Raw genomic sequence first — 288,358 nt, 5'->3', positions numbered from 1 at the left:
TCCACCTTTATTAGAGGTGTCATTAGACAAATGAGAGTTTTACGCTGTGATTTGCATCTTGGCACAAGGCTCTCAGCTAATTCTGTCCTACGTCTGCTTTTAGAAGTAGGAGGGACTTCTGGAGAGAAGCCCATATCATATGAAGGTGGTCACTCACAGACACGTGTGTAGTTACATATTGCATGTGTTCATCATACAATAGACAGCTCGGGCTGCCGGCATGATGAAGTGCATACTTTCAGAGGCGCACAGGTACAGGGAGGAGAAATCAAGATCTACTTCACCTCATTAAATGGCAGCAGTCTCTAAATGAGCTTTGGTTAAAGAAGCACTTTTCACTGTTTCTCATCCATGAAGCTTTTTTTTCCTTTTCATCTTTTCTTAGCGGCACCATCTGCTTCATGCATGGTCTTTTCAGACTCACTGTCTCAGTTGCAGTCACTCTTTAAGTCTAAACACTCTCTCGCACAGCTTTTTGGTTGTATATGGTACAAAATAGAATGCAAATTTATGTATGTAATGTATCTCACTTGTCTGTGCTACACTGCAGCTCTATTTAATGCTCTTAGAGACTTGACCTGTGCTAGGACTGATTGGGGGAAGCGCTATTGAAGTAGAATTCCAAAATTGACCATTTATCTATTTTAGTATGACAGAAGATTTGTTATAGAAACAAAATTGACCAGTGCTTGAGGAAGAATGTTTATGCCAGGAGTGTCTCTCCTTAAAAGGACAAACTGAACACAGCACTGTGTTTCTAAGGAGCGTTCCTTTCTAATACATGACTCACCTGAGTGTGTGTGTGTGTGTGTGTGTGTGTGTGTGTGTGTGTGTGTGTGTGTGTGTGTGTGTGTGTGTGTGTGTGTGTGTGTGTGTGTGTGTGTGTGTGTGTGTGTGTGTGTGTGTGTGTGTGTGTGTGTGTGTGTGTGTGTGTGTGTGTGTGTGTGTGTGTGAGAATAGAGTATATTGGAGTGTGTGTGTTTCTTGTGCTTGTGCACTCCTACCTCTGCATGCCTCTCTGTGCACACACTTACTAGTCTTTCCCCTAATAACTCTCTTCCTCCCTATTTTCTGTCTTTCTCTATGATGTGCTGTCTGGAAATAAGAAATCACGCAAGGTAATGAGACCAGTCCCAGTCACACCTTGGCCCATGTGGTTCACTACGTTCCCCTGTCACATCCATCTATCCAGGCATCCACAGCACGCAATAAGAAGGTGCTTCTGCAGAGCTGCTGCTACCTTTTCAAAGGAATAGTTCAAAAACATGTTTTTTTTTATTTTAAGCTTGTTGCCTCACTCCCGGGTCCAAGACAAGGCAACAGAAAGTATTCCTTTAACTCAGCTTCAAATATTTTCAATCAAATACCATTCACCTACTGACAAGACCGTCCACGCTGCTGTTTCATTCTTGGTATGTATTTGATTCTAAAATTAAGTGCAAAAAATCTAGAGCGCAAGAAAAGGTAGTAAATAAACAAGCCCCAACAAGCAAACAGGACGGTTTAGTGATGTTGTAAAGTTTTTCTTCTGTCTATCGAAGGAGGCAGACTGATACTTCGTATTTGAGCTAAGCTAACTAGCGATGAGCAACCTTTGCCCATTTTTCCTTCAAAATGCACGCACAGTTAGAGGAATGGTTTCTGTCGCCTTGTCTTGTTAGGCAAAAACGTAATGATAAAAATGTTAACTATTCCTTTAAAAGCCCCAGCTCTGTAGAAAAACTTTTCCATTTCATAATCCCATACACACGTACACACAAACAGCACTGAAGTAGAGATGCTCTGAGAGGACGCTTTGGCTTTCACCTCAGTCCATCTGCTGCGGGGGTGGAAGGTGGGTGGGAAGAGGGAGAGGAGGCGCTCCTTTTTGTGACGGCCATTGTTTTTAGCAACAAAGAAACGTCTTCATTAGTGCAGCGTAGGCGGTGCCGTGTGGCTGTCGTGAGCAAAGTGAGAGCGAAGAGGAGGACATACACCGGAGCAGACAGTGAGGTGCAAAGCAGGGCTGTTCTTTTCTCATCTGCTCTCACTTCTCTGGGAAACAGGGAAAACAATCACGCATTCTATCATATCGCTCACTCACTCAGCCATAAAAACACAAACAACTGAGCGAAGAACGCTCCATAGAACCAACTGTCCTCTCTCACCAGGTGCAGATTATTACCTTTTTATTAACACAATGAAATCTCACTTTAAAGTCAAAGAAGAGTAACTTTACATGGCTACTATGTGCTCAAGTTTTAGAATACCACATTATAGACATCTCAAACAAGATCAAAGTCCCTACAGTCTGGTATTTCTCCAATCTCCATAGGGGAGGAGCCCGGCCCCGTCTGCTAGTGGAAGGCAGCACCTGATTGGTTCATGTAGTCATCAATCTAGCCTTCAGTCAGACCGGACCCTCCCCACTTTCCATCTGTTAGTGGAAGGCAGCACCTGATTGATTCTTGTAGTCGTCGATGTCAACATGGATCAACAAAATACGCTTGTGAGATATGGCTGGTCTCGTCACCAGGCTACATTGACGACTACATGAACCAATCAGAAGCTGCTATACTATAAGGTATAAACGCTAAATCAGAACACAGGTCCTGATTGGCCCAAGCATTTTCTGACCGGCTCCTCCCCACGGAGATTGAAGAAAGTCCAGACTGATCTGCGGGAGAGAAACGAATACGAAGGCTGGTCTCACTAGGCTACACCCCCCCCCCCACTCCCATATCAAGGGCAAGGTTAAACATGCCTTTTTAACTTTAATGTGCTGAGTTAAAAGAGAGCAGTACTGGTTACAGACAGAGGTGACCCCCTCTGCTCTGTGATGGGTGAGAAGCTTTGTCTAAGCCTTAAGTGAGCAGTGTCAGCTCGGTCCAGCAGCTTTGCCCTAGGTCCCCCCTCCTGCCCCCAGAGGCTTCAGCCAGGCACCACTGCCTCCTGCTCTCCAAATCCCATTTTAAATAAAAGCTGAGGTGCTGCCAGCTTCCTTGCACAAAGCCTGTTTATTTGGCCCCTTCTTTCATTTTCCCAGCAATTAACTCCACTTTAGCCCTCTAGCAATTACTGCTCTACATAAAATAAAGATAATTAATTCCATCCATCTGAAGTGTGTAGGCTCTTCCATGCAAAAACAAGGAAGTGGTACCTTGCTAATGCAAAAGCAATTGTCCCAAAGGTTTGGTGGTAAGGATTTCATAGCGGTCTGCCGCGCAAATGAATTGCAATTAATGTGCCTCCACACTCAACTGTTTGAAAGGTCTGTGCTTATGATCAGCCATTCATTAGAAAATGTCGGTAAAGAACCATCCATATCTCAAGCCCGGCCAGGTTCTGATTTTCTTTCTGTAGTCTCTTTTTATGTCTGGCAGATAGAGGATAATTGAGCACTCTCTCCTAGAGACATAGAAATCCATTATGTTGTAATGTATCAAGTGTATTGACGTGGAAAGAAGGGCGAGGAAGTGCAGTTAATGCATCTGCCGGCTACAAAATGGATAAATCCCCCTCCTTTTTTATAAGACTGGGACATGTCCTCCAATGTAGAAATTCATCCCACCCTTCATATGTCTAGTAAAAGGACACAACTTATTTCACACTCCCTGGACATATCTCACTAAAGTCAAATCATAAACCATTATCACCTGAATAGAAAACTCTTGAAGGGACAGGGCCAATTTGATAAAGAAATGATAGAGTTGTTCACCAGTTGATACCTGTTTGTGTGCTCTCTCGTCAGAACCTGCATGTGGACCTTAACCTTAAAGAGTCTCTGTATGTGGGTGGAGCTCCCGATTACAGCCGACTGGCAAGAGTGGCAGCGCTCACGGACGGTTTCAAGGGAACAATCCAAAAGGTAAACGCTTACGACCCACTGTTTCTTGAAGGAGTATTGTGTCAGTAGCTTGTGGATTTATAACCGCTAGCTTATTTGAATGAATCTGGGCCCTTGTGCCCTCACTGTAGCAACATTTAAACAATAGGCTATTATCTGTCCGGCTTTCATATTAGTAATTTTCCATTATAAGCTCACACTGTGTCGGGCAGTGACTCTGCTCATTTGCATTAGCATGTACTAATAATAGAATACACATTCTGAAGTCCCTCCCATTCACTACTCTCAGATCTCTCCCTGACAGCCTTCCAGTTTTGTTGTGTTTTGTTTCCAGCAAAAAGCTCATCTCTGGCTGCCAAAAATAACCCAGTAGAACAAAGGCAGGATCTTACTGTTTGTGCTAACTTGTCATTAGTTCTCTGCAAACTTTCCCTTGACAGTTTTAGAAGAACAAATCAAAAGCTAAATGTGACGTGTGTCTTCCTCGGCCCGTGGGGAATAGTTCATTATGAGGAAGATGTTATGCTCTCTCAGTTTGAGTTCCTGTATAACATGCGCTTGTAAAGATGTCCTCCTGTGTGGAAGGCCTTCATATCGAGAGGAAGGACGTCACCACACAGTGTTGTTTGCTCTTAATATCTTTAGATTAAATGATCATTCAGCCATAATGTTTTCTTTTGGACAACAAAGTGTGTTGCGAAGGAGAGAAAAAGATACATAGATAAGAGATTTAAAAGCAAAAAGGTTAAGTAATCAAAATAATAATTATTATTAAGAGCATTGCATAAACACAAGGCATAAAAATAGAAAACACTAGCCTCTATTTTTAACTAGACATTAAATTGAGCTACTTGGGACTTTATTTCTGACTTGAACTGTATATTCTACACAGCAGCCCCTTTATTGAAGTCCCCTTCACAATTACATTCTAAATTAACTAGCATACCAACATGTACACTGTAGTCCTAGTATGAATTGGGCAGAGATCAGTTTGAGAAAATGGATCTGGTACTATTGTGCACCAATCAGAGTTTAGAAACAGCTGTGGATTTGTTTGCGTATATTCCCAGGCCACGCTATTTAATTTCATGTGAAAGAAAAATCAAACTTTTTTTTTTTACTGTTTTCAGCAGCTGAGTTGTACTAACCATGAGCCAATCTTTGGTGTGTCTGTGAAAATCATCAGTGTGTCTCTAACCCTGTGTCTGCTCCCAGCTCATTCTGATGGGCACCCCCATTCTGAGAGAGGAGAACGGCCTGCGCTCCAGCAACATAGCCATGTTCCAGGACCATCCCTGTAGCAAGGAGCCCTGCGACAACGGGGGCCACTGCGACCCACAGCTGCACACCTACGAGTGTGTCTGTCTCAGTGGCTTCTCAGGAGGACGCTGCCAAAACAGTGAGTATCCCTGTAATTACCATACGTGCTAGCTCCAGATCTACTTATCATAGCAGTTAATCATTGTAACTGTACAAATTGTTCTTTTTCTTGTTCCAAAATGTATTTGGTTTTTGCTCTGAATGGATACATGGCAGCATTTTGGCTGCCATCAAAGCATAGCCTAGTATGTGTGGGACTGAAATCAGCGGTACTCCATGTAACACTGCTTGTTCCTGGCATGGAAAGTGAACTACTAGTCTAATTTTCCTCTTCTTTTAAGAGCCGTGTTTTCATTGTGCTCTGTGTAGGCGAGGTAACATTGACGCTATCAGACATGTGATGTCTCTTTTATGTAAGGGTGTTTACGTATTGCGCTTATGAAAATGATGAAACAATTCAACACCGCCAATTGAATATTCATGAAATGTTCTTTTTGAGAGTTGCACAAGCCTTTTATCATCTTTCTGTCTTCCTGCCAGACATATACACTCACTCTGGGCCGATTTGTCTTTCATACTCAGTGGCTGCCTTCACCATTAACCTTGTGCGTGTGGCCGGCTGTCCCTTTCACGTTAATTAAAACTACAGATGCCCCCTTGCCCCATTTTGCTCACACTCCATTGCCTCCAGCTCTGATAAATGAAGCCTCTTATTGATTAGTGTGATCTCATCTACTTAACCGTCCCTGCCCCTCTCCTTCACAGCCATCTATGAAAAGTCTGCCGGAGAGACCGAGGCCATCGCCTTTAACGGGCGGACCTTCATGGAGTACCACAACGCAGTAACAAAGAGGTAAGGGAGAGGACAGCCTAACTAACATACCCTAACCCTATTAGCCAAGTAGCCCCTAGTCTATCTGTCTCCTCCTTGGTAAGACAGTGTGGATGGGTGCTATAGGGCTTCAGGCTGAACTGTCCAGTCCTGCTCTTTCCTTTGACAGGATTTCAGTAATTAGCGAGACGGTTTAAAATCATTAATGCCCTGAGCATGCTCAGTTCACACTGCGTTCTGCAGCTTAGCACACACTGGGCAATAAGCACACATACGTGATTCAACTTTCTGTCCTGTTTACATTGTGTGTTTGACTGTAAACACAGATATGTCGCCTGCCATTTTTTAACAGCTGGTAAAAAGGGAAAAAGCTGATGACGCCAATGTGAAATGACTCCTGGAGCAGGTCTATATCAAAGAATAAAAAATATTTTTAAAAATATATAGAAGAAGAAGAAGAAGAAGAAGAAAAAGAAGAAGAAGAAGAAGAGTCATTTAGGCAGTGGTTGAGACATTTCCATCATGTTTTAATCTTCCATCCATCTATAAGGTTTACAACAGTGCACCCTCTGGTTGGAACAAACAAAAAACCTTTATGTGATAAACCTAAAAAGACATCAAGCATACGGCTCTATATCTTGGTCTCACAAGCTTTTCACCCAAACACTCAGAGGTGTGAAAAGCAGGGCCTACAGCCTGTAGTGTTGAGGCACGCAACTCACACTCACTCACAAACATCTGGCTGGAGAACACAGCTGTATATATATATATATACATATATATATATTAGGGCTGTCAAATTAACGCGTTAATTTCGATTAATTAATCACAGAAAAATGTACGCGATTAAAAAAATTAACGCAGATTAATCGCACTTCTATATTGCCCTTTGACCCGGTGCAAAAGAGGTGAGACGATAGCGGAGCTGCACCTGTAGCTTGCTGACACGGCCCGCACGGGATTAAAGAGTAAAGAAAGAAGCATAGAGAGGGCTCTATGGACGTTTTATGGGCTGCTCCGGGCAAATAAGCATGAAGGTAGGAAGTTATCTTATGTTATTCTCCGCAGTGTCTGTGCATTGATTTAGTGGGTGCCTAATTAACAATGTAGGTTCAAAACTCTCAATCTTCTCCGTGTCTCAATTTTGTTTGCTAGCTGCGATCGTCTCCAGCAAACGGACACCCGCCCCCTCTCACTCTTCCTAGCATATGCCTGTCTTTTTTCCTCCTTTGTGTGTGTCAATATTTTTGGCTATGAGTTGAATGTTGAATGAGTCGGCATAGGCTATGCGCACCTGTGTGGCAGTGCAGCGCTGTCTGTTGTGGGAGATAGACCGTCGTCATTTAGCCTGCTTGTTTTTTTGTGGTTTTTTTTCCGGCGCTAATAGTTCCGAGAGAGAGAGAGACGAACGGTAGCCTATACAGCTGTTTATAAACAGGCATAAAAGTGTCATATAAGTATACAATTAATTCAGATTAATTAATCACAGAGCCTGTAATTAATTAGATTATTTTTTTTAATCGCTTGACAGCCCTAATATATATATATATATATATATATATATATATATATATATATATATATATATATATATACTGTATATATATACAGTATATACTGTATGTGTGTGTGTGTATGTGTCTGTGTGTGTGTGTGTGTTTTATGTCTTTTTGCTGTTTGTCTAGTCGTTCCAGCTGCCTGTCCCTCAGTCTGTTTGTCACATGTCTTGTCTCATGTAAATGTCCTTCACTGTCTCCTTTTCACCCAAGCCAACTGACCAATGAGATCCCAGAGTAAGTAGACTTTATAACTGGGTGGTTTCCCAGCTTCAATCAATCAAGCCCAACTAACAACAACCCCCAAAACAACATATTTGATAGTTAACCCAAATGAAGAGATTAAACACATTTGTTCCTGTCATAGTAACCACAACAAAATCATATTTACCGTTCAAGTCAGATTTAATCATTCAAACTTCATGTCCATGATTTCATTTGCCAGGTTCCTTTATATTCCAACACATTAGATCATTCCTTATGTTCCAGTGCAAAGGGAAGCATGAATGTGTGCATGATAAGCATTGTGCTCAACCCTTAGAGGAAACAAACTGCTGTACGGAAAATGTGTAATATTTTATGCATGGTTTTAACTCTTTCATATACAAAATTAATTGCTGTGCACTTTACGCTGAATGGCATTATCTGTTCTGATGGGAAATGAAAAAAAAGGCCCCCTCCAAAACCACAAGAGGAGGAAATAACCTAGTTTCTTCAAGCCAGTAGAGATTGTGCTCAGGAAATCCCTTGGTCATGATTTAGTTATTAAGGCTTTTTGGTCCTTCTCATTAGCCCAGTGAGTAACCTCTCATTTCTTTTAAAGACCCACAAAGCGGCAAAGCAGAAATCAGCTCAAATTAAGCCGACTGGATCGACCCAGAGTTCCAATCCCAGCCAGGGCTTGTGTCATTTCTTTTTTGCCAGATCTCAGACTGTAATTGTGAATAATTAGGGAGTGGGAAGCACAGAGAGGAAGTGACATGTTAATCACAGATTTGTAGATTAGACCTCCAGTTGAGATGTGTGCGCAGTGTGTAGCCGGGGGCATCAATCTCTCTTAGGGGGATGGACAGTGGTCCTTGGAGCCACACTGTCAAAGGTTTAATGGATGTCACATTTACTAAAAGCAGCAATAAGCGTGAGTCTGAGCAAACCAGAGGCACTCTGCAGGCTTGTCCATCAATTCAGCTTAATTTGATTTTGTAAAAAGAAATGAATTCATTTCTCGAGAGGCCATAAAGAGCCGGCGAGGCCAAAAAAGTCAAACGCTCACCTTGGGTTAAAATGACGTTACTATTTACAGCACCCTTTGATCGCTATGCGCGCGGCTCAGCTCCATTTAGCTCCATCCCCGTTACTTCACTGACAAATCCCATCTGGCCAAGGCTCTCCACTGATATGGCTCTTGACCCCATTCTTTGACAATTGTCCAATTTTTCTCATTCAACACTTCCCACCTCTAGACAGAAGGTAATTGCCGCTGCAATGTGGTGTACAGGACCATCAATATGAAGAAGTGGTTCAATAATTGGAGGCTGACTTAAAGTAGCCTTCGTAAGGATATGGATGCTGCCTGTACTTAATCTCTATGCTCATGTTTAAAAATGGTTTCATCCCCGGGCACATTGCTGCACTAGTCATCCATCTTGACCCCACCACTTCCCTTGAGAGAAAGCTCCTTTTTTTAAGCTACACACTTCCAATGATCGCAATGCTATCGACTGTTGACGTGGTCGATATTGTAGAGCAAAAGAAAGAAAGAGGAAAGCTGTTCTTTTTGCTGGCTCCAGATCTAAACTAGACCTCTGTGAGTCACACAGTGGGCTCACAACATGCTTCCTTCCTCCCTACTTCCTCTTTCCTTCTGGCCTCTTGCGCTTCCACTTGCATGCCGATGACTCTCTGCCCTGCTCCCTTAAGTCCTGAGTCTCTGGAGAACCCATCTGACCAGAGGTGAGTCTCTCTTTAGCATTCAGACACTCTTCACCTCTCACTCTCATCCTCCCTTTCTGTCCATGCAACCCCTCACAGGGCCAAAGCCTTCTCCACGGGGACCAAACTCTTCCCATTATTGAGAAAAAGTTACCAATACAAATTAGAGCCCGACCCATTCATCTGATGGCCCTAACCATACCTGAGAATAATCATTGGCTAAAAGTTGGCCGATAGATGCCGATTTTAACTCTTTGATTTATTTCGTAATAAAGTGCAGGGAGCGTGTCTTGGTTTGACTTATTAGTTTTAGGGCTCTCGGTCACGTTACTTACTTGAACTGTCACATAAATATAATTTGTAAATATCTGCTATATCATGTAGACATGCCTTAATGTCTGAGTTTCAAAGTGCCCCTCGTAATTTTAGACATATTTGTTACACTTTATATTTTTTTACAATAAAGAAAAGTTCTTGCACTAATTTTTGACATTATAAAACGGTAAAATGTTCTGCCTTCAATTCTTATCCGCCACAAGTGTTTGAACTATATATATGCGATAAAAAATATTTAAAACATTTTGTAATCAGCCAATATATCTTTTGTTGGAAATTTTTATTCTCTAATATTGGCATGACATCGGCCCCAAAAATCGATATTGGCCATGCCTTAATACAAATCACACAGAGCTTCTACATATGCTTCAAGTAACTGTGAAGTTCAGAGCACTGAAAGCGTTGCAAAAGCAGCCATATCTGCAGCCCTATTCTCCCTGATGTCTTTTATTATTATTCTAACCACTACTGCCACCTAGAGTTTTAAAAGGGCCCTCTGAGAATGGGAATATATAAAACGAGCAGATAGAAAAAAAAAATACAAAAAGAAACAGAAACCCACCAGAACTCATGTAGTCAGTGGTGTATATGAGATTTAAAAGTCTGTGTGCATTCATGATATATTCAGCACCTTTAATAACCCTGACCTTATCACTGACAAGCCGCTCCGATGGAGATTTATCGGGCCCTGTAAGCTCTTTGAGGGTTTGCCAGAGAGGGTTCACTGAGCTGTATTTGTATTTTATTTTTCTCTCTCTGGAGGAAAAAAAAAATCTGATACTCTTAAATCATACCTTGTTTTGTTCCCTTCCCCTCAGCAGATTTAGTTGATCAAAGGGGTCAAAGTATACAACCCAAGCATGTTTTTGAAGAAGAAAATCAAATGAGATTTTTCTCCACACTTCTGCTGAAGTGAACCAGTATTACTATTGCTCTGAGCTGGCAGTTGCCTTACCTTTAGGGCAAGCAGTTAATAAACTCCTAAGTTAAACATCACCCCATCACTTCTGTACTTGATGCTTTGTCTATTCTTGCTCATTGATGAAAAGAAGATACTCAAAGAAAATCAGAAGATTCTTCCCAATGAGTAAGGAGAAGATTCCATACTAAGTTTTCAGTATTAAGTATCTTCATCCCTTTCCATTTCCTGTATTGTCTGTACTCCCATGAGCCTCTCTGCTTGCTATGCCTTTGTCCGTCTTGTTATCTGTCTAATCTTTGTCTCCAGCTGTGTGCTGATGTAGTTTATATTCATTTCTTTATCCATGTTTAATTGGTTCTCTGTCATACGTGTGCTCACCTTGTCTTTGTGTTGAAAAAGCCTTTTAAAGAAGGTGGAACTAGAGCCATTTGACATATACTGTATGCAGACCATTGCAGATATGCTGATTGACGACGTGCATACACAATCGCACACACATACCCACACTGATTAAAGGTATGAATCTCTGGATGTCTAGTGTAGGTCTGCTGGACACACACAGTACAGGGGGAGTTTGTAAGTGAGTGGTAGTAGCAGAGACAGATCACAGTCTGTATTTCCCTCTCACATCAGAGACAGTGACATACAGCGCCTCTTAAAGAGAGGTGGAAGTCTCCCGGTCTCTGCATCCAAATCACTGTAGCAGGCAATAGACCCAAGATCAAACAGCCGCTGCCTGAACAACACACACACACACACACACACACACACACACACACACACACACACACACACACACACACTCACACACACAAAACACTGAGCAGGATGTAGGAAAAGCTAATAGCCAAACAGCCCCTGAATTCAGCCTGCATCCTTAAAAATCTCATAACTCTGAGCTACAAAGCTTTCCGTCTGCACAGAAGCATATGTCAGGCTTGAACTACAGGAACTGTAGCCTTGACACGACAGCAGAGATCTAGCTTCTCATATGCAACTTGCACAAATGAAAAAAACAAGCAGCGGCTGAGCTGCGTCAGCTACGTCCAAAGATTTAGAAGTAATTTTGATACATTCGACCAAAAGCAAACTTAATGTATTTTGTATTCTCCTAGTGAAAAGGCTCTGCTGGTGAACAAATTTGAGCTGAGCATCCGTACGGAGGCGACCCAGGGCCTGGTGCTGTGGAGCGGGAAGGGCGTAGAGCGATCAGACTACCTGGCTCTGGCCATCGTGGACGGACATGTCCAGATGACCTACGACCTGGGCTCCAAGCCCGTGGTGCTGCGCTCCTCACTGCGTATAGACAACAACCACTGGATACGCATCAAAGCCAGCAGGTAAGGATGGGGACATGGACCAGGATTAGACTTAATCCATTTTGTGTTTGTGTTGCTGCTAACTGTGTGATCTCTGGCATCAATCCTCTGTAGTGCACTGATCTCTTCACTGAGATGACTCTGATTGGTTTCAGATTGAATGCATGTTCAAAAAGGAGGAACCTTCTATCACATTATAGGAAATGTGACATGGAATTAATAATTAATTTTTAATTTTATTTTTTATTGGCAATTTATTAACACGTCCACTGTATGCATACAGTACATCAGGGGTGGCCAACCCGCGGCTCGCGAGCCGCATGCGGCTCTTTGCCCAGCTTCGTGCGGCTCTTCAGTTCATATCAAATTATGTGATTATAATTCTTTTTTTTTTTTTTTTTTTTATACTTTTTTTTTGTGTGGGCCTATGTGTGTGCATGTTCGCAAACGTTTCATGCGGCTCTTACGTTCGTTTTACATGTTGTCTATTATTTCATTTTTAATTGTATTAATGTGTAGGCCCTATGTGTATGCCCTATGCCTGTTCGCAAATGTTTAATTGAGGACGCAACATAACGTTCGCAAACGTTTGGTGCGGACGCAACATAAAACTGCCCGCTCAGCTTGGAGGGAGGTTTTCCGTGAGTAAACTATTTGTGTCAAGTTCGCTCCGAAACAGAGTGGGAGAGTTCATATTTTTTGTTGAACGTTATGGCAGGCCATTCTGCCTTATATGCCAGGTGTCATTTGCGCATTTCAAGGCTTCAAATCTTCGGCGCCACTTCAGCTCTCTCCATGCTAAAAGTAAGTCCCATAAAGCAACATGCATAGTAAGAGAAAAACGCTATTTTAAATTGTTATATTTTTGTTTGTGGACTTGGTTGAACTGAGAGTTTGTGTGTGAGGCAGTGCACACAATGTTCATTGTTGAAAATGACTGCCCTGTCGTCTTTAGTACTGTAGGAGTCCAGTCCTGTCATTATCACAGGGGCGGCCTTAACGATCTGGGGGCCCGTTTCAAGTCCTAGTGTGGGGCCCCCTGTTTTTTCTTTTTTTTTTTAATAAATAATGCTTGTGCATGCATGTGCAAGCTCCCCGCGAAAATAAAAACTAGTGGTCATCCGTCCCTCTGTGCAGTTGTTAGGCATCTGGCTGCTAGCAAGTTATGTTGTCTTGCTAATTTTACTATTCATCTGAGCTGAAATAAATATTGACTTTTTCCTTTATTATCTTCGCCAGAATGCACCAGAATGCTTAGATTACATGTTAAAAACACAAAAAAATCTTCTGGGGGGGGATGCCCCCAGACCCCCCTTCAGGGGTTTAGTTTTCTGACAAACATTACAATGGATACTAACATGATTTGGGCATTTGGGATTATAAATCATCTTTGAATTGGTTGTACAGCATATCACATGCTATTCATTCAGGGGTGCGATGGCCACCTCACTCTAACTCTGTGGCCCACCTTGGCCACCCCCAGTCAAAATTTCCTGGAATCGCCACTGTGTGTAGCCGTGTGTACGATGTGGCTCTTTGCAGTAACACAGTAAAAAATGTGGCTCTTTGTCTCTGACTGGTTGGCCACCCCTGCAGTACATGAATGACATAGATTGATCTTATTTGGTGATATGTGGACATACATAGACAGATTAACCAACCAGGGGCCTCGCTCACTCACTGTGCATTGTGTCTACACTTGTGTATTAGGCAGCTTTATTTATAAAGCAGCTCTCAAAACCTGAGCATGCACGATATGCATATAAGAAACAAACTGTTTTAAAAAAACAAAAAAATAACAATAAAAAGAAAATCAAATCAAAATGTAAAGGTAGGAATATACCATATGCGAGCATAAAATCAGCTGAAATGACTGAAATTATCAGCTGACTGTGCTTTAGCAGTGCACATTTCCAGAATCTAAATCCAAATTGCAACTGATCAAATTACCACAAACCATATATCAGACAGTAGGGGTGCTCTTTACTTTTCTGATTTTGTAGCAGTATAGGGGAGAGTGGGGGGAGTTGTGCCAGCAACTCCCCCCACTCTCCAACAGCAACCAACAGCAACCACCCCATGTTTCTAGAAAATTGGAAATGTGACCACATATTTTTCAAGAGCCATCCATTTGACTCATCATGTAAAGAAGGGAGACACATGGATTAAGATATAAGCACATTTAAGCTAAAAAAACAGTTATTTGTCTTTTAAAGTAACATTTCCATGATCAACGTTTTTTGTTTGTAAACATTTGACACATGTTTTAGTGCTTTAGTATGCTACACTTTGAGTCTATTCAGTTAGCACAATGTCAGCCCTAAACTGCTGCATCATGCTAATTATCCAAAATGCTGGGGTTGGGGTGATTTGTGCCAAAGGGCCTGGGATGAGTTGTAAGTTAGTAAGTAAAATTGATTTATAAAAGCACATCGACCGAAGTGCTGAACATGCATTCAGTAGATAAAAAAATAAGGTAAAATAATAACAAAAATAAAATAAAATACATAAAACCCAGACATCCACATATAAATAAAGAAAGTAGTGCAGAGGTAAGAAAGTTAATGGGGAGGAAAAGCCAGGGTGTACAGGGTTTTGAGCATTGATTTAAAGGCAGAAATAGAGGTAGAATCACATGTCAGGTGGCAGTTGGTTCCACAAGCACAGAGCAGCTACTGCGGAGTAAATTTCTGAAAGTTGTGCCAGTGGCATGTCTACAGTAGCCCAGAGGAGACTGACATCTGTTGCTGGGGATGCACCACATCCTGAAATATACATACTGTACATATTTTAGTTGGAAACTTTACTGTCAAGGCCTCACTTTAAAGTCACTTTGAGTAAAAAGTGGCACAACTCCCCCCACTCTCCCCTATACATATATAAAATAAGCCATTAATTACAATTAGTTTAGTATATGGAGATCCATTTGCATGAAGAAAGGAAAAGTTTTGCAAAACCTTTACCACAAAGTAATGAGACTGTAATGGATTCCCTCATTAGACACAAATGAACTGTCAGAATTTGAAAATGAGCCGCTGAACTCCTTCCACATGATCCCTGCTTTATCGCTGCACAACCTTGGCTTCCAACATGGCTGTGAATGGATGTATGGGACAGCTAATCACATTGGTTTCATAATGTAGGACAAGAATAATTGATCCTGGAGAAGCTGCTGAATCTCTTTGAAAAACAGGCATTTGTCCAGATCTGCTCCCCGGCTTACAGGAGACACTGGAAGATGACATCATTTTGATGGTGTACAGCTCTCATGGTTACATAGCTATCTGTGTTTGAGGGTTTCCTTTAATGATGCTCTCTCTGTTGGAAGCCCACTTTAGTGGCTTCAAATTAGCCCCCGTTATCACCATTCTTAAGTGTGTGCTAATGCGTAGCACAGAGCCACCAAGAATGAATGGTCCTGTAACGGCAGCTGTTAGCTGGCAGACAGACACATTTAGAACGCTGCTTGGCGAAGGCGGTTATTTGACTGCTTAGTGGTGATGGCAGTGGAGCAATGGAGTCTTCAGATTAAATGAATATGCTATTTACAGCCATCCTGCATGCATCAGACCCACTTCTACAACTCTCTCTTTCTCTTTCTCCTCCTCAGGGCACTTAGAGACGGCTCTCTACAGGTTGGCAATGAGGCAGCGGTAACAGGGTCCTCGCCTTTGGCAGCAACACAGCTGGACACAGACGGAGCGCTTTGGTTGGGTAGGTGCCCACACATGGAAAGGAGAAGCAAAAAGGACCATTCAAACTTGGAAATTTGTGTTAAAATGCCATATTTCAAGTCTGGAGAGTACTTGTCATTCTGTAGTACCTTTACCTCCTAGAACTCATTGGAGATGATAAGCAAAGTCAGGGGAAAAAAAGATTGTGTTTGCGCAATAAAAAGAGTCCAAGCCCATTCAAGTACTGAGTTGAGAAATGAAAATACTATCTGACAAATTCAAAAGTTGTCTGCTCTCCTGAATTGAAAATGACCAAAGTCGGCCCTGTTATCTACCTCCAGTTCAATTTGGGTCTGAACTTGGCTCAAATAAATCACTTTTTGTGAGAACTCACAGGGTACTGAGCATTCTGCAGGAATAACATTGAAGACGGGTGGCAGAATGAAGTCAATCTGTTCTTTAAAGAGAGGCAGTGTGAGCGCATTCAAGACAAGAGGGAGGTGTTCTCGGGTAAATGTGTACAAATCCAATCCATCCAACTTTATTTATGAAGCACATTTAATAAACAACAGAGTTGAGCCACAGTGCTGCACAGTCAAGAAGGGAATACAAACATCACAATAACACACACTATATATATATATATATATACACTGTATATATATATATATATATATATATATACTGTATATATATATACACACACACAGCGCAGTGATGAGAGCTTGTTGCGCAAAGTAATGAGGATATGACGCATTCATACATTTTCACTCTGTCAGCTTCTTTAATTTGTGGCTTATTTTTGAGCACCGTGTCAAATTGAGAGAACCCTCTCTGACGTCTGTGTGTCTGTTATGAGGCGTCCTGCCCTTCATCATTTAACAAACACAGTGTCAACCTGTCATGTCCCGACACAGTGTCATCATCTCAACCAAATATCAAAGACAAGTAACTGAATCAGTTCCATAAATACATTTCTCTACCAATGGACTTCCACTACAGCCTTTTGCTGGCATTTTGAACGGTCTAATTTGTTCTGAAATGCAAGACTGCATCCTGGTGTTTGATCTTTTAAAGGGCCACTCCACGCATCTTACACATGATGCTCTGTTTATTTTTCACAGGGATTACTGCTCAACAGTTGTGTAATGCCTTCATTGGCTCTGGAGGAGCTGATACTAAAAATAGCCTTGGAATTGAGAGATGAAAGAACAATTCGCACTGAAAAGATATCCAGTTTTAATACACAGCCTAGGCTCTGTAAATGGGTATGTTGCTAGCTAGGGTGGGCCCTCTATGTTTACATACCTTTTGTTTACATACCAGTTTATAGGGCCTAGGTTGTGTATGACTGCTTTTTCAGCGCACACAGAACGGACAGGTAGTGGACAGTGAGGAGATATTCACTGATTTTGCACTCATGCACTCTCCAGAATCACAGACTCCACCTTTAACTTTTCCTGCATGTTGGGTGGGTCCTTGAACTATAAGCCCTTTACAATACACAGAGATAGTTGTAACATAAGAGTATAAGAGAAAGTTTAAGCTTGCCTCAGTTTGGATGAACTAGTCTCTGATACATGTCTTAGTTGGACCTTAATGTGAGTGTTCATGTGCGGTGGCTGATGCCTCTGTGTGTGTCTGTCCTCAGGTGGTCTAGAGGAGGTGTCTGTGGCACGCCGGCTGCCTAAGGCCTACAGCACAGGCTTTGTGGGCTGCATCAAGGACGTGATGGTAGATGGAGTGGAGCTCCACCTGGTGGAGGACGCCGTAAACAGCCCCACAATATTACAGTGCTCCGCCGCCAAATAACCCAGCAGAGACAGAATACTGAGAAAAAAAATGAATCCCTCCCACTCGCTCCCTCCATAGCGCCCATGTCTCCTGCTGGAATTATTTTCTATTTTTGTATACTTTTCATCGCTTTTATATGGAAAGAAAATTAATATGTCATTTTAATTTTGGTTTTATATATTTTGTTGTTCTATTTTGGTTTTTAGTTTTTGTTTAAAATCTGCACCTCGCGTTCACAGAACAAACTTTCTTTTCCTTCACTGTTCCGCCCATTCATCTTTTTTTCTCAAAGCGAGGCTTATCTGTGAGTTTTGTTGTTTTAAAACAAACTCCAACTTAAAAAAGAAAAAAGAGAAAGCCTGCTCCTTTTCCCTAGCTCATGACTTGAACACTGGTGGAGCTCACTGCAGATCTGTGGTCACTGCCTTGTCTCGGTGCCATATCTCTCCACCACATTCCCCATAGCATGGCCTATACATCCATGAATATATAGACATACATTCCTCAGTGGGATCCGGGCTCAGTGTGAGCGCACTGATTGATTCTGCAGCCAGCTGGAGTCTCCAGTCAACACACTCTGTATTCACCACCTGCTAGCCCACTGTATTTTCCTAATGGGACTTTTCTGATATCAGTCAAGCTGCTACTACAGTGAGAAAGTACACAGTCAAAATAACCACTCCATCAACCACCATCTCACAGCGCTAAAAAAAAACAAAGAACAAAACCTCTCCACTCAATCTGAATCCCATCAGAGCCTTTAGTTTTGAAATATGACCCACTAACACTGCAACCGACATGACGGAGAGAGAGAGAGAGAGCGCTGCGTTCATTCATATGTCAAAACATGAATCATACACATGAATAAATGTTATAAATATAGAGTATATAAATAATACCTGAGACTGTGAATATGTAAGATGGGTTCTCTTTGGAGGATTGTGCTTCTCATGTACTACTGTGCATTCTGTTCTACAATCAGCAAATGAACTAATGATGACCACTATAAATGCATGCACTTCTGCAGTTTTGGTTTGAATCTGGTTTTTGTTTCGTTTCGCTTTTTTTAATTCACGTTTTGTTTAAAAAAAAAATCTTATTTGGGAAATGTCACTGTGGGGGTTTGTTTGCAACGACTATAAAAAAAGGTTCCCTTTCTTTCTCTTATTTCCACTGATGTGATTTCAGAAACTCGGAATAACCTTTTATATTTGGTTCATTCCCTGTTCATCTTTTTATTTTTTGTATTTTTCTTGGGAGAAGTTAGTTTTGCAAGACCTTGAGATGGTGCAAAAGAGGAATAGTTGTAGCCACATTTGATCTTAAGGAGGTGCTGGAAGCAAAGACTGAAGAAGAGGAGAGATGTTATCATGGGCAGAGCCAAAGTCCAGTCAGTCACCAACACAAGCAGAAAGAGCTTCAACAGACTCTGCCTGAGACTTCATATCTTTTGGAACTTGACCTAAAGACATTCCTGAAGGAGGAAGAGACTGTCATGTTGTTGTGACCTTCTGAAGCCATAACAACCGCCAAAATGGGAAAAAAATATACATAATCCTACAGTACTTGCAAAATTAACATAGCAACACATTCTGTAACATTGAGCGAACTGATGCAACATGGAGTCGTCCTTGCTGAACTACAATAAGCTGCAGTGACTGACTTAAAAGACACTCATTTTGATATGAGAACCTTGGCAATATTCTAAGACAATATCATGCTTGTTCGTGGTTGAGTATCAAATGGTCTTGTACTATTTTTTGTTCTTTCTTAAGTTCCTACTGTTTTCCTTCTTAAATAATCCAACAACCTGTTTTTGTACAGCCCTGCAATTTCTTAGTGTACATTTAGCAAATGTGTGATCCGTGGATGTTTATGTTTTTAGTAATATACACTGGAACCTTGTCTGACTTGTCTGTTCTCCCACCCACTGATACACTTCTGAACATGGGGAGGGTTAGCCCTTCAGCTAGAACTGTGTTGTGTGATCACACCACACCAGGAAAGCCCTTCTCTGGTGTCTAATCATAGATAGTAAATAATATGGATGTAGCATCCGGGCTGACCTCAGTTATTCACACGGCATCCAATAATCCTGGTTTGTGCGTGTCGCCATTTTGTGAGATTTTTACTCCGCCTCACGTCGGGGGGAGGGAGATAGCTGACGTATACCTCCGAGGCAAAGTGAGGGACAACGGGCGAAGAGCTGTCACTCGAGATCGCGCCAATACATTTTAACCTCCAAAAGAATAAAAACTAGCATGGTCCAAAAAAATTCACCCCCCTCAGTGTTGTCATGGAGATATGACCTAAACATACAGACTAAAATGGTTTTGTGGACCAGGCTGTAAATAGGTTTAATAAGACTTTGAAAACGGCCTGTCTAAAAAGTGAGTCAAAGAAAAATTGCTCAGTCTTGGTACCACCCCCAGTGGCCCTTCCGGTCTACTACAGTTTTGGTCACTTCCTTATTGGATGCTGGTAAAAATCGCTGAGGTTGGGGCTTGTGTCTAATACACGTCTCAATTCCACAATTGCTCTCTTGACCTTAGACTGGTATATTACCACACTGCTCTATGAATTTGATCCATCAAAATAAAGAGAGATTCCTGTGTACTTAGATGGACTTATGAACAACACTGACAGTTTGGTGGATACTTAAAAACTGGTCAACTCTGCTTTGAGCAGGTGACATCCATATAACTGTTTTGTTACTTAGGCCAGTGTATTAGCCTCATCCACAGAATGTAAATTAGTAATGCATAATAATAATGATAAATTAATTAGTAATAAATCTCATACACACAAAAAAAACAGGGGACCTCTGCAAATGTCTCCTCTGGCTTTTTACAAAATATCCTCTATTTACTGTATTTTGAATTCTATTTTCTGTTCCTTATTTATGTCTACATGTGGAATTACCCTCCATGTCTGGCCTCTGTAAACTACTGTCTGACTGCAAAAACCTCCTCAAAGGGCAGTGCACCGAGTAAGAGTGGCATGACCTGAGCATTACTAACTTTATACCTTTGTCTTGTGTTCCTACCACCATGAAATAAAATATCAACCAAATGGAGAACATTGTTTTCAGCTGTCTTGATTTTGTCATTGTATGGTACAGTGTGTAATAACATGTATTTTGGCGTCATCCAGTGCTAAAGTTCTAGATTTCAACGCTCCCTTGCTAATCCCTCCATTCGGGAGAATTTACAGAAGCTGCGGTGGCCTTCAAGGACAAGAAGCTAGTGACTAAAGATATCAAGTCTTGCCACAATATCAAGTGATGAGGTGAAGATGTATTTAGTTTTTTATTTTACAGAAGGTAAGGCCGTTAAGTGTGTCCGTTCTGTGCCACTGTAGAAACATGGCGGCACAACATGTCGGCATGCATGTTATCTTAACATTTTCCTGTGTTGGGGACTATTTTTAGCCCTAGATAAATACCCATTTGGTGACCGAGCATCTACCACTGATTTATGATGTAATTCTTTACATTGGAAATTGTCGTCAACAATTCAAAATCTTACTTAAGGTCGACTTTTAAACCCACTGAGGAAGACTAATATTCAGAATGAAGAGCTGTCTTCAGACCTTTAAATGAGATTGAAAGGCAAGTCAGTGGACGTGTTCACGTTCACAATAATGAAGGCATATGTCACTCAGTGCAACAATGGGGCTCATTGATGTGTTAAACGGTTTTATATGCCCCACCATGCTTTAGATACAGTAGGGTCAATTCATAGTTGCGTTTAGTCTTATGAGATTTGCTGACAGTAAGAACATTATTGAATATCATCAGCGTTTCCACAGAGATACAAAATATTGTTAATTTTGTTTACATTCAAGATTCAAGAAGAATTTTGTTCACATGTATTTAAGTTTGATGATGAGATGAGATTCCAGAACATTGGGGATAGTCTTTTGATCAAATCATTTGAACGCAAACTTATCAGTTCACATGTGATCAACACATCAGTTGGTTTCATATGACTACTGACTAGCTTTGCAATCCCCCCTCAGGCTAAACAAATATCTCTCTGCTGATGAATACGAGGAGATGTGCTCAGTGGAAAATAATAAGTGAAATTTATTCAGTCAGTTAGGGATTGTAGATTACAGGCCAGAATTTACCAGAACCAGAACTAATTTTACTACTCTATTGTCTTTGCCCTGGAACAAGGAATAACTCATGTGATGCACGTCCAAATCGCTGATATTGCACTCATTTACTCCTTCTAATGAAAGAGTTTAAAGATGGGAGGATATTGATTGAAACATCCGACACAAACTGTGTTTTTCCTAAATCAAAAGCAATTTAAGTCAGCGCACACATCAATAAACAGCAGGTATGGCTCCAGCGGTACAATTTGCTTCTTATCATTCCTATCACTTGCACAATCTGTCTTGCTAATTAAATGCCTGGAATTAAATAGGACACTGCAAAATGCATCTTGCAGTTCCATCACAGATCTGTCTGGAGTGTTTTCATTGAGGCAGACATGTAACCAGTAGAATGTACTCCTTGCTAATGACAGAGAAGGACACAGCATCTTGTGTTGTCATAATTAAAGCTTCATGGAATTGTAGTAGATGGAATGGTGTGGCCCAGCCAGGGATCCTTCTGGGGAAAGATTAATAAGAAGTTAATAAGTGGAAGTAGTTTGATTAAAAGGGGTATACCGGGAAATAATATCAAAACAAAACAGGACATCCATTTAAATGGATGATGGCTGGTGGAGTGCCTAGGGGAGCTTAAGGGTTCACATAGGTCAGGGTTAAATGTATTGTGACAAGGACACAGTATTCACAGAACCAAGGAGACACGCACAACTCATTCTGATTCATGTGTTGAGCAACTGACTGGCTTTGAGAGAAGCAACAGAGGCAATAGCTCATGTAGTTAGTGCATGCTGCATGCTGCTGCTTCTGCTTGCTACTTTCTGCTTTCAGCTACTGCCACCGGATAGCCCCTGGTCATCAGGGGCGAAAAGAGGAGCCGAGTGCGTAAGTCTCCTCAGCCGGTACATAGCCTCTACACCGCCAAGATCTCGTACACGCCTCCTTGTGGCACACATGGTAACTGGTTCCTTGCGGCTCCAGGCTAAGCTGTACGGGATCTCGGAGCAGCAGTGGGCCCCAAAGACACGGCATGCAGGCCCATCGGTGAGTGGAGATTCCCTGCTGCCCGTCAACCACTGTCCCAGCTATAGGCAAATAGACCCAACTATGGGTAAACAGTGAAGACCCCAACGGCAGAGAAGGCGGAAGATGGTGGGTGTGAGAACCACCACAACGGCTGGAAAGGCGGAAGAAGGCGACCCCACAGCCACGTAGGTTAACTTGGGTACAGTAGCTAGGGGAGCAAACCCCGAAGACAAACCTGCACCTGGGGACAGGCACAGGCGGAGTCCAACCTACCGGATCACCGGCAGCCCCCTGCAGCTCCTGCCAAACAAAGGTCATCATGGGTTCTCTCATGCCACTGGAGGTCCATCTGGTAGGAGTGAAGATGGTGGGAGTGAGGTCTGTGCACCCTCACCCTCACCTAAATCCTCACCAACGCACAAGCTTTCTTGTATAACATCGACATTGCAGCTCTCAGCGAGACCAGACTACATGGGGAGGACTCCCTGTCAGAGGTTGGTGCTGGGTACACCTTCTTCTGGAGGGTGGTCCCCGAAGGCACTCGCCGTAACCATGGAGTTGGTTTTGCTGTTAAAACCAAACTGCTGCAGCACATTCCAGAATCCCCCATCGGCATCAATGAAAGGCTGATGATGTGGCTCATTCCCCTGGCAAAGGAACGATTTGCCACCCTCATCAGTGCATATGCACCAACACTTGATGCCGATCACAACACCAAAGAGGATTTCTACCGAGCTCTTGATGCCATCCTACAGAAAACCCCGGCTCCGGACAGGCTCATACCCATGGGAGATTTCAATGCTAGAGTGGGCACAGAGCACATGGTATGGTGTTAAGTTATTGGCCAGCATGGAGTGGGGAAAATGAACCACAACGGGCTCAGACTCCTCTCCCTCTGTGCAGAGCACCAGCTGGTCATTACCAACACCATCTTCCAGATAAAGAACAAGCTTAAGACCACCTGGCAACACCCCCGCTCAAAACATTGGCATCTCATTGATTACGTGATTGTCCGTCAAAAGGACAGAAAAGATGTCCTCATCACTAGTGTCATGCGTGGAGCCGAGTGCTGGACTGACAACCTCATGGTCAGATCCAAACTCCTCATGAGTATTCAACCCCGTGGCCCGAGGACAGCTCCAAACAAGAGACTCAACCGTACAGCTCTCAACAGCCCCACCACCACAGACAACCTGCGACAGCTCCTTGCTGAAAACCTCAACAACATCCCGGAGGAATCAGCCGACTGGCCAGCTCTGCGCCAGGCTATCCATAGCTCAGCCTTAGAGGCGCTCGGTCAGTCAAGGAAACGTCACCAGGACTGGTTTGACTGTAACTCAGCTGAGATACAGTCACTCCCAAAAACCAAGCGTGAAGCCCACAAAGTTCTCCTGTCCTGCCCTGGATCTCCCACCCTTCACTGCAGCAAGAACAGCAGCCCAGCGAGCCCTCCAGACTGTGGAGGACACCTGGTGGGTGCAAAAGGCGCAAGAGATCCAGAACCTGGCAGATTGCAACAAAACTCAAGGCTTTTACGATGCCATCAAAGCATTGTACGGCTCCAGGAAGCGTGCGATTGCCCCGGTCCGATAGGCTGACAGGTCCACGCTCTTCAAGGACCGCCGCAAGATTCTTGCCCGTTGGGCAAATAATTTTGAGAGTCTCCTTAACCACACCAACCCAGTCGACCCAGACCTGCCACCAACGACTCACCTGGACACCCCACCACATTTCTCAGAAATCCAGCAAGCCATTGCAGGACTGAAAAATAATAAAAGCGCTGGACAAGATGGAATCCCTGCAGAGGTGGATACATCCTCACCCGTCGCTTGCACCTCCTGATCCACAACATCTGGGATCATAGGACAATCCCACAGGACTGGAAGGATGCTAACATCGTGGTCATTTACAAACAGAAAGGAGACAGGGCAGTATGCGGAAACAGCCACGGAATATCTCTCCTCTCCATCGCAGGGAAGGTCCTAGCCAAGGTCATGCTCAGCAGACTGGTTGAGCACATATCAGAAGCTGTGCTTCCAGAAACACGGTGTGGTTTCCGGAAGACCAGATCAACAACAGACATAGTATTTGTCTTGAGGCAGCTTCTGGAAAAGAGCCGAGAACACAACAAAGACCTCTACATAGCCTTCATCGACCTCAGCAAAGCCTTCGAATCCTTCAACCGTGAGTTGCTCTGGCAACACCTCACCAAACTTGGGGTACCACCCAAGTTTCTCAGCATCCTAAAGTGGGATGCAAGCCAAAACCATCACAGGAGAACTCCAGTCAGAGTTTTTCGAGGTGAACGTTGGGGTGAAGCAAGGCTGTCTTGGCATTTGAGAATAAATCATTGATTAAACGAGACAATTTGCTATTATTTTTCCATTCTTGAATGAATGGTGGTGCCCTTTTTGAACTTTAATAAATTATTAAAGTATTATTAATCTTCAGATTCATTTCTAATAGCTGGATTAATCTGAACCACCTGTACCCGCTACACAATGGTCCCTACTCTATCGTCTAATCTCTAACCTTCAATGCACAGAGCTGTAGCGTGGAGAGAAAGAGGGAGAGTCACTTGGTACCTAGCAACTTCTCCTTCACTGCTGTCTGGGAACTGCACGGAGATCCTCCAGAACTTAGTCCAAAGTCTCAGAAAGTTCTCCTTTCGGGGAGAGGCGGGGAGAGGGGAGCCTAGTCAGGCTCAGCCTTCCACACCTCCCAGCCGTCCGGTCTTGATTCACTCAGTCTAGCAGTGTGAGCATTCAAACAAAGAATTCTCTAGAATTGTCCTTTTCAGCTGGTTGGAAGTGGTTAAGCGCTCTTGTGGTCGGCCCTCTGTGATTCAGCTGAAGAAGGGTGTTGAGTTCTCTAAGTCGTGCGATGTCTTGGCTGCTCTGTTTCTCTATCTCGTCCAGAGACTTAAGTTCTTCTTTTCAGAGACTAAGTCCTTTTCTTCGTCCGTAGCTTGCTTTCCGGGGTGGTCGATCCTAGGTCTGCTTGCTTCCGTCCGCGAGGTCCGACGAGGCTTAACTGACTCTTTCTCCGCAAAACCTTGCCTTATATTCTCTTTATTTTCTGGATGAATGATTTCTACTACTTTAACAACTTCCCCTCTCTCTCTCCCCGCCTGCCTTTGCTGAGATGCAATATTTGGTTACTTCCTTCTCTCATTGCAAAAACCCCCCAACTTTCCACTTAGATTCTTATCTTAACACCTGCTTACACCCCGGCCGCTTCCTGTGTAGCTTCCTGTGCAGCTTCCTATGCATCTTCAACTTCTGACAGCACTTCTCTGACTATACTTCTAACATTATAACATAGTACCTCTAAATCTTCCGTACTTTAAATCATATTATTCATTAATACATCAATCAACCATTTCATGGTAACAACATAATTCATTACATTTCTACTTCATTGCTTTAGCTTGCATGCGGTTACATATGGTTATAATCTCTGTGTTTACATAGCATGATTATAGTACCTTTAAATTGCTTGGTATATTCTCAGAGCCTTTTCCCGGGCCTTTCAAAGAGGCCTACTGGTAAGAAAGCATTATTATGGCTTTCCTCCAGAGGTGGTGAGGAGCAGCTAGGGATTCAAAGAGGCCTACTGGTAAGAAAGCATTATTATGGCTTTCTTCCAGAGGTGGTGAGGAGCAGCTAGGGATTCAAAGAGGCCTACTGGTAACAAAGCATTATTATGGCTATGTTCCAGGTAGTAAGGAGCAGTCAGGGATTCAGATTACTTGACAATAGTGTCCGGGGGGGCTGGCGTGTTCACAGGCTTGACATTATGGGACCCGGGATGGTAGGTGAGGGTGAAGTTAAACCGCCCAAAAAACAGGGACCGACGGGAATTTAAGCGCTTGACTGTCTGGATGTAAGACAAATTCTTGTGGTCGGTCCAAACGACGAACGGCTGTTCTGCCACCTCAAGCCAGTGCCGCCATTCCTCCAACGCCAGTTTCACAGCCAGCAGTTCTGTTACCCACATCATAGTTATGCTCAGCAGGAACCAGCCGGCGAGAGAAAAAGGTGCGGGGTGAATCTTCTCATCAGAAGCTGAGCACTGGGACAGGACCGCCCCCACCCCCCGTGTCAGACGCATCGACCTCCACGATAAACTGCCTGGAGGGGTCCGGTTGGATAAGAATGGGAGCAGACGAGAAAAGCCTTTTAAGACAAGAGAAGGCAGCCTCCGCTTCAGGCGTCCAGGCAAATGGAGGGGCAGGAGAGGTGAGACGAGTGAGAGGGGCTGCAACCCTGCTGTAATCACGGATGAACCTCCGGTAAAAATTGGCAAACCCCAGAAACTGCTGCAGAATCGGGGATGGGCCAGTCAGTCACTGCACTGACCTTCTCGGTACAGGTCCTCACTTGCCCGCTCCCAATGATGAACCCAAGGAAGGATACAGAGGGGACACTGAACTAGGGATGGGCAATAATTCGATTACGATTAGTAATCGCGATAAAACTCCCGTCGGTTACGTCAATATGCGTTTGACATAAATCCTCGATATGAAAAAAAATTAATTAATTAAAAAAAACATAACTGATATGGACTTACCTAACAGCCAATCACAAAGCAGAAATAAACTCAACAGCCAGTCAGATTGCAGTTTTTGCATTTCCATTCTAATTACACGCCCATTTCCTGGTGCGACGTGCATGTTTGAGCTTCCAGCAGTAAGGAAAGAGGAGAGCTTTGTGTGATCACCTTGGCAAGAGTGAAGAGTCTTGTGTTTAGCGAAAAATGTCGGCGCAGCACTCTGTTGTGTAGAGATTTTCCTCTTCATTAAATTAATCAGTGGTCTACACCGTGCGGCCAAAGCACTGCAGTGCACCCTTACCGCTCCAGATGGGCATATCCAAACGCTAGCCTGAAACCCCACCCCGGTTGAAAGCCGGGACCTTTAAAAGGACGCACGCACTGCTTATTCTCTGTCTTCTGGTGTTCGGCTGTTTAGCTGATCCATATAGAGACAACAAGTTTGTACAAACCTACAGGGCCCACTTCAACCCCTGAACCAACCACCACGTGTTTTACAAAAGCTTTCGCCTGCGGCCGCGGCGATCTCCGGAGCAACAAAGTGAGTTGTAAACTGTTCTGTTGGAACGACCAGAAGAAGAACTAGGACACAGGCGGTTTACCTAGAAATCTGCCTTTTGGACAGCGGACCGTAAGCCGATCGATTTGTCTCCGACCGCCATCCTCCGCACAGAATCAGCTGTGCCCCTTTGCCTCTTTCCTGCGATCTGAAGACCGCAGAGATTGACTCACCAGCTCCCCGACCGCCAAAGGTTCGGAGCCTGGATTTGGATCGCCGTCTTGCGAGCCCCCGCCAGCCCCGGAAAGGATTAGCCTGCCCGCCTCAACGACGACGAGCAGTGGACACTAGGTGTCCCCCCAAGTGAGATTTTGGCTATATTACCTGGGCAGATGTTTTAGTTATTATTACTTTTTAAAGTGTTGAACAATACTGTTTATTTTCAAATTGGTGTTTGCTATTTTGAACAAGCTGTGTGATTATCTTCGTTCGTCCTCCCCCACGGAGAACCAGAACGGGGAACATTTGTTTGATCACCTCATTCAGAGTGAGTTGAAAGCAGTGTGGTTTAATTCTGCTGTGTGTTTTAAAACCTCACACTTTTCTTTTCTTCTCCCCCCTCCCCGCGCTCAAGCGTGGTCTTTCCTCCTCTTCCTCTCCTGCACGCACACACACGTTAGATAACCCTAATTGTAGTCTTGATCAGATAGAATTGGTAAAGTTCGGCGGTAGAATCAATGTAAAGAGCGGGTGGTTTTTCGAAATCCCCCGCCTCCAAAAACCCCTTCTTCATGTCCTTTGTTCTGAAGTAGACGCCCTTTTGAGTACCCGTGGTAGTTACTTCCCCTATCGGGTGGAGGTAGAATAGCCTAGCCTAGCCTGCCGCTATTTTGGGCCTTTCGCCCCTCCCTGTACGGTAAGGGTTAATCTACACGCCCCCTAGTCTCACAGACCGACTCCCTAGCTCCCCCGCGCGGTCTGACTCACCCCTCGAGTCATAAGTCACGTGGGAACTCCCTCGTCCCTTTTCCTACTTCGCTACACACACACACACACACACACACACACACACACACACTGGTACATGGCTGTACAGACAACAATGTTCTAGACGTTTTCTTTGATTAAGTTTGCTAAGTGTATTTGCTTTATGCGTGTATAAAACGGATGTTACCTTAAGTTTCATTGTGGTTAAAATAAATGTTCTTATATTGTAACCAGAAGTGTTTGTGATTTATTTGTGTGGATATTATTGGAGTGTCAACAATCAACAAATGAAAGATTCTGTAGCCTTCAGTGTTAAGATCATATTACCAAATTCATAATAGTAATTACTTGATTACATTATTTTATGGAAATGATCATTGAGACTAGGATTTATTAATATTGATTTATTTAACTGAACGGGTGGAGGTAGAATAGCCTAAACTAATCAACATTTGAGAATAAATCATTGATTAAACGAGACAATTTGCTATTACTTTTCCATTCTTGAATGAATGGTGGTGCCCCTTTTGAACTTTAATATATTATTAAAGTATTATTAATCTTCAGGTTAATTTCTAATAGCTGAATTAATCTGAACCACCCTATAACCGCTACAACTGTGTCTCGCTGCTACGATCACGTAGCTGCCGCAGCCAGTGCTGTTCGCTCACTGTCTCTGTCGACTCGCCCCGAGCCGTCTCTGTGCATTTACCGGCATTACACGCTCACAGCACGGGGGGAATATATTGGAGCGGCCACACAGAAAGTGTGAACATGCGCGACAAGTTTTAACCGCTGCTATCAGCTGCGCGAGCGGTGGCTGTTCCAAAATAGCAGTCTACACTGACGGACCTCTAAAGGCTACACTGTGTCCCACTGCTACGATGTCCCCATAGTCATGTAGCTGCTGCGGCTAGCGCTGTTCGCTCACTGGCTCGCAACACGGAGGGAATAAATATAGGAGCGGCCACACCGAAAGTGTGAAAATGCGCGACAAGTTTTAACCGCCGTCCGACCGCTGCGGCTGCTCCAAAACAGCAGTCTATCGCATCGTATTTTGCGGTAGTTGAACCTTATGAAAAACTATCAAAAAGAAGCAAAGCTACAGTAGGCCTATAACATAGGTAGCTGTTCAGTTCAGCCTCATTAGCCTGCTGGTCTGTAAGACCATGTAGCTACAGCATGAGCATCTCCCTTACCTACAGATGTGATAGTAGTCACTCACAGATCTTTTAGTTTTAAACACATTATGTTATGTAGCATACTATCTGGTTTTACAATGTTTACATTTTGCACTTTCTACTCACATTTCTACTTTTTAAAATAACTGACATGTAAAACCAGTAATTCTCATATTCATATTTTATATCTTAAAGTTCAGTACTTAAATGTGTCAGGGCCTTTGTTGATCCAATTGTTTACTTTTTATGTATGGTTGTGCCTCTACAAGATGTTTACATCTTACAAGATGTTTGCTGTAGCCCTGCCAAAGGAGTTTAACGTGAAAGAAGTCAGAGCTTTTATTTTTATTTACAATATTTTCAATAGGTTACAAGGCAAGCTATCTTATATTGTTTAGTTAGGTGCAGTTAAAACATGTTTGTGAAGTTAAATCGTTATATTTAAATGTGATTCAATGTTCTCTTATTACAATATGCTAATAAACAACATTGTATAGTTTAACTAATGAACACTCTGGTTTCTTCAGGCTTCAGCAGTATCACAAATATATCGTGGTCAATATCGATATCGATCAATATCGAAAGAATAATCGTGATAATATTGTTTGCCATATAGCCCGGCCCTACACTGAACTCACACTTCTCGGCCTTCACATATAACTTGTTCTCCAACAGCCGCTGAAGAACTTGCCGGATGTGCTCCTCCTGGTTGCGAGAAAAAATAAGGATGTCGTCTAAATAGACAAAAACTGAGCGGTTGAGAAAGTCCCGGAGGACGTCGTTTACCAGGTTCTGGAACACGGCAGGGGCATTAGAGAGGCCGAAGGGCATGACAAGGTACTCAAAGTGGCCGAGGGGGGTGTTAAAGGCCGTCTTCCATGCATCACCTTCACGGATACGCACCAGGTGGTAGGCATTGAGTAGGTCCAATTTAGAGAAGACTGTGGCGCCCTGCAGCGGCTCGAATGCGGAACTGATCAGGGGCAAGGCATACTTGTTCTTAACTGTAATGTGATTGACTCCCCTGAAATCAATACATGGGCGAAGAGACTTGTCCTTCTTGGCAACAAAAAAGAAACCTGCACCAACAGGAGAAGAGGAGGGTCTCATGAGGCCAGCCGAAAGAGAATCCTTGGGCCTTTCACACCGCTGCAAAATCGAAGCTAGTTCCGGGCTAGTTCGGAGCTAGAGACAGTGTTTTGGTTTCACAACGCCAGAGAGCCGGCTCCGGGCTGTAAAAACCAGTTCAACTCAAACCCCAGGATTGAGCAGGGTTTGAGGTAAGAACTGCTTGCGCCAGCGGCCGGGGAAGGGATTATCCTGACCAACCAGACCAACTCAAACCTCATGCCCGCCATATTTAAAAACACCGCTACTATGAGACGTAAACATAACATAATTACCGAACGTAGCGAATTGACCGGCGAAAATACGCTGTATGGGTCCTGTTTGCAAAGTAGGGTGACCAGATCCCAATTCCCCAGATGTGGGACAAAGACTACGTTTGCGCGGGACAATGTGCCGTTTTTGTTTAGCAAAATAAACTTGTGTCACCACCGGTAATGCCAGAGACACGGCTTTCTATATTGAAAAACACTATCTTTAGATCAGCGCGCAGCAGTTAAGTTACAAATAGAGCATTAAGGCTGCGGCTTCACATTAAAAGCATTTCACTGGCATTTCTCTGGACAAACGTGAATTGGCTTTTATTTTGAAGTAACATGAAAGTAAACGCTGAAGCAGGCAGCACCTTCACAGCATGGACATATAAACACAGAGCCCACTGAGCCGAGCAGCGCGACAAACGGAGACACCCACACACACACACACACACACACACACACACAGATAAAGTGAGAGCCAACACGTGTAAAAATAAGACGTATTCGCTGCTGTTGTTGTGCTTAAAGCTAGCGCTAGCTTTACCGTTAGCCACGAGAGGAGCGGCGTCGGGCGACGTACACACACGTTTACAGTGACGTCATGACGTTGCTCTCTTGCCGGCTCCATGGCTGGCTCTGGTTGTTGTGAAACCAACCGGTTCATAACTGGGATAAGGCTGTAACCAGTTTTGAACTGGCCCCAGCACCAGCCCGGAACTGGCTCATGGTTCTTTTTGGTGTGAAAGGCCTACATGGCCTCCCTCTCAGGACGGGACAAGTTATACAGGCGACTACTGGGCAAGGGGGCGCCGGGAAGGAGATCAATGGCGCAGTCATAGGGGCGATGAGGAGGCAGGGTGAGCGCACAACATTTACTAAACACCTCTCCTAGGTCATGATAAAGTGAGGGAACCAAGGAGAGGTCGGGGGTTCCTGGGGCAAGGGAACACCTCTCTCTGCTGGAGACAGGGCAAATTGTAAGCAGGTGCAATGACAATATGTGCTCCAACTCACCACCTTGCCAGAAGACAAGTCAAATTGGGGATTGTGCCGCTTGAGCCCAGAACCAGGGGAGTAAGGGGCGACAGGATGACATTAAACTGAAGCGTCTCGTGATGATTACCAGAAACAATTAACTCAAGGGGCTTAGTACGGTGCGTAATAAGGGCAAGGTGGCGGCCATCTAAGGTGTTAGCATTTAAGGGAGAGGGTAATTGTTCCAAATTAATGCCAACCTGAGACGCGAAGCCGGCGTCAATGAAGTTCTCATCCACTCCCGAATCCACCAGGGCCGATACAGGAAAGGGATGCCCGAGGGACAGAAGAGTGGCATCCAGCAGTGAGCGTGAACAGTCAGGAACGGGGACGGAGGGAGCGTGGCTCAGCAGGGCCCCGAGCCTCACTGCTGAGCCCTGTCTTTTGGCAGCGACGGACAGGTGGAGATGAGATGCCCGGGCAGCGCACAGTACAGACACACTCCGGTCTTAATCCGATGAAGCCGCTCTGCCTGGGTGAGACATGTGCGCCCCAGCTGCATGGGCTCCCCTTCAGTGACAGCACGCGTCACAGGGGCAGAGAAGGCAGTTTTAGGGAAGTGTGGAGAGCAGGAAGCAGCGAATGCCGGTGGCACGGAACTGCCTGTCTTCTCCGTATGCCGCTCGCCGGATATGCCGGATAGAAAGGGAGATAATTTCATTGAGAGTGTCAGCTTCCTCCTTAGTAGCCAGCTCATCCTTGATTGACTCACTGAGACCGGAAAGAAAAAGCCCACGTTCCAGCCCGACCTGGCTGCATAGGTCCTGAACTCGACGGAGACCTCAGCTAAACTGCGGAAGCCCTGACGTAACGAAATAAGCTGCTTGGCGGCGGCCCCTTCCTCTACTGGGTGATCAAAAAATGTCTGTCCCCTAGGGGGGGCATGACAGAAAATAATTGAGAACCACTGATGTAAGCGATCTTAGCCTTTTCAGTGGGGTAGGTGAGGGGCTGCTGACTGAAAACTAGGGAACACTAGATCAAAAAGGCTCTGCACGTACCCATGTCCCCAGCGTAGCGCTCCGGCGTAGGAATGAGAGGCTCACAAGCTCGTGGCAGGTGTGACGGGAGAGTGGGGGCAGGCGGAGGTGCCGCTGGCAGTGGAGGCGCTGTGGTGTGGGGGGCCAGTAAGTCCAATTGCGCACCCATCTGTGTGACTCGGGTAGCAAGATTCTTAAAGGCTTCCATAGTGTCCCGGAGGGCTTTGCTGTGCTCAGCAACCTGAGTGCCTTGGGTGGCGAGAGCTCCACAGATGCTGTCTATGTCCGCTGAGTCTATCTTGGCCAGATCGTTCTGTTATGGTTACGATGATGAACCCAAGAGCAGACAGAGACGGTGTTGGATTGATGAAAAAAGGTTTATTGAATGAGGTGGGGAAGCTGGTGGTGAATGAGGAAGCCGGGGGGAGAGCGAGGCAGGAGGGCTGGAGTGAGTTATCCGGGTAACTGCAGGCAGAGGAAACAAAGTTAGGATGTGATCACAAAAAACAACAGGAGACAAGAGAGAGAGCGAGGTAGCAAAATACACTGGGGCCAGGCACGCATAATTACCACTGTAGTGCGAAGTACGTTCTGGCAATCGCTGCAGGAAGCCAGGAGTAAATGTAGGTGGGTTGATTACTGATGCGGACCAGGGGCCGTATTCACAAAACATTTTATCTTAGCGCTAAGAGTACTCCTAAGGAGCACTAAAAGTTCTTAGTAAGGAGTAATTTCTTAAAACCTATTCACAAAGCTGATAAGACCAACTTTTACTAAGGAATGGGAGGGACTCCTAAGCTAAGACTAGAGGGCGTGGTTGACCCTGTTGCTATGGATGACGTCATGTTCATACCTTCTATGCCCACAGTGATTGGCTGAGAGGGAATGAGTCCCTAAGAGTGAATTTATGATAGAAACACTGTGGGAGATATCCATATTGTGTCGCTGTATTAAAGTAAAGAGTTTTTATATACAATTAATGACAAGTAACACTTATTTAACATGAAACCAAGATACTGCAGGGTTTCCCACACCTTCGTTCACAATTAGCATACAATAGCGCCACATAGGCCTATTCATTTGAAATTTTACAATGATTTGAATTGGAAAAAATATCCTCATTGAACAGCTGCACGCCATGCACTCTCACTGTATTTCTCTCAACGGCGACTATGCAGCAATAGTCAGACAGCGACAAACCAGGAAATTCACAATTTAGAAACAACAGCCGGCGAAATCGTAAAGTGCATGTGGAAGGAAAAAGGCGAGACGTGCAACTATACAGTAGCGGACCTGTGGAACGGAGGAGATGCTGCGAAGCGCCACATATTCTAGTAGGAAATTAAATCCAAACGTGACACCAACAGTAACTTTCAGTGCATCATAAACCCAAAGCAACTGCAGGAAAAGGAACTTAATAAATATTGTTTTACATAAATATAATATATATAAATGTGTCTATACTTTCTAAACATAGCTTTACTAAGATCATTAAACTCTTACAGCTATTAAAGGTACCTTTTATAAAGCTCACTAGCATTAAATCTCTCCAAAACACCATCAAATGGTTGTCTGTGATTTACTCTTAGTGATTTAGGAGTCCTCTCGAGGACTCTTAGCTTTTCATAGATTTAGGAGCTAGTTTTAGCGCTAAAATGCTTTGTGAATTACACTTATCGTAAAAAGTTAGGAGTCCTAAAATTAGGAGTGAAACGCCCCTTATTTTTAAGAGTTACTCCTAAATCAGAACGTTAGGACCTACTCTTAGCCTTAAAATGTTTTGTGAATACGGCCCCAGATGAGCAGAAACAGACAGTGGGAGTGGGAGTGGCAGTAGCAGGAGGAGGAGGACGCACAGCAGCCAGCTGTGATCACCACACTTGCAAATCTATTCCCAAAAGACACATCACATACAAATCATGTTAGACATTAATTAACATAGTCAAATGAATTATACATCGCCACCAAAATAATGTTAACAGTAACAGCTAAGCTGAACATTGTACTTTTCCCTCTGCAGGAATTTGAACTGTGTTAAGGGTCATTGTCTTGTTGGAATATCCAACCCCTGGGCAACTTCAACTTTGTGACTGATGCTTGAACATTATCCTGAATAATCTGTTGAAACTGGGTTGAATTCATCCGACTATCCACTTTAACCAGGGCCCCAGTCCCTGAAGTGGCCACACAGCCCCACAGCATGATGGAACCTCCACCAAATTTGACAGTAGGTAGCAGGTGTTTTTCTTGGAATGCAGTTTTCTTCTTTCGCCATGCAAAGCGCTTTTTATAAAGACCAAATAACTACATTTTTGTCTCATCAGTCCAAAGCATTTTCTTCCAATATGAATCTGGCTTTTATAAATGAGCTTTTGCATACTCCATGCAACTGTATCTGTGGCATGGGCGCAGAAAGGGCTTCCTTCTCATCACCCGGCCATACAGATGTTTTGGTGCAAATTGCGCTGAATTGTTGAACGATGTACAGATACACAATCTGCAGCCAGATGTTCTTGCAGGTCTTTGGAGGTGATCTGTGGGTTGTGTGCAACTATTCTCACAATCCTCCACCTATGCCGCTCCTGTTTTTTTCTTGGTCTGCCATGCCTGGGTTTAACTGCCACTGTGCCTGTGTCCTTCCATTTCCTGACAACGTTCCCTACAGTCGAAATTGACAATTGAAACCTTTGGGAAAGCTTCTTGTAGCCTTCCCCTAAACCATGACAATGAATAATCTTTGTTTTTCAGGGGCCGTATTCACAAAACATTTTAAGGCTAAGAGTAGGTCCTAACGTGCTGATTTAGGAGTAACTCTCAAAATGAAGTGGCGTTTCACTCCTAATTTTAGGACTCCTAACTTTTTAAGATAAGTGTAATTCACAAAGCATTTTAGCGCTAAAACTAGCTCCTAAATCTATGAAAAGCTTAGGAGTCCTCTCGAGGACTCCTAAGTCACTAAGAGTAAATCACAGACAACCATTTGATGGCATTTTGGAGAGATTTAATTCTAGTGAGCTTTACAAAAGGTACCTTAATAGCTGTAAGGGTTTAATGATCTTAGTAAAGCTATGTTTAGAAAGTATAGACACATTTATATTTCAGTGTTTCCCCCAGCGCTTTATAGCTAAGGCGGCCGCCTCAGCAACGGCAGTCCCCCGCCTTGACTACCAACCACCCAAAAAAAATATATATAATATTTTTAATTTTTTTTATTTTTTTTTGTGCTGCACAATTAATGTACTAGCAAGCGCTATGTGTGCTTGTGCATGGTCATAACTGCGCGAAAGGCCGCGATTTGCGGTAAAAAGCATACATGTCTCCAAGCGTTTCTCTATCAGCTGCTCTGCTTTGCGCGCGCGACCGTACCGCACCGCGCGCGACTACGGCATGCACGCGGGAGAGTTAAATGAGCAGAAGGAAACCGACATTTAACTGGTGGCGATAATAAACGCAGTGCAGTTCTATGGGGATATTTAGCTGAACAGAAAGAAGTGCTCTGCAAAGCTATAATAGTTTAAGACTCCACATAACAGTGGCAACACAACCTACTTATCAGCTCAGACAGGGCAAAGAAAAGTTTGAAGAATGCATGAGAGTGATGGCCCAGCCAAGTTTCAGTAAGTTTACAGAAGTGCCACACTGTTACTGTCTTTGAAATGAATTTAGTCATTTTAAGGGGAAAACACTTTGTATTTATTATTTCAACTATTGAGTTATTTTTCAAACAGCATGATAGTGTAGGCCAAGAAGATTTATTTTCTGAATTTTCAATGCTGCTTTATTTTTATGTTTTAAATTGGGAAATACATGTTCCAAAACGACCAATAACTTCTGTATTTAAAAATAAATCAAGCAAGTAGGCTCAAAATAACCATTAATGAATTATAGGCTATCGCATCACAGGAGGCCTATTGTCCACAATAATCGCACAACAGCCCCCATCCAAAAAGGAACTTGAATTTGCACTTTGATGTGCATACACATGTTAAGTGTATGGTCCATTATTTGTATTTAGTGTGTCTGTATAGTATTGCACCAAAACAGTAGAGGTTTTCTTTAATTGTGCTTTGTACTGTCTGCATGTTTGCACATAATTTGTACCTGCACATAGCAACAAAATTGCACAACTGTAAGGTCAGTGTCTGTTGTATTTTTGTATTAAAATGAACAGTTGTTTATTTCTTTACATGCAGATGCATTGGCATCTTTGAAATACCCCCAAAATTTTCGCCGCGGCGCGTTGCGCCTCCCATGACCAGGGGCAGTGACCACCTTGACTAAGACATTTTCTGGGGAAAACACTGTATTTATTATATTTATATGAAAAAAAATGTATAAAGTTCCTTTTCCTGCAGTTGCTTTGGGTTTACGATGCACTGAAAGTTACTATTGGTGTCACGTTTGGTTTTAATTTGTTACTAGAGTAGGCCTATATGTGGCGCTTCCATCTCCGTTCCACAGGTCCGCTACTGCGCATCTCGCCTTTTTCCTTCCGCATGCACTTTACGATTTCGCCGGCTGTTGTTTCTAAATTGTGAATTTCCTGGTTTGTCGCTGTCTGACTATTGCTGCACAGTCCGCCGTTGAGAGAAATACAGTGAGAGTGCATGGCGTGCTGCTCTTCAATGAGGATATTTTTTCCGATTCAAATCATTGTAAAATGTATTGTAGGTTGTAGGTTAATTGTGAACGAATGTGTGGGAAACCCTGCAGTATCTTGGTTTCATGTTAAATCAGTGTCACTTGTCATTATTTATATATAAAAACTCTTTAATTTAATACAGCGACACAATATGGATATCTCCCACAGTGTTTCTATCATAAATTCACTCTTAGCTCTCATTCCCTCTCAGCCAATCACTGTGGGCATAGAAGGTTTGAACATGACATCATCCATAGCAACAGGGTCAACACCGCCCTCTAGTCTTAGCTTAGGAGTCCCTCCCATTCCTTAGTAAAAGTTGGTCTTAGCAGCTTTGTGAATAGGTTTTAAGAAATCACTCCTTACTAAGAACTTTTAGTGCTCCTTAGGAGTACTCTTAGCGCTAAGAGAAAATGTTTTGTGAATACGGCCCCAGATCTTTTGGGAGCTGCTTTGATGATCCCATTCTGTCTCACTTCAGCAGAGAGTCAAAGAGAAGTGCAACTTGCATTTAGGCACCTAAAATACCCTTTCTCATGATTAAACAGACCTTTCTATGAGGTTTAAAGTCATCAGTTTTACATGCTGTTACAGGCATTAAAATCAGCAAAACCACAAGGGTTCCTATATTTTTGCACAGCCAGTTTTTCACATTTTATTTTATTTCATACAACCCAATACTGCTTTTCAAAAAATCTTTGTTTGGAAAACATCCCAGTAGTTAGCTGTTCCTGGTAAATTAAAGACATACCACTTTTATCTTTTTTTTGTGAAAGCAGAGTCAATTATAATGCCAGCTGAGAGGGGTTCCAAAACTTTTTCATATGACTTTATGGTTTTTCAACTTTTATGACCTATAAATGTTGTTATAATGATTTATAGTCATGTTTAACCATAGTAAAGTGTCAAGTAATGACTTACATGCATTTAGACGTATTCCCTGCTGACCGTCTGGGGTGGCTGTGGAGAGCGCCAAACACTAGGGCAGCCGGTCGCGATTCACTTGTTCAAATTTCCGGGATTTATTACGTAGAGAATCGGGATTTTCCCATGTATGGTAATGCTGCAACGTGCTCAGGCACGCTCCGGCCATGCCCCCACCTGCCTGCTCAAATCTGCCTGTGCGCCGCAAAGTGTTCCGGAAGGTAACAACGGATATCACAACGGAGTGGGGTTTGCAGGAGGGGGGCGAGGGGGTGGAGAAGCACAAAGCCGATTGTGTACAGAGAATGCTGAAATCGCTGAGATGAGAGGAAGAGCTTCCCGAAAATCTACATGGTTTTTTGTGCTGTGATTCGTGTCAGGAGTCATTAATGAGAAATTAAGACCAGAAAAGTAGTATAATAGGAGATCTTTAAGAAATTGTTAACCACTATATTACTTTACAAAAACGGAGTGTAATTTAAAGATCACATATAGCTAATCATCGGTATAATTTAATATTTACTCTACTGTATTGTTCAAAACAGTTTTTTTTTTTAGGAACCACTACTCATGACGCAGCAGCAGTGTTAACTATTATGACACTTTACATTTGAAATTAACAGGGTGGGCTATCAGCAGACCTTAATAATAGGTCCATGGCTATCAGCAGCCAGCTAACGTTAGCTTGTTAGCTAAACTGTAACTTTAGGCAAAAGTTAGAAACCAGTTAATGTTAGCATCCATCCTTACACACTTGACAAAATCTAATTCACCCTGAAGATGAGAAAGTGCATCGTATTGGGCTTAACAAGTTTACTATCTAATCCAGTGGTGTCAAACATACGGCCCGCGGGATGATTTAATCCGGCCCGCGACTTGTAGAGCACACATTTATGAGCATTTCAAAAAAAAAAGTAAGTCTCTAGCCCATTCCTGTGAGGAGATATGAATTTTTAAAGAAATAACCAAAATGCTCACTCCAGCCGCTAGGGGGCAGCCTAAATAAAAAAAAAGCACATTTTAGCAACGTGGGAAATGGTAAATGGCAATCTTGCTTCACCGCTATTAATGTTTCCTCCAGTGCTTTATGGCAAAGTAAAAACCAAAAAAATAAAAAATAAATAAAACAATTTTTATTTTTAGTGCTGAACAATTAATGTACTAGCAAGCGCGATGTGTCCGCGGCTCTGCACGTGCGAAACGAGCAGGAGCATGCTAGTGTAGGCCTACAAGATTTATTTCCTAATTTTCCATGCTGCTTTATTTTTATGTTTTAAATTGGGAAAAACGAATTCCAAAACAACCAATAACCTCTGTATTTAAAAATAAATCAAAACAGTAGAAGTTGCACTTTTATTAAATTTTATTTTGTACTGTCTGCATGTTTGCACAAAATGTGTCCCTGTACATATAGTAAACAAAATTGGACAACTGTAACGTCAGTGCCTGTTGTATTTGTGTATTCAAATAAACAGTTGTTTATTTCATTAGTGCATATTGGCATCTTTGAGCAAAATACCCCCCAAATTTTTGCTGCGGCGCTATGCGCCGCACCTCCTATTCCCATGGCCAGCAGCAACCTTTACTAAGACATTTCCTGGGGTTTACAGAGATCCCTTGTGATCCGTGATAATGTAGGTTACAAATGTAGACTGAGTGATAAAGCATATTACTGAAAAACAAAGCTAGAGATTTGGAGTTGATGTACGTTATTTTGCCATTATTGTACTGGTCCGGCCCACTTGAGATCAGAGAGGCTGTATGTGGCCCTCGAACCAAAATGAGTTTGACACCCCTGATCTAATCTAACAATACATTCCACCAGCTACACTCTCTGCACTGCACAAGGCTGACTAGTCGTGTGCAACGAGAGGCTGAGGCCAGCCGAACGTCGGCAAGTTTAAGATGGTACGGTCCACTGTAGGGGTGTTTGAAATGATTGGGAAATATTATATATAACAAGGAGGGATATATAAGTGATTCAACATCCTGAACTGTAATGTTTACCTATTTTGGGGAGAATAGGGTTGTCTTCCTGACTCTATCTATCTATCTATCTATCTATCTATCTATCTATCTATCTATCTATCCATTTAGGCTACAGTATCTATCTATCTATCTATCTATCTATCTATCTATCTATCTATCTATCTATCTATCTATCTATCTATCACAACAACATCATTGTTTTAACCCTTCCATGCTCCTTTAAAATAATCACACTTTTACACCTTCGACACACTTGTGTGTCCATGAGAAATGAGCCTATAAAAATGATATAAAGTAATATTTTTGTTAAAAAAAAATTACATTTTATTTTAAACCAGCATCTGAACTAAACATACATATAAAATATTAATGTATTTTTTTGTTAATTAACCCTTTAATTGACATGATTTGACAATCAAAACCCCCTTTTTATCGGTTGAAATATGCAAAATATGATTTATTTTCAAAAAACGTTATGCAAACTAGACTATTTCTGGTTTGGTTATTGCAGGCTAGTGTGTGTGAAAGATTAGCAGCAACATTTATCAATTTGTATTTTCTATTTTTTTGCAGTGCCATATTTCATAAAATACTCACACTTTTACACCTTCGACACACTTGTGTGTCCATGAGAAATGAGCCTATAAAAATGATATAAAGTAATATTTTTGTTAAAAAAAAATTACATTTTATTTTAAACCAGCATCAGAACTAAACATACATATAAAATATGAATGTATTTTTTTGTTAATTTACCCTTTAATTGACATGATTTGACAATCAAAACCCCCTTTTTATCGGTTGAAATGTGCAAAATATGTTTTATTTTCAAAAAACGTTATGCAAACTAGACTATTTCTGGTATGGTTATTGCAGGCTAGTGTGTGTGAAAGATTAGCAGCAACATTTATCAATTTGCATTTTCTATTTTTTTGCAGTGCCATTTTTCATAAAATACTCACACTTTTACACCTTCGACACACTTGTGTGTCCATGACAAATGAGCCTATAAAAATGATATAGAGTAATGTTTTTATTTAAAAAAATTTTTATTTTATTTTAAACCAGCATCAGAACTAAACATACATATACAATATTAATGTATTTTTTTGATAATTAACCCTTTAATTGACATGATTTGACAATCAAAACCCCCTTTTTATCGGTTGAAATATGCAAAATATGATTTATTTTCAAAAAACGTTATGCAAACTAGACTATTTCTGGTTTGGTTATTGCAGGCTAGTGTGTGTGAAAGATTAGCAGCAACATTTATCAATTTGCATTTTCTATTTTTTTGCAGTGCCATTTTTCATAAAATACTCACACTTTTACACCTTCGACACACTTGTGTGTCCATGAGAAATGAGCCTATAAAAATGAAATCATTAGATTTTTTTATTAAATTATTTTACATTTTATTGAACCAGCATCAGAACTTATCACACATATAAAAATATAATTGAGTCAGTCATGCCTTTCAGGCCCTCCAGCACGACCCTCCTTCCCTGGTTCCGCTCTGCGGGCTCACCAGCTGTTCGGCCGGTGTAGACAGACACCCTCCATGCGTATGCAGTTTTCACATCGCATGATGTGACCCACATTTTCAGCCCATATCTGGCCGGCTTCTTTGGCATATACTGCCGGAACTGGCAGCGCCCCCTGTACGGTACCAACTGCTCGTCGACGCAGACATCTTTATCTGGGTTGAACATCAGGGGGAGCCTGGCCGTCCAGAGATCCCACATTTCCCTTACTGCAGCCAGCTTGCCGTTTCCCCTGCGCCGCGGTCTAGAAAGTCTGTCATCGAAACGGATGATTGTTGCCAGCCTCTCAAATGTCTTCACGGACATTGTCGCCCTGAAAATTTGCCTGCCAGTCTCATGCTCCCAAAGGCTGCGGGTCGCTTCTCCCCGAGAGCGGTAAACACCGGCCAGCAGGAGGAGACCGATGTAGCTCCGCACGGTGATGTCATCAACATCCTTCCTGTCCCGGACCGTCCTGTTCCCGTGCAGGTTTGTATAAGCAGTGATCAGCGCCGTCATCTCGGGTGTAAAAAACAAATAAAGGTGTCTACGAGCTCATTGACGCGGGCCACAGCATAGCGGGTTGGTCCTGGAGTGAGTCCGGTTTCTGCAGGGAAGTACCGGAGCGTCTGGGCGTTTGACGGTGCCCAGTGGATGAGGCCGTTCTTGGACCCCCATAGCTGGTCCGGAAGAGCCTCCTCTTCCCCTGAATCGGATGCTTCACTGGAGCTGGCGGAGGATGTGTCAGGGTCCGGATGGTAGTCCAAGTCTGCATCCTCATCCGCCGTATCCGTATCGGAGTCCGATGTGCAATCTGCCTCCTCGGGCTCTTCGTCCGTCTCCATGACCATAAGCCGCGCTTCCTCGGTACAGTATAGTCTCTCCATGATGCCAGGTAAGAAATCAGAAGCTTTTCTCCTCTCTACTAATGTAGAGAGGAGCATTGTGCACCTGTCTAAACAAAGTCTGCGTATATTCTGATTTTCACGGCGGCATTAACTTTCATGATCTGGGAAAGGACCTGAGTTTCATTTATATCAAAGTTGTGCAAGGGCCAGGGGTAGATGTCTGTTTTAAGTAGTTTGTAACAAAAAAAAATGTGGTGCTTTGAACTTTTGCATGAAAAATGCACATGAATGGAATGGTATGGATAAAGGCCATTTGAAAGCACCTGCGCTTCAACCCATTCGCTCATACAGTAATAAAGTGTGCACGCTGAAGACCCGCGCGCGTGCACATACACAAACTTTGATGTGCATTCATTCCCACACACACCTACTCGCACACTAACACAAGAATAATGCCCTAAAACTTGTGTAACGAGAGTAGGAGAAGGATAGAGTGCGAGCGCCCTATTTCGCAAAAAAACGTTTTTTTCTCCATTTGCCACATATAGTAAAAATGACGTCATCTCCAAAGAAATGCCTCGGAGCACACACTTGAAGCCCCAGGCCTCGATTGAAGTGGAAAAATTAGACATTGCATGTTTTATACTTGTTATTCAAGCAGGATCAAAAATAGAGATTTCAACGGATTTGAATGGGTTTCAATGGGACACACTTTTGTGCTTAGGTGTAAAGGTGTGAGTATTTGCAGTAGGGGTGTTTACAAAAGGCAGAACATAAAGTATTCATGAAAAAAATTGAGAAAACCCTAAAATGCACAAGCTGGCCAAATTATACACAATATAAGCAACAAATGAAAAAGATATGCTAGAAATTAAAATCCCAAAACACACAAGTGTGTCTAGGTGTGATTGAAGGTTAAGAAACTTTTCTTAGAAAGTTACTGATTAATCTTCTAAGAAGGTTTTCCAAAAATGTTGGACAGTGCCTTTCCCAAAATGAAGAGCTCATCCCGTCCATAGTGCACTTCCCTCCCTTTAGTAAATCTAAAGTTCCTCTCTCACAGCGTTTTACGTCCATGTGGTAATAAAAGTTATTTCAGTGTGACGAGGCTCCAGCTGTCCAGTTGCATAACTCGCAGTAGAAGTCCTCTTTGTTTCCCTTCCCAGATTTCTTTCAGTGTCTGGACAGGCAGACGTGTAAGTCTGAAGGCAGCAGGGGTCAAAGGCCAGCAGCCTATAAGAGCCAGAGGGGACATCCTGCTCTCCAGTCCCCTGACTGGGACACAGGCTTTGTGCTCCTCTGTCTGTTTGTCCGTCCTGTAGACTCAACAGGACGTGAGTCTGCATGCTGCTGAAAAGAGAATGTTCCAGCCCGGGAACCTTGTTGTATCTTTCCATCCCTAACTTTATCATGCATTCTTTGCATCACAGTTCATCATTTAGACCACCACTACTTCTACTCTTCAATGCATTCTGTTTTTTTATCCTCAATTCCTTTCTGTGTGGTGTGAATAGTAAGTGTGCAGTCATTTTTATCAGATTGAATTATTGTTGTAATGCAGTGCAGCCTAACAAAGTATGCACTTCAACTACATTGCCACATAACAAAAAGGACAGAATTTCAGTTTTGAGTCGTCTAATTGATTTTTATACTATATGAAAATGTGTGGCTGCTTGGAAGACTTACAGTATACACAGAAAAATATACACAAAACATAAAACTGTATTTTAAAAAAAAGTACTTTATTTTAGATTTTTTTCTTTTAAAGAACATAAAAACACTAAAACTGTATATTTTTAATGCATTTGAAATAGTCTACAGAAATATAAAGTATACATGATCAGTTAATGAGTTAAGTAGCTAAAACTTGCAAACAGAACTATTATACATATTAAAAGTGGATTCAGTGATTCTGGAGAATGCTTGTTGTCGAAATCACTTTTTGTCTGAATCAGTGAATATCTCTTCTCGATCCACTACCTGTACAAGTGTTAATCCACAGCCTACACACCTTATATCTCGCTTTGTGCGTCTATTCACCACCTTTGTATCTACTGACCATCTGAAAGAAGCTTGGTCTACTGAGCTGAACTTTGAGGTGTCTGACGATCTATATTTGGAATGAATGTTTTACCAGAATCACAAACTGTATATCTTCAGTTTAAAATCATCCATATACTTACATACATTACTCAAAGACCAAATTACATCAAATCTATCCATCTATTTCTCCATTATGTGACAGATGCAGAGGTGCAGATTGTTCTTTAACACACATTGTCTGCCTCTGCCTCTCTACCTTTATATACTGTGCCCTTGCAAAACCTGACTATGTTACACCATGTAGATTGCACCAATCATTTTGTTTTCTTGTTTGTTTGTTTTTGTCCTTGTCTCTTTATTTATTTTTGTTTTTTGCTCTGTCTTTTTTTTAATGTTTTTTTTCTGTCCGTACATGTCGTAATAAAAAACTTGGAAACTAACAATAAAATATATATATTTTTTAAATACACAGCCTAACTACCCTTCTTCGTTGGGCCTTTGTTTACATCCCAGTTTACAGAGATTATGATGTGTAAGATTTATTTTCAACACACACACACACACACACACACACACACACACACACACACACACACACACACACACACACACACAAAAATTCTCCAGAATCGCTGACTCCACCTTTAATGCTGACCAAAACCCATCACCTGGCAGTCTTATAAAGTCAAATGCCACTTCAAATTTCAAGTTATTATTTTTCCATCATACTCAAGGGACAATTTTTTCTTGGCTTTAGTTGCAATATTTGTATAAATGTGCAAAAAATAAATAAATCGGATCATCTTAGCCTGAGAAAAGGTAGAAAGAGTGTTTTATGGTCTCACTGTCTAACCCTACAGTTTCCTTCTTGTGACATCACAGTAAGGGTTAGGATTAACAGGACAACTGGGCCAAAGGAAGACCTCATTCATTATATTATAATAGTTATTTTATAATGATAGAACGCTGGTTCCGTATGGGTGAAGTTGTTACGGTGTGTGGCAGGCAGGCAAGCAGGACCCAAATGCAGACGTAAAGTGAAAGATCATATATTCAGCTCAAAAACAGGCATAAACACACAATCTCCAGATGGCAAAATAGGCCACAAGGCAAAACGGCAAAAAGGCAGAGACACAGGTAACACAGGAGACAAGACTCACCAAACACCATAATGAACCGACAAGGAACAAAGGAACACAAAGAGTACCTATACAAGGCCGAGGCGTGAGATACACACGCATGGACCGGCGTCTAACTCACACGCCTTGCCTGACCAGGGCGTCTCTATTACACGTGCACCTCCGTAGTCAAGATGGCGGCCGCGGTTGTTTTTGTCTATATTATAACCTCTCCCTGTCCCCTTGCCCTAACCCTAACCACCGAGGGGGCTGCAGCTAGATAGTATTGAAATGCTGGGGGAACATGTGGTGCTATTCCTGGGACAACATGTCGGCCCCTGTTGGTGCTATTCCTCCGTTCATTTAGACTATTCCTCCATTCATTTAGACGGCGGGAGGTGCGCGTGTAATAGAGACGCCCTGGTCAGGCAAGGCGTGTGAGTTAGACGCCGGTCCATGCGTGTCTATTAGACGCCTCGGCGTGATACCAGGTTGACAAGACATAACGAGACACAGGTGAAACACATCAGGGAAGGGAACAGCAATCAACAAGAGGGAAGCTAGACAGGACATGGGGAGGAAACAAGACAGACATACCAAAATAAAACAGGAAACCACAAAAACCAAGCCAGGACAAGACGGACCATGACAGTACCCCCCCCTAAAGGTCGACTACCAGGCGACCAAAAAAAACCAGAAGAAAAAAAAAGAGTCAAACCCAACCAGGGTGGGTGGAGGGGAGCCAGGAGGAGGGAAACCAAAAAAAATGGCCCGGGGCAGAGCACGGGGTGACCGGCTAGTCAGGGAACTTGAGTGGAGCAGAATGGAGGGGTGTCAGGCGGGCGGCCAGAAACATGCCCCAGGGCATACACAGGAGCCTCAGGCGGACGGCCTGGGGGGCAAGCAGAGGCACGGCAGGGAGCCTCAGGCGGACGGCCTAGACGATGAGGACTCCGTCCCTCTGGAGGCCTGCAGCGACGAAGACGAGGAACCCTTTCTGGAGGCCGGCATTGGCGAAGGCCCACAGGTAACCGGCAATGGCGAGGACGGACCTCCGCAAGCGACCAGTGAAGGCAGAACCACTCAGGCGGCCAGCCACGGCGAAGGCCGGCCCCCGGAGGAAGGCAGGGCAGAGAGCGGTCCCCCCCAGGCAGGAGCGAAGGGCGGTCCCTCGACCCCTCAGGCAGGAGCGAAGGGCAGTCCCCCTCGTGCAGGGGGCGAGACCCCTCGGGAGGCCACAGGAGACTGGACCCCTCGGGAGGCAACAGGGGGCTGGACCCCTCGGGAGGCAACAGGGGGCTGGATCCTTCGGGAGGCAACAGGGGGCTGGACCCCTCGGGAGGCAACAGGGGGCTGGACCCCTCGGGAGGCAACAGGGGAACTGGACCCCTCGGGAGGCAACGGGGGGCTGGACCCCTCGGGAGGCAACAGGGAACTGGACCCCTCGGGAGGCAACGGAGGAGGAGATCCCTCGGGAGGAGGAGACCCCTCGGACAGGAACGGAGGGCGGTCCCCCTCGGGCAGGAGCGGAGGGGCGGTCCCCCTCGGGCAGGAGCGGAGGGCGGTCCCCCTCAACGACAGTACCCCCCCCCCCCTAAAGGTCGACTACCAGGCGACCCAAGATAATAGGAAGGGAAAAAAAATTCAAACCAAAACGGGGTGGGTGGGGGGGAGCCAGGAGGACAGTGTTCTTGTGGTTGTTCAAGTTCCTTCAGGAGCTGGTTGCTAGCATGCTGGTTGCTGGAGCCCGGTACCTGAAGCTTGTTGCTGGAAGCCTGAGACTGGAGCTTGCTGCTGGAGGCCGGAGTCAACTCGGGAGCTGGAGCGCATTGTGGAAACTGCTGGTAATCCAAACTCACCACCCCCACTCTGATAGTCCTTAAAGCAGGTGGAGGCTGGTAGCTGGGACCCAGGGGCTGTGGCTGGAAGCAGGGAACCGGGGTCAGAGGCTTGAAGCTGGGGACCGGGGGCTGAGGCTTGGGATTGTGCTGGTAGCTGGGAGGCCTAACCTTGGATGGGTATAAAAAGTTCTTTGCCCACTCCGGTAGGAACTCCCAGAGCCGAGGCTGTAATTCCACAACTCGACGTGCCAGCGTCAAGGCTGCCTCTCGGTGGTCGAGTGTGGGAGCCTTCTCCCAGGCTTTTTTGAGGCAAGAAAGAGAAAAAAAACCCTCCTCGAGGTCCACCTCAAAAGAGCTGTCTGCTGGGTCCATTTCGGGTCGGTTCATTCTGTTACGGTGTGTGGCAGGCAGGCAGGCAAGCAGGACCCAAATGCAGACGTAAAGTGAAAGATCATATATTCAGCTCCAAAAACAGGCATAAACACAAAATCTCCAGATGGCAAAATAGGCCACAAGGCCACAAGGCAAAAAGGCAGAGACACAGGTAACACAGGAGACACAGGAGACACAGGAGACACAGGAGACACAGGAGACACAGGAGACACAGGAGACACAGGAGACACAGGAGACACAGGAGACACAGGAGACACAGGAGACAAGACTCACCAAACACCATAATGAACCGACAAGGAACAAAGGAACACAAAGAGTATATATACAAGACATAACGAGACACAGGTGAAACACATCAGGGAAGGGAACAGCAATCAACAAGAGGGAAGCTAGACAGGACATGGGGAGGAAACAAGACAGACATACCAAAATAAAACAGGAAACCACAAAAACCAAGACAGGACAAGACGGACCATGACAGAAGTATTCCTTTAAACCATCACAAGAAATAGAAAGGGAATTTCAACAAACCAAGGCATGGAAAGACTGCTTCTCAAGTTCCTTAGTCTTGTGTCATTAACATTTAGCATTAGACGCTAAATGTGCACTCTGTGTTATTTAATATTCAGCTGTTTCTCACCCTCTTCATCAACTCCTACTACGTATCGATCGGAGAGTAATGTCCTCCCATTGTGCGACAGGATAATTTTATCCCAAACAGTAAAGGCCGTGTTTAAAGCCATCCATCAGGCCTCAAGCACACTGCATTTGGCAGATAAAAAACATTTACTTCTGTTCTATGACGAGAGAAGAATTTCCCCTCTCCATCACCTCTGGTTTGTATGTCAGCTTCAGTAGCCCACTGGGTCAAACAGTGGAAAAGCAAATCCATAGATGCTCCAGCCTGTGCTCTGAGCTCACAGACAATTGGATAAGCCCAGCCATCCCCCAGTAGATTAACCTCCACTGATAACCACAGGCTGCTGACGTCAATGCTGCTCTGCCTCTCTACACCTCCACCCCCACTCTCCAGAGCATCAGGAGCTAATAGACCTGCCTCTTATCTCTCACAAGACAGAGCAGCGCTTTACAATAGCATCGCAAAACACTGCACAAGTTCATTACCATCACTGGTGAAAATACAAAAATAAGTGCATTTTTATTGCGGACCAGCCAGCATTTTCTAGGGATGCACCGATCCACTATTTTATCGGCCGATACCGATACTGTCCGATACGATATCTTTATTTGTCAGTTGTACACAAGGCACATTGAAATTAGTCTTTTCGCATATCCCCTCTCAAGTTACCACACTTCGGAGGGGGTCAGAGCGCAGGGTCAGCTGCAGTACAGCGCCCCTGGAGCAGTATTGATTTATTATATATCATAATTGTTATACATTTTTTTGTTGGTGGTGATGTTATGTATAAGGCTAGGAAGGCTTAAGCAATTCTAATTTAAAAGAGCAAGAAATATACACAAATGCATTTAGGTTTATCTTAAAGGAAGAATTATGAGTCATACAAAAAAAATCCTTCTCAATGATCACTTCTGCCCCACTAGAATATGTGGTGGTCTGTTTGTCTGAACAGTCTTCCTCTCTCTTGTCACAGTGCAGAAGCCTCTCCACTTCCTTGACTTGGATTAGCTTTGGTTAGCTCACTGGCTAACAAACTGATATGTACTGTATGTCAAATTAAAAAGTGGTGTCCTCTCCCCCTCCACCGAACGTCGGCGCATGCTCGCACGGCTTGTTCGCTCTTTCATAGTAAAAAAAATAAATAATTCAAATTAAATTTATTTTTTTTATATCGGAGCTGTCAGTCCGATATCCGATACGCAGATTTCGGCCATATCGGACCCGATACCGATACTGGATCGGATCGGCCCCATCCCTAGCATTTTCCATTACTATGTATGAGTTCTGAGGGACAGTTTCTTTATTAGGCTTTATTTGATTTCAGTTGATCTAATTTTGTTCTATTAGTATGTTGACCTGCAGATTTAATGTCCTGCTTGTTAGTAATTGATTAAAACCATTGTCAATTAAACAATACAAAAAAATATAGGGGCGAACGGGGTAATCTGAGCCACTTTTTACATTTGCTCCCCTCTAAAGCTGGGAACACACCGCACTGGCCGCGTGGCGAGATTACATACAAAGTCAATGTACTAGCGCGTGGCCGCGCGTCCACACAAGAATCGGCGTCCAGCGCTTGCGCGACGCGGCCAACATTTGCGGCGAACGCAGAAGATGAAATTATTTATCTTTTTGGCGTCGCCGCGATTATTTTTTCAGCTGAGCACACACTGCTGGTGTTAATGTGTTTAGTATGTTGCTGAATTGCTGTTAATGTGTGTGTATTTGCGATCAGTGCGTCTTCATGCTGTTTTAATGTTATTTGTGACATGACTGCCACTGGTTACCAGTGTTGGGAACGTTACTTTAAAAAAGTAATTAGTTATAGTTACTCACTACTTGTTCCAAAAAGTAACTGAGTTAGTAACTGAATTACTTTATAATAGAAGTAACTAATTACCAGGGAAAGTAACTATTTGCCTACTGTAAAAAAAAAAAAAAAAAAAAAGTTGCTAGGCCTAGGCTATATGTCAACACATTTGGATTTTTCTGAGCAGTTTTCACAAGTCAGTTGAAATGAGTAGAACAGACAGGTAGGCCTACTTGTAGGCTACATAACCTTCAATATTTATTGCACATCAACAGACAGCAATAGGTTTATCCTGCACTTCAAGTATTTTATTCTCAACAAAAGTAGCCTAGTAGAGGAAACTGCTGAATGTACCGTGCTGATCTGCTATATCACTGGATTCACTTCAGGGGTGTCGGCTAAAACACCACTTAAGGCCAAAAACGTCAGACTATGAAGCATGAGACGATGAGAGGAGGAGTAAGGATTTATCCTATGTTTATTTCCTTCTTTAACATGCACAGCAGCATACAGATCCCAGGAAAATAACAGTAGCAATATTCGTCTCGTGATGACACGCTAAACAGCTGTTGCAACCGGCGAATCGCGGCCGTTTAATAACGTGCATAAATTATAATTTATAGAGATCGGGAAACTCCATGCACTTACTCACAAGGGCGACGCAAACAAACTCAGGGAGAGCACGTTTCAACCGTGGATTGATAGGTGGTTACTGCGGCAACGTACGGTACACGCTCACACAACAGAGAGAGAAAGAAAAAGAAACTTCACTAAACAGGCGCTCCGGCTGACTGATGTGACGGCGCTAACTGACAGTTATGTCATCCACACTGAATAAAACACAACTTAAAACACACCGGTCTCCTCACTAGCAGTTTGTGTAGTATGGAGCCAGGGGTGCGTTCGGATTACACAGTTTATTCAATCAATTCATAGTAACGCACCGCATTTAACGTTCAGTAACGATAACGGCGTTGTAACGACGGAAAAAGTAATTAGTTAGATTACCCCGTTACTGAAAAAAGAACGGCGTTACCTAACGCCGTTCTTTTAAACGGCGTTATTCCCAACACTGCTGGTTACACAGTGAGCCTACATCTGTATTTTTTGGCACAGCTGGACCATGTTATTGTTGTTGTTGCACCGTAAGTGTGACGGGTCTGATCTCGGCATCGGTGTCAGGAATATATGGCCCAATATGATCAAGCGGCGAGCCTCTTGCGTTCACGCGGTCAACCGCCGCCTTCGATGTGGCGGCCGGCCGCCACGGCGGCGGCTGCGGTGAATATGGCCCAATATGACCAAGTGGCGAGCCTCCTGCGTTCACGCGGCCAACCGCCGCAGGGGGCCAGTGCGGTGTGTTCCCAGCTTTAGCGAGCTAAAATGATTTATCACTCAAATTTACACATTTCCCATTAATTCAGGATGTTTCCTAGAAATGGGCATTAGCAGAATTTTTTCAAGACAAAGGGCAGTGAAAATATGATTGTTTTAAAAAAAGTTGTCATGTGGCTCACTTTACCCCAGCTGTGGGGTAAACTGATCCACTTACTTTTTCCACTCTGAAACTACCATAACAACACATATTGTAACAGTAAGAATCCTGAAAGCTAGCCACACTGTTGTGATAGCTCGAGGTTGGACCCAAAAGCAGAACAGATACCAGGTAGTCAGTTTAGAACAATGTTTATTTAGGTAGGCAGGCAGGACACTGGACGGCTGAATGGCGTGGCGATCAGAGGCAAGTGGATATCCGGAAACCCGCAGGCAGGCGAGCAGGAAAGGTGAACAGCGGAGGCAACTGGCACAGAAGGAAAAAAGGAGCAGAGTTAGAACTCACTCCAACTGGAGACATGAAGAAAACAATAAACAAAGATATTCCTGATCTCGGGTAAGTTACCGCTCTGGTACGTAGTATACTCTGGCGCTGAATGACTGGAGTCCACAGGTTTGAATAGGGAGCCCTGATTAGCCCAACGATCCACACCTGGAAACAGCCTGCCCTGATTAGCCCAACGATCCACACCTGGAACAGCCTGCCCTGGAGTGCCACCACGCCCACATGCCAACAGGGAGGCCGACACATGGAACACAAAGAGGAGAAACAGACAAGGGAAAACACACATAGGAGAAGGAGAGACTGCCGAGCCGTGAGTCATGACACACACATTCCAGAACTAATGTCGGACTAGTAAAAGAATGATGGGGTTTGGTCAATTAAGCAAAGCAAATTTTCTAAACACTTGAAAGTAACTCTGAACAAAATACAAAATCAAATACAACATATTATAATTCAAAAGGTTTTAAAGGTCCCATATTATGCTAAATGCACTTTTTAAATGTGTTCTAACATATCCATGGGTCCACGGTGTGCCTAGAGACTGCCAAAATATTTTAAAAAATAACACTCTCCTTTTCTCACTCTCCCCCTTTCTGAAACCACCACCCCTCCCCCACCCAATATACTCCAGTCAGAATTCTCCCCTTTTCTGACCTCACAAACTGGAAAGCCAGAAGCTTCTACTGTGCAGCCCACACCCCTATTTCTTATTGGTCCACGGCCCTGACAGACAGAGGTCGAGGCGTATCTGGCTTCGCTTCCGGACAGGGGGCGGGGGGAGCTCAAAGATTGTATATTTACGAAGGGAGCTGCAGCTCTTTTTAAAAAAATAGGCCATTGTGAGATTAGCTGAACATCAGCATAGTACAATAAATTATCTGAAAGTTTTTTTCAGCAAACAATTAAAGAAAAACGTATTGGGGACCACTAAGACCATATAATATGGTGTATAATAGAACCGAAAAGTGTATAATATGGGAGCTTTAATAAGATTCAAATGAAAGATAGAACCAGTTAGATCAGAACCCAGGACCCTTAGAGCCAGCTAGTGTCTGGGGGTCAAAGCATAGGAAACAGCCTGGGACTCAGAACACAGGAGAAGACCCAACGGGATTATAACATCAGCCTGTCATACTCTACAACTAGGCCTACTCACTCTACATTCCAGCCCTGAAGGTTACAGGGAAAGATGAGAAGGTGCTCTTTCCGTGTGGTTGTCCCAGGTCGTCTTCCTGGTGTATTTCCTTGGCATGATGGCTTTTCTACAATGTGTATGACATTAAAATAAAACATATGTCATGTAATATTATTAACATTAAAATATGTTAAGACTAAACTTAACTTGTGCCTCATTGTGGGGGAAAGTGAGACAGTAGCCCCTTTTACACAGCCAGTGAAAGCCGGGAATATGCCGGCCTTTCGGCCCTCCGCCCTGCTGTATAAATGCGACAGTTGCGGAACGAGGGAAGAAAGGTGCAAGTGATCGTTCCGGGAATTTTACTACCTCGGGGGGTAGTAAGATTCCCGACACGATCAGTTCCGCCTCTCTGTTTAAATGCTCCAGCTTGTTGATGCGGAACTGGGGGGCGTTTGACGTTCCATAGCCTACGTTCTAAACATGCGACCATGTTAGCAGTTGAAGGACGTGTGTTTAACATTAACCACGGCGGCCTGATGTCCCGTAAAAATCACCAAATAAAAGGAACGGCGTATAATCTAGCTGATCATAAGGTCCGTTGCTCAATCCAAACCCCCGCGCTTCATTTTGCAGAGTGTATGAGTCTATTTCTGCCCAGGAGAAGTTGTACAATGGGAAAGCTAGGCTAGGCTAAGTAAGGGATAAAGTATAGCGAACGGGTCATTTGCTAGAAATAAAGACCGACAAGCTGAAGCAGGAGCCCGACGCGCAGCGGAGGGCTCTTGCTCTAGGTTCTTATGTAACTAAAACGTAGTTCAGTACGCCAGTAAATAGGAACGACCAAGGAACGGTGGAATAGTCTGCTCGCCCCCGCTAGACTGTCTGCTTCAGCTGACTGAAGGCTCGGGCTCAGCTGTTAGCCACAGAGCTACTGTTTTGCTAACACAACTCAAGACTCGCACACTCTACAAATAATAATTCTAATCGGCCAATATGTTTAACAAGAGTTCCATCTAGCTAACAAAGCATTATCCCCCAACATAAATAACACAATTCATGGAGAAAATTACTGCGGAACGTTTACATTGCGGGCTGCAGCCTGAAGTTACTGTCTTAATATGCGGCCAAACGTACTCACATCGTCTTGACTGGATTCCGCCGCCGCTATTATTATCCTGAGTCTGAGCGTATATCCACACTTTATTTCTGCCTACAGTAACGTGACTTCACACACTGTGTGTATGTTTATGTCTGTCTCACAAAGAGACTCGCTCACAACCAACCTGTCACACAAACACACACACACACACACACACAGACAGACAGACACAGAGGTGAAGCAGTGAGCAGCGGAGTGATTTTTGTCAGTTTGGTTAACAGTCCCAGAGATGTTGGACTCAGCGCGTAGCGAGATCAACTGGCACATCGTGGGGACAGTAAAATACGGCCCTCTTACTGCAAGCTCCAGCACTTCTGCTCTCAATTCACCGGCCAGTATTGTTGTTGTAAAGCAGCTGACCGGCGCGGCGCTAAATGTTTACGTCACACCTGACGCTGTTTACAAGCACCTCTTTCATTCCGGAGCGCTGTGTAAAAGGGGCTACTGATGCGCCAGCAGGCCGGCGTTGCTTGGTTCTGTGTAAATAACACAGAAGCAAGCAAAGCCGGCATTTTGGAGTGATGTTGTTCCGTCAATATGCCGCAATCTCTGTGTAAAAGGGGCTAGTGGCTCACTTTTCCCCACAGCATTTGGCTCACTTTCCCCCCCATCACCACAATTTGAGAAAAAACTACCTCTCTTAGCATTTCAGGCTAATCTTCAGTTATCAGCATCACATGGTTTCATATGTTGGTAGTTCATCAACACGTATGATAGACGTTTTTCTACGTGAATACATTTGCTTTGTCACAACAGTTGATTAAGTTGACAGCAAGAACATTTACTTTTACATGCAAAATACCTATTTTGGTGAAAAAAACATGCTTACCACAGCACCATGAGGTCCACTCTTTCAGGGCCATGCGGAAATGAGAGGGGCTTGAAAACATATATCTCACATGACCACAAATGTTTTCCGTTGCCTAGATACAGGGGGTGGCTCACATTACCCGATGCCTCAGAGTCCCCCGTTTTCCCCTATATATATTCTTGTAAATATTCATGTTTAACTTTAAGCGTAAATGCATCTTATTCCTCCACATTACAGCATGGACATTAGGTACACAACATGTTTGTGTAATGTTTAGCTCGTTAATTATTTAGAAGTTAAAAGGTGTGCATAGGTGTTTTCAGCTTCGAATAGCATATGTCTAAGCCAATTAGAAGTGAGGACTTGTGTGTATAGGGAAATTTTTTAAGGGCCTTTGTAGTAATAGTAAAGTTAATTTTTTTTAAACTTATATTTTAATGGTTTTTCATGTTTTATACAAACAAAAAAGACAAAATAAGTACACATACATTACACACACAACCATCCCCAATCCCCAACCCCCTCCCTCACACAAACAGACAAGAAATACAGAAAAATAATAATAGTAAAGTTTATGCTGCTAATATTTGAACAATGTTTTTTTAGTCAGAAGATGACAGGAAAGGAACATTGTCATGCAAAATAGCACTTGCCTATAAAACGTCCATATTTGACAATAGAATAAGTAGGCAAAATAAGTTAATCATACTGCATGAAAAGTCGTGTGTCCTAAGAAAGACATATTTTTGTTGTTAGACAAAGGAAGTTTCAGAATTTAAAAAAATGATAATTCTGAAAAAAAGATTGCATTGTAGCCTACGTCGGTAAATTGCTGTCTACATAAGTTAATAAAATAATACAAAATATTAGCTTCCATAGAGAGCAATATTTCAAATGGGCGGGTATGATCATATGGGCTAAATATGACCTTTATTTTGAAGGCCGTAAGCGGAAGCCGTGTATTGTGGTCGTGTGTCGCTCATCGGGCAGGTTCAACAGAATCTCTCAGTGTTCACAGCGACGGAGCAGCGGCTACACAGAGGGACGTTTGAGGCCATTGACAGCTTACAGAGACTGCTATGACATCTCGCAGGTAAAGTGCACTTTGTTTTCCGTACTGAAATGAATTGCACCGCAGTATTGAACAGCCTGTTTACACAGCAGGGAGCTCAGAGACAGTTTACGCGAGATTGAACTGTGGCTGCCAGCAAGAAAGCAGGGGCGCCTCAACTTTTTGTCGTGCCACAGACCCCTGTCACAGAGACATGTCAATTTCATCCAAACAAACTCCATTACGACCAATACGTTTGAACTGTTAAAGGAATGGGCATAGGCTACATATCTAGGCTCCGTTACTTTACGTAGAGTAGGCTAGCCTATGGCGGCAGAAAAGTGTTGACATTGAAAGCTTCGATCACTAAAATAAATAAAATGTAACGTGAAATTTGCTGCGAAGGGAAATAAATGACCAAATTAAAACCCATTGTAGGCATATGTCAGGTTGCTCTGTTTACGTTTGACATCAGTTTGCTTTTGGTGTGCAAGTGTTTGTAAATGGTGTGATAGGCTGTCTCAGCTGTAGTGTCAGACCTACATTTTCAAATGAACATGAACATAACCTTAACCATAAGCCGATACTTAATACATTATACAAGTCGTTCTGCTGACTTTTAGCTAGTGGTGTGTGCCTTTTCTGTCTGCCTTCTCGTTGTTTCTGTGTGTGTGTGTGCAGTGTAGGGAATTGGTTTGTAGCTTACAGAAAGTGTTTTAATTAAACTTACAACACATTTAAAAAAGCTCAAGTTTATATGAACATGAGTAGGGTACCTACCAGGTCTATCCACTAATGCATTGTAGAGAACCCACAAATAATTCAAGTAGCATAGATAGGAACTGGAGTTTAAAAACAAAAACAAAAAACTATATTTAATACCAAAATAAAACTATCAATCAACTAGTCTACTAGCAAAGATACACCTGACCATCTGTGTAGTAATAAAATATATGATCAAGATGTAGCCTACACCTTTTTAATCAAGGACACTTGGCCTACATTGCCAGCTTTGGTAAGGGTTGGTTTAATACATGTGCACAGTGTGTATAACCCTCTCCTCATCCTACCTACAATGAATTACAATGTACATCTGTGGACTAGTAATGATTTGTAGATTTCCCTGAAACATTGACAGGCTTAGTGTGGGGAATTAAGAGCTGCTGAACACGGCAGCAATCTGATCTGCTACATGTGCGGTAAACAGTTATATTTATTAACATTGGGTTATTGTGTATTTACCTGCTATACGTATAGGTAAACAATGATCATTGGATCAACATGTTTGTTTTGTTAGGGTTATTGAGTGTGGTATGTGAAATGCTGCTGTGTAATGCAGTCATTTTAAAACATAGCACTGCCTTCTAGCCCTTATCACAATTGATAGTCGGCACAAGTGTGTTCATCCTTAGTAGGTTTTTTATGCAATGTGACCTCTGTAATGTTGACTCCAGCACTGTCTACAGCCTGTCTCTTGACCATCATGGCTGTGATGGGAAATGCAACGTTGACAATCCGAGAGTTTACAGTTGATACAGTCTACCAGTATATGGGTGGAAAAGATAGGAGATGTGTGGTGTCGCATGCTTTTGACTGTTGTTTCCTGTAAGCCTTTGGCGGGTGAAGAAGTTGCAATGGTGAAATGGTGTTGTTAAGTTTAAAAGGCCTTTCTACTGATTTTTAATGTAATCCAGCTTCACAAAACAGAACAGTGTTGAATTCTGGCTATATGGCAAAATCGAATTTCTTTTTCACAGTAGTCAAATTAAGTTTGGACACTGTAAAGCTGCTGTGTTAAAGGATCCAGTCCTCTGCATCTCAAAACATTTCTATATCACAGCCCCTTGCATTGCTGAGCTGCTTCCTCATAGAATTTACACTATTATGGATGTACCTACAGAATAACACTTTGGTTTATAGTTAGATTACTGTGTTTGGCTCTGCTTGCATTGCTATCGAGGCAGTGGCTACTGGCTACTGGCTAATACATTTATCAGACTATTGGTGAGTCTTTCCTGCGTCATGGTGCCCCATGTTTACTTATACCTGAATACCCATATGAAGAGTTTAACCAAACAGGTAGGTCATACCTGCACAGTGCTTACCAACTAGTACAGTAGAATTCATGGGTAATTACCTTAAACTTTCATATCCAAATTAGTGGGCTAATTGATATGGGTTTTCCAATTGCCTATACCGATATTAAGTGAGCAGGCTGGCCGATTGCCTACAAATAATGCCTACAATTAATATTTTTGTTTGTTGCATTAGATAAAAAACAACTATTTAGTACTAATAACAAATGAGAAAAACAATTGAACTTTCAAATTGAAACATTTATAAAGACACAGAAAAATATTGGAAAATACAAAATGTTGACAAAATGTCTGTCACTTCACAAAGTCAGGCCAAACAAAAGCTGTACACAGTAGTATTGTCTGGGAGCACACTATATCATTTCAGAGATAAGGGAAAAAATGCACTGGCCTGTTTTCATTTCTTTAAACCAATTATAATCCTCCTCGGCCGCGCTAAGCCCAGGAACCATGTAATTTTACTGGTACACACATAACAGTAAAAAAAAAAGAAAGATAAAAAAGTGCCGACCGACACCCTAACTGAGCTCGCATGCATGAGTACAGCATTATCTCTTATACAGTCTATGAGCTAGATACTATTGGCTGTGCAGCTGAACACACACACGCACACTGTCTGTTTCCCGTTCTGAGCGGAGGAAGAGTTAGGGGAGGAATTTTCCAACAAATACTGTCGGCAGCTATTGGGCCAATCTCAACCGTCTACATCCTTAGAGCCAGACCTATGTCACTAGGCCTTCCCTTGTGTTGGCTCTGTACAATATTGCTATAGGGGACTTCTGGAATTCTGTCCAGGCGTCTGTAATTATTAAAATAAAAAAAAATACATGGGGTAAAAATGAAGGGAGCGCCTACACAGCAGCTGGCCTGGCTCTGCCTGCCTACCTACTTCTGCCCAAATTAAATTTTCCCTTCAGTAGTCAGTCTGGGGCTGCGGTGAATTCATGTGTTTGAGCTCAGGAAAATTTCCGGCCGTCCAATCAGCGAACAGAGCGAGTGGCTGAGAACGATGACGTCGAAGTCGGGCTCCAGTTTCAGTTGAATGCTGCCCGGAAATGTCCGACTTGGTAGTTCCGAGTTCCGACCTGTCTGTGTTCCAGTGCATCTGCTCGGGAAAGTATGGACGCCTACAACCTTTCTCATCCAAATAAGTAAACGTTAGGCTCTAGCACAGATCCATAAACTACAAGATGTAGTGAATTCCGAAATTTCCGGGTTCCCAGTACAACTCGAACGCACCGTCAGAAGCCGGCTCATGACATACGTCACGACCAATGCGATTGGTTGGCTGATCCAGAGTGGCACTGGGCAGATCCAATAGTTTTAAACTTCAACAGACACCCGCCTTCATGTGAGTGAACGTTTGCCAAATAGAGCAGTTCCAGACCTTCTGTACAAATGAAATGAAGTACGATGGTCTGGTAGCACCAGGTTACACAGCAGCCACACTGACAAGGCATCCTTCATCCATTGTCTGCAGAAGACATTATTTTTTCATATTTTCACAGCTGAATAATCGGTCAGCCAAACAATCAGTCTTTCTCTAATTTAAATACTGTATGTGACTTAGATGGCTGAATTTGGGTAAAAACTGTTGCCAGTAAACACGGTTGTAATAGTGTGTCTAGTGGCGCCCACAATCTCAAAATGCCCAGTGAGTAAATGTTTTCTCAAATGATAAAAATAATGGCAAAAGGGCAAAAAATTAATATAAGCAATAACTATTGGTGGGTGGTGATGTCAGAAAAGTTCCTTCTATTTCGCACATATTCACCACATCTCTCAGAGATGTACAGTAAACACTTGTTAGTTGACAAGTGTTGAGATGCCCCAGGGCCCAAAGCCGCCTGCAGTCTGAGGCCAGAGATAGAGGAACACACTAAGACAGTTTGAAAGTTGTTTTCATCTCTGCCAGTTTCCATGGTTTGTCACCGGTCGTAACATGCCTGTTGCTCTGTAGCTGGTTGTGTACTTCCTGAGCTGAGAAACCACAGGGGAACAATACTATAATGCATGCCATCATCTTGACACTCACAGCCCTGCTCTACTCTTCATATCACCCACACTCTCTGCATTTCTCGGGTTTGGTTCGTCATGCACATTTTGTCATTATTTAATTTGCAGCCACGATTTGTGTTGGTAAAGTCATAAAGGAACCATTTGAACTATCCGTCTTTGTGATTCTACCAAGAACGTAACAATTATCAAGCGTTGTAATGAGTTCAGTTAGAAGCAGCAATGATTAAAAATGACATTACGTTGTCTTTCCATTTTTATTTTGCTGCTCGATTCTGTGTTAGTAGTATAACACAAACTTTCCGCTATTGGAAAGCCCCTCTGCCCCCCTTTGTTTAAAGAGGAGACCTCATCTGTCAGTAAGAGTCATTTGACCAGCTGAGAACAGTGAGTCAGTTTTGATAAGCCAACAGGAAAACAACAGCCCGTGTGAAGGAATAAGATAGCATGGCCAATATTTCCAGGAGTGCTCAGTCTGAACCAACAGTTCCCGCACCAATATACATTTTGCAGTACACACACACACACAATAATGCCAATAGGGTGTAATCAAACATTAAGCATGTTCCAGTGCCACATGTTTATGGATTAATTTTTTAAATATTTGTGTGGTTCACTTCAGGGTGAAGTGCTTGAAAATGTATGAAGGACATGATTTTTCTAGGTGTCCGTCGTTTATTTGATGTTTAACAGACCTGTACTCCACTTTGATTGAACAAATTAAACGTGAGCTCAGCTTTTATCATGTTAATACTGCCACACCTATTGTTCCTAGATCTTTTCTGTAGATAACCGAGTCACGCTCATGTCACCAGAGTGAGAAGTGCTACTCCCTCACTAATTGTGATGAAAAGAGTTGGACAGAATAGAGGAGCATTGTGAACATTGCCCACTTACTAATATTTATCACTTCACTTCTCTTTGCCAACAGCTTGATGCATAAAGAAATAGAGGAGTTTCAGTTTTTGTTATTTCTAGCACCCCCTTTGGAAAAAAGCTGTAGCGTTTTTACTACGCCAGCTGTTGTTCCTGGGTGAGCGTAGCCTACCCGTGACAATGGCATTAAGAAAAACTAAATAAAAATAGCATTCTTTACACTGATGGTCTCGTTTGCTGTTGCATGTAATTTATGATCATCAGTGAAAAATGTTGAGACATTTTCAGAAATATTTAAAAGTTCCTCATAGCACCTTTTTAAATTAGTTTCTATAGTTTGAACTGGTCGCCGAAACCCAATATTTAAAGGTGCTGTAAGCTAAATGGTTCTTTTAGCTAACTTCCTGTCAGTTACTGCAGTTAGCAGTCCCCTCGCTCGTCCTTACGTCACCACATTAATGCACTGCGGTCTTCAAGCAGTGAGTTATCTAGCATAATCTCAGATCCATAAGTGTGATAAAACATGATAAAAACCATCAAAACAGACATTGGGAAGGATTTTTACCTGCTCCGCCATTGTAGGCGCATAAACATTCACCCATCTGTTGCTCTGGCGTGCACCGGCAGTGAGACCATGAGTGAGACGGGTCTCGGTTTGTAGCGTTCTCTCTTGTGATTGGATAAAAATTTCGGGATCCTCCAATAAGTTTATTTGCCGATTACATGCAGAGCAACTGACTGAGAGATCGGCTTATGAAACACGCACATTATGTAAGTGATCACTGTATGAATAAGGAGCGATTTAACACTATATTAACATAGATAAACTGCTTACTTCACCTTTAAATTTTATGATGAGTTGGAATGGAAAAAAGCAACTTCACTCTCAGCACATCAGTCATTATTCAAAATAGTTTGCCCTTCGTTTTGCATAGTGTGGAAATCTCTGCAATGTATCATCATAATAAGATTATGATCAGAAACAGTTCCCTACGAATGCCTCACTGAAATCTATAGTGTACTGTCCCTTTGACTGTAAAATATTGGTGACACTGCGTGTTTTAATATGAAAAAAAAGACATAAACAGTTTGAATTTGTTAAAAAAGGGATTATTCCATCATTCTAATATTCTGATCTCTGATACATTTTAGAAAGCTTTAGCACAAAGGTCAGACAAAGAACTACATTTTCAAAGTTGTGACTAATCAAACCAATCCACAAAATGAAAAAAAAATTTGAGCGATTATTTTTACCCTTTTTTCGCGAACCAGGTTCCATTTGGGGACGGTGCAAGAGCTGGTTCAACTTTGGAACCTATAACGGTTTGGTTTTCTACGGGCTAGAGAGCCATGTCATGACACCACTATACTGTGTACGTCGCCGCTCTCATGGCTAGCGCTAGCTCTAAGCTTAACAACAAGTATAGGAGAGCAAGTCCAGAGTCAAGGAGCCGAGAGAGAGACTCTTTTTTGTGTGAGTGTGCGTAGGCTGGTCCTTTTCAAAAAAGTGCAATTAACTGAGCATTGTACTGTCAAAGCATGTCTGCTGATAGCTGCCACTTCCGTGCTAGCTAGTGCTCTCCTCAGCAGGACTGAATGTTTTCTCTCCTTTCAGCCCAACATATGGACATTTTCAGGAATATAACATTTATTTCAAAAAGATTATAATGTTACGTGGATCTAGGTAGGGTTGTGCCGATGGGTGTTGGAATCGTCCATCTGCGATTGATGATCGAATTTCTTTTAGCCGATGCCATCGGGAGTTTTTTTCTTAGTTTTTATTTGGCCATTGCTGTCAGAGTGACTGAGTTAGCAATGGAGAGAAAAAGAGAGGCAGACGGATAGAGAGAGAGAGATAGAGGCAGAGAGAGCTTTCATTTTATAATTTTGCTTTTTGACTTCTAAATCATCATCTGACTTTAGACTAACTCCTGCTGAGCGGATCAGCTGTTTGACACAGAGATAAAATGAAAGGGAAATTTAAGCTGCAGCAGTTAAATATTAATGAATAAAAATTGTAACCAAACACAATGAGTGTGTTGTTCATTGTGTAACCCTAACCCTAACCCATCCCACAGCCCGTTGGTCACACATTTTTGACTAATCAAACTATATAATAGAGAATGGTATGTCTGTTTGTTTGATTGGGTGTGTTTCATTCCTAGTCTAACCTCTCCCTGTCCCCTTACCCTAACCCTAACCACCCAGCAGTGATTCCTGAACCTAATCGCCAATTTCAGAAACATTGGACCAACGGGCTGTGGGAACATAGAGATGACCCCAAAAAAACAGGTCACTTTCCGTTTTTTTCATGTTCAAACCGGATATGGATTGAACAGAAGACACATGGATTCTGGATCCATAGTTTATTTTTGTTCCATGATCTGTGTTTTACCATTTTAGGAAGGAAGTCGGGTTTGATATTCCATAAACTTTGACTTTGGTGTTTTCTGTTGAAAATAGGTTGGCTGTATCTGTGGAAAAGGACTAGTTATTTATTAACGAATAATGCCCACAGCCACCTTTACTCTGTTTGACAAGAGTGTTTACTCCATGTAAATAAATAAAAAGACACAAACCATGGATACTCTGTGCTGTTAGTTGTTTTTACACGATTATAAAACAAATTGTCTACCCTGACAGCCTTTGACCATGTGTCATATCAACTCTAGCATCTGTTTGCTCAGTCGGCTTCTGGTTGGGTTACAAACTAACTGCATGCACGTGTGTAGCGATTGCTTAAGTCATCTGTGTGTCATTAAACTAATTCTACTAAGCTGGCTGCTGCTGCACAGAGAAGTGAAGTATCCAGCAGTGGGGGGTGTGTGAGCTGTGCACCATGTAAATACCCCAGATCATCAGCCAGGCTAAAAATACAGGCCTCATTACCAAAACCCACACCCTCCGGCTTGTGTGTCACCAATATAGCCCTTGCAAAGGCTTTCATGCTGCGCTGTGGCTACTAAGTATATCACCTTTTTGTCAGTGGGCCTAGACGGGTGCGCCTTAAATAGCTGACCAGGGCTATATTGAACTTGAGACATTATGTAAGAGGATAGAGTGGTGGCTGGATGCACACTGGGCCTGTTTCCCCTCATGCAGCCTTAGGCCTAACCTGCAGCTCCCAGCTGCCTCTGTCTCTCCCACAGCACATCCACTTTGTTCTATTCTAGCATAACGACATGTCAGAAACCAGTCTAGTCTCATTGTCTTTGTCTCATCCCTGTGTCTCTCCTGCTGCCCAAGGCCAGATGCAGGGAAATGGGGCGCCTGGAGCTTGTCAAAAGGAATCCTATTCTTAGAAAGCCCTGAGTCACTCCTGCTCCTGATCTGAGGAGGGTGGGTAGGGAGGGAGGGAGGGTTCATGGACCGGGTTGCACATGAAGGGCATACTGTTCAGTCTGTTTTAGGGTGAATTCACACCTGCCGTGTTTAGTTCAGTTAAAACAAACTCAGGTGCACTTCCGCCTAGGGCTGGGCGATATGACCAAAATCTCATATCCCGATATAGGAATTTCATATCCCAATAACGATACATTTGACGATATAGCATATTTTCTGTCAATTCAATTAATGAATATAAAAAATGCATACAAATTATTAAATACTCAACAAATAAAGTATTTACCCAACTTTGATTATTTTCAGCTTTTATTAAAACGCAAATTTTCAAGCATTCAACAAAATAGAAAATTGCAATGTGACATTTGAGTAGTTTTGGGCCGTGTTCAGGGCACAGAATTGACTGAATTGGTGGATTCCTCCTTAGCTTAGCTCATTAGCCTAATGGAGCTATCCTCTTTAGCTGAGGCTGTGGCGGCTTGTAAATTCACCCCGCGGAGCGCAGGAGCTTCTCACCGCTGAGAGTGCAGCCGAGCCGCGCATTACTGCGAGCCGGGAAACGCGCGACAGCCCGCAGGGAAAGCAGCCGAACTGCCCCGCTAGCTCGGCTCCTACCCCCCCGCGAGCCTGTCAAGCGCTGCCCGGGTGACGTCGGTTCGATTGCTCTGTCAGCGGGGATATGATCCTCTCCTTATGGAATACTCGTCTACACGTGTGCAATCACAGACAGGTCTGTTACCGATGGATTTTAGTGTCCGAAATGAACTTTGATTATCACACAAGCGAGAAAAGCCTGGTGCGGTCGGGTGGAAGTAGTGTGATGGAAGCGCAGCGAGGCTAGGAAGCGCTAAGTGTTTCTGCTTCAAAATAAAAGTCAAAGTTGACTTTGATTTCTCACATTTCACCAGTCAAAGGCTTTTAATGTGAAGTTACGCTGTAGGAAATCTTCGGTTTAATTAACAGTAACTTCACTTTTCTTTCTTTTCTTTTTTACTAAAACACCGTCAGCTTCACATTATGGGAAAGTGTTGTTGTCGCAATTGTTAAGAAGATTAGTTGTAGTTTGACCGTGAGCCCGAGCCAATTTATTACATTTGATGGAGAGGACGAGTAAAATGCTAAATGTGTAGGCTACAGCAATCAGTTGAAGGAGAGGGGAGCGTCTCCTGCACAGTGCCAACAGGTTCACAGTGCACTTTGCATGAAGTGCGTGCTTTTATTTTGCTTGTTAACGGGTTAGACCATTAATACTATGCAGGAGTCAGTTCGGAGCTCATCCGTGCCTTAAATGAAACACTGCTGACGAGCAGCCTGTCCAGCACCAAAAATACAGTGAACATGATATGTTTCACATAGTAGGCTACAAGCCACATAATGTGGCATTGACATACTTAACTAGCCTGGTCCAACCAGACCACCGTACTTCATTTCATTTGTACAGAAGGTCTGGAAGTTCACTCACTTGGAGGCGGGTGTCTGTCGAAGTTTAAAACTATTGGATCTGCCCAGTGCCACTCTGGATTAGCCAACCAATCACATCACGTTTGGTCGTCACGTGTGTCATGAGCCGGCTTTTGACGGTGCGTTCCAGTTGGACAGGGAACTCGGAAATTTCCGACTTCACTACATATTGTAGTCTATGAATCTACCGGTACCTGGCAACAGTAACTTGTTAGAGCCTAACGTTTAGTTATTTGGACGATAAAGGTTTTAGGCGTCCATACTTTCGCGAGCAGATGCACTGGAACACAGACAGGTCGGAACTCGGAACTACCAAGTCGGAAATCTCCTTCTTCCGAGTATAAAGGAACGCAGCATTCAACTGAAACTGGAGCGCGACTTCGACGTCATCGTTCTCAGCCACTCGCTCTGTTCGCTGATTGGACGATTGTAGATTCTCCGGAGAAAACTGGGAAATGCACTGTACACCCAGACTGACTACTGAAGGGAAAATGAATTTTGGCCGGAAGTAGGCGGGCGGGCGGAGCCAGGCTAATACTTAACCATATGAAACAACAATAATTTGATGTTTTTAATTTTTAGATGTATTATTTATTTTTAACCCCATATTAGATCAAACTGTAGATCAGAGTGCCCCCTGCGATAATACATCTTTCCGTGATAAAAAAGTTTCATATCACGATATAGTGACGTAATGAAGTATGACCCTTTTACGTTCCCTAACGGATGATGCTCAACCACAACAACACACACACACACACACACACACACACACACACACACACACACACACACACACACACACACACACACACACACACACACACACACACACACACACACACACACACACACACACACACACACACACACACACACACACACACACACACACACACACACACACACACACACACACACACCGAGAGCGAGATCAGCCTGGACAGCAACACTTCTGACAGTGTTTTCCATAAGTGCATTCAATGTACAGCTGTGTGGGAAAAGTAGCCGGGGGTGAGCAACGTGTCTATACACATAGGCTAGGCTACACAAAACTTCAGTCTTTCTATAGCCTATTTATATTATTTATAACCTAAATAACTTCCTCTTCTGTGAGCCTGCACATAGCCTGCTGCTGCTAGAAAGAGAGAGGGATTTGTGTTAGACAACATACATATATTTGGCTTGATGGCTTTTCTAGCTTGTACAGCTGTTAGCTGCTAAGCTAGCGCATTGTGCTTGTGACTGGACAGATAGAGCAGATTAAAATCATGTTCTACTGGTTCATGTTTATGCAGGTTTAACAGGTGTAGCCTATTGAAGGTTTTTTTGCACACACGCACACATTTATTATTTTAAAGCCACTACGAGTAACTTTTAAATATCTTTAAAACAGCCTCATGTTTCCTCTGATAATCATAAATTACCTTTAACAGCAAAGAAGGACGTTTTTATATAGTTTTTATTACTGCATTTGGTCTGGTCGCACACCCAGTCCGATTTTCGGTTTGCGCATGCAGGCTCTATGGTCACATATTCGTATTGGTCGCAGATTTCAGTGTAGCACAGCAACGCATTTTGAGAAGCCTATCCCTGCAGGTTAGGGAAGGGGAGCGGGAGCCTTGTTTGAGACAGTTATTTGTCGTCATAATGACTGATAACGGGGCTGAACCATCAAAGAAAAAAAAGAAAATGCAATGAAGAAAAGCTAAAAGGGAGAGTGATAGACAGGCGGGAGGAGGGCGTTGCCAAGCAACGTGTACACAATTTCACGGGAGCGAACTAGACTGCAGTGTTTACTCCTAAATGAATGAGCGGTACTAAAACAAAGTTTACTTTGCTTCACCATCATCAGATGACCATTATTCATCTGAAATAGTCATTATTTACAACAACATAAACACATTACCTCATCGTGATCCATACAAACTACCGTCTCTCGTTCATTAATTTCTGTGAGGACACGGAATCTTTCAGCTCCGTGAGAATGGTTAGTGAACCTGCATCAACTCATTGTAATCAGGTGTGTGTGGCACTGACTGGGATTAGTTGATGCAGTGTCACTAACCACTCTCACGGAGCCGAAAAGAGTCCGTGCCCTCACACTTTCAACACACGGACATGCACTATATTGCGTCCTAATCATTTGACACTCGCACGGCCGGCACATGCTAGAAAACAGCTTTACGACAGCTGGCGTCGTAAAAACACTACCGCTTTTGTCCAAAGGGGCCGCCAACCGACAGTTACTCGTAGCCATTTTAATGTAGCCTACAAGTGATTAGCATAAGGAAAGACAGCTTTTAGCTTCAGTGCCCCTGACTCCTGGAACAACTTACAGCAACAAATTAAACTAAATAGGCCTAACTTCATATCCTTTAACCAATTTAAACAAACTATTTTAAATCTGCCAAACTCTACCTGTAACTGTTTTAATTAGGCTATATTGTACTCTCACCCATTTAATTTTAATTGCTACCACTTAATTTCACCACTGTGTAAATGTTTCAATTGTTTTTCTCTTCACCTGTTGTTGTGTATTTGATGTATTTGCGTTGAATATTGTTAATGTATTGTTGTTTTTCCTTTGAATTTGTTTGAACTCGACGTCATTGAAAATGAGGGTCACCCCTCAATTGGTCTCTCGAGGATAAATAAAAGTTAAATGAAAATAAGCCAAGGTATTAATTTTTGGTGCCGTCTAGTACACAACATACGCAAAATAAGATCATAGCTATTATTTTTAATTTTTTTCTCAGCGGGTATTTAACTGGTCTTTTATTTGACACACACAAACAAACAGAACAACACAGCAAGGCACCGTAACCGTAATCAATCCAACAAACATTATATCCATTTGTAACATATCAGTTTATTACGTGGCAGAAACACACCAGAGGGGTATACTACGAAGCCAATTCAGCAGACTGGCTCTCTTTTCTTGAGCTGGCTCAACATAACCTAAAGCCGGGCTCCAGACTGCGACCAAATGCTTGCATTTTGCGACAATTCTTTGAGACGCGACCGGATAATTTGCTGACATTGTTTCATTATTATTATGAGTGCTGCTTTGTTTGTGTGTGTGTGTGTGTGAGAGAGAGAGAGAGAGAGCAGTCCGCAAGTGATCAGTGAGTGACACAATCAACTGCGCGGTTCACGTAACCTACTCTCATCTCTGTGTCCCGCTGTCATTATGTCTTTAACATGTTGCCAACGGGCGACTTTTTCCTCTATATTTGCCGACTCTCCGCCATAGCGATCCCCGATAAGGCTGTTAAAGACCAGAGACACATATTACAACTTAAAAAAAATGCGCTTACCAGCGCCGAGCAGCCACAGAGTCTGATAGCAGCCACCTGCAGCAGCCAGCAGACAGACATCATTGTGTCCGCTCTGAGCAAGTGCTGCCAGGTGACGTTTTTAAACACGGAAATAGTTTTATAGGTCCACATTCAATAGGCCACTGCATATCTATAAAAAGCTAACCTTGTAGTTATGGCAACTAAGAAATTGTGTAAAGTGAGTTGTATTTGTAAATAGGCCTAGTTAATTTGTAAACTACCTGGTCAGCATTTTCTATTCATTTGGCCTCTTTCAGAATTGCTTATTATGCAAATCAGCTGATTGTCATCTGGCTACTACTAGTTACTTTTGGGCCAATAACTATTTTCCTCAGCAGAGATAGATGAGGAAAAATCAGAGGGCTGAGATGTAGAAGGGGCTGTGGTGAAAATGGGTAAAAAACATGGTGATGCAAAATCAAAAACACAAAGAACTGTATCATCTGTTGTCAGTGTGGTCCATAGCATGCTGGCAATACAATACCAGTAGGCCTAATATAGTTAAAGTTGGGACAAATGTTAATAGATGCATTGAAGGTCTATTGTAGGGCTGTGCGATATGGCGATATATATCGTCTGACGAAACAAATACGTCTATCGTTTAATTTTATGCAATATCGTTTATTTTGTTATGTTGCAAATTCCACTCTCTAGGACACAAACTATACATGTAGCTCGCAGTGAAGTTACTGTTAATTAAACCGAAGATTTCCTACAGCGTAACTTCACATTAAAAGCCTTTAACTGGTGAAATGTGAGAAATCGCTTCCTAGCCCCGCTTCACTTCCATCACACTACTTCCGCCCGACCGCACCAGGCTTTTCTCGCTTGCGTGATATTCAAAGTTCATTTCGGACACTAAAATCCATCGGTAACAGACCTGTCTGTGATTGCACACGTGTAGACGAGTATTCAGAGGATCATATATCCCCGCTGACAGAGCAGTCGAACCGACGTCACCTGGGCAGCGCTCGACCGGCTCTCGGGGGGGATAGCAGCCGAGCTAGCGAGCTGTTATCCCCACGGGCTGTCGCGCGCTTCCCGGCTTGCTGTAATGCGCGGCTCGGCTGCTCTCTCAGCGGTGAGAAGCCCCTGCGCTCCCCTGGGGGGTTACCCTCTCCGCAGGGTGAATTTACAAGCCACTGCAGCCTCAGCTAAAGAGGATAGCTCCATTAAGGCCCGGACACACCGGCCCGATAATCGCCGTTGTAGAGGCTGGAGGGGGCGGGGACACGATTCTGTTTGGTGTGTGCCGTGAAATCGGTCGTCATCGATGTCGTCGGGCTTCTTCTGGCGGCGGGCAGTCTTTCAGTTGGAGCAATTTGATTTGTGGAGGGCTAGCGAATCAGTGAAGCCCGGAAGTGAGGCGGGTAGCACAAACGGCTAACAACAGTTAGCCATTGTTTTAATGTGTTTGTTTGTTTCGTTCAGCGAGTACTCACATGCATCAACCCTTGTTGACTGCTCGACACCATGCTCGACACTCTCTGCTAAAAATGGTGCTCTTTATGGTCCATAAATATAAATACGTATTTCTATCTATGTTTATGGTCTAGAGAGCAGTCCCATAATTTCCAGCTTCTGTATTTTTTCGGGCCACAATACAGATTAGCGCCGCCTGCTGTTATGGAGACATTACGTCCCGCGCAAGTGCAGAGCGTACGGAAAGTCAGCAGTCGGCTTGGTGTGTTCTTTGCACTTTTTCGGCCGCGACGGGAAGACTGGAGCTCCCTGAATCGGCAGACTCCATTTTCGGTTAGTCGGACTGGTGTGTCCTGGCCTTTAGGCTAATGAGCTAAGCTAAGGAGGAATCCACCAATTCAGTCAATTCTGTGCCCTGAAACCCCACACGGCCCAAGACTACTCAAATGTCACATTGCAATTTTCTATTATGTTGAATGCTTGAACATTTGCGTTTTAATAAAAGCTGAAAATAATCAAATATGGGTAAATACTTTATTTGTTGAGTATTTAATTATTTATATTAAATATTTATTAATTGAATTTACAGAAAATATGCTATATCGTCAAATGTATCGTTGTCAGGATAAGAAATTTCTATATCGGGATATGAGATTTTGGTCATATCGCCCAGCCCTAGTCTATTGGTGTGCCGTTTTCTGCTGGCGCTCCTATAAATTCCCTTTCTATAGGAGGATCTACCTGTAACCATTTACGATTGATACGCCACAAGTGTATCTCCAGGCATGCGCAACATTGCATTTATCCTCCGACAAGATAACGGGGACCTTGGAGACCTGGCACTCTGGTCACATAGAAAGCTCTGGTAGCTTCAGGATCAAATAATGGGCCTTGGAGCCATCTGCAAGGGTGAGAAGGGGAGAGAGGGAGAAGGACAGAGGGTTAGAGCAATCTGCCTGTCACAATCATTTGAGGTGGGAATAAGGGGGAAGGCAAGACGCCTGATAGCACTGACTGGTGCAGGTATCAGGCCTGCTCAGTCCTGTCCAAATCCCAGATTAAAGGCCTCCCTCCCCTCTAACACACACACTCGCTCTCTCTCACACAAAGCACCCCCTCCACTCGTCTGTTGTTTCTCTCCCCGTCGCTGCCTCACTCGATCTAACCCAGTAACAATTTTACCACCCCCTTACCCTGTCCGTTTGGTCTGAATATCTCCCTCCAGCCCTCTCTTGTGTAACAGTGCCCGGTGCTGGAATATAATTCTTTGAGGCCGCTGAAGCAAAGGGCTTGGACCAGAATGGTGAGTTAGGGCAGAAACCATCACGTTCAATTTCAGTGTATTTTCTGCTTTTGGAGCGCCCACACACTTCTTTCGACCCCTTCTGTTTCCGCAAGCGATGACTACAAGTCTGCTGTTTGTTTGATTCAATGCACAGACTCCTGTGCTGAGGGTGACAAGTGATCTTTTCGACTACATGGTAACTTTTCTACTCTACTAGTTTTCCACTATGAAAAAGTCCCTGGTACCCGATACTTGGGCTGTGAATATTTTGGAATCCCACCATTCGATTCCGATTCCTGGGGTCACCATTCGATCCAAAACGATTCACAATTCAAAATCAATTTCTGGATTCAGTTTAAAAGAGGATTTCAGGATCTACCCCAGTCCACTGTGTGCTAGGGGTCGTTGTGGCAAATTATGTCATGAAATCAAATTAAAGTCCATGTCTTTATTTATTTTCATTTAAGTCTATTTTAATGTGAAGCTTGTAATGCATGTCATTTTAAGGCAAGATAACATCATAGGCGGCAGCAACATTCATTTTTTAAAGACATTTTTTTTAAATCTATTTTGGCAAATTATTCGATTTAAAATCGTAGTAGATAGGAATCGTTCCATTCATAAGTCAGCATTAAGACAGCATACATTTTTTTAGCCCTTGTTATTTGGCACATGTGCTTGTAGTAGTAATACCAGCTATGCACGGCATTATTTGGGCTTCTATGACACACTGTATTGTGCGTTGTGCAAATATTTATGAATTGAAATAGGCTATGGGTTTCTTATTTGGGATGTCTGGTTCATCTGATTTAGCATCGGAGGCTATTCAAACGTCTCTAGCTATGGTCTCTAGGCTAGAGGGTCAGTGGTCATTGAACGATGACACTGATTCTTCAGCCTGTTTGGAGGCGGGGCCGGCCTGCTTCTTCCCTACTCAAAAGTAGATAATTCCTGAGCGCGGCTCAGCGCAGTAAAAGTGGTCATGGAAAACAATATCAGGGCGGCACGGCTTGCCAAAAGTGCCAGTGGAAAAATGCCATTGGAGAGTTGTGTGCCATGAGAAGGAGGTAATTGGCCATCTATCTCTCTGTACACCTGATGAGGTGAACTGCAGAAGTTACTGCTGCTGTGTGTTTGAAGCATTGGTCCACTGTTAATAATTAATAATAATACATTTTAATAATTTGACAGCAGTGCTGTGATGAGGGATTAGATATAGATTAGTGACATGATGCATTTTTGGCCCTGCAGGGCTGTACGCTTATTTTTTTAGGTGGTAGCACTGGTGCTAGCAAGCAAAAAAATTCAGTACCACAAAAATAAATTTGGTAGCACACAAAGTATGATCGAAAACTTGCATAACCTTAACCCTTGCATTTCACTGTAATTACCTTTGAGCATGTCATCTTGGTCTCATTTGAGATTCTCAATTAATATTATATCCTTGTGTGTGCAGTAATGATTGTAGAAGAATGAATAGGGGTGCACTGATTGTAATTTAGACAAAAGAATCTAACCTGCCAATTGCAATTTTTTGCTGATTCAGAATTATTTTTCCCCATAAAAATATAAAAATAATATCTATAAATGTTTTGTATATACATATAATTATTATATTAATAATAATAAACATTTTTAGAAAATGTCCTTCTGTTAATTAAAACCAAACTTTAAAACATTAAACATAGCCTATTAAATAAATAAGTATACATATTGGTACAATTTAGGATAAATTAAATAGGTTGTTGTGAATGTGTTGGAAGTTGTTCTTCAGTGGCTTATTTCAAACTTTGTTTTTAGACTACTGTTGACTGCTCTCTGCAGCTGAATGAGTTGCCTTTCTAGATAGCGCACTGCAGGGCTGTGAAGCGCTAACTTCCTGTTCTTACCGGCTTCAAAATAAAAGTCAACTCACGTTTGGCTAGTAACAGGCTTTTAACGTGAAGGCGCACAGGAAATGTTCTGTTTGCACACACGCTAACTTAACTGCGGTAATCTCCTTCCGGTTATTACCGTTGGTGAAGTTTTTATACAGTAGAATCGCTGCACGAGCACAGATCCTGAGGACACATATATCTTTCACCAGCCAAAGTGAAGGGTGGACTCAATAACTTACTTGCCTAAGACTACATTTACCCCCATTTGGAGTGTTAATGTAGAGCCCTCTAAGCAGTGTTGTGCATCTCTCCTCTGTGTTTCAAAGACAGCCTCTCCTCATTATCAACTAGCACTAGTGCAAATGGACTTGTATTCATCATCGCACGTGATCAATTTCAGTAGCAAATGCGATCAAAACTGTCGCACTGTACAGCCCTGCCCTGTGTTATTATTGTTCTGTATGAATCTGTGTAGGATTAAAAACAATCTGTCCACCGGCTGACACCCAGGACCCATCAATGGCTCAACACAGTGCAGAGGCACGCGTCCGGCGGAGGGTAGCAGCACAATTTGTTTTGACCTGCTAGCGGCCACGTTGTGTGTGTGTGTGTGTGTGTGTGTGTGTGTGTGTGTGTGTGCGTGTGTGTCACGGGCAGCAGTTTCTGTCGAAAGTAACCTGAGGAGCATTGTTGTCTGCTTTGTTCAGAGCCAGGGAAGACACAAATGTCTGCAGTTTTCTGAGGTGTGTGTGATTAATAATTGACATCAACATAACGTCAGCTTTCTGGGACAAATTAACAGTCCCCAAGAACGTGGGCGCACGCGCAAACACACACACACACACACACACACACACACACACACACACACACACACACACACACACACACACACACACACACACACACACACACACACACACACACACACACACACACACACACACACACACACACACACACACACACACACACCAGGACTCCAATCAAGTTGTATGCACCAGAATGATTCAATTGTCATGTTATGCATACATATGAAAACATAAACATTTATCCCTTGATTCTGGTTTAGAACACCAAATAAATGCCATTCTACTGTATATATTTGCTCAGAGGCATAGCATATAGACAGACAAATTTAATTATGGTGTGGTATGTTCAGGGCTGTACGCTTATTTTTTTAGGTGGTAGCACTGGTGCTAGCAAGCAAAAAAAATCAGTAGCACAAAAATAAATTCGGTAGCACACAAAGTATGATCGAAAACTTTCATAACCTTAACCCTTGCATTTTGCTCTAATTACCTTTGAGCATGTCATCTTGGTCTCATTTGAGATTCTCTATTAATATTATATCCTAGGGTGTGCAGTAATAATTGTAGAACAATGAATAGGGGTGCACTGATTGCAATTTAGACTAAATAATCCAACCTGCCAATTGCAATTTTTTGCTGATTCAGAATTATTTCTCCCCATAAAAATATAAAAATAATATCTATATCTATATATTTTTTTGTAGCCTATAACATATATATAGGGGAGAACGGGGTAATCTGAACCACTTTTTACATTTGCTCCCCTCTAAGGGAGCTAAAATTATTTATCACTCAAATTTACATATTTCCCATTAATTCAGGATGTTTCCTAGAAATGGGCATTAGCAGAATTTTTTCAAGACAAAGGGCAGTGAAAATATGATTGTTTTAAAAAAAGTGGGGTAAACTGGTCCACTTACTTTTTCCACTCTGAAACTACCATAGCAACACATATTGTAACAGTAAGAATCCTGAAAGCTAGCCACACATTCCAGAACTAATGTCGGACTAGTAAAAGAATGATGGTGTTTGGTCAATTAAGCAAAGCTAATTTTCTAAACACTTGAAAGTAACTCTGAACAAAATCAAATACAACATATTATAATTCAAAAGGTTTTCATAAGATTCAAATGAAAGATAGAACCAGTTAGATTAGAACACAGTCTGGGGGTCAGAACACAGGACCCTTAGAGCCAGCTAGTGTCTTGGGGTCAAAGCATAGGAAAATCAGAACCAGCGAGAACAGCCTGGGACTCAGAACACAGGAGAAGACCCAACTGGATTATAACATCAGCCTGTCATACTCTACAACTAGGCCTACTCTACATTCCAGCCCTGAAGGTTACAGGGAAAGATGAGAAGGTGCTCTTTCCGTGTGGTTGCCCCAGGTCGTCTTCCTGGTGTATTTCCTTGGCATGATGGCTTTTCTACAATGTGTATGACATTAAAATAAAACACATGTTACGTAATATTACATTAAAATATGTTTAAGACTAAACTTAACTTGTGCCTCATGGTGGGGGAAAGTGAGACAGTGGCTCACTTTCCCCCACAGCATTTGGCTCACTTTCCCCCACCACCACAATTTGAGAAAAAACTACCTCTCTTAGCATTTCAGGCTAATCTTCAGTTATCAGCATCACATGGTTTCATATGTTGGTAGTTCATCAACACGTTTGATAAAAGTTTTTCTACGTGAATACATTTGCTTTGGCACAACAGTTGATTAAGTTGACAGCAAGAAAATGTACTTTTACATGCAAAATACCTATTTTGGTGAAAAAAAACATGCTTACCACAGCACCATGAGGTCCTCTCTTTCAGGGCCATGGGGAAATGAGAGGGGCTTGAAAACATATATCTCACATGACCACAAATGTTTTCCGTTGCCTAGATACAGGGGGTGGCTCACATTACCCGATGCCTCAGATTCCCCCGTTCTCCCCTATTAATAATAATATTTTTTTTTTAGAAAATGTCCATCTGTTAATTAAAACCAAACTTTAAACAGTTAAAACATGAAACATAGCCTATTAAATAAACAAGTATACATATTGGTACAATTTAGGATAAATTAAATAGGTTGTTGTGAATGTGTTGGGAGTATTTGTTTAAATAGACTACTGTGGCGTGCTCTCTGCATCTGAATGAGTTGCCTTTGTAGCTAGAGCACTGCAGGGCTGTCAAGCGCTAACTTCCTGTTCTTACTGGCTTCAAAATAAAAGTCAACTCATGTTTGGCTAGTAACAGGCTTTTAATGTGAAGGTGCACATGTTCTGTTTGCACACGCGCTAACTTAACTGTGTTAATGTTAGGAGCTGTCTCCTTCCGGTTATTGCTGTTGGGGAAGTTGATTAGACGCTAGAACCGCCGCACAAGCACAGATCCAGAGCACACATCTTTCACCAGCCAAAGTAGCGGGTGGACTCAATAACTTACTAGCCTAAGACTATATTTACCCGCAGTTGGAGAGTGTTAATGTAGAGCCCTCTAAGCAGTGTTGTGCAGCGCACCTCTGTGTTTCAAAGAGACAGCATCTGCTCATTAGCAAGCTGTCGCACTAGTGCGAGTGGACTTGTATTCATCATCGCACGTGATCAATTTTAGTAGCAAATGCGATCAAAACTGTCGCACTGTACAGCCCTGGGTATGTTTCAGTTTAATTTTATTAAATTTTTACACCCTCATTTGGATTTGCCATTATTAAAAAAACAAATGTTGAATATGTCCACCTTCTGTTATTCATCTATCCGTTCCTACAACAATATGATGACGATAATATCACTTTTTTTTTTACTTTAGCTGTAAGGTTTGGTAAGGTGCAATTCTTAAAAAAAAAATATTCTTATCTTAAACTTGTTGTTGATGTTTGAACAAAGTTTAAATAACTTTTAGACAATTTGAATGAACATTGAATGCTTTCTAGAAAAACACAAATTCTTCAAAGGTACCAAAACTCATGATAACATGTCAGAGTGGCATATCCCTACAATTAAAGCCCTTAATATATTGTATTTGGTAGGATGTTGTGGGTAGTCTGTGTAACATTTTCTTTCCATTCCTTTTGAGTTATTTCCCGTCGGTTTACAAATGGTCCGTCCCAACTTGAACCTTCCCTGCCAGACTTCCAGATAGAGTTCTAATGTCAAAGGGAGGGCATTGTCTAATTCACCCTCCACTCTTACATGTTTTCCTCACTAATCCCCTTGTAATCAGTTACAAATGACTATTTGTAAAATTCCTCCTATAATCCCTCAGCTCGTGGAATGAGAGAAAGCACAGCAGATGGGTTTGGCCCCCCGGTGAGGATAAGGGGGTCAGATGCATTCTGGGTCAGGTGCCTGCACTGATCTGTCTGTGCTGAGCTGCTCCAGTCTTTTCTGATTGGAGACCCTCTGATCAGGCACACTGGCATGTGATGTAATCCTGGACTAGTCCAGTGCTGCTTCTCCAACAATAGTGAACCTTGGAGAGGTGTAGTGCCCTGTGTTAAACATTCTCAATTCTGTAACATTTTAAACATATTATTATGAATTTTTTCCGGTTGATAGCTTATATTGTTACAATTATATTATATTTTGTATACATTTTTTCCCCAAAATGTTTGTATAAATATGCAAATGCGGCTTATTACTATAACTATTATACGTACATGTTTATCTCTTTAAAGATTCTCTATTATGCTATTTTTTGGGTTCAGATTTTTATTTTGTGACTCTACTAGAAACTGTTTTCATGGTGTAGTGTCCAAAAATCCCTTTTTATTTCTCACGCTGGCATTGTCTCTCTGCGAAGATGTTCTGTTTAGAGCCTAAAGAAAACTCTCTTTAGGACCCCCCTGTCTGCTCTCTTTTGAATCTATAAATAAATAAAAAAATCAGTCGTAATGTGTTCTTCGCCGCCATCTCACATGCACAAGTGCAGTGTGCCCATGAGTGTTTTCTTTCCTGGCGCCCGCGCTTCACCTGGCGATTGCTTCAGCAATTATCCAGAACCACGAGTCGCTGCTCATGAACCTATTGCTCCTGATACTACCATACCAGATAGCCGTTTCAACTGGCTATATGTGACCTTGGTTATAATGCTGCTGCCGCTATCTGAACGAACCTCACAAAGACAGCTTGGATGGAGTACTGGACTGGTTTATTTATGATATCTGCAACATGGGATAAAAACACAACCAGTGTGCAGTTAATAGCAAATCCTTGAAGTATGTTCCCGAACCACAGCGTAACATAGTCATAGTCATAGTCAAGTTTATTTATATAGCACATTTACAGACGGCTAAGCCCCACCAAAGTGCTTCACATGAAGAACAATTAGTGCAGTAAAAACAGGATTTAACACAATTAAAAAGAAACAAATAAGAAAATAAAAACAACAACAACACAGAGGTTAAAACGACAATGCCTGCAGGAGTAGTCTATTGGAAGGCAAGAGAGAAGAGGTGGGTTTTTAAAAGTGATTTAAAAACATTTAGGGACTGTGCTGCACGGATGTGGAGGGGAAGGCTGTTCCAGAGCATCATTTGCTTCTGAGCGCTAAACAATATGCCCAGCATTAAGTGTAAAACAAACTTACGCTGCAGACTTTCAAAATAAAATACACAAAAACTGTTGGTTGCATCCCAAGTTTGACAGAAATTTAACAATAAAAACAAAGTCATTATTTACACTGTTACATATAGATACAATTTGGTTACGACGAAGCCCCAATAACCGGCAGGCATAGGCTACTGTACGGTTTGCAAAAAGTACCTCCAGCTGTACAAAATGGGGGAATCGGTACTTACAAGTCATGCCAAAGGTTTATTGTTTATTGTTTATTGTTTGTTGGATCCCCATTAGTTGTCACCATTGTGACAACTATTCTTCCTGGGGTCCCTAAAAAGCAAAACAATTCCTATACAGTTTTCCCAAAATAGGAATCACATACACAAAAAAAAAAAAAAAAAAAAAAATCAGTCGAGACAAAGTTTTCGTTCAAACTTTTCGGACACTGTCACTTTGGATGCCTTTTCATTCATGTTCTCCTTTGTAAATTACACCAAATCCCGAGTTTGTGTGTTATTGACTTGTCGATACAAAGAAATAGCATGCTAAATTGACACCCAACACCGTTAGCAATTAGCTGACCAGCTAGTTCTCAATAATTTATTGCTCCCAATTCATGTTGTTAGATAACGTTAGCTCCGTGGTTACTTCATTGTAATGTGATGTCACACTCAGCTGGGTTAGCTCGATGCAGCTCCGATAACAAGTTGTATTTAATCCATTAGTCACTGGTAACATTAGTTGCAGAAGCAGAACCAAGATCCAAAATGTGAATTTTGTGAAGTTGTCGAAGTCGAGAACGGTATTTGCTGGCAGAGTGTTTGCGGTGTGCTCCACGGGCCCAGTATGTCAACACTATGATGCTTTATTGGACCAGAGCCCACTTAGTCCCTTTACGTCCTGAAATCATGTAGGCCTACGTATAATGGCTTAAAGGTCACATATTATGCTAAATGCACTTTTTAAATGTGTTTTAACATATCCATGGGTCCACGGTGTGCCTAGAGACTGCCAAAATATCAAAAAAATAACAATCTCTCCTTTCTGAAACCCCACCCCCCCCCCCCCCCCCCAATATACTCCAGTCAGAATTCTCGTCAACTATAACGTCACAGTCGGCACAGCCACATCCCCATATAGAGACAGTGCGGAACGCGTCATAATCGGAGGCCACGCCCATCGTGGGGGAAAACAATTTACAGCGTTCTGCAAACAAACTTAATAAAAACTTAATAAGACATGCCTTTCACAAATACACGTTTCTTTCTTTAAAGCCACGACTCTTGTCTGTCTATACGAGCTGTTTTTGTGAAAAAAGTAATTTTATAATAAAGAGTAATTTTCAATATCGAGACAACTCTTAACTAATGTATGCTGTATGTTAGGCTTCTGCTGTAGGCTAACCATAGACTAACCCTCACGGACGGGAAAAAACACCTCAATATTGAAAATTACTCAATAATTTTTCATAAAAACAGCTCGTATGGACAGACAAGAGTCGTGGCTTTAAAGAAAGTAAAGTTTTTTTGTTAAATGGATGTTCGATTACGTTTTAATTAAGTTTGTTTGCAGAAGACAGGTATCCTTCAATACAAAGTGAATGGAACGGTTTTCAACGGTTTCCCCCACGATGGGTCCGACCGGACAAAAACACCTCAATATTGAAAATTACTCAATTATTTTTCACAAAAACAGCTCATATAGACAGACAAGAGTCGTGGCTTTCAAGAAAGTAAAGTTTTTTTCTTAAATGGATGTTTGATTAAATTTTAATTAAGTTTGTTTGCAGAAGACAGGTCTCCTTCAATACAAAGTGGATGGAGCGCTGTTCTATGTTTTCCCCCACGATGTCTCTATTTTCTTTATATGTCCATGCTTCCCCCCACATTAGTAACCAGAAACTTCCACCGTGCAGTATTCTATGATAACTCCCCTCCCCCATTTCTTATTGTTCCACGGCCCCGAGATCCTTTGGAAAATGTTCCTATCGACAGCCATGTTGTTTTCCCCGCTAAGCGACAAGATGCCCGTAGTGCAGCAAACCATCCAGAGTGTTGCATAATCCAACACAGAAGCATTCTGCTCATAATCCACTAATTTATCTTGATCACAGCAGTCTTAATAATGCCGCGTTTATAACGAGACAAAGCTTAGGGAACTACTTGTGTAGTAATTCCATCGGTGGAACTAAAAGGAATCTCCTCAATGCCTGTTATTTACCTAGTGTAGCATGTAGCTTCGGGAGTAGCACCCAACGTTTGCTTCTATTACACTAACTTAGCTTTTCCTTTGCAGTTTAATAATGCCTCGTTTTTAACACCACAAAGGGTGGGAAGTTATTCCTGTAGAAACCAAATGTGAGGCTACTGTTTTCACTGGTTTTAAATCGTCTGAGTGTTACTTTTAGCCGTTAGCGCACATGTAGCTTCGGATGTAGCACCCAACGTTTGCTTATATTACACTAACTTAGCTTTCCCATTGGAGTTTAATAATGCCTCGTTTTTAACACCACAAAGGGTGGGAAGTTATTCCTGTAGAAACCAAATGTGAGGCTACTGTTTTCACTGGTTTTAAATCGTCTGAGTATTACTTTTGCCTCGTTTTTAACACCATAAAGTAGGGCTGGGCGATATGGGCTAAAATCAATATCTCAATATTTTTTTACTATATCTCGATACACAATATATATCTCGATATATTTCAAATCTCCTCTAGAGCACATCCTAAATGCTCAATTTAATTTATTTTTTGCATAACATCACACCAGTAATATGATTTAAATAGTCCCTGCAAAATGTGTCTGCACTAACTATGCATTAGGCTATATGAAACAACATATTGTTTATATTCTTTAGTGCTTTCTATTGGAACAATTTTAAACTTGCACATGGCAAAGAGTTTGCACATTGTATTGATTATTCCACATCCTTCCACTCCCATACAATGGATCCAGCATTATTTTATTTGGAAAAAGTTTTTTTTCCATCTTCTGTTAATCTGTAAACTGAGAACACTACTTATGACTCATTACAACCACTTACTAATTGTTTATCACCACTAACCCCCTGAAGATACCAGCCACACTTTAAATGCAGAACAGGTTTTGCTCCATAATAGTAGTCTATAGTAGTCTGACCATAGATAGTAAATAATATGGATGTAGCATCCGGGCTGACCTCAGTTATTCACACGGCATCCAATAATCCTGGTTTGTGCGCGTCGCCATCTTTTGAGATTTTTACTCCGCCTCACTCCTCTTGCGAGAGCATGGCAGAGACGGTGGGAGGGCCCGGCAGAGAGGTGGGAGGGGCCAGCCAGATCGCAGGCTGCAGACACCAATATAGGTCATCCGGAGACCAGAGGAACATCAGGGTATAGAGGCTTGCTACAATAAATGATCTGAACGGGTTTTTCAGCAAACATTTAAAAAAATAAGTATTAGGGACTACTTAGACCATATAAAATTGACAGCAAAGTGCATAATATGTATGAGCACTATATATATGAGCTTTAAATAGCTTTTTTAATTGACTGAAATCACTTTTTGGCAGAGGATTACTTTTTGGCAACACACCAACATACACAAACTGTAACCTGGCAACCTAGCAATATTGAAAGTGTCTGGTCATACATAAGCTCAATAATTTATTTAAATATATTGTATAGGCATATACATATTTTTATTTATATAATTCAGCCCGGGGGAAAAAAGGACTGTGCAAAGGCTGTATTTGCCCTTTGATATTCTTAAATGTTTCCTTAATTGTGTGTGTGTGTGTGTGTGTGTGTGTGTAAAATAAGTTATTCATTAGCAACCATTGCCTACATCTAGACCTATTGATTATGATTATGGCATAGTATAGTCATGTTGTTATTAGGGCCCGAGCACCGAGTGGTGCGAAGCCCTATTGTAATTGGTATGATTTTTATTCTTTATTATTCCGACTCGTTTTTGGCACTTTTCACCCCCTTCCCCTGGTGCAATTAAAAAAAGTTGAAAAGAGTTGAAAAACTCTGCATACAGAGGCGCCCCCCTGTGGCCACAAACTGTTTTTCAGGAAATGCATGCTCAAAAATTGGGCTAGAGGCCTGACATTTTAGGACAGCATGTATTGGCCCAAGGCGCACATAAATGCAATTGCATGTCCTGTGCCAAAATCAACAGGAAGTTGGCCATTTTGGATTAATGCCTAAAACCGCCATATTACATAAATTTGCATTTCGACGAAAGGCTCCTTTTTTTGCAGAGTAAAGTGCACACATAACAACTTTTTGTGCAAAAAAAAAACATGATAGGGTATGTCCTCCGACATGGAAGATGATATAGCCGAAAGCTTGTTGTATCCGGAACTACCGTCTTGCAGCACCGGCGCCTCATTCGCCAAAAAACATAAAAAACGGACGTCATGAACCCTTTGATTGATCATAACTCAGGCTGTGTTATACTTAGAACCACACAATTTCATACAGCAATGTACAATCCCAGTACAAACAAAAACGCCTCTTGACGCCCCGCCCCAAAATCAACAGGAAGCCTTTAAATTTGAAGTATTCGCCAAAAAAACAAGAAGTTGGCCTAACTCCACCATACTCTCTCATCTTCGCCAAATGTTTTATGGTTAATGAGACCCAAGGCCTGAGTAAGCCCGCACGCTAATATTCATATAAAGTGAGAGCGCCACATGCTGGGCAAAGTAAATATCGCATGTTGGTTATTTACCTCCACGTCCTACACACTTGATCAAATCAACCTCAAAGCAGCTCAGGGAGGTCCAGAGACAACAATGACACGGGAAGCCGGTTCCGTCAGCTCCGTGGCCTTAGTAGTCAACACAGTTTTTAAAGAACATATTTGAGATACAAGCTTTTTACCTTCTCATAGATGAAAAAAATAATAATAATATGTACAGGTCTTAAAAATGCATTTTGTTTTAATATGTTCTTTTAGTGTCTGTCTTTCTGCTTTGTTGTAGTCTAAGGCAGTCAGGCAGCTTTGTGATTGACAAGCAGTCAGCGTCACTTTGTTTAATGCGTCCAATGCAAAATGGTGACAGTTGCTTCATCTCCAAAAACATAGGCTACTTGTCTGACATTTACATTTAGTTCCCAAAAGGCAGCTTCAAGCCTTTTCAATACAGTTTTAGAAACTGTCACTTGAAGTTCATTAGAGCTGACTTGTTCAATAGGTCATTATGTCGACAATAACAATGTCAGACAGATATCCTTGGTACACAGTGATTATATTTAAGTTTTTGTAATGTTCTGAGTTATTTAATGAATGAATAGAAAGCAAACTGAACATTTAAATTCAGACTTTTGCACCAGCAGCAGTGACCACAACAATATTGTGGTTTGTGTTCAGCGCTCCGAGGTGACACGAGATCTGCTGAACTGACACATGGCTCTTATTTTTATCTTAGTGTCATGGGTTTGTGTCAGACAGTGTACACAAACAGAAAGGCCTAAACGCTGGCCCTCTGTGGAAGCTTTCAGATAGGATCTCCTCAGTATGATCTTCATGAAGGCGCTCTTGTGTCCCCCTCCGTCTCCTCTCTCCACTGGGTTATATGAATCAATAAACAAGCCTTTGTTATGTGTTGGGCTGGTGGTGAAAGGCTACGATTAAAGATGGGAAAAAGCATGATTTAAATGAATCATTTATTCTATATGTCAGTGCCAAAAAAAGCCTGTTTTCCGAATCCTGTTGAATCACTCAGTGCGTTTCCATGGCACAACTAGATTGGATTGAGACATATACCGAACTAGACACTCGAACGGACCGTGTCACTTGTCGGGGTATACATGGCCTTTCAGGAATCGGATAAATGTCCGATGCATGGCTGTCTCCCAGGGTTTTTCCTGCATTCAAAAAATTTTGGCGCCCGCCAAAGGAATTTTAGCGCCCCCCAAAGGAAAATCCTCAGCGCCAAAGTGTTTTTTTTTATATATAGATAAATAAATAAAAATCTACTTAAAACGGCTCCAAATGTGTTTCCATTTCCGCGCCATTCCAGTCATATTACTTGCAATCTCAGTTGTAAAAAAAGAAATCAGGTCGGGGATAATCGTTATTAAACTATCATTGTTCCGCTCGCCGGGGCATGCAGGCTTATAAATGCAGCAAACCCTTTCAGCCGTGAGCTCCGCTCGGCCCCTCCCTCACCTGATAGTTTAGCTATCGGCTGGTCCAGAGAGTAGGAGGGAGATGTTGCGCATTGCCGGGTGTTTTGAAAAACTTCTAGATGACGAGAATAAAGGTAAAACTAATTGTGTTGTCTGAAAACACTTCAACTCACGACAAAATTTGTCACGCGCGGACACGCGAGTAACATGACATACGCGACCGAGAGACAGAGAGAGAGAAAGAAAAATGATATACGACCTGATCTGCATCTTTAAACATCCCGACCAATTTGTTTATTCACTTTAAGTCGAGTCATAGTGGTCTATGACCAAGCAATCAATGAATAAAAACACAGGAAGTTTAAAGCTCCTTAACTCCTGCCACCACAACTGTCAACACTACAATGCAACTGCCTATCCAGCCAGCTCCATGACATAAATAAATCATGCCCTTACATTCAATGCTAGCAAAAGACGTGCCCTATCAACACCATTTACAACTGGTTATTTTTATTTTTACATATTTTTATTAAATTATTAAAAATATGTTTCACTTATTTAGCCTATTTCTGTTTTCAGTTCAATTAGGCCTTTGTTTAAAGTCCAAAGTCATGGTGTTTTTAGAAAAAAAACCTTGTTAAAAGTAAAATAAATGCATAATGTTCTTAAATCAATGATTAACTGTCTTTAATAATCATGATAACACAATGTGATTACTCAAAATAATCATGATTATGATTTTTTCATAATCGAGCAGCCCTAACTTCTTCCATGGTTTAGATCAATTAGAAACAATTAAAGTATTAAACAGGTAGGCCTAGTCATTATTAGTATTTTGACTTCATATCTACAGGTTGTTTATTGTGATTTCCTAAGTGTCAGTGAGCTCCATGGTAACGCAGTGATTGACAGGCTGACTGAAATGCTCTTGAGCTGGACAGAAACTCCCCTCTCCCAACCCAACACCCCTCTTAAAATACACAAACCGTTTGCCTTTACTGTCGCGACCCCAAAAAAAGTCGGTCGCGTACTGACCCCCCAAAGGCCCATTCTGAGCCAGGAAAAACCCTGGTCTCCTCTATGCTAGGTGGCGCTGTAGCCCTTTCAACAAGTGGTTATAGAGCCACGTCCGGTTCCCTTCCGGCAATCATTTATATATATATATATATATATATAAATAAATAAATTTAAATAATATATAAATACATTTATATATATATATATATATATATATATATATATACTATCTATGCAATAACCCTACTATTTTTTACGTTGTCTTCTTCCACTTCCTTGTGAAATCCTCCGCAGAACGAGAACTCCGATATGCGATGTCCGATCCCTGTATACATGCAGAGAGAATGCCGACTATGAACGAGTTATCTAGGTGTTCTTATCCGACTTCTCTTGTCCGTTAATGTGCCGATTTGTGTGCAAAGTAGATCGGATAAAGGTGTTTACATGCATTTTACAAGTCCTGTTGAAGTCTTAAGCCGGGAACACACCGCACTGGCCGCCTGCGGCGGTTGGCCGCGTGAACGCAGGAGGCTCGCCACTTGGTCATATTGGGCCGTATTAACCGCAGCCGCGGCCAACCGCGGCCTACGATGAGGCGGCGGTTGGCCGCGTGACCGCAGGAGGCTCGCCGCTTGGTCATATTGGGCCATATATTCCTGAGGCCGACGCCGAGATCAGACCCGTCACACTTACGGTGCAACAACAACAATAACATGGTCCAGCTGTGCCAGAAAATACAGATGTAGGTTCACTGTGTAAGCGGCAGTCTTGTCACAAATATCATTAAAACAGCCTGAACACGCACCCCGACCACAAATACACACACATTAACAGCAATTCAGCAACATACTAAACACATTAACAACAGCAGTGTGTGCTCAGCAGCACAAATAAAGGCAGACATCAGCCTACCTGAAAGTGAAAGTGTGCCGGCTGACGGAGGACAACACCGGTGCTTCGCTGTAGCCTACTATATGGAATTCCACACGGACACTGCCGTCAACTTTGGGTTCATATTATCCTCAGGAACAGCACACAGCTGGGTGAGTTTCACTATGCTAACCGGCGCTACCTTGGCTAAAGTACAACCAACAGCTAAACAGATGCAAAATACACATATTTGCAGAATGTATTGGAAGCCCAATGTCCTCACTCCAGACGCCCACCTCGTCTTGCAGACCACCGAGCAATCTCAACGCTGATTGGCTGTGGCGGCGCGGCGCCGCAGAAAAAGATGAAAATTTTCATCATTTTCTGCGGCGCCGTGTTCGCCGCACAAGCCTTCGATTCACGCTCCTTCGATGGCGCGGCTCATGAGGCGCGGCCACGCGCCGCGCAAGCGCCCGCCGCCGGCCGCCGATTATTGGGTGGACGCGCGGCCACGCGCTAGTACATTGACTTTGTATGTAATCTCGACGCGCGGCAAGTGCGGTGTGTTCGCAGCTTTATTCGTTTATTTCCCCGATTATGAGTCTGCATGTAAACACACTGATTGACATTTATAGCCTTTCTCTTTCCATATAAAAGGGCCCCAACCAAAGACTATTTTGTTATTTGAAGAATCTGAGGGGACATTTTTCAATAGATTTGTCAATATAACGCTTCACTGTGATATGTTTGGATGATATTGATCAATAATGTTTTGAGAAGATATACAGTACCAGTCAAAAGTTTGGACACACACATTCAATGGTTTTTATTTTTTTCCTTTTTTCTCTACATTGTTAGTCTGGCTGAACCGTTTCCGCCAGCGTCTAATAGCGCTGGCGTCGACTAACAACGCTACGCCTCCATTTCCTGTTGCTGGCGTTCCCGTATTGAGCTCCCCCTCAAACTAGGAAACAATTCGCTCACAGTCAACCTGTGTGCTTCTGTGCAGCGCTCGCCCTCTCTCTCTCACACACACACACACACACACACACACACACACACACACACACACACACACACACACACACACACACACACACACACACACACACACACACACACACACACACACACACACACAGGGTGTGAGAAGTCACATTACTGTAGACAGAAATAATACTGTAGACAGAAATAAAGTGTGGCGATACTTCGGGATAATAATATTGGCGGCGGCGGTCCGGGACGCAGCCTAGCTTAACCTAGCCTAGCTGTCCAACTTCATTGTACAACTTCCCCCGGGCAGAAATACCCTCATAAACTCTGGAAAATGAAGCGTGGGGGTTTGAATTGAGCACCGGACCTTATAACCAGCTAGATTAAGATCCGCCGTTCCCTTTCTTTGGTGATATACAGGACAACAGGCCGCCGATGATAATGTTACCCGAGATAATACTGCGTGACTACGTGGCTAGTTAATTCCGGTTAAGTTATCCCGTGAGCTCCTCGGGGGCTAAAGTGTATGGTGTCTTGACATGCTGGTTAGAAAGCAACACACTATGTGTAGGGGAGAACGGGGTAATTTGTCACATGGGTTGGATGTCACATTCGTTATATCTCGCCACCAGAGCGCGCTAGCTCTGAAATGTTGATATAAAAAAGGTCCAGAATTGGGATCAGAGGTCACATACATAGACTTCCTTGGAGGAAGACAGCTGCATTTCAGGTGAGAGGATGTTTTGTGTTTTTCATGTCAAATTCAAAATATTTTGCTTCTCAGTATTTTTCTTCTAGGCTTTTACACAATGGGTTTATAACAAAACACTTGTTACCCTCAGAAAGTGTGAAGGGTAAACTATAGTTTAGATTGTGGTTAGCAAGCTAATTAGTTGTCAGATGGTTGTTGGCCTTGATGCTAGCAAGAAATTCAAGTTGGGGTTGGTCGTCAAATTTTTTGGGGGGTTGGTTGTCACATGTTATCTCAAGGCTGCAGCCAGAAAAGGAACCCAATAACGAAATAAATTGTCAAGCTGTATCCTCACTGACACCCCAGAGAAGGAAAGAATAGAGCAGGAAAAGGCAGCTAGCAAGCAAAAGAAAAAAGGGCAACAAAATCAAAACAACCCAGTGCATCCCAAACTAGACCAGCTGCCAAGGCTACAGAACGTTATGTAGGCCTATTTGTCAACTTGACAATGCAATTAAACATTCAAATTTGGTTCTGCCTCCTTGCCTTCTTTTTAAGATTTTTCCCATTAAGATAACATTGTGACAAACAACCCCATAGTGTGTGACAACCGACCCCTTGATGGGGTTGGTTGGCACAATGTGTCAGAGTGTCTTTGATGGTAAATTACTTCTTCATTACAATAAGTTGGAAAAAAAGAGAGACACACATTTCTAGCCAACACCTTAAGCTTCAATTTAATGTAGGAATGGCTATTGACAGATGTTTTGGTGATGAGCAATTCTCACTAGAGTAAAAAGTGTGCCTACTTACCCCGTTCTCCCCTATTCCTTTGGTCTTTAATAGTTTTTTTGTGGCGTTTGCGGGTTAGATTTAGCCATTTCTCTGACAGCCTCTGGACGTGAAGACGTTCCATCAAAATAAGTTCGCCCCCGGCACTATTTTGCATGGACACCGCTGCTGTTAGATGATTGTGATTGGTTTAAAGAAATAGAAACAGGCCAGCCCAGTTTCCCCCCGAAAAGACGGCTCTAAACGGAGTGCTTCCAGACCATACTACTTGCTGTAGTTTGGTCTGGCTTTGCGAGACTACTACATTGTAGATTAATATTGAAGACATCCAGACTATGAAGGAACACATGGAATTATGTAGTAAACAAAAGTGTTAAACAAACCAGAATGATTGCTATTTTAGATTCTTCAAAGTTTCCATGTTTTGCTTTGATGACAACTTTGCACATTCTTGGTATTCCCTCAAGCAGCTTCATGAGGTAGTCACCTGGAATGGTTTTCAATTAACAGGGTTGCCTTGTCAAGAGTTAAATTCTGGAATGTCTTGCCTTGTTAATGTGTTGAGAGCGTCAGTTGTTTTGTGCAGACATAGGGTTGATGCAAGGGTCTCTTTGCAGTGAATAGCCCTATTTGACTACTACTGTTTTAATCTATATAATGGCTAAACCAGTCAACAAAGTAAAGAGAAACAACAGTCCATCATTACTGTAAGACATGAAGGTCAGTCAATCTGTTACAAGAACTTTGAATGTGGGCCAAGAAACACCAGGAATGGACATTAGACTAGTGTGTCCAAATTTGAGATTGGTTCCAACCACCATGTCTTTGAAGGCGCAAAAAAGGTGAGCTGATGGTTTCTGTATGTGCGGTTCCCCCTGTTGAGGGATGTTGGAGATGGTGTGATGGTATAGGGGGTTTTTGCTGGTGACAATGTTGGTGATTTATTCAAAATTCAAGGCACATTAACCAGCATGGCTACCACAGCATTCTGCAGCAACATGCCATCCCAACTGTTAGTTTAGCTTAGAGGGACCATCATTTTATTTTCAACAGGACAATGACCCCAAACACACTCCAGGGATATTTGACCAATAAAGAGTGATGAAGTGCTTCGTCAGATGACCTGGTCTCCACAATCACCTGACCTAAACCCAATAGAGATGGTTTGGGATGAGGTGGACCGCAAAGTGAAGGCAAAGCACCAAACAAGTACTCAGCACCTCTGGGAACTCCTCCAAGACTGTTCGAAAACCATACCAGGTGACTACCTCATGAAGCTGATTGAGAGAATACCAAGAGTGTACAAAGATGTCATCACAGCAAAAGGTGAAAGCTTTAAAGAATCTAAAATAAAAAAAAACATTCTGGTTTATCAAACTTTTTTGATTACTAAATATTTCCATTTGTGTTCCTTCATAGTCTTCAATATTAATCTACAATGTAGAGAAAAAAGGAAAAACCATTGAATGAGAAGGTGTGTTCAAACGTTTGACTGTTACTGCACACTTTATCTATCAAGAATAAATCACATTATAACACTCATTTCATGAGAAGAGGTCATAAATATTTTATTCCAACTTCATGGGCGACCGTGTATATGCACGAAAGGAGGAGAGAATGCAGGATTTGCCTCAAAAGAATAATCTGCTTGTGTCGGGGTTATAACTGCCTTTGATGGATTGACATACAGTAGTGAAGTGTGGTTCAACCCATGTGTCTTGGGGGGGAAATGCTTCTGCACAATACCTTCATTTTAATACTTTTAATGTTTATGAAAGCAACCAACACATTGCTTTACTTTAAGCTGCAAGGTGTCTGTTTTGTCAGGATTTTCTATAGAAATACTTTAAACGTTATATTCTTTATTGAGGAAAAAAGATCAAATTCATTGGACATAAAGTTTTGATAATGAAACAGTGTAAGATTTATTAACACATGTTCAGCTTACTCAGCATCTCCACATGTCCTCAGACTTTCTGTAACGGTGTATATTTTTTCATTTTCATTTAACTTTTATATATCCTCGAGAGACCAATTGAGGGGTGACCCTCATTTACAATGACGTCGAGTTCAAAACAAATTCAAAGGAAAAACAACAATACATAAACAATATTCAATGCAAAAACATCAAATACACAACAGGTGAAGAGAAAAAAACAATTGAAACATTTACATAGTGGCAGCAATTAAAATTAAATGGGTGAAAGTACAATATAGCCTAATTAAAACAGTTACAGGTAGAGTTTGGCAGATTTAAGATAGTTTGTTTAAATTGGTTAAAGGATATGAAGGTATTTAGTTTAATTTGTTGCTGTAAGTTGTTCCAGGAGTCGGGGGCACTGAAGCTAAAAGCTGTCTTTCCCAGCTCAGACCGGGCTTGTGGGACATAAAGCATGAGCATGTCAGTGGAGCGGGTCTGATAAAGCCCATCTGAAATTTGCAGCATTTCTGTTAAATAACGAGGAAGCTTCCCGGTCAAGGCTTTGTAAATAAAAATGTGCCAATGTGCGTCACGTCTCTCTTTAAGGGAGGACCACCCAACCTTTTCATATAAAAGACAATGGTGTGTGTCATAAGCATCTCCTGTGATGAACCTTAAAGCAGAGTGAAAAACAGAGTCCATGAGTTTAAGACATGAATGTGATGCATGCCGGTAAACCACATCACCGTAATCAAGGACAGACATGAAAACTGCCTCAATAATCCTTTCCTACTAAATAAAGGGAAGGTTGTTTTGTTCCTATAAAAATAGCCAATTTTTTGTCGTAGTCGACAAATAAGATTTTTTATATGAAAATTAAAAGTGAGTTTATCATCTAACCAGATGCCGAGATATTTGTACTCTGTGACTCTTTCAATTAAAAATCCATTCTTTGTAAAAATATTAAAATCATTAAAAGTTGTAGTTCTTGCTCTGGAGAAACACATATATTTGGTTTTGTCTGTATTTAGAACAAGCCTGAGGTCCACTAGACAGTCCTGCAGTGTGTTAAAAGAGCTTTGTAGGTTCTGAATAGATTGGTGCACCGAATCGGAAATGCAATACAGTACTGTGTCGTCAGCGTATAGATGAGCGTGACAGTTTTTTAGCGATGAAACAATGTTATTTAGGGGAGAACGGGGGAATCTGAGGCATCGGGTAATGTGAGCCACCCCCTGTATCTAGGCAACGGAAAACATTTGTGGTCATGTGAGATATATGTTTTCAAGCCCCTCTCATTTCCCCATGGCCCTGAAAGAGAGGACCTCAATAGGTATTTTGCATGTAAAAGTAAATTTTCTTGCTGTCAACTTAATCAACTGTTGTGCCAAAGCAAATGTATTCACGTAGAAAAACTTCTATCATACGTGTTGATGAACTACCAATTTATGAAACCATGTGATGCTGATTACTGAAGATTAGCCTGAAATGCTAAGAGAGGTAGTTTTTTCTCAAATTGTGGTGGTGGGGGAAAGTGAGCCAGATGCTGTGGGGGAAAGTGAGCCACTGTCTCACTTTCCCCCACCATGAGGCACAAGTTAAGTTTAGTCTTAAACATATTTTAATGTAATATTACATGACATATGTTTTATTTTAATGTCATACACATTGTAGAAAAGCCATCATGCCAAGGAAATACACCAGGAAGACGACCTGGGGCAACCACACAGAAAGAGCACCTTCTCATCTTTCCCTGTAACCTTCAGGGCTGGAATGTAGAGTAGGCCTAGTTGTAGAGTATGACAGGCTGATGTTATAATCCAGTTGGGTCTTCTCCTGTGTTCTGAGTCCCAGGCTGTTCTCGCTGGTTCTGATTTTCCTATGTTAGACACCAGCTGGCTCTAAGGGTCCTGTGTTCTGACCCCCAGACTGTGTTCTAATCTAACTGGTTCTTTATTTCATTTGAATCTCATTAAAACCTTTTGAATTATAATATGTTGTATTTGATTTTGTTCAGAGTTACTTTCAAGTGTTTAGAAAATTTGCTTAGCCAATTGACCAAACCCCATCATTCTTTTACTAGTCCGACATTAGTTCTGGAATGTGTGGCTAGCTTTTCAGAATTCTTACTGTTACAATATGTGTTGTTATGGTAGTTTCAGAGTGGAAAAAGTAAGTGGATCAGTTTACCCCACAGCTGGGGTAAAGTGAGCCACATGACAACTTTTTTTTAAACAATCATATTTTCACTGCCCTTTGTCTTGAAAAAATTCTGCTAATGCCCATTTCTAGGAAACATCCTGAATTAATGGGAAATGTGTACATTTGAGTGATAAATCATTTTAGCTCGCTTAGAGGGGAGCAAATGTAAAAAGTGGCTCAGATTACCCCGTTCTCCCCTATATAAATTGTGAAAAGAACTGGACCTAAAATTGAGCCCTGTGGGACACCATTTGTAACAGTTAAAAACTCAGATTGGTATCTTCCCAGTTTAACTGACTGCTGTCTATCAGAGAGATAATCCCTAAATAATCCCTATATGCTTTGACTACTGCTTTGAATGAGTTCAGTTGTTTAATTAACTGCTAAAACGCACCACACTAATATCATCCTTAGCACTACAATTAAATGTTCAGTTTCATTTGCAGTTATACATTAACCGTGTTTTCAAATGACATACTGTATGTCTCCTGACTAACAAGCCAAAAGCCTAAAAAAGGTATTTTATTAACATGCAGAAAAGCAGCAAATCTCCCGATTTGAGAAGCAGAAACCAGCAAATGTTTGGTAGTTTCATGAAGTTATGGACTGTAACAGTTCATTATCATTGTTATTATTGATTCATTTTATCTCTATTGACTTATAGATTTAAAATGAGCAGAGAGACGGTGCAGCGGAGCTAGTGGACGCTCACGCACTGACTAAAGTGAAACCTCTCAGCTCTCAAACTCTCGTGGCGAAGCGGGGAAGGACCGGACAGGCAGCTGGTGGAATTCAACCCTTTAGAGGCAGTGCATACACAACTGATTGACATAGCTTTCATGCAGTTCTCTATTTTTATTAAAACAATAAACAAGCCCATGTCCCTGAACCATTGCACATTTTCTGTGTCACCACTTACTACAGTCCCCTTCCTTGATACACATGGGTCTCTACATGACTACTTGCATTGGATTAGCCAGCAATGTCACACAGTAATGAGAGAGCTTTAACCCAATGATCTCTACATGAGCTCTCAATCTAAACAGCTGACCTCCAGCCATTCTCAGGGACCTTGCTGCTGCTGGACCTTCCGACTGCTTTGAGATGTAGTCCTTCACTCATTAAACACTCCTGTGTGCTACTGGCAGTGCCATTGTGTAGATATACTGGATGTACTGTATGTCTTATTGTGACTGTGTTAAATGAATATGGTTTGGTTTGGATAAGTGGCAGTGTAGTTGGCAACCCAGAAAATGGGTCAACATACCTGAGAAGTGGATGGGATAAATGCAGTGTTTTGCAACAGGAGAAGTAAGATGTTATCATTATAATGAGAATGTCTGGAGTTCAGCTGTTTAGATTGAGAGCTCATGTAGGGATCATTGGGTTAAAGCTCATCTAGGCTATAACTTCAAGTCCTTCAAAAGGTTTTGAAAGAAAATATTTCAGAAATAAATATCCAGAAAACAAAAAAGCCCTTTAACATAAGCTGTAAGGCTGCCTCCTAAATCTGAATAAATTAATGAAGTAGGGCTTTGTTGTAATGCATTTTATCGTTATTGGACAGGAAAAAGACTGACTATGGACACTAGAATGGTATGTGGATCAGTGGTGTCAGTTCGATATCACATGTGTCAAACCCGATAGATATTTGATGGGATCAGTCCCATTCTTACTGATAATCTATTATCAGTTTTTTAAGTAATGGGAAGTTGCCCCATTCATTTGAAAACTCCATGTACACTCACCGGCCACTTTATTAGGTACACAGGTTTCTTTCTTGTAAACACATATAACTAATCAGCCAACCACATGGTAGCAACTCAATGCATTTAGGCATGTAGACCTGGACAGGACAACTTGTTGAAGTTCAAACAGAGCAACAGAATGGGGAAGAAAGGGTTTAAGTGACTTTGAACGTGGCATGGTTGATGGTTCCAGACTGGCTGGTCTATGTATTTCAGAAACTGCTGATCTACTGGGATTTTCACGCACAACCACCTCTAGGGTTTACAGAGAATGGTCCGAAAAAGAAAAAACATCCAGTAAGCGAAAGTTGTGTGGACAAAAATGCCTTGTTGATGTCAGAGGTCAGAGGAGAATGGGCAAACTGGTTTGAGATGATAGAAAGGCAACAGTAACTCGCATAACCACTCGTTAAAACCAAGGTATGTAAAATACCATCAACGCACAACACGTCCAACCTTGAAGCATTTGGGCTACAGCAAAAGAAGACCCCACCGGGTGCTACTCCTGTCAGCTAAGAACAGGAAACTGAGCCTACAATTTGCACAGGCTCACCAAAATTGGACGATAGAAGATTGGAAAAATCTTGCCTGGTCAAATCATCTCAAACTGGTTTCTTGAAAATTAGTTCACTGTACTCCAATGGCCTGCACAGTCACAAGATCTCAACCCAATAGAGCCCCTTTGGGATGTGGTGGAACCAGAGATTCTCATCATAGATGTGCAGCCGCCAGATCTGCAGCAACTGTATGATGCTATCATGTCAATATGGACAAAAACCTTTGAGGGACTTCCGGGTTACAGAGCATGGAGTAGGTGCGATCGCTTTCTAGCTCCCACTAATTATTTCAGACCTAACTGATTAAACCCTATTTTCATCGATTTTTTTTGTGCTTGTGTTGCCGGTAACACTGGCACTGTTTTGGAGAAATGCCTAGAGGAAAGAAAAACGCAAAAAGAGATTCGGCAGAGTCAGATATGTCCTCGGACAGCATGGTTAGCACTGATGTTAATGCTAGCTCAATGGCTTCCATTCCGGACCTGCTTGAGCAGCATAGAGCAGCCATAGCCGCTGAGTTTAAATCATCGTTCGCCAGCATGGACACTAAGCTGGACAACATCCAGGCCGTGGTCTCAGGCCAGGGGAAACGTATAACCGATCTCGAGGAGAATGCAGAAACTGTTTGCGGACGCCTGGAGCAACTTGAGGCTACGTGCTCCTCACTGCAGGAAGATAACAAGTTGCTGAAATCTAAACTATCGGATTTGGAAGGGAGAAGCAGGAGACAGAATGTACGTATTGTGGGCTTACCAGAGTCACTTGAGGGCGCTCGCCCCACCGCCTTTTTCTCCGAGCTTCTCGTCGAGGTTTTTGGTAATCAAACTCTCCCTTCTTCCCCGGAGCTGGACAGAGCTCACCGCACTCTGGCACCCAAACCGGGCCCGCATGAGAGACCGCGGCCCGTCATCATCCGCTTCCACCGATACCAGACTAAAGACTTGATCATGAGAGAGGCACGTAAACAGGGCGAGCTGGAATACCACGGCCACAAGCTCCGGTTCTACGAGGATTACAGCGCGGAGGTCGTGAAGCAGCAGGCTGAATACAGGGGGGTCATGGCTGAGCTTTATCAGCGCGTTCTCCGTCCCTCTCTCCTCTTCCCTGCGAGGCTTCGCATTACTCTCCAGAGCGGCGAGAGAAAGTGGTTGCGGTCCATCTCTGAAGCATCTAACTACATATCTACATTGGGTGTGAGTCCGTAGTAAATTCGATTGCCTGCTGTGAGTATACAAATTTGGACAAATGCTCTTTTCATATCCCCAGCCAAACTCTCAGACTGATGGTACTACACGCATTTTTTCTCCCTTTTTTAAAATGAGTAAATCAGCTGGGTGAGCGTGACATTTTTGTTGCTTGTCATTTTGACGTATTGTCTAGCTCACTCGCTTTTTTTATTTGTATCTCTATTTTAAAACGGCTGGATAAGCGTGTCTGTTCTTTCTTTTTTTTTGCCATTTGGACAGCTTGTCTAACTCACGCCTTGTTCTTTTTTTTTTGTATTTCGAATCTGTTGGGTGACCACGGTATTTTTGTTTAGTGTGTTGTCATTTTGACAGTTTGCTGGATTGTTCATAGTGTTACTAGCTGTTATGGGGTGAATTGTACAAGACCTATGTGGGAGTTAGCACAGGTCAGGAAGTTAAGGCTTGGAATGTTTGTTGTGAGACTAGTAAGGGTCTTTTGGGGTTTGCTGTTTAGAGCAATATATGTGGTGGGTTCTGGGTGGGATGGGTGGTGTTAACTGGGGGTTTAGCTGATAAGTCATCACCTGCTGTGTTTTCAGTTATTTGTGTTTTCCTTTTTTTTGTGTGTTTTTCTTTCCCTCTGTATTTTGCTACTCTTTTTCTTATCGGAGCAACTCTTTTTATTCTCACTATAACTGAGCTAGATGAAGGGCAATCTTGATTTAGTTAGTTGGAATGTCAAGGGGCTAAATCATCAAGTGAAAAGGGGTAAGGTCTTAACCCACCTAAAACGGCTCAGGGCTGGAATAGTTTTCCTTCAAGAAACCCACTTACATGACTCTGACCATGGGCGATTAAGTAAATGCTGGCGTGGACAATTTTTTCATTCTAATTTCAGGGGTAAGGCTAGGGGCACAGATATCCTTATTGATAGTAATATTCCTTTTGAGTCCTCAAACATTATATCAGATAAAAATGGACGTTTTATTATTGTTTCAGGCAAACTTTACAATAAGTCAGTCATCTTGGCCAACGTCTACGCGCCTAACGTCGATGATGTAGAATTCTTTAAGAGATTTTTTTCTCAACTCCCTGATCTCAATTCCCATTCTCTTATTCTTGGTGGGGATTTTAATTGTTATCTAGATCCAGTCTTAGATCGCTCTTCCCCCAAACCTGCCACTCTGGGCAGATCTGCAGGTTATATCAAATAATTTCTTGCTGATTATAGCCTCTCTGATCCATACAGGTTTGTATACCCCACAGGAAGAGAATATTAATTCTTTTCACATGTCCACCACACTTACACCCGAATTGATTATTTTTTTGTTGATAATTCATTGATGTCAGACCTAAAGTCATGCCGTTATGAAAGTATTGTGATCTCAGATCATGCTCCTCTGCTCCTTCAACTGGCTTTCTCTGACGTTGAGTATACAAGAAGGCAGTGGAGACTGGATCCATTGTTGCTCACAGATGAGAGTTTTCTTTCACACATCTCTACACATATTAAAACTTTTTTGAGTATAAATAAAACACCAGATGTGTCCAATGCAATAATTTGGGAAGCCCTGAAAGCCTATTTGAGAGGTGAAATTATATAATTTGCAGCATACAAAAATAAGTGTACAAAACAGAAACAAACTGAAATTGCTGATCAGATTCTGAACATAGACAGACAATATGCTAATTCACCTACATCTGAACTTTACAAAGAACGTTTAAAACTTCAGACAGAATTCAACCTTCTTTCCTCTCGTCAAGTTGACCAGTTGCTTAGGAGCAGAAGTACTTTTTACGAGCATGGTGACAAGATTGGTAAACTCCTGGCCAATCAACTGCGCGGATTTAGAGCGAAGCAACTCATCCCTGGAATACGGACAGACAGTGGGTGTACAACATCAGATCAGAAATTGATAAACGAAAAGTTCAAAACATTCTATTCAAATTTGTATAGTTCTGATTGTACAGTAGACGTAACGGTGATGGAAACCTTTTTCAGTAACCTAAACATGCCTTCCCTTTCTCAAGACCTGAGACATAGCCTTGAGGCACCTATTACTCAGAGGGAAATTATTGCAGCAATAACATCTATGCAATCAGGCAAATCTCCTGGTCCAGACGGACTTCCATCTGACTTTTTTAAAGAAATGTTCAGCCGAATTGTCGCCTTTTTTATGTTCAGTATTCTCAGACTCATTTGACTCAGGTAAACTCCCGCCTTCGTTCTACCAGGCCTGTATTTCCCTGTTGTTAAAAAGGATAAAGATCCTCTAGATTGTGCATCATACCGACCAATTTCACTATTAAATACAGATGTGAAGATACTTGCTAAAATTCTCGCCCACAGATTGGAGGATGTTCTCCCCTCTATCATATCCCCCGACCAAACTGGGTTTATAAAGGGACGCCAATCATTTTATAATATCCGCCGGCTAATGAACATTTTATATTCCCCCAGAAATATTGAATCAGAATGCCTCGCTTCTATGGATGCTGAAAAAGCATTTGATAGAGTAGAATGGAATTATTTGTTTTTTACCCTTGAAAAATTCGGTTTGGGTCCTGTTTTCACTTCTTGGGTTAAATTATATGCATGCCCTTCTGCCTCAGTTGCCGTTACTCAAGTAGTTTTGATCTGCACCGTGGGACCCGGCAGGGTTGTCCTTTGAGCCCACTCCTTTTTGCTATTGCAATCGAACCACTTGCGATTGCCATCAGAGGTAACAAACAGATTCAGGGGATATGGAGAGGAGGAATTGAACATAAGGTATCATTATACGCCGATGACTTACTTTTGTTTGTCGCCAAGCCAGCCACCTCTTTACCGGAGGCACTTTCTGTGTTGGAGGTCTTTAGTCAATTTTCTGGCTATAAACTTAACTTGAGTAAGAGCGAACTCTTTCCGATTAATAAAGAAGCTCTTAAACTTGATTATACAGCTCTCCCACTCAAAGTGGTGACAGATCATCTGAGTTACCTTGGGGTATGTTTTACCAGAAATTTTAAAAACCTATTTAAATCAAACTTCCTCAAATTATTGGATCAGGCGAAGCAAATATTATCGAAGTGGTCTCCTCTGGCTTTCTCTCTTATAGGTAGAACAAATTCAATTAAAATGACATTACTCCCAAAGTTCCTATATCTATTCCAATGTCTCCCCATCTTTCTCCCCAAATCCTTTTTTCAGGCCCTTGACTCTTTAATGATAAATTATATTTGGAATGGTAAACACCCTCGGTTACGGAAAGCTTTTCTTCAAAGACCCAAACAAACAGGTGGAATGGCCCTCCCTAATTTCCAATACTATTACTGGGCTGCTAATATCCGTTCTTTAGTGTATTGGGTGCATTTTCACCTTGACGACTCAGCCCCAGTCTGGGTAACAATGGAGTCCAGCGCTATTAGCCCATTGTCTCTATCTGCCCTCTTAAGCGCCACACTTCCACTCTCTTCGGCTATTCACAACAGTAGTCCCGTGATTAAGCACTCCCTTCGAATCTGGACCCAATTTAGGAAGAATTTTGGAATGCAGAATTTTTCACTTTTCAGCCCAATTGCAGCTAATCATTTGTTTACTCCCTCGACTGTGGATGGTGCATTCAAGATCTGGCATAAAAAAGGCTTAAAATGCATCGGTGATTTATTTATTAATGATCTATTTGCTAGTTTTTCTCAATTGACAAAACACTTCGGTATCGAAAAGACAATTTTTTTCCGATTTCTGCAAATCAGGCATTTTACGCAGAAGTTAATTCCCCAATTCCCTTATAAACCGCCAGCCAGTGTTAATTTTGGCAGCAAATTCTGATTTAGTCTTAGTCTTAGTCTTTTGAATATCACACCATTTAGTCTTAGTCCTATTCTAGTCATCTAAAATATTTTAGTCTTAGTCTAGTCTAGTCTACTAAATATAAGCAGATTTTAGTTTGACTAAATCTACAGCGGACTTCGTCGACTAAGTGTCTTTCTTCATTGAATGGTATTAAGGTTTGAATATGCAATACAGACACAGATTTAATGGTTGTAATACAAAACATGTATTCTATTTCATTAGTAATAATCTCACATAAAATCAGTGTACCTGACTGGATAGGGGGGAGGGGGGGCTTTAAGAGCCTGTGCCCAGGGGTCCATTATCTCATGATCTGTCTATGAACCAACTGGATTCCACAATCTTTTTTCTTTTTGCGGGGAGCATGCACAAGCATTATTTATAAAAGAAATTAAATAAAGAAAATATTTTAAAAAAGTGGGGGGCCCCACACTAAGTCTTGAAACGGGCCCCGAGATTGTTAAGGCCGCCCCTGGGCAGCAGCAGCAGCATGCAGTTGAGGTGCTGATAAATTGCAACTGCGCTTTCCTTTAAGCAACACTGCTGCCGCTGTGTGTGTTCGGACTTCTTTTGCATCAAAGCCTTTTAGATAATACAATTAGAGGTTTTAATTGAACGCTGTCCATGCATCGGAGTTGATTGTAACTTAAAAACAGAAACTAACGGACGGAGGCGGCAGTTTCACATGGCTCTGTGTATTCAAACTCGGGACAGAGCCTACTACAAACAGATCGCGGAACTTAGCCGTTCCCCTAGACATCGTTAACGGGCAGGATATCCCTGACTATCATTTTTGTCCATCATACCGCAGAGTCTTTCAGCACAGCGGCTCACTCCACCCGCTCTCACCTGCTCCCGTCGATTTTCACCGACACAGGGTTGAATTCGCTGCTTTGCACTGATTGGATTTCTTCCCAACTTGTCCCACAAAAAGAGTAGTTCTGATTGGATCTCTTCTCCATTCTCCCTAACAGTTTCACATGTACTGGTTGTGTCCCACCTTGACTGAGTTCTGGACATCAGTTTTTCAAACAATTTGAAGTACTTCAGCATCAAATTAAGCCGAACCCTTTCACTGAAATTTTTGGCATTGCTCCAAATTCGGGCTTACCTAAAGTGAAGCTGAGGGTACTGGCCTTCACCTCATTACTTGCTCGTAGGGCTATCCTACTCAAGTGGAAAGATCCTGCTCCTCCTTCCCACTCACATTGGATTCGAGACATTATGGCATGTATGAATTTAGAGAAAATACGTTACACTACCCAGGGATCCGAGAATAAATTTGACAGAATTTGGTGCCCCTTCCTAAATTATTTTAAAAAACCAACAATAACTATGGAAGAGTAGCTACCTCCCCCCCTCTTTTATTTGATTTAATTTTATTTCTTTGTGTTTTTTTTTTTTTTTCATATTGATTGTTTATTTTTGTTTCTTGTAGTGTATATTTCGTGTTGTTGGGTGTGAGGGTGGGATGTGGTTGGGGTATGTTCGGGAAAAAAAGGGGAAAAAATTTGTACTCATTGTGCTACAATTTCATTGTTACTAACATTTAATAAAAAAACCTTTTGAAAGAAAGAAAAACCTCTGAGGAATGTTTCCAACACCTTGTTGAAAGTATGCCACAAATAATTAAGGCAGTTCGGAAGACCAAAGGAGGTCCAACCCAGTACTAGCAAGGTGTACCTAAAGTGGCCAGTGATATAACTCACATCCACTTTGTTCCCGTCCCGATCACCACAACAGACTGAAGTGTTCCTGCTGCCTGAGGAACTTTTCATATCAGTAGATAACATATCAGGATAAGTGTCAGAATCACTTCTGTCACATTTAAAGGCTGATTGTGTCTCCTGAGTGAAAGTGAACAGTGCTTTAAACAAATGCTGATCTGATAGTTTGCTGCTGGCTTACTGGCCCAGGGCTTGTGGAGGCGCCACTAACAGAACTGCTTTGGGACTGTCATTTATGTCGTTTAACCGTGCGTACCAAGGTTTCACACACAAATCCAGGATTTATCAGTATTTTTGTTCCTGAATTTGTTCGTATTCTAAGAACAATTTTAGAACTTCCCCAGAACATGCATATGCACAAGTGGTAAAGGTTTGACTATCTTTGAAAATGTTAACCCACACATTTTAACTGAAAGCATAGCGTATATAAACCACATTCATTAGAAAAAGGTTTATAGAATATTGTACTTACCTTTTTTTTCAATTTTATAATGCACTGGCCAAATGTATTGAGTAACCATGAAATTGATGCAATTTCATCTTGAGAAATTATTGTATGCGTCTTAATCAAAATATTGAACTATAAAAACGGACTCCCCAGTCCTAGCTTGCAATGCAGCATTATGAGAATGTCCACATTAAAATATAAATGTTTAGTATTTTTAAATTGTTTGTATTTTCTTTCAAATTAACTGTGTTAGGGGACATGCTTTCAACAAACTTCAGCTCTTTGTCCGTGATACAGCGGATACACCTTGGCAAACGGATTCATTTTATAGAGAAATGTGAGTGTTTCTCTAGGCTGATTACAGAAAACGGCACGTGCCCGTCAGTTTAGAATGGTTCTGATTCACTAACATGCGCACGGTGGTAGGAACAAAATCGGCTAGTTGCAACGTGTCGTAAGTCTGATGGTGATATTGCGTAGCTGCATGCATACTCAATTTTTCTTGCAGCATCTCAAAGTTTCCACTCACTTATTAGTAAATGAGGGACATGTTCTTTGGTGGTGTTTGACGTGACACATGATCACCACCTACTGGCCTGCAGTGAAGAAAAGAAACGATGGCTCAAATCTTCGTGGACTGCAGGGGTTCCCAATGATGATGATGATGATGATGACGACTACACATTTCACAGTCATTTTTATTCCTCTCCAAATACAAGCCTGTCAGCCATGCCTATCTCTATTCCTGTTCTGCTTCCTCTTTTGTTTATTGCTGGGTTGCAACTTGAGTGCATCTGAGTCCTCCTGGTGTATGGAACTTTTGATAAATATTTGATCAATTTGTATCCAGAACTGAGTACCATTTACTGTACATGTCCCAAACCTTTACTCTCCTTATGCAGAGCACCACTGCATTCTGCCTCCTCAAACCTGCATCACAATTCACAGCCTGAAACTTGTTGTCATTGCTCTTCAGGTGGTTCCACCCCAACATCACTGGACTAGAGGCAGAGCAGCTCCTACTGACCCGGGGCGTCCACGGCAGTTTCCTGGCCCGGCCCAGCAAGAGCAATCCAGGGGATTTCACCCTCTCTGTGAGGTAAGTCCTCCTATGCTCCATCGCTTCCTTTCCATTTTATTTGTGTTGTTCACGATAAGCTTGACTATTTAACCTCACTTGTCTTACCAATTCAAAGTTCAGCCCGAGGACAAATAAAGCTCTGATGCTGTCATTTGGAGGGAGTGGACTGGCTGTTTGAGAGGCATGTGCTTTTTGGGGCAGTTTGCTAGTTTGTCAATTCATGGTGATTTTTTTTTTTTTTTTTTTCCAACATTGTATTTATTGATTTTTTAACATTTTGCACATACAAAGTCTTACACATTAATCAGCAGGTTTGTACCCTATATTAGCACCAAGGTGTAGGACATAACAAAAAAGATATAAGAAAAAAAAAAATATATATATATATATCACAAGTACAACAAGATTTAAATAACGAAAATAAAAATAACGTGAGACCCCTCAGTTCAGGCGTCTAACAAACAAAACCAAAAGTATATAACAATAAGTCCTGTAGTATTTCTAATGTTGCAGTCGGGGAATACAAGTACAATCACATTACAAACTAGTATTCATCATATAGTCACGTGAGCGTTGCAGAGGGCAATTTATTCATCCCCAAGTTCTTCTATCATATGTGCTATGTCTCTTCTCTCCAGAAAACTTATAAACGGACCCCATGTGTTATTAAAGAGTGACTCCTTGCCCTTAATAATGTATGTAATTTTTTCTAAGGGCAGAGTTGTAGATAACTCAGTAATCCATTTATTTAAACTAGGCATGCCCACTTTTTTCCATGACAGAGCGATTATTCTTTTAGCCAACAATATACCAATTTCTAAAAATATGCGGTGTCCTTTCCTAATATTATACTTTTCTGGATATAGGCCGAGTAAGAAAAGTTTGGCATCTAAAGGTATTTGTATTGGAATAATATCCTGGATACACCTCCTCACCGCCTCCCAAAACTTATTAACTTCTTCACATTGCCAAAGACAATGAAAAAGAGTACCCTTTTCCTTCTCACACTTGATACAGATATCTGGAACGTCACTGTTGTATTTATTGAGTTTTTCTGGGGTGATATAAGTTCTCATGAGCCAATTGTACTGCAGTAATTTAAGACGAGTGTTAATTGTTTGTGATTGTGCTTTGGTACATGCTCTCTCCCAGTCCACAATGGTTATGTTGTCATGTAGGTCTTCCCTCCAAGCCTCCAGCCTCTTTACCGATGACTCTGAGGACTCGGCAACTAGAAGGTTCTAGAATTTGGAGATTATGCCCCGCCCCAAATTGTCCGTACACATTATCTTTTCTACTTTTGATAGGGGTGGGATAGACACTGATTGGCCCTGTTGTGATCGGATAAAATTCCGCAATTGTAAAAATTTAAAAAATTGATTACGGGGGATATTATAGTCAGCAGTTAGTTCTTCAAATGATTTCAGATATTTCGTGACTGGGTTAAATAAATCTCCAATTTTTTGTATTCCATTGTCAGCCCAGAATTCGAATCCCGCATCGGATTTACCTGGAGGGAAAAAATTGTTTCCCCAGATTGGACTGAAGAGTGAGAGAGACATGCTCCCCAAGATGTTTGTTAACTTGTTGTAACACAGTAATCATATTTTTAACCATGGGGTTCTTTATGATTTTTTTAAGCCTTTTAACATTATCTGAGTACAGGAAAAGGGGAAGAGGGAGGCCCAGCTGTTGGCTCTCCATCTCCCTCCAGAGAGGGGCTTCCTCTTCTGAAAAGTAAAACATCAGCGTTCTTAACTGAGTCGCCCAATAGTACCAGAGCGGATTGGGGCACTTAAGCCCCCCTCTATCATATGGCAAGTATAGCAGTGACAGTCGCAACCTGGAGCGTCTATTGTTCCAAATAAATCGGATGAAAAGTTTCTTTAGGTGAGAGAATAGATTACTCGGTGGTGGCAGTGGTACATTTTGAAACAAATACAGCAATTTTGGCATTACATTCATTTTAAGGACATTTATTTTCCCTATTAACGACATTGGTATAAATGACCATGTATCCATCGATTTATGGACTTCGTGCATTAATGGATTGTAATTAACTTCTATAATAGTCTCAAGATGGGGTACAATTTGAATGCCCAGGTATGTAAAACAATCAAGAACTTTAAATTGAGCAGCTTCCTGAGGTGGGGATTTCCTTTCCAAGTGATTTAACGGCATAATTGAAGTTTTGGATTTGTTTATCTTATAGCCTGAAATGTTTCCAAATGTCTTGATCAATTCTAACAGAACCGGAATAGATTTTCCCATATTTTTTAAGAAAACAATAATATCATCTGCATATAATGCAAGATGGTGCTCCTGCTCCCCTATTCTAATTCCAGAGATATGTTTATGAGTTCTCACTGCAATAGCCAATGGTTCGATTGCTATAATAAATAATAATGGGGAAAGAGGATCCCGTTGTCTGCATCCTCGTTGTACTTTAAAAGGTTTTGAGATATTACTATTAGTCAGTACCTCTGCGTATGGATCAGTGTAGAGCAACTTAATCCATTTCCCAAAATTCCCTCCCAGGCCAAAGCGATCCAGAGTTTCGAAAAGGTAAAGCCACTCGACTCTGTCAAACGCTTTCTCAGCATCTATTGACAGAAAAGCAGTATCTTGCGCCCCCTTTTGGCTGTGGAGAATATTCAAAACCCTTCTGACATTATGGAAGCCTTGTCTGCCACGAATAAAACCACACTGATCTTTCCCAATTATCGTCGGTATTATTTCTTCAACCCGTCTAGCTAAGATTTTACACAGCACTTTCAAATCGGCATTTAGAAGGCTGATTGGCCTCATATTCTCGCATTTATTATTTGGTTTACCAGCTTTTGGCAGTAAGGTAATCATAGCTCCTCTTAACGAGAATGGCAGGATTCCATTTGAAAACGATTCTTTAAACATTGCCTATAATGGAGCTTGCAGCCTATTTTTGAATTTTTTATAGATTTCAATGGGTAGACCGTCTGGCCCTGGTGATTTACCTACTTTAATATTATCAATTGCTATGGACATTTCCTCTAAAGTTATGTCTTGTCCTAATTCAATCCTGTTATCTTCTGATGCCCTAGGAATATGAATTCCATCTAAGAAATTGTCCAATTTAAGTTTGTCATGTATAACCTCAGAACTATAGAGTTTCTCATAGTATTTCCTGAAGGAATTGTTTATTTCAGTTGGTTCTACTATGTCGTGTCCCTGGTCATTTTGAAGTATAGAAATTAGTCGTTCACTCTGTAGCTGTTTGATACGCCAAGCAAGCACCTTGCCGGATTTTTCCCCCTGATCATAGAATGTTTGTTTTAGGCGAAGCAGACTGGATACTGCTCTTGATGCAGAAATCTCGTTATATTTTGTTCTTAGCAGGAGTAGTCTTTGATGAGTTTCAGCAGAGCGTGATTGATAATATTCATCCTCCAGTACTTTAATTTCGGTTTCCAGCGTCTTTGTCTCCTGGTATGTCTTCCTAGCTTTGGAACTAGTTATTTGGATTATTTGGCCCCTGATGAAGGCCTTAAAGGCCTCCCACCTAATACTGGCTGAAGTTTCTGTTGTATTTGTTTCAAAGTAGAATTTTATTTGTTCATCTAAGAAGGAAACAAAGCCGGGATCAGTTAACCGTTTTTGCTTGAAACGCCATCTAGGGGGATCCCTCACCAATTGGAGATCTTGATATACTATGGAAGTTGGAGCGTGGTCCGAGATTAGAATAGCGTCATAAGAGCAATCTTTAATTTTATATTTTAAGCTGGCTGATATCAGAAAAAAATGAATACGCGAATAAGATTTATGTGTGCTGGAGTAACATGAAAAGTTCAAGTCGCTAGGATTTGTCTCTCTCCAGATATCAATCAAATTCATATCCTTCATGAAATGGTGTATTACCCCCCTACTTCGAAGATGAGATTGGTCACTTCCTGAGCTTCTATCTCTGACTGGATCCAGAGTACAGTTGAAATCTCCTGCTAAGATATAATTACCGGAGAGATCAGACAAGGAAAGAAACAAGTTCTGAAAAAAATTTGGGTCATCAATATTTGGGGCATAAATATTTGCCAAGATTATTTTTTCCTTAAGAATATTACCCTGAATGATAAGATACCGACCCCCTTTGTCTTTAATAATCTTATTTACCTGTAAAGGAATAGACTGATGCACCAGGATAATAACTCCTCTTGCTTGGGAAGTAAAGTGGGCTGAATACACACTGCCTCTCCACCTTCGCCTTATCTTTAACTCATCACTTTGCATCAGATGTGTTTCTTGAAGGAACACTATATTAGACTGTATCAGTTTGATTCTATTCATCACCTGTTTAACTTTCTTGAGTTTTTGTAGTCCTCTGCAATTCCATGAAGTAATTTTTTTTTTTTTTTTTTTTTTTTTTTAAAGATTATAATAAATCAAATGTCAGTGCACGGTCAAGGCTCTGCAGACTGGCATGTAAACAGTAAACCCCTTAGTACACCCACCTCATGGACAGGTATTGGGTCATAAGAAGACATTCTCTGATCCCAACCGAAAAAGAAAAAAACATCTAGAAAACAAACTTTCTCGGAATCATCGACTCAACCCCATGTTACCCAATGCGTGCATATCATTTCCTGCAACACTTTCTTTTTTTTTTTTTCCCTTTCCCCTCCACCCCCCTCCCCTTCCTCTCCTCTTTAAACAATGAACACAATTAGCAATATACAAAAAAAATAAAAATAAAAACAAATAAAAATAAAAACTCAAATAAAAAGAAAATAAGTAAAAGAAAAATTACGTAAGTAATGTAAGTAATGTACACTTAAGTTATGACTAGGTTTTATCCACTTGAATTTATTTATCATTATTATATATATATTTTTTTATTATTATCTACTTATTTACCCATTTTTATTCTATTCGTTCATTTAATAATTTATTTTTTTCCCCTTCTCTTTTCTTTTCTGTGGAATATGCTAGGTCACTGTCTATTGTTAATGTAATCCAGGAATGGGGTCCATGTAGTTAGGAAGGAATTATGTTGTCCAGTGAGTCTGAATGTGATCCTTTCACAGTTTGCCATGTCTGTCATTAGTTCAATCCAGTCACCGAAGGATGAAGGGGTGACTGATTTCCAATTCCTCAGGATAATTCTACATCCTGTTAAAATGGCCAGTCGGCACCATGATTTTTTTTTGCCGTGCAACTGTTGATCACTTGGTATTATTCCCAGAAGACACAGTGCTGGGCTTTTAGTTAGGGTGACATTAAGCAAAACATTTAAAAGGTATACAATATTAGTCCACAGGTCCCTTACCATAACACACTCGTACAACATATGCACCATTGTTCCAGTCTCATTTTGGCAACGCCAACATTTATCATAATTTCTTAACTTGAGTCTGGCCATTTTGCTTGGGGTCCAGTATGCTCGATGGAGGATTTTATAATTTGTGTATTGTGTTTTGATTTCTCGAGCAGTTGTGTGCCAGCTAGATATGGCTCCCTTCCAGTGTTGTTGTTCTATATTTTCTCTTATATCTTTCTCCCATACTAATTTGAGACTATTTAATTTTGGTGCATTGGAATCTCTAATGTAATTGTAAAATAGTGAGGCACCACCTTTTTTTTGGCTGGCATGATGAAGCATACGTTGTATTTCAGTGTTAGGGTCAGGTCCAGAGCTCATGGTTGACAGGAGACAGTGACGTAACTGGAGATATTTCCAGAAGTCAGTATTTGTCAGATTGTAATGTTGTTTCAAGTGTTCAAATGTTACCATGTGGCCCTTGTCGTATAAGTCCCCCAAATGTAAAATTCCCACTTTGGCCCACTGGTACCAGCAAAATGGCTTTTTGGCTATTCTAATCCTTGAATTGAACCATATTGATGCTTCAAGAGTCAGTGATGGGTTATTTTTAACATGACAATGTACCATTTTCCAGCTTTCCCTTGTAAATTCGAGCACAGGATTAAGAACAACATTAAACGTGCTTTTCTGTGTCACAAATGTTTCTATATTAAAAGGATAAAGTAGTTCTTTCTCAATTTGTACCCAGGCAGGGACTCTGTGATGGGGCAGGTTAAATTTTGATGTTTGGGCAAGTGAGAATGAACTTTGATACCAATCTAATCTAGGAAGGGATAGTCCCCCACTATTCTTAGCAGAGTATAACTTGGTACGATTAAATAGAGGCTTTTTACCTTGCCATATGAATGATTCAACACACTTATCGTATTCTTTTCGGAGATGAGCAGGAAAGGAGAGTGGCAACATATAGGTTATGTAGTTGACCTTGGGCATTATGATCATTTTTATTAAGTTAATCCTGCCTAAAAGTGATACATTTAGCTTGTTCCAATTAAGTAATAGGGACTCAATGCTTTGTATAATGGGCTGAAGGTTAACTTGCATAATTTTTTTAATGTTGGGCATAAGTTTAATACCAAGATAGGTCATACCTGAGGCTACCCATCTAAACGGCCATTTAGTGCCAAGTGATTGTGTGGCGATGTTTGATATGGGCATTACCTCTGATTTAGTCCAGTTAATTCTATAACCTGAGATCATGGAGAACCTATCGATCAGGGAGCTAAGTATGGGGACAGTTGTTTCTGGGTTGCTTGAGACCAATAAAATATCGTCCGCATATAAAAACAGTTTATGTTCCTGATGACCTGCTTTAACCCCTTTGATATTTACATTGTTCCGTATAGCAATGGCTAAAGGCTCAAGGGCAATAGCGAAGATGAGGGGGGAAAGCGGGCATCCCTGCTTGGTGCCTCTATATAGGTTAAAAGGGGAGGATGTGATGCCATTACACAACACTGACGCCATGGGGTCCATATATAATAATTTTATCCAAGCTAGGAATGTTGGTCCAAAACCAAATCTATTTAGTGTATAAAATAAGAAGCCCCATTCGACCCTGTCGAAGGCCTTCTCTGCATCTAGTGAGAAGGCCATGACAGGGTCTGGGTTCTCTCTGCTCTCCCACAGTATATGTAATAACCTTCTCATGTTATCAGCGGATGAGCGGTTCCTGACAAATCCTACTTGATCATGGTGTATTATTGTTGGAAGTATGTTGTCCAATCTATTTGAAAGTATTTTGGCTAGTATCTTGGCATCAACATTTCCTAACGAAATTGGTCTATAGCTACCACAATGCATAGGGTCTTTCCCTTTTTTATGGATAATTGTGATCAAGCTTTTTCTCATACTTGGGGGGAGTAGACCCTTTGCCAGTGCACTATGGAACACGTCCAATAACCTAGGGGCAAGTATATCAGTAAACTTTTTGTAAAAATCGGATGGATAACCATCGTCTCCAGGGGCTCGGCCTGATCTGAGGCCTTTTATTGCGTCTTTGACCTCTTGCAATGAAATTTGTTTTTCCAGTCGTTCAGTATTGGGTGAGGAGATATGGGGCACATCTAGTGTGGAAAAAAAATTGTCGTATTGGTCTGTAGCAACCGCTCCCTGTGATGTATACAGATCTTGATAGAAGTCCCGAAAAACTTTATTAATTTCATTCTTCTCTGTAATTAAGTCATTATGAATATTAAAAATTGATGGGATGATATTTTGTGTAGTGAGTTGTTTAACCCTATGTGCCAACATCTTTCCTGCTCTCTCTCCTTGTTCATAGTGGCGTTGTTTCGTACAAAAGAGGGCATATTCTGCTTTCTTTTGATGGATACTATTAATTTCAAATCTTGTGGTGTTCATACTTTTCCAGGTAACTATGTCTGGTTTTTTAATATATTGAAGTTTGAGATGATTCAATTGTTGCTCAAGGTTAAGTAATTTTTCCCGTTCCTTCTTTTTTTGATATGAGCAATGTTGAATAAGTTGCCCCCTTAGGACCGCTTTAAATGCCTCCCATACAATACCAGGATCAGATACAGAGCCTTCATTATATGTCCAGTATTCTTCCATTGCTGCTACAATTACAGAACATGATGTATCATTTTGCAGTAATGAGTTATTGAATCTCCACCGACTTGTTCTTTCCCCTTTGTCTAAGCTACTTATTATTAAGTCAACTGGTGCATGATCGGAAATAACTATGTTTCCAATGGAAGCATTCTGGACATAATTAACAAGGTTCTTGGACACCAATATGTAATCAATTCGTGAAAATGATTGGTGTGGATTGGAAAAGAAAGTAAAATCCTTTCCTAATGGGTGTAGCACGCGCCAGATATCTAACAAATTCAGATCGTCCATAATTGTTTCAATGGATGTACATGTCTGTCGTGCACCTTGTCTGAACACAGATCTGTCCAATTTTGCATCTCTGACCTGATTGAAATCCCCACCAAGAAAAATGCTTTGGTTCCCAATGGTTCTTATAACATTGCAGATTTCATAGAAAAAGTTGGGAGTTAAAACATTTGGAGCATAAATATTCATGATGGTGAGTCTCTCATTGTCTATTTGTGCATCGAGGGCTATCCATCTACCCTCCTGATCAGCCTGGCTATTATGGACCACTAAGTTCAGATTTTTTCTAACAAGAATACTTAAACCATGAAGTAATTTTAATTTTTAGCTCACTAGACATTTAACGAATTAAAATTATTCTCCCCGACGTTTGAAGCAACTACTGTAAAGGAAAAACAAAACATGACAATTACAAACTTGGATGGAACAACCAATGAACATTGAGCAAACATACCCCTTAGCTCCTTCAGGTTACCTGACCTGAATGCCCTCCCCCCTTAAATCGTATGACTTCCTGAAAGCTTATTACTGTTCTACCCTAAAGAGACGAACAGAGTAGCTGTGCTATCAACCTTGTATCTTGAACCTTAACTCCTGTGCTACCATTTGAAAATAAAACTCTTTTCACTTGAATACTATAACTGAGCAGAGGGATGCATTATGCCTTTTTTCAGCAAATAACACCACCTTAAAATAAGAGTGAGGAAAAAAGGAAAAAGGAAAAAAGGGAGATATACTATCTCCTTTGACTGTAGTGACTGCCCGCTGATCCAATAATGTTGTCACTCTTGCCTCTCACTGTATATAAAAAATATTTTTTAAAAATAAATAAAATGGGGCAGAAAAGCATACAATATATGTCCATTTGAAAACAAAAGGTTTTCTCTGTATGACCCGTTTTTCACTTGAATACTATAACATAGCAGAAGGATGCATTATGCCTTTTTCTCAGCAAATAAAACCACCATACAATAAGAGAGGAAAAAAGGAAAAAAAAAAATAAAAAAAAGGAAAAAGGGAGAAATACTATCTCCTTTGACTGTAGTGCCCACTGGTCCAATAATGTTGTCACTCTTGCCTCTCACTGTATATAAAAAATATTTTAAAAATAAATAAAAAGGGGCAGAGATGCATACAATATATGTCCATTTGAAAACAAAATGTTTTCTCTGTATGACCCGTTTTCCCAAACAGACCTTCAAAACTGACGAGAGAGTTTAAAAGTAACTAAGGAAGTTAAACCAAACACTTCTAAAAAAAATAAAGAAGTTCCAACTAGTTCTAAACAAGCCATATGTAATATCTGCAATCGCTCATTATTAAACCACGATAAATGTTACCTTCAAATTGACGTCAACGTTTGCAATGTATGGGTTTAGTCCTTTCAGTGCTCCTCTGACTTGATCCTCCTGATAAAGCCTTCTGCCTCGCTTGGGTTGTTAAAGATGTGAGATCGTCCCTTATGTGTAACAATAAGTCGAGCAGGTGGGATTATACCGTACCGGAGTCCTAATGATCGGAGCTGCCGCCTCGCCTCGTCAAACTCTTTTTGCTTCTTGTGCAGGCCTGCTGCCACGTCTTGGTAGAGCCTCACATGGTGGTTCTTGTAAAGGATTTGTCCTTTCGACTTGGCTGCTCTTAAAACCGCTTCTTTATCTTTATAGCTCAAAAACTTCATTATGAGCGTTCGGGGTGCCGCGTTGGTGTCCGATCTCGGACCGATCCTGTGTGCCCTCTCCACCGTTGGTTTCGCACGTAGCTCCAGCACCTCCGGGATCCAGCTCTCCAGGAAAGTACATGCATCTTCACCCTCTGCTCCCTCCGGTAGATTCACCAGCCTCAAGTTTGAGCGCCTAGATCTTGCTTCCAGGTCCAGTATTTTCTCTTCCAAGTCTTTATTTTTACCTTCTAGAGATTGCACTTTAGTTTGGAGCGTTGTTACGCTGTCTTCGGTGGTGGAGATCCTCGCCTCTGCCTGCGTCACTCGCTCTGTACAGTCCGAGACGTCCTGCCTCACGTTCTCAATAGCAGTGAATAAGCCGTCGAATCTGGTTGAAAACTCCGTTTTCATGTTGTCGATAGCTGCCAATATGGTGTCGTGTTGGCTCCCGACTCATCCGTTGCAGTCTGGTCTTGTGTTGTTGTGTCCTCATTTAGTGCTATGCTAGCTATTTCGTCCGTCTCATGGTCCGTCTCCATAGCTTTAGCACGAGGAGTAGCCGTCGAGCTAGCGGGCGAGGTGAAGTTCGACATTTTCGATTGGAGTTGATTATTTAGTTTTTGGCTTGCTTTTTTCTGTGCGCGAGGCATAGCCGTAGAGTATCTGCATTAAAGTGACCAAGCAGCAGTTCTCAAATAGAGTTTTGAAAAGGATTTAAACACTATGGTAGCGGAGCAGGAGAATACACGTCCACTCAGCAAGCCGCCATAACCGGAAGTCAATTCATGGTGATTTAAAGTGAATCCAACTCTTACACACAAGCAAAATAAAGTGGGAATAACACCAACCAGAAGTCCCAGAAATTCTAACCTTTGGGCAATGTAGCATTTTGTCTGCAGGGTGAATAGATGGCATTTAAACAGAAGTTGTAAGTTTTTTCTCCTGAACCTGTTAAATAACAGATTTGGAATTTGCAATCTGCTAACATTCTGACACTGATAAATAGGACTCATTGCTGTGGATTACAGACAGCAGGAAACAAAGTGAGATAGAAGAAGAGAGTGTTGAATAGTGGCTCTTCTTTGGCAACGGAAGCTTTTAAGAGATGCATCAGCTACGCGCCTGGAAGACAGTTTGTGCGTGTGTGTGTGTGTGTGTTTGAGGAAATTAGAATTTCCCTTATCCAGATATGTGCTTTTTAAGACGTTTGGAGGGACATACGCCTACAGAAGAGGCTACTAATGATCTTGAAACGTCTGCAAATGAATGTCCACAATGTTTACGGGCGATAATACGAAGGACACTCATGTTGTGCTGTTTGCTTTTTATTACATCGCAAATGGATTAAATTCAAACCAGGAAATGAGACGCCCTTTGTAAAGTCCTTTTTCTGGGGTAAGAAAGGTTCCAGGAACTACAGTTTAGACCCTAGTTCTTGTGGTGGAAACACACATAGTTCCTGCAAAGGTTCCTAGTTCCGGGAACTAGTTCCTGTTGTAGAAACGTGGCTAAAGTCTTATCTCTACTGAGTAGATGTCAAGAGGTGTGGTAATAATTATTTAGTGGACAGTTGAGTATATTGATGATTATTATAAGCCAGCCTTGTCTCTAACCAGAGCTACCATCAATTATATCATGTGAGGGGCGCTAGAGCGCATGCGATGGAATAGACGTGTTTTGCTTGCACTCCTCTCCGATAAATCGAGTTTTACATAAAAAAGACAATTTATTGCACAATTCCCACTTTGAGTGCTGCTTTGTACTTTACTACCGGCAACGAAACAAAATGACTCGTAAAAAGCTGAAAACTAACGGTGAAAGCCCATCACCCCCGCTAGTGGCGAGGCATCAGAGCTAACAATGCTAATGGCGGACGGTGCCCCTAGCTTGGCCGACATTCTCAAAGCCATAGGCGACTTGAGCAAGAAGATGGACGATAGATTTCAAGCCCTGGAGGCGTCTCTTCAAATCACGCAGGCTACTCTGCCTGAACACGGTCAGCGGATAGCTACGGTGGAAAAAGCTAGTAGTGACCACGACACCCGGCTAACCATCTTGGAACAACAGGGGCTACGGCTAGAGAATGCTAACAAGCTTCTCCAGGACAAAGTAATCGATCTCGAGGCGCGCTCTAGACGCCAAAACATAAAAGTGGTCGGGCTACCAGAAAGAGTTGAAGGTGGTCGCCCCACGGAATTTTTCGCCAGTTTTATTAAGGATTTACTGGGGGCAGAAAACTTCCCGAAGCCAATAGATGTTGACCGAGCACACAGACTTGGAGCACACCCAGCTAACGCCCCCGCACGCCCCAGAGTCATGATAGCCAAGATCCACAGCTACCGGCTGAAGGAACAGGTAATGCGGCTGTCACAACAAAAATATCCGCTGAGATACAATGGGAAACGGATTTATATCTTCCCAGACCTCCCGTCGGAGATAATGAGGCGTCGCCAGCTCTTCGAGGACGCGAGGAGGAGGCTAAGAGATGCGGGCTTGAGGACCGGATTCATCTATCCCGCTCGGCTGCGAGTCACCCATGGCTCCGACACATCGATATTCACCACCCCGGAGGAGGCCACGAGATTTGCCAACAACATGCAGGGCAGGCCAGGCCGGCGTCATCAGTGAGCTAAGGCTGGCTAGCTGGCTAACACCGGCTAATGGGCTAACTTTGGCTAGTGGGTCTTCGGACCAACGTTCACAACCAACTTCGACTTGGAGCCAAAGTAAGTCGGTCACTTTATTGTGGGGTAAGCTTAAAGCCAGAAGACAGTATTTTTTGCCCAGCTGCACAAACATTTTTCCGTGTTTATCTATGTTCATCCCGCCGACACTGTGTGGACGGCAAGCATCGGCTAACGCGAGCCGGGCCATGAACGAGCTAAAAGTTGAGCCACGGACACATAATTGCTTACAGGTTCAGCACTGGGCTATTTCTTTTTTGTTTTAAATGTGCCTTGGCATATCCCGGGAGAAGGTTGTTTGTACAAGATGTGTCCCTGTTCACTTTTCAAAGGGAAACGTTATTATGTTGGGTCCAGCAGATCTGGACCCAACATTCCTAGCCAATCCGCAGTTTAAAACAAATCTGGTCAGTATAAAGTATCAGGGCATTAAATTATCTAAAAACCCAAAGACACTTTTTAAGTAAAATTTTACGGAAAGGTTGAACAAACTAAAGGAGAACATAGAGAAATGGAGAACATTACCGATCTCCCTTATTGGCCGTGTGAACGCAGTAAAGATGGTCTCCCTGCCGAGATTCCTGGATCTATTTCAGAATGTGCCAATTTATATTCCTAAATCTTACTTTAAGTAAATTGATTCTATTATAATGCCTTTCATTTGGGGATATAAAGCACATAGGATCTCAAAAGCCCATCTTCAGAAACCCAGGGAGCATGGCGGACTGGGGTTACCGTGTTTTTTACATTATTACTGGGCTGCCAATGCTAGAGTCATGGTGTATTGGCAATTTACATATGAAAAAGACGTTAGAACTGATCTGCCCCCCTGGTTGGCCATTGAAAAAAGCCTGGCCCCAAAAACTTCTCTTATGCCTCGTTTCCACCGATTAGAGCGGGTCGGATCGGAGCGTCTCAGAGCGGGACAGCTCACTTTTAAGAATCTCTGTGTTGTTTCCACCGCCGACCCTACCCTTACTGGTAGGGCGGGGTTTAGGCTGGACTGCGATAGCCGCCGCCAGAATGTGGGTCAAACTATCGGTCTGTGGAACAACTGTGGTCAAGCCAGCGGTCTCTTGGTTTTGCTTGGTCAAACCAGCCGCTTCTTTATTTATTCCCCCCGTGTTGTGAGCACAGAGACGGCTCGGTGCAACTGATAGAGACAGTGAGCGAACAGCGCTGGCTGCGGCAGCTACGTGACATCGTGGCAGTGGGACACAGTGTAGCCAACTGATTCATTTAATGACGAGGAAAAACACCACACAATAAACAGTGCCGCGCTCACATTTTTGCCAAAACTCTCTTCACTCTAGCCGAGGTGACTACAAACGGCGGAAATGATCCAAACCAGCCGCTTCTTTAATTATTCCCCCCGTGTTGTTGTGAGCGTGTATTTACTACTATCTATGGCGTAAACACACAGACGGCTCGGCGCAACTCATAGAGACAGTGAGCGAACAGTGCTGGCTGCGGCAGCTACGTGACTATGGGACACAGTGTAACCAACTGATTAATTTATTGACGATGAAAAACACCACACAATAAACAGAGCTGTGCTCACATTTTCGCCAAAACGCAAGACTATCTTCACTCTTGCCAAGATGACTACACATGGCGGAAATGATTCTTTCGACCAATCAAATGACGGCAGTGTGTAGCTCCGCCTTTTAGGCACCCTTTCAGGCGGCTAGTACCCCTACGGAGGAGTACTGAGATTTGGAGCGGCTCAGAGCGGTTAGGTGCGCTTAAACCGTACCCTACCCAACTTTTGGCAAATGAAAAGCCAAACTACCCGGACCGAACCGCTACGATCCGACCCGCTCTACTCGGTGGAAACGATGCATTACTGCCCTCCTTTTCTCTTCTCCCAGACCGCCTGCCTCCTTTAGAGGAGACCACTTTATCCTGTCCAACGGTCAGAGAATTTGGAACCAAATTAGGAAGGCCTTTGAACTACTGAGCACATACATGCCCAATCTGGCATAATCATACCTTCCCCCCATCGTTCACAGATTCAGCATTCAGTAACAGTAGAGGACCTTTATATAAATGGTCACTTTGCTTCATTTGATCAGCTAGTATCAAAGTTTTCACTGTCGAAAGCTCAATTCTTCAGGTATCTACAGGTGAGGTAGCCTGGCATTCCCAGACCTGCCACTAGGCGCTGGCAAATTAAATTTGCTGCGCCTGTTGGTCTGGAAACTCTCTGTTGAAGTTTTTTCAAAAAGACCAGAAATCTGGGCTCACGTTTCAATTGGTTCTATCTAATATGGGCACGCCAGAGCCCCTTGTATGGTACTCTGGGGAGGACGTAACCGGATAACGACAGTGACGTGCATGCGACGTCAAAGCCGTGATAGTAAACATCAAAGATGGCTTCGGATATGTTGTGTGAGTTTGAGACTGCTTTGGCCTCGACCCTTTACGATTTGGAAGACGGCACTCAAATATTTCATTAGCAAGTATGTGGAATGTTCTGTTTTGCCGACCGACCACGGCAAACGTTTAATTTAACAGTTTAACAGCTGTTCGCTAAACGAACGGGGCTTACGTCACCTTGTGCATCGCTCTGATTGGTTGTAGTGCTATCCAACTGCGTGCAGTGGCATTTGAAATGCACGAGTAGGAGCCGCCCCTTGAGTTGGAAATTACTATTGATCGTGGCCAGACCCTCTATCGTTCAAGATATCAGGGTCTGGATTTCCAGGCTACATGTGAGGAATTATATCAGACAGAATATACCATCCTTTGAGTCCCTGCCCGCAGATGATTCATTGTCCAAAACTTTGCTAGGCTCACCAGAAGCTAAAAACCTGATTTCATCTTTTGTGGGAATATTTTTAGACCGGCAGGACAAATCTACTTTAAAAATAAAGCAAGCCTGGGAAAAAGACTTAAACATTGGAATAGCTGACGATGTCTGGGAGGGAGAGCTAAAAAGCATAAAATCCTGCTCTATAAACTTGAGGCTTCAGTTAATTCAATTTAAGGTCACACTTAGATTGCACTATTCTAAGGTTAAACTGCATAACATTTTCCCAAATCTTTCGCCTTTATGTAACAGGTGTAAGATTGCCGAGGGTACACTTGCTCACCACTTTTGGGAATGTCCAAATCTTTACAACTTTTGGTGTCTTGTATTTCAATGGTATTCTAATGTTTTAAATGTTTCTTTAACTCCGGATCCTGAAACCGTTTGGACATTCCGCAGCCTTGGAAAAACTGGACCATAATGGCCGCACAATCATGGTTTATGGCATGGTAATTGCTAAGAGATGTATTCTGAAGCTGTGGAAATCTGACTTGGCCCCTCAGTTTGACACTTGGCTGAGGGAACTGGTGGGCATTTTACATGTGGAGAGGCTGAGATATGAGCTGTCCGGCAACTCTCATAGATTCCTCGCCGTATGGAGCCCAGTGTTGCAGCACATTGGGGACTGAAATGTCTGCCCCCTTGGTGCCACTTGCCCTGTCGGGTGCCCCTTCTGGGTCCAGCAGTGAAGATACTATCGTAATGGACGTGTGAGGTTTGCTCCAGTTTTGTTTTTGCTTTGTTTTGTTTTTTTGTGTATTTATAGCTTATTTTCTTAATCATTTTGTCTTATTTGCTTATTTAATTTTTTTGGTATTTCTTGTCTGTTTGTGTGAGGGAGGGGGGTGGGGGTTGTGTATGTATTGTATGTGTCTACTTACTCTGTTTTTTGTCTGTATGGAAAAAATTGGTAAAACCATTAAAATAAAAGTTAAAAAGAAAAATATATATTATATCAAGTGACAGAAATCAACATTATGCTAACTGTGTTGGGTCAACCAGGCATGTATTTGTCAAAATGGGCATGCCCCCCAGGATTTTTTTTTTACCTTTTTAAAGTAAAATGCATCAATCTGGTAGCCTGGCATTCCCAGACCTGCCACTAGGCGCTGGCAAATTAAATTTGCTGCGCGTGTTGGTCTGGAGACGCTCCGTTGAAGCTTATCAAGACTACCAGAAATCTGGTATAACGTTTCAATTGGTTCTATCTAATATGGGCGCGCCAGAGCCCTTTATATGGTGCTCTGGGGAGGACGTAACCGGATGACGACAGTGACGTGCATGCGACGTCGAAGCTGTGATAGTAAACATCAAAGATGGCTGCGGATATGTTGTGTGAGTTTGAGACTGCTTTGGCCTCGACCCTTAACGAATTGGAAGACGGGACTCATAGCTTTCACTAGCAAGTAAGTGGAATGTTCTGTTTTGCCGACCGACAACGGCAAACGTTTAATTGAACAGTTTAACAGCTGTTCGCTAAACGAACGGGGCTTACGTCACTTGTGCATCGCTCTGATTGGTTGTAGTGCTATCCAACTGCGTGCAGTGGCATTTGAAATGCACGAGTAGGAGCCGCCCCTAGAGTTGGAAATTACTATTGATCGTCGCCAGACCCTCTATCGTTCAAGATATCAGGGTCAGGATTTCCAGGCTATCAATCTGGTGCATTTTGAGAGGAAATTTTAGAGGCTATATCAAATCCTGAGATGCAGAAGGAATTATTCATATTTTTCTTAAACAGATTGGTCAGACCCATGTTCCATGATGGAGGGGCCCATTTCAACAGATACAGGGTGGATAGCTACTTTTTATGAACAATTTAGAATTCACACATATAAAGCTTATTTCTGTATGTGTGAGGGGGTCTCTGTCTAATGGAGCCCCTTAGACAGAGCTACTAATGCTATTGTTTTTAACTTGCTTTTGTATTTCTCCCCTACTAGTTGAGGGGCCCATGATGATTTCTATCTTGTTAAATTGTGATGAGTATACTTATATTTAGGCTATTACTTTCTGGACCCTGTTATTGACATGAGTGACTTGACTTTGACTATGCGACATGAAAAGTTACTATCAGTATCTCTGGCTTAGGGCCCCCCTGAGCCCTTGGGCCCCTGGGCCTGTGCCCAGTGTGCCCGTGCAGTAATCCACCCCTGGTGGGGGGGTGCAGTGTCTTAAATCACATACACCACAGGAAGGTTGGTGGGGTGAGTTGTAGCGACAGTTTGTGGTATTCTTGACACACACACACACACACACACACACACTGAGGTCAAGTGGTCAGTGTGCAGAACCTCACCACCTGCTACGTAAGGTTGGTCACATTGAACTTAGAGGAAGGACAAGGGAAGCACGTTCATATTATATTGTATACAGGAGACACTGTGTAACTTTTGAAAGAGGAAATCCAGTCTTCCTCTTACAGATGAGAAGTTGAAGTTATAATTAATACATTGTACTGGTGTTCAAATCAATATCAAATCATTATTTTGTATATGTTTGTACAAAAAAAAAGAAACGGTCCTCTTGTAGAAATGTAGTCAATTATAAGAGCTAAATAAAGACATTGTGCAGCAACAAAGTGCACCTCCATCAGTGCAAAATATGTGTCCAAATATAGGTCAGAAGATTATATAATCCCTTTACTTCTGCATTTTAACTGTTTTACTGTGGCAGGCAAATAAAGTGTGTGTGATGTGCAAAGTATTGGAATACATTGAAAATAATTACTTAACTATCCTATATCTAAGCCACACATACACACACATGCACACACTGTCTTTTCAGAGCAGAGGAGAGGCTAATTAGGCAGCCATTAGCCAGGTTTCAACTTACCGAGGCCATTATGAGCAGGCTAGTGTTGTGATGTTCAGATTGTAAAGGACGCTGAGGGAGTCTGCTGCCCCCCCTCTCTCTCCCCTCTCTCTCTCCCCCCTCTCTCTGTCAGTCTTATCTTCCTCTCTCTGCCTCTCCTCTTCTTATCTCCACCACCCTGTTGTGCTGTGGTCCACGAGGTGAACAGAAAGCTGCTAATGAAAAGCGTCTCAAATCTGAGCTGTAGCGAGTGCTTTTCCGAGGGCTTTGAAAATGTAATCAATTCAGAGTTTCATCAAAACTCAAAGAGGCAAGAAAGAGAACGTTTGAAGCAAAAGAAAGTTTGGCCTTAATTTATATCCGAGGCCAGTCCCATAAGGAGAGCAGCCTGGTCGGGCTTTCTCATTTTTCATGCTCTTTATTCACTCCAAAGAGCCCAGGGAGGGATTTTGAGGGCAACCTTAAGAGAGAATTTTGCAGGGCAAATTACCACAGAGAGCAAATGGATTTTCTCCCAGCTTCTGTATTATATAATGCTGGCTTGGGTTTACTTCGACATGTTTTCACTGCAGCCAGGCTATTTATAGATTCAAACAGTCAAGTAAAAATGAGATCATTATTGAGGATGTTGAGTCAATCTATGAGGGTGTTGTGTATTAAACTACATTTTCCTACGAGTCCTATTTTCAAAAGAATTTCAACTGTTTGTAATTCCTGTTTAACCATACATTAAATGTATTACAGTGAAAATAGCGTAAAGTGCGATTTTTAACACTTAAGCAGACAGGTTTCATGAGTTGTTGATGTTACACTACATGTCATTTAGCGGACGCTTTTATCCAAAGAGACTTACATACTTACAACTGGAGGACACATTCATACACCGATAGCAGCAGCTACCACGCAGGGTGCAAGCTAACTATCGGGAGCAATTTAGGGTTCAGTGTCTCTTTGCCCAGGGACACTTTGACATGTGGCAGGGAGACGGGAGATCGAACCACCAACCCTGCAGTTGTGGGTCGACCACCCTACCCACTGAGCTACATCCCCATGCTTCTACCACATTGCTGGTTTATTCAGAATATGCTGATTGACATGTAAACAGGTATATCCCCATAGCTGCTGAACATGTAAACAGGTATATCTCCGTAGCTGCTGAACATGTAAACACCTTATTTGGAATATTGTTTTAACCGGAATATGGACCTTAATCAGAATATGCTGGGCATTTAAACATAGTCAATGACTCTTTGTGGACTGTTTAAGAATGCTAGAGCCGTGGCTACTTTAGGCTGTGTCACTGTGCTGAATTAGTTATTTTGGAAGAAAGAAAGGGGATCTTGCTCCTCACTGCAGGAAGATAACAGGAAGATAGTTTAGCTTTGTTGAAAGCTAAACTATCGGATTTGGAAGGGAGGAGCAGGAGACAGAACGTTCGTATCGTGGGCTTAGCAGAGTCACTTGAGGGTGCGCGCCCCGCCGCCTTTTTCTCCGAGCTCCTCGTCGAGGTGTTTGGTGATCAAGTTCTCCCTTCTCCCCCGGAGCTGGACAGAGCTCACCGCACTCTGGCACCCAAACCGGGCCCGCATGAGAGGCCACGGTCCGTCGTTATCCGCTTTCACCGATACCAGACTAAAGACCTGGGGCCGTATTCACAAAACATTTTATCTTAGCACTAAGAGTACTCCTAAGGAGCACTAAAAGTTCTTAGTAAGGAGTTATTTCTTAAAACCTATTCACAAAGCTGATAAGAGCAACTTTTACTAAGGAATGGGAGGGACTCCTAAGCTAAGACTAGAGGGCGGTGTTGACCCTGTTGCTATGGATGATGTCATGTTCATACCTTCTATGCCCACAGTGATTGGCTGAGAGGGAATGAGAGCTAAGAGTGAATTTATGATAGAAACACTGTGGGAGAGCAACGGAGGAGATGCTGCGAAGTGCCACATATAGGCCTCTAGTAGGAAATTAAACCCAAACGTGACACCAACAGTAACTTTCAGTGCATTGTAAACCCAAAGCAACTGCAGGAAAAGGAACTTAATAAATATTTTTTTATATAAATTTAATAAATATAAATGTGTCTATACTTTCTAAATATAGCTTTACTAAGATCATTAACCCCTTACAGCTATTAAGGTACCTTATGTAAAGCTCACTAGCATTAAATCTCTCCAAAACACCATCAAATGGTTGTCTGTGAATTACTCTTAGCTAGGAGTCCTCGAGAGGACTCCTAGCTTTTCATAGATTTAGGAGCTAGTTTTAGAGCGTTAAATGCTTTGTGAATTACACTTATCTTAAAAAGTTTGGAGTCCTAAAATTAGGAGTGAAACGCCCCTCATTTTTGAGAGTTACTCCTAAATCATTACGTTAGGACATTGTTTCTTTTTCCTTTTTTTTGTGTTGGTTTTTTTTTGTGTTTTTTTTTGTGTTTTTTTTTTTTATTTTTTATGCAGGATTGTTTGTGGTTGGGTGGGGGGGGGGGGTATGGGCGGGGTGTGTTCGGGGGAGGAAAAAAGGGGAAAAACTAAATCATTGTACTGTATTTGCTTTGCAAATCTTTTGATGAATAAAAAAACCTTTGAAGAAAAGATATATAAATTTGGGTCCGTTTAGTTATCAATGAATAAAATTATGTTTTTTTATATAATTAGGACTATGTAATGTTGTAAAGCACTTTACTTAAGTTAGGAAAAAATCCCACAAAAAAAAACTTGAAAGGTGAAGAGCTACAGAGCAGTAAATTCAATACTTCTCCAAGGACGGACAGTGCAGAACAAGATATATCACAAAAGATCATAATCCATGACAATTATCACAAGCAGATAAGATGAGGATAGTCTGAATGTAGGTTGACTTCAGCTTGCTGCCTGATAAAGGGCCACACCATTGCTCTTTCACATAGAGATCAGGGAGACCAGAGGCACACATTCATTCCTCCATGTTAACCTGGAAGAGGACAAAGAGACAACTAGTGAGTCAAACAATACAGAAAGAGTCAGATAAATGTAATGCACTAGGTAATCAATCATTTTTAAAAAAACAGCATAAATTATATATTTATTTTTGAGTTAATGCAGATTTAAATATACATATATATTTACATCTGTATTAACTCACACAGTTTATGATAACCGTCATAATATCCACGGATAACACAGTTGCGGAAACACAGCCACAATTGTATTTAATTTGAGTTTATACGACTGTTAGATAACCATCGTTTTAACCGCGGGACGAAGCCTGTTTTACGAATGCACATAGCCCCTTCATCTATAAACATTAATGAGCGCAAACTTGTGAGCATATATTTTGTCACAAAAGTGTTCCTACGCCCATAGTAAAAGGTTTAACTGGACCGATCAGCCCAACTTTCGTTTCTGAACCGATACCTTTACGTGCCCAGGTCTGACCATAGACTGTCGTTAGCGGCATGGAGCCTTGAACAAACCTCGGGCCCGGGCAGAGACACGCCGGCTCCACATGCATGCAGCCAACATGATTTATGATATGATTTAAACCGATATTCAAAACGTATTCAACACAGTAGGGGAGAACGGGGTAAGTAGGCACACTTTTTACTCTAGTGAGAATTGCTTATCACCTAAACATCTTTCAATAGTCATTCCTACATTAAATTGAAGCTTAAGGTGTTGGCTTGAAATGTGTACCCCTCACTTTTTCTAACTTATTGCAATAAAGAAGAAATTAATCATCAAAGACACCCTTACACATTGTGACAACCAACCCCATTAAGGGGTCGGTTGTCAAACACTATGGGGTTGTTTGTCACAATGTTATCTTAATGGGAATAATCTTAAATCTTAAATTTGTAAGTTTAATTGCATTGTCAAGTTGACAAATAGGCCTACATAACTTAATGTAGCCTTGGCAGCTGGTCTAGTTTGGGATGCACTGGGTTGTTTTGAGTTTGTTGCCCTTTTTTCTTTTGCATGCTAGCTGCCTTTTCCTGCTCTATTCTTTCCTTCTCTGGAGTGTCAGTGAGGATACAGCTTGACAATTTATTTCGTTATTGGGTTCCTTTTCTGGCTGCAGCCTTGAGATAACATGTGACAACCAACCCCCCAAAAAATATGACGACCAACCCCAACTTGAATTTCTTGCTAGCATCAAGGGCAACAACCATCTGACAACTAATTAGCTTGCTAAAAACAATCTAAACTATAGCTTACCCTTCACTTTGTATGGGTAACAAGTGTTTTGTTATAAACCCATTGTGTAAAAGCCTAGAAGAAAAATACTGAGGAGCCAAATATTTTCAATTTGACATGAAAAACACAAACAGTTGTCTCACCTCAAATTCAGCAGTCTAACTCAAAGGAATACTATGTAGGTGACCTCTGATCCCAATTCTGGATATTTACATACCAAAATTTCACAGACAGCGCCTTCTGGTTCCGAGATATAACGATTGTGACAACCAATCCGTGTGACAAATTACCCCGTTCTCCCCTACCTGGCCCAAATACCGCCCGAACCCTCCCGGTGCTCAAGTCATGGTAGTGGCTATTTATTTAGCTGGCATAACAGAGCTAACACTGTCACTGTAACACTCGCGAAACGAACATCTTTTAATTTGTTCTATAGGCTACAGTGTACGGTTGTAACATAACAATAATAATTGTAAATACAGTGTTACTCACCCTAGGGGACATAAATGTTTTCGCGCACCCCCCCTAAATTGAAATACTATTGAGAACCTGCTTATATTTATTTATTTATCTGTACAGAACCACTGTATGAGTTTCTGGCACGAGCATTCTGCATACAATCACCTTATTATCAAATTAGATAACAAAAATTAGCTGAGATAACTTATGCAGCAAAAAAATTCAAAGTTCAGTTTATTAGCTCAATTTGTAACATTTAAACAAGACTGCTCAGTCTGTGTGAATCTCAGGACAGAGAAACAAGAGCAAATGATTAACTGAGGTTTGCATTTCATTCAACATTTTTTATTTAAACTGTAAACATAGTTAAGGTGGTGTTTTTTTTATTATTATAGGCCAATAGGCCTTCTGTGATGCGATAACCAATAATTCATTAATGTTATTATTAGTCTACTTGCTTTATTTCTTTTTAAGGCGAGACACCCCAGGTGAATAGGGATTTTGTTTAACTTGTAGATATCATCATGAAACTTTGCCAGTTGATTACTGACACTAACACAATTATTTTTTGTATTACATGTTTTTCTTTAATATTTTATTAAATATGCAAATATGGCAATATTTAACCAATTATGCGTACATTTGGGTAATTTTTCGAGAAAAAAATCGAGATGTTGGATAAAGCCAGAGTTAAAATTTCTATTTTATTTTAAGCACATATTAGTTTCTAAAGTTTTTACACAACAGATTTTGGATACAGCCTTTTTTCATTTAATAAATCAAAAAATGCTATGTTCATGTCTTAGAAATGCATCTTAGGCATTTTTTTATGAGGAAAATGTATCATAAATCAGACAATTAACAATATATTAACAAATCCTTGTGTAAAAACCTTTAAAATAGTGCTATGAATGATTATAGAAAGTTTGGTTGATGTCAGTGGTCTAGAAGTTGAGATATTTTTCTCAGAGTATTGGAAAAAGCTCATTTTGAGAAAACGGCCGTTAAAGATAAAAACGTGAATTCTGCTGATTATAGCTAGAGTAATTTATTGAATTAGGCCCTACACCCCTCAATGCCATATAGGCCTACCACTGCTTAACATATATAAACCATAGCATAGTAACATTTACATCCACATGCTAATTTAAACGTGATTAATTAATTATTAGCCACTGTCTGTCAACCTGCTCCGGAGTCGGCACAGACGCTCTCTCTCCCCACCATCTCCCCTCTGATCCTCTGACAGTCTGTGTCTCTCCGACGTGATCGGCGTGATTTACATGTCTTTAACACTTCTCCCCTTCAAATGGCGATCATATAATGTCGGTAGCCAATTGATAAAGTATTTTTGTTGTGTTGGTTTGGCATATTTTCGACGTTTTTCCCATTTTATTTAGTGATTTTCGAGCTACCCGCGGCTAGCATCACGTGATGCCATTTAGCGAATCACATCGTCAGAAATGTGCATTAGCCAATGAGGTCGCGTTCCTAGCATTGAATCCCTCCTCACACTTTCACGATTGGTTACTGATACAAAGGAAATGACCATATTTGGATCCGATGTGGTGTGCGACCAGACCAAATGCAGTAATAAAAACTATATAAAAACAGCTTTCTTTGTACTGATGGTCTCGTTTGCTGTTAAGGGTCATTTATGATTATCAGAGGAAAAATTTGGCTGTTTGGCTCATTCCATAAACTATGGAATGAGCCAAACAGCCAAACAAAGCTTGAGAGGGGGCCTTTAACAGGGCCATAGACCTCTGGCGCCCTGCCAACTGCCATAAAGCATTACCAGGAAATACTGAGTGAGAGAGAGAGAGAGAGATGGATTATGGGACAGATAAATGCAAGAGCAAAGGAAAGGAGTTAACAAAATGCGGAGTGGGAGTATGTGAAATTCATGCGGACAAGAAGAAAAGTGAAGGAAATTGCTGTTGATTTGTGCCATTTGATAGTTAAGTGATAACCAGTTTGTAGAGAGAGAGAGAGAGACCTTCGTATCTCAACTTGCCGATCAGATATTAGCCTACTGACTGCCTGCCTACCTGTGGTTCATAAACGTTGTTGTCATGTGTGTTTGTGTGGCGTCATACATAGCACGTTTACAGGAGATTTTGTTGAGCTAAAAAAAAAATGCTGGATAAATTACCTGGATAGGAAAAATGTAAAATGTAAATGTTTAGCAATCGAGCTGTTGAGCTGCATCTCATTCTTCACTTGCTTCCAGGCAGAAATCTATAGAGCTGAGAAGTGTGTGTGTGTGTGTGTGTGTGTGTGTGTGTGTGTGTGTGTGTGTGTGTGTGTGTGTGTGTGTGTGTGTGTGTGTGTGTGTGTGTGTGTGTGTGTGTGTGTGTGTGTGTGTGTGTGTGTGTGTGTGTGTGTGTGTGTGTGTGTGTGTGTGTGTGTGTCTGTGTGTGTGTGTGTGTGTGTCTGTTTCTGTGTGTGTGTGTGTGTGTGTGTGTGTGTGTGTGTCTGTTTCTGTGTGTGTGTGTCTGTGTGTGTTCTCCGATTTGTGTGCAACTATTCAAAACAGTCAGAGGACTTTGAATATGCAAAGTGGAACCAAAGGTTTCTTTGCTTATCACTCTTTGAGCTCAACAGCTGCATACATTACATTGCTGTTGTATTGTTCTGCAATCATGGTAAAGCCTTCCTCCAAATACATTACATTTGCCAACTACAGATTATTTAAAAAAGGGATGATCCCCTATGAGAAGATTTGTGTTTTTCTGTTTTTAGAAGTGAAACATTTTCTGAGTGTGATAAAAATAGATCAGTATTTTGAAATAACTGTGGCTTTGCTGCTTTGTCCTTTCGTGTAACAGCAAAAAAACATCTTATTTTGTGATTGGTCGTTCCAGTGTTGTCACGGATGAAAAAATAAAAAAGTTATTTCATGATATTTTAAATGTATTTACTTATCATACTTTATTACTAAAAGATTTGTTTCAGTGTTGTGGAGACATGAGCATGTCACACAGTATAAGGTAGGATAGTGTAACAAAATACAAACCCAATAAACATTTTATTCAAGTGAATGAAGTTCAGCAGATTTTTTAATAATCTGTACATGTTTGTGATTTATATGGACGTATGCTTGAGTGTGGGTGACAAAAGGTGATGGTCTTGATTTTGTTTGCATGAAAATCTACTGTATGAACGTGTGTGTGTGTGTGTGTGTGTGTGTGTGTGTGTGTGTGTGTGTGTGTGTGTGTGTGTGTGTGTGTGTGTGTGTGTGTGTGTGTGTGTGTGTGTGTGTGTGTGTGTGTGTGTGTGTGTGTGTGTGTGTGTGTGTGTGTGTGTGTGTGTGTGGCTGGCTGTGTGATTCTTCACTATGTACATATCTGCAGGGGGGCAAGTGAGCATAGTATACATGTAGAAATATGCTGAGTGAATCAACCTCTGTTTACATGCATGATGAACTACTTGAGTGATTAAATCCCCCATTGTGCTGTTTTCCACACAGGCGCAACGATGAGGTAACCCACATTAAGATCCAGAACTCTGGGGACTACTATGACCTGTACGGAGGGGAGAAGTTTGCCACGCTGGCCGAGCTGGTGCAGTATTACACTGAACAGCAGGATCTGCTGCGCGAGAGGAACGGCCATGTCATCGAGCTCAAGTACCCACTCAACTGCAAGGATCCCACCTCTGAGAGGTGCACACCAACTCACACACTCAACCGCTCACACATGCCAATAGGTCACATTTGCATACAAGTACTTTGTGGCGAAAAGCATGCCGACATACATAGAAACTTATACAAGGTTAGCTCGATATGTCGCTCTTTTATTTAAAGGTGAAGTCATCTATTCTGGAGAATGCTTTTTGTCATAATCAAAATCACACGGTGAAAATATCCTACTGATCCGCTCCCTGTCGGATCGTGGACACAGTGCACTGGAAAAAAAATCTGGTGTTAATACACAGCCCAGGCTCTGTAAATTGGTATAACAAAGGGTATGTAAACAAAGGGGGCTCAGAGTAGCTAGCAACATGCCTGTTTACAGAGCCAATGCTGTGTAATAACACTTGTTTTTTGTTTTTCAGCGCACACACAGTATGGACAGTTAGCGGATTGTGAGGAGATATTCACTGATTTTAACAGAAAGTGATATAACAACAATCTTTCTCCAGAATCACTGGCTCCACTTCAAATGCTCACACATGCTAACAAGGTCAAATTTGCATACCGCTAACCTTGAATTGGTTTATATGTATATTTTTGTCGGCCTGTATTTTCCCACATAGATCTGTGGCAGTTATTTGCAGTTGCTGTTTGACACAACGCTCAGTTTATTGCACTTGCATCAAAATATTTAATTTAGTTAAACTTTATTTTATCCGTTTTGTGCCGTTTTGTACACGTATATATAACATTTTAATCCACCAATCAAGTTAATTTGAAACGAGGAGTACTCGATTACTAACGCCCATCCCTAGTAGCTACATAACATATACTGTGCTGTGTAATAACAGGGTCGAAAAATGGGGAAAAAGTCGCGGCTTATAGTCCGAAAATTACGGTAATGCAGCAACCATTTGTGTGTTTGTAATGCAACTATAGAAAAAACTTTTCATCAGACTATCATTTTTAGTGAGTGCTCACAGCTAACGTTTCAGTTATAGTGTCCAGGACCATGGACATATAAAGAAATGGACACCGTATTGAAACATGGCGCCCATTCATTCCTATGAAAGCTGCTCATTGGCGCAGGAAAGCCACAAGGAAGTGACTTTCTGCTTCATGGGTGCCTAACACGCCCCTAAAGCATGACGCGCAGGGTACGTTTCACTGACGTTACTCATTCTCGAGCAGTGTAACGCTATAATATGTCCGTGCATTAAGCCAAGCGGGAGGGGCACAGTTTATCGACCATGGAAGTATATATATATATAAATATAGATGTAGGTTCACTTGTTTGTTACAGCATTATTTTGCCTTGACGTGGAAGTTCATTGACCAAAATGCATGGGAATTACTTATAATAAAACGTACTGAATAGAGCCGTCAGCCTTTCTCCTGGCTGGTCTGTGGACATGGTGGTTATAGTCCAGGCCAGCCAGCATGACTCGAGCTGCATACACTGGTGGGTAGAAGCTAAAGCGCTTGCTTGCGTACATCAGAATGTGATTATAGAATGACTCCAAATACTTGACAAAGGCGGAGGAGGAGGTGGTCTCATCGATTGGTGTTTCAATGGTGTCGAGGAATTAGCCTTGTTGTCATAACTAGGCCTATAAAACAATAATAAAGACTCACCCGCTATTGGACCATTCACCGCTTCTGTCAGGCAGCAGCTCACCAGGCAGGACAGAAAACATGGACTGGATTTCACTGCTGTCCTTTGCACAGTCACCGTCACACAAGGTGTTCCCCAAGGTTCTGTACTCGGCCCCCTCCTCTTCATCATTTACCTCCTCCCCCTTGGTCAGTTACTTGGCCATTTCTCAATGGACTTCCACTGTTATGCTGATGACACCCAAACTTCAGCACCAAATCCCCCCACAACCCCCCCATCTCCCACATTGAATCCTGCCTGTCTTCACTAACACTCTGGATGAAAAATAACTTCCTCAAACTCAACAGCAACAAAACTGAACTCCTCCTAATCCACCCTCAGCAAACTCACAACCCCCCACCCCCCACACTCACTATCGATGGCACCACGGTCTCCCCCACCCCCCAGGCCCGCAATTTTTTTTTATTAACCTTTATTTTTCCAGGAATATACTCATTGAGATTCAAAATCTCTTTTTCAAGAGAGTCCTGGCCAAGAAGGCAGCATAAAAACATAAAAACAATCTTGGCGTAATTTTTGATCCCACCCTCTCCCTTGAACCCCACATCCGCCACACCATCAAAACCTCCTTCTATCACCTCCGTAATATTGCAAAGATTAGATCCTCCCACACACCCCACGCTGCTGAAAGACTCATCCATGCCTTCGTCTCCTCCCGCCTTGACTATTGCAATTCACTCCACGCCGGCATCTGCTCGGGAAACTTTTTTTGAATTAATTTATATCTGTCCCCAGACAAATGTGCATCATCACAACTCTATTCCTGAGATCCTCTGAGATTTTTGTCCCTTTAAGCTTGTCTGACCTGTATGGGTTCACTTTGGTGAGCCTAAACTGACCTGCTTTTATCTCTGTTTTATCTAGGTCTGCCCAATTTCTTCCCTAAAGATCTCTCACTACATTGGTCCATTTCATCACTCAATTTGGCCCATCTGATTGTGTGTACCTGCTCGATTTAAGCAATGCAGCTTAGGGTTCACAAACTTTTGCACATACAGCAGTTGTCAAATAATTTGTTTTATCTGTTTTAACAATTGATTTCTGGAAAATAAAAATGTTGAATGGATAAACAAACAGCTGTTATTTCATATAAAAAATACTGGTATTGATAAAAATATAAATGGTTAAAATAAATAAAATTCCAAAAGGCTCAAGGGGTTCACAAACTTTCAAGCAGCACTGTATGTGCTTCTGTATAAGTGCTAGCACTGCTTACTTTGTCTTTTAGTGATGGATGTGTAGCTTGCAGTAGGTTTCTCAGAGCTTGTTATAGCTGCCTGCGGTGGCTGGAGAGGTGGTTGATGAGAGCACTGAGACTCAACCATAACAGTCTGGTTGTGGGCTTGAAAGCAATGAGCTAAAACCATAAGCTGAAGACACAACACTGTATAGCTGAGAGGAACTGCAAACAAGCAACAATTCTTAAAACATTGCAATTTGATCCAATGGCAATATAATTGGTTTTGCAGCTTTTAACTCTATATTTTAAATTGTGAACATCAAGTGTAGAATCAGCCATCCAAACAGGATCATTTGTAAAATAAATCATAAAAATAATAATAGTAATATTATATAGTATGATCATCAATTTATTATTATTGTCAAGGCTTACATCACCAGTAATGTTAGAATGGCAGTGGGAAAGTGTCAGCCATTAGTTAATTATCTCTCCCAGTAGCCTACATGTGTTTACACATACTGGCCGCGTTTCCCAGATTCGTTAAGACGCTCTTTGGAGCTAAGTGCCTCTTTGGAGCGCTCTTAAGAACGCTGTGAAAGAAGAATGCGTTTCCCAGATTCGTTCTTAGCGAAAGAAGCTCTTTCACTAAGACAGAAGTGTAAGATGGAGCTGACCCACTCTTACAGCCTTCTTAGCGACCAAATCGTCAGTGATCATGCCGCGTCAGGGAAATTTTATTTCCTCCACTTTTCGAAATAATAAAACAATACTCAAGGCGGACCTGCCGCAATAAACATAGACTAATAGTAGAGAACATTTTTTTTAATGAATTAGATGTTTACGTTTTCCACACACATGAGTTTATAGTACTACTACACATAAAAAAAAAACATCAACAACCCTGTGGCATTTCACAGATATCAAGGATTTAATTGAACTCAGCTGAACCTCATCCAGAGCGGCTCCACCTGCTATAAAGGCGTTGCCAAAGTCCGCGCGTGTGAGAAACCATGGCTGCAATACAACAAATTCTCGCTGCGAACCAACAGCCTCGCCGTGCGCGAAGCCAGACGGTTTACATAAATGCATACGTGCGTCGGCACTTCTCCCCACTGGACGTGCTATCAGACCGGGCCGTCCAGGCAAAGTACTGCCCCGTGCGGCGATCCAACGGCTGATCACTCTGGTGTCTCCACACATCCAGAGCAACCTGCTGCAATTTTCCCTTCAGCCCGGAGATGCAGCTCCTGGCTGCGCTGCGTTTTTAGGAACATATCAACCTCTTCTGAGGTCCAACAACCCCAGCCCCTTCATCTTCACCACCAGTCACCAAGCACTGAGCACTAAACCATATATGTTACGGTGTGTGCCAGGCAGGCAGGCAAGCAGGACCCAAATGCAGACGTAAAGTGAAAGATCATTTATTCAGCTCCAGAAACAGGCATAAACACAAAATCTCCAGATGGCAAAATAGGCCACAAGGCAAAACGGCAAAAAGGCAGAGACGCAGAGACACAGGTAACACAGGAGACAAGACTCACCAAACACCATAATGAACCGACAAGGAACAAAGGAACACAAAGAGTACCTATACAAGACATAACGAGACACAGGTGAAACACATCAGGGGAGGGAACAGCAATCAACAAGAGGGAAGCTAGACAGGACATGGGGAGGAAACAAGACAGACATACCAAAATAAAACAGGAAACCACAAAAAACAAGACAGAACAAGACGGACCATGACAGTACCCCCCCCCCCCCCGCCCCCCTAAAGGTCGACTACCAGGCGACCAAAAAAAACCAGAAGAAAAAAAAAAGTCAAACCAACCAGGGTGGGTGGAGGGGAGCCAGGAGGAGGGAAACCAAAAAAAATGGCCCGGGGCAGAGCACGGGGTGACTGGCTAGTCAGGGAACTTGAGTGGAGCAGAATGGAGGGGTGTCGGGCGGGCGGCCAGAAACATGCCCCAGGGCATACACAGGAGCCTCAGGCGGACGGCCTGGGGGGCAAGCAGAGGCACGGCAGGGAGCCTCAGGCGGACGGCCTAGACGATGAGGACTCCGTCCCTCTGGAGGCCTGCAGCGACGAAGACGAGGAACCCTTTCTGGAGGCCGGCATTGGCGAAGGCCCACAGGTAACCGGCAATGGCGAGGATGGACCTCCGCAAGCGACCGGCGAAGGCAGAACCACTCAGGCGGCCAGCCACGGCGAAGGCCGGCCCCCGGAGGAAGGCAGGGCAGAGAGCGGTCCCCCCCAGGCAGGAGCGAAGGGCGGTCCCTCGACCCCTCAGGCAGGAGCGAAGGGCGGTCCCCCAACCCCTCAGGCAGGAGCGAAGGGCGGTCCCCCTCGTGCAGGGGGCGAGACCCCTCAGACAGGAACAGGAGGCCGGGACCCTCGAGCAGGGGGCGAGACCCCTCGGGAGGCAACAGGGGGCTGGACCTCTCGGGAGGCAACAGGGGGCTGGACCCCTCGGGAGGCAACGGGGGCTGGACCCCTCGGGAGGCAACGGGGGACTGGACCCCTCGGGAGGCAACGGGGGACTGGACCCCTCGGGAGGCAACGGAGGAGGAGATCCCTCTGGAGGAGGAGACCCCTCGGACAGGAACGGAGGGCGGTCCCCTTCGGGCAGGAGCGGAGGGCGGACCCCCTCGGGCAGGAGCGGAGGGTGGTCCCCCTCCACGACAGTACCCCCCCTAAAGGTCGACTACCAGGCGACCCAAGATAATAGGAAGGGAAAAAAATTCAAACCCAAACGGGGTGGGTGGGGGGGAGCCAGGAGGACAGTGTTCTTGTGGTTGTTTAAGTTCCTTCAGGAGCTGGTTGCTAGCATGCTGGGGCAGGTGGCTAGCATGCTGGTTGCTGGAACCCGGTACCTGAAGCTTGTTGCTGGAAGCCTGGGGCTGGAGCTTGTTGCTGGAAGCCGGAGACTGGAGCTTGCTGCTGGAGGCCGGAGTCAACTCGGGAGCTGGAGCGCATTGTGGAAACTGCTGGTAATCCAAACTCACCACCCCCACTCTGATAGTCCTTAAAGCAGGTGGAGGCTGGTAGCTGGGACCCAGGGGCTGTGGCTGGAAGCAGGGAACCGGGGTCAGAGGCTTGAAGCTGGGGACCGGGGGCTGAGGCTGGAAGCAGGGAACCGGGGTCAGAGGCTTGAAGCTGGGAACCGAGGGCAGAGGCTTGGGATTGTGCTGGTAGCTGGGAGGCCTAACCTTGGATGGGTATAAAAAGTTCTTTGCCCACTCCGGTAGGAACTCCCAGAGCCGAGGCTGTAATACCACAACTCGACGTGCCAGCGTCAAGGCTGCCTCTCGGTAGTCGAGTGTGGGAGCCTTCTCCCAGGTTTTTTTGAGGCAAGAAAGAGTAAAAATACCCTCCTCGATCTCCACCTCAAAAGAGCTGTCTGCTGGGTCCATTTCGGGTCGGTTCATTCTGTTACGGTGTGTGGCAGGCAGGCAGGCAGGCAAGCAGGACCCAAATGCAGACGTAAAGGAAAGATCATTTATTCAGCTCCAAAAACAGGCATAAACACAAAATCTCCAGATGGCAAAATAGGCCACAAGACAAAACGGCAAAAAGGCAGAGACACAGGTAACACAGGAGACAAGACTCACCAAACACCATAATGAACCGACAAGGAACAAAGGAACACAAAGAGTATATATACAAGACATAACGAGACACAGGTGAAACACATCAGGGAAGGGAACAGCAATCAACAAGAGGGAAGCTAGACAGGACATGGGGAGGAAACAAGACAGACATACCAAAATAAAACAGGAAACCACAAAAAACAAGACAGAACAAGACGGACCATGACAATATACCCACAACCACCACACCACCCATAACAACTGTCAGGCCTGAAGGCTAAAATAAATAAACAGAACCAGCAGATGTAGGCTACATGTAACGTCCTGCACACTATCATTTATTGCTGCAGTGTCCGGGTGCTTTACTTGAAAGTCTGGCACTGGAATGTTAAGGAAGTAGTGTTGCATACAGTATGTGGGAGTATAGTGTCCACGTTTCTGAGGTGACCATGTAACAAGTGGGAAATTAGCGGAAAAACATGCTGTGCTGAAAGGGCGCACAACACGCACACGTTTTGATCCTATACGCTTAGATAAATTACAAATTGCCTGGGACTTTTTGTTGCTAGGTTTGACACCCTCATTTCAATGCAAAATGATCCACACAATACATGGTTGAAAAAGAAACCAAAGTAGTTTATTGAAACCATATGGGGGAGGGGTGGCTCCGCGCTGTCTTTACTGGGCGTCTGCATCACCTGCAACGAAGGGAGAATGATTAGTGAAACCTTCGCACTCTTCCTTTTTGTTTGGTTCTGGAACTCCTGCCACTTCTTCCTCACAGCACGCCAGTCACGCAGGCCACATGGGCTGGAGGGGGACATTTTTTCAGCTATGGCCTGCCAAACATGGTTCTTCACCGTGATGTTCTTTTTGCCCCGAATAAAACATCCCGGTGCGGTCCTCGCCCACTAAGACGCCCATCTCCTCCGTGGTAAACGACGGTGCCCGCTTGTTTCTTTTGCTGCCAGTTTCTTACATTCTCACATGTGTGTGCCTATATCCACGGGGGTATATATGCGCTAATGGGCTTGATTACTACTTGGATACACTTCTTGCCACCCACACACACACCCGCACCCACACACCCCCACACACACACGATACATGCGTAGTCTTAATTCCACCTTTTTGGGCGGGGGACCACGGGGCGCTGTGTGTGACTTATGCGCTGATAAAGAGGTGGGTGATCGATTTGCCTGGCATCGATTTATTCAGTTTCAGCACCACCGCAGTGGACAGCTCCCACTAAAGAGCGTCTTTCAATGCTTATTTCGCTTCATCTTACGGCTCTCCAAAGAAGGGATTTCAGACGGCATCTGGGAAACACCCGTATCTTAGCGCTCCTTCTTAAGGCCAGGACACACCAGTCCGACTACCCGAAAATGGAGTTTGCCGATTCAGGCAGCTCCAGTCTTCCCGTCGCGGCCAAAAAAGTGCAAAGAACACACCAAGCCGACTGCTGACTTCCCGTACGCTCTGCGCTTGCGCGGGACGTAATGTCTCCATAACAGCAGGCGGCGCTAATCTGTATTGTGGCCCGAAAAAATACGGAAGCCGGAAATGATGGGACGGCTCTCTGGACCATAAACATAGATGGAAATACGTATTTATATTTATGGACCATAAAGAGCACCATTTTTAGCAGAGAGTGTCGAACATGGTGTCAAGCAGTCAACAAGGGTTGATGCATGTGAGTAGTCGCTGAACAAAACAAACAAACACATTAAAACAATGGCTAACTGTTGTTAGCTGTTCGTGCTACCCGCCTCACTTCCGGGCTTCACTGATTCGCTAGCCCTCCACAAATCAAATTGCTCCAATTGAAAGACTGCCCGCTGCAATAGAAGCCCGACGACATCTACGACGACCGATTTCACGGCACACACCAAACAGATTCGTGTCCCCGCCCCCTCCAGACTCTACGACGGCGATTATCGGGCCGGTGTGTCCGGGCCTTTAGGCGAACCCTTCTTTCGAGCCTTCTTTGGTCCCAAAGAACGATCGAATCTGGGAAACGCGGCCACTGTTTGTAGGGACTAGGGAGGATGCATTAGTTTGTACACTCTCACTCCCACACGTAACATTCAGATGCACTTCTCAGCCACATGCATAAACAGTGGCCATATTCCCAGATGCATCTTAAAACAAACTAAGTGAGTGGTGCTGCTGTCTGTGTTTATGTGCACCACGTATACACATGCTAACATCCCACAGAGTATACATAGGTTGGACAGACACAGCTATACACTTCATCACACCTACACACTAGCATTGAAATGGGAGACTTAGGCAGCTGGTGAATACAGTAAATACCATGATTCTATGCACATACTCATACGCATACTTGAAGCATTATGATTTTCAAATAGTTATATTTATTTCATCATTTGCAAATCATCACTTTGTTGGCTGAGTTTGGTATGATCTCGAGCCGAGCAGGTTATGTAATATTATTTATTTTTTAAAGGTCACATATTATGCTAAATGCACTTTTTAAATGTGTTCTAACATATCCATGGGTCCACGGTGTGCCTAGAGACTGCCAAAATATAAAAAAAATAATAATCTCTCCTTTTCTCACTCTCCCCCTTTCTGAAACCCCCACCCCTCCCCCCCAATATACTCCAGTCAGAATTCTCGCCGACTATTACGTAATAGTCGGCACAGCCACATCCCCATATTTTCTTTATATGTCCATGCTTCCCCCCCAGAAACGTCCACCGTGCACTAGTCTATGATAACCCCACCCCCCCATTTCTTATTGGTCCACGGCCCCGAGATCCGATGGAAAATTTTCCGAGCGACAGCCATGTTGTTTTCCCCGCTAAGCGACAAGATGCCCTTAGTACAGCCTGAATGTTACATACACCAACACAGAATGCTTTTGCTCATACTCCACTAATTTATCTTAACCACAGCAGTCTATTAATGCCTCGTTTTTAATAACACAACGGATAGGAAGCTACCTGTGCTTTTTTTTAAACGGTGAAACTAAAATAATAGTTTTTATTGGAAGTTTTGCCTGACTGGTGTATAGCTATTAGCTTTGGGACAAGCAACCAGCATTTGCTCATAACACGCTGTTTATATTCCCCACAGCAGTCTGAAAATGACTCGTTTTTAACATGATAAAGGATGGGAAGATATTCCTGTAGAAATCACACTTTGAAGCTACTGTTTTCACTGGTTTAAATCGTCTGAGTCTTATTTTTAGCGTTAGCGCCCATGTAGCTTCGGTTGTAGCACCAAGTTTTGCTCCTAATACACTAACTTAGCTTTCCCCTTGCAGTCTAATAATGCCTCGTTTTTAATAACACAACGGATAGGAAGCTACCTGTGCTTTTTTTTTAAACGGTGAAACTAAAATAATAGTTTTTATTGGTAGTTTTGCCTGACTGGTATATAGCTATTAGCTTTGGGACAAGCAACCAGCTATGGCTTAGCTCTGGGTAAACACTGTGTTCGCAGTCACGCAGTGTCTCTCTAGTATCGCGAGAGCACGGCAGAGACGGTGGGAGAGCCCCATGGACATATAAAGAAAGCCCGGCAGAGAGGTGGGAGGGGCCAGCCAGATCGCACAAATATAGGTCATCCTGAGACCAGAGGACAATCAGGGTATAGAGGCTTGCTACAATAAATGATCTGAACGGGGTTTTCAGCAAACATCTAAAAAAATAGGTATTAGGGACTACTTAGACCATATAAAATTGACAGCAAAGTGCATAATATGTGAGCTTTAAATCCATTTCTAAACATCCGTGCATTGCAACTTGAATATCTCAGTTTCTATTTAGGCCTGCGAACAACTTGTGATCTTTGGGGATATTTGGGTTTATGTGGTTTTTCCATTCTACCTACGTATCTTGTCAGAGCCTCATACTCGTTGGCGCCCACCACACAGGAAAGAGAAAATGCACTTTTCAGATTTTTCTTCTTAACATCAGCAACAGTTTAAGAGACGCTCCCAATTAACATATATATAGACAATATGGAAAAGCTTAAAGCTACAATGTGTAAGGCACCGCTTCACCTCAAGTGAAGTTTATTGCTAGTCCTCCCCCTCACTTTCTCAAGATTCAATCTGAGTTTTTGTTGCATTTCCTGATAATTTGTCTACCTTCAAACAGCATCTAGCCTGTGGCTAAGCTTCTCCATCTCCACAGGAGTTGGAAAAGCAGACGGTGAACTCTGACAGTGAACTCTGATGTTTGCTGTGTATTAAAACAGTAATTTGCTGTCCTAGTGTTGCTGTTTCTACTGTTGTGACTAATCTGTGGCAGACAGCTTTACCTTATGCTCACATTCACAAACCACTTGTCATTGAAGTGGCAGAGAGCTGGATGGTAACATGTAGGGCCCAACCGATATATCGGCCGGCCGATTTAATCGGCCGATTATAGCACATCTCAGAAAATCGGCAAAATGGACGCCGATTTTTTATTTTTTTTATTCCAGCAATCATGTTGAGTGAGATGCATTGCTGCCCCAGAGGTAGCCTTATAGCATATTAACAGCAGCAGCAAGTGTGTTGTAATACATTAGATTAATTCACACTTGACAGTTCCCCCTGACACCAATAGCAGTCATTGGTCATCTCTTGACTGTTAATAGTAGTTGATATTACTATAGTTGTTATATAGAATGTATATAGTGCTTTATTGGAGGTCATTCAAAGACACATTACATCAAACATATAGAAAATCATACTTATAGAAAAAGAAAACAAAATACAGACAAATTAAAGATAAGGTTTGGAATGGAGTCCGGTGTAATTATGCTTTCTTCTTTTGAGTTGACTTTTGAATGAGTTTATTTAGTCTGAGATGCTGATGTTTGGAGGGAGGGACTTCCAGAGGGTTGGGTGCAGTTACATAAAATGCTTAATGTTCTGAGTTTAAAAATGCGTCATGTCACTTTAGACATATTTGTAACACTTTTTTTTTTTTTTTAGATAATGCATATTTCAATTAATAAAAAGTTTCTGTACACCTATTGACAGTAACAAGTATTTATATATATTTAAGGGTTAAAAAAAGTAAATTTTTTCAATATAGGGGAGAACGGGGGAATCTGAGGCATCGGGTAATGTGAGCCACCCCCTGTATCTAGGCAACGGAAAACATTTGTGGTCATGTGAGATATATGTTTTCAAGCCCCTCTCATTTCCCCATGGCCCTGAAAGAGAGGACCTCATGGTTTTGCTGTCAACTTAATCAACTGTTGTGCCAAAGCAAATGTATTCACGTAGATAAACTTATATCATACGTGTTGATGAACTACCAAAACATGAAACCATGTGATGCTGATAACTGAAGATTAGCCTGAAATGCTAAGAGAGGTAGTTTTTTCTCAAATTATGGTGGTGGGGGAAAGTGAGCCAAATGCTCTGCCATGAGGCACAAGTTAAGTTTAGTCTTAAACATATTTTAATGTAATATTACATGACATATGTTTTATTTTAATGTCATACACATTGTAGAAAACCCATCATGCCAAGGAAATACACCAGGAAGACGACCTGGGGCAACCACATGGAAAGAGCACCTTCTCATCTTTCCCTGTAACCTTCAGGGCTGGAATATAGAGTAGGCCTAGTTGTAGAGTATGACGGGCTGATGTTATAATCCAGTTGGGTCTTCTCCTGTGTTCTGAGTCCCAGGCTGTTCTCTAATCTAACTGGTTCTATCTTTCATTTGAATCTTATTAAAACCTTTTGAATTATAATATGTTGTATTTGATTTTGTTCAGAGTTACTTTCAAGTGTTTAGACAATTTGCTTTGCTTAATTGACCAAACCCCATCATTCTTTTACTAGTCCGACATTAGTTCTCGAATGTGTGGCTAGCTTTCAGGATTCTTAAGGCCTTTGCACACCGGGCGCGTTTTATTCGTGCGATTAATCCGTTAATTAACGAACGTATACAGAGTCAATACAAGCTTCCACACCAGCGGCGTCATTTCGCATCGCGAATTTGCGTTTTTTATTTTTTCGAACAGAGTTCGATTTTTCTGGGACGTCGCTTCTAAAGTGAGACGCGACAAAATTCACATTTCAAAACATTCGCTTTTACTTTGCGTTTATTCGCGTCGCGCCCGGTGTGCAAAGGCCTTTACTGTTACAATATGTGTTGTTATGGTAGTTTCAGAGTGGAAAAAGTAAGTGGATCAGTTTACCCCAAAGTGAGCCACATGACAACTTTTTTTAAAACAATCATATATTCACTGCCCTTTGTCTTAAAAAATTTCTGCTAATGCCCATTTCTAGGAAACATCCTGAATTAATGGGAAATGTGTACATTTGAGTGATAAATCATTTTAGCTCGCTTAGAGGGGAGCAAATGTAAAAAATTGCTCAGATTACCCCGTTCTCCCCTATATTAATGGGATTTAAAAAATAATAATAATCGGCCGATTTAATCGTTATCGTAATTTTTCTCAGAAAATAATCGGCATCAGCATCGGCACCCAAAAATGCATATCGGTCGGGCCCTAGTAACATGTTATTTGGTCGGCAGAGAAAACTGGCAATAGTGGAAGTCACTGCTGTTGAAAGTTTTGAAAATATTTTAAACTTTTTGCCAGAAAATACTTTGGAAATGGAACTGGACAACGAGAAGCTGATTATTTTGGTGCATCAGCATCCAGAACTGTCTGTTAAGAGGATAAACCCATACACTTTGTTGTTGTTCTTGTGTATTCTTCTTTTCTTCACACAAAGAGGAACAAGGTGCACAGCCAGTGCACTGCTTTCCTTCTTTCACTGTCCAAGTTGGAAATAACTTCCATTTTGGAGGGAATTTAACTTTTGTTTTAAGTTTGCATTTATATTATTTAGATAAATCCACATTTTACAGTTACATGCATGAGAAGATACAATAATGGACAAAATAATTGTATTTAATTTCCAGCATTTTATTCATTTCCTTCTAAACAATAGTACAATATCGCCAGAGCAAAACATGGTCATGCTTGTTTCGTTGGGTTTCCTCTTGCCGTCTTGCCATTCTGTTGGTTCTAATGTAAGTCAGTGTCAGTGTGTCTTTGCATATTGTGTGGAGTCATGTGTTGGTATTAACCCTAGTCTGTTTCTCTCTGTTCTGCAGGTGGTACCATGGGCACCTGTCTGGGCGAGATGCAGACAAGCTGCTGACAGACAAAGGGCGAGCCGGCAGCTTCCTGGTGAGGGAGAGCCAGAGCAAACCGGGAGACTTCGTCCTCTCTGTTCTGACCAACGAGGAGAAACAGGAGAATGTGGACCGCAAGACCAAGGTCACCCACGTTATGATACGCTACCAGGTCAGATTAACCACCTCAAGACACTTCAAATAAACACAATCTTTAATTTATGAGGAGAATACTAAGTGTTGGTTTTGCTGGATTTAGACTATAATGCCTATTCCCTGAATTGACCATTCAGACTACCTCCGCATTAGGGGGTCACAATATCGAAAATGTATCACAAGGTTTGCTTATTGCAAAGACGTATTGACCTGCAATAAATGGTAAAATGGTATACTATTCCATGTGCCAAGCATTCACACTCTGCATGTCAATATATAGGTCCTTCTCATATAATTAGCATATTGTGATAAAGTTCAATATTTTCTGTAATGTACTGATAAACATTAGACTTTCATATATTTTAGATTCATTACACACAACCGAAGTAGTTCAAGCCTTTTATTGTTTTAATATTGATGATTTTGGCAAAAAAGTAAAGAAAAACCAAAAATCCCTATCTCAAAAAATTAGCATATTTCATCCGACCAATAAAAGAAAAGTGTTTTTAATACAAAAAAGTCAACCTTCAAATAATTATGTTCAGTTATGCACTCAATACTTGGTCAGGAATCCTTTCGCAGAAATGACTGCTTCAATGCGGCGTGGCATGGAGGCAATCAGCCTGTGGCACTGCTGAGGTGTTATGGAGGCCCAGGATGCTTCGATAGCGGCCTTAAGCTCATCCACAGTGTTGGGTCTGGTGTCTCTCAACTTCCTCTTCACAATATCCCACAGATTCTCTATGGGGTTCAGGTCAGGAGAGTTGGCAGGCCAATTGAGCACAGTAATACCATGGTCAGTAAACCATTTACCAGTGGTTTTGGCACTGTGAGCAGGTGCCAGGTCTTGTTGAATAATTAAATCTTCATCTCCATAAAGCTTTTCAGCAGATGGAAGCATGAAGTGCTCCAAAATCTCCTGATAGCTAGCTGCATTGACCCTGCCTTTGATAAAACACAGTGGACCAACACCAGCAGCTGACATGGCACCCCAGACCATCACTGACTGTGGGTACTTGACACTGGACTTCAGGCATTTTGGCATTTCCTTCTCCCCAGTCTTCCTCCAGACTCTGGCACCTTGATTTCCGAATGACATGCAAAATTTGCTTTCATCCGAAAAAAAGTACTTTGGACCACTGAGCAACAGTCCAGTGCTGCTTCTCTGTAGCCCAGGTCAGGCGCTTCTGCCGCTGTTTCTGGTTCAAAAGTGGCTTGACCTGGGGAATGCGGCACCTGTAGCCCATTTCCTGCACACGCCTGTGCACGGTGGCTCTGAATGTTTCTACTCCAGACTCAGTCCATTGCTTCCGCAGGTCCCCCAAGGTCTGGAATCGGCCCTTCTCCACAATCCTCCTCAGGGTCCGGTCACCTCTTCTGGTTGTGCAGCGTTTTCTGCCACACTTTTTCCTTCCCACAAACTTCCCACTGAGGTGCCTTGATACAGCACTCTGGGAACAGCCTATTCGCTCAGAAATTTCTTTCTGTGTCTTACCCTCTTGCTTGACGGTGTCAATGATGGCCTTCTGGACAGCAGTCAGGTCGGCAGTCTTACCCATGATTGCGGTTTTGAGTAATGAACCAGGCTGGGAGTTTTTAAAAGCCTCAGGAATCTTTTGCAGGTGTTTAGAGTTAATTAGTTGATTCAGATGATTAGGTTAAGAGCTCGTTTAGAGTACCTTTTCATGATATGCTAATTTTTTGAGATAGGAATTTGGGGTTTTCATGAGCTGTATGCCAAAATCATCAGTATTAAAACAACAAAAGACCTGAAATATTTCAGTTGGTGTGCAATGAATCTAAAATATATGAAAGTTCAATTATTATCATTACATTATGGAAAATAATCAACTTCATCACAATATGCTAATTATATGAGAAGGACCTGTATGTGGCCAATCAGATGAAGCCTACATATCAGATGTACTACTGTTGCACTCGAGGAACTCCTCAGACTAGCTGTAACTGTAGTTGAACAGTGAATATTTGTGTCCAGCAGGATGGTAAATATGACGTGGGCGGAGGTGAGAGGTTCGACACTCTGGCTGACCTGGTGGATCACTACAAGAAGAACCCCATGGTGGAGAAGAGTGGCATCGTAGTGCACCTCAAACAGGTACACACCACAACATCCCCTCAGCTCAATATGCTGCATACAGCACCTTGGAGGAATAGATATGTTTAAGGACCCCACGGAATAGGATTGTTTTGGGGCTGATGCTGATTCCGCGCTGCTTCCTAAGTGAACACACTTTTTAAATGTTGTACCGCTACGTAGGTCTGTCACGATAACACATTTTGCTGGGCGATTAATTGTCCTAGAAATTATTGCAATAAGCGATAATATTGCCGTTTTGAGACCATTTTCAACTAATATGATGCAATGCAATGCAAAAATAATGCAAGTAGCTTACACCTTTCAAAGATCAATACCATGGCACCAGACTAACTTTTTTTTACTAATTGAACTGGCGCCCCTAAAAATGTTTAGGGTTGCAAGCAGAAAAAGTAAGGGCACACATTGCATGGACCAGGGGCCGTATTATAGAAACTTCCTAACTCACAATTCCTATCTTAAATGTTTGGTAACTATGGTAATTAAAATTAGGACCTGATTTAGGAGAATAACCATTACAGATGAACAGTTCCTAAATCAATGTTCCTATCTTCATTCAAGCATCCTAACTGCCCAGAATCTTAAAAAAAGCCTGTGTGCATGAGTGAAGTTTATGCATGGGGAGAGGGGGGTTAGTAAAACAAAGGCTTTTTATTAGGAAAAAAAAAGTGTTTACATCGGTGTTAATATGGCAACTTGGCCAATGAAGATTATTCTGAGATGGGCTATAGTCAGTAATGTGTTTGCAATGTGCTGTTTGATTCATAATACACAATGATGACGTTGTTGTTGATTTAAATGGTTGGATGATTTAATCTGCCCTGTCCCAATGGACGACCACAGCCCTTTAACGCCACCAGGATAAATGCAGCCAACATTGAGAACCGGGTACGAGAGCTCAACAAAGTAGCAGACAACTCTGAAAAACCCAAACAAGGATTCTGGGAAGAATTTGAGGTATGTAGGCTCAAAACTATAATTGTTGTTTTTAAGAATGGGGAAATGTATTTTTCAGTTAATATATTTGGTCATGTTAAAGGCTCTGTGGTCAAACGTTTCATTAAATGGAGCTCCAGTACAGTAGAGGTCTAGATGGCTCCAGGAAATATTTGGTGACACTGATAATAATAATATATGACCCTTTAGTGTGTGCCATTTTCCCCAACAAACCTTTGGCTGCCATTAGAAAGCTTTCAAGTTAGGATCAAGTTCTCAATAGCTCTTGCACAACACAACCCTTTAATGAATTCTATTCGTTTGGAACTCTTAGAATGGCTTTCTTGCTTAACCTAGTTTGAATAGAAAATAATTTCATTAACAGTTATTTTTCAGATAAATGCCATATTATATGTCTATCTGAATATGGTATAGGCCTTTTTTCCCTTCTTTTTTTATATTGAGCTGTGTCATATTTATTTGTTTAGGCTGTTTTTCCAGTGACATAAATGTTTTCCTGTTTCAAGCTAAATTCAAATGTATTATACTGCTGGCAATGTGAATCCTTTCATGTCATGGCATCGGTGCACATTGGGCTAATAATAATTATATGGTCTCTATCTGCTCAAAACCAGGTTATTACAATTTACTTTTGTCCACAAAAATGTCTGGTTGCTGAATAGACTAATCCAATGAGATGATTATTTTTCAAATTAATTTGTATTACTTTCTGTATTGTCTGTGATGAAGTGTGTATTGTTTGTTTGTTTATTGTTTATTGTTTGTTGGATCCCCATTAGTTGTCACCATTGTGACAACTATTGTATGGATGACATGCCATTGTCTCATAGACACGCTGCACTTTATAAATGATTTGTTTCTCAATTTTTAAAAGACATTGCTTTTATATTCTTGCAGAGCAGTTTTGCTTCCAACATTAATTTGTCCAGCTCCTATGAAAGAAGATCTTTTGATCCCTGTTTGTATTAGACTGTAACTCCATGTTGAAACACTTCATCTGAAGTCTACAAGCAAATGCTGACACATGCAATTTTCCTGTTCTTGCTCTTGCCAAACTGGACTGTATTAAAGGACAATTTGGCTATACAAACAGAAAATCTGTTTACATGCTGTGTTACTCACTGTGTTGAGTTGAATTTCATATAAAACATTTGTGCCATAACTGAAACGCTCCATTTTAGAGCCTGTCTCTTTAAATGGTAAATGGACTCCTCTTATATAGCGCTTTTCCTGGTTTTTCACAGACCCAATGCACTTTACATTGTTTTGTACACATTCACCCTTTGACACACACATAGCAGCAGCTACTACGCAAGGCGCAAGCTAACTATCGAGAGACATCCAGGGTTCAGGGTCTCTTTGCACAGGGACACTTCGACATGTGGCAGGGAGGCGGGAGATCGAACCACCAACCCTGCACTCCAGTGGACGACCGCCCTACCCACCTTGCCACAGCCGCCTTTAAGCCCCACCTTCCAAAAAGCCAAGTCTGTTCTGATTGGTCCTGAATCTAACTGCCGGTTTGAATCTAACTGCCAGTCAGATCTGGGGGTGTTCTTATCACAGGTGGAGGTGGTGCTAAGTTAGGTTGGTAATGACGGGGACATGACCCCTCATGATGTCCCAAGGGCACACAAATATCCAGGTGTTTATTTTATTTCATTTATATAGCATGTGCCACAGCGACCGCTGACATACCATGGCATCTGCCGCTCAGTAACGGTAAATGCCGTCCCAACAATGGTATTCTGCGCCCTACGTGACACCAGCACTCCCCGCCTCCCCCCTATAGTTTCACGACAGGTAGTGCCGTAAATGTAAAGCTATATATATATTTGGTCTTTATTGACACTATATCACAACATAACGCTGTAAATAAAGGGATGTATATGTTTCTCTGGCCCGTTCTGTTGTTAGGATATGTGAGATCTGTTTGTTGTTGCTTTTGAAATGACAGATGCTTTTGAAAACAGCTGGACTTGCTGCGGTGACTGTACTAGTTAGCCTTGCCACCTGAGCAGGTCTGGTGTGTCAGTGGTCTCTCTGGCACATTCCACATGCGGACAAACAATCTTGGCGTCTCTCAAAATATCTGACTGGTGTTTTTCACACCTCTAGTCACACCTGGGACCAATATTTATGTTAAAAAAACAAGAGTAAGTGCATTTTGCATAATAGGCGACAGTTAAAGTTTGCAGTCTCCTTCTTGCGTGCCTTTGTTTGTGCATTGCTGTATATTTTAATGGATCGTTTCTCCTGGAACAAGCAGCCAGCAGCTTACTGGCCCCCTCACGCATCCGCACCTCCCTCTCTATCTGCCGCAGCACATCTGGGTCCTGTCCCAAGATTAGAACGGGGGGAGGGAAACAGTATTTTGTTCATAACTATCCATTAGCCTTGTACGCCTTTTAAAGGTGCTTTATGTAGTTTCAGGAGAGGGGGATTTGTTTACATTTTGATTTCAGTTGGTTAATAAAACTTATTTTTTTCTAATGTAATTCTTAGTATTGATGATTATATCAAAAATTATTTTGGGGCAATTGGAAACCAAACTTAACACTAGAATATTTTTGTAAACCAAACTGTGGCGCCTGCTGCTGTCAACAACGACAGTCACTCTTCAGGAAGCTTTCTAACTTTAAACATTGCACCTTTAAACCCCAGTTGAACCTTCTGGCAACAGGCTTTTAACCATACTGAACCAGACATCTTAAATAAGAGTCCAGACCCCCCTGTCGTGATGTCTCTGTTAATTTAGTGCATCACGTTAATCCACTGTGGAAAAGTGTGAAACCATTGGCAGGAATGCTCACTCAAACACTTGTCAATTTGTATTTATTTGGTTCAGATGTATTAGTGCATGTGTGTATGAAGCCCTTTGTAACTGTGCTACAGTATAAATAAAGTTTGACTTAATTACTTACCTCAGAATAAGTACTTGCATTATATTGGTTTTTCCTTTGTGGTCTGCTTCCAGGTACTTCAGCAGCAGGAGTGCAAACTGCTGTATCCCCGGAAAGAAGGGCAGAAGGCAGAAAACAAGAGTAAAAACAGATACAAGAACATCCTCCCCTGTGAGTCAAACCTGCCATTTCCTGTCTCAAACTTCCTGTGGAAAAAATGACACATATAGACAACAGGCCACATAGAGGCCTCAGCACAGAGTGCAGATTGTGCTTTGATAGCTCACAGCCTTTCAACTGACTGATTAGATTGAACAAGAAAACAAGTGTGATCTCAGAAACTCTAGACATTTGTGTTGTGCATAATGACAGTTTGACTTTGTGTCTTCAGTTGACACAACACGGGTTGAACTGGTGGACTCTGATCCAGAGGTTCCTGGTTCAGACTACATCAATGCCAACTACATCAGAGTGAGTCTGCTGAGCATCAAACAAAGCCCTTTATCAACTGTAGATTATCCAACCATGGCCCTTCTACACACCATTCAGCATCATTCAACAACATCTCAAGATAGTTCACCTCAAAGAATTACAATTCAGTCAACACGGACGATTTTGAGGTTAAACAGACTATTTCATCAGCAACCATTTAATCCCCATTTATTTAATTTGACTTTAATCTATATTTTAATTGGGTGAATATTTCTTTAGCTGGTGGAACTATGGCATACATACAGAAAGTATTCACAGCGCTTCACTTTTTCCACATTTCGTTATTTCGTCCCCATAATGACAACATGAAAAAAGCTTTTTTTAAATGTTTCCAAATGTATTAGAAAATAAAGAACTAAAATACAATATGTACATAAATATTCAAAGCCTTTGCTCAATACTTTGTTGTGGCCCCTTTGGCAGCAATTACAGTATCAAGTCTTTTGGAATATGAAGCCACAAGCTTGTCTTTGGCCAGTTTTGCCCATTCCTCTTTACAGAACCTCTCCAGCTGATCAGCCATTTTCAGATCCCTCCAGAGATGTTCAATGGGATTCAAGTGTGGGCTCTGGCTGGGCCACTCTAGGACATTCACAGAGTTGTCCTGAAGCCACTACCTCCATATCTTGGCTGTGTGCTTAGGGTCGTTGTCCTGTTGAAAGATGAACCGTCGCCCCAGTCTGAGGTCAAGAGCGCTCTGGAGCAGGTTTTTTTCCATGTCTCTGTACATTGCTGCATTCATCTTTCCCTCAATCCTGACTAGTCTCCCAGTTCCTGTCGCTGAAAAACTTGTCCAATCAACTGAATTTACCACAGGGGGACTCCAATTAAGCTGTAGAAATATCTCAAGGACGATCAATGGAAACAGAATGCCCCTGAGCTCAATTTTGATCTTGATCGTAAAGGCTGTGAATACTTACGTACAAGTGATTTCTTTGTTTTGCTTTTTAATAAATTTGCAAAAATCTCAAACAAACTTTTAAGGTGTCATTATGGGGCATTATGTGAATAATTTTGAAGAAAAATATTAAACTTAATGCAGCCTCATTCCAGGCTGTAACATAACGAAATGTGGAAAAAGTGCGTGAATACTTTCCGTATGCAATGTATGCCTGTATATTTAACTTAATCATCAGTTAGTTCACATTTTTACATTATAACACTTTCTGTGCAAATATGAATTTACCGTGTTGGAGTCAAACACTTAATTGAGTGTATTATTGTCCATGCTGTACAGAGTGTCCACGAAGAGGGGCGCTATGTGGACGAGGGCAAAGTCTTCATTGCGACCCAAGGCTGCCTCCAGAACACAGTCACTGACTTCTGGAATATGGTGTACCAGGAGAACACACACGTCATCGTCATGACAACCAAGGAGGTGGAGCGAGGACGGGTGAGTGACTGCACATTTCTTTCATGTGCTTTAATAAATATTATAATTTGAAAATATATAACTTGTTAGATGTGCATCTCTTTTAAAAAACTACAAATCTAGATGTTGGATAAAATCATATTTTAATTTTATAAACACACAAGTGTCCAAAGTTTTTTTTCTCAAAAATTCCTTTTTTCCGTCATGTTTTTAAGAAGAAAATGTCATTTAAATCAAACACTGAACAAGATATGATCAAATCCTTCTGTTATAACCTGAAGAGTAATGCCAGGAATGATAATGGAAAGTCTAGTTGATGTAGGTGCTTTGTAATTTGAGTATTTAAAAAAACTAATGTTTGAGATAATGGCTCTTAAAGATGATGCAAATGGAAAAAGATTAGTCAAATAAACACCTAAATGTACATTTTGGACCTTTTATGTATACTGGTATGAAAGAAGACATGTCATGGAATAAAAATAGACAAGAATCTCTATCTTGAATCTCTATCTCTATCCTGTCTTGCCTTAAGCAGAAATATTTCTATACAATACATTGCCAAAGCAAGTAGCTTATTTTTCCTCCCCAGGTTTAATTAGTTTGTCTTGTCAACCACATTGGTCAGAAAGTGCTTTACAACGCATCAAGATAACAGGACCAGAGGTGAGGCATTTAACTGTCTCATGATTAAAATGCTGTTTAAGGCTCTTTCCGATCCTGACAACACAGAAACCAGGGTACACAAAATAATCTCCAAATCAATCAATTGACAGAAAAATACTATTTACATTTATTGATACTGTATCAAGTCCAGGGGCTGTTTCAGGTAGCTGGTTTTGAGGCAACCCAGAGTTTGTTCGCTCAGAGTTAGTGGAAACTCTCGGTTTTCCGTTTCAGGTAGCAGGTTCAGCGCAACTGAGAGTCAGTAACTGCGGCAACATACGCCATGGGTCTACTGGATAGGTGATTTGACCTATTGAGTTTGTTTTCACTTTACGCTGCAGCTCCGACTGAAGAAAGAGTATCACTGTCACACGCGTCCCTGTACAGTTTGAAGCAAAATCACTCCACAGAAATCTCCATCGGGATGTTTTTATCATTTCCTGATGATTTTACATTTGATCGATCATTTATCTGATCAGTAGCCTTGTTCTCAGCCCTCGTGCCGTTCATATAGGCGACCACCTTACACATCGCGAACATGCTTTACATTCAGATTAATAAACCTATTATATTGTATGTATCTGATTATTATTATTTTTATTAACAGGAGTTTTTTAACGTCTGTGCAACTGAACAGATTTCTGTCAGGTTTAAATGTAATTCTACGGCTGCACGCGATCGTTACTGTTCACTTGTGTCATCCCAAAGTCACAGACGAGCCTCGTTAAATAGCCTAATATGAATATAGAAATTGTATAATAATTTAAACTGTGATCACTAGAGGACAAGGGATCTGGTACTAAATCAATCAGGCTCTACAATGGAAACTGTCACCTAATGTGTCTGACGTTAATGTCTTTCACTCCCCATTTAAAAGAAGCGACAGTCTGTTTACAGCATCATGGCTTGCCTACATAATACAGCGAATATAAAGCACTGTCAGCAATGCTGTGCAGCGCCAGCTTAATACTTTTGCTGCTGCTGATATGCGTAACTTAATTCTTAAAATAGACTATTGCTTCTCCTACGGAAGCAATGATGCTCTTGACAAAAGAAAATTGCCCCGTTTTTTCTGAATTGCCGAGGTGATTAGATCAGAGTTATGAGACAATATCCCCGTGAATTCTTCTTCATACCATAAGCTTATTCGTTAATATTTCTAACTCTAGTGGGAGTAGCGGAGAAGTTTTCTTTTCTTTTCTTTTTTGAGAAGTGGAGAAGTGGGAGGATCAAGCATTTGTTTCTCCTGTTTCCATGGTGAATCATGTTATCAGCGATCCATTGACGATGGCTTTTACGCACACGCTCCACCCAGAGTGAACACGCTCAGAGTTGATTGACCCAACGCTGATCCACTGTTCTGAAACCAAAAATCAAGGGTAGCTCATCAATCCTGCGCAGGATTAAATTCTGAGTATGTAAAACCAGCTACCTGAAACCGGCCCCTGGTGTTGACCATTATACATCTGCATGTCACCTATTGTGTTCCTGCATATGCAACGGAAATCCAGTACTTGATGGCATTAGCTGATTCTTAGAGAGAGGGATGGATAAGTGTAGCAGAGATGATGTGTGTGTAAGAGGTGGGGGTGGGGAAGGCTGACAGGGATAGTTAAGCTGGAAAGCTGCTGGAGATGAGCTAGTTCTTTGGATTGTCTAATACCTCCCTCTCTCCTCTCCTTCCCTGGCTTCCTTTGCCTCTGCTTTAGAACAAATGTGTGCGTTACTGGCCCGACCTGGCGGGCTGCAAGGAGTTCGGTAAGGTGCAGGTGAGGAACGTGGAGGAGCGGCCTGCTCAGGACTACATCCTCAGGAAGCTGGAGGTGACCCGTCTGGACCGGGTAGGGACAGATGATATAACCCCTTAACTCATACACACACACAATACAAGATGGCATAGATCAAATTAAAGAGAATAAATTCGCCAGAAAGGCTAAAAGAGAATGTATCGCTTTGCTTATTCTTCACCACGCCAGCGACGAGGAGTCACCGCTCCATCTCAGCTTTACAATGTATGCTGTTATGTGCAGCGCGCTGTTTATTATTAATATAATGGCCCGTCATCAGACACACGTAGCGGATGGGTTTATACATTGATCGCTGCATCAAGGAATCCAAGGCAGAGCTTTTTGTATGGGCAGAGAGCGTTATTTTAAGTGTGTCTTACTGTATTTATAAAGTGTCTTGTTAAACGTTTTCTTATCACCGGACCGCCGAGTCCCGCTGTGTGTTGTTTTGGGTCTGTCTCCACCGCCGTGCGTAAAGGCAGCATTTTAACAGCTGATGAACGAGAGTAAACAGCGGGCCTTTGGCAGCGGTAAAGACATCCTTTTTGCTCTGCTTTATGCTGCTCTCGCCTTTTTATGTATCTCCCCTTTCACTTGCCCACACCTAAGCCTACACACACGTTAATTCATACATTTTATGTTCAAATCCAAGTGATGGGCAACTCTGGTGCCGACTAGTAAGGCAGCGGACGTTTACACGTTTAACCGTCAGGATCGCAGTCTGCGCGCTTGCGTGTTTGATGAAATGGAAACTTTACAATTGTTGCAAGTGGCCGTATTGTCGCCTTTTCGCGTGAAATACAACCACACTTTAGAGTGCTGCTGCCTCGATGTCATGTTTGCTGCGTTCTGAACCAAAACAAAGCAGCGCGTGTCTGAAGTCATGACGCATTTTCAACGAGCGGAACCGATAAGCGGCATCGTTAAGCAGGCATGTTAACGATTCCAAGGAATTGGTAGACTCGGCACCGGTTCTGAACAAGAACCGGTTCTCGATTCCCATCCCTAAAGAACAGTGCAGCAAAGAACAAGGATTTTTGTACTGACTGAGACCCTATCTGTCTTTTCATGCCTTTTAATAAAGAATGTGGAGTCAGTATGGAGGAAAACGCATTTTAAGTAGTCAAACTTGACACATTTGCATACTGTTAAAATACTGTAATTCTGCAAGTGTTTAGAGTCAGTGCCAATGCTGTAATGTCCCCGTAGAAGGAGTCTCTGAGGTACATCTGGCACTACCAGTACCTGAGCTGGCCCGACCACGGAGTGCCCAACGAGCCCGGGGGGGTGCTCTGGTTCCTGGAGGAAGTCAACCGCACCCAGAGTACCATTCCAGAGACCGGACCTATTGTGGTCCACTGCAGGTACAAACACACACACACATACATATATACACACACACACACACACACACACACACACACACACACACACACACACACACACACACACACACACACACACACACACACACACACACACACACACACAGACCGTCTGAACTACAAGCCTGAATGTCACTATGATACTGTCCATATCCTAAAAATGTGGTGTAGACAAGCACAGCATTAAATACAGGAAAGTATAATAAGTCATGTCAAGTTTATTTGTATAGCCCAAAATCACATCACATGCCCCAATGGTCTTCACAATCCCACATAGGATATAGATGTCTGCAACTAAAACAAGTTCAATTGTATATAGAGAAGACAGTAAAAACAGTGCACAATAAAAGCACATAATAAGAACATAAATGATTTCAGGTTTCAGCATCAGACAGAGTTAGAATAGAACACATTTTTCAAATGTTTTTACTGGTTTTCTTTCTTTTTCTTCCTCTCCGTGTTGACTCAATTTTAAGATGTTAAAGTTGTGACAACATTAGACTGTGCTCACTTTGTAAGAATGTATTCAAATTGGCCACTTGGGTGTGCTATAATTAAGTTTAAAAATTTGAAATCTTTTTTTGGTCAGAATGTCTTTACCAAACGTGTAGTAAGCAAGTTAATTTAGCACATTTCGTACACCTAAATAGTAGAACAGTGTTTGCTATTTAGAACTTATCGAAAAAAAATATTTAAAATTTATCAAATCAGTGCACCAAACTCAGTGGCCCCCTCTGTCCCTTTCAAAGACATGGTTATCAGTAGTTAGAACACAGCTTTATTTACTTGTAGTAACTACTAGATAAAGCTTGGCCAATAAACTGTTATTCCAAGCCCTTTATTGAAATAACAGTTAAACTGCTTGAAATAAAAGCTTCTTGTCTGGAAATCCAATAACCAAAATTAAAATGTTGAGTTCAATAAATTATATTAATTCAGACCAAAGGATTTTTGACAAATTCAGATTCATCCCTGTGATGCACAGTGAGCAAAGTTCATCACAAAATCATTCCCGCCTCACTGAGGAATGTACATATTTAGATGTCATCTTGAGTGCAATGATTAAAAAATAAATATATTCTTACTCTGATTTTAATGGAACTCTTGTCCCTTTACTGTTTCCTGTCACAACTGGCTCTTTTTTATGGAGATATTCATTTTACAGCAGGGGACTGCCACCCTCAAACATGTCCATAGCAAGTGGATGTTGTAATACATTTGCCCACTTGGCGTGCTGCCATGTAATGTATTTAACGATATGGAGCCATCCCAACGTGTGCTTCAAACAAACACACATGCTGGAGCACTCCACCATGTCAGTGATCAATGAAGTGGCTGCTGATAGAAGTCATTGTGGGAGTAGAGAAACGACGAAGTTATTCAGGTTACTTAATGGGAGTCAGCAAGTGAATAGCTATCATAACCTTAGACTTTAATGTGTGACTTCCCAATGGAAGTCACATGTATAGTTGAGAAAACTCCTCAGCCTGAGATTGTGCTTTTCATAAGTGACTGGATTTGCTCTTTACACATGAACACGTCTTTGTGTCTCCCCTGACATTGACGCATCATTTCTTCAAGTGTTGTCATTACAAATGGTTTGACTGTTCACTCTGTTGTCCCCACAGTGCAGGCATCGGCAGGACAGGCACCATTATCGTCGTTGACATCCTCATTGACATTATCAACCGCCAAGGTGGGAGACATGCATATAGATAGACACTATATTGATCCCTTGGGAATGTTCCTACAGGGAAATTTAAACCAAATACATTGGGCTTTTGAAATGGAAATCTTTAATTTATGCTAATGTGTGTGTGTGTGTGTGTGTGTGTGTGTGTGTGTAGGTCTAGATTGTGACATTGACATCCCAAAGAGCATCCAGCGTGTGCGGCAGCAGCGGTCGGGCATGGTGCAGACAGAGGCTCAGTATAAGTTCATCTACATGGCGGTGCAGCAGTACATAGACACAGCCCAGAAGAGACTGGAGGAGGAGCAGGTACTGTACCGCACCACACAACACAGCGGGGTTCTCAACGCTCACGCAATGAGAGTGAGACACACGCCACACCTTGCATTTCTCACGCAAATTATAACTCTGCCAAACAATTATTTTTTTTTCGATAAATTCTGACCGTCACCTAGTGTTGCCACCCGTCCCGTTTTTCCCAGAATTGTTCTCTTTTTTCACCAGCTGTCCCGGGAAAAAATCATTCTCTCCCGGAACACAATTTGTCCCGTTTTTTGGGGGGAAATGCCAAAACCTCATTTGATTTCCTTCGTTCAGTAGTTAAGGCCATTTCACACAGGCCGAGGCGTTTGTTGCGCCAACTAATGCATTCTCAATGGAGAGGCGAGCGGGGCCGGGCAGAGAGAAAGCGCAGCGGGCAGGGGCGGTCTCAACGATCTCGGGGCCCGTTTCAAGACCCAGTGTGGGGCCCCCCACTTTTTTTTTATATATATAAATAATGCTTGTGCATGCTCCCTGCGGAAATAAAAAAAAAAGATTGTGGAAACCATTTGGTTCATGGGCCCAGACCATGGACATATAAAGAAATGGACACCGTATTGAAACATGGCGCCCATTCATTCCTATGAAAGCTGCTCATAGGCGCAGAGAAGCAACAAGGAAGCATAATCCGGAAATTCCATGCGGCCCAAAGCATGACGTAGCATGGACGTAGCTGCACTATGGACCTATCAAGAAAGAGGGCGGCAAGCGTAGCGGACTGGAGGCGGGTGTCTCGTTCTGTAGCATCTAGCCTGGCGAAAACAAACTGAAAGCCGTTAAAAGCCGTTGGGCTAAGAAAACGCTTGAGGTGGCGTTTTGAAATGAGAAAACTTACATTTTAATAGTATATGGTCTAAAGATAAGTATGAGCCTATGATTGATATCCAGAAAAAATGTGCAGAGACACAATCTTGTTCGCCGCTTGTACTGTGTGGACAGGGACATCTGCCTACGGGCCGCATGAAAATAAGCTCCACCCCTTACCATGCAATACCAATGGGTTGGCCACATGTCCATGCTGGCTGCTCGGAGAAGGCAGCATCCTGGGGGCCTGGCCCAGACTCTTAAAGCCCCCCCTCCCCCTGCCCCACTCCTCCTTATCCCTATTCAACAGATAAAGGGTGGATAGCTACTGTTTATGAACAGTATAGAATTTACACATAGAAAGCTTATTACTGTATGTGTGAGGGGGCCTTCAAGGCCCCTCATGAAGCCCCTAAGACAGAGCTAATAATGCTTTTGTTTTGCTCTTGCTTTTCTATTTTTCACCTACTAGTTGAGGGGCCATGATGATTTCTTTCCTTATTTTAGGTGATTCCTTTTTGGACCCTGTTATTGACATGAGTGACTGAGCTCTTTGACAATGCGACATGTAAAGTTACTATCAGTATCTCTGGCTTAGGGCCCTTGGGCCCCTGGGCCTGGTTGCATGCAATTTTCTTCTCAAAGTGCACTAGATTGATGAATTTTACTTTAAAAGGTTGCATTTTTTTCTTCTGGACCCCCCTACAAGGTCCAGGGTTCCCACCCCAGTCTCCTTATATATCCTACTGTATAAAGCACTGTAGGTGTTTATGGTTATTATAGGTCATTACACTGGTCCATTTAAACCATTATTATGCTTTAAATTAATAAATAAACTAGGGCTGTCAAATTAACGCGATTAAAAAAATTAACGCAGATTAATCTATCTAATTAATTTGTCCTTTGACCCGGTGCAAAAGAGGTGAGATGATAGCGGAGCTGCACCTGTAGCTTGCGCACGGGATTAAAGAGTGAAGAAAGAAGCATAGAGAGGGCTCTATGGACGTTTTATGGGCTGCTCCAGGCAAATAAGCATGAAGGTATAGGAATACGGCTTATGTTATTCTCCGCAGTGTCTGTGCATTGATTTAGTGGGTGCCTAATTAACAATGTAGCCTATAGGTTCAAAAGAGTATCTCTCAATCTTCCTCCGTGTCTCAATTTTGTTTGCTAGCTGCGATCGTCTCCAGCAAACGGACACCCGCCCCCTCTCACTCTTCCTAGCATATGCCTGTCTTTTTTCCTCCTTTGTGTGTGTGTGTGTGTGTGTGTGTGTGTGTGTGTGTGTGTGTGTGTGTGTGTGTGTGTGTGTGTGTGTGTGTGTGTGTGTGTCAATATTTCGCTCCGCCACCTGAGCCTCGGTCGCCCCGATCTGGTTGCCCTGGGTTTGCCTCCTAACAATCTTTCACCCTTTACGAATAAAATCAAGAACCATTTGGATCTTTCCAGGTCTTTTCAAGAGGGTGCAGATTTATTTTTGTATACCAATGATCTCTTTGTCCCCAGAGGACTTGAGGCTAGGGGTGGAGAGGGAACCAAGGAGGAAGATTAAATATATATGTATGAAAATAATAGAAAATTATAGAACATTAAGCTTAAGTGTAATAAAGCTGGTGATAACAGTAAACTTCTAGTGTGGGTCTCTGCGTCGCTCTGTGTGTGTGTAGGTGTGTGTGCGCGTGTGTGTATGAGCAGACGAAAACATTATCCAAAACATGATACACTGAGGTCTTGCTCAAAATCCCAAATGGAGAAAAAAAAATACAAATAAATAAAAATAATAATGTATACAAATAAAATGAAAGAAAAACAGTAGTAATATTAAATCAATCCGATGAAAATGTTCCGGACAATAGTAATTAATGAATTCATAACCTTTTCTTTTTTTTTTTTTTTCTCCCCTTTCCCCGTCTCTTAATCATTTGAACATTACAATGGGATCACCAATTGTAGGGGTGGAGAAACATCCGGTGGATATAATTTGAAATGAGTGAAACTGAAAATGATAACAATGATTATGTTAGATAAAAGTGTGTTAGATAAGCTTAAAGTTATCATATCGTCAGAATGTCATACCGGCCATGCTCAATACGCTGGAGTCCTATTCAAATCATGAATCACGAAAAAAGGTATAGAGTTGAGTGTGAGGAAGTGGACATAGATATGACTATTTTGTGACACCTGATGAGTTGACAATGACCGTAGTTGAAAAGCAAAACATAAAAAATGTAATAAAATAATAGTAATAATAATAATTATTATTATTATTATTATTATTATTTATTATAAAGTAATAATGATACTCAGTCAGTTCGACGACACTATTCAGCGAGATAATTAAATAATTCGTAATATGAATTATGGATTGTGTACTAAAAAAATTATTATTTGAACTTTATAGTGAGACTAACTATTTTAGGGGTGAGAACCTTCTGGGAGAAAAATTAAAATAAAATTATTTTAACATTTATAATGAGAACAACAATTGTAGGGGTGGGATCCGGTGGATATGATATGAAATGAATGATACTGAAAGTAATAACAATGACTATGATAATAAAAGGGTAATATTAATAGGGGGGGGGGGGGGGGTGAAAATAGATCAATTAAAAAACAATTGGCGAAGTAGACAAAGAAACATAATATAATATAGTGTATTAGTGCATGTTACCATGATAGAACAACTACAACAACAACAAAAGAGTAAATAAACAAATAAAAATAAATTATCGCGACATTTCAAAATAACACATTTGAGAGCTGTGGGTCGCAACACTGAGTCTGTGGCTTTCAAGCTCAAGGCCATCATGTCAGGATATCATACTGGCCATACTTAATATGCTGAAATGATACTCAAATCCCGAGTGACAATAAGATATATAGTAAAGTGAGAGGAAATAAACATAGAAGTGACTGTTTATGACAACAGATGAGTTTACATTTACCGTAGTTGACATGCAAAACATTTTTAATTTTTTTTATATAATAAATAAATAAATGGGAAATAGATGGGCCTATTTTTACAGGTGAGAAGGATAAATACCGTACTTTTCGGACTATAAGCGACTTTTTCCCAATTTTTCGACCCTGTTATTACACAGCACAGTATATGTTCTGCAGCTACTAGAGATGGGCGTTAGTAATCGAGTACTCGGGTACTCCTCGTTTCAAATGAACTCGATTGGTGGATGAGGAAAATCGTTTTTTGTTTTTACGGATAAAATAAAATATTTGATGCAAGTGCAATAAACTGAGCGTTGTGTCAAACATCAACTGCAAATAACTGCCACCTCCGTGCCACCGCAGCGCAGCCTGTGTTCTCCACAGCACCGCGGAGCTGAACACGGTCTCTCCTTTCTCCAGAACATTGTCAGGAATATAACTGTCCAATTATTTCAAAGCAGATGATAAAATTACGTTTATAAAAAGGGGAGATGACACCTGTTACTCTCAGTTAGTAATGAGTAGCCTAGACTCCAGATGAGCATGCAAGGTGCTCTCCGCTTGGAAAGAAAAGTAAAGAAGAAGCAAGGCTTACTTCAGGCACATTCGCTCCGAGCCAACAACAGTTAAGAAGCCTTCAATAGGGAATATGGGGATACGATTCAAAAACCAACCGGTGTAACGTTCTGTTAATGAGGAATTAGTCGTGGTAATTATTCACGGACACGGAGTGAGCATTACTCGGTTGGATATACAACTATCTGCTTTGGTGAGTTATTTATATGTATTTAAATTGTAGGACAATCATTTAATATTATTTGCTTTCCTTCTTATTTTAAATGGTGACTTAGGCTATTTTTTTTGTTACAACTGCAGCCCATGCTTTTTTTCTCCCCACTACTCGATCGGATTAAATTGTGGCCCGTCTATTTAATTACTTTCAGTGAGGAAAATGTGTTTTAAACTTGTGGGAATAAATCCTTAATATCATATGGCAACTGTGACTGTTTGACAATAAGCATTGAGCGCTTTATTGCGGTGAACCGTTGTTCTGCAGACAGATGTGTTGCGTTCTAAAAATAGAAATCGATTGATCCTCGAGGAATGCAAGCGATCACACGAGTAGTGAAAACACTCGTGCCCATCCCTAGTAGCTATTGCACTAAATGGTAACACTTGAATACGTTATGCAAATATGCAACTTGTTTGTTGAAATGTTAATAAATGGGAGATTCCTCAAGCAGCCATCTCTTTCCCGACAATCCCCTCTGCGCACGAATTCTTACATATGGTAATTAAACATTATAACACCTGCTTATAGTCCAGTGCGGCTTATAGTGCGGAAAATACGGTAAAAGTGAAATGTGATACTTTTTTGGGACAAAAATACCTTTTCTAAATATCGACAGGACATATCCTGCATCCCCAGAAATCTATGCCTATGAATTCACTTCATTGATTCAGTTTGCGAGAGCTTTGTAGAAGATTTCCTCCTCTAAAGTGAGTCCATCTCTTGTTACTTTGCAGAGGAATAAGTTGAAGGAGAGGGAATATTCCAATATCCAATATCCCCAGATGAACAATTCCAGGTCCAAAGCCAGTTTGGCATCCTCACGCTCATCTTCTGTGTAAGTAGAACACACACCATGACGCTAAACCCCCAATTCACAAGATTAGGAATGGTGTGATCACAGGACCGAAGCAGACAATCGGTTAAACCTTTCCACTTGTTTTTTCAGTGAAGATTTTATCTGTGTGTTTCTGTAGAAGGACAAATGATGATTCGTCCAGTGTGTACGAGAACATCAACTTTAAAAGCCCCCAGGCCTCTTTCAGCAGTAACACCAGGAGGTAAAGCCATGGCTGTGGACCTCCACATCTCTATGTCTGTTCCTCTGTAAGTCATTTTTTAAAACACTTTTTAAAAATAATTTACACTCACAAAGACCGGTGATGCAAAACACTGTCCTATGGATCAACACGTGGGGGTAATAGGAAAATGCACTTAATCCCCCTTTAAATTAAGGGTGGAGTCAGCCAATCTGGAAAATGCTTGTTGTCAAAATCAAATTATTATCTCCTCACAATATGCTATCTGGCTATATGTTTGCCGAAAAATAATTCAGTGTTAATACAAAGCCTAGGCTCTGTAAACTGCTATGGAAAGAAAGGGGCCCACCATAGCTAGCAACATACCAGTTAACAGAGCCTATGCTGTGTATTAACACTGGATTTCATTTCAGCGCACACACTGTTAGGCCAGATAGCGAATCTGAATCCACCTTTAAAGGTCACATATTATGCTAAATGCACTTTTTAAATGTGTTCTAACATATCTATGGGTCCAAGGTGTGCCTAGAGACTGCCAAAATATTTAAAAAAATAACAATCTCTCCTTTTCTCACTCTCCCCCTTTCTGAAACCCCCAACCCTCCCCCCAATATACTCCAGTCAGAATTCTCCCCTTTTCTGACCTCAAAAACTGGAAAGCCAGAAGCTTCCACTGTGCAGCCCACACCCCTATTTCTTATTGGTCCACGGCCCTGACAGACAGAGGGCGAGGCGTATCTGGCTTCGCTTCCGGACAGGGGGCGGGGGGAGCTCAAAGATTGTATATTTACGAGGGGAGCTGCAGCTCTTTTTAAAAAATAGGCCATTGTGAGATTAGCTGAACATCAGCATAGTACAATAAATTATCTGAAAGTTTTTTTCAGCAAACAATTAAAGAAAAACGTATTAGGGACCACTAAGACCATATAATATGGTGTATAATAGAACCGTAAAGTGTATAATATGGGAGCTTTAAGGCCTGATGGATTTCCACCGATGTGGTGGCTTCCAATGGTTCAAATGTTCATGGTTCAAATGATAGTTCTTGTATGATAGTGGTTCTCAAGTGGTCGTTCCTATAACATACAGATTTATTTGCAAGAAAAGTGCAGCCATACACAATGCCTTCATGTACTGTTAAAAGATTAAATAATAATAAATAAATAAAAGTGCAACTAGGGCTACAAACCCAATTAAATAAATAGAAAGACTTAGATTTGGGGGGTACGTTTACAAGGGGCCACTAATGAAATCATGTTAGACAGAACATAACGCCTTTTAAACACGTTAAGCTGGTGATGTTTAATTTTCAAAATTCAAAATTTAACTGTATGGAATATCATATAAAAAGCTAGACTTATTTTTTATTATCAGGCACCTATGCTTTTCAAACAAGTTAACTAATGATTCTAATCAAGTTTTAAGAGTATAAATAACTGAACGAAGAAATGAAAATCTAGACTTTTCTTTAAATACATGAAAATGCATATTTATCTTGAGTTTACTGGCACATGTGCTTTTTAAACAAGTTCATTGTTGTTGCTCATGAAGTTTCAAGAGTAAAAATGTAACTGTACGAAATATTAAAAATAAAAATGTAAACTTTTTGTATATTAATAAGAGGCAGATCTACCTTGCATGACATATGTACAGTATATGCCTTTAAACAAGTTAAAGTGGTGATGTTCATCAACTTTCAACAATCTAACTTTATTTTTTGTTTTGGGGGGGGGGGGGGCATTTTTATGCTTTATTGATAGTGCAGAGAGACAGTGGGGAGTGACATGCAGAGAACGACCGTGGGCGGGAATCGAACCCGGGTCTGCTGCTAGGCCCGGCCCGGGTGGGGGGGACGCCCTACCAACTGAGCTAAGGGCGCCCCAAACAATCTAACTTTAACGGCAGCAGAGATCAACCTGTCAAGGGATACACAGTCTACTGAGCATCATTGAGCAGCAACATACCAGCACCTCTCCTCAGTCCTCCTCACCATGAGGCTGATATAACAGTCAGAGTATGGGATAACTGGGGATGCTTTCTATTCCTGACAAGAGTCTCAAAGTTTTGGGTGATCACTTTTACTTTTGCGCATTGTGTATCAAAACGGACCCACCAGTTGAGAACTACTGCATAGCAACAACAGGTTCAATTTAGTTACAAATTATTATCAACCTTTATTCTCACAGGCTGAATCTTTTCCCTCTCGTAGTGGTTAGTAAAGCAGACAGGGCATGTATTCCATTATTATACCTTTCAAGTAAAACCCCTTTGTAGCGGTTTCTGATTGATTTGGATGAATCTTATAAGCACTTCCAGTTATTGGGACACACTTGGAACCAGTGCTGTTTGCGCTCCATCTCTCCCTGTCAGATGTAGTGCATGCTGAGTAAAGTATGCTGCTTCTAGCTCCATGTGGTGAATCACATCAGATCATAGTGTTCCTCATTCAAAGTGACAGCAGCCATTAACTCCTCTGGTCTTCTTGTCTCTTTGTGTTTACCTCAGTTTCAGCACTGGTGTCGTTTGGTCAGCACCTGAAAAACTTGTGGGTTCGGAAGGAGTGCGTTGCTCTGAACACATCCCATGTGGATGCACCCTGCCTGGGCTGCCCCCCTCTCTCCTGCTGGCCCCTCCTGTCAGCAGAGAGGAGGACTCTCTCTCAGGTCCCCCAGCGCTGCAGCCTCCCCCTCTCTTTTACAAAGTGCCTTTAGTAACAGGATGTGTCTGTAATCTAGCCTCCCAAAAACTGATCTCTTTCTCTACTTTCCAAACCCTGGAAACACAAGTTGACATGAGACAAAGTTCCTGAGTGCCGGATGTTAAACATGGAGTCTTCCCTGTCTAAACACAAGTATATGGGACTGAGACCAGGTCCAGGCTGAGCAGTTTGCCTCACTGTCTTCTATCTTTCCTCCTCTGTCTCTGCTGCCTGTCATTTACACATGAAGCAGAGTGTGCTTCTTCTGGCCACTGAGTGGTAGCAAGGCAGTGTTATTTAACTTGCTACAATACCCTGAGGCCCAAGCAGGACAGATTAACCTTGAGGGTCAAGTCATCACATTGACTACAAACTCATTCATGAACATTCTGTGTGTTGGGGGGGTTCCCTTCCGTCCTTTTAGCTTTTTTGTATTCTTTTATTATTGTATTTTAGCGCTATATAGCATAGTCAGTGTATCTTTTGGCCATTCAATTTCACTATATACTGTGTGTGTGTGTGTGTGTGTGTGTGTGTGTGTGTGTGTGTGTGTGTGTGTGTGTGTGTGTGTGTGTGTGTGTGTGTGTGTGTGTGTGTGTGTGTGTGTGTGTGTGTGTGTGTGTGTGTGTGTGTGTATACATATATACATATCTATTTTCTATTGTGTGCATTTCTTGTTTTGATCAATGTGCATAAATTAGCACTGTACTATTTTCCCCTACACAGCTCAGCCCTCACGCACTTTTAATTTTATAATGGCAACTTTCTGTAAAATTTTCAGTTTGATTAATAGAAATCAAATAGAACATTAAAATTAACCAAATGTTTTGGTTTTGTTTTATTCATCCCTTTCTGGCCCTGATTAAGAAAAACACCTTTTATTTAAATGTGTTATTTTTTTTATTTTTTTTTTTACAGTGCTGCTTGAAAGTTTGTGAACCCCCTGAACATTTTGGAATTTTATTGTGTTTAACCATTATCAATTAATTTGTATCAATACCAGTATTTTTTATATGAAATAACAGATGTTTGTTTATCCATTCAACATTTTTTCTTTTCCAGGAATAAATTGTTAAAAGAGATAAAACAAATTATTTGCCAACTGTTGTATGTGCAAAAGTTTGTGAACCCTGAGCTGCATTGCTTAAATAGAGCAGGTAAACACAATCAGGTGGGCCAAATCGAGTGATGAAATAGACCAATGTAATGAGAGATCTTTAGGGAAGAAATTGGGTGGCACTAGGTAAAACAGAGATAGAACCAAGTCAGTTTAGGCCCACCAAAGTGATACATGCAAAAAAGGAAAAAAATCTCAGAGGATCTCAGGAATAGAGTTTTGATGTTGCACATTTGTCTGGGGACAGCTATAAATTCATATAAAAAAGTTTGAGCTCCATCGGTCCATTGTGAGGCAAATCATCTACAAATGGGGAGCTTTAAGAGTGACTGAACATCTGCCTAGAAGTGGACTTCCTTCAAAAATATCCTCAAGCGCCACAAGAAAAGGGATTTTTCAGGTAAAAGCCAACCCAAACATTACATCTGGAGATTTGCAGACCATTTGCAGACCACCATTCTTCACTTGGGAGAAGGTTCTGTTGGTGGTAGGCAGAGTTGTGTTTTTGCCAAAACATGGCGGTTTTGGTTATGACCAAACAATTACATATTGGACTAATCTGTCCACAGAATAATACTTCAGGTATCTCCAGGTGCTCTCTGGCAAAGTTGTGACAAACAGTTTTGTTCTTTTATGAGAGCAGAGGCTTCTTCAGCAACCCTCCCATGAAAGCCATGTTGACTGAGTTTTCTCCTTATTGTGGAACCATGCACATCTCATCTGTCCCAGTAGCTGCAAGAGAGGTCTGCAAATCACTACATGTAATGTTTGGGTTGGCTTTTAACTGAAAAATATCTTTTTTTGTGGTGCTTGTGGATATTTTTGCGCGCCACCACGTTGCAGCATTACCATACATGGAAAAATCCATGAACGTGACGATACGATGGCAGGATATTTGAACCGATTTGAACAAGTGAATTCTCGACCGGCTGCCCTAGTGTTTAGCGCTCTGCACAGCCACCCCATTGGTCCATTTCATCACTCAATTTGGCCCATCTGATTGTGTTTACCCGCTCCATTTAAGCAATGCAGCTCAGGGATCACAAACTTTTGCACATACGACAGTTGTCAAATAATTTGTTTGATCTGTTTTTGATTTCTGGAAAAGAAAAATGTTGAATGGATAAACAAACAACTGTTATTTCATATAAAAAATACTGGTATTGATAAAAATGTATTAATAATGGTTAAAATAAATAAAATTCCAGAAGGCTCAAGGGGTTCACAAACTTTCAAGCAGCACTGTATATACAGTATATACTGTATATATCTTTTTGTGAGAGGAAAATCGAATGACCAAAAGATACACTGACCGCATTTGAGGCACTCACTTTATAAAATATAGTGCTAAGATGCTGCTAGTGTCTAAGCAGCATCCCTGGCACTACTTTCGATTGACGGGTACATAGTATTACATAGTACTACTTGTTTGAAGCTGGGGAGCATGCATGGGGGATGGGCTGTCCTGGTCAGCAGGTCTGATGTGGTTCAACATCTGTCACAGAGAGACAAGGCACAGGGGCCAGATGGCCATCAGCCTCAGATTGAAGAATAGATTTGTCTCCAAAAAGTAATTTAAAAGATGGCCATAATCCTGGCTTGATGATAGCTAGGCGAGTAAGCCAGTGTCAATGATGTGCTGATAAGGAAGCCTGCGGTGCCACTGAGCCCTGTGCACTGTCTGACAGACTGCTCCCTATTTTTAGCCTCCAAGATACATTGTAAATACTCAAATACACAGGCAGATACGCCGGGGAAATCTGACCAAGATCATTTATAATGTGCAGAGATTGAAGACCTTTAATCTCTCTAGGAAGATGTCATGTTGACTGTATGTGGGTTCAGTATAACATGTTTGATTTAAAGGCATCAGTAAACATCCCTCATGAACCCGTGGCACATATGGCACTTTTCCACCGCACATGTAGCTCTACTCGACTCAACTCGATTCAGCTCAACCCGGTTTTGGTAGCAGCACGGGTCGTTTTCTACTACAAATAGTACCTCCTGAACGTGGGCGGGGTCGTCATACAAAGAGGCAAAAAGCCAACTCCGGAGCCAAGTAGCAAAGCAGAAAATGTTTAAGAAATACCTCCCTTGTATCTGTTTGCTAAAAGAAGTAGAAGAATACTGCGACAGGCCATTAAAAGGGAGGATTGGTGTCCCGATGTGTGACTCGGCGTCACGTACATCCCTATGCATGTAAACACAGGCATCATAAAGTTGACTGTTTAGTGCTTGTTTCAGGATAGCCTACGTGTTTTCAAATGCAAGCCGTGTCTCAGCCTGAATAATGTATTGAGGCAATCAGTGCAGTCCGAGGCTTGTAATGTAATCGGTCGCTATCATTTCTGTCCTAGCTGGCTGCTAAAAAATCCCGCAGAGTTTGGGACCTATAACCTATATATAATGAAGCCGGGAGTCTCTGGCCATTCAGTGGGCGGCAGTCTGCCGACTTCACCTTTTAGCATCGGTTCAGCGGCGATACCAAAAAGCAGCCGCTACCAGATACCATGTTTTTGCGGTGGAAACGCAAACAATGCAAATTGAGTCGAGCTGAGCTGATACCACACAGTGGAAAAGCGCCATAATTGGTGTTTGTGCTGGGGCCATTCCTCATTCTCAACCAATACAAACCTAACCAACTCAAAGACACTCACAAGTCGTGCTCACCTTGTTATTTCACTCATAAATTGGCCAGTTTGGTGATTGTTAAGTTAGATGTAAATGTAATGAGAATCTACTGGAGTTATAGTACCCAGTTATTGCACTGAAATGAACTGCAATGAGAACATATCTAGGAGGGATACATACAGTCACAGGTTGACCTGAGGCAGCCATTTCATCCTGACAACTAAGTTGTTGTTCTTTGTCATCTCATTAAGATCTCAGCACCTTGAAGCAATGTCTCTCTGTCAGTCTGCTGGAGAGAGATGAATTATTGCCAAGGTATTTTAATGTTTGATTCTCTACGTTAATAGGAGCTACAGTGTATGAAACGAGTGGCATTGATGTCAGTGAAGGCCTGTGTCTGTTAGAAGTATGCTGCACCACCACTTGCTGTACTTGTTTGAACGATCCTGTCCTTTTCCCATCTGAGCTGTGATCTTTGGCTGATGCATTTGAAATGATTTGTGTGTTTTCTTTTGTGTGTCTGTGTTACTTGCCCTGTGGAAAATGTTAGATTTTTATCTAAAATTTCAACAACAAAAAAATTACGATATGGTAAAATAATCAATACTTGAAAGCGTAAAACTGCTGACTCAATGGCCTCAGGCTGTGTGTGGATGTCCATTGGCTGTGGAAGTATTTTTGGTAGTGCACTAGTTTTTTTTGCCATCAGTGTTTGTTTGTTCTTTTGTTTCACTTGATTTCGCTGATATGTTTTCGATTTGTTTTCTAATTGATTGTTTTATCCACTCTTGCATTTTGTATTGTGTCCAAATTATTATTATTATTATTATTATTATTATTATTATTATTATTATTATTATTATTATTATTATTATTGGTGTCATTTCACTATGGAGAAGTAAATTCTGGCTCTAAGTTGAAGCAGTGTCCACGGGGGTATACAGTAGTAACACCATACTTTCTCTCTGCTTGTCCTTTTGAATTTACTTGATGTCTTGTCTTTGGTTGTTCCTCTGTGTGTCACAGTATGCCTGAAGTGAGTAGTGCTATTACTGTTGTTCAGTGGAGGCCCTTGCCCTTTCCTCTTCTTGCACTGGCAACGCTCAGACGCCTTGTTTTCTGCTGTATAGGCTACAACTATTGAAGAAATGAGGATCCAGAAATGGCATCAAAATGGTTTATTATCATATTGTTTAATAAAAAAATCTATGATGGCACTATGCAAAGTTGCACACGCTTGTTTTTGTTGCGTTAGCTTTTGAACCTGGAGCAGGGTATGTACTGGGGGAAGCAGATGGAGACCCTCTTCCATTCCTTATTGGGAAAATGTTCATGGAACCTTTGAAAGCAAGTCCGGGCCTGGGGCCTGATTTATAAACGTGGCGTACGCCCAGAAGAGGGCGCACGCCAATTTCTAAGCAAACATTGGGACCCATGCGTACGCACAGAAAGTGGAGAAAGGAGAAACGGCGACTCCGTCGGCACATGTATGAAGTGCGAGAACGAATGTGTAAAATGAATCCAGATAGGCCTATTATAAGCCATGTAGGTCTATACTCAACAAAAATATAAACGCAACACTTTTGTTTTTGCTCCCATTTTTCATGAGATGGACTTAAAGATCTAAAATTCATTCCAGATACACAATTGTACCATTTCTCTCAAACATTCTTCACAAATCTGTCTAAATGTGTGATAGTGAGCACTTCTGCTTTGCTGAGATAATCCATCCCACCTCACAGGTGTGCCACATCAAGATGCTGATCTGACATCATGATTAGTGCACAGGTGTGCCTTAGACTGTCCACAATAAAAGGCCACTCTGAAATGTGCTTTTTTTTGCTTTATTGGGGGTCTGGGGACTCAGAACCAGTCAGTATCTGGTGTGACCACCATTTGCCTCATGCAGTGCAACACATCTTCTTCGCATAGAGTTTATCAGATTGTCAATTGTGGCCTGTGGAATGTTGGTCCACTCCTCTTCAATGGCTGTGCGAAGTTGCTGGAGACGGCTTATGGTGGAGAAATGAACATTCAATGCACGAGCAACAGATCTGGTTGACATTCCTGCTGTCAGCATGCCAATTGCACGCTCCCTCAATGCTTGTGGCATCTGTGGCATTTTGCTGTGAGACAAAACTGCACATTTCAGGGTGGCCTTTTATTGTGGACAGTCTAAGGCACACCTGTGCACTAATCATGATGTCAGATCAGCATCTTGATGTGGCACACCTGTGAGGTGGGATGGATTATCTCAGCAAAGCAGAAGTGCTCACTATCACACATTTAGACAGATTTGTGAACAATGTTTGAGAGAAATGGTACAATTGTGTATCTGGAATGAATTTTAGATCTTTAAGTCCATCTCATGAAAAATGGGAGCAAAAACAAAAGTGTTGCGTTTATATTTTTGTTGTGTATATTGGGAGTTCCTTTGCAAAACGGATGAAGCCATTCTTACAACTAATAAAAAAAATGCCTCCACGGATTTTCCATGGAGTTATACCAACAAAAACAAAACGAAGTAGGATCTTAAATAGCCTACAAACTGCAATTTAAAAAAAAAACAGCAACGTTCGAATACGCTCTGCAGTTATTAAAGAATAACCTATCTGCATGTTATTGAATTCATTCTGATTATATTGAGAAGATGGAATACAGCCTATTACTTTTACACTGACGCTGTTCTCGATGCCTCAGTCAGGCAGACAGGAGTGCAGTTTCATACACTAATCATAAGCCTACTGTACATCACATACTGTGATACTATTTCACGGCTTTTAGTCCGTTTTATCTATGTGTTTTTTTCTTTATGCACGTCGTAACTGTGTTTTGAAAGGGACTGTGAAGTTTATTATTAACCCTCCGTCACCCGTCACTGCACCGGGATGAATTCTCCGAATCTGTATCTCATGAGGGGTCTCGGTGTCCCCCGCTCGAGGCACAAACACTGCTGTGTGAGGATATGCACTTTTTTCCGTCCACTTTTATGTCGGATCGCTTATTTTTATTTCGGCCACAGCGTTCACAGAGATCGCCACAGGCTGATAGTCTGACGCCTTTACGCTCACACTGCCACCAAACTATATTTTCCCTGGTCGCCACTTCTCCAACGGGTAATTCGGCGTGACTGCAGTGATCCACACCGTGTGGAGTCTATTTTTCCATTTCCCTTTCAGTCGGCAATTGCCACTACCGCCTTCATGCACTCAGTAAATGATATTAATTCGGGCATGTCAATGACTATGAAAATATGGGCGTTACGTGAAGCCCGCAAAGGTTGCGCCACATTTAGAGTTGATTGTGATTTATAAAGGGAAACAGGCATAGGACGTGAGTGCGCACTGTTTTATAAATCCGAATATTTTTGTTCGCACGTACTTCCTGAGTTTCTTCCGTACGCCAGCTTCCACGTGAATCCCACGCAAAGCTTTATAAATGAGGCCCCTGGAGGGCACTGGTCCACACCATCCCTCACTGGCCTCCACCATCCTTCACTGGTCCACACATCACTCACTGGTCCACACATCACTCACTGGTCCACACATCACTCACTGGTCCACACATCACTCACTGGTCCACACATCACTCACTGGTCCACACATCACTCACTGGTCCATACATCACTCACTGGTCCACACATCACTCACTGGTCCATACATCACTCACTGGTCCATACATCACTCACTGGTCCACACATCACACATCACTCACTGGTCCATACATCCTTCACTGGTCCACACATCACTCACTGGTCCACACATCACACATCACTCACTGGTCCACACATCCTTCACTGGTCCATACATCACTCACTGGTCCATACATCCTTCACTGGTCCATACATCACACACTGGTCCACACATCACTCACTGGTCCACACATCACTCACTGGTCCACACATCACTCACTGGTCCATACATCACTCACTGGTCCACACATCACTCACTGGTCCACACACTGGTCCACACATCACTCACTGGTCCATACATCACTCACTGGTCCATACATCACTCACTGGTCCACACATCACTCACTGGTCCATACATCACTCACTGGTCCACACATCACTCACTGGTCCATACATCACTCACTGGTCCATACATCACTCACTGGTCCACACATCACTCACTGGTCCACCTGGCCAAATTTGATCCAAAAACATTTGAGGCCAATTTCAGGTTGCCAGCACAACATTTGGGCGAAACAAAAATCTTTAAAATGTATAATGCACGCCGAAGTACCCGTTGGAGAAGTGGCAACCAGGGAAAATATAGTTTGGTGGCACAGTTATATCATTATATCATCATAGGTCATTATCAGACGTTTAGAATTCTCACTGGTGATCCCAAAGCCACACAATATGAGCTGGTGGCCAAACCCTTTGATTCATACAGTATATTGTCAGAAATAAAGTTCCAGTGTGAATGCATTATTCTGCAAAGTGGATTCATTTATTTGAGGTTAATGTGGGCAGGCAGTACCTGGCATAACACTGCTGCGAATATATTTAAGCCTTAATGTTATATTTGTTTGAGCTCTTCGTAAAGACTATTTTATTGCTGTTATTGCCTATGCACTGTTGTTTTTTCAGTTTGGCCTTTTTCTAATGTCAAGTTTTTATTAGTCCTTTTTTCTAGGAACTGCAAGAATATTGCTCAACGCACTTGAGTTGACTAATATTGAAAAAAGCAATGCAAGAAACACATAAAAAAAGAAGCACCACCAATTCTATCAGTAATTTCATGGTTGAATTGGCCTGTGTAAATTGTGCTTTGCAAATCACCATAAAGTAAAAACAAGAATGATGAGTTTGAAATGGTGGCTGTTAAAACCGTTACTTTCAGCAGTTTAACACATGAGCTGCGTGAAGGCTTGAATAAAAGAGTTTTATGTAGCTGGAAGAAATAGGCCGTTTATCCTGTTTATTTGGAAAGAGGGAACAAGTTAGAACAGAGACAGCTTTATATATGCTTCCTTTTGGAAGACGTGTACTTTAAATGCCCTTGAAGAAAATGACCTGATCTAACAGAAGCTTTTATTCCAATTTCCACAATACATTCTAAGGCCAAAACTGATACGTTCTTATGTATTTATTGGTTAACAGTGTTTACTGGCAGTAAGAATGGTGCCTAAAAATAAGGAGGTTGCAGTTTTATTATGGCCACTCCTAAATGAATGTTATAACTTAATGGCAGGCTTATCAACCATGGCTGGAGCTATTGGGAAACCTCACAGCCCTACATTTCCGTAATCTGACGCACCAATCCAGGAATAAATCAAGGCTACTTCCTGTGATATGAAGGAGGCCTTTGATTTGATGGGTTAATGTGTATGGTACTAGGACATGACACACAGCGCTCAGTGAATGGATCGCCTGTTTTCCAGCTGAAACTATGATACTTGTTTTTAATTTGCATTTAAGCTGTATGTTTGAGGGGAGTTTACTACACCTACTGTTCAACTAGATTAAACCATTCACACTGCAGTAAATTGAGTTTTTATGATGCTGAGGAAATGGATGGACAGGATTGATATCATTAAATGATATCAATCTCAATAATGAGGCGGTCATCTTCAAATGTTTTTTTTCCTTTCCCAGAAACATGATCTGTGCTGATATCTTTTTATTGAAATTCTGTAAACAAGTACAATTCAAATGTACAATATACAAACGTTGAGTTCTTAGTTGGCACATTGGGATTACATTCATCATTGTATGAAATCCTTTTATTTTGTTTCTAAAATTTGACTGTTTGTTGTACCAGCCATCCAGATATCTGCACAGCAAAGTTCACACCCCACAATACATTTTAGTCTTTCAAAGTTTGCTGTTTGACTGGGAGAAGGTCATTGCTGTGTGGACAAATCAAGCAATGTCCTCTGTTACACTCTGCCAAGTGTATATCAACAAATTCCACCCCATCAGTTAGACCAAAAAGTATTTCCTGCCACATATTTTGTTTTGTCCTTGATTCAAGGGAAAATGTGGATCAGAGCTCATGTCCTTCAGTGTTGTTTCCATCAGTCTTTTCTTGTATGAACAGTTCAGTACTACTGCTAATGTAGAACTGTTTATCCATTTCTGCTGTGAAGAGTTGAAGCTGCTATGCATCCCTTTTCTGTGTGATTACAAATGTAAAAGTCAGCATAGTTCAAAATGGATATGACTCAATAACACAGCATCCAGATTAATACCTGTGCAGTCAGTGCTGCTCTCAGCCCTTTCATACTTGTCGCCTGGTGGGGTATGCCCCACATCTTCTTTGAAACCACCACTAGTTGCCCCTTATGTTAGACATCCAGAAAAAGCCTGCATAGTACTGCTCACACTTCTGTGGCTCTGTCTGAACTGTGTGTCTGAATTGTGTGTTGCAATAACAATGAGGACTTGGATGAAAAGTAAAATTGTGCATAAAAAATTGTCAAATATTTAAACTGTTGCCAATGTGTCATGTACAATATTATGTACAATTCCAGTGAAGTCCCGTCAGAGTAGAAGCCAAGGCTACTCTTTGAGAGCAGGTATGGTGAAGGCTCTGAAGGCTGTGGTACTGACTGTGGGAGTGGGGTGGACACTGTCTCTATTGCAGTGCATGTTCCCCGTTCTGAACACACACTGCACAGGCCACAGCACCACCACAATGAGCAGTACCATGAGCACCAGGAACAGCACCATCCTCTTCCAGTCGGTCAGGCGCTGCAGCAGCCCTGAGCGGGGCCTGCTCTGGACTGGAGCTTCCACCGCCTTGCTGGCCCCAATGTCAATGCAGATGCAGAAGGCTCTGGGACTGTCCTGGTCCCCGGAGCCTGTGTTGTGCATGGCACTTTTGTAGCATAGCTTCTCTCCCTCCAGCCACACAGGCTCCCCATGCTGCAGGTGGCTGGGCAGCTTGCAGAGCAGCTCCTGGCTGGTGGTGAGAGCCGGGGGACCCTCCTCTGGAAGAGTGGTGAGGTGACGGCACAGTGGGCAGGACAGGCGGGAGCTGCTGCTGCTGTTACTCTCCTGGTCAGCCAGGGACACAGCCATCAGGCGGGACAGGCACTCCAGACAGAAGGTGTGGGTGCACTCCAACAGCTTGGGTTGTTTGAAGACGTTGTCGTATGTGTTGAAGCAGATGGAGCACTCTGGCTGGTTGACCACAGACACCTTCTTCCTCAGCTCTCTGCCACTGTCTGGGAGGGTGACGCTCCAAATCTGAACAGACTGTTCCATCTTCACAAATGATCTTCTCAGCCTGTTCTTGACTTCTGGATTGTCATAAAAGAGAGTGAATGAAAAATAAAATGAGTTTCCATATTTCAGATGGTTTCTTTACAGAGGTGTAGAGTAACTAACTACATTGACTCCAGTACTGTACTTAAGGAGGCTACAAGTTTGAGACACTTGTATCTTACCTGAATATTTTCTTACTTCTACTCTACTACAATTTAGTGGAGAATATTCTACTTTTTACTCCACTACATTTAGCTGATGACTTAATGAATTGAGATTTTTGCACACAATTTGTCTTATATAATATTGCATGCTATATTGACAAATTATTGACTATTTTGATGATAGTAATTTTAATGCAAATATGTCAACAAATTCTTGGCTTTGAATACTTTAAGTACATTTTCCTGATTTTACTTAAATACTGAGATAATGTTTTCAATGCAGAACTTTTAATTAACCAGATTTTTACAGTTTTGATTTTGTACTTTTGCATTTTGAGCACTATACATCCCTTACCAGCTAATTCTTTTGATACTTAAATACTTTTAAAATCAGATACTTCTGTACTTTTACTGTGTACTTTAAGTGGTATTGTACAACCCCAATTCCGAAAAAGTTGGGACGTTATGTAAAACGTATATACTGTAAAACGGAATATGATTTGTTAATCCTTACAATCAAGTTGAAAACAATACGAAGGCAATATATTTTATGTTTTACCCTATCTATTTAAGTGTTTTTCCTAAATATATGTTTATTCTGAATTTGATGCCTGCAACACATTTCAAAAAGTTGGTACAGGGGCATAAAAAGATTGGGAAAAAAACAACGCCTGTTTGAACATTACTCACATAAACATGTTAACTGGTAACAGGTGATATTATCATGAATGGATATAAAGGGGCATGCTGAAAAAGTTGGATTGGGTAAAAGGATTTACCCAATCCATAATATAATTAAAATATTTAGAGAATCGGAAGAAATCTCCGCACCTAAGCGGCAAGGTCCAAAATTAAAATGTTAATACTGCTTGGCTTTGTAGGAACAGAGTGCAGTACTAGACTGGCCTGTCTGTAGTCCATACCTGTCTCACATTTAAAAGATGTGTTGCATTACGAAGCACGAAATATCACAATGGAGACCCCAGAATGTTGAGAATCTGAAGTTGTATTTCAAGCAGGAATGGGAAATCATTTTTTTTCAAAATGTCAACAATTAATGTCCTCAGTTCCCAAACGCTTACTCAGAATTGTTCAAAGAAAGGCTGATGTAACACAGCGGTAAACATGCCCCTGTCCCAACTTTTTTGAAACGTGTTGCAGGCACAACATTTAAAATGTGTGTATGTTTACAAAAAACAATAAAGTTGATCAGTTTAAACAAGTACATATGATGTGTTTGTACTGTTTTATATTGAATACACGTCGAAAAGGATAAGAAAATGATCACATTCTAGTTTATTCACTTTGTACATAACGTCCTAACTTTTTCGGAATTGGGGTTGTATAAGCAACTTGTAACTTAAAGGGATCTCTACTCTTACTCAGCTACTCTTTAAAACGCTGTATCTTTATCAAAGATATGCTCATAATTGCAAACCTTTTTTCTCAATTATCTGCACAACTGTAATGTCAACAGGAATTTAGACAATCAGTGCACATTTTATACAGCCCAGTTGAAAGATGAACTTTGAACTATTTTTACCCTCAAGCAGGGCACACATTTCAAAGCAGGCAGGGTTTTGGTCTGTCAATGAGTAATTCAATTGAACAGGTGTGTGATATAAGTCAGGTGTGTTGAGTGATATTGTGAATTTATTAAAGCAACAGAACCGACCAGGCAAAAGTCAGTTTGGTGAGGCATGGACACCCACGTATCTAGTGTGGGCATTGGGGTGGTTGTCCTGCACAGCCTAGATAGTGAGTTGCATTATTTAAATGGACACAGTATTTTACTTTCTAGTCACAAATAAATTTTAATCAGTTCTGAGGCCCTGAACAATAGAAGCCATAACAAGTCATATTTGAGCCCCTTAATTCCACCATGAATGATCTTTTTTAAATATGAACTGTCCAAGAATAAGAGCTCCTGTCAATGGACACACACACTCAGAGTTAGAGATGTTATCTAACCAACGATTGAGCGAGCTAACTTTGGTATATTTACACCTTCAATAATTCAGTCAAGGCACTATGATAGAATTATTCAATACTAAGAATTACATAGTAGGCTAAGTAGGCTATGTCTTGTAAACTAACTGCAGGCTCTGTGAATGTAAACAACTCTCCCTCCTCTGAAACCACACAGTGCACCTTTAAACAGTGATGGTTTGGAGCAGGTTTTTGGGTGACTGTAAAGTGTACCAGTTTTGATGACCAAATTGCTGGACCCCTTGTCTCATTTATTAATAACACATGGTAATAACCAGCTTGTTGGGGGTTGTGGGTAAGGTTGAAAGCAGACTGTGTGTGTGTGTGTGTGTGTGTGTGTGTGTGTGTGTGTGTGTGTGTGTGTGTGTGTGTGTGTGTGTGTGTGTGTGTGTGTGTGTGTGTGTGTGTGTGTGTGTGTGTGTGTGTGTGTGTGTGTGTGTGTGTGTGTGTGTGTGTGTGTGTGTGTGTGGTGAGAGTGCAGGTGTGCCCTGAGCTCTACACAGTCCCTGATTGTTCTCTGTTTAATCGCTCCATCTAACCTTGAAATTCCTGCAGCATCAACTCAGTCTCTCTGTCTCTTCTCTGCTGAACTTATACATGCTTTAGTGGGATGAGGACAGATTTCTCTGTATAATTACACCTGTCTTATCTGTTTATAGCCTTCCATAAATACTAATCCACACTCAAATTCCCCCGGCTTAAATTTAAATTCTGTTATCGGGTGTGGCCATTGGCTGGATCATTCTGCATAGATGGAGGCCTATATAAATAAACTGATGGACTCTTTCTATTAACCCCAGCCTCAAACAAGAGGGAAAGAGCTGCAGTTAATAGAAATCCACCTTCAAATATGAAGGAAGATACAATCTGTTGCGCCTCTCTGTATCGTCTGATTGTTGTTGCGGAACAGGGGCGAGTGTGACGTTCCATAGCCTACGTTCTAAACATCCGACCATGGTAGCAGTTGAAGTTGAAGATAGTTAAGCAATATCACATTGCTTGGTTCGTGTAAATAACAAATAACTGGAATGGCACCCTAGTTTTGAACACTGTGCACAGCCTCCCCAGACAGTAAGCAGGGGATACATCATTATTTGATAGTTATCGTTTAACATTGTCATGTTAAAAGAAACCAAACTGTATATAACAACATAAAACATTATAACAACATTTATAGGTCAGAAAAGACGAAAAAGCATAATAGGTGCTCTTTAAAATATTGACCACTAGCATATTATTAGTATTAGCTAAAGTAACATAGTGTTGATTCACAGCCATAAAGGTTCATATTAGGTTAATCAGTATTTGCTTCCCATTATTCACAGACCATTGAGATCAAGCTCAAAGAGAAAGCCGTTTCCAAAGCCCCAGGCCATAGCCTGTGAGCTCTAGGTAAATAGCAACCGACTGAGGAGCAATAGACACACACAGTCTCACATTAGCCCCTTTTACACAGATATTGCGGCATATTGACGGAACAACATCACTCCAAAATGCCGGCTTTGCTTGCTTCTGTGTTATTTACACAGAACCAAGCAACGCCGGCCTGCTGGCGCATCAGTAGCCCCTTTTACACAGCGTCGAGGTAGTAAAATTCCCGGAACAATCTCTCGCACCTTTCTTCCCTCGTTCCGCGATGGTCGCATTTAAACAGCAGGGCGGAGGGCCGAAATTCCGGCATATTCCCGGCTTTCACTGGCTGTGTAAAAGGGGCTAGTGTCACAAGCCAATGAGGTGAAAGCAGTTTTCAGCGCTGGCCTCAGGCCTGTGTGAGTCTTCAGAAGAACCAGGCCTGATAGAATGGAGCTCTTAATACAGAAACAGAACAGTTTACAGCCATTGCTTTGACCTTGTAGGTAACCTGTTCTGTGTGTGGTCAATTTTCTATTGAAGGAGGATCTAACCATTTACAAATAATGTTCTTTTCTTCCTGCCACTGTGTTTTTAAGAGGTATCTCTCGTTTTCCTGTTATTTCTAGTGGTAAATCACCAAGAATCTGCTGGTGGTGATCCGCCCCTCTGTCCCCACAGTTTCTCTAACATGTAGGAAGATAATGGTCTAAGATATGTTTGCAGTTTAGAGGTAATAAAACGATAAATGATTCTTCCAAATACATTTCCGCCATTGTGTAGAACAGGTAGTAGAGGAAATCCCATCACATGTTTTCCCATTGTTCACTACTTATTTTCACATTCAATTATTTTTCCCATCTCTCCATGATATACTTTGCAGTATTTCCCCGACCATTTGCAATTTCTTGATAGAGTTTGGAAATGATTGATTTTAATCCACCTGTGTATGCTTTTACCATCTCGTCTTGTGCAGGGCTCGAATATAACACTCGCCAAATGTGGGTAAATTTAGTCTAAGAGAGTAGTATGGTATTGAGACCATCCGCCACTTTGGCTGGTGAAAGCTTGTCATTTGCAATAGGCCTACTTAACACTAAGCTCACACCAGAAGCTTCATGAACATTAGTGGCATTAATTTTTGATTACAGTAAACTGATTGATTACATGAGCCAAATTGCGCCGGAAGAGCTATCTACTACAAGTGTCACCGTGGACTACTGGCTGGGCGCGTACTACAGTGATTTCGGACTGTTTTTCCGAAACCGTGTGTCTGATGAAAGTTTTCAAAACAATTGCATCTGAACGCGGTTCCGGTTCCATTTTCAGTGTCGTGTAAACATGGACAAAATTGGCCATTGACTGCCTATTTACACACCAATAGGATTTTTGAAAGCGAGGTGTGAACGGGCCATAGAAGACTCAGCTCATCTTTTAAAGAAACTGTCCAGAGTGTGGGTGAAAGAAAGGCGAACCAGAGGGCATTGGAGGCAAAGTGAAGCGTTGTATACACTATACTACCTTGTAGTCAAATATTAACTCAGACTTGCTGTAGCCAAAATACCAGCTTTAAACATGGGGGAGGTCATGTCATTGTCTTTGTATGCGGCTAAGGTTTTTCTCAGCTGTCCCACTGACCTCTTGGCATACATCACACTTTGTGGGTCACGTGATCTTCTTTGTATGCGAGTCAAGACAGCGCATGCTTTTCACACTTCATGTAAATAAGCTAGCTTTTTTCAGACCCTTGTGTCAGCTTTGTATCCCTTGAAATGTATTTTCGATCCATCCAGCCTCACCTGTTCTCTGTTTAGAAAGCAACATGAAACTGGATCTACCTGCTGTTTGATCTGGGGGGGGGGGGGGGTTGCTGCAGACAGTTTAACTGAAGGGAAGACTGGCTGAGGCTACAACAATACAACAGACATGAACTTCTACAAATAACACACGTGCTAACACCACAGACAATGCATGAAACACTTGAGAATCCTAACTGAATATTAAATTAAACTGCTGGTGAAATGTGGACAGTGACTGAACAAGCTGCTACTAGGGTTCTGGTATCAACCTTGAGATGGATGCCAGTCATCTGGACTGACACAATTATTTGCAAGTGGTCAAACATATACGTAAGTTAAAGGAAATGCCTTACTTAAAAAAGGTAAATCCTTGAGCATGGAATAAAATTTGGTTTTAGAAACATCTATTCATGCACAGTACTGCAGTTCATAGAGTTCAAGAATAGTCAAATGTGAGGTCTTCACAGGAAAGCGTTTGAATGCAAACAAAAGATGTAGTGAAACAGCTTTTAAAGTCTTCTATTGGAATAACTGTAAGCCACAAACTGGTATATACTGTTCAAACTTTTTTGCATTTTATTCTATTCTATTTTGTATTTTATTTGAGCAAAATGAGACAGAGTCTGCCACACCAACATTTCTGGGCACACATACTGTATGACTGAGCATGTAAGAAATAAAGTATTTTGAATCTTTGAAAAGTGCAAAGGCTCAAGGCGACATTTAGAGATAAGGTACAGTTTACCTGTGGTCTGAGAGATGTCAGACGATCCTCTCTTTACCTCCAGGCCGTGCTCTGCTCAATCCCTTTGCATTGTTTTCAACTGAATTCTTTCTGAGATCCTAGTGGGGAGTTTGGGATTTGAATTGTGCCTCTTCCCCAGGCTAAGGTCCTCCTCTGCACTGGTCTAAATAGGTAGGTGTGTGTGTGTGTGTTCTCTGAGGTGGGTGTGTGCTAAGAGGCTGTGTAGTAGCTTGTTGTTTTAATGTCAGACAAAGGGACCTCCCTCCCCGATGACCTATCCCTGCTGGTATCACCTGCACTGTCCCGATTGCTGCCTCTTTTATCACTTTATGCAAATTCTTTAGGTCCCTTGAGGGGTGGGGTGTAGAATCCGCAAGACTTCAAGGAGGGTAATACACATTCTTGACCTCTGACAACCCCTCCCTGTCTCCTTTGTTGATGTCTCTTCTTCTTCCTTTCACCATTACTGTCTCTCCAACCTCACAAACACACACAACGCACACCTACACAAACGTTTGTGTGTGCGCAGAGCCGGCCCAAGCCTTCATGGGGCCCTAAGCAGAATTTCATTAGGGGGTTCTCTCCAATGTTAGCGCTGCCCAAATCATTGACTATTGGTAAATTTCATTCACACACCCAGTGTTTTCCGCTATTGCCTCCAATGTCCAGCTGGGTGAAAATAGTAGCCAGCTGAGGTCCCAACCCTGGCAAGGGGGTCCGGAGATTTTTTTTACCTTAAAGCTGCGAACACACCGCACTCGCCGCCTGCGGCGGTTGTCCATGTGAACGCAGGAGGCTCGCCGCTTGATCATATTGGGCCATATATGCCTGACGCCGACGCCGTTTCTGAGATCAGACCCATCACACTGACGGTGCAACAACAACAACAACATGGTCCAGCTGTGCCAAAAAAGACAGATGTAGGTACACTGTGTAACCAGCGGCAGTCATGTCACAAATAGCATTAAAACAGCATGAAGACGGGGCGCTCCGGTGGCGTAGTGGATAGAGCGTGTACCATATTGGCTCCGGTCTTCGTTGCAGTGGTCACAGGTTCGAGTCCTGCAGGTCATCCCCCCTCTCTCTCTGTCTCCCCATTTCAACTCTGTACTGTCAAATAAAGCTTGAAAAATGCCAAAAAAATATCTTAAAAAAACAAAACAGCATGAAGACGCACCCCGATCGCAAATACACACACATTAACAGCAATTCAGCAACATACTAAACACATTAACACCAGCAGTGTGTGCTCAGCGGCAAAAATAAAGGCAGACATCAGCCTACTTGAAAGTGAAAGTGCGCGGGTCTGGCGGAGGACAACTCCGGTGCTTCGCTGTACTATATTGGAATTCCACACGGACACTGCTGTCAAATTTGGGTTCATATTATCCTCAGGAACAGCACACAGCTGGGTGAGTTTCACTATGCTAACGGCGCTACCTTGGCTAAAGTACAACCAACAGCTAAACAGATGCAAAATACACATATTTGCAGAATGTATTGGAAGCCCTATTTCCTCACTCCACACGCCCACCTCGTCTTGCAGACCACCGGGCAATCTCAACGCTGATTGGCTATCGCGGCGACGCCGAAAATATCAATATTTTCATCGTCTGCGTTCGCCGCATATGTTCGCCGCGCCGCAAATGGTTGCGCCTTCGATTCACGCGCCTTTGATGAGGCGTGGCCACGCGCGGTGGAAACGCCTGTCGCCCGCCGCTGATTCTTGGGTGGACGCGCGGCCACGCGCTAGTACATTGACTTTGTATGTAATCTCGCCGCGCTGCCAGTGCAGTGTGTTCGCACCTTTATAAAGTGAAATGCATGAATCTAGTGCACTTTGAGAGGAAAAGAGGCTAAATCTGAGGAATTTTGTGTGAACAAATACTTTGGAGACACTGTGTCAGATAAATTAGAAGCTATTGAAGAAAGACACATGGATTTTCCATAAAAATATTAATTTAGAATAAAATATTGTGCAGGGTCCTCTGGGTCCTTATTCTTTTATGGGACACATTTCTCTGTAATATAATGACTGCATTTAAATGCAGTGAGAGGAACGAAGCAGAATAACTCTGTTGTCCAGCTATGTATCTTTTATTCCACAGACAAGGCTTATATAGGCTATAGACTATACACAGTGCATGGGCATGAGGGCAGCCCTATTTCCAAATGTTTTTAAATAAACTAAATACACACTGTGCATGGAGGTGATCGTGACGTGATCAGTTAACCTCTGATTACCTCACAGATGAACTGATTCAATTATTAGGCTATTAAATATCTAGACCAAAATATTGTATTCCTTTTTTTGTATGATAACTACATTTACATGATATGATGTTAATATCAAACACACAAACTAAAAAAAAAATATATATAGGGGAAGGTGGGGTGATTTGTGCAACTTTTTACTCAAAGTGATTTTAAAGTGAGGCCTTGACAGTTATGTCTCCAACTCAAATATGTACATATATTTCAGGATGTTGTGCATCCCTGGCAATAAAAACTTTGGATCTGGAATAAACTGTTTAAGAAATATAGCTTTCGGAAAAAAAGTTGTCTTGTCGCACAAATCACCCCACGTGGGGTGATTTGTGCGTCATTGTGTCACAATGACAAAGTCACCATCATCATCTTTCTGGCCATCTGAACTCTCATCAGTGGTGTCGTTAACTGGAATTGAGATGTCACTCTCTTCTGAGCTACTGTAGACAATCACTTTCTTTTGGTGACCAGCGTATACAGCCATGCCACTGGCACAACTCTCAGAAATGTACTTTGCACTAGTTGCTCCGTGCTTGTGGAACCAACTGCCACCTGACAAATGTGATTCCCCCTACATTTCTGCCTTTAAATCAAGGCTCAAAACCCATATGTACACCCTGGTGTTTCCTCCCCATTAACCTCTGCACTACTTACTTACCTCTGCACTACTATCTGTGTTTATGTGGATGTATGGGCTTTACGTCTTTTATTTTGGTTATTGTTATTTTACCTTCATTGTTTACCTACTGAATGCACTATGTACAGCACTTTGGACAGTGCAAACTGTCATAAATGTGCTTTTATAAATACATTTTACTTACTTACTTACTTATAACTCACCCAGGCCCTTGCGCACAAATCACCCCATCCCCAGAATTTTGGATAATAGGCATGATGCAGCAATTTAGGATTGACATTGTGCTAATTATATAGACTCAAAGTGTAGCATACCAAAGCACTAAAACATGTGTCAAATGTTTTCAAACGTGTCTATAATTGTTCAGACACAATAATCAAAAAACCTTGATCATGGAAATTTTACTTTGAAAGGCAAAACACAGTTTTTTGAGCTTAAATGTGCTTATATCTTATTCCTTGTGTCTCCCTTCTTTACAGGATGAGTCAAATGGATGGCTCTTCTTAAATATGTGGTCACATTTCCAATTTCTTCCACGGTTTTCTAGAAACAATGGGTTTTGCAACTTCCAAAATGCACAAATCACCCCACCTTCCCCTATATATATATATATAGGGGAGAACGGGGGAATCTGAGGCATCGGGTAATGTGAGCCACCCCCTGTATCTAGGCAACGGAAAACATTTGTGGTCATGTGAGATATATGTTTTCAAGCCCCTCTCATTTCCCCTTGGCCCTGAAAGAGAGGACCTCATGGTGCTGTGGTAAGCATGTTTTTTTCACCAAAATAGGTATTTTGCATGTAAAAGTTATGGTAGTTTCAGAGTAGAAAAAGTAAGTGGATCAGTTTGCCCCCTTGATTTCTCTGGTCTGTCTCAGTTTACCCCACAGCTGGGGTAAAGTGAGACACAAGACAACTTTTTTTAAAACAATCATATTTTCACTGCCCTTTGTCTTTTCCCCATTTCTAGGAAACATCCTGAATTAATGGGAAATGTGTAAATTTGAGTGATAAATCATTTTAGCTCGCTTAGAGGGGAGCATTTGTCATTTGAAAAGGTGTCTCACATTACCCCGTTCTCCCCTATATATATATATATATATTTTTTTTTTTTGGTGGGGGGGGGGGGCCTGGCGGTCGGGGGGCCTAAGCAACCGCTTAGTTCGCTTATGCCTGTTGAAGGGGTGTTAGCAAGGGCATGGTTTGCCAGGTATGAATGTGGGGGACAGGAGAGTGACCTTTAACATCAATGGAAAGTAATATGTTTTATTCAATGAATGATCCCAATAAAACAAATGCAGAAAAATATTAATCAAAAACTCAAAAGATAGAAAATGACAGGTGGTTCTAGTCCTGTGTTCTGAGTCTCAGACTGTTCTAGCTGGTTCTGATTGTCCTTTGCTCTGATCCCAAGACACTAGCAGGCTCTAAGGGTCCTGTGTTCTGACCCCCAGACTGTGTTTTAATCTAACTGGTTCTATCTGTCATGTGAATGTTAATTATGTTGTATTTGATCAGAGTTACCTTCAAGTGTTAGAAAAATGTTTTGCTTAATTGACCAAACCCCATGATTCTGTTACTAGTCTGACATTAGTTCTGGAATATGTGGTTTTCAAGCTAGCTGTCAGGATTCTAACTGTTACAACGTGTGTTGTTATGGTAGTTTCAGAGTGGAAAAGGTAAGTGGATCAGTTTACCCCCTTGAATTCTCTGGTCTGTCTCAGTTTACTCCTAAGCTGGTTGAAGTGAAGAACAAGAACACTTTTTTTAAAACAATCATATTTTCACTGCCCTTTCGCCCTGAATACATTCTGATAATTTCCATTGCTAGGAAACATCCTGAATAATGGGAAATGTGTACATTTGACTGATAAATCATTTTAGCTTGCTGAGAGGGGATCAAATGTAAAAGTGTCTCACTTTACCCCACTCTATCTGCCAGTTTGTAATGAATGCAAGCCTTATTTCCAATAGAAGACTTTAAAAGCTGTTTCACTACATCTTTTGTTTGCATTCAAACACTTTCCTGTGAAGACCATAAATTTGACTATTCTTGAACTCTATGAACTGCAGTACTGTGCATGAATAGATTTTTCTAAAACCAAATTTTATTCCAGGCTCAAGGATGTGAGCCTCACATTTATTTACTTAATGCCTTCCTTTGCCCCTTACTGTTACCCTGGCCATCAAAACGAACTCCTAATTTAATTCTAATCTGAACCTTAAACCCAGTGTTAACCCTCAAACAGCATTTTAAAGGCCTGTCCCATAGTGAGAATCAGCCAAAATGTCCCTCCAAAAATCGCCTCACTCTAAGGTCTAAAACTCAAATTGGTTGTCACAAAGCGAGTTGTACAAATACATGTACACACACACACACACACACACACACACACACACACACACACACACACACACACACACACACACACACACACACACACACACACTAATGCAAATCCCAATCAGCTCCTTGCCAATATACATACAAAAATATACTATCAATGCATTTCCTTTCTTCTAAGCACGTATGCACTCCTAAATAAAAAAATCATGCTGCACCTTTCTTTTTGCCTAGACCGATGAAATTTAAACTTAATGAGTCACTTGTTGTGGTCTTTCCAATGCTGGACAACCCTCGCCAAAAGAAACAAACTAAACACATGTCCACAGAATGATCAAATGCAAACTGTAGGGAGTCAGTGGATGTGCTACCAACACTCCACTTGACAGAGGACACACAAACTACACAGCCGGTGCAGCATCCTGTGTGCCTAAGGTGGACAGCACACATGAAGGATTAGTTTCCATTCAGTCAGTGATAAGGTTAACAGGTGGAGATAGGGGACTACCTTCTCACCATAGCACCATTGTATATAAATAGCCTTTGTCTTCCTCACTTGCATACAGTGCTGTTAGTCCCCACTAGCCAGTAAGAGAAGTGACTTTGTAATGAATGCAAGCCTTATTTCTTTTAAAATGTCTCCGCTTGGCTTCACCAATAAAGGCAATAACAAAATGATGTCATGTTTTGGTCTCAGTTGAATCCAGGAAATAATAAAGAAACGTGCACCCACCATGAAAAGACTCTTTCTCATCACGATGACTTGAAGGATGTGTGTTAGCCTTTTTTTTTTTTTTTTTTTTTTTTTCTAATTTTATTGTATGGTAATGACTCTGGTTGTTGGCCGTTAAAAATAGCACGTCCATGCCTAACCTACTAGCTTATTTAATAACCCGACACACAAATACCGGCGTATCATATCAGCAAAGTCATTTATTGGGCATTGAGTGCTTATGGGAAAGAGGTGGTACCCAATCCAGCTTTTTCCTTCTTCTTCTTCCTCATGTACTTGGCTTAATAATAAACCTGCTCCAGATTCAGTGGGCGCCTTGGTGAGTCATAGTCTACGGTAAGTCATCTTGGGTTGGGTGACGCTGTGCTAAGGTCAGGGAGGGACACACGTGAGCAGGCAGGCTGTAAAATCACACAATGTTGACCGTCTCTCCACTCGGCCCACATTCGCTCCATCGCTAAAGAGCAAAGACGATATTACCAACCTGGCTCACTAAGCCACCAAGCAAACCTTTGCTCTTTTAGCATGCATTCTGAGTAGGACATACAATTTTAGTCTGGGGCAGCTTGTTGGAATAGACAGTAGTTCTGTTAGTATGTGGTATGAGGAGATATTTACTGATTTTTCCGATAAGCGTTTTCCAGAATCACTGATAACTACATTAGATTACATATTTTCAAATTCTCATTCATATTTCAGTCACTTATTTGTTCTAATTTGTCTTTACCTCAAGATCACTCCGCTCCTCTGTTCACCTCACTGTCCCCTCTGCCCGTCTCACCACGATGGGGAGCAGAGCCTTCAGCTGCTCTGCTCCGGAATGCACTACCCCCTGACATCCGCAACACAGACTCCATATCCCTGTTCAAATCCAAACTCAAAACCTTTTCAAATCTGTATATCCCTCCTGATCTTCCCTTCCTCATCATTACAGCACCATCACCCATTGTCAACTTTATTTTAAATTGTTTTTAATGCTGGTACCTGCCTTGCTTTTATACTGTATATGTTTTAAAATGTACCTTGAGAGCCTTGAAATAAAATGTTTTATTATTATTATTATTATTATAAATTTGATCATTTTAAATTCATATTCTGTAAGTGTGTCATAAAATAATAATACAATTATGTAATGTGCCTAGATGCTGGTTACATGACACAGCCAGCAGTAATGTTGACCGTGTTAGCTGATACTGGGCTTGAGGGGAGGATAGTAGGAAAGCAGGAGGTGCTGTTCCACTCCCTAACACCAATCTGCCTCTCTACACCTCAGCTACTGTCAGCAGATGTATGTCAGTTTCCTCTTAATGTGAATATAGAAACTTTGAATGGTAAAAAATGCCTTCCTGCAGCAATCACTCATCATGGCACAATTTCCTGTGTGTGCACTTGCTTCTCTGTGCCAGCATAGAGAAGGTTACAGGTGAGTGTAAATAAAACATTACACACATTATAATCAACACCAGCAGTGATATATAGAGGGCTGAAATGCATGTTGGCAGAACAAACACCAAGAGTTTAGTTTTGGAGTATTGAGATATTTTAGAATTGAGCCTCTCTATGTGAATTACACACAGTGCTAATAAACTTCTACATTGGACCGTATATTAGGTTTTGATCCAGTCATGTCTTTCTTACACTGACACTGCAGGGGAATAGGGTAAAGTTACGTATGTAACTACAGTTCAATGAATTCTGGATGACTCAGACTTCTCAGATTCCGCGAGAAGATCCAGTTGGAACAGGCCCTGTATCTACCTAACTACTTAGGATCACATTTGCATCTCTTTCTAAACCAAAAATCTAGATGTTCGATAAAGCCAGACTTAAAATCTTTATTTAATTTTTAAAAACATATAAGAGTCGAAAGCTTTTACAGAACAGATTTTGGATACAGCCTTCTTTAATTTTATACATCCAAAAATACAATTTACAGATATTAAAAATGCATTTTCAACAACAACAATTTAATCAGTGCTTGAAAAAAAACAATGTTTTTGCCTTCAGTGTCTCGCCTAAAATGAAAGAGGTCACACACAGCAGGTAAACACATTTAATATAGATTTACAAGATTGTATGATGGTCTGTTTTATGGTTTACTGCAACCCAGTTTATGTCATCAATGTATCTTTATGGCACAAAACTGCAAAACAATCAGGTTTGGTTCCAAATGATCTCTGGCCAAGAGGCTGTGCAGTGCTCTCTGTGTTTTCCTGTTTAGTCATGTTAGAAGGAAGAGGAAAGTTTTCCTTCTGTTTCTCATAGTGCTTCTTATCACAGTCACATGATCATTAATGTGAATAAATGACCAGACCAATCTCAACAGGATGTAAACGGGTTTCTCAGAAACAGTTGAAGCAGGTAACTACAAAGGGTAATTAGTGTTCTAAGAATAGGTTTCCATAACAACGATCCTACTTTTGAGCTCAGTTATAGCACTATTTATTTTTGTTGGGATTATCATTTCCCAAAACACTGACCCTCAGTGACAACACATGGCTTTTATGGTTGTATTTATGGTGGCTCTATTTAGTGCATATTTGCGTACTGGAAAATCTCTTGGAAAGTTATGACGTCATAAATAAAAAATAAAAAACGTTTTAAACTTGTCACACGTCTTTGTCCAACACTATGTTGCTTGCAACATTGATAAAACATGTTCCTTAACAAACATGTCATTTGTAGAGAGTGTATGTGTGTGTCTGTTTTTTTTTTTTGGGGGTGGGGGGCGGAGTGAGTACAAATGCATGAAAATAAATAAAACAACATGAGAAGGCAGGGAGTAGGCCTAAGATCCTTTATAAAACAATGCAAACATTACTAAAATACAAGTAAGTGTAATGCATTTAGTACATAAGCATTCTCAGCTCCAATATGTAATATTGTGTGCTGCTAGATGATTGGCAGCAGCCGCGCAGTTAGAGTGAACTGTTAGCTGTTCTTTGGTTTTAAGCTTTCACAACTACACAGAAGGATCTCTCTTCCCTATCACACTACTGAACTCAATATCATACAACTGGACTGGAGGCTGGAGAAAATTGTAATTCAAAAACTGCTAGTGGTTCAATGTTACAATTGAAGTATGAAAATATTTTTTCACAAACATGCTTTTTGATTTATTAGCCTTAATTTGAGTTGCTAGTCGATCAGAACAAGTGAGACCGTTTATTCTTCTGGACGGGACAAGATTAAGCACTGGTCACCACACTTGGGCTCGTACAGGCAGCTCATGTGCGACATACTACAACAAAACAAGGTAAATTAGCATAAAGCTAAATAGCTAAAAGGGAAAGTGCATTATACTATTAAATAAACATTGCAGCACCCAGAAGTACCGCAACTCACTCGTAGCTCTTCACAATGATATATCCCTTAACCACAGTGCATATCTGTTCATGGAACATAGGCAAAATAAACAATATTTGTATGCAGTGCTGAGTCGTAAGGCAAAGCTTTCGATCTACCCGTCGATCTTCGTTCCTACCCTAACCTATGGTCATGAAGGCTGGGTAATATTCGAAAGAAGGAGATAGCGGCAGAAATGGGCTTTCTCAGGAGGGTGGCTGGCGTTTCCCTTAGAGATAGGGTGAGAAACTCAGTCCTTGAGGAACTGGCGGCAGAGCCGTCACTCCTTTGCGTCGAAAGGAGCCAGTTGAGGTGGTTCGGGCATCTGGTAAGGATGCCCCCAGGGCGCCTCCCTAGGGAGGTGTTTCAGGAGCGTCCAGCTGGGAGGAGGCCTCGGGGAAGACCCAGATTATATCTCCACACTGGCATGGGAACGCCTTGGGATCCCCCAGTCAGAGCTGGTTGATGTGGCCCAGGAAAGAGAAGTTCGGGGTTCCCTGCTCAAGCTGCTTCCCCAGGGACCCGAGTCCGGATAAGCGGTTAAAGATGATGAGGATGATGATGTATGCAGCGCTGCACTACGCAACTCACCATGATGGCTCCTCTCATTAACTGGCAGCGTTTCTACCGTGACCGTGGCCTACATAACCTACCCCTGCGAGAGGGTGCTATTGAGCGAATAAACCAACAAAAATACACATTTGCATACAATGGTAAATAAAACAAGCGTAATCACATCCAATCCCCGTTACATAAGGTCAGGGTAACCTTGACCTTTGACATCCAAAATCTATTCAGCTGACAAGGCATTGAGTTCACCGACCGATTGCAGTCGCAATGGCAAGGAGGAATGCCGTCTTCATAGACAGCATAGACTGCCTGACTCAGCGGCTCAATGGGGGTAGACCTAAGGCCCTCAGGACTACTTGTAAGTCCCATGACGGTGCCCTCAGGGGTTCTGGTGGCTGAATGAAACCTCTGGTCTCCCTTCAGAAACTGCCTGACTAGGTAGTGGGACCCTACCGTCTGGTTATCCACCCTTGCATGTGCGGCCGATATCGGAGCCACATAAACGCAGAGGGTGGAAGCAGCTCTCCTGTTGCCCAACACAGACTGCAGAAAGTGTAGTATCACTATCAATGAGCCACTGGGACTTCGCCATGTGCCATGCACTACTGTGAAAACAACTTCCGCCTGTTTGCATAGAGCCATATAGTGGAGAGTGCCCTTGAAGTTAAAAAGGTATGGACCTCTGACTGGTCGCAATACGTCAACAGTGGGTCCTGGCTATCAGGAGCCCCACGCATGGCTGCAGGCGCCCCGAGTTTGGGTGCCACATGTGTCCGCCTACCTGAGACAGAAGGTCCTTTGGCGAGAGAGAAGGTCTATCGCTGTGTTCCAGACACCTGGAACATGGAATGGGGGAGCACCCACCAGGGAGCCCTTGCGTAACCCGCAGGCCCTGCTTCGATCTGGTGCCCACTTTGTGGTTGAAGTGGTAGACTGTGGAGGTGATGTCTGTCCGGACGAGAACATGCTCAGAACTGGAAGGAAGTGCCTGAGTGCTAAGAACCCTGCAAGGAGTTCCAGCCTATAACATGCTCCAGTCTCTGCTGGGCAACCCACTAGCCTCCGACAGTCCTGCACTAACAGACTGCGTCCCAGCCTGACAAGGAGGCGTCTGTCTCTACAACCTCATTCCTCCCTAAGGGCGACCCTGCAATCAGGGATTCCCTCTCTCTCCAAGGTCTGAGGGCCCGAAGGCACTGCCCAGACACCCTGACCATCTTGTGTCTCTGCCACTTGGGGTCCAAGTGGAGACCATTCGCCCAGATCTGAAGAGAACTCAATTTGAGAAGGCCTAGTCAGACCCTCATGGATGCTGAGGTCAGCATACCTATCAGTCGAAGGAAGAGGCTGTATTCCAGCAGCCTCCCCTGCATGAAGTGCTGTAATGGTGACAGGGATGCTGCCACACACTGTTTAATATACGCAATGGGAAGAACCCTGAACTGGTACACCTTGCCCAGAAATGCAAAGGGGAGGACCACCTGTGACATTGGGCAGTAGGGACTTGAAAGTAGCGTCTTTCAGGGCTATTGATACAACCCAGTCCGCCTGAGCGATAGACTGGAGGACACCTGCAACACGCAGCATGTGGAAAGGAAGAACCGTGAGGCACTGAATCCACCCTCTTAGTCCAGAATGGGGCGAACCCGGCCTGGAATCAGGCAGAGGTGCACGTCGCAGCGTGCAACTACTGTCTAGCCTGGTCAGCCTGAACACTTCGCAGCTGGCCCCTGGGATCACTGGAAGAGAACGGAGGGTCTGTCGACACACCTCCGACTGGGACGACTGTGCCAGTCAACCCTGGCGGCGCGCCACGTCACAGTTGACATCAACCTGCCTAGCTCCCTAAGTCATAATGCAAAGTCTGCAGTGAAGCATCACTGAGGATCCGTGCTGACCAGCACCTGACCCCTGTATGGTTTGCGACAGAGCCAGGACTATGTGAGAAAGCAAATGTCGTAACTCCTAGTAAGGAGGTCGTATGTAATCCGGCACTGGGGCCTAGGGCAGCGCACATCGGTTCTCAGAGCCTCGTCTGGGGAGACAACCAGGGATGCTATAGCAGGCTCAATCGGAGCTAACCAGTCCAAGCCCTAACTATCAGCATTGTGCATGGCTGCCAGAGCTCTGCTGTCACTAGTGTGATGGGAGGGAGCCCTTAAATCTGGCCAGCATCTACGGAGCTCTGCGAAGGAAGGCTCAGAGAAAGCGGAGGATTGAGGGGCCTGCCGAAAAAAGGCATTCACAGGTGCAGATGAAACCAGAGCTTCATCTAACCCAATAACTTGGCAAGTCACGGACGGACACTGACCCTCTAGCCGAGCTGCCCACCTGTAAGACGACCGTGGCTCAGGTGGTTAAGCGGGTTGGCCAATGATCCAAGGGTTGGCAGTTCGATCCCCCCTCTGCCACCTGTGTCATGGTTGTTGTGTCCTTGGGCAAGACACTTCACCCACCTTACCTCGTGTGAATGTGTATGACTGCTGTATGTTTGAGGTGGTGGTCGGAGGGGCCATAGGCGCTGAATGGCAGCCACGCTTCTGTCAGTCTGCCCCAGGGCAGCTGTGGCTACTATGGTAGTTTACCACCACCAGACACAGAGGCTATTCACAGAACTCAAGCAATGAAGCAACACCCCTTAAATAAAACAGTTAGGGCGGCTCATGGGGAACCCAGGCCGCCCACTAGAGGGCAAATTACAGTAGGCTAGGCAATCAAGCTTTAGGCGAGAGCAACCGAGCTAGAATAATACAGTGGCGGTGCAAAACTATGTCTGTCATCGGGACGTGTGTGATTTATCAAATCTATGAGGGTCGGTTGAAGTTATTAATCAAGGAAGTGAAATTAAAGCTTTTCTGTGAAGAGCAGATTTTGGAAGGTAGAACATGTTTGATAATGTGCGCCCGGCCTGTGTGTTCTAGTTGTCCACAAACCGAAGACAAAAAGCAGTCTCTAGCTCTCTGCTTCATGTCCATTGGTTCCCACTGAAGATGTACATCATCGTTATACATTTTTTTAAACTGCCATGAATATAACATTTATTTTACTGGAAACTGAAGAAGTACTATTCAAAACTGACCTCGTTTGACATGGTCTCACTTAAACACTTTAAGTAAGACTATGGAATTAATGTTAAATGAAAAGAGAAAGATTATGATTATCATTATTATTAAATGTAATGTATCAACAAACAGTTGTCCTCTTGACTGAACTTCCAGGACTTGCCCAAGAGAAATGTAAAATCTAGACATAATGAAATGTAAAGGCCAGACCTATTATATCTGAGATGTTGTATCAATCTTGTATTGAAACAGAAAAGTTATTTCAGTGCATGGACTGAAAACACAACTCTGCTGTCAGAAGCCTGTGGAGACAGTGCCCCCATGTGGTCATAATGCTGATACACTCCTATACTCTGCTAAATAGGAAATACGTGAAGGATGTATTGACTTTTATTTTCCTCTGAGGCCGAGCTGTACATTCATCAAGCTCCACCAATCAAATGCTTGTATATTCCTTGAGAGTTGGTAGGGTTAGGGATATGTGTTCCAGGTGGGGGTTAAAGAAGGAAGTTGTTGCAGCCAGAGAGGAAGTTGGGCCTGAGAGGCTTGGAGAGGGACAAACATTTTTTTTTTTTTAATTTAGAACCTGTTCTGCCAGAACGCTTGTTCCCTGCTCTCTATATGCGTGTAATTGAATCAATATACAATCCTCTAGAGGCCTCTGTAGCCTTCATTTGAGTTGCCAGTAGGCTATGTCTGTCATCGTGACCTGTGTGATTTATCACTATTCCTTTTTTTTGGCTTGAAGACTTGATCATCTACACAGTCAACAGTATGCAACAAGAGGATTCTGTACCAGATTGAAACTAAATTGGAAGAAGGAAGGAAGGATGGATACATATTTAATATAGTGTATAATTATAAAAGATCAAGCAATTTCTACAATTTGATCCTCAACAAAGATGGCAACCAACTTAAAAATAAAGTTGGATTTAAATTGAGTTTTTTTTCAGTGTGTTTCGATGTGTATCATTTTAATTTTTTATTCTCAAACTGGACAAAGAAGATACTTTTTACTGCTTTTGTAAGTTGGATCCAACTTTATTTCTGCTCTGTGGCTCTCTATAGACAAACAGTAGGTTGACCTTTTAAAGCCATCATTTAGGAGTGAACATTGAAACAAGTTTGTTTGCTTTAATAATGTCTCTATGTGTGATGCTGGACAACATTCAGTCTCTAGGCAAAACTAAATTCAGGTTTATCACAAGCAAATACAAGGCCTCAACCTTTCAAATGAGGTGGATATCTGTCATAGTTACAACCACTTCCCTCCCTTTGTTACTGTAACTCAACAGAGAATATTACACCATAACGGCTAACTTTGAGACATATTCCTCTTAGTTTGTCTAAGTCCAACTGCCGAATAACCAGTTATGTATCGAGAAACTGTAGAAAGAATATAGAAGCATTAACTAGGATGGATATGCCATCAACTTAAAGCAGATACTTGTTTTATAGTATAAAATACACAGTAATACCATATGGCATAGCATACAAATGTTTTATCAAAGTGTTGTTACAGTTATGCAGGGTTACTGTCCAACCATTTGCCAGTAATTTCTACTATAAATAACAGTCACACATTAAATACTGTCCTTGGGAACCCATTTATTTAAAAAGTATGTAGGACGCATTATGATTTATTACAAAAATATTACAAATACTGTACACTCATTCTCAACATTGTGCAAAATGTAAACAAATATTTGAAAAAGTCCAGTCAACAAGAATCAAGTTGGGGACAGAAGACAAAACAGACTAAATTTTCTCAAAATGTAAATATGTATTTTGATTGATGAGGTTTACCCTGGATCAATGTTTGGATCAGAGTGAATGTACCCCTACCCAATCTGAAACAGTAAAACAACTGCTTTTTTTGTTTTGTTTTTACAGTTTGTGCTGAAAGGAATTCAAAAAAAGATAATGGAATTTTACATTAATATGTATAAAGGTACGAACACACTGCACTCCACGGCGCGGCGGCCGGCCGCGCGAATCGCAGGTTCCGCGCCGCGTGATCATATTGGGTCATATTGTGTCCGCCGCCCGCCGCCCGACCAGAGTAGCCTTCTCCTACTCTGGGGCTGGTGCTAACCGGTGCTGAGAGCACCAGTCTGCTGTGCTGATGGTGCTTTACCCAAGCTAACTGGTGCTAACTTGGTTCATAAAGCAAAACTGATAGTTGTACACAGCAGGCAACAGACACAGAGGCTATTCACAGAACTTATGGGAGCAAACTGTGACTATTATGTTTTCATCCATCTTAATTTCCTCTGTCAGTCTTCCCGAAGCGAGTGACGTTGGGAGGAGCTCAACGCTGATTGGCTATCGCGGCGCGGCCGGCGGCAAAAAGTTCAATATTTTCAACTTCTGCGGCGGCCGCGCCACCCTGGTCGCACGGCGGCGCGCCGCGTGATCCGCTCGCCGCCGGCCGCCCATTCGCGCGGCAGCGCTCGAAATACATTGACTTTTTATGTAAACTCGCCGCGCGGCGATGTGCAGTGTGTTGGCACCTTAAAAACATGCATCAGGTTGAAATCTTACACTTTCTTCAGTATTCACAAGATTGAAATGTAACCTTTAAGGTGCATTTCCTGTAAAAAAAAACATAATGTAGTAGATATTAATCTATGTGAAAGTAAACATGTTTCCATTCAAAAAGAGTTCCAACCACACATGTTGTGGTTGATAACTGAGGTTAAGTAGCTGGAATGTTTCTCTACTTGTCCAAAGTCAAGGTCCTGAAGGCATCATAAAACAATGCAAGAAAAGAAATCTAAACTGCTTCCAGTTTTGGTCCAATAAGATGTGCACAGCTCCTCTCATATCAAAACGCCTCACATTCATTTGATCAAGTCCTGCAGCAGCAACTTTTGTTCTGTGTTAAATTACAAGTCTTTCATTTAAAAGGCAGGATCTAAGGCTTTTTCATTTCATTTGTAGAAGTTTCATCTTGTTTCCTAATAAAAGAAGAGAGAAAGCTTTAGCATAGGGGAACATGAGCCTTTGAAAGTGAGCATTTGACGCCAGAGCATTACCTACCCAGTCCTTTAAGAAACCTGTTGACACCGCTCTGCTCCGGCTCAGGGTATGACTCCAGATACTCAACCACTCTGACCTCAAACAGACCTGGGAACCATGAGAAATCCATACAATATGAAATATGAATGGCATTTCATATACAATTTAGGGGTGTGAACGTTTACAAAAATGTCTAAACGGTTACACAATGAATATTTTTTCCTGTTTGCGGTTCATCATCATCATCATCAACCTTTATTTAAACAGGCAAAAATTGCTAAGAAACAATGTCTTATTTAAGCAATGGCCTGGTAGGAGGTGAATGACCTCCTGGGGGGAAAGGGGAGAGGGAGAGAACAAGACAACACTGAACTATAGCCAGTAAAATCACACATAGACAACAATAACATATTCAACATAGCAACAGAAGTTAGACAAACAGCAGTAACATACAGCATAGCAATAGATAAATGTACTAGATCACGGTGAGCTTAGACTGAAGCAGCTACAGGTGTGCTTTATACATTTTGTTAGGGCCTGTTTGAAGAGTCTAACAGAGGTAAAGGATTGTAACTTTAGGGATTTTTGAAGTTGGTTCCAGCTGTCAGCGGCCGCGGTTAACCGTGACGGCCAATTTTGAGACTGATCTATTTATCTTCCGTAACATGTCTTTTTTCAAACTAGTATAAATCAAAAGGTCCGAAATTAACATTTAGGTGTTTATTTGACTAAACCTTGTCTGTTTGCGTCTGTATATTTCTCCTATACAGTCATCTTTTTTTTATTTTTTTGCATTTTTTATGCTTTTTGATAGTGTAGAGAGAGTTGAAATGGGGCAGAGAGGGGAGTGACATGCAGAGAACGACCGCGGGCTGGAATCGAACCCGGGTCCGCTGCTGGCCGAGGCCCATGGGGGGGACGACTGTATAGGGGGGCGCCCTACCAACTGAGCTAAGGGCGCCCCCCTATGCAGTCATCTTTAACGGACATTACCTCAACAGGTTATAGGTTATAACAAAAAGATTTGTTCATGTGTTAATTTTCTGATTTATGATACATTTCTTCTTAAAAACATGAAGAAAAAGCATTTTTAAGACCTGTTCATAGTATATTTTGAATTATAAAATGAAAAAAGGCTGTTTCTGTTCTGTAAAAACTTTGGACTCTAAATGTTTCCACCTGGGATTATGATGTGATTTTGGTAATCCGATCAAAGGTGGCCAGCTCTCAGTCCGTGTGTTCACACTTGTCTTTTTACATGTGACTTCTTTGTCTACTTGTGATCGGATTGGATTTACCCACTCTGTATGTAAATCAACACGTACATCATTTCCGTTTGCATTGGTGTTTTAACCGGTGGGGTGTAGGTTGGCGAGATAGGCTACTGTCTCATTTAGACAAGGAGGAGTGATGCACAACACTGCTAAGAGGGCTCTACATTGACACTCGCCAAATGCGGGTAAATATCATAGATAGTATATAAAAGTAAAAACTCTTATGCAAGTAAATTATTACGCCACTTTGGCTGGTGAAAGATGTGTGTTTGCCCGGCGGCTTTTCTAACGTCTGCTAAACTCTTGACACCACCACCAGTACACGGCTTTCTATATTGCAGTGAAGTTACTGCTTGTGCGAACAGAATATTTCCTGTGCGCCTTCACATTAAAAGCCTGTTACTAGCCAAACGCGAGTTGACTTTTATTTTTAAGCAGATAGAACAGGAAGTTGTTGCCTTGCAGCTCTCCAGTCAATAGCAGCGATTTCCGTGTTTTGAGATTTACGCAGTGAAATAAAAACAGAGGACAGAAAGCTTTTCATTTGCAATACTGGCAGATGCAACTAACGTTCGTGAGGCTTCTATAAAAGCTGCATGAACGCCAGTGATGCATTTTCAACATATTTGCGCTCAGGCAGGGAGCGGCAGTTGAGTAGGAGGTCCCTAATGTGGACAAAAGTCACATTGTGTTTCCACTACCATTTGAATGCGGACACATCGGACACAAGCGACGTAAACCACCTCTGAATGTGGTTTTTGTGATCCGATCTCAATGCGTCTTGAGAGTGTTTTCACCTGTAGTTAGAGCTGTATTCATGTGATCAGATCACAAAAACCAAATGTTAAAGACAAGTGGAAACGGGTTCTAATATGTTACAATGAAATAACTTATTTAACTCTGGTTTTATCTGACATCTAGATTTTTGGTTTTTAAAGAGGTGCTAATGTAGACACAATTAGTTAGATATTGGCAAATTTGCAAATTTAGTCAAACATTTTGAAAAAAAAAAAGGTTTTAATATCAGTATCAACTGGCAAAGTTTCATGATATATTTAAGTTAAAACGTTACCCTGCAGTGTCTCGCCTCAAGGGAACATTAAAAGGTAGAGATAATTTAGGCAAAAAGGAAATCTAAACTAAATGGTATTGAAGATTCAGGGAAGACCCAATCCAAGTATTGGCTAGAAAGAAAGTACCAGTGAATGTACATTTTTCTAAGATGTTATTTAAGTTTTACTACTTTAAGAGTGTGCAGAAATAGTTAATCTCCAAGTAGGGATGGGGCCGATATGACTACAATCTACGTATCGGATATCGGACTGACAACTCCATGAACTATGAAAGAGCGAGCGAGCCGCGCCAGCAGGCACTGACACTGGTAGGCCTTTCACACCGCCGCAAAATCGGCGCTAGTTCTGGGCTTGTTCGGAGTTAGAGCCAGTGTTTTGGTTTCACACCGCCAGAGAGCCTGCTCCGGGCCGTAAAAACCGGGGGAACTCATACCCCAGGATTGAGCAGGGTTTGATAAGAACTGCTTGCGCGAACGGTTGGGGGAGGGATTATCCTGACCAACCAGAGCAACTCAAACCTCATGCCCGCCATATTTAAAAACACCGCTACTACGAGACGTAAACATAACATAATTACCGAACGTAGCGATCAAATTGACCGGCGAGAATACGCTGTATGGGTCCTGTTTGCTTAAGAAAGCAAAGCGAGAGCCAACAAGTGTAAAAATAAGACGTATTCGCCGCTGTTGTTGTGCTTAAAGCTAGCGGTAGCTTTAGCGTTAGCCACAAGAGCAGCGGCATCGGGTGACGTACACACACGTTTACAGTGACGTCATGACGTTGCTCTCTTGCCGGCTCCATGGCTGTCTCCGGTCGATGTGAAACCAACCGGTTCATAACTGGGATAAGGCTGTAACCAGTTTTGAACTGACCCCAACACCAGCCTGGAACTGACTCTTGGTTCATTTTGGTGTGAAAGGCCTGTAAGAGGAGGGAGAGAGGACACCACTTTCCAGTTAGACACACAAATATCAACGTGTTAGCCACTGAGCTAACCAAGGCTAACCCCAGTCAAGGAAGTGGAAAGGCTTCTGCTCTGTGTTCTGGGCCCCACAAAGTAGCAGGGAGGAGCTTAGACCTGAGTCTGTGTTTACACAGGGTGTCCGCGGAAGTCTTAAAAAGTCTTAAATTCATGTATCTAAAAATAAGGCCTTAAAAAGTCTTAAATCCATTAAAAATGTGATATGGTGGTCTTAAATCCATTACTCAAAGGTCTTAAATTTGTCGGGGCAGGACTATTCAATGTTATATATATTTTTTCTTCCGCGACTTTCCGAGAAGGAGATGTAGAGAGGCTACTTTCAAACTAACTGCTCATATAAAAGTCCGACACTACGCTAGAGGCAGTACGGCCGTGTGTGGCTGTGATCCGCATATAAACGTAGCATAGAAGAAGATTGTGTGTCCCCTGCCTCCGAATTTGAAGTCGGTCGCATGAAAGCAAGAAAGGGGAGAACGACCCAGCGAAATGCATGCCCTGCTATTATAAATTCAGTGAGAGGTGGAGGGTGGACGACAAATATCATGGCTGGCTTTATTCACCCCGCGACCACACACTGCCGCTACTCCGTAGGTGTGCAACCACCCGTCCGCTGGCGATGTTGGTAGGCTACTGACCCAAACGCAAATCACACAGAAACAAACAGATTTATTGTGTTTAGTAAAACATTTTATGTATCTATATTTATTAATTAATAACTGCTCATTAGACAGTCATTCGGGTCGCGTTGTCGTGAGCTCACAGAGTGAGACGAGAGTCTCTGCTTCTCTCTCGTCTGTCGCTTTCTTTCTCTCCACTCTGCCCTCGCTCTCTGACGGCTAGTTCGGAACTATTGCCGATCGTCCCGTCAATCGCAGACAGTAGCCTACATTTCCATTACCATTCGGTACAACCCTAATACCCGCAGTTTATTAACCTGGCTGCCTGCAACAATATGAAGAAAAGAAAACATTTTGCAAATTACCGCAGGTCCCGTGGGCATCCCCCAGTTATGCAAACCTGTATACAGTATGCTATGCCTACTTTACAGTAGCCTATTTCCCGATTTTGCAAAAACATTCACCTGTGGAACCAATTTTTAAATAGTTTCTGCCAAAAGTTCTGAAAAATAAAGTTAATGGACTAAGTTTGTTGTTTATTGAATAAGTAGGCTAATTAAAATTTGAATGACATTCTTCCCCATAAATTACCAGATTTTTGTATTTCATTCCAATACTGCATGCTGCAGCTAACACATTTTCTGTATTGATTAAACTGTTCTTGTGACTCGATTAATCAGAAAATGTCAATCAATTGATACAGCTCTATAATAGGTTGAAAAGGTGGTAATGATGGGTTTTCATGTTGCCTTTACAGTGATCTTATATTTATTTGATGGTAAATGCGGGGGGACATTGTCTTCATTCAGACTGCTGAACATTTTTTATTTTCTGTAATTAGACAGCAGTTGTTAGCTAAAGTGCATTGAATATTTGATATTCAAACTTAATAAAACTCTACAGAGCATATACTGTAGTGTAGTTTGTAGATTTATGTTGCCAAGGTATTGGTGTTCATTAGAGGTCTTAAAATGTGCAGATACCCTGAGAGAGGCTACTTTCTTCCTAGCTTCTGATATAAATGAGTATCACTTTATGTTCAATAAACAGACAAAGTAAACTTGAATGAGTCTCATTGCTTGGGTTGTAATAGGCCTACAGCTGGACCCCCCAAATATCGCCTATATGTATTGTGTTTTAGGTCTTACATTTCATTCAAGGTGGTATTAAAAAGGTCTTAGAAAGTCTTAAATTTGACATGCTGAAACCTGCAGATACCCTGTTACAAACCAATACCAACAAATGTTACTAATACAGCCAGAGAGAGGAGGACTGTGCAGATAAACACACCACCACATACATATAGTGGGGCAGAAGTGATCATTGAGAGGGATTATTTTTGTGTGACTCCGCAAAATTTTTATTAAAATATAAATGATATATTTATAAAAATAAATCTATATGCATTTGTCAATTTGTGTATATGTCTTGCTCTTTAAAATTATAATTGCTGTGTTGCCTTCCTAGCAAGGATGGATTAACATGACCACGGGCCCTGGACACAAACCAGTCATGGACCCCTACCAACACACAAATACACGCACTAGCACACCGTGCAATCCACAATCACACACATTATAATGCAGTGCACAGCCTAGAGAGAGAAAGAGAGAGATAGAGCGAAATACAATTCTATAAAGTCTCTCTGGTGCTGCGCAAGAGAAAGAGACTCTTTGCGCCGGAGCCTACTAGACAGTTAGATTGGGGCAGAGACACCGACGATGCGAGCGCGCGCTAAGCGCGCGAGCAGATTTTTTTTGCCTTTGTAAGATCTCTGCGCCTGCTTTTTTGCCCACCCTTGCCCCCCTCGGAGCCTACACTCAATGTCTGAGCGAAGCAGCGCGTCACCCGGTGAAACGCTGTGTTGGTGTCGTTCACAGTGAGACAGACACACTCTGTGGTTTAAAACTAAATGATCACAGGGGATTCCTGCACGTTAACGGGTGTCGAGGGGACAGGCTCCGCGATCTGATTGCATGTCCCGAGCCTGGATACCCCAATCTCACTGCCGACTAACTGTAAAGTGAAACAACCGCCTCGCTCGTTACACTGGTACTGGTGCGTAAAGGGAACGCACAGTTGGCAAACTCTCCTCACTACAACTGCCACAGCAGAAAAGCCACTGTAGGTCGATCGCTTTGTCGATTCGTGCCTCTGACACGTTGACTAACAACATAATGAGTCGAGGCTTTGATTTCAGTGGGGATGTGGAGCTCTATGGCCATTTCCCGTGCCTTTTTTTCTCTAGACACATCGTTCTCTCTCCAAGCGCACACGCGCTTGTCTCGGCCGAATACAAGACCCCGATTATAAAACAAACCGACTTTTTACGACCCATTCCCAGGGGGGGGAAACCCCCGTCAAATTTTTTTAATAAAAAAAAAAAATCAAGGGCCCCCCTATTGGCCAGGGCCCTGGACATGTGCCCACTTTGCCCATGCGGTAATCCGTCATTGCTTCCTAGCCTTACACATAACATCACCACCAACAAAGAAATGTAGAATAATAATTATTGTCACTTAAAATAATGGATCTTTGCATCCCTCTCTCCAAGTTAGGTTTAGAACTATCAGTGCTCAAACAGAGGAGTATATGAAATCAACATCCTCACCTCTTCCTGCTCCCTTGCGCAGCTCTTTGTCCTGAATGAAGCCGGCAAACATCTGAGTGTCCATGAAGAGCTGCAAGAACTGCCTGACTCCACGGGATGGATGGGCCTTTCTGAAGCTGTCCCTCTGCAGCTCCCTGCCCCCCCTGGCCTCAGACATGTGCAGAGGGTAGTGGCCCACCAGCTCCACAAAGAAGCGCACAAAGCCCTCAGACACCAGAGAGCTCAGGTCAGCTGAATGACCTGGACCACACACGGTACAGAGGGAGAAATACAGTTTAACAACAGACTCCAGAACAGATCAATTTTACCAGTGAGATTAGATACCAGACAAAATGACAACCAACAGAATTGTGTTGAACATGTTAAAGGCTTCTGCTTTCATGGCTTAATATTGAAACAATTGTATTGAGGTGCACAAATGGATGTATTGAAAATCATTATCTAAACAACGAATAGATTTAGCAAAATGAATGAAAGAAAAGGCTGATGTGAGGCTTAACAGGATGTTATCACTATGAATATGAAGAAAAAGGAACTTCATGTGAGATACTGTTGTGCTTTTCTTATTGGGCACACATTGGCTGCGTTCTAATCTCCATACCTCCCGGCTATTTAGATGTCAGATGCAGAATGCTGAAAAAAACCCAGAAGCCCCACTACATCCGCTTGTAACCTTTAGTGTGGACATCAGCAAGCTTCTTCAAGATTCTGACCCACAAGCCACTGCACACCGGAAGTTTATAAAACAACAATGACAAAATACCACGGATATACACTGCCCGGCCAAAAAAAAAACTGCAGTGTGTTGTTATGTTAGGTTTCAGCTGGCAATTTCTTAACCCTTGTGTGGTGTTCGGGTCTGTGGGACCCATTTTAATTTTTATCAAAAGAAAAATTATACTATAAATTATAATTTCAAACTGAGATCTAACCTTTATTTATACAGGTAAATCCCATTGAGTCCGAAGACTCTTTTTCAAGGGAGACCTGTTTTCCTTTCCCACGTTACCATTCACACACACATTCATACACCGATAGCAGGCTAACTATCAACATTCACACGAGGCAAGGTGGGTGAAGTGTCTTGCCCAAAGACACAACAACTATGACACAGGTGGCAGGGCGGGGATCGAACCTCCAACCCTTTGATCATCAGCCGACCCGCTCTACCACCTGAGCCACAGTCGCCCGAGATTCATTGGCCTTGGCTCATTTACTGTGAAGAACATATATCAGAAAAAAAATTTGGTCAACACGCACTGTACACTCCCCCTACACATTTATATTAACATACAGGATGTTCGGGTCTACTGGACCCAGGGCTAATAAAAGTGGGAAAATTGTAGGTTTTGGAAGAGAGATAAGCTTTTAAAGATGATGTAGAGTTAGAGGTATCAGAATGTGAGGATCACTCACTCTCTCATGATCATTACTCATCATAAACTGCTTATTAGGGGTCGGGTCTCGGGGCCAGCAGCTCGAGCAGGGGACCCCAAACTTCTCCTTCTCAGGCCACAGTAACCAGCTCTGACTGGGGGATCCTGAGGTGTTCCCAGGTCAGGGTGGAGATATAGGGCCGGTTTCACAGACATGGATTAAGCCTAGTCCTGGACTAAATGGAATTTTGAATGGAGATTGTCCATTGAAAGTACAATTTAGTCCAGAACTAGGCTTAATCCATGTCTGTGAAACCGGCCCATAATCTCTCCACCTAGTCCTGGGTCTTCCCCGAGGCCTCCTTCCAGCTGGATGTGACGGGAACACCTCCCTAGGGAGGCGCCCTGGGGGCATCCTAACCAGATGCCCCAACCACCTCAACTGGCTCCTTTTTACACATAGGAGAAGCATCTGTACTCCAAATCTCTCTGGATGACTGAGCTTCTCTCCCTATCTCTCATGGAGACGCCAGACACCCTCCTGAGAAAACCCATTTTGGCCACTTGTACCTGCGGTCTAGTTCTTTGGGTCATGACCAAGCCTCATGACCATAGGTGAGAGTAGGAACCAAGATCGATCTGTAGATCGAGAGCTTTGCCTTCCAACTCAGCTCTCTTTATGTCACAACGTTGCGATAAATCAAGTGTAATACCGCCCCCACTGCTCTGATTCTCCGGCCAAACTCAGGCTCCATTGTCCCCTCCCTCGCAAACAAGACTCCAAGGTACTTGAACTCCTTCACTTGGGGTAAGGACTCATTCCATATCTGGAGTAGACAATCCATAGGTTTCCTACTGAGAACCTATGGAATCGCCTCAGATTTAGAGGTACTGATCCTCATGCCAACTGCTTCACACTCGGCTGTGAACCAATCCAGTGAGAGCTGAAGGTCACAGACCTATGATGTCATCAGAACCACATCATTTGCATAAAGCAGTGATGAGCTCACAGTGAGGATCACATTTCTGAAATTTCAGAGTCTGACAGTGACTTTGAAGAAGAGAATGAGATTGAGCATCAGCTAGTTCCAAAACGAAGACACAGGACCAGCCTTCAGCAGCCATCCCTAGAACCAGCCCATTAGTTTTGTAGTGTAAACTGACCTGAATGGAATTCATTTCAAATAAATCAAAATCAAAAGTTGTGACAAACCCTGCTTCATTTGTAAATTTGTTGAATTTATTCCCCTAATATCTTTTTATAATTGTTTTTCTTGTTTTATTAAATTTTATTCAAAAACAGACAAAAAACGAGTGGTACTTTAATTCATAAATGGGATCTAACAAAGGTAAAGGGCAAATATTAAACATATATGCTGTTTATATTTCTTGCAAATAGGATGAAGTAAACATCTGTTGAGTATTTTAACATAAAATGTTTAATGTTTGACCCAGGTCATGTGGGGGACCACACTCTGTTACTTATTCAAGATGCTAACATTGCTCAGGTTGATTCGTACAAATACTTGGGCGTGCATATTGACAATAACTTATCCTGGAGTGTTCATGTAAATAGTGTGTGCTCTAGGATCCAGCAGCGACTTCACTTTTTACGAAGGCTCAGGGTGTTTGGTGTCCAAAGGAAGGTGATGCTGCTTTTCTATCGTTCGGTGATCGAAAGTATAATTCGCTATGCAATCTCTGTTTGGTTTGGTAATTTAACTGTGAAGTGGAAGACTCAAATCAACAGATTGGTTCTCACAGCATTGAAAGTGATGGGAGTGAGGGAGCACCCCACTCTCCAAGCAATATTTGAGGAAACAGTACTTAGACAGGCTAGGAAAATAATTGCAGACCCCTCTCATGTCTTACATTCTGAGTACGACCTGCTACCCTCAGGCAGACGGTACAGAGTCCCAGTTAAATGCAAGAAAAGATATTTGAACAGGTATAAATTTTCATTCATTCCACTATCCGTTACTCTGTTGAACTCAGGCCGTTAGTAGAATGCCATTTGTAGATCTGTATGTATATGTATGTATGTATGTCTGTATGTATGTATGCACTTTATCATTGCACTGTCAGCACTTGTGTGCTAGGCACTGTATTTTTCTATATAGTATTCTATTTTTCTACTGTCTTGTTGTGTTATGTGTTATGCAGCAGTCTGTACGTCTAAGACAAATCTCCTTCGGGACAAAATAAAGTAATCTTGAATCTTGAATCTTGAATCTTAATTGTGTTGAATTAAAACCTCCTAAAATGCAGTGGGTCCACCAGACCCACGAACACTGGCTGTGTAACAACAATATGAACACCACACAAGGGCAACCATGTCAGAAGACGTGGTTTTGGAAAAGATGTAACTCTGTTTCAGAGGGGGGAAATGATTGGCCTGCATAAAACAAAAACAACTACTCAGGAGAAGATGAAACTACTAAAATCGTCTTAAGAACTGTCCAACGCATTATTAAAACCGGGATAAATAGTGGTGAACTGTCATCTTTGAGGAAGAAATGTGGTCAGAAAAAAATATTTAATGATCATGATGGGAGATCACTTAAAATAAATACAATTATTTGGTGGAATCAAAATGTAAAATAAAGACAGTAGAACTCCCGTCTATGTTTAATAGTGAAATTAAGGGCATTTCCACAGGCACAATGTGAAGAGAACATAAACGATATGGACTATGCAGATGTGAAGCCTTAAGAAAACCACTCATCAGTGGGGCTTATCAGTATAAAATGCTTTTATCCAAAGTGACTTACAACTTAGCACACATTCATACACCGATAGCAGCAGCAGCTACCACGCAGGGTGCAAGCTAACTATAGGGCCCTATGATTTCCACGATAACGAAAACGCGGACGGAATCACGGAATCGGGCAATAAAAACAGAATCCGCCATTATTTTGGTGAAATTCAGTTTCTAAGGCAAAGGGAAACAACACGGTTGAAATTAAAGCAGAACTAGGGAGACATTTTGGTTTGGCGACATCTAAAGATCAAAATACTGCTGTGAAAAGTAGAGCCTGGCTACAGTAACACACGGCGCCAAACCCCTTTAACAAATCTGTCTATTCAATGTTTAATTACTAATTTATCCATAAACGTAACTCTGGCATGTACATAACTTAACTTATTGTTAATAATATGGTCTGTTTATACATTCAGCATATGATTAAAGCATCTAAAGGCACGTAATCATGTTAAACGTTTACTGTTTTGAAGTTATTAATGCCACTCGCTCCCGCAGATACACAGCACAGGGAAGTCTTATATTCAGCCATTGCTAAAGGGAGTGTTGTATTATGGAACGGCCGCTGCGGTACGAAATTCCAGTCTCAACAATGTTTCTTAACACGCAATTATAACTCTAGCTTCTACAGCCCGTTGTTTTCATGTAGTGTAACTTGTGTAATGTGTTACATTATTCAGCTGTTGTCGTGATGTCGGCTAATGCTGATGCTAATGATAACTAGCTCTCCGTCGCACAATAGACTGTAGGTTGATGTTGCCCGCTGTTGGGTGAAGCGCTGTCCCACATGTAAAAGCCATGGACCTATAAAGCCTGTCCAATATTCACTCTATAGTCCAGCTTCTAGAAAAGTTTATAAGGACTTTATTATTTATGCAAAATGATTTAATGTTTTACTTGAAGGACAAAATGAATGGCTTTATTTTCTGTTATACCCAACAAATCTGTTCTTTAATTTTACAGTCATGTAGCTTAGTTGTTTTTATTTGAAGCACTAAAAACAGTGCAATGTTGTGATGTATTTTAAATGTAGTCTTATATCTGATTAAATTGTTAGAATATTATTTGTTCGCATTAATTAGACACTCGTTTTGATGATTAAATGAGTGTTTATTGTCAAAAAACGGAAGTCATGAGATTAAAACGGAAAAAACGGAATTTGTGAAAAAATTTAACGGAATTTGGAAAAAAATAAAACGGATTTCATAGGGCCCTATAACTATCAGGAGACATGTCTCTTTGCCCAGGGAAACTTGGACATGTGGCGGGGAGATGGGGGATCGAACCACCAACCCTGCAGTTGCGGGTCGACCACCCTACCCACTGAGCTCCATCCCCCCGGACCAGATTGACCCTGTTCCAGAGTGATGGGTGCATCAGGGTAAGAAGAGAGGTGGATGAAGTGATGCTCCCATCATGCCTAGTGCCTACTGTACAAGCCTGTTTGGCAGGGTTCAGCAACCTTATGTGCCATTTAAAGCTTATCAAAATGTTTTAGGGCGAATATGTGCCAACGGATGGTCCAACAAGATATTTGAGTGTGTGACTTTTTTTTTGGCCGGGCAGTGTATAAGCAAGAGGCAAGCACAATGTTATGATGAATTAAATACGAAGCAGCACGCCCCAATTGTAGCATAGCTGTTTTGATCAGCTGCAGTATGTAGAACAGTAAAAAGAGAGTGTGCTTTAGAATGCAGGGGCTGGTGTGTGTTGGACCAACCTCCACATGTGTGTGCCTCCTCCTGTCTCAGGATGTCCTCTCTCTCCTCCAGGATCTGCTGCAGTGCTGCCCCAAGTTTACTGGGCAGGATACAGTCTTCATCACCCAGCTGTCACAACACAAGGGACAGGTCAACACAGCCAACATGACACCATTCATACAAACCATCTCACCAGCTCTCCATTTACTCTAAAGGAATTAAGAGCTGTAACCTTTTGTTAAATCGTTTTTTTTTGTTTGTTGCTGTGATGCACAAAAATACATCGATTTTTACATCTGATTAAATGTCCAAAAGCTGCTAAGCTCTAAATAGGGTCTAAGTTTTTGAACAATCATTCATTTCCAATCTTCTGGACTACACAGGCATAATACAGCGTCTTGCCATACAAACTACACTGTTTATTTGAGTCATTATTCATTTTCAAACGATTATTTACATACTGAGGAAAGGAAGTTCAATGAGCGTGAGGTGAACGAGATTACGCTCACTAAAAGAACCCAGTCCAACAGAGATAAACTGAACACACAAGTTTATCATTCATTTCATTTACAAGTATTACTGTTGACTAACACACCAGCAGCTCTCAATCAGCTGCTATGTGTGTCATGACATTGTTTCATTTCTGCAGAGCTCAAGGGTGTAACATCATTTTTCTCTCCATCACGCTCAAAATATTCTGCATGCCAACATGGGACAAATGTGGGCAGAGCTGCGACCACACCTATCCTTTCTACTACACACCTGAACCACAAACGTGTCTGCACACAGATCCACTATAAGCACCTGGGGAGACAAGCAGAAGAAAGAACGACGGTTACTGACTGCAAGGTTAGCTATTTCAAAAGAAGAACTGTAAAGAGGTGAGGTGAGCCTGAGCTTTCTCCAGCATTACTCATACAGTAGTCTAGTATGTGTATATTATTGTGGAAACCTACTGGTTAAAGGTGCAGTCAGTCATTGTGATTTTGACAATGCCTGTCCAATGCCTTGTCAAAATCAGTTAATATCTTCTCACGACCTGTAAATCTTGTGTATGCTCAGAAAAAAAATACAGTGTTAATACACAGCCTAGGCTCTGTAAAAGGATATGTTGCTAGATACAGTTGGCCACTTTGTTTACATACACCTTGTTTAGATGCCAGTGTACAGAGCCTAGGCTGTGTAGTCGCACTGCATTTTTTCAGCGCACATACAGTACAGAGGTAGCGGATCGTGGGGAGATATTCACTGATAAAAAAGTGATTTTGACAACAAGAGTTCTCCAGAATCCCTGACTCCACCTTTACCTCACAATATGCAGTGGATATAAAGCCAAGAGAGTGCACTAAAAGTACAATATACACACACAGCAGTCACTAGACTTTCAAACACGTCAACAGAACAGTGAGTGACCTCCTCGATGGGCAGCTCCAGCAGCTCAGGCAGGCAGGGAGCCAGCACCCCGATGAGGAAGGGAGTGGGGGAACAGCTGATGTCCAGCATGCTAGCTGGTAGCACAGGGACAAAGGTATGCTGCCAGGTGAAGGGGTACAGCAGTGCCAGCACTGCATGGCCACACCGAGACAACACACTGCAGGGGACAGGGAGAGAGAAAAGATGAACAACAGCCTGCGTTCCAATGCCCATACTTCCCAGCTATTTAGTTTGGTAGAAAAAGATTTAGGATGTCACAATACCTGTGGTCACATGCAGCATGCTAAAAATATCCAGGTGCTCTACTACATCTGTTCATAACTTTAAGTGTGTAAATCAGCATGCTAGAATGCTAGAATCCACTGCACAGCGGAAGTTACATCCCATCGACAGAGCCTCTGAGTGAAAACAACCAGCAATGCAGCGGATATACAGTATAAGCGAGAGGTCAGTTTAAGGCACAATCTTATGATGAAATAAATAAAGTAAAAGAATGTCCCAATTGTAGCATACTGCATGCATACTACGTACGTTTGATGATCAGCTGTAGTATGTAGATTAGTTGAAAAAAAATCTAATTGGAACGCGGGAACCAAAAGACTTCTCACACACATTATATGACACACAACAATCATAGCTCCATGATTATAATACTTTTCCAGCACATTTGCAGATTGAACTGTACAAGCTCTCAGCAAACATTACTTGTCTTGTGAAGCATGCTTATCCTGTTGGTGCAGTATGTACTATTCTGCTGACACTACTCCACCCTTTACGCTCCGTTGCTGTGAAACACCTCTCCCACTTCCTTTTGGTTGGTCACTTTCTGGAGATACATTTCTCTCATCTTTGGGAAACATTCTGCCAAGTTCAGCACTTTTAACCAAGCACACTCATCACCAAGCCTCTCCCCAGTCTCACATCATTATGCTCAAGTAAGTTTCACACTGCTCTTAGTTTTAGACTCATCAGCGAAAAAGCTAACTTTGATAAAGCTTACTTTTAATAACTTTATACCAATTCATTCTCTAAATTTACTCTCCAAATCCCTGCACAACTAATATCCAATCAACAGCTTTTGGCCTTTCTAATAACTGCTTCGTATCACAGAAATAGCCTTACCATTCTGCTGACCCCAACGCAACCTTTTAATGATCAATCTTAGCACTGGTTCATAAGTGCAGATGGTAATATTCCACTTCATCACCATCAAACCACTGTATCCATCTAGAACCTTGACAGCTCATGGTTTCAGAATCCAATGGCCCTTTCCACAACATGGTACCCACTATACTCTACTATTGGTTTCCTTGTGTTATGAGCTTGGGCTGGGTCAGGGCATATCCCAAAGGGACACCGTAAGGGATATCCAACAGTACAAATAAACACTGTCAAAGCACAGCATTGAGGCCAAGGTACACACCCACAAATAACAGCAGCCTTGGGCCTGTGTGATGTAATCAAGCATGGACTGCAGCTGGCACACATATGTGTGAATCACTACAGTAAGTGTCTCAGCAGTGTTCTGTGCTAGCAGTACCTGAGTTTGTCAGCAATGAAGATGACCCTCCTCTCCAGCAGGATGGAGGCAAAGACCTGCAGCAGTCTGCCCACACTGAGACACTGCAGCAGACTCTCAAAGTCCACATGCTCCAGCCTGGAGTCCACCGGCCGACACAGAGTCAGGACCTGGCACAGAGGAAACACAGTGTTAACACTTGGACTTTCTTTACACTAGTTGTTGACTGTTGGGTTAAAGGTGGAGTCAGCGATTATGGAGAACGCTTGTTGTCAAAATAGCTTTTTATCAAAATCAGTGAATATCTCCTAATGATCCACTACCTGTCTGTATTGTGGGTGCGCTGAAATAAAATCCAGTGTTAATGCACAGCCTAGGCTCTGTGAATGGCCCTTTAGTTTTCATAACAGTTTACAGAGCCAAGGCTGTATGTTAACACCCCCCCAAAAAAATTGAGCGCACACACAGATGTACATAGGTAGCAGATCATGAAGTGGATATTCACTGTTTTTGACAAAAAGTGATTTTGACAACAAGCATTCTCCAGAATCGCTGACTCCACCTTCATTGCCCGAAACCTGTGTGTCAAGCAAAACCAGACACTAATGTTAATGTTGCTCAAGGCAATGGACTGTTTGGAGATGGACAGTAGTGGAAACATGAGTTGGCATGCTAAGAGCTACCAAACCGATGAAAGTAGTGATTTAACTAAATTTCCTCAGATTTTTATGGTCATTTTTGACTCTGTGGAGGGTAATGACTTGATTAATTGTTGTTGACAGTTGTTAAATATAGCTGTCCTAACATGAACAGGTTAAGGCTGAAAACAGCCCGTATGCTAACACAGATAGCCTCCTATTTGGAGTCATCCCCGCTCTGCAGAGATGAGTGCTAAGCAGGAACTAAACTACCAATGATCATTTCCTCTTGGTTCCAGGCCTACCTCATTGCCTGATCCAGGCAGGAAGCTCTTGATGGTGACGGTGCGTCCAGGGGCTGGGAACGGAGCCTCCATCACACTGCGCATGAAAGGGTAAACCAGCGCTGGAGAAATCTCTCTGCGCCTCTCCACCTCCTCCAAGATCTAACAGACAGATGACAAAGACAGACAGAGACAGACAGATGACAAAGACAGACAGAGACAGACAGATGACAAAGACAGACAGAGACCGACAGACAGACAGATGACAAAGACAGACAGAGACAGACAGATGACAGAGACAGACAGATGACAAAGACAGACAGACAGACAGATGACAGAGAAAGACAGACAGATGACAAAGACAGACAGACAGAGACAGACAGACAGACAGATGACAAAAGACAGACAGAGACAGACAAAACAGGTGACTTGTTAAATTTGTGTCCTCAGGGAACAGCTGTTAATTAAACCTCCAACAATAGAGCAGAGGCAAGATTCAGATCTGCACCTAAATGTAGTGTCCCTTCCAGCCACAGTCACACACTGACTGTTTGCTTCCTAAACCAACTGGGAAAGGTATGGGACACAACTACATGTTTAGTATATGATTTATTTTGTTTTTTTCCTTTTTCATTACATTATATTCTTCACAGCTCATGACCTTAATACCATGGTATGGTGCACAAACAAACAATAATAACAAAACAAAATAAAAACATGGCGTATGGCAAAATACAACTCATAGGATTTTAACAATAGGAGAATATTTTTCAAGAAGGCACCTAGTATATCAATAACCTTTGACCTAAAAAGCAAAACTAATTGAAACATAGATGGGCAGTTTGTCGCTAACACTTTACAATAAGGGTACATTAGTTAAAGGTGAAGTAAGCGATTTATTTATGTTAATATAAGTGTTAAATCGCTTTTTATTCATACAGTGATCACTTACAGTATATAGTGTGCGCGTTTCATAAAGCCGATCTCTCAGTCACCCGCGCTGCATGTGATCGGCAAATAAACTTTTCGGGGATCCCGAAACTGATATCCAATCAGAAGAGAGAACGCTACAAACCTGCACCCGTCTCACTGCCGGTGCACGCGCAGAGCGACAGATCGGTGAATATTTATGCGCCTACAATGGCAGAGCAGGTAAAAATCCTTCCCAATGTCTGTTTTGATGGTTTTTATCATGTTTTATCACACTTACTTATCTGAGGGTGTATTCACACAGTGAAAGTCCGCTAGTTCACTTGCTTTGGTCCAGACCAAATAGAGTTTAGATTTTTTTTTTTTGTGTGGTCCACTTTCATATTGCCCCTTTTGCAAGTGAACCAGCATTACGAAGCAAAACCACACGTGATCTGAGGTCATTCATTCATTGGACAGACATTCTGGGGTGGAGAGAAGCAGGAAGAACGAAGTAAAAACTGCGAAATATATCATTGATATAATATGGGGTTAAAAATAATAAAAAGGCCTACATCTAGCCTATAAATAAAGAAGAAAAAAATCAAATTATTGTTGTTTCATGTGGTTATAATACAAGGCCCTATGACAATGACACGTTCTGTGGCTTGTAGTCTACGATGTGAAACATAATTTTTACTGTATTTTTGCTGCTGGACGTGCGGCTCGCGAGAAGAATAGGCTCATGCCACACTCAGTTTATTAAGCTGTGTATCAGCTGGGTGTCAGTTCGGCGCAGTTCAGCTCCAAACTGACACAGGGATAGTATTGACGGTCCCGTTCATGGGAAGCAAAATAAAAACACACACTTCTTGCGCAGCGTGAACCTGTTGGCACTGTGTGGGAGACGCTCCCCTCTCCTTCATCTGATCGCTGAACACATTCAGCATTTTTACGCGTCCTCTCGAGCAAATGTAATATATTGTTCTGGGCTCCCGGTCAAACCACAACTTATCGTCCTAACAATGGCGACAATAACACTTTCCCACAATGTGAAGCTAACGGCAATTTATTAAAAAAGAAAAGGCACAGTGCTTGCTGCATTTGGGTCGGATCGAGTACGGACAAATTCACACCACAAACGAACTGCAGCAGAGTGCGTTTGGAAACGCACCGAGACCACCTCTTCAGCTGGGTCTCGGAGCGCTTGTTTGGTCCGCCCCCGAGTGCGATTGCTGTATTCCCACATGTCTGAAAGATGCGCACCAAAGGCGGAAGTGCACCTGAGTTCGTTTCAACCGAACTAAACACGGCATGTGTGAATACACCCTGAGATGACGCTAGATAACTCGCTGCTTGAAGACCGCAGTGCATTAATGTGGTGACGTAGGGACGAGGGAGGGGGACTGCTAACTGCAGTCAGTGACAGGAAGTTAGCTAAACTGACCATTCCGCTTACTGAACCTTTAACTATAAGTTAATGCTTAGTTCATGGTATAAATGCATAGGTAATGCCTATTAAGCATTAACTAACTATTAGGGCTTAGTTATTAACGGTCAGTTAATGCTAAGTTAACTAATGCTTACTTTAGCATAAAATTTAGCTAATGCTCAGTTAATTACTTATTACTCATTAACTAAGTAGTTATTAACGGTTAGTTAATGTGTAGTTAATGCATTCACTAAGCATTAAGTAACAGTTAATTAATGTACTCTTATTGTTTTTCTATAAGTCATTCCATTTAGATTCTTACATTCAAACAGGACATGCTGTTGGTCTCCACAACAATGATCAACAGTAAGGTTACAGATCCTCTGCTTTCTATCCAGCTCTTTAGAACTTACAAGGACTTTAGGGATTCCACTGTTCTTTACTCTAAAATGACAGATAGCCTGCCTGGACTTTTTGTTTTCATACAGCAGATAATTGTAAAACACACATTTGCTCTTCATCTGATCAGTCAGAGCAATCTAAGGGTTTCCTCGTTCTATTCTTATACATACAAGGACTTTGAAGCCAGAACCTTTGACACACTTCAAGAGGATTAACACTGAAATGACTTAACTATTAAATGCATCCTTTCATCTCGCCATAAAGGCTTCCATCAGCAGGAAGAAGACAGCAGACAGTGTGTAGTAGTCTTACCTTTGCAAACAGGTTGAAACAGCCCAGCTTGCTGACAATACAGTGCACCTCAGGAAGCCTCTTCCCTTTTCCACCAGGCTTAAAGACACACAGGGTTTCAGATTGTATTTAACAACAGAGATAGCCATGACAAAAACACTAAAGTTAACCCATTTAACTAACCAGAGTCCAATCAGGACCAGAACAGCCTTTTAATGTGTTTAGTAGTGTTTGAATTACACATTTGTAGACTCCAACAACAATCAGGAGTCTAAAGTCTAAATATTCAAATGTATGATCCAAATTATGAGCTTATCTGCTAATAAAACAAAACATAAAACTCTACAGTTTATTTTAAAGATCAACTGAAGAAAGCATAGTTAAAAAGTGCTTAACAACACATCCACTGTATCTCCACATTAATACAAATAGACCAGATAGAAAGATTGATCACTATTTCAACCTCAAAAGTGTTGTGTGCTTTGAAAAGGAAGCGGTTCTCCTAGTGAGGCAAGATAAGGGGGATTGTTGTTCAGTTAGCAAATGGTGGGCTAACATTTCACGCGCACACACACTCACACAGTGATTCAGACGGACACACACACACACACACACACACACACACACACACACACACACACACACACACACACACACACACACACACACACACACACACACACACACACACACACACACACACACACACACACACACACACACACACACACACACACACACACACACACACACACACACCAACACTCACCAAGATCTTACGGCAGTAACAAAACCAGCGGCTGCCATCCTCTCCAGTCAGGACAAAAGAGAAGGTCTCACTGTAAACACAACATTAATAGACAAGGAGATTTAAATGATTGGACTGTTTACTGCATAAAAACATGTAAAAGCCATGTTTTTTTTAAACAAAAATCTCCATAAATCCTTAAATAAAAACAGAAAAAGAAGATTCAAATTATGTTAAGGCAATAACATCAAAAAAAGAAACTCCCGGTCCCTGCCCATGAAAAAGGTTTAGTAAAGGTGGAGTCAGTGATTCTGGAGATCACTCAAAATCAGTGAATATTTTCTCACAACATTTTTATAATGTTCATATATAAGTAATTCACAAGTCATATATAAGTCACTAGTTAATGATGAACAAATAATTCACAAACAGTAATATATATCTTTGAAGATGATTATTAAGTTCTCACAAATGTGTTGGAAGTCATCTATAAAGCTTTTAATAAATCATGAAATTCTCATTAAAAATCAATGGTAAATTATTAATTATTAATAAGTCATTTACAAACCTTTCTGCATCCCCCTAATCTAAAGTGTAAACCATTCATCAGTTACATAATGTGTAGTAGGGCTGTCCTCGACTAAAAATGTACATAGTTGAATCTGATTGGTAGAATCTTGCCTATGGTCGACTAATCATGATATATTTGTTTCCTGCTTATTGATCCATATTCTCATTTGCCACATGGGCACATTGGCCCTCATTTATCAACCGTGCGTAGACCAGAAAAATGGGTGTACGTACAGTATCTCACAAAAGTGAGTACACCCCTCACATTTCTTCAAATATTTCTTTATATCTTTCCATGGGACAACACTGAAGAAATGACACTTTGATATAATGTAAAGTAGTCAGTGTACAGCTTGTATAGCAGTGTAAATTTACTGTCACCTCAAAATAACTCGACACACAGCCATTAATGTCTAAACTGAAGGCAACAAAAGTGAGTACACCCCTGAGTTAAAATGTCCAAATTGGGCCCAAAGTGTCAATATTTTGTGTGGCCACCATTATTTTCCAGCACTACCTTAACCCTCATGGGCATGGAGTTCACCAGAGCTTCACAGGTTGCCACTGGAATCCTCTTCCACTCATTCATGACAACATCATGGAGTTGGTCGATATTAGAGACCTTGCGCTCCTCCATCTCCCGTTTTCAGAAGCCCCAAAGATGCTCAATAGGGTTTATGGCTGGAGACATGCTTGGCCAGTCCATAACCTTTACCCTGAGCTTCTTTAGCAAGGCAGTGGTCGTCTTGGAGGTGTGTTTAGGGTCATTATCATGTTGCAATACTGCCCTGCGGCCCAGTTTAAGAAGGTTGAGTGCACGTTTTCAGCGTCATACCAAGAGGTTGGCTTTGGAAAATAGACATATGAATACTGCCAGCATTGCTGCAGGTCTTGAAGGGGTTGGGGGTCAACCTGTCAATGCTCAGACCATACGCCGCACTCTGCATCATACTGGTCTGCATGGCTGTCGTCCCAGAAGGAAGCCTTTTCTAAAGATGATGCAAAAGAAAGCCCACAAACAGTTTGCTGAAGACAAGCAGACTACGGACATGGATCACTGCAACCATGTCCTGTGGTCTGATGAGACCAAGATAAACTTATTTGGTTCAGATGGTGTCAAGTGTGTGTGGTGGCAACCAGGTGAGGAGTACAAAGACAAGTGTGTCTTGCCTATAGTCAAGCATGGTGGTTGGAGTGTCATGGTCTGGGGCTGCATGAGTGCTGCCAGCAGTGGGGAACTACAGTTCATTGAATGCTAACATGTACTGTGACATACTGAAGCAGAACATGATCCCCTCCCTTCATAAACTGGGCCGCAGGGCAGTACTGCAACATGATAATGACCCCAAACACACCTCCAAGACGACCACTGCCTTGCTAAAGAAGCTCAGGGTAAAGGTTATGGACTGGCCAAGCATGTCCCCAGACCTAAACCCTATTGAGCATTTTTGGGGCTTCTGAAAACAGGAGATGGAGGAGCGCAAGGTCTCCAGTATCCACCAGCTCCATGATGTTGTCATGAATGAGTGGAAGAGGATTCCAGTGGCAACCTGTGAAGCTCTGGTGAACTCCATGCCCATGAGGGTTAAGGTAGTGCTGGAAAATAATGGTGGCCACACAAAATATTGACACTTTGGGCCCAATTTGGACATTTTAACTCAGGGGTGTACTCACTTTTGGAACCGGCAGTTTAGACATTAATGGCTGTGTGTCGAGTTATTTTGAGGGGACAGTAAATTTACACTGTTATATAAGCTGTACACACGCTACTTTACATTGTATCAAAGTGTCATTTATTCAGTGTTGTCCCATGAAAAGATATAATGAAATATTTGAAGAAATGTGAGGGGTGTACTCACTTTTGTGAGATACTGTATATTTCCACGCAAATCTCAGCATTTATCAATATGGACGTGAGCGTAGGATACGCTCAAATCCCACGCCAGCTCTCAGCTCTTGTACGCAAGTTTGTAAACAGCATGGACTCGCAGTGCAGGCTGTGCCGGGTAGCCGATGACTTTGTTGGACAATTATTAGAAGGTAATACAAATGCAGTGTTTGCTCAGACCGAAATAAAGATATTAATCACTTAAAATTGTGCAGCTTATGGTGTGCAACTGAGTAGGAGAGCTGATTTTTATGTCTGTCCTTGATTACGGTGATGTGGTCTACCGGCATGCATCACATTCATGTCTAAAACTCCTAGACTCAGTTTTTCACTCTGCTTTAAGGTTCATCACAGGAGATGCTTATGACACACACCATTGTCTTTTATATGAGAAGGTTGGGTGGCCCTCCCTTAAAGAGAGACGTGATGCACATTGGCATGTTTTTATTTACAAAGCCTTGACTGGGAAGCTTCCTCGTTATTTAACAGAAATGCTGCTTGTTTCAGATGGGCTTTATCAGACCCGCTCCACTGACATGCTTATGCTTTATGTCCCACAAGCCCGGTCTGAGCTGGGAAAGACAGCTTTTAGCTTCAGTGCACCTGACTCCTGGAACAACTTACAGCTAAAAATTAAACTAAATACATTCATATCCTTTGGCCAATTTAAACAGACTATCTTGGATCTGCCAAACTCTACTTGTAACTGTTTTAATTAGACTATATTGTACTGTATGCCTTTTAATTGCTGCCACTCTTCCCCACTCTGTAAATGTTTCAATCGTTTTGTTTTTTTCTTCTCTTCACTTGTTGTGTATTTGATGTTTTTGCATTGAATATTTTGTTTGTATTGTTGTTTTGAATTTGTTTTGACTCGACGTCATTGAAAATGAGGGTCACCCCTCAATTGGTCTCTCGAGGATAAATAAAAGTTAAATGAAAATGAAAAATTCAATAGTGCACACACCGGCCACTTAGGAGCGCTGCATGGGACTGCGTAAGGGCTTTATCTTCGACTTGGAGCAGCTGGGGGGACACTGAGGCACGGGGGCTGCATTCATTCAAAATGTTAGCCTAAGTATTAAATATGTAGTAGGCCTACACTGCTCTTTATGATAAAAAATACACGGCACAACATTCAACTTAACATTTTATTTATATGACTTATTTGACTTTTTAGATGTTAGTTCCTCTTTTAATGTGTCATTGATCGCTTAAGCGAGCGATTTATTTCCACCGTTAACCGGCACGTTTTTCCGATCTGCTAGTGGAGCAGCTCAGCAGGACAGTGGGCGCTCTCACAGCTGATCGTTGCCGGGTCGGCTTGTGCAGCTGACGGCCGGGCTGACCACTCTTGCCAAGCGCATGCTGTCATACAGTAAAATGCAAAATGTGTTATTTTTAGTTTTTAAACCGCTTTTGAGTAGTGCTATCTAAAAGGACCAATACATTTTAATCATTCAAATCTCTGCAGACGTGTATTTCTTTTATGGGGACCATTATCGGACAGTTGGTGCGTCTTTTTCTCCTCTACCACTTATATTATGCCCGCACGTTGGTTGCATTTCAGAACAGCAACACGCTTTTTTTAGTGGCGATTTTTGAGTCAGACCACTTTTTCTTCATCTATGTAAAGAAATGGCGACATATAATTGTATATGCTGTTTTATAGCATTTGAGCGCTGGAGATCGTTTGTTGTCAACACCAACGCTGTTGACCGCAGCAGTTATTTCCTTCTTAACTGCTGCCTTCTGTCGTTCTTTGATGCCACTTGTAATGCTCCGAAATGAAACTCTTTTTTTTTCTTCTTTCGCTGTTATTTTGTCAATTTCTACTTCAGAGAAGTTCCTCTTCTGTGCCGTAATGCGCATATCCATGTCGTAAAACCTCTGGACGAGGCCTCTAAACTGAGAAAAATATAGGGGCGTGATACGATTGTTTTCAGCCGCCGCATTTATCAATAATGGCCTGGCGTACGCCGAGATTGGCGAGATACGACTGTTTGATAAATCCCACGCGATACCTGGCGTAGGGAGGTATTTGCGCCAGAATCTGCACCAGTTTCCACGCAAGTTTGATAAATGAGGGCCATTGTCTTAAACCATCAGAGGGGCTACATGGTAGTCCCTCTGTGTGGTTTGGGAAAAAAATGTGTGTGAATGTGTGAAGACAAACTATAATCTTTTAGCCGCTAATAAATGATAGTTTGTCTTATTGAGTTGGAGTAATAATTTATGTCTACCTTAGTCATTGACTCACACTAAGGAGATTGATCAGAAGTTTGAGTTGGTTTCATGTTTGTATTAACAGTATACCAGGCTGATATTTATACTAGCTCATCATTGACAAAGGTAGACATACATTCTTATGCCAACTCAAGAAGACAAACTATAATTTGGTCTTTCAGCCTATTTGTGTGGTTTAAGAAAAAGATGTGCCCATGTGGCAATTGTGTATTAACACTGGATTTCTCTCCATCACACACAGCATGGACAGATAGCGGATCGTGAGGAGATATTCACTGGTTTTGACAAAAGTGATTATGACAACAAACATTCGCTGATTCACCTTTAAAGTGGCTACGAGTAACTTTGTCGGTTGGCGGCCCCTTTGGACAAAAGCGGTAGTATTTTTACGACGCCAGCTGTCGTAAAGCTGTTTTCTAGCGTGTGCCGGCCGTGCGAGTGTCAAATGATTAGGACGCAATATAGTGCATGTCCGTGTGTTGAAAGTGTGAGGGCACGGACTCTTTTCGGCTCGGTGAAAGTGGTTAGTGACACAGCATCAGCTAATGCCAGTCAGTAATACACACACCTGATTGCAATGAGTTGATGCAGGTTCACTAACTACTCGCACGGAGCTGAAAGATTCTGTGTCCTCACAGAAAGCGAATGAACGAGAGACGACAGTTAGGCGCGCCGCCGCTGCTATATCTTTCCCGCCGCTGCTATAAAAATAATTTGCATATTAATTTAGGTTTAAATAAATTAATTAAAAATGTTTTTTTTTTGCATGCGGAGCCTGTCTCATATCCGCACGTCGCCCACGCTCCCAACGGGTGGACACTCGCGCAGCTTACCGCTAGGAATGTCTGCTGAAACTTCTACAGCTCAGGATTTTAAGCCATGAATTGATGAACTTGCATCAATGAAAAAGATGTCAGTTTTCTAAAGGGCTTTAAATAGGCCAATCTATGTGGCTAAATAGCATAGTGTCTAAGGATGAATTCAAACATTATCTGGTTATGTGTTATGTAGCTAACGTTAGCTAGTTGCTCCCTTTTGTTTCCAGTGGTGGCTTTTTTCATTACCAATGTAAACTGTCATAAATAGTTTACACCGGTGCTGGGTCATGATTCCTAAAAAAAATTATATTCCATAATAGCTTTCTCAATTAACCTGAATGTTGTCTTCTCCTTCACAGAAAAAAAAAATACATTTCCACTAAATTGATTATAGAAAAGGCACAGATCGGTTGATTTTTATTCACCAGAATGCAGGAAATTAAGTGTTAAGTTCAAAATTTTCTGGGGGGTGCCCACATACCCCCCACCTATAATTTGTACCCCCAAATGTTGAAACAAAACCTAGCCTATTTGCCCTGTGTGCAGGTTGGTTTACAATATATTCATAGGTATGTTGTTTTTACGTTTTGGATTAAAAAGAAGGCATGTCGGTAAACTACATGTCTGGCCCTTAGTGTGATTATCATATCGTAGAGTGGCCCTTTGTGAAAATGAGTTTGACACCCTTGGTCTAATTGATATTTCCTACATTCAAACGACATCTCTGCAGCACACATTCTTATAGTCCAGGTTGTGGCCCAAATAAATGATGTTCAAACAGGACAAAATGTTTGACTGCTGTGCGTTAAAGGGGTGATGAATGCAAGCTTAATAAGAGAATAAATCCAGGCGAACCAAAACATCTCAAAAATAGCTTAGGGGCTAGGGTTAAACTTGTTTAAGAGTCAGCATCAATTATCCTATCTATAGTAATACACAAGACTCCTTGAATGGGATTTAAGTGCATATTCTCCTCTCAAAGTGCACCAGATTCATGCATTCAAATGTAAAGGGTACAAAAAACTTTCGGCCGGGGGACCATGCCCCCGGACCCCCCTAGAGGGTTCGGGGGACCACACCACTGCTGCTGAAAAAAATTCTGAAGGGAAACACTGCTCTCCCTTTTAGCTTTTCTTCATTGCATTTTCTTTTTTTCTTTGATGGTTCAGCCCTGTTATCAGTCATTATGACGACAAATAACTGTCTCAAACAAGGCTCCCGCTCCCCTTGCCTCACCTGGAGGGATAGACTTCTCAAATCGCGTTGCTGCGCTACACTGAAATCTGCGACCAATACGAATATGTGACCATAGAGCCTGCATGCGCAAACCGAAAATCGGACTGGGTGTGCAACCAGTCCAAATGCAGTAATAAAAACTATATAAAAATGTCTTTCTTTGCACTGATGGTCTCGTTTGCTGTTAAAGGTAATTTATGATTATCAGAGGAAACATGAGGCTGTTTTAAAGATATTTAAAAGTTACTCGTAGTGGCTTTAATGTCAGATATAAAAAGGTAGAGCATAGAGAAACTATAGCCTGGTCCAACCAGACCATCGTACTTCATTTCATTTGTACAGAAGGTCTGGAAGTGCTGTAATTGGCAAACGTTCACTCACTTGGAGGCGGGTGTCTGTTGAAGTTTAAAACTATTGGATCTGCCCAGTGCCACTCTGGATTAGCCAACCAATCACATCACGTTTGGTCAGACGTATGTCATGAGCCAGCTTCTGACGGTGCGTTTCAGTTGTACAGGGAAATAGGAAATTTCCGACTTCACTACATATTGTAGTCTATGGATCTACCGGTACCTGGCAACGGTAACTTGCTAGAGCCTAACGTTTAGTTATTTGGATGAGAAAGGTTGTAGGCGTCCATACTTTCCCGAGCAGATGCACTGGAACACAGGCAGGTTCCGAGTATAAAGGAACGCAGCATTCAACTGAAACTGGAGCGCAACTTCGACATCATCGTTCTCAGCCACTCGCTCTGATCGCTGATTGGACCGCCAAAAATTTGGACGAGCAGAATCCCACTAACACACCCCACCCCCAGACTGACTACTGAAGTGAAATGAAATTAATTATCTCTGTCGGGAGTTTGAGATTGTGTATGAGCAGATGTATGGGTTACAGCTGACAGATGGTATAAAGAACAAGAGATTACCCATAATGCAATAATAATTACAATGTTAGAACTAGAAATAACTACTGGACATGAAAGAATATGAGATGTGTGTATAACAACAACACAAGATAATACAGAAATTAAGGACATGGACAAAATAATACAGTATCATCTTACCATTGTCAAAGCCTGTGGGACACAGTTGCTGTTGTATGACTCTAGCATGCGTTTGAATTGAATCAAATCAGTTTTATATACACTCAACAAAAATATAAACGCAACACTTTTGTTTTTGCTCCCATTTTTCATGAGATGGACTTAAAGATCTAAAATTCATTCCAGATACACAATTGTACCATTTCTCTCAAACATTGTTCACAAATCTGTCTAAATGTGTGATAGTGAGCACTTCTGCTTTGCTGAGATAATCCATCCCACCTCACAGGTGTGCCACATCAAGATGCTGATCTGACATCATGATTAGTGCACAGGTGTGCCTTAGACTGTCCACAATAAAAGGCCACTCTGAAATGTGCATTTTTTTGCTTTATTGGGAGTCTGGGGACTCAGAACCAGTCAGTATCTGGTGTGACCACCATTTGCCTCATGCAGTGCAACACATCTTCTTCGCATAGAGTTTATCAGATTGTCAATTGTGGCCTGTGGAATGTTGGTCCACTCCTCTTCAATGGCTGTGCGAAGTTGCTGGAGACGGCTTATGGTGGAGAAATGAACATTCAATGCACGAGCAACAGATCTGGTTGACATTCCTGCTGTCAGCATGCCAATTGCACGCTCCCTCAATGCTTGTGGCATCTGTGGCATTTTGCTGTGATACAAAACTGCACATTTCAGGGTGGCCTTTTATTGTGGACAGTCAAAGGCACACCTGTGCACTAATCATGATGTCAGATCAGCATCTTGATGTGGCACACCTGTGAGGTGGGATGGATTATCTCAGCAAAGCAGAAGTACTCACTATCACACATTTAGACAGATTTGTGAACAATGTTTGAGAGAAATGGTACAATTGTGTATCTGGAATGAATTTTAGATCTTTAAGTCCATCTCATGAAAAATGGGAGCAAAAACAAAAGTGTTGCGTTTATATTTTTGTTGTATATAGCCCAACAAATGAGCAATTAGCAATTTGAGTTGGATTTACAATAGATGCCACTCCAAATGGCCGTACACCCTCGACTCAGCTTTATATTCACTAAGGAACAATACCCAAAAAAAACTATTTGACAGGGAACAAATAAGCAACCTCGGGAAGAGCAACAGAGGAGGGATCCCTCTCCCAGGACAGACAGACAGACAGAACGGACCAACAGAAGAAACACAAAGGAACAGAACCTGATGGCAGCATGATGTTCAAACATACAGTACTACTGTAGTGCTGACCTTGGCATGTGCGCAGACGGCTTCCAGTCCAGTGAGTCGGGGAAGCAGAATTGAGGAATGACCCTGAGCTGATCCTCAGCCTCTCTTGAGAGCCGCGAGGACTTCTCAAACTGAAACACAAGGACTCCAGCATTTTAAAATGTTATCTAAAGTATTCAAAATTAAGCAAGGTTTAGTTTTAACATACAGTACATAACCAATTATTACTAAAAAAACAATCTTCTCATATAGGTACCATACCATAACTTCTCAAACTATTCTCCAAACAGCCCAAATTAGAACATGAGGACAACATGACAATATATAAAAGGTTGCTAAGAGAAAACTTCACATTGAAAAACAACATGACAGCTCTTGACTTGTGTGTAAACCTTCCAATCATAATAACACAAGAATATTTCATTTAGTCACCAAGGTATAATGTAACTTTAACATGAAATCCTCCTAATCACACAATACAATTGAGTTAAAGCCCTTTTCAAAGTACAGGTATGTCATTTGCCTAGAGGACATGTGGGGATATGTTCTTCTAACCATTTTGGGGAACTGCTGTGTAATTTCAGGCGAGTAGGTGTTTCCTGGGGAGCCTTTTCTCAGAGACACCACCACAAAAATCTGGAGCAGCTGCTGCTGCTGCAGCTGGATCAAGTCCCTCTCCAGGGTGCGGTAGCCTGGCCGGCGCTTCAGTGTGGACTGGATGTAAACTGATCTCCTGGAACCTGCTGGAATGCACATAACCATGGTTATCATGGAAAACTGGTGGTCTGTACATCACTGAAGTGGTGTTCTTTAAAGGTCACATATTAAAGGGGCCTCGGCCAGCAGCGGACCCGGGTTCGATTCCAGCCCGCGGTCGAACTCTGCAGGTCACTCCCCTCTCTGCCCCATTTCAACTATGTCTCTACACTATCAATAAAGCATAAAAATGTAAAAAAAAAAGTTTAACCCCAGCCTTCCAAAAAGCCCAGTCTGCTCTGATTAGCCCTCCATCTAATTGTTAGATTATATACATAGTGCTGTGAAAAAGTATTTGCCCCCTTCCTGAATTATTCAGTTTTTGCTTGTTTGTCACACTTATTTGTCTCAGATCATCAAATTATTTATAATTTAAGACAAAGACAACTCAATGGAAATCAGAATACAGATTTTGAATTTTCATTCTTTTTATTGAATGTAAAGAGTTATTCAGAACCTATTTCACCCATGTGAAAAAGTATTTGCCCCCTAGACCTAATAACTGGTTGTGCCACCTTTGGCCGCAACAACTGCAACCAAACGTTTGCGATTCCTTGGCAATTAGTCTTTTACATCGCTCTGGTGAAATTGTCCCACTCTTCTTTGCAGAATTGTTTTAATTTGGCCATATTGGAGGGTTTTCCAGCATGAACTGCCTGTTTGAGGTCACGCCACAGCATCTCAATCGGATTTAATTCCAGACTTTGACTAAGCCACTCCAAAACTTTTATTTAGTTTTTTCTGAGCCATTCAGAGGTGGACTTGCTGTCCTGCTGCATTGTCCTGCTGCATGACCCAAATGCGCTTGAGGTGACAAACTGATGGCCGGACATTCTCTTTCAGGATGTTCTGGTAGAGAGCAGAATTCAGGCATGCAAACTCATAAGCCATGAAAAAGGTGAGAAGTCCGAAAACAAACACCGGTAGGGGGGTCTGGATGTTAATCTGCAGTGACAATCCGCCAACCGCGGCCGTTAACCAGCATGCGCATAAATCAATGCAAATGGCTGTAAAACAACGGTTGGCAAACTCTGTGAATGTATTTAAAAAGTGATTCACATAAACCGAGTAGGCACTAGGGTTGCCACCTTGGATTTAGGAAAAAAAGGGACACTTGATGTTTGGGGCGGAGGGCTCGGCCATTATTAGGCTACCAGTTCAGACTGACCAGTGTAATGACCTATAATAACCATAAACACCTACAGTGCTTTTTACAGTAGGATATATAAGGAGACTGAGGTGGGAACCCTGTACCTTGTAGGGGGGTCCGGGGGAATGCTCCCCCGGAAGAAAAAAATGCAACCTTTTAAAGTAAAATTCATCAATCTGGTGTACTTTGAGAAGAAAATTGCTGGGCCCATTATCTCATAATCCGTATATGAACCAAATGGTTTCCACAATCTTTTTTTCTATTTTCGCAGGGAGCATGCACAAGCATTATTTATTAAAAAAAAAAAAAAAAAAAAAAAAAAAAAAGTGGGGGCCCCACACTGGGTCTTGAAACGGGCCCCGAGATCGTTGAGACCGCCCCTGCCCGCTGCACTTTCTCTCTGCCCGGCCCCGCTCGCCCCTCCATTGAGAATGCATTAGTTGGCGCAACAAACGCCTCGGCCCGTGTGAAACGGCCTTAACTAGGCTACTGAACGAAGGAAACAGCTGGTGAAAAAAAGAGAACAATTCTGGGAAAAACGGGACGGGTGGCAACACTAGTAGGCACATTAACACGGTAAAATAATAATACTGCGGCTGCTTGAACGCTCCGATGACTCGGAGAGAATTTTTTTTTAACTTCCCTACAGACGCTCTGACTGACTGATGTCACCGCCCCTCAATGACAAACACTGTTCCTGATTGGCCAAATGACCGTCAAAGCTCATATGATAGGAGTTAACATCCGTCAATCATAGTTTGTCACTATGGTCACTCCATGTCCATGCTCCGCTCCACACACACACAGTGCTGGCCATCAGACCCCCCCCCCCCCCTCCCCTCCAAAAAATATTTTCTCAACGGATCTCCACGAATCACATAGATGGCCAATTTCGATTCCAAAACGGCGAATTTCGCCGAAAGGTGACGAGTTTGCATGCCTGAGAATTCATAGTTCCATCAATTATGGTAAGCTATCCAGGTCCTGAAGCAACAAAGCAGCCCCAGACCATCACACCACCACCACCATGTTTGACTGTTGGTATGATGTTCTTATGGTGGAATGCTGTGTTAGCTTTACGCCAGATGTAACGGGAACCACAGCTTCCAAAAAGTTCCACTTTTGACTCGTCAGTCCACGGAATATTTTCCCAAAAGTTTTGGGGATCATCAAGATGTTTTTTGGCAAATGTGAGATGAGCCTTTGTGTTCTTTTTGGTCAGCAGAGGCGTTCTCCTTGGAACTCTCCCAGGGATGCCATTTTTGCCAAGTGTCTTTCTTATGGTGGAATCATGAACACTGACCTTAACTGAGGCAAGTGAGGCCTGCAGTTCTTTAGCTGTTAGTTTGGGTTCTTTTGTGACCTCCTGGATGAGTCGTCGATGAGCTCTTGGAGTTATTTTGGCAGGCCCACCACTCCTGGGAAGGTTCACCACTGTTCCAAGTTTTCTCCATTTGTTGATAATGGCTCTCACTGTTGTTCGCTGGAGTCCCAACGCCTTAGAAATGGATTTGTAACCCTTTTACAGACTTATAGATATCAATGACTTTGTTTCTCATCTGTTCTTGAATTATTTTAATCGTGGCATCATGTGCTGCTTTTTGAGATCTTTTTGTCAACTTCACTGTGTCAGACAGGTTCTATTTAAGTGATTTCTAAATTCTACAGGTCTGGCAGTAATCAGGCCTGGGTGTGGTCATTAAATTTAACTCACCTTTCCAAAATATGTGGTCAATCGATTGATTTATTAAGGGGGGGGGGCAATTACTTTTTCACATAGGGCCAGTTAAGTTTGGATATATTTTTACACTTAATAAATGAAATCATCATTTAAAAACTGCATTTTGTATTGACTCAGGTTATCTTTGATTAAAATTAAAATTTGTTTGATGATCTGAAACATTTAAGTGTGAAAAATATGAAAAAATATAAGAAATCTGGAAGGGAGCAAACTCTACACACTTATCTCATGTCTTAACCACAACCTGCACAACACTATGGATTTTCAGCACTTTGTTCAAATGCTAACACACTGCTGTCACAACTGTAAACCACACATTCAAAACAGAATGGATTTCATTCTGGTGCATTTTAAACACTGTGGATTGCAATTTCAACTGAAACACTAAAAAGGTGTCTTGTTTTAGACTTATTAGTAATACCTAGGGGCAAAGTGATTTTATGGACATGGAGCGTTGTAAAAGGTTGTTCACCAAAAATGACATCTAGGACCTTCCACGATCACAACCTGGGTGGACAACCTTGTCAACAAGCTGCAGGAAAGCTACAGCGGGCCGACATAGCAAATCAGAACCACTGTTTAATTGAATGGGGGTGGGCTAATGGGGAATTTTTTTGAACTTATAGATATCATTATGCAACTTTGCCAGTTGATTAGCGACATTAAAACAAAAACTTTTTGTATTACAGTATTTTCCAAAATGTTTAAATAAATATGAAAAATCATCAATATCTTACTAATGATGCGTACATTTGCATATCTACAAAGCCCCAAAATCTAGATGTTGGAAGAAAACAAATTCAATTGGTTTTTAAATTTTGAAAACATAACAAGTGTCCAACTGCCTGAAGCCTTTCCTAATCACAGTTCAAATTTGATCAATAACCCATAGAAAATACATTTTTTTACACAATTACATTTCATGTGCCATGGACCAAAAGTGTCCTTTTGGAGTCTTCAGCTGGTATTTTAGGAAACGGCTAGACATTCCCTTGGAAAAAACTGTGTAAAAAATTTATTTTCTATGGGTTATTGATCAAATTTGAACTGTGATTAGGAAAAGCTTCAGGCAGTTGGACACTTGTTTTGTTTTCATAATTTAAAAACGAATTGACTCTGCTTTTGTCCAACATCTAGATTTTGGGGCTTTGCAGATGCAAATTTACGCATCATTAGTAAGATATTGATGATTTTTCATATTTATTCAAACTTTTTGGAAAATCCTGTAATACAAAAAGTTGTTGTTTTAATGTCAGTAATCAACTTGCAAAGTTTCATAATGATATCTATAAGTTTAAAAAATTCCCTATTAGCCCACCCCCATTCGCTTAAACAGTGGTTCTGATTTGCTCTGTCGGCCCGCAGTAGCTTTCCAGCAGCTAGTTGACCAGGTTGTCCACCCAGGTTGGGATCCTGGAAGGCCCTGGATATCATTTCTGGTTAAACAACCTTTTACAACGCTCCATGTCTGTTTTTCAAAAAAAAAGGGGGTTTTGCCCCCTAGGTATAAACATATAGGGGAGAGTGGCCTAAGTTGTGCAACTTTTCACTCATAGTGACTTTAAAGTAAGGCCTTGACAGTAAAGTCTCCAACTCAAATATGTACATATATTTCAGGGTGTTGTGCATCCCTGGCAATAAAAACTTTGGATCTGGAATAAACTGTAGAAGAAATATAGCTTTCGGAAAAAAAGTTGTCTTGTTGCACAACTTGCCCCCGGTGTGGTGTAAGTTGTGCGGTTGGAGAGAATACCATGGGGTGAATTGTGCCATTGATATATATCTCATAAACTGTAATGCAAGACAAATCCATTAGACAATCACTTATTTAAGGTGTATTTAAAGTAAATAAAGTAAATAGTTGACAAAGATTGAAGGACAATTTTCTTAAACAAGGCCTAGCAGAGGCCTTGTTTAAGAAAATGTGGTTTTCTTAAACAAGGTGGTTTTGCCTGCAAAGCTCACAATGACAAAGTCACCATCATCATCTTTCTGGCCATCTGAACTCTCATCAGTGGTGTCGTTAAGTGGAATTGAGATGTCACTCTCTTCTGAGCTACTGTAGACAATCACTTACTTTTGGTGACCAGCGTATACAGCCATGCCACTGGCACAACTCTCAGAAATGTACTTTGCTCTAGTTGCTCCGTGCTTGTGGAACCAACTGCCACCTGACAAATGTGATTCCCCCTACATTTCTGCCTTTCAATCAAGGCTCAAAACCCATATGTACACCCTGGTGTTTCCTCCCCATTAACTATCTTACCTCTGCACTACTATCTTTGTTTATGTGGATGTATGGGCTTTACGTGTTTTATTTTGGTTATTGTTATTTTACCTTCATTGTTTACCTACTGAATGCACTATGTACAGCACTTTGGACAGTGCAAACTGTCATAAATGTGCTTTTATAAATACATTTTACTTACTTACTTACTTATAACTCACCTAGGCCCTATGGCACAAATCACCCCATACCCAGAATTTTGGATAATAGGCATGATGCAGCAATTTAGGGCTGACATCGTGCTAACTATATAGACTCAAAGTGTAGCATACCAAAGCACTAAAACATGTGTCAAATGTTTTCAAACGTGTCTATAATTGTTCAGACACAATAATCAAGAAACCTTGATCATGGAAATTTTACTTTGAAAGGCAAAACACAGTTTTTTGAGCTTAAATGTGCTTATATCTTATTCCTTGTGTCTCCCTTCTTTACAGGATGAGTCAAATGGATGGCTCTTCTTAAATATGTGGTCACATTTCCAATTTCTTCCACTGTTTTCTAGAAACAAGGGGTGGCACAACTTCCAAAATGCACAACTTAGGCCACTCTCCCCTACAGTAAATAGGGAAAGCTCACAAATACTTTCTTTTGGAAATGGAGCAATGAAGACAGGTTGGTGGAGGGAGAAGAGTGGCAGTGAGAGTGTGTATGTGTAGAGGAAGACCTAGAAGACATAGAGCTGTAATGATGAAATACAGTAAGGGTTACACTGATAGACTCTGTTGTGAATCATGGTCTCTCATTGAGAGAGGCAGGGTTGAGAGCAACCCAATCTGAAAAGATCTAAAGTTGCATCTGTAATACGAATTTTCCAGCAAACAAACAGCTTAGAGTTGCATCCTTACAGTAAATTACAACATTACAGATATTGATTTCTGTATTACAATTTAAGAATATTTACACAGATGAATACTCCATTTGGAAATGTTATCAATAAAATATACAAAATGTGTATAAATTGAAGCAAACTTCTGCTTTTAATTTCTTTTTATTTTCCTAAAATAAACTATTTCATGTGAAATAATTTCACTCTTTCATCAAATAAAATATTACGTTATTTGTGTGAAGTAACTCAAATTATTCAAACTGTAAAGATTAAAAGTTTGTAATTTGTGTATTGGGCTTTGATGCTAGTGTTTATACTCTGAGCATGTTCTGAGTGACAGTGTGTGTTATCTCAATGAGGCTGGTTCATAGTGTTTGCTGCACTGAGCCTATTTTGCAGGTGAAGTGAACTGTTCAGCTCCAGTGACTGTTGGTAGGGCAGACTGTAGTTAGAGTTTTGCACATTGAGACAGTTGTGCCCACTGTGGTTTAGCGATCGAAAAAAACTGTAAATGCTGGTCTGAAAAACGATAACTAGGGCTGGGCGATATGGACCAAATCTTATATCACGATATACTGTAGGTCATTTTATATCACGATATGGATATATATCACGGTATAGTATTTTTCCTTTAAATTCAATGGATTACAATAACTGTACTGAACTTTAATCACATTAGATTATTTTCATCTTTTGCTTGGAACTTAAATTTCCATACAAAAGAAAAACTGGTGCAAAATACCACACCACTGGCTTTAGTCAGTCAGTGCAAAATAAAAATGACAGCATCAACCACATTTTCCAATTGATAGTAGCCTATATCAAAATAATGAAAGACTTGAATTTTCCTGCAGTATTTGCTCATCTTCATTTAAAAAAGCTGTCAAAATTAACTAGTGAGCAAATGTCTGGTAATACTTTAACTCCAGCTTCAACACAAATAATATTTTTATATATATATATATAATATAATTCTATATTGAATTGATATTGATATGAAATGCTAACTTATAAAACTAGGATTTCTGCATGAACCTTAAAACTCCACGCACATCCTAACTCTACCGCGTGTCTGCGTCTGACTTTTTTTCACCGACCGTGTAATCAACCTAGAGCGGCCACACATCCAACCTCAGACGCACTGCTGATGCGCGTCGGAGGCACGTCTGCAGCGACGATCCCCTTTACCTCAGGAGGCTCGCCTATTTTTTTCTGAGAGCCGCGCGTCTCTCTCGGGTCTCTCTGCTTTAACTGATAGAGAAATACTCTGCTGAGAGTCATATTGACTTCATACCGGCAGCTTTGGCTGTAGCTCCACCATTTCCTGGTATGTCCCTTTCAAAATAAAACTTCCAACAAGTGAAAATGTGTCAAAAAAATAAAAATAAAAAAGGCAATGGGGCGCACGGATTACTGTCCAGACTCAATATTAGACTCAATATAAATCATATGCATCATAAATGACATGAAAGAACTTCATTTTTAATGGGAATCATCTATGAAATCTCTATGTAGAAAGACAGGGCTTTTAGAAGCAGCGCTGCAGCAGCAGTTGAGACGTTGTATGTGTGTCCGAGAAAAGCGCGAGAGAGGCAGCAGTAAGGTAAGGCGACGCGCTCCAGAGGTAGACGCAGGATGTGTGTGGAGGCCGTAAGACCAAAGGGGACAGCTCTGTTGTTATACCTTTGGTGCTGTCTTCAGGGTCGCTCCCTGACCCACTGGTCTCATCTGTTGAGAGGAAAGAGGAGAGATTAAGGAGAAGGACTGGAGAAGACTAGAGAAGCCCTAATCACATGCAGACAGTCAGCCTTTGTTTCATAAACTGGGTATTTCCACCAAGAGGCTGAACATAATCTTAATGAACTGTAAATGTCGGTGACGTGTGAGTGTGTGTGTGTGTGTTACCTCGCACCAAGACTCCCTGGTTCTTAACTCTCTTTCTCCCTCGCTTGTCATCAAAGATGGTCTCGATCTTGTTGACATACTGTGTAACACACACACACACACACACACACACACACACACACACACACACACACACACACACACACACACACACACACACACACACACACACACACACACACACACACACACACACACACACACACACACACACACACACACACACACACACACACACACACACACACACACACACACACACACACACACACACACACACAGGTATTTGTCAGCTCTATGATGGACTGATGATTACAAGGAGTCATGATATAACAGCCACTAAGTACATACTTATATCATAGATTTTCAGCATTTTTCAAACCCCTCACATTCCTGCATTTTTCTCTTTACGCACTGAAAGAACATTGGTGAATATTAGATAGTGGCTAGTCAAATCAACTAAGGCCCTGCATTTCAGTGATGTCTTTCACTCAACTTTTGATTCAAAAGCTAGAGGGGTAGCTATTTTGGTTAATAAAAGGGTACATTTTACCGCTTCTAAGATCATAGCTGATAAGAATGGGAGATATATGATTGTCGCAGGCCTTCTATACCAGAATCCGGTTTTATTAGTAAACATTTATGCTCCAAATTTTGATAACCCAGATTTTACAAATAGATTATTTGCCACCCTGCCTTTCCTAGACACCCATCTTTTAATTCTTGCTGGGGACCTGAACTGTGTTATGAATCCAACACTGGACCGCTCTAATCCCCGTACTCTCAACCAATCTTCCATGTCTAAATCAATTTCTGATTTTATGCTCCAAAATGGGTTTGTAGACCCTTGGAGATTTCATAATCCCCAAACTAAAGCATATTCTTTTTTCTCCCAAGTCCATCAACCCTATTCCCGCATTGATTATTTTTTTGTTGATGGTTCCTTGGTCTCCAAAGTGACCTCCTCCGAGTATCATTCAATTGTTATATCTGATCATGCTCCTCTTAGTCTCTTATATACAACTTTCAGGCCAACCTCGTTTCTCCTCACCCTGGAGGTTTAACACTCTGCTTCTGATGATGCATTCAACACCTTTATATTGTCCTCAATTGATGACTTTATAACTATAAACAAGGATGACTCTGTCTCTTACTCATTATTATGGGAGTCGCTCAAAGCCTATTTACTTGGTCAAATCATTTCTTACTCAGCTCATCGCAATAAAACCCGTAAGGCCAGGCTAAATGAACTCCTAATTAAAATCCGGGATATTGATGGACAAAATGCTATTAACCCATCCCAGAGTTTAGTGAAACAGAGATATGATCTGCAGGCAGAGTTGGACCTCCTTACAACAAGCGACGCTGAGCGACTTTTACTACGTTCTCGTGCTTCTTATTATGAGCATGGTGATAAGCCGAGTAGGCTCCTGGCTCATCAATTGAAACGTCAAACTACTTCTCGATTAATTCCACAAATTAAAGATTCCTCTGGCGCACTTGTCTCTGACCCCACTTCTATAAATGACATTTTTAGGGATTTCTATTTCTCCCTTTATGAATCAGAATCATCATCAGACACGACAGAAATGACTTCTTTCCTCCAGAATCTTGATATCCCCAAAGTTGATCCCACTACTGCTAATGAGCTTGATACACCTTTGAATTTGGAAGAAATTAAATCATCTATCAAAGCCATGCAAAACAATAAAACACCCGGCCCTGATGGATTCCCTGTTGAGTTTTTTAAGAAATGTATTAATAAACTGGCCCCTCTCCTCAACTCTGTTTTTAACGAGTCCCTAGAACGTGGTTCATTGCCCCCCACTCTAACCCAAGCATCCATATCCCTTCTTTTGAAGAAAGGAAAAGACTTACTTCTTGTACCACAGGCCTCTGTCACTTCTTAATGTTGATGTTAAGATTTTAGCTAAAACCTTAGCAACTCGTCTTGAAAAGATTCTTCCTGTCATCATATCAGAAGAACAGAATGGCTTCATCAAAGGGCGCCAGCTGTTTTTCAATGTCCGAACACTTTTAAATGTAATTTTCTCTGGTCATTCCGCCTCAACGCCCGAAGTTGTTATTTCGCTCGATGCTGAGAAAGCATTTGATCGGGTAGAGTGGCATTATCTTTTTGAAGTTCTACAACAGTTTGGCCTAGGGAACAGGTTTATTTTGTGGATTCGGCTTCTGTATATCACCCCTCAAGCCAGTGTCCAAACGAATAATCCCAGATCTAAGTATTTCACACTATCTACTAGGCAGGGCTGTCCCCTCTCTCCCCTACTATTCGCTTTGGCCATAGAACCCCTCTCAATTGCTTTAAGATCTCTCCCCCACTTTCACGGCATTCCTCGTTCTGGCATCGACTTAAAATTGTCTCTTTATGCTGATGACCTTCTTTTGTATATATCGGACCCACTGACTACTATTCCACCAATTTTATCATTGCTGGAGAGATTTGGCTCATTCTCAGGCTATAAAGTGAATCTACTTAAAAGTGAATGCTATCCTATAAACACCTTAGCTTTACAACTTAAACAATCGGATATTCCTTTTAAGCTCAGCCCCTCAGGGTTAAAATATTTAGGGATTAATGTGACCCGCACCTTGCCTTCTCTCTATTCTGCCAATTTTGCCCCATTGGTTGCCCAGCTTGAATAGGATTTTAAGAGGTGGAACTCTCTCCCTCTGTCATTGATAGGTAGGATTAACGTGGTAAAGATGAATGTCTTGCCAAGATTTATTTTTCTGTTTCAGTGCACTCCTTTATTTTTGTCCAAAACGTTTTTTTTGGATGGTTGAAATTTGATTACTTCCTTCTTGTGGGGAGGTAAGACAGCCAGGATAAGAAAGTCATTATTGAAAAAATGTACATCTGGCGGCGGTCTCGCCTTACCAAATTTTCTTCTATATTATTGGTCAGCACAAATACATAAATGAATTTACTGGCTTCAATCCCCCGATCTACACTCAACAAAAATATAAACGCAACACTTTTGTTTTTGCTCCCATTTTTCATGAGATGGACTTAAAGATCTAAAATTCATTCCAGATACACAATTGTACCATTTCTCTCAAACATTGTTCACAAATCTGTCTAAATGTGTGATAGTGAGCACTTCTGCTTTGCTGAGATAATCCATCCCACCTCACAGGTGTGCCACATCAAGATGCTGATTTGACATCATGATTAGTGCACAGGTGTGCCTTAGACTGTCCACAATAAAAGGCCACTCTGAAATGTGCATTTTTTTGCTTTATTGGGGGTCTGGTCGACTCAGAACCAGTCAGTATCTGGTGTGACAGGGCTGTACGCTTATTTTTTTAGGTGGTAGCACTGGTGCTAGCAAGCAAAAAAAAATCAGTAGCACAAAAATAAATTCAGTAGCACACAAAGTATGATCGAAAACTTGCATAACCTTAACCCATGCATTTCGCTCTAATTACCTTTTAGCCTGTCATCTTGGTCTCATTTGAAATTCTCAATTAATGTCATATCCTAGTGTGTGCAGTAATAATTGTAGAAAAATGAATAGGGGTGCACTGATTGTAATTTAGACAAAATAATCTAACCTGCCTGCCAATTGCAATATTTTGCTGATTCAGAATTATTTCTCCCCATAAAATTAATATCTATATATTTTTTGTATATACATATCATTATTATATTCATAATAATAAACATTTTTGGTAAATGTCCTTATGTTAATTAAAACCTATAACTTTAAAACATATAGCCTATTAAATAAATAAGTATACATATTGGTACAATTTAGGATAAGTTAAATAGGTTGTTGAGAATGTGTTGGGAGTAGTTCTTCAGTGGCTTATCAGTTATTTCAAACTTTGTTTAAATAGACTACTGTTGTTGACTGCTCTCTGCAGCTGAAGCAGTTGATTTTCAAGCTAGCGCACTGCAGAGCTGTGAAGCGCGAACTTCCTGTTCTTACCGGCTTCAAAAAAGTCAACTCACATTTGGCTAGTAACATGCTTTTAATGTGAAGGCGCACAGGAAATGTTCTGTTTGCACACACGCTAACTTAACTGCGTGCCGTCTCCTTCCGGTTATTACCGTTGGTGAAGTGTATTAGACGCTAGAATCGGCCGTCGGCCGGGCTCAAACGCTTCTACGAATGGCCGCCGCGGGCTTTCCAAACTCGAGTCCCGAATTGTGGCCGATTGAAGGTTGCAATCGTGGCAAAACGGCAGAAAAATGGCCGCTCTTAGCGAAGACGTTTTCGTTAAGGGCGGCCATGTTTTTTGAGCTATCTCGCTAAAACGTTATACACATGTGTATGTTGGTCCCCTGATGCTGTGTACACAATTTGGTGATGATAGGCTGGAAATCCACGAAGTAGATGTCACTTGACTGTATTTCAGGTCATGTAAATTAGGGAAGAAAAAAAATTGTGGCTGACCCCTATGGTCCAAGAGGCTTTATTGTAGAGCACCATGAGCTGTACATGTGCAAGCCATTTCAAGTCAATCAGAGTCAGGGGGCGAGGGGCGTGGCCTGTCAAACATTGCATTTTTGAATTATGGTTTTCGCATTTGTGGCGCCCCCTATGAGTTAATCTAGACACACTTATGGGGATATGCTACCACATGTATTTTGCACATATCCAGCAAGTTTGATGATGATAGGACCTATGGTCAATGAGTTATGGCCAATTTGCTGATAAGCCCCGCCCCTGCGTAAACGTTTTGGTCAATGGCGGTGATGTTTTCAAGCTATCCTTCTAATATTTTTCGGAGAGGTGCTTCATAGTCCCCCGAGGTTTCGTGGGAATTTTGGTGTCAATACCGTTTAAACCCTGTTTTTTCAGTTTATGCTAATTAACGGAAAATATTCCCAGGCGGATTTATATGGTCCCAGAGGCTTTTTGTAGAGGACCCTAATGTACACCTGCGTGAGAAATTTCAAGTGAATCGGACTTACGGTGTGAGGGGCGTGGCCTCTCAAACTTAATAACAGCGCCCCCTTGTGGAAATTCAAAATACTGTATAATAGCACACCCCGTGGGGTAGGGACGCACGTTGGGTGAAAATTTGGAATGTCTAAGTGCATCGGTGTGGGAGGAGTAGGAGCTAGAAAAATGACATGGAAGAATAAGAACCACCACCACCACTCAGAATAAGTATGGTGGAGAACAATAATTACGGCCCCTCAATACTTGAGGGCCCGTACTCAATAAAGATATGTTAAATAACATCCTTTTAAAAATAAAATTGGTAACACTTTATAATAACTATCCGTTGTAACTTGTTGATAGATCATTAGTAAACTCTTAGTTAATGATTTGTTAAGTGTCTGTTAGCAGTTTGTTAAGGATTTATAACAATGCCTTACAGACAGTTAATAGACCATTAATAAACTTTTAGTTAATTGGTTATAAATGACTTGTTAAATGACAGTCAACCGTTTGTTAAGGATTTATAACTGTGCTTTATAGCATCGCAAAGGGCCATTAGGACGGATAATCCATGACATTGCCGTGATGTATGGACATTAAATGTCCATCTGAAATTCTGTTTATCCAGTGTTTACCACAAAAAGTTCCCAAACCTCATGGGTTTGTATGTTGTTGTATACTTTTGTATACCACTGTTATGCCATGTGATGGCTCAGTATGTGTGTTTCTATAGATTAAACACAATGTTCAACATTTCATCTGTGGTGTTTCTTTGGTAAAAAACAGTACACAGAACAGCCTATGGGTGGAACAAGGTTGAGGTACAAAAATTTGATATTTTAAATATCATGTCAAATTTCTGTACCTTGAACTTGTTTCACCCATGTGCAGTTTTACAAAGTTTCACTGGTATTAGTAGAAGGTTAATAATCTATTAACAACTGATCTGTAAAGTGTGAGTTAATATATTAGTTAAAGGCCTACTTCACCGGTGGGAATATGAAGGTGTATTGAATTCTGAGATCCTATGTAGTATAAATGTGCAATTTTTTTTTAAATTGATTCATCCTAGCCTGAGAAAAGGCAGAAAGAGTGTTTTTTTAACCCTATATTTCTCTTTCTCGTGACATCACAGAAAGAGAAATATAGGGTTAAAAAAAAACTTACTTTGTAAATATTACTGTGATGTCTTTTACTGTGACGTCACAGTAATATTTACAAAGTACGTTTTTTTTTAACCAGTTTATATTACATACAGAGATATGATTTAGTCACGAGAAAGAGAAATATAGGGTTAAAAAACACTCTTTCTGCCTTTTCTCAGGCTAGGATGAACCAATTTCAATTTTTTTTGCACATTTATACTACATAGGATCTCAGAATTCAATACACCTTCATATTCCAACTGGTGAAGTAGGCCTTTAAGTATTAGTTAATAGTTTATATATGTTATTGGGACGTTATTCTAAAGTTGCAACTATTCCTCATTTACAAACAATTAATAAATGAGGAATAGTTGCAACTTTAACCAAAAAACTTACTTTGTAAATATTACTGTGATGTCTTTTACTGTGACATCACAGTAATATTTACAAAGTACGTTTTTTTTAACCCTATATTTCTCTTTCTGTGATGTCACGGGAAAGAGAAATATAGGGTTAAAAAACACTCTTTCTGCCTTTTCTCAGGCTAGGATGAACCAATTTCAATTTCTTTTGCACATTTATACTACATAGGATCTCAGAATTCAATACACCTTCATATTCCCACCGGTGAAGTAGGCCTTTAAGTATTAGTTAATAGTTTATATATGTTATTGGGACGTTATTCTAAAGTTGCAACTATTCCTCATTTACAAACAATTAATAAATGAGGAATAGTTGCAACTTTAGAATAACGTCCCGATAACACATATAAACTATTAACTGATACTTAATAAGTCATTAGTAAGTAATTCACTACTAGCTTGAAAATTATCTATCGGCTATCTATAAAGCACAGTTATAAATCCTTAACAAACGGTTAACTGTCATTTAACAAGTCATTTATAACCAATTAAATAAAAGTTTATTAATGGTCTATTAACTGTCTGTAAGGCATTGTTATAAATCCTTAACAAACTGCTAACAAACACTTAACAAATCATTAATAAATCATTAATTAAGAGTTTACTAATGATCTATTAACGAGTTACAACGGATAGTTATTATAAAGTGTTACCATAAAAGGAATAACCCTTGAACTAAAACAATAATAAATTAATTATTTGCCAAATTAAATACACTCAACAAAAATATAAACCAACACTTTTGTTTTTGCTCCCATTTTTCATGAGATGGACTTAAAGATCTAAAATTCATTCCAGATACACAATTGTACCATTTCTCTCAAACATTGTTCACAAATCTGTCTAAATGTGTGATAGTGAGCACTTCTGCTTTGCTGAGATAATCCATCCCACCTCACAGGTGTGCCACATCAAGATGCTGATCTGACATCATGATTAGTGCACAGGTGTGCCTTAGACTGTCCACAATAAAAGGCCACCCTGAAATGTGCAGCTTTGTCTCACAGCAAAATGCCACAGATGCCACAAGCATTGAGGGAGCGTGCAATTGGCATGCTGACAGCAGGAATGTCAACCAGATCTGTCATAAGCCGTCTCCAAAGAAGTTTCAGAGAATATGGCAGTACATCCAACCGGCCTCACAACCGCAGACCTTGTGTAACCACACCAGCCCAGGACCTCCACATCCAGCAGGTTCACCTCCAAGATCGTCTGAGACCAGCCACTGAGACAGCCGCTGAAACAATTGGTTTGCATAACCAAACAATTTCTGCACAAACTGTCAGAAACCGTCTCAGGGAAGCTCAACTGCATGCTTGTCGTCCTCATCGGGGTCTTGACCTGACTCCAGCTTGTCGCCGTAACAGACTTGAGTGGGCAAATGCTCACATTCGATGGCGTCTGGCACGTTGGAGAGGTGTTCTCTTCATGGATGAATCTCGGTTTACATTGTTCAGGGCAGATGGCAGACAGCGTGTGTGGCGTCGTGCGGGTGAGCGCTTTGCTGATGTTAATGTTGTGGATCGAGTGGCTCATGGTGGTGGTGGGGTTATGGTATGGGCAGGCATCTGTTATGGACGAAGAACACAGGTGCATTTTATTGATGGCATTTTGAATGCACAGAGATACCGTGATGAGATCCTGAGGCCCATTGTTGTGCCATACATCCATGAACATCACCTCACGTTTCAGCAAGATAATGCACGGCCCCATGTTGTAAGGATCTGTACACAATTCTTGGAAGCTGAAAATGTCCCAGTTCTTGCATGGCCAGCATACTCACCGGACATGTCACCCATTGAGCATGTTTGGGATGTGCTTGACCGGCGTATACGACAGCGTACACCACTTCCCACTAATATCCAGCAACTTCGCACAGCCATTGAAGAGGAGTGGACCAACATTCCACAGGCCACAATTGACAATCTGATAAACTCTATGCGAAGAAGATGTGTTGCACTGCATGAGGCAAATGGTGGTCACACCAGATACTGACTGGTTCTGAGTCCCCAGACCCCCAATAAAGCAAAAAAAATGCACATTTCAGAGTGGCCTTTTATTGTGGACAGTCTAAGGCACACCTGTGCACTAATCATGATGTCAGATCAGCATCTTGATGTGGCACACCTGTGAGGTGGGATGGATTATCTCAGCAAAGCAGAAGTGCTCACTATCACCCATTTAGACAGATTTGTGAACAATGTTTGAGAGAAATGGTAATATTGTGTATCTGGAATGAATTTTAGATCTTTAAGTCCATCTAATGAAAAATGGGAGCAAAAACAAAAGTGTTGGTTTATATTTTTGTTGAGTGTAGATCGGGGGATTGAAGCCAGTAAATTCATTTATGTATTTGTGCTGACCAATAATATAGAAGAAAATTTGGTAAGGCGAGACCGCCGCCAGATGTAAATTTTTTCAATAATGACTTTCTTATCCTGGCTGTCTTACCTCCCCACAAGAAGGAAGTAATAGTGTTGCGTTTATATTTTTGTTGAGTGTACATAACCCTTCAAATAAAATTATAATAAATTAGGTTTGTCCAAAATTATATTAATTAAAACCAATACACTTATAACACTGTTGCAATTGTTTTGCACATACACATTTTTAAACTAATTCATACAATATGTCACAGGCCCTGAGAAAATTGTCTAGGTTGTGTTTAGCCCCAAAAATATAAAACACACAAAATTAAACTTCGTTACACATCAAAGCCTGCTGGCACTCTCACTTAACGTATGAAACTACAGAGAGGCTGAAAAAAAGATGCCTTTCTCAGACAGCCAGACTGGGGCATGCGAAGTGAGTAGGCATACAGGGAGAACAGGACATGTGTCAAATAAGAACAGTGTCTCTGTAATTGCGAGTGTGTGGGAGGCTGTGTCAATGTGATTGTGAGTGTGTGATTGTTATTTTGTGAGTTTGTGTGATTGAGAGCTTGTGAGTGTGTGAGTTTGTATGTGAGGCCAAGGGTGTGGTTATTGCTCCTCGGAATCAGCGGTTTCTTCCATTTTCTCGACTCACCCAGATAGTCGGTAAAATCTGCGTGTAGCATAGGCTACATGACACGGCCACAACATCGGTGCGGAACCGGAGCCGTTAAAAAAGTCCGCGGACATTGTTGAGCCCTATGACAACACTTGTCATGTGACTCAAGTGGCTGCATTTGATTGGCAAGCTTTTGTAATGTGGTTTTTATTGGTTAAAATAGTCACGTGATATAGATGTTGGCTGAAGACGTCCCCGGGGAGAGAAATCATGAGAGAAATTAGATCTTGCATGTAATAAAACAAACATAAAATAATTAAGTAACGACCGTCACGTAGCCAAATGGAACGGCGTAAAAGTACAGTTCTTTCTTCAAATATTTACTCAAGTAAAAGTAAAAGTATGTTGCAATAAAACAACTCCTAAAATTACAATTTATTCAAAAAGTTACTCAAGTATTTGTAACGGAGTAAATGTAGCGCGTTACTACCCACCTCTGCTCATGGCTCTGGAAAATAATTCCGCTGTCAAAAGCAAAAATGCTTGGGAGCGTGAGCTTGGGGTAGATTTGACAGATCAATGGTGGGATAAGGCTGTGAATAGTATACGCTTATATTCTCTTTGTGCCAGGCTGCAGCTTATACAGTTTAAAGTAGGGATGCACCGAATATTCGGCCACCGAAAAAGTTCGGCCGAAAATGGCAAAATAAGTCATTTTCGGTTTCGGCCCGAAACAGTTAAAAAGCCGAATAACATTACCGAAAATTGGCGAACTAAATGACACTAAGGACATATGTTTTTAAAAGAGCTGCGCGCTTGTAAACCAGGAAATGGCAGTAAAGAGAGACGTAACCGTGTATGCAAGTCCACATCTCTTTGTGAGCGCGCAGCAGGAGCAGTTTGGAGCGTGCATGAATTAAATGTCAGAGTCCAGTGTGGGAGCAACTGGATGAAACACGGCGCAGACAGTGCAATGCTTTATGCAGCATAAAGTTAAAACGCTCGTCCAAGACTGATGTTTAAACACCTTAGAAACACAAAAGCCTTGCGCGAGCGAAGCAGCGATTCACCCGGTGCAACTCTGTGACAGTGTGACAGTTGGTAACGGTGTCATTCACAGTGACACCTCGCCGGTGAGGGCCGCCGCGCAAAAAAAACTTTAGTTTGACAGCTAAAATGATAACGGGAGATATCCTGTCCGTTAGCGCTGTTGGGGGGAAAAGGCTCCTACGGTCTGATTGCATTTCTCGAGCCTGAATACACAGCCATGTCGGCAAACTGACAGCGCGACTACATGTCCAGTGAGCCGCCTCGCCCCGTTAGTTTCAGTCTACAGACGAAAAAGTTACAATCACCTCCTAAGCATGGACATCGTTTAAAGCCTCTCATTGTTATGATCAGGGCTTTGATGCAAATTCTGAAGTCTGGACATTACGGTGGGAGCTGTGGTGCAGTTTTTTTTAGAGCAACTCAACCTGCACTGCACTGCAAAAAATTAAGAAAGGCAATAAGTCGATCTTTTTGTAGATTCATCCTCATATAACTATAAGTCAAGGTAAAAATCAGTGAGTGGTTCACAATTTAATTCCTAGTAAAATATAAATTTTACTCTTAGATTTGAAGGTTTTACTGTTTATTTATTTATTTAGGGTTGCTTTTTAGTTGTAGGCTATGTTTGAGGAGAACATTTGGGAGTTCATGTATGCAATGTTGAAATAATTGACTAAATAATATACAAAACTGCAAAAGCCTCTTTCGGTATTCGGTTTCGGCCTTTCGGCCAACTGTTTAATTTTATTCGGTTTCGGTTTTGGCCAAGAATTTTCATTTCGGTGCATCCCTAGTTTAAAGTGTTACATAGTTTTACATTTTAGCAAATCCAGACTATCGGAAATGTATCCAAATGTTGTGGACCAATGTGACAGATGCCACGCCTCCTCTTGTAACTTGAGTCATATGTTTTTTTACTGTCCCAGACTAAACACATTCTGGAATGACTTTTTTATGACCATGACAAAGGTGCTAGGAGCCCAAATGAAAACAAACCCCTTCATTGCAATATTTGGAACCCCATCTCAACAACCCCATATCACAGCCTTACAATCAGAAACATTAGCCTTCACTTCCCTTCTGGCAAGACGCCGTATTTTACTTATGTGGAAATCCCCTAATCCCCCTTCAATTCAAATCTGGCTCCAAGATGTTATGGTTTTTTTTTAATTCGAGAACTAAATAAAAAAACTAAGGCTCTGCATTAATACACAGAGTTAAGCTCCACACAGAGGCAGACACATACAGGAAACGTAAACTTATCTTTGGGACGACCCACAAAGCACTGTCAGTGGCAGAGGCAAAATTGTATGACAGTACAAAGAAAACTACTAAAATAGCCCTTTAATACAGTGGTTTGTCTATCCCCATTTGACTGTTCTTTGACAAAGATGTGAACAGGTTTAGGGACAGATGGTTGAATAAATGTTGTGTTTTATTATCATTATTTAAGTTCTTAATTTTAAACTATTTGTCACATTAAGGTTACATCATGTAAAAACCGCTGAACAAAAGAATTGACTGTACCATCCAAAAGTATTTCTCCCAGCTGCTGTTCATGTGACATGTGGGTGACAACTTGACACAGTCATGTGAATATTACAGTACCTTCTGGTCAAAGGTCCTCCCTGTCCCCACTCCTCTCACCGCCATGAGCCGTATGTTACACTTCTCAGTAACGTCTGAATTCTGGTGAAGCGTTCATACATAACATGTTGCTGTACCACTATCTATCTCTCCTCTGCTTCCTGATCAACAAGTCACCACCCCGTTCTTTTCTTTCCAACACAACATGATATAGCAGAGTAAAACCCACTGCCCACCCATCTCAGTCCCTCTCTCAGTCTAACCCTAAAAACTAATGAGCAATTTCTCCTTTACCTGGGGCATCATCTGGCTTTTTGGAGTGCTTGCACGCCGGGGTGTAGCTGGTTTGGGAGTATCTACAAGGGTTGAAGATTTGGATGGTGTTGACGCTTGGAACCTCATCCTGCCCCCTTTGCCAGTGTAGCCTTGTAAGGTTTGGGGTTTAGGAGGCAGCTAGAACACAACAGATGTGGAGTCATGGCTTTGGTTTGAGAGAATAACACTGTGTCCTAATACCATACTTCCTTCTTCCTCCCTCAAGTAATACAGTGACCATTTGTTACAATCATAGACAATTAATGAAAAATAACATCTGTAATGTGAGGACACAAAAAAGGAAGATCTTCCATTACCTTTGGGACTTGACACCTTCCAATAGGGAGACATGCGGGGGCTAGCTTGACGTCCTCATAGGGGCTTTGTCTGGTCCTTTCACCTAGAGGGGACAGGGAACAGGAGACTGACTCAATCTAAAAAGGATTCCAGCTGAGGACCCTTGTTGCATGTCATACCCTCTTTCCCCCCCATCTCCAATATAGTAAAAGGCATAAAAATGCCACAATAAAACATCAAAAAAGTTATATATCACCTTCATTCATGCCTTTTAACTGTTACATTTGAACAGCCCGTTGGGCTAAATAAAATGAAAATGCCCACTTGAAGCTAACAAATAGGCCTACACATTTAGATTTAAACAAATGTAAATGTACAGGACTCTTGTATTCTGGTGAACCGTTCATACATAACGTGTTGCTCTACCACTATCTATCTCTCCTTTCCTTCCTTCTTAGGTTAATATCAGTCCCACTACCTTTAACATAATTTTAAGCAATTATAGCCCAACATAGATCAATTTACATGGGTAATTTTAATTCACTGACATAAGAAGTTGTCTAATCGGCTATCTTTTCACACCTTGAATACAATTCTCAAAATATCACTTTCCCAGAAAATGAATACGGTCTAAATAAGACATTAAGTATCAGAAGTGTGAATTCAGCCCATGACAGACACATACACCAAAAAGTCTTTATGACTTCCTGTCTTTGTCTCATTTGGACAAACCAGTGCCAAGTTAAAGGTTGATTATGCAACATTCTCATTAAAAATAATATTATAGAGTCACACAAAAGTAATCTGACTCAATGATCACTTCTGCCTCACTAGAATGTCACGTGGTGTGTTTACCTGCAACCCTAAGCAAGCACTTTTTTTTTTTTTTTTTTAACAGTGTATGTGGCCTATGCCGACATACATTATCATCTATAACTGCTCAACGATTAATAACGTTTGACAATAATGCCCCAATAAATATGCCCCCCCTCCTCCTCCTCCGCACACACTTCCTTTGTCAACGTGAACGCGCAGAGTGGACACAAACGGAGGCGCGTTGCCGCAGCAGTTCACAGCTGCTGCACACACACCTACTCCCCGGCCTGCCCTGCCCCACCAGCGAGGTAACACATACATGAATGGAGTCAAGAGCGTATTGTTTGCCCCCTAAGCCTCAGTTGCCAAGCTATAACTTGCATTTATTTGTCTCTGTTTTAAAGTAGCCTTTATCATGCAGCGCCACACAGCTGAGCATAAATTAGCCGACTGTCCTGCTTAACAAGCTAGCCCCCCAAAAAAAAAAGATATGACGTGATGAACACAACTAATGTCGGCGGAGTTTGTCATTGGTACAGCATGTGAATCTATCAGTATGCTGAATATTTAGTGTAGTTTAGGTTTACTTTAGGTTATATAATGAGGGGCGGCAGTGGCGAAGTCGGTAGGGAGATCGCCTCTGGAGTGCAGGGTCGGAGGTTCGATCCCCCGTCTCCCCGCCACATGTCGAAGTGTCCCTGAGCAAGACACTGAACCCCAAATTGCTCCCGATGGTTCAGAGAGCGCCTTGCATGGCAGCTTCTACCATCGGTGTACGAGTGTGTATGAATGGGTGAATGTGGTAAGTAATGTAAATCGCTTTGGGGCTGAGAAAATCGTCTAGAAAGCGCTATATAAGTCAAGTCCATTTACCATATAATTAACACTTCACTTGCAGTAATTTATTTGCTAAATGACAAACAGGCAATTCCCAATTGCAGAAACAGTAGCCTTGTGCCTTGTTGTAATGTAACTAAGCAGTCTTATTCATATGGTTGGTTGGTCTCTTTTTGTATACAAATTGCAGTATAATGCCTAGAAAGGAGAGATTAAAAAGGAAAAAGAAAGGGAGCTAAAGCAGGCAGCCCAGGGGAGCAGCTCTCTGCTCTCCTGGATGAAAGCATCCAACAGCAGCAAGGAGGAAGATGAAGATGAAAGGTCAGAGTCAAGACCAGAGTCATGTTAACTGTTCAGGGCCTTTTAAAGCTCAGATTTTAATGTTGAACTGTTCCTCAAATGTTATTGAAATATCTTAAAATCTGTCCACACATTTTATTTTAACTACGCAAAGTGGGTTGGTGGTACTAAATCAGTCATGAAGCTATACGCTAATTATATTATTTTGTCCCAACCATAAGTTATTTCTATGTTACAAGACTTGCAGTAATCTTGTATTTACCTTAATAGGATATTATTAGTATAACGAAGGGGCATAACGAAGACTTCAAAGAGAGAATAAGGGATAAGGGATTATTTTAAAAAATCCGAAGCTGACTGTTTTTTTTTTCAAACGTGTATATTTTTTCTTTCTGCTTTTTGGTAATGTGTCTCCAAATTATTCCAGAAAATAGTACTAAATAGCCCACATTGACACAGGTGATTTAGCCTTAGCTTTCTTCTCAAAGTGCACCAGATTGATGAATTTTACTTTAAAAGGTTCACATTTTTCTTCCGGGGGAGCTTTCCCCCGGACCCCCCTAGAAGGTCCAGGGTCCCAAACACAGTCTCCCAAATTCCTTTGAGAAACACTCTATGTGTGGCCGGGTATTAAAAGTCATTAGGCCAGGGGGGGATTTTGTACAAGTAGGCCTACCCTTAAAATGATTTGGTCATTAATCGATAAAATATATTGTGCCCTTTTTTTTGCACTGAGCACCTGGCCCCCAAAATGTCTGTGCACGCCACTGGCAAGCAGACACTCAGGCCCAATCTAGATCCACCCCCTACACCCTAACCCTATCCCTATCCACTATCCCTCCGTTTGCGCGTTCGCGGGGAGGGCCCGCCATATTGAGTGCCGTCCCAAACCACCGAGCCTCGAGTGTAAATGGGTTATAAAGCCCTCGATCACAGAGTCTGCATCGATAGAGGCTGTGTTCGGAAAGCCATACTAACGTCCTCAGGGCTGTACAGTGCGACAGTTTTGATCGCATTTGCTACTGAAATTGATCACGTGCGATGATGAATTCAAGTCCAGTCGCACCAGTGCTAATGAGCAGATGATGTCTGTTTGAGACACAGAGGAGCTATGCACAATACTGCTTAGAGGGCTCTACATTAACACTCTCCAAATGCGGGTGAATGTAGTCTTAGGCGAGTAAGTTATTAAGTCTACCCTCCACTTTGGCCGGTGAAAGATGTGTGCTCGGGATCTGTGCTTTGTGCGGCGATTATAGCGTCTAACTTCACCAACGGTTAAAAACAGGAAGGAGACGGCTCTCTTTACATTAAGGCAGTCAAGTTAGTGCGTGTGCAAACAGAACATTTCCTGTGCGCCTTCACAATAAAAGTCGGTTACTATCCAAATGCGAGTTGACTCTTATTTTGAAGCAGGTAAGAACAGGAAGTTGGCGCTTCTCAGCCCTGCAGTCAACCATGGACCAACAGCAGTAACTATCTATGATTTAAACAAAGATTGACACAACCTATTTAACTTGGCCTAAATTGTATAACTATGTTTACTAATTTATTTAATAGGCTATATGTTCAATGTTTTAAAGTATGGTTTTCATTAAAAGAATGAAATGTTCTAAAAATGTGTGTTATTATAATAATGATATGTTTATAAAAATATATAGGTATAGACATTATTTTTATAGTTCTATGTTCTATGGGGGGGAAATAATTCTGAATCAGCAAAAAAATTGCCATTGGCAGGTTAGACTTTTTTGTCTAAATTGCAATCAGTGCACCCCTATTCATTTTTCTACAATTATTTCTGCACACACTAGGATATCATATTCATTGAGAATCTCAAATAAAACCAAGATGACATGCTCAAAGGTAATTAGAGCTAAATGCAAGGGTTAGGGTCATGCAAGTTTTCGATCATTCTTTGTGTGCTACCAAATTTATTTTTGTGCAACTGAATTTTTTTGCTTGCTAGCACCAGTGCTACCACTTTAAAAAATAAGCGTACAGCCCTGGTCCTACTCGTACTCATTTTGACTTCAATTTGAGTATGTGACGGTTGGGTATGCGAGTTTGGGTATGCGAGAAATTCCCGGATCAGTACTAACTTCCGGGAAGATTTTGGGTATGAATCGATTGTATACTTTTCCTACTCAACCGCCCCACAATGCACTGGGTCAATTCTACCCGCCCAGGAAAATGAAATATTTTCGAGCAAGTTGCTAGGCAGCGACATTGTTTTGGGTCCGCGATCTGACAACTGTACGTGCAGTCATTCATAAACTCTTACAATAGATAAGAGATGAAGATAAATACCTAACAACATTAGAGTTACTAAGTGAAATGAGTGATGCGAGTCTGATAGTGGAGAGAGATTAGAACAGATCGCTGTTCCACACACCACGGCTTGTCCAGCTCAACTCACAGACAGCTGAGTGCTCTGATGAGCCGGACAGAGAGCGTCAGAGGGATCCTCCGCCTCAAAACATAATTATTAAACAAGAGGTCCAAAACACAGATAATGAACACAGGACTGTAAAAATCTAGTTCAATATCTAACCTGTAGAGGGCGGTTATACGCTAAACAGCGTCTAAACTGCCTGAATCTTACAAGAAGAAGAAATTCTTCATTGCTCGAGTATACTTCAACTGAAAACGTTTCGACGCACCTCGCATACACAATCGATCTTTGAGTAGACAGTATGCAGTATATATATGGTGAGTATGTAGGACGCTAGTATGGCTTTCCGAACACAGCCAGAGGCTTTGCCCTACGTTTGACACAGGTGTCCGGCAATCAATTATGTGCGGAATGGAAGAGCCAACCTACAAATGAGAGTTCCATGGAGTTTGTTTCCCGAATTATAAATGAAACGTTCTCTTACCTCAAACAGACATTTGTTTGATTATTTTTATGCATAGTCCTAAATGACGGAACCGGAGGGTAGCCTACAATATCGGAACGAACATGTTGTTTTACACTTGTTGATTTGATTAGGCTATACCACTTGTCTACCGTTAGTGTTTCAGGACCGTGGATAAAAGATAAAACGAAGCAGATGAAGAAAATGCCCACAAGTTAATAAGGGACAGTGATTATTATTTCCTTAAATTGTTAGTAAGATTTGTGTTACTGTTATTTAACCCATTGATGACGGCTGCTGCGTGATGCCACATTGTATCTCCTGCCTGATGCTGCATCATGCAGCATTGTTACTTTATCTAATTTTCATGGCGTGCGCAACATAGAATGCACCGTCATTGGTTCAAATACACATGAGGTGGGTTTTGTTGATTTTTTTTAAGACCACGTGACCACCCAAAAATCGCCAATCAAAATATCAATAAATAAATAATAATAAAAAAAAATACGCCAGCTGTGTCGGCGATAGTGTATTACAGAACAGTTAGTGGCGTTCGGAGCGCAGAATCAAGGTCTACTATAGGCTACTGATGAAAATCACACAACACATTGCATCTACAGGTGAAACTCGAAATATTAGAATATCGTGCAAAAGTTCATTTATTTCAGTAATTCAACCTAAATGGTGAAACTACACTCAACAAAAATATAAACGTAACACTTTTGTTTCTGCTCCCATTTTTCATGAGATGGACTTAAAGATCTAAAATTCTTTCCAGATACACAATTGTACCATTTCTCTCAAACATTGTTCACAAATCTGTCTAAATGTGTGATAGTGAGCACTTCTGCTTTGCTGAGATAATCCATCCCACCTCACAGGTGTGCCACATCAAGATGCTGATCTGACATCATGATTAGTGCACAGGTGTGCCTTACACTGTCCACAATAAAAGGCCACCCTGAAATGTGCATTTTTTTGCTTTATTGGGGGTCTGGGGACTCAGAACCAGTCAGTATCTGGTACGACCACCATTTGCCTCATGCAGTGCAACACATCTTCTTCGCATAGAGTTTATCAGATTGTCAATTGTGGCCTGTGGCCCACTCCTCTTCAATGGCTGTGCGAAGTTGCTGGAGACGGCTTATGGTGGAGAAATGAACATTCAATGCACGAGCAACAGATCTGGTTGACATTCCTGCTGTCAGCATGCCAATTGCACGCTCCCTCAATGCTTTTGGCATCTGTGGCATTTTGCTGTGAGACAAAAGTGCACATTTCAGGGTGGCCTTTTATTGTGGACAGTCTAAGGCACACCTGTGCACTAATCATGATGTCAGATCAGCATCGTGATGTGGCACACCTGTGAGGTGGGATGGATTATCTCAGCAAAGCAGAAGTGCTCACTATCACACATTTAGACAGATTTGTGAACAATGTTTGAGAGAAATGGTACAATTGTGTATCTGGAATGAATTTTAGATCTTTAAGTCCATCTCATGAAAAATGGGAGCAAAAACAAAAGTGTTGCGTTTATATTTTTGTTGAGTGTAATATATTATATATAGACTCATTACATTCAAAGTGAGATATTTCAAGCCTTTATTTGTTATAATTGTGATTATTATGGCTTACAGCTTATGAAAACCCCAAATTCAAAATCTCAGAAAATTAGAATATTACATAAAATCAATAAAAAAAGGATTTTAAATACAGAAATGTCGGCCCTCTAGAAAGTATAATCATGCATACGTACTAAGTACTTGGTTTGGGCCCCTTTTGCACGAATTATTGCCTAAATGCGGCGTGCCATGGATGCTATCAGTCTGTGACACTGCTGATGTGTTATGGAAGCCCAGGTTGCTTTGATAGTGGCCTTCAGCTCGTCTGTATTGTTGGGTCTGGTGTGTATCATCTTCCTCTTGACAATAGTCCGTAGTTTCTCTATTGGGTTCAGGTCAGGAGAGTTGTCTGGCCAATCAACACAGTAATACCATGGTCAGTCAACCAGTTACTTGTGGTTTTGGCACTGTGGACAGGTGTCAAGTCTTGCTGGAAAAAGTAATTCAGCATCTCCATAAAGCTTGTCAACAGGCAGGAGCATTAAGTGCTCTAAAATCTCCTGGTAGACAGCTGTGGTGACTTTGGACTTGATGACACAGTGGACCAACACCATCAGATGTTATGGTGCCTCAAATCATTACTGACTGTTGAAACTTGACAGTGGTCTTCAAGCCCCTTGGATTTTGTGCCCCTCCACTCTTCCTCTAGACTCTGGGACCTTGATTTCCAAATGAAACGCAACATTTAATTTGGATCAGTGATGATTTGAGGTATCATGTCATCTGCTGCTGTTAGTCCACTGTGTTATCAAGTCCAAAGTCACCACAGCCATCTACCAGAAGATTTTAGAGCACTTCATGCTTCTGTCTGTTGACAAGCTTTATGGAGATGACAATTTCCATTTCCAGCTAGACTTGGCACCAGCCCACAGTACCATAAGCCACTGGTAACTGGTTGACTGACCATGGTATTACTGTGCATGAATGGCCAGACAACTCTCCTGACCTGAACTCCATACAGAAACTATGGACTATTGTCAAGAGGAAGATGATACACACCAGACCCAACAATACAGATGAGCTGAAGGCCACATCAAAGCAACTTGGGCTTCCATAACACCTCAGCAGTGCCACAGGCTGATAGCATCCATGCCACGCCGCATTTAGGCAATAATTCATGCAAAAGGGGCCCAAACCAAGTACTTAGTACATATGCATGATTATACTTTCTAGAGGGCCGACATTTCTGTATTTAAAACCCTTTTTTTATTGATTTTATGTAATATTCTAATTTTCTGAGATTTTGAATTTGGGGTTTTTATAAACTGTAAGCCACAATAATCACAATTATAAAAGTTAAAGGCTTCACATATCTCACTTTGCATGTAATGAGTCTGTATAAGATATTATTTTCACCTATAAAGTTGAATTACTGAAATAAATGAACTTTTGCACGATATTCTAATTTTTCGAGTTTCACCTGTATTTATTAAATTTAGGCTATATTTTGCTGCTCCAACTCAAATTCAGCCCAGCCAGGCGATAGTTAAGTTTCAGTTTAGTTTTCATCTCCGTGGTATACAGCCGTTTGGACCAGCTGATCGGCTCCCGACAGCAGGAGTCAGTCTGGGTTCCAGTTGTACTGGGAAATCGGATTTATGGTGCCAGTGATAACTGAACTAAATAATAAAATAAAGCTATCTTCTCCTTCCTATATCTGTCTATCTTTATCCCTCCACTGCACACTCAGTCACTACTATCCATGCTAAAAGGAAGCAGGATTATAACCTCGTTTAGCACATTATTTTTAAATATTTTATATTATTTATTCTTTTTTTTCTCCCCCATCTAATTTTGATGATTTTTAGAAAAATGTGTTGGTTTGTAAGCGCTAAGGGAGCATGTTTAAATAAAACCTGTGAACCTTAACTTTTAAATGTATTTTATTTCATGTTTCTATGTGCTACACAGGCTTAGATATTAAGGTTTTGGTAGACTTTACAATTCATACTATTTTTTCAGAAAACCCTCAGGCATTAAGGACATGCATCCTAGATTGCCATAGTCATCAATGGGTTAAAGCCGATGAGGGGTAGGCTAGTAATAGCGGCGGTGACGTCAGTCAGCTGGAGCGCATGACTTTTCTTATTTATGTCCACCCTTGCAGAGCATTATAATTTATGCACGCTAATTAACTGCCGCGATTCGCGGGTCGTAATGGCAGATTTACGAATCATGACAAGTGGAATACATGCTTTAGCAGACTATTGTTCTTTTCCCTGGTTTTGTATGCTGCTGTGTATGTAAACTAAAAGGATAATTTAACAGCTGATCAAACACCCACACGTTTCCTCCACTACAGACTGAGCGGTTAAAATTTAGAATATGCAGTTAGAAAATGTTTAACAAAATTAATTATGCAGCCAAAGAAGCATGGGAGAGAGTTTGTTTTTATTCAATACAACATTTTACTCTCACATGGGTAGCCTATATTATTAAAGGCTATATGAATGTAAAGAGTGTTTCAGGTCAATGCTTTGTATAAGATCATAAAATAACTAGGACTTGAAGGTGAAGTGATAGCAAAACAGGCCTGAAAAATACAAGGTTCTTATTGTTATCGAATTTAAATATTGCTGTTTGAAATATAAATGTGGTGGAATTTTATTTTAGGGTGAGAAATAAAGACTTAACAAACTAGTGTCTCTAGGTTTCTTCCTGTTTCCGTCTGACAGAGGCGAGGGCTTGCCAAAGTCGCACCGTTGTTATACCCTACCCCTTAATGATCGAGTGCCACTCCACAGCCGCGAGTGTGACTCCACAGCGAGTGACACTCGCTCACGGAGTGGGAGTGCCTAGGGAGTCATTTGGGATTGGGCCTCAGTGTGTTTACATACAGACTCATAATCGGGTAACTAAACGAATAAGACTTCAACAGGACTTGTAAACTGCATGTAAACACCTTTATCCGATCTACTTTGCACACAAATCGTCACATAAACGGACAAGCGAAGTCGGATAATAACACCTAGATAACTTGTTCATGCTCGAGAATCCCTGCGGAGGATTTCACAAGGAAGTGGAAGGAGACAACGTAAAAAAATAGTAGGGTTATTGCATAGATATAGGGGAGAATGGGGTAATCTGAGCCACTTTTTACATTTGCTCCCCTCTAAGCGAGCAAAAATGATTTATCACTCAAATTTACACATTTCCCATTAATTCAGGATGTTTCCTAGAAATGGGCATTAGCAGAATTGTTTCAAGACCAAGGGCAGTGAAAATATGATTGTTTAAAAAAAAGTTGTGATGTGGCTCACTTTACCCCAGCTGTGGGGTAAACTGATCCACTTACTTTTTCCACTCTGAAACTACCATAACAACACATATTGTAACAGTAAGAATCCTGAAAGCTAGCCACACATTCCAGAACTAATGTCGGACTAGTAAAAGAATGATGGGGTTTGGTCAATTAAGCAAAGCAAATTTTCTAAACACTTGAAAGTAACTCTGAACAAAATACAAAATCAAATACAACATATTATAATTCAAAAGGTTTTAATAAGATTCAAATGAAAGATAGAACCAGTTAGATTAGAACACAGTCTGGGGGTCAGAACACAGGACCCTTAGAGCCAGCTAGTGTCTGGGGGTCAAGGCATAGGAAAATCAGAACCAGCGAGAACAGCCTGGGACTCAGAACACAGGAGAAGACCCAAATGGATTATAACATCAGCCTGTCATACTCTACAACTAGGCCTACTCTACACTCTACAACTAGGCCTACTCATACTCTACTCGTCATCCTGGTGTATTTCCTTGGCATGATGGCTTTTCTACAATGTGTATGACATTAAAATAAAACATATGTCATGTAATATTACATTAAAATATGTTAAAGACTAAACTTAACTTGTGCCTTATGGTGGGGGAAAATGAGACAGTGGCTCACTTTTCCCCACAGCATTTGGCTCACTTTCCTCCACCACCACGATTTGAGAAAAAACTACCTCTCTTAGCATTTCAGGCTAATCTTCAGTTATCAGCATCACATGGTTTCATATGTTGGTAGTTCATCAACACGTATGATAGAAGTTTTTCTACGTGAATACATTTGCTTTGGCACAACAGTTGATTAAGTTGACAGCAAGAACATTTACTTTTACATGCAAAATACCTATTTTGGTGAAAAAAACATGCTTACCGCAGCACCATGAGGTCCTCTCTTTCAGGGCCAAGGGGAAATGAGAGGGGCTTGAAAACATATATCTCACATGACCACAAATGTTTTCCGTTGCCTAGATACAGGGGGTGGCTCACATTAACCGATGTCTCAGATTCCCCCGTTCTCCCCTATATATAAAAATATAAATAAATATTTATATATATATAATAATTTATATATATATCAATATATATATAAAAAAAGTATTGCCGGAAGGGAACCGGATGTGGCTCTTAACCACTTGTTGAAAGGGCTACAGCACCACCTAGCATAGTGGAGACAGCCATGCATCGGACATTTATCCGATTACTGAAGGGCCATGTATACTCAGACAAGTAACACGAGTGTCTAGTTCGGTATATGTCTTAATCCAATCTAGTTGTGCCATGGAAACGCACTGACTGACACTGGGAGGAGGGAGAGAGGACACCACTTTCCAGTTAGACATACAAATATCAATGTGTTAGCCACTGAGCTAACCACGGCTAACCCCAGTCAAGGAAGTGGAGAGGCTTCTGCTCTGTGTTCTGGGCCCCACAAAGTAGCAGGCAGGAGCTTAGACCTGAGTCTGTGTTTACAAACCAATACCAACAAATGTTACAAATACAGCCAGAGAGAGGAGCAGAGCTGGCCCGAGGCATAAGCGAACTAAGCGGTCGCTTAGGGCCCCCGACCGCCAAGGGGGCCCCCTCCAAAAAAAAAAAATAATATATATATATATATATATATATATATATATATATATATATATATATAAATACATTTTCTTTTCTTTTTTTTTTTTTTTTTTAGTTTGTGTGTTTGATATTAACATCATATTATGCAAATGTAAGTTATCATACAAAAAAAGGAATAAAATGTTTTGGTCTAGATAACTAATAGCCTAAACATTTAATCAGTTCATCTGGGAGGTAATCCGAAATTATCTGATCATGTCACGTTCACATCCAGGCACAGTGTGTATTGAGTTTATTTAAAAACAATTGGAAATGGGGCTGCCCTCAGTTTCCCATGCACTGTGTATAGTCTATAGCCTATTTCAGCCTCGTCTGTGGAAAAAAAGATACAGTAGCTGGACAACAGAGTTCTTCTGCTTCGTTCCTCTCACTGCATTTAAATGCATTCATTATATTACAGAGAAATATGTCCCGTAAAAGAAAAAGAGCTCCAAGCCCAACCCAGAAGACCCTCCATAATATTTTATTTAATATTAATATTTGTATGGAAAATCCATGTGTCCTTCTTCAATAGCTTCTAATTCATCTAACCCAGTGTCTCCAAATTATTTGTTCACACAACATTTCTCAGATTTAGCCTCTTAATTTTCCTCTCAAAGTGCACCAGATTCATGCATTTCACTTTAAAAAGGTTAAAAAAATGAATGATATTTAACAAAGATCTATAGTCTCAGCAGCGCTAACATTGGAGAGGGGCCCCCTAATCATATTTCGCTTAGGGCCCCATGAAGGCTTGGGGCGGCTCTGGAGAGGAGGACTGTGCAGATAAACACACCACCACATACTATAGTGGGGCAGAAGTGATCATTGAGAGGGATTATTTTTGTGTGACTCTATAATTAAAAAAAATCATTAATATGTTATATAGTCTGCCTTTAAGCAATTTAAAATACAAGGCAGCAAGGCAGTCAGTGTCATGAGGAAAAGCTCTTGAAGTTCATGTACATCCAGCTCCACCTCCAGTTTATATGATAGAGGGAGTCTGACTTACAAACGATGTCTTCGTAGATGTTGTGGTCAGAGTAGGCATGGTAAACCCCTGGCCTGGCCTGGCCTCCCACTGTGTCTGCCCCCGCCGTCAGACGCGCTGCATCCTCGTACTCAAAGGACTTCCTGTGACAGGGAGGGAAGGGAGCGCAGTGAGAGGGACTGCTGTGCTAAAGATAGCCATTAGCCACCATACCATTGTTCACTCTATTGTCTAACGTCCAGCCAGCGTCCAACCACAACATTCCATATGTTGATATCAAACACAAGCTGACAGAGAGTGTGGTACACTGTCATGAAAGCAATGACTGAGCAGCATACAGAACAAAAGCTGTTGAGGAAGCAAAAGCAGGAAACGGAGTGTTGCAGGATTCAGACAGAGCTATGTCACAATGTCAGCTGTCATAATAAAAATGGAGGTCACCAAGGTGCAACTTTCCCCATCTAAATGAAAGCGTTGAAATTAATATACAGCCTTATGTATTAGCATCAAGGTCAGTGACAAGATGAGTTGAGGTGTCGGAACGTTCTGGAGCTAAGCCACTATTTCTTCTGTGTTAAGATATTTGTCACTGTTACTTTTATCATTTGATGTTGTTACTTTTTTGTCAAAAATAGAAATTATTCTAGTCACTGTCATCCCATATTATCACAATTGTGTCTGTAAACAGTTCTTAGTATTTTTTAAGTTCCTTAAAAATCACACAGTACTGCTCTTTAAATAAATTAAGAAAATAAAATACAATTATCCACCAGAAACGGTTAAAAAACAAATGTTTCCCCTCTCAAAAAAAATTATGAAAACAAAGATGACATTTTAGACTATTTTAGATGCTGCTTCAGTCAATCTGGCTCAATGCTGGAACAGAGACTGTTCAGTGTGATACCTAGCAACACTCAGGTACTGTATTTCATAATGCACTAGAATGATTGGCAGCTAATAGCTTCCTCTGATGTTGGTAAACAAAGAGCCCTGAAGAACTGTGTGCAGACATGGCAGGAAGCCTGTAGGCCAGATACTTCTTATTGAAACATATTTAACAGTTCTGGGCAGCTGGTGATCATGAGCATTTTCCCCTGATGAAGAGTTAAGCTGGATACCAATACATAACCCACTCCTCTGAGGCATGGCAGGAGGCTCCTTACCAGCTTCAATGGGATTATATTATTGTGTCCACCTCAATCAGAGAGCATAAGCTACATAACATAAACACCTTCAAAACAAAAAACTAATTTAGATTTGATTAGAAATTGTACATAACCTTGTGTATTAATGTTTGTAGAGAGAGACAGACAGCAGACAGACAGACAGACATACAGACAGACAGACAGACAGACAGACAGACAGACAGACAGACAGACAGACAGACAGACAGACAGACAGACAGACAGACAGACAGACAGACAGACAGACAGACAGACAGACATACAGTGTGTGAGTGAGTGCGTGCATATATGGATGACCCTGGACCCCATGGCTGCTGAGAAACTAGGACACCTCCAGACAATAGAGAACAATGCTGCCAGATATCATGTGACATCACACCTGGACCACAGCCAGCAATTAGACTCAGTACCCTTCCCAAAAGGGCCCTAACACATTGTGCTCCTTTTTGAATATCACTAGCAGAGTCCAAAGCAGGGAAATAATTAGAAGTGCATGTTCTCTGATTTCATCAGCGGGACTGAGGGAGGGTAATTTTCAAGAAATCAATGCTATAGCATCGTCATGATTCTTTCAAAATAAAATTCACAATTCATAAAAAACAAACATAATTGTATAAGATGATGTTGTACTCTTTCTTGTACAGAGTGTGATTTACACATAACATTTTTTTGTTAATGTATTTTAACATTTGGACCTATACCGCAAAGTTTCATTGAATATTCAGTTCAATGAAACTTCATTGCATTTTGAAATAAATAAACTCAAAAAATGTCACTAAAACAAAATGCAAAGTATACGTAATTCTATATTTTTGGGGGGGAACACGGTGTCCCCGTGGAGGGAATTCTCATCCGCCGCAACGTTTTCACGTTCTTGTAAAGAATATAGTATTTTTCAAATTATGTTTTATCCTCTAAGGATGCATCACAAGAAAGATAAGCTACATATGGATACCAGGTAAACGATGTCTCTTCCCACTTTAACCCCTGTACGCAACAAAATATATTCTCATGACAAATATTTTTGCATGGCTTCTCCATTGTAAGCGAGATATGCTAGCTCCTCTAATCGCAACACACATCTCGTACACCGCTACACTGTGATGCCTGTGTTGTGGTAGAGAGAGCTCCTGAGGTTGTTTTCTTCAAAAAACTATTCAAGTTAAATAAAGCACTGCAAGAAATGTGCTCTACTTTTAGTGCACAGACTCACCTGTTCTTTTTGTGCCTTGAAAGGCCATTAGTCTTTGCTACCGGACATGGAGGAGGGGGGAAGTTTGGCGGGCGGGCTACACTCTTGCTCCTCACGTTGGGCTGATTGTAAGAAGATTTGTTGTCCCAGCGCATAGTGTGCCCTCTGCTGCTGCTGGTGGTGGTGGTTCCCTCATACTGGAACGTCCGCTGAGGTTTGGGAGGAGGCTGAGTTTCACCCAAAGGCTCCCTGCCTTTCTCCCAAAACAGCCTGTCCCCCTCCAGCTTACGCCAGAAACCCCGGGAGGTGTAGAAGTTTCCCCCGGGCATGTTGTCTTCTTCTTGGTCATCGGTCGACAGAGGTAGAGATTTAGGAACTACTTCAACATCCAAGATGCAAATGGTTTTTTGGTTGCCATTGGCAGTGAGGAATTGTTTACCTATGGAGTTGGTGATGTTGACCTCCACTTTGGGAGATGCAAATATTTGTGGTCTAAGTGGTTTATTTCCTGGACTTGTAGCTGTACATTTGGCGGGACATTTCTGCAGAGGTTCAAACCCCCTTCCATCCACATCACATGCGGCTTCCGATGGAGATTCCCAAACATCTAAGCTCTTGGCCCTTGAGCGGCTGGCTGCTTCATGAGGCACCGCTCTGGACCCCTCGCTGTAACGTCCATTGCTGCCCAGAACATCTCCAGACAGACTTCGGATTACAATGGGAGGGCGCGCTTTCACCCTGGCATCCTGCTGACTGCGACCTTCCCACTGAGAGATCTTATCCCGGATGCTGATGCCCTGCTCGTGAGACGGTGGCCTGCCCGACTGGCAGCCCTGCCAAGCCAGGCCGGCCCCTTTCTGTATGTGCTCCACAACACCACCAGAGCCCCCTCGCCTGGCCTGCTCCAGCCCCAGAGCCAGCATGTTGAGAGGGGGCAAGTGTCAGCGCACCCTCACTTCTCCATTTTTTCCTAATGCATCCGCCATTTCCTCACAAAGACCATCGGAAAAAACACTTGATCTGTTGACAATTAATCCAAAATGAGAAGTAAAAAAAAAAGTGCAGCAAGGTTAATGGTTGTAATGGTTGTTCCTGTATGTGTCATTTCCACTTCGTCTTCTTTTGTACACAACCTAACAAAAAGAAAAGAAAGACAAGACACATAAATTACTCTTCGGTCACTGAAGGAGAGACACTGCAGGTGTAACTTAATGTAGAAAATAAGATTATTCAAAATGTTAGAATGTTTTTTTTTGTCAATACAGTATGTTGTTTAGAACAAAATGTCTATAAATCAGTTAACAACATATGAACAAATCCTTCTGTAATAATAAGAATGATTATGGAAAGTGTAGTTGATGTCAGTGCTTTAGAAGTTGAGATTTACGCTGCAAAGTATTAAAACAAACTAATGTTGAGAGATAATGGCTGTTAAAGATTGTTGTATAGGAGAAATATACAGACGCAAACAGACAAGGTTTAGTCAAATAAACACCTAAATGTACATGCTGGACCTTTGATTTATACTAGTATGAAAGTAGACATGTTATGGAAGATAAATAGACAAAAATATATAAATTGACGAGTGTTTGAAAAACAATGTGTTTGCCTGCCGTGTCTTGCTTTAAAACCAGTCCAGACAGCACACAGCAGCGTCAGACTAAGGCAACAGCAGAGGACACTATTCAAACAGCACACATATAAAGCCGTCTACAATTTATAAACAGCGACAGACAGATAAAGTCAGGAAGTACAGGTATTGTCAAAGTCGATTTCTAGGAAGAAATCCCAAAAAAATAAGAAAAGACAGTGAGTGAGGGTGAAGGTTCCTACAGCTTTCTGCTGCTGTGTGTCTGTGTGTGGAGCCGCTCCAATCCTCCAATAGCACCAGGGGACTCTGGGATCCTTAACTCAACTGGTCAAATACGCCATGCCAGTGATACAGCAAAGTATTACATCTAATCTACCAAGTTGTCTTTGAGATGACTGGCAATAACGTGCATTTTAAAAGGAGTTCAAAGGAGCTTTAGGGACAGGAAAGCACGTTCATCTCAGGACTAAAGGGCCAGTGGCAATAAGGTGAACGATGTAGGACGCTTTAAACACACCTATAGGCCTATACATATAGTGCAATAAAAGCTCTTCAAATGATTGGGCTATTTACCACACATAAGATTAAAACATAGGCTACAAGACTACACTGATTAGCAGAAGACTTGTTGTTAGGATTAGAATGTGCACTGTAACTATATGCTCTCATCAAATGCTTTCAAACAAGATACTTGATGTAAAGTTCTGTAGCGGCATCCACCCTGATTGATAATCCCCGAGAGAGTGGCCATCGTCAATGAATGCAGTCACTGTACACTGGTGCAGAGCCGGCTCCTGGCTCGCTGGAACCGAAGCATTTGGACACGTTGCACATTAGGATGGAGGCTGAGGGTACGTGGAGAAGGGGAGAGACATACGGCCCGTCACAACTCTATGAGCTGCATTCCTGCAGAGCTGTACAAGAGGAGGGGAGTCGGGAATACATTTCACTACAGACAGTCGCTCAGTCGCTCTAGCAATTGACGCCTTTGTTTGGTTTGACCCAAATCAAATGTATGCGTGGACTGGAATGCCGCCGGATCATTGCAATGACAATGCGACTCTCAAACTGACCCAGTTGCATTATTTGTCTGTTCTTTGTTACAGTATGAGTCTTCTCCTGACATGAAGGATCAGCAGACTGTCCATAATTATGCTGTGGAGAGATTTGCACCCAGTGACTTGAGCTATGTTTAGATCATCTACGTTCAAACCCTGTGTCTTTGAAACGCAGTACATCTGTTAATATGCCAGCTTTGCTAGCTACAGTCACATCTCAAACATGTCTAAACCTGTCAGTTCCCCCTTTCGCCTACAGTAACAATCAAATGCTGCTATTGCCAGTGTGTCAAAGTCAATGACATACTGTGATATCAAGTGACAAAGCCAGAGAGCGAGTCAAAATGAACTTTATTGATGTGTATGCGACCGTCAACTCTCTAGAAAGGTAACCTTGTATTTTCTAGGAAAACTCACGACTCATCTAAGTAGAAACTAGCCAGGAAGCTGAAGTACCCCGTCATCACTGTGCAGCTACATTAAAGCTATTGCACCTTTAAAACCACCACAAAACACCCTCCTTAAGAAGGCCGGCAAGACACAACATGTTGTAGGCGAGGTTTTGCACGCCTTTGGTTCACCAACAACAGTGACTGTTGAGGCTATAATAAAGGAGAATTGTGGGTTAAGCTAAATGGTAGGCATCATAAAAGAACACACCAAGATGAAGTGCCTTTGAATGACCGATCCATCACTTTCCAACAGAACAGCTTGTGTGTATCCAGATATTCATTTAGACAGCACTGGTGAACGGACCACTAGCATAACAAGTTGTCTATGGTTGTGGATGCAACGGTTTCTCTCAACTTCCTCCTACTCAGGCCAAAGCATTCTATTTTAACTGCATTCATTCTGTAGTGAACTAAAAGGTTTAGCAGGAAAGTATTCCAAATTAATTAATTAAAAGTGGGCTTGTAGTTGATTTGACACTTTTCCGAGGAGGTTAGTGGAATATAGACAGCAGTACTTTCAATAGGCCTATGCTAACAGTAAGTTATTCATTAACTTTACTGTTTTCCCTACATTTGCCGACACCAGACTCCCATATAGCCTAGCAGCTATCCTCTCTGCGTTAAGGTCCAATGAACAACTAAGTTGATTCCTGGCTGCCTTTGTTTTTTAACATGTGTAGGCTAGATAATCAGCGACCTAACTGCTGTACATGGGAATAGAAGCAGAGAGAAGACACATCTGCATTAGCCTACGTCTCCAAGTGCCCTAGAAGAGAACGAGGGAAGAAAACATCTTGCCAAACTCCCTTTGAATTTTAAGTGTGCTTCCTTATTGCACAGCTTCATTTGCATAGAAACATCAATCCATAATCTGTCTCTGTAATTCGGCTGTAACAAAGTAATATAGCTAACTGGTTTACACGGCTTGCTCCCGACCACCAGGTTTAAATTGTCGCAGCGTCACCTCTGAAGTTACTTTAGCCTTATTAAAAGAACCGTCTAACTTATTGAATGCATTATGAACAGTAGGCAACTTGAAACGGAACACCTAGCCTACCTAAAATGTACATTGTAGCCTAATATTAAAATGTATATATGCCTCTGATACATTTAAAAAAAAAACTTTAAAAAGAATGACAGTCAGAGACGCTGTGTACTAATATATTAGTTAGAACCAAACACTACATACCAGTCGCAGTTTAAAACGATGAGCAAAACTCGTGTTTTTTTTCCTTAAAGATACAAATTAAAACCACAAATACAATCCAAATCTGCTCGCTGGCGTGGTTTCTGGAGAAGTTTCCAGTCCGAATAGATTCAGGCTAATGTTGGAGTCCGCAGACATTTAGGCTACTGAAGACGTATCCCAAAATAAACATTTTGTGAGGCATAAAAACGTCTCCCCGGTAATAATTACTGAAAGAAAGTGTCCATTAACTAGGGAAAAGTCATGGGAAAAGTACAGCAGAACACTCCTCGCCCTCCCTCTAAGGACAATTAGCATAAAGTCCGCAAGAAAATATAGCCTACAACTTCCGGATCCACTTTTCAACATAAAATCCTTATGTCTACGCCACCGCTGCTATCAAAAATCTCCTCAATTATTCTCTTTCAAAAATAGCCTATAACTACATTATCATTATGGTCTCCTGAAAAAGCTACGTATTTGTGTTATTTCACATAGGGCCTACATATTTTCAGATCCTGTTAAATAGCCTAGCCTAGACTAGCTGCCCTACGTGGAGTTATTTTGGTTTAGTTATTTTGGTTTAAGTTTCTTAAAGGCACTCTATGCAACATTTTAATGAAGAATTAAAGGTGGTGTAAGCGGAATGGTTCTTTTAGCTAACTTCCAGTCAGTTACTGCAGTTAGCAGTCCCCTCACTCGTCCCACATTAATGCACTGCGGTCTTCAAGCAGCGAGTTATCTAGCATAATCTCAGATCCATAAGTGTGATAAAACATGATTAAAAACCATAAAAACAGACATTGGGAAGGATTTTTACCTGCTCCGCCATTGTAGTCGCATAAACATTCACCCATATGTTGCTCTGGCGTGCACCGTCAGTGAGACCATGAGTGAGACGGGTGTCGGTTTGTAGCGTACTCTCTTGTGATTGGGTAAACATTTTGAAATCCCCCAATAAGTATATTTGAGAGCGATTTAACACTTATATTAACATAAATAAACCGCTTACTTCACCTTTAATTATAGAGTCACACAAAAATTATCCGTCTCAATGATCACTTCTGCCCCACTAGAATGAGTGGTGGTGTGTTTATCTGCACTTTAATTTCTTGGGTAGTCATTTGACTACCGTTTTTTTATATATATATATAGGGGAGAACGGGGGAATCTGAGGCATCGGGTAATGTGAGCCACCCCCTGTATCTAGGCAACGGAAAATATTTGTGGTCATGTGAGATATATGTTTTCAAGCCCCTCTCATTTCCCCATGGCCCTGAAAGAGAGGACCTCATGGTGCTGTGGTAAGCAAGTTTTTTTCACCAAAATAGGTATTTTGCATGTAAAAGTAAATTTTCTTGCTGTCAACTTAATCAACTGTTGTGCCAAAGCAAATGTATTCACGTAGAAAAACTTCTATCATACGTGTTGATGAACTACCAACATATGAAACCATGTGATGCTGATAACTGAAGATTAGCCTGAAATGCTAAGAGAGGTAGTTTTTTCTCAAATTATGGTGGTGGGGGAAAGTGAGCCAAATGCTGTGGGGGAAAGTGAGCCACTGTCTCACTTTCCCCCACCATGAGGCACAAGTTAAGTTTAGTCTTAAACATATTTTAATGTAATATTACATGACATATGTTTTATTTTAATGTCATACACATTGTAGAAAAGCCATCATGCCAAGGAAATACACCAGGAAGACGACCTGGGGCAACCACACGGAAAGAGCACCTTCTCATCTTTCCCTGTAACCTTCAGAGTATGACAGGCTGATGTTATAATCCAGTTGGGTCTTCTCCTGAGTTCTGAGTCCCAGGCTGTTCTCGCTGGTTCTGATTTTCCTATGTATTAACCCCCAGACACAAGCTGGCTCTAAGGGTCCTGTGTTCTGACCCCCAGACTGTGATCTAATCTAACTGGTTCTATCTTTCATTTGAATCTTATTAAAACCTTTTGAATTATAATATGTTGTATTTGATTTTGTTCAGAGTTACTTTCAAGTGTTTAGAAAATTAGCTTTGCTTAATTGACCAAACCCCATCATTATTTTACTAGTCCGACATTAGTTCTGGAATGTGTGGCTAGCTTTCAGGATTATAACTGTTAAAATATGTGTTGTTATGGTAGTTTCAGAGTGGAAAAAGTAAGTGGATCAGTTTACCCCACAGCTGGGGTAAAGTGAGCCACATGACAACTTTTTTTTAAACAATCATATTTTCACTGCCCTTTGTCTTGAAAAAATTCTGCTAATGCCCATTTCTAGGAAACATCCTGAATTAATGGGAAATGTGTAAATTTGAGTGATAAATCATTTTTGCTCGCTTAGAGGGGAGCAAATGTAAAAAGTGGCTCAGATTACCCCGTTCTCCCCTATATTTATTTTGGCATTTTTATGCTTTTTTTATTGATAGTGTAGAGACAGAGTTGAAATGAGGGGAGTGACATGCAGAGAACGACCGCGGGCTGGAATCGAACCCGGGTCCGTTGCTGGCCGAGGCCTATGGGGGGGACGCCCTACCAACTGAGCTAAGGGCGCCCCCGACTACCTGTTTTGACTCTAGGTTTTTCTTTGGATCTTGACGCAGATATGACCGTGAGAAAAAAGTTTTACTGAATTCTCCTGATCCAAAAGAGGCAATACGTCATCACATCAACTCCTGCAGCTGTCAACGATGAACAAATAGTGTTGTCTTCAAGTGTCCTGGGAAATATAGCCACTGTGTTGTGCGCCGCAACTGCGCCACTCCGGGGACTTTATTATTTCCATTGATAGAGTAACGACGAGGTGTGAATGATGTTTTGGCTCATGAAGGTGATACACGCAGAGTTGAAACTGTTGAGAAACCGTTATGAAAACTATAGGCCTAGTGATCATGAGTTGCTTCAACATTTAATTTGATTCTCCCAACTCCCACTAATATATACGTATATATATACACTCACCGGCCACTTTATTAGGTACACCTGTTCAATTGCTTATAATAACAAAAAGCTTATCAGCCAATCACAGGGCAGCAATTTAATTCATTTATGCATTTAGACGTGGTCAAGCCAATGTACTGAAATCAAACCGAGCATCAGAATGGGGAAGAAAGGGGGTTAAAGTGACTTTGAACATGGCATGGTTGATGGTGCACAGCAGGATGGAGCCATACTTTCATGTTGTTAACGCCAAATTCTGAACCTGCCATCTGAATTTCGCAACTGAAATCGAGACTCATCAGACCAGGCATGATTTTTAAATCTTCTATTGTACAATTTTGGTGATCCTGTGAGAATTGTACCCTCATTTTCCTGTTTTTAGCTGACAGGGGTGGCACCCGGTGGGGTCTTCTGTTGCTGTAGCCCATCTGCTTCAAGGTTGGTCGTGTTTTGGGTTCAGAGATGGTATTCTGCATACCCTGGTTGTAACGAGTGGTTATTTGAGTTACTGTTGCCATTCTATCATCTCGAACCAGTATGCCCATCCTCCACTGACTTCTGACTTCAACAAGGCATTTTACGCCCACACAAATGTCGCTCACTGTATACTTTTTCTTTTTCGGACCATTCTCTTTAAACCCTAGAGATGGTTCAGAGTGAAAATCCCAGTAGATCAGCAGTTTCTGAAATACTCATACCAGCCCTCCTGGTACCCTCAACATTGCCATTTTCAAAGTCACTTAAAACCCCTTACTTCGCCATTCTGTTGCTCGGTTTCAACCTCAAGAAGTTGTCCCGTCCAGGTCTACATGCCTAAATGCATTGAGTTGCTGACATGTGATTGGCTGATTAGTTATATGTGTTTACAAGAAAATGAACTGCTGTACCTAATAAAGTGGCCGTTGAGTGTATATACCCTCAACAAAAATATAAACGCAACACTTTTGTTTTTGCTCCTATTTTTCATGAGATGGACTTAAAGATCTAAAATTCATTCCAGATACACAATATTACCATTTCTCTCAAACATTGTTCACAAATCTGTCTAAATGTGTGATAGTGAGCACTTCTGCTTTGCTGAGATAATCCATCCCACCTCACAGGTGTGCCACATCAAGATGCTGATCTGACATCATGATTAGTGCCTTAGACTGTCCACAATAAAAGGCCACTCTGAAATGTGCATTTTTTTGCTTTATTGGGGGTCTGGGGACTCAGAACCAGTCAGTATATGGTGTGACCACCATTTGCCTCATGCAGTGCAACACATCTTCTTCGCATAGAGTTTATCAGATTGTCAATTGTGGCCTGTGGAATGTTGGTCCACTCCTCTTCAATGGCTGTGCGAAGTTGCTGGATATTAGTGGGAAGTGGTGCACGCTGTCGTATACGCCGGTAAAGCACATCCCAAACATGCTCAATGGGTGACATGTCCGGTGAGTATGCTGGCCATGCAAGAACTGGGACATTTTCAGCTTCCAAGAATTGTGTACATATCCTTGCAACATGGGGCCGTGCATTATCTTGCTGAAACGTGAGGTGATGTTCATGGATGTATGGCACAACAATGGGCCTCAGGATCTCATCACGGTATCTCTGTGCATTCAAAATGCCATCAATAAAATGCACCTGTGTTCTTCGTCCATAACAGATGCCTGCCCATACCATAACCCCACCACCACCATGGGCCACTCGATCCAAAGCGCTCACCCACACAACGCCACACACGCTGTCTGCCATCTGCCCTGAACAATGTAAACCGAGATTCATCCGTGAAGAGAACACCTCTCCAACGTGCCAGACGCCATCGAATGTGAGCATTTGCCCACTCAAGTCTGTTACGGCGACGAGCTGGAGTCAGGTCAAGACCCCGATGAGGACGACAAGCATGCAGTTGAGCTTCCCTGAGACGGTTTCTGACAGTTTGTGCAGAAATTGTTTGGTTATGCAAACCAATTGTTTCAGCAGCTGTCTCAGTGGCTGGTCTCAGACGATCTTGGAGGTGAACCTGCTGGATGTGGAGGTCCTGGGCTGGTGTGGTTACACGTGGTCTGCGGTTGTGAGGCCGGTTGGATGTACTGCCATATTCTCTGAAACGCCTTTGGAGACGGCTTATGGTGGAGAAATGAACATTCAATGCACGAGCAACAGATCTGGTTGACATTCCTGCTGTCAGCATGCCAATTGCACGCTCCCTCAATGCTTGTGGCATCTGTGGCATTTTGCTGTGAGACAAAACTGCACATTTCAGGGTGGCCTTTTATTGTGGACAGTCTAAGGCACACCTGTGCACTAATCATGATGTCAGATCAGCATCTTGATGTGGCACACCTGTGAGGTGGGATGGATTATCTCAGCAAAGCAGAAGTGCTCACTATCACACATTTAGACTGATTTGTGAACAATGTTTGAGAGAAATGGTACAATTGTGTATCTGGAATGAATTTTAGATCTTTAAGTCCATCTCATGAAAAATGGGAGCAAAAACAAAAGTGTTGCGTTTATATTTTTGTTGAGTGTATATAGGGGAGAACGGGGGAATCTGAGGTATCGGGTAATGTGAGCCACCCCCTGTATCTAGGCAACGGAAAACATTTGTGGTTATGTGAGATATATGTTTTCAAGCCCCTCTCATTTCCCCTTGGCCCTGAAAGAGAGGACCTCATGGTGCTGTGGTAAGCATGTTTTTTTCACCAAAATAGGTATTTTGCATGTAAAAGTAATTTCTCTTGCTGTCAACTTAATCAACTGTTGTGCCAAAGCAAATGTATTCATGTAGAAAAACTTCTATCATACGTGTTGATGAACTACCAACATATAAAAACCATGTGATGATATTAGCTAAAGATTAGTCTGAAATGCTGAGAGAGTTAGTTTTTTCTCAAATTGTGGTGGTGGGGGAAAGTGAGCCAAATGCTGTGGGGGAAAGTGAGACACTAGCCCCTTTTACACAGAGAGAGAGATTGCGGCATATTGACGGAACAACATCACTCCAATATGCCGGCTTTGCTTTCTTCTGTGTTATTTACACAGAACCAAGCAACGCCGGCCTGCTGGCGCATCAGTAGCCCCTTTTCCGGAATGAAAGAGGTGCTTGTAAACAGCGTCAGGTGTGACGTAAACATTTAGCGCAGCGCCGGTCAGCTGCTTTACAACAACAACACTGGCCGGTGAATTGAGAGCAGAAGTGCTGGAGCTTGCAGTAAGAGGGCCGTATTTTACTGTCCCCACGATGTGCCAGTTGATCTCGCTTCGCGCTGAGTCCAACATCACTGGGACTGTTAACCGAACTGACAAAATCAATCCGCTCACTGCTTCACTTGAGCGATTCTCTTTGTGATGGCAGTGCTCTGCCATTCAGACATAGCCTACACATACACAGTGTGTGAAGTCATGTTACTGTAGACAGAAATGAAGTGTGGATATACGCTCAGACGTAAGGATAATAATAGCGGCGGCGATCCGGTCGCAGACTATCTTAGCGTAGCAATAGCTTTCCCACTTCATTGTACAACTTTCCCCAGGCAGAAATAGACTCATACACTCTGCAAAATGAAGCTTGGGGGTTTGGATTGAGCAGCAGACCTTATGACCAGCTAGATTATACGCCGTTCCTTTATTTGGTGATTTTTACGGGACATCAGGCCGCCGTGATTAATGTTAAACACACGTCCTTCAACTGCTAACATGGTCGCATGTTTAGAACGTAGGCTATGGAACGTCAAACGCCCCCCTGTTCCGCAACAAGCCGGCTGCATTTATACAGAGAGTCGGAACTGATTGTGTCGGCAATCTCACTACCCCCCGAGGTAGTAAAATTCCTGGAACAATCTCTTGCACCTTTCTTCCCTCGTTCCGCAACGGTCGCATTTATACAGCAGGGCGGAGGGATGAAATTCCGGCATATTCCCGGCTTTCACTGGCTGTGTAAAAGGGGCTAGTGTCTCACTTTCCCCCACCATGAGGGACAAGTTAAGTTTAGTCTTAAACATATTTTAATGTAATATTACACAACATATGTTTTATTTTAATGTTATACACATTGTAGAAAAGCCATCATGCCAAGGAAATACACCAGGAAGACGACCTGGGGCAACCACATGGAAAGAGCACCTTCTCATCTTTCCCTGTAACCTTCAGGGCTGGAATGTAGAGTAGGCCTAGTTGTAGAGTATGACAGGCTGATATTATAATCCAGTTGGGTCTTCTCCTGTGTTCTGAGGCTGTTCTCGCTGGTTCTGATTTTCCTATGCTTTGACCCCCAGACACAAGCTGGCTCTAAGGGTCCTGTGTTCTGACCCCCAGACTGTGTTCTAATCTAACTGGTTCTATCTTTCATTTGAATCTTATTAAAACCTTTTGAATTATAATATGTTGTATTTGATTTTGTTCAGAGTTACTTTGTAGTGTTTAGAAAATTTGCTTTGCTTAATTGACCAAACCCCATCATTCTTTTACTAGTCCGACATTAGTTCTGGAATGTGTGGCTAGCTTTCAGGATTCTAACTGTTACAATATGTGTTGTTATGGTAGTTTCAGTGGAAAAAGTAAGTGAATCAGTTTAACCCCAGCTGGTTCACTTTACCCCCTTGTTTTTCTGGTCTGTCTCAGTTTACCCTACAGCTGGGGTAAAGTGAGCCACATGACAACTTTTTTTTAAACAATCATATTTTCACTGTCCTTTGTCTTGAAAAAATTCAGCTAATGCCCATTTCTAGGAAACATCCTGAATTAATGGGAAATTTGTAAATTTGAGTGTTAAATCATTTTAGCTCGCTTAGAGGGGAGCAAATGTAAAAAGTGGCTCAGATTACCCCGTTCTCCCCTATATATTTTTTTTTTCAAAAACTTAAATTAAGTATAGACTGCAGCAAACATCCTAGTTTGAATATTCAACATTATGAGTGGTGTGTATCCTATCCATGACACAAGTTACACATCATGGAGGCTCTGTCAATAACTCATTGTAAACGTGATGTATTATGCATTAACATCAAATGTGATGCACGTTACCTCTTTATCCTGCTGATTCAGCTAAATGTATGCTACAGCTATACCAAAGGAAAAAAATAAACAAGATGCTTAACATGACACGAGTACATATCTCAGGTGTAGAGCTTGTAAAGCACATCTGAAGGCAGCTGGATCTTTGCCAAGTCATAAAGCAACACAACTCCACATGTTCAGCAATCAGCTAAATAATGTTGCAATCTTATACAGTTTGAAATACATCAATGGAGCTACTACCACAGAGAGGCACTTGTTTGACATTTATTTCCTCATCCACAAAGTTACTCCACATGGAATACACATACTGCAGTAGATGTACTTTTAAGACAATTATCCTCAAGTTTCTTCATCCAAAGGAGAGCTCATATGTTTGTTAGAAAATCAATTTCCTTAAGATTTGCTAATTTTGCGTGAAAAACAAATGTGGAAACTTTTCTACACCACAACAGAGATTAATCTTGAGCCTGATGTGAGCGTGTTTACTCGGGCTTCAAGCCCTCCTTGATGAGGTTGAGCTCATAACACAGGGTCTCATGGCGATACGCCATACGGATCTGGGCCACGTTGGTCTTGCGGATGTCATTGCCTTCTGGACCCTCCTTGCGATAGTCCTTACCCAGGAAGTGGGTCTTCTCCTGGAACAGAAGTAAAGCACAAGTGTGTTCTGGTGCAGGTATAACATAACATTGATGTGAAAATAATATGTGTCTTTCAGCCTTAAGCCTTCGGGCTTTTTTGTGTTATCCCTGACTATTTATGTATTCTAATGTATGAAACAGATTGCTGTTCATATTTTATATCAAATGGTCAAAATCAAATCAAATCAGAGGATTTAATGGTAATGGTAAATGGACTTGTATAGCGCTATATCTCCATTTATCACAGACCCAAAGCGCTTTACATTGTTTTTTGTACACATTCACCCAGTCACACACACATTCATACACCGATAGCAGCAGCTACCACGAAGCTAACTAAGCTAACTATCGGGAGCAATTCGGGGTTCAGTGTCTTGCCTAGGGACACTTCGACATGTGGCGGGGAGACGGGGGATCGAACCTCCGACCCTGCACACCAGAGGCAAACTCCCTACCTACTTCGCCACTGCCTGCCATGCAGTTCTCTGAAGTGCAGAAACACCATGTTGAAGATGTTACCAATATAAGAAGGAGGAAAGATCTTACAGGCTAACGCAGTTCTGGAGAATGTTTGTTTACAAAATCACTTTTTGTCAAATCAATGAATATCTCCACACAATCTGCTTCTTGTCCATACTATGGCTGCGCTGGAAAAAAAATCTGGTGTTAGAACACAACCTAGGCTCTGTAAATGGGCATGTTTACATGCTACAGTGGGCCCTCTTGGTTTACAGGTTGTAAAGGAACACATACATGGTGTTAATATTGACATTTCTACAGCAATTTAAAATCTGCATTTCATGTATTTGAAATGACTCGGGCGGCGCTACACTTCACCCCTATGCCTGACAGGCCAACACTGCCAAGCCGCACTCTTTTATAAAGACACTACAATTCAGACACATCATCTACATCCCAGTTGCCCGCTAACATTTTAGAATGAGAAAAGTCCTCCCCCTCAAACAACCCATCTGTGTGGCATATGAGATCACATTGTGTAGCGACATGACTTATGACCGTCAGACTTTGTGTCACTCATGTCATTCAGATCTTCCTGACAGCTAGCTAACCCCGCATCCTCAGCCCAGACACAGTACGGACAGGAAGCAGATTTTGAGGAGATATTCACTGATTTGACAAAAAGCGATCCTGTAAACTAACATTCTCCAGAATCACTGACTCCACCTTTAAATGTGTTAGAAAGGCAACGAAGCAGCATCACATTTAAAGCTCTCCATCGGATATGTTACCTCATCAGACAAGGCACTCTGCAGCACACTGTTCCTGGAGATCTCACACATGTCGCAGGTACTGAGCTTAAAGACCTGGGCTGCAATGGCATACTCTTCCATCAGGGGTTCCTATGGACATGAAGGCCAACATTTACACTCAGATGTTATATATGGATACTTTGATCACTCCTTCTTCAAGTTACTGAGACTCAAAAGAGCCCCTGTAGATGAACACTCTACTACAGTATAGGCATAGCTTTCAGAGGGAATGCTGGGGATATGCCCCCCTCAATATTTAGAAGAGGTATGTGCTATGTGCTCAGACCTTGGTGTAGTGGAACTGCATGGGGTCGTCAGTAGACAGAGACACCACCAGGCCTTTCTTGTGGAACTCCAGCAGCGGGTTCTTGGCGTACTCCAGGAACAGACTGTTGTTGCTGAGTGGGGACATGGCAATGGGGATCTGGGTCATGAAGTACAGGTACTGCAGCACAGGACTCTGGTGATAGATAGATAGATAGATAGATAGATAGATAGATAGATAGATAGATAGATAGATAGATAGATAGATAGATAGATAGATAGATAGATAGATAGATAGATTCAGTCAACTTAAGACATTATCTGTCAAAGCATATCATTTTGACGTGTTTATATTGGTTATAACAAATCAGGCTAAATTCATCCAGGGAAATTGACGATGATCCCCCATCAGCCTCCAGCTCTGCCTCCAACATAGAGGGTGTGTTAGTCAGCTTCAGGAGTTCCTCAAAGTGTTCCTTCCACTGGTAGATTACCTCCTCAGTTGAGGTCAACAGCGTCCCATCCTCACTGTACACAGCTTGGATGGTTCACCGTTTCCCCCGCCTGAGGTGCCAGGCGGTCTTCCAGAAACACTTTGGTGACTGAAGGTCCTTCTCAATGGCTTCTCAGAACTTCTTCCTCACCCGCTCTTTTGCCTCTTTCACGGCAGAGGCTGCAGCCCTTCCGGCCTGTCGGTGCCTTGCAACTGCCTCTGGAGCCCCCCCGGATAACATATCCCGGAAGGGGAAATCTTTTTTGTGTCCAAAAAATGCGGCCTCGGATCAGATGAAAAGCTCACAAAATCTATCATTGACCTTCGGCCTAGGGTGCCCTGGTACCACTACACTTATAAACTTTTTAGTTTTTTTTAAGATATTTTTTTGCATTTTTATGCTTTATTGATAGTGTTAAGAGACAGAGTTGAAATGGGGCAGAGAGGGGAGTGACATGCAGAGAACGACCGCGGGCTGGAATCGAACCCGGGTCTGCTGCTGTGCTGGCCGAGGCCCATGGGGGGGACGCTCTACCAACTGAGCTAAGGGCGCCCCCCTTATTAACATCTTTAAGTCCGAACATGGTTTTCCTTATAGACAAACCATGACTAGCACAGACCACAAACCACAAACGAAGTGCGGAGGCGACCCTCTCGTCCACCCAGGGCCGCCGCTCCCTATACGCAGAGTACGCAGACTGCGTAGGGCACCAAGTTCCTGGGGGGGCACCCCAAAAAAAAAAATTATAATTTTATTTTTTATTTTTTTTATTTTTTTTAATTAAAAAGGAAAAAGAGATGGTCCGGGGGCCCCCCAAAATAGTTTTTTTTAAAAAGTTCATGATAATCATTACATTACAAAAAATATATAAATTAGTTATGAACAGGCCCATCGTTGTTTTGTGTAACCTATCCAGGGGTGGATTACTGCACAGGCACACCGGGCACAGGCCCAGGGGCCCAAGGGCTCAGGGGGGCCCTCAGCCAGAGATACTGATAGTAACTTTTCATGTTCCATAGTCAAAGAGCTCAGACACTGATGTCAATAACAGGGTCCAAAAAGGAATAGCCTAAATATAAGTACTCATTAAAATGTAACAAGATAGAAATCATCATGGGCCCCTCAACTAGTAGGGGAGAAATACAAAAGCAAGTTAAAAACAACAGCATTAGTAGCTCTGTCTAAGGGGGTTGAAGCCCCCCTCACACATACACAAATAAGCTTTATATGTGTGAATTCTAAATTGTTCATATCCACCCTTTATCTGTTGAAATGGGCCCCTCCATCATAGAACATGGGTCTGCAGACCAATCTACTGTTTTTACAGTTGCAGAGTAAAGAGTGCTGTTTAAGAAAAATCTGAAAAATAATGTTCCTTCTGCATCTCAGGATTTGATATCTCTCTAGCCTCTAAAATGTCCTCTCAAAGTGCACCAGATTGATGCATTTTACTTTAAAAAGGTAAAACAAATTCTGGGGGGGCATACCCCCGGACCACCCAACAAGGTACAGGGTCCCTCCAACAATACCCCAAAATCCTGTGGGAAACACTGACTTCCTTAATATGTTTTTGCCATTAATTGTATGTATCCGTGTAGAAAATTCAGTGTACCTGACTGGATAGGGACAAGTGGGGGGCCCTTTAAGAGTGTGTGCCCAGGGGCCCATTATCTCATAATCTGTCTATGATCCTATCACTCAATTCCTTTGCAAAGGCAGTTAGTAGGATACTAGGCAACTTTTTTCTTTTTTCACAAGTTAAGCTGTTCTTTCTGTTAGTAAATGCTGTTCGCAAAAACTCATCACTACAGCAAATGTGCCAAAAAGCAGTCGCAGAGATCTTGCAAGGGCAAAAAAAATTTGCTCACGCCCTAAGGACGCGAGCTTCTTGGTGTTTTTTTTTTTCTGGGGGGGGGGGGGGGGGGGGGGGGGCATCACTGACAATTTCAGCTTAGGGCACCCAAAAGCTTAGCAGCGGCCCTGCGTCCACCGGGGTAAACTCCAACATAGTTGCGCTCAGCCAGGGGCTTGTGATCCCCACACTGGCCCGGCGCCTCACACCTCACACCTTTGGCAACTCCAGAGAAGAATAGAGTCCACTATCCACTAGTTAGGCCTTCCACATCCACAAAGCCTCTGGCGCCGGGTCTCGACCGTTGAAGACCTTCAACTTCTCTGTGTGTGGCAGCACACCGACCCCAGAGGTTCCTCCAACAAGTGGTGGATAAAGAAACTAATCTAATCTTTTCCTTTGATAATTTTTGTTAACCATTCCTTTATTGTATTTGTCTTTGTCTTGAGAGGTTACACTTGAACTCTTTGGGACTTTAATCAGATAGCACAAAAAATATGAAAGGAAAAAAAACAGAGTATCAAAGACTTTAAGTAAAATAAGAAAATTATTTGGGTAATTTAAATTGTACTTTAATTTTCCTTTTGTTAATGGAGACTCTACTGTTTACACTGGCTAACGCATGGGAATGTATTTTAGTCTTCTTCTCTTAGGACCGCTGCTAACGTATATCATTGTCATTTGATGTTACAGGAAACAGTTGAAGTCTGACATACTGTATGTGACTGGATCTTGATCCTGTGTTAATGAATGTATGTAATGTATTCGAGTGAGTCACACGCTGCATCCAAACGGCCATTTTTGTAAGCCAAAAAGAGGACTGACCTTCTTGAGGTTGAGTCCGTGAGAAATGTTGTCAGCGGTCATGAAGGCAGCCAGCAGATGGGTGACGGCACCAGCCTCACCGCAGTGAGGCCTGAATGTGAATGTGTTCATCCCCCTCTGACTGCAAGACACAAGATCAACAAGTGTTACAATATGGAAATGACACAAAGAAATGTCTTGTTATTTCTGTGTCTTGTTTTTTTACTATTTTTAACTTAAATTGCTTGTTTTTTTTGTATGTGTAATGCACCTTCACTTGGCACTCCCAATTTCGTTGTATAGGTGACTGTACAATGACAATAAAGACTTTCTTATCTTATCTTATCGACCTGTTATCCTGTCCTGGGATCTCCTCCAGAAGATATTTAGGTTAGAGACTCTATTTTGATGCTTTCTTGTGCATTATGCCACCTTATCCACATTTTAAAAGTATGTCTTATTATTTTTCTTCTTATCTGGCTTTATCCTGGAAAAACTGCAAACTGTAACCTACCAAAAAACACTTGTTAAATACAATTTTAAAGGCCTACTTCACCGGTTGGAATATGAAGGTGTATTGAACTCGGAGATCCTATGAAGTATAAATGTGACATCACAGAAAGAGAAATGTAGGGTTAGACAGTGAGACCATAAAACACTATTTCTGCCTTTTCTCAGGCTAGGATGATCCGATTTAAATTTTTTTTGCACATTTATACTTCATAGGATCTCCGAGTTCAATACACCTTCATATTCCAACCGGTGAAGTATAGGCCCTTAAGCTCTACCTAGTACATCTTTGAGCCTACGTTCCAAACAAGCTAAATACTCGCTTTGTATTAAGGTCCTTGTAATAAGCATTAGTTAATAGGTAAGAAGGCCCTTAATAGATTAATTGGTGTTAATAAGACTATCTATACATGTTAATAATTACATAACAACATGTTTATTGTGAGATTATAAGACATTTATAAGCACTTATAAGACACTTGTTAACTATTTATTGATTACTTATTAACTGTAACAAATCTTATCAGTTTCTTATAATTGTTAACATTACTAAAAGCTCCTGTGCGCTTGTTGGGACTTGTTTATTCATCACATAATGTTGCGTTCTATATTTTTACACGTTTTATCATTTAAAGGCTAAATACATACTGAAAGGAAACCAGGAAGTGTCTGTGATGGTCACGTTTGTATTTGATTCCAAAAAGGTTATAACATGTAAAAATATAGAACGCAACATAACATGGGAAAATAAACAAGTAAAAAGCACACAGGAGCGTTTAGTGATGTACATTTTATCTTTTGACCTGCTCCCTATTACTAGTTTTTAGAAGCTTTTAGAAGTAAACATTTTTTTAAAGAGCTGTCTTAAAGTGTGTTTTTGGGCTTCACGCTAGACAGTGTAATAATAAAAATGTATTGAATTTATATAGCGCTTTTCTAGGCATTCAAATCGCTTTACAGGGTTCCACGTTCCATTCATTCACACACAGTCATACCGGTGGTAAACTATGATATTAGCCACAGCTGCCCTGGGGCAGACTGACGGAAGTGTGGCTGCCATTCAGCGCCTACGGCCCCTCAGACCACCACCTCAAACAAACAGCAGTCATTCACATTCACATGAGGCAATGTGGGTGAAGTGTCTTGCCCAAGGACACAACAACCATGACATAAGTGGCAGGGCGGGCATCAAACCGCCAACCCTTCGATCATTGGCCACTCTACCACCTGAGCCACAGTTTTTAATTCACATTTTATCAACCTCGATAACATAAGTGTATACTAAAGGATTTATTAACCTTAATAAGCATTGTTCCCACTTTAGATCAGGTAACTGAAAAATGCATAATAAGCAGTTCAAAAAGTGAAACAGTTTACTGGCAATGAATTAAAGCGGCTACGAGTAACATTTAAATATCTTTTAAACAGCCTCATGTTTCCTCTGATCATAAATTACCTTTAACAGCAAACGAGACCATCAGTGCAAAGAAAGACATTTTTATATAGTTTTTATTACTGCTTTTGGTCTGGTCGCACACCCAGTCCGATTTTCGGTTCGCTCGTGCAGGCTCTATGGTCACATATTGGTCGCAGATTTCAGTGTGGCGCTGCAACGCGATTTGAGAAGCCTATCCCTCCAGGTGAGGGAAGGGGAGAGGAAGCCTTGTTTGAGACAGTTATTTGTCGTCATAATGACTGATAACGGGGCTGAACCATCAAAGAAAAAAAAGAGAATGCAATGAAGAAAAGCTAAAAGGGAGAGTGATATAGGCTACGGGTGGGACGAGGGCGTTGCCAAGCAACGTGTACACAATTTCACGAGAGCGAAACTAGACTGCGGTGTTTACTCCTAAATGAATGAGCGGTTGGTACTAACACAAAGTTTGCTTTGCTTCACCATCATCAGATAACCATTATCTGAAATAGTCATTATTTACATCAACAACACAAACACATTAACTCATCGTGATCCATACTAACTGCCGTCTCTCGTTCATTCGCTTTCTGTGAGGACACGTAATCTTTCAGCTCCGTGAGAGAGAGAGTAGTTAGGTGACGCTGCTGCATCAACTCATTGCAATCAGGTGTGTGTAGCACTGACTGGCATTAGTTGATGCAGTGTCAAATCCACTCTCACGGTGCCGAAAAGAGTCCTCACACTTTCAACACACGGACATGCACTATATTGCGCCCTTCTCAGTTCACACTCGCACGCCTGGCACGAGCTAGAAAACAGCTTTGCGACAGCGGGCGTTGTAAAAATACTACCGCTTTTGTCCAAAGGGGACGCCAACGTGCCATGTTACTCGTAGTGGCTTTAATAAACAAGTTGTTTTACCTTGATAAAGAAAAAAATGCTTAGTAAAGCTATGTTAGTAAAACTCAATAAATGAGTTTCTAATGCTTTTTTATTAACAGTTATAAGAAACTCTTTTGTTAATGTTATTAAGCAATCAATAAATAGTCTTTTAAGGGCTTATAATCTCACAATAAACATGTTTATTATGTTATTATTAACACTTGAAGATAGTTTTATTACACAAGTAAATGTTAAAAAGCTTCTTTTAATTGTCTTATTATTATTACCTATTAACTAAGGCTTCTTACAAGGACCTTAATATAAAGTGTTACTGTATTGATTTTAACTACTCTTTACAGCACTGCATTAGGGAAAGGGATCATTGATATGAACACCAAATGACAAAAATAAACTGAAATAAAAATTCCTGCACAACCAGCAAACACAAAACAAGTCATGACTGTGTGTACTGAGAGGAGGTGACTGACCTGCGCAGCTGGTTGAGCACAGCGATGTTAGCATACATGTAGTAGATGTAGTAGGTGTAGGAGGGGTTCTTTGTGATGTCCCACTCCTCAGGTTTAGGGCTCTTGGTGCAGAACATGTGGCCACTGTGCTTGGACTCATCATCCACACTGTCGAAACCGGTCACCTACACACCAGGAGGCAATTGCTTTATTATTGTTATATTATTTCATCTTCTTTATTTGCGAGATTGATTCAAATAAAGGATCCAAAAGTTAAATCAAAATATTGTTTTTCAAGGGGTGGGGTGAAAATATGAAGTTGCAGATGCCTTTCAGATGTTCACTCTTAAGGTGGCTGTAATAACAGACAATTTATTAAAGCTTTAGTGCGTAACGTATGCTGCCCCCACGAGGAATTCTGAGTAATTAAAACAACACTGCTGGTGCATCTTCATGAGGTAAGTCTTCTGTGATGGCGCATGGTTTTTAATGTACGTCCAGGTTTTTTCTTAAAGAGGACCTATGATGCTTTTTGACTTTTATGACCTATAAACGTTGTTATGATGATTCATAGTCATGCTTAACCATACTAAATTATCAAATAATGACTTACATGCATTTCGACGTATTCCCTGCTGACCGTCTGGGGTGTCTGTGCAGAGCACTAAACACTATTCTAGCCAGTCGAGAAGTCACGTCTTCAAAGCGGTCTACCCTTTCATAATTTGTGACGTCGCATAAAAATTTGTGACGTGACCACGCGGATGTTTCCATGTATGGTAATGCTGTCACTTCCCTGTTCGCGTCTGCCTCGCGCCCTTATAGGTCCATGCTCGCGCTTCCCGCCACTGAAAGTGTTCCGGAAGGAAGGTAACCAATCACAACGGAGTGGGGTTTGCAGGAGGGGGGGGGGAGGGTAGCGGAGATGGCCGATGCACAGGCGGAGGGAGCGGAGATTGCCGAAGCACACACACTCAAGTGTTGACAGGACGTGCTGGATCGCCAAAATAAGAGAAAGAGCTTCCCGAAAATCTACATAGTTTTTTGTGATGTGATTCGTGTCAGGTTGCTCTATAGCAGTGTAAAACAAGAAATTAAGACCAGAAAAGTGGTATAATAGGTCCTCTTTAACAGTAGAATCAACAACTGAAACTTTCTTAGGCTCTTCTTGGGATTTTTCTGAGCTCATGCGCCAGTGTTGGGGGGCTACACCAGTTTGTAAATGCTGCCATACTGAGAAAATACAGAGAGAGTGGAGCTGATAGGCTAATCAATTTTGTGTCAACTCTTGTGGTGATGGCTTGCATGTAAACAACATTCATTTATATGAAAAAGTCACTCACTATAGCTTTAAGCAGACCTTCATTAGAAAAATGGAAATTGGCTCTATTTACACCATATCATAAGCCAGAAACATATTTCTTTGGGAGGGGGTTGGTGTGTTTTAAAGGGATAGTTCAACATTTTAACTTTTTTAGCTTTTTGCCTCACTCTCCGGCTCAAAAAAGGTGACCGAAACTGTTCCGTAACTGTGCGTTCATCTTTGAATGTCCAGGTTAGCTTAGCTCAAACACTGCTAGTCAAGGGGAGCAGATCAAAAGATACACTTTACAACATCACTAAACATTCCTGTGTGCTTGTTGGAACTTGTTATTTTACCACACTAGTGCAGTGCCCGTAGGAAGCAGGTATTAGCCTATTCATGGTTAAATGTAACCTGTCTATGAAAGTGGGACACAGAAACATGTAGCCTACACATAGGCATTGTCACACTGTCATTGAAATGGCTGTCGCATCGCTCGTCAAAATCACTTCAAGTCTTTCTGTAAGAAGCTTGATGAATGGAGTAGTATGTGTATTTACCAGCTACAGAAGAAGTTGAAAAGGTAAGACAGAGTTTGGATAACTGTCAAATAACGTTA

The 288,358-nt window shown here is 41.8% G+C and overlaps 5 protein-coding genes across 12 annotated transcripts in view; 2 read left to right on the top strand and 3 right to left on the bottom strand.

Annotated features, from left to right (window-relative positions):
• Positions 1-20,581, top strand: part of agrn (agrin) — a 502,577-nt gene extending 481,996 nt beyond the window's left edge. For both annotated transcript variants that reach the window (XM_080031352.1, XM_080031351.1), the window contains exons 31-36: positions 3,731-3,847; positions 5,042-5,225; positions 5,912-5,999; positions 11,840-12,064; positions 15,654-15,757; positions 17,369-20,581. In XM_080031352.1, coding sequence (XP_079887478.1) covers positions 3,731-3,847; positions 5,042-5,225; positions 5,912-5,999; positions 11,840-12,064; positions 15,654-15,757; positions 17,369-17,529 — 879 coding nt within the window. In that variant the 3' untranslated portion in view covers positions 17,530-20,581. The remainder of the gene's footprint in view (positions 1-3,730; positions 3,848-5,041; positions 5,226-5,911; positions 6,000-11,839; positions 12,065-15,653; positions 15,758-17,368) is intronic.
• Positions 20,582-57,012: 36,431 nt separating this feature from the next.
• ptpn11b (protein tyrosine phosphatase non-receptor type 11b) lies at positions 57,013-167,915 on the top strand. The gene is made up of 16 exons (XM_080030400.1): positions 57,013-57,089; positions 105,216-105,338; positions 131,606-131,800; positions 145,323-145,515; positions 147,499-147,615; positions 148,459-148,572; positions 151,550-151,646; positions 151,867-151,946; positions 153,205-153,360; positions 155,712-155,843; positions 156,999-157,153; positions 158,803-158,870; positions 159,022-159,173; positions 164,460-164,560; positions 164,700-164,829; positions 167,268-167,915. Exons 1-15 carry the CDS (start codon positions 57,076-57,078, stop codon positions 164,785-164,787), a joined length of 1,785 nt encoding a protein of 594 aa, XP_079886526.1. The 5' UTR covers positions 57,013-57,075; the 3' UTR covers positions 164,788-164,829; positions 167,268-167,915.
• Positions 167,916-177,719: 9,804 nt separating this feature from the next.
• rnf223 (ring finger protein 223) lies at positions 177,720-178,427 on the bottom strand (the record flags this gene model as incomplete). The annotated part of the gene is made up of 1 exon (XM_080030785.1): positions 177,720-178,427. The coding sequence occupies one exon, from the start codon at positions 178,425-178,427 to the stop codon at positions 177,720-177,722; it is 708 nt and encodes a 235-aa protein (XP_079886911.1).
• A 21,364-nt stretch (positions 178,428-199,791) lies between these two features.
• dennd2c (DENN/MADD domain containing 2C) lies at positions 199,792-270,193 on the bottom strand. Of its 6 annotated transcripts, none has more exons than XM_080031306.1 (19): positions 269,903-270,193; positions 265,634-266,745; positions 263,258-263,379; positions 250,952-251,034; positions 250,614-250,772; positions 238,206-238,284; positions 237,984-238,028; positions 230,093-230,280; positions 229,559-229,668; positions 220,528-220,597; positions 219,780-219,857; positions 216,746-216,886; positions 215,824-215,972; positions 214,218-214,440; positions 213,612-213,653; positions 212,870-212,978; positions 207,013-207,252; positions 200,477-200,563; positions 199,792-200,394 (listed from the first exon to the last, which is right to left on the bottom strand). In XM_080031306.1, the coding sequence occupies exons 2-19, from the start codon at positions 266,533-266,535 to the stop codon at positions 200,363-200,365; spliced, it is 2,859 nt and encodes a 952-aa protein (XP_079887432.1). In that variant the 5' UTR covers positions 266,536-266,745; positions 269,903-270,193; the 3' UTR covers positions 199,792-200,362. The 6 variants fall into 6 exon arrangements, with proteins under 6 accessions (XP_079887432.1, XP_079887435.1, XP_079887434.1 ...); XM_080031309.1 differs by having other exon boundaries at positions 214,263-214,440; XM_080031308.1 differs by having other exon boundaries at positions 230,093-230,277.
• A 7,891-nt stretch (positions 270,194-278,084) lies between these two features.
• Positions 278,085-288,358, bottom strand: part of ampd1 (adenosine monophosphate deaminase 1 (isoform M)) — a 22,388-nt gene continuing 12,114 nt past the window's right edge. For both annotated transcript variants that reach the window (XM_080031228.1, XM_080031229.1), the window contains exons 11-15: positions 286,458-286,621; positions 283,182-283,302; positions 280,033-280,206; positions 279,726-279,836; positions 278,085-278,472 (exon numbers count right to left, since the gene is read on the bottom strand). In XM_080031228.1, coding sequence (XP_079887354.1) covers positions 278,317-278,472; positions 279,726-279,836; positions 280,033-280,206; positions 283,182-283,302; positions 286,458-286,621 — 726 coding nt within the window. In that variant the 3' untranslated portion in view covers positions 278,085-278,316. The remainder of the gene's footprint in view (positions 278,473-279,725; positions 279,837-280,032; positions 280,207-283,181; positions 283,303-286,457; positions 286,622-288,358) is intronic.

Source organism: Ammodytes marinus (genome assembly GCF_949987685.1).
Source record: "Ammodytes marinus genome assembly, chromosome: 7".
Classification (NCBI taxonomy): domain Eukaryota; kingdom Metazoa; phylum Chordata; class Actinopteri; order Uranoscopiformes; family Ammodytidae; genus Ammodytes; species Ammodytes marinus.
This window is presented reverse-complemented; position numbering and strand designations above follow the sequence as displayed.

Bases quoted from the DNA above. Each gene is read 5' to 3' on its own strand.
- ptpn11b (XM_080030400.1), top strand. The intron at 105,339-131,605 runs GTAAGTCCTCCT...TTTTCCACACAG, and splicing joins GATTTCACCCTCTCTGTGAG to GCGCAACGATGAGGTAACCC. The intron at 148,573-151,549 runs GTATGTAGGCTC...GTCTGCTTCCAG, and splicing joins GATTCTGGGAAGAATTTGAG to GTACTTCAGCAGCAGGAGTG.
- dennd2c (XM_080031306.1), bottom strand. From the start codon at position 266,535: ATGCTGGCTCTGGGGCTGGAGCAGGCCAGGCGAGGGGGCTCTGGTGGT. The intron at 230,281-237,983 runs GTATAACAACAG...TGTGCATTCCAG, and splicing joins CCCTGAAGACAGCACCAAAG to CAGGTTCCAGGAGATCAGTT. The intron at 212,979-213,611 runs GTGTGTAGTAGA...GTGTTGTGACAG, and splicing joins CAGACACGTTTGTGGTTCAG to CTGGGTGATGAAGACTGTAT.